Below are 235,610 nucleotides of genomic sequence, written 5' to 3'. Positions count from 1 at the left end.
GTTGAGAAACTTAGGATACAAGAATCTGGTGTTGCATATGCCACATGTGCGTATCCGGGTAATTAGCTGTTTCGAAACTGCTAAAATACTTGATTTCTATCAACGATATCTCGATGAAAAAAAAAGATATCTCAAATCTTAAATATGGAGTTTAAAGGGTAAAAAAACTCTTATGATGGTTCTCCCAGTTTTCAGAAAAAAATTTTTTTGCGATGTTACGGAACCTTAAATATATCAAAAACCACCTTTTTTTGAATTCTACACAAAAAATTACTTCGAAAATTACCTTCAGTTGACCAGCAACAAAACCATGCGGATCTGTGTAATCAAATTATTGAGGCAGAAACATCAGAGAATATATTTTCATCGATATTTTGATATAAATATATTGAAATATTAAAATTATATTGAAATTCAAAGTCAACTAATTTTGAAAAAGATGTAACATGGGCATGGAAAAATAAGAATTCAAAGAATATTTCCTGTAAAAACAATTTGTATTCGTACGATGCATAACGTGTGGCTGAGTAAACACAAGTTCTTTGCAGAAAATGTATTCTTTTGTCTCACGTATTCTTTCAGCTACTGCCTCACATAGAATATTTGTCTGGATATCAGATATGCGCATTGAGGTACGTCTTTGCTTGCCTATACTTTCTGAAAATCGTCGAAGTAAAATCTGATTCGAAAGAGACATTCCGCTTACGCATGATTTTACCGCTCTCGCGTATGTTCTTTTTTATGCTGTAAGCTACCTTGAATTGAGCTTTTTGCGTCGTACGTGGGCAGTTGTACAACTTTACCATCATTTATTTTTTTTATTAGTTTTTCAAACTCATCGATTAGTTTTCTATGTAACTCAATAGAAGCTTCAATAATACGATGAGCTTTGCATTAAAATTTGACATCTTTCGATTGGAATCTTCATAGTTCGTATATCGATTTTTCATACAAAAAGTACTTCAAATTCTTTTCGGCTTGACTCTTTTGTCCCGCTCGAACGAATTCGCTTTTGCGGGGTCGCGTCATACATTAGGAATGAATTGGCAAAGCTTGGCGCTCGACTTTTGTGATGCATAGCAAGCAGGATTTTGGAGAATAAAGTTTTCATCATAAATTATACAGTATTACATTATACAACAAAAATATATATAGAAGTATATTCTTAAATGAAACACCTGTATTAAATTAATTTTTTAATAAAAAAAGTCGATTTGTTTTTATTTACTTAATGGATTTGAGTAGAGTTTGAGAGTTTGAGCTATAATTATAATAATTTTTTATTTATTGTTTTTTTTTCAAAACCACAGATACCAAGAAAATTACATAAATTAATTGTTAACGGTATACACAGGTGTATAGTTTTATGAATATTTACAAACAAATAATTTTTTAACAATATTAGACAAAATACTACAAAGAATCATTTTCAAGCTATATTTGTATTAATTAAGGTACTAAAAACAAATTTTCAACTTTGATTCAATAGCTGATTATTTTATATTTTTCCAAGTTAGCAATAATTATAAAGGACTGTTCAAGGCATATTAATATTATTTCTATATAATGTAAATACTATTTCAACAACTACAGTTTTTCTAATTATATTCTTTAAAAAAGTAACGATATATTGACTTTATATAGGTTGCAGGAAGTGAGAACTACTATTCAAAAACATGTTGCACAAAAGAGGTATCGATAGAAGCCGGCTGATCGAGTTTCATTGGTATCGATCTTAACTATAGAAGCTACAAAATATGTAGTTTCCTCTTAAACAAATTTATGGTAATATTTTACATAAATACAGTTATTTTATTTCTTCTATTAGTTATAATATGGATAGTGGATTATACTCAAATAATAGATTACGAATCACTGATGAATACATATACACATACGCGCACACACATACATACACGTATCTACGCACGCATGCACACGTATATAGATAAAGATGACTACGATTTGTAAAAACTTTCAATGGATATAAGAGTTCAAAATTTAAGAAGAATTGAGTGCTTTGAAATTTAAACAATTATTTTTAATTATATAAGTACACTGACGAGATATTCTCTTGAGGAATAGTGGAAGAAAGACCGGGGCAACGACTCCTACCGGTGTATTGAAAGTCATCTATCAAGATTCAAACAAGGAGTGGAAGTAAATAAGTTGTGAACGAGAATTACCAGCGTCTATAAAAGAGCTTGACACTCGGCCGACCGGCTGACAGTAATGCTCAGTTTCATGGCTTGACGGGTGGCTTAGTCGTTTTATTATACGTTTTAGGTGTTTGGTGCATTAAAGGGCAGAACTACGGAACTATCAAAACGCATCGAATGAAGATCTTTCTGGCGAGTATAAACAAAATTTCCATAGCTTATCTAAAACTTTATTTTCTGTTTATTCGTTATTTAACTATCTAATGATATCGCGAGAAATGCAAACATGTGTTTACGAAATAGTGCATCGGCAGATGAACGAAAAGACTACAATATAATATGTGTAGGTACAATTGATAGCAGTATGAAACATTTAGTTGTTCGATAGGTGATTACAACTGTGATTCATTGAAAATATTTAGTAGATATGATCTGTGTATTGGAACAAATTAAGATATATGAAGAAGAACTAACGTTTATGAATATTGATGATTTGGTTTCATATTAAACGGGATTGTAATTTGAATAAGCTACTAAGAAACCGTAAAACTGGAGAACGCAGGTCAGATACACTACCTATACTCCATTTTTCATCGTTTCATTTCTATATTTTCATTATATAAAGTAACAATACTTATTGTTCAAACAAAAATGTGATCAGATTTGTAACTTTGAAGTCCTTATAATCTATTCAAATAGTCCATTGAATGCATAATGTAACGTACAGGCATAAAGTTGAAACTACGGATCATTGGAAACAATTTCGACGGTTTGAAGCACATTCAGTGGATAGTATTATATTAGCATCGCGTTTCTGTACTGAACAGTATTCAGTGATCCGGTAACTCCAGATTATGATAAATTTTAGTTATTTGAAACAATAATAAGTAAGTCTATTTAAAAAAATAGTAAAATATTGTATTGAAAAAATGTAAAATCATCAAAAATGTAAGTATGTAGAGTATTGAATTATTCTTTCTCGTAGGTTAGTATGACGTTTTTCAAGATCTACTTATTTATGACCTGTAATAACTTGATATACGTTTAAATTAAAAAAAATAAGTTAATGTACTATAATTAAACGTTTTTTTTTTAATTTCAATAGAATTATTGTCAGTAATAAGTAAATCGAGAAAGTAAAACATTGAAAATGCCTGAAACTGATGATGATGTTCCATTACGATAAAATGAGGGTTTAATGGATATGAAAAAATATCAAACAACTTTCAAGTACAAAAATACTCATAAAGAGTGCTTTGTCATTTCCACGTGAAAAATTCACAGGCTATTTATTTTTACTTTATGAACAGATGGGTAAAGTTGAGTTGGTTGGGCGTAATTTTATTTGCAGTTTTTTTACATGAATAACCATGTAAAAAAAGAGCATGCTGCAAAAGATCAATTTTTTTATTCCCTGAATAGTAACTAAATATAATTTACTCAGAGATAGTCGAGAACAGGAAAAAACATTTTCGACAATAATGATAAAGCGATATTGGTTCGTTTGTATAAAATCACCAATCAACATGACCAGAAGAAAGAAAGAAAAAAATAAATAAAAATACTCTGAATTGTAGGTGGCTTTGATCGCGGCGGTGTCGAGCGCGAGGCGACCGCCGCGTGGTTTTGACATCGATTACAGCGACTCGCCACCGTTCTTCGATTCACCACCGTCATTCTCTCGTCTATCCTATCTGAGGCCGTTCTCACGCCAGCTATCCTACCCTTCTCGAGTGTTGCAGCCCTTCAGCGACGACAAGTCTATCATTAGCGATCTGCCTGCATCATATAGTGGAGAGAAAATAATTTATGAGTCGTTACCATCGTCGTCTTATTATCCTCGCAGACCGCATAGTTTTTATAAAAGTGGACCTACCAGCTATGCCCAGGAATTGTCAATTGTCGAGGAATACAGAGGTCAGTTTTCGAATATTTGAGGATGAGTGGTATAGCCGTATGCGTATACTCAGAACCAACTTCTGCTAGCTACTGCTGTGTGGCGGCGGCCAACTTCTAATTTGGTTACGAGGCTAGCGACAGTGTAACAAACTTTATACATATGCAGCGAGTCAAAGTTGATTAATAAGCTCCCTGGGTACTTTTAATATCTGAAAATTCAGGGTAAATTATAAAATTTTTTTTTCTGTTGGCCTCAACTGTATACACGCTTATGACTTGATTATTTAATCTAAAGTAATGCCATAATATGAATTAGATAATTACATATGTTATTGAAATTGCCGAATTATTCTATTTCTTTAACGTCCATTACCACGGTGTTCGATAGTATTTTACCCTCTTTAGTTAAGAATTTGACATTGATAAATGACGTAGTACTGCGTAGTAATAATTCTCTTGACTTTTTCCGGTATAACTAACGTTATTTTAAACCTAATTATATTTCAACAAAAAGTTTCCAACTTGTTTATAAGTCAACGTCAAGTCTAAAAGTATGTGGCTTGTGCTATAGGACCAGCGCCGCCGGCGCCGAATGAGGGTCCACGGAAGCAGACGTCGGTTACGGGAGATGAACGACCAAGTGCCCCCTTGCTTCAGTTGCAGACGACAATGGCTGATGAACAGAACAGCCACAAGTCAGCCGAGCAACCAATAAGGCTGCAGATACCTACGAGGCAAGCGCTCTCGTTCGGCGGACACTTAAATCATCTCAGTTACGGTGAGTTATCGACTTGTTGACATGATTAAACGATCCTTTTATCTATTCCCGACCTTAAATCCAGATAAAAAATAAACGACGCGCTCTTTTCAAACTAGATGAGTATTTTCTTTATTTGATAGATTAGCATATCGATAGGTTGTCCTGTAATTGAATTTTATGAAATTTGAGAGCATTGATATGCGTATTCAGAACGCTTGTATCATTACGGAATGATTTACTGTCACTCAAAAGTGTATCGATATTATATTAAATACAGCACACGATACAACGATACGCAATTCCTTTGTTTCGAAAATGCATTAATTTGGAATTAATTAGGCTGCTAGATTTTGTGAAGCTTGACAATATATGATTGATGAGAAGTAAACAAAATGTAACATTTGGCTGAAACAGATACTTTTATAGAAATTCAGATCACACTAAAGCCCAGTTAAACTGGCATAGCAAAGTCAGCACTGTCGGAATTATCAAAAATCGAAGTGTGTTCTCAAGCTGAAATCAGGTCAATCGCTAACCTACTATTCCACACCAATCTTTACGTTCGACGTCGAACATTCGATACTTGATAACGAATGAAACAGATTTTGACCAATAAATTAGAGATGATTAATTGAATATGATTTTAAAGGCAATCATGGACTTGGCTTTGCTTCGGTAGCCGGAGCTACGTCGGCGTACCTCGATCCAGTTGCTATTGCTGAAATGACAACGGGGGTGGCGTCGACAATGACGTCAAGTCCATCGTCACCTAGCGAAGTGCAGATATCGCAACAGCAACCCATAACCAACACTCCAAAACCGACGGATATGCCACCATCAACTGAACCAAAATTCATCCCCACGGCAACTCAGTCCGAAACTATCAATATGGCTAGTTCGGTGAGTTTGGTACCTCCTTTATTTTACGTCAACCAACAGATCGATCGGTGAACAAGCGACGCGTAATGGTTCTCCCCTGGCACTAATTGATTTTGCTACTGTAAATAGCAAGAATACGGTAAATACTATAATATTCGTTATATCGTATTAAGATTCATCTTCAATTTCCGGACAACGTTAGACTTTATTAACCAATATTTATTATTTATAATTATCAAAAATGATAATGATTTTATAAAATGTCATTGTTTTAAATAGGGTTTGGTTTTACATATTTTAAGTTCATTATGATATTAAATTATTTTGAAATCATTATGATAATGAAATAATCGCGATAAAGAATGTGTTTCAATTGTGTGTTATCTGTTTTATTGTATAGAGTTGGAATATTAATCAGTAGTTTCTGGTTGGACGCTTTAGGGCAAACTTTCTCTATGAGATAATAATTGTACAAGCAACAGAACAAATAATTGAGAGACGTTAGCAACAGACGCCAAGTCGAGAAATTCAGTCCCTTTACAAGCGAGATAACTCGAGTGATTTTGTAATTTTGCCATTTCGTGCGCACGTGGATCCGTTCAAATTAAAGAGCTGCACACTTGAACTTCTCGACAAATGAGTCAAGAGTTCAACTTCGTAATCGCTTTCAGTCGAGTGATTCGGCATCCACATCTTCGTCGTCGTCGACGACGACGACAGCAATGACGTCGGTCACTCCCAAAACGCACTTGGATTTGGCGCGAAATTCTCCTAGCCAAACAACAAAGGATTTGCCAATGAAGTTACAAGAAGCTCCTAGACTGTCGAACGAGTTTAGGTAAGACATATGAGTTTCCAAGTTAACTCTGAATATTCGGAATACTCAAAGGCTGTGAGTTTTTTGCAAGCGCAAACTCAATCCTGACAAAATAATAGTTTTTTTTTTCAATTCCGTACAATAATAAGAAAACTAATAATAAAAAAGAAAATGATATTTATCTACTACTCAGAGATTTTGAATAATTTACTTTTTACAAATGTGAGCTTTGATTTGAATGCAGTGAGCACAACTAGAGAATTAATTAATCAAAAAAGAAATAACTGATATCGAGGATGATTTTCGTTTAGCGCAAATGGATGGCTAAACTTATGAATGATAAAAATTTTCAATTGGAGTAATATAAAAGAAAACTTAATTATTAACGGTATTTTAATAGGTCAGTGACGCAAGAATTGCCTGCAGCGGCTCACGGTCAGTTGCCACTGGAATCAACTAGGCCGGAGCTGTCGCACGTGCTCAACATCAAGCAGAATCTTCTTCATGACGGGAATAAGGCCAGCTTCCCTTATCAGCAATTCGATTACCAGCTGCACCAGCAGAATAATAATAATGCGGCTCCGTTGAGGTTCACAATACCGGCTGCCACTCTTTCCACTTCACCACTGCCAGCATCTACTGGCATCGCCACCACCATGGTTTTACCAGTCAAGTCCGTTACCCAAGGATTAAGCTTGCCTCAGACACCGCTCACATTAGCAGCAGGTTAAACATCTGCTTGAATATTCAAATAATTAGTGCGTTTATTTGAATTTCAAAAATTCACTAATTATTAATAGTATTTTTTCAATATTTATTTCTTTGATGTATTTTTATTGGTTGCTACATTAGATGATTTATCATTTCAGTTCCTAATAGCAATACTTACTCCATTGGACAGAATCAAATAGATTTATCGCAACTTGGAAAAATTAGCTCTATTAATATAGGTAAGTTACTATCATAATAGACTACTAGGATTACTCAAATGCTTACAATTATATTAACTTCATTTTAGCTCCTCAGTTACCATCATTTTATTATGCTCAAAATACTGAACAAATGAAAACAACACCTCAAATTAGTACAAATATACCATTAGGTACGTCATTAAATGAAATCTCTTGAAAACGAATTTTAGATTGATAATACAGAATGTTTTACAGCATCGTTCTATATGTTGCCGAATAACGTTCAGCCTAGACAGCCAGTGCAAGTGAATACTGGTGCTCAATCTGGTAATGTTTTAAATATTTTTGTAGAAAAAAAACATTGATCAAAATAAAATAAGTCCTGAGTTTGTTGTTCTTCACTTGGCAGTAGTTGGACATTATTTTGAACAATTTTTATTTTCTTAATTATATTTTCTCTCATAAAACATGCATAGATACTAACATCTATTTTGATTACTTTCTACGTTAACTCTAGATGTAAAAAACTATAAATAAATCAACATAATTAACTCTTAGTTTATTTACAAAAGTAAACATAAGTTTCAGGAATACCGTTGCAATTTAATGGTCTCGAAGGTATAGATCTCCTTATGTCGTCAAGTAATTCTGAACCCATCAGGTCTGATATTCTTGGGTTAACAAGAGCTGGACTTATACAAGGGCAAATGCAATCATCAGAACCTACGTTTGCTAGAGTAAGTACAATAACAAATAAATTGATTTCTGAAGATGGTTTTAATAAGCAATATAAAAAATCATTGAAAAACTTTTTTGTAAAATTATAACAGTAGATTTAGTAAATTTTTGTGTTTATAAAATCATATAATTAAAATAATCAACCAAAATTTTAATGACTGTCATTAAAAATATATTGGAATTGAAATAATGTTACAAAACGCAAATAAGGACGCACGTAAAACTGGCTTTATTTACACGCCCATTTTTAATTCACTAAATTAATTAATGCTAAAATGTATCCATTGCAAAAATTAATGTTTAGCTTATATATTTATATATACTAGACATCAGTAATTTGGATCAGTAATTATATTGTTTGATTCTCAAGATTGTTTACAATAGAATTATATTATGCATTTTAGATTGGATTTGGCCAAAATATGTGGTAAAGTTATCAGAGCATTACACTGAAAAATAATCAGAAAAATATGGGTCGAACTCATAGTTGAGTAAACCTTGAACTGAACACTCGATGAAAGAAGATAAAGTACCAATTTCGTGTGATGATTTTTAATAGACTTATAAGAATGTTTTCTAACTGATTATCTGCCTGTGACTGTAAACACGTATGTGTAAAAATATATTGATTTGACTGCTAATAGCCATTATTAATTAGCTTGTAAATATATAGTTATTATAACGTAAAACAATTATGTAAGTCTGTACCAGAAAAATCTTTAAAATAATAGAAAGTTAATAATTTATTCCTGAGTATTTTATTTAATATACCAAATATAATTAAAAGTTATTTTCAGATGCAAATGACAAATTATTTTTATAAGTTCAGTGCGGTAAAAAAGAAATACCGTAAATGCATTTTATATAGCAGTTCATACTTACTTGACAAGGTTAAAGGGAAAAGAAAAAATAAGTATCATTAATTTAACTCATTCTATACTTTATTATATTTAACAATGCTTTTTTTGTGTGGTTCTTTATTTAGTTAATTTCATTTTCAACACATGAGAGTACGTTGACGTACACGTGCATGATTTAGAGTATTATTCCCTGCTATATGAACGAGTTTTTGTGTTTATTACTGAAGAATACTGCCATTGATATCTAAGATACTTTTATAACATTACAATAATCTTTTACATCCGCCCATGCATAGCTCACCAGATTTTTTTTAATATGCTACACATGATTTATAGTTCATATTATTTATTTCTACAATTCATCCCAATGAAAATTATAGTTATCGTATCTTATAACTATGCCCTGTATAGACCATTGTTGTTATTTCAAAGTAATAAGTTTTTGAAAAAATAAAAAGCGCATACACGTTGATACTGCTCATAGATTCTGGCCAAGCTGCTATTACATCGTAGATGCTTATATTAATTCATACGCATAACCCATCTTCGTGTTTCTTTATAGTTAAAAAATCTAATTCAAATGAACAAAATACTTTTTCAATTTTTATTTTCATAAATTCAATGCACGGAATATCGATATTTTTGTGGTCCAGCATGAAATAGTTAAAAATATTTAATATATATAATATAATACAAAATTAAATTTATTTATTTCATATGATTCATTTTACATTATAATCTTGTAACATGCTTGTTAATTTAGTTATTTTAAACAAGTTACAAAAGAAGAAAATATATTATTAAATATTTTTCAGATAATGCCATGCGTACGAAAACTATTTTTTACTTAATTCAAAAAACATTGGGCATCCTTTTCACGTGTGTATTAGAATGCAGTCACTACTTCTATTGACATACTATCAAACTTTAGGTAGTTTCAGGGCTCAGTTTGGAACCACCACAAGTTCGACTTCAGAATTTCTTGATGTACACTATGTTTCTTTGCATATTTCTGCAGACATTTGAACTTACTGAAAAATTTATGTACACGAGATCATATTTCTACGCTTCTATATTTTTTTAAATTTTACATTATTTTGTACAAGCAGAGTGAATTCTGTTTCTTACGGTATTTATTTTTATCTACCGAACCGCAATGATTACATTAATCACTCCGTCGATGATATTCTAAAAGTATTTACAAGAAGAACGCATCAGATTAGAAAAATACAATAATTTTTATAAGTTAAGACAGTAATAAAATGTTGCCTTTCATATTTTCAGCAATTGGAAAAAGTTCTTTTAACATAAAATGCATTTATACATGTTTACACAACCTTTTTATACATACTTTGGAAATATTTAACTATTTAGAATAGAAAAGCTTCACTGCATTTTTTTAATTAAGTAGTACCTCGGTAATAATTTTTCAGCAAATTATAGTGCAGTTCATAGAAAATTTAAGTTTTAATTAAAAGTCTTTCTTCTTACATGGTAAGATACGTTGATATATATTTAATAGCTCTTCAATTTTATTAATTCTCTTTTCTAATCAGACATTACAAACAAAATGAATGTTTAAAAATATTTATTATTGCTAAAATTGTTATTGAATAGAACTGTACTTTATACGATATTGAAACAAACAAGATTAAATTTTTTAGAATTTTTCATGAAATAAAATTCATGAATTAAAAATGAAGCAATTTATTTTGTACGCATCTTAAAATTACGTAGGAATCATTGAAAAAAATGAAAAGAATCTTTATTTAAAATATTACTGCAGTTAACAATTGTAAGTTATATATTACATATATACAAATGTACAGAACTATTGATGTCCATTTTATTAGTATACCTGAAAAGCGTTAGACATTTTATTATATATCTTTAATAATATCTGTAAAACGATCCAAATTTGTTTAATTTATTTCAGTTATGTATTTTACAAAAACCTTCAAGTAATAGTGAATAGTTCGATATGTTTAAGGACTTAATGACAATATTTCTTTTCCACAGCCATTTACGAGTAAAAATAATGATGAGCTTTTTTATTATTAGTTGAAACTTAACAGGACTAAACTTTGTTTAAAAAATCAACAACTAACAACAATTCATAGTTACCTGCACAAGCAATTGGAGTGCAATACAGACATCAAATATTTAAAGAATTACTCATGAAATTGTTGATAATATTATGAAAATATTTCTGCAAATTATATTGTTATAATAACGAGACTAGATTAAAATTGTTTGAGTTTAGACAAAATAAATACTTAGGTAAGAAACCTAGATAATATAGTGACTATGAGTAATGATATTTCATTTTTTAATATATTTTATAAAAACCAAATAAAAATTTATTAGCAATTTTACTAATATAATACCATACGTAATTATCAGTGATAGTGAAAAAACAAGTAGTAAACATAATGTATAAAACGTTATTCCATATTTACATCTTCGTATCAAACATTTTCGTGTAACTCTGGCATCGCAAGGAAACTGAATTTATATAGCTTTGCTGCATTTTAACTAGAAAAAATTCGATTTCTAGGACGGCTTAAGCGTTTTCTGATTTGAATTTTTTTGAACTTTTGAATTTTTTTAATGTTATGAAGAAAATATTGTAGCATTCCAGAATAAATACAAAAGCTTACAATAAATTTTTGTTGACCCTGAATATTGTACTCGATGTTTAAAAAGATTTTGAAATAGACGTAAACTCTTGAACGCTTGAAAAAATAGATACGATTTTAGTGTCAAAAGACTAGCCTTGTAAATTTACGCAGCCATTATTACTCTTACTGATAAAAGCGATTTGTCACTTCGATTCAGCAATAAAAGGGATGGGCAGTCAAATAGATGATTCTTAAGATGTAAGGAGCTTACGGAAGGCCTTGCGAAATTCTGGATTAAAGAGAGTGTATATGACAGGATTGACGAAGCTGTTCATATAGCCAAGCCAAGAGGTCGCGATGAAAGCCGCTACACCCGGTTGACAGTCTTTTTTCATCTTAGAGCATAAGGCATCCATGACGTTGCATGTGAAAAATGGCACCCAACAGACTAAAAATACACCTTTTAACAGAGACAAAATCAGAATAATTATTATTAATATTAATTATTATTACTGTTATTCTTATTCTTATTATTTTATTTTTTATGGAACGAAGTTCTTTATCGCGGGTTGCGCAGGGTACCTAGTCGGAAAAAACCGAAACGTTCCATTACATATCGTGTGTGACGAGATCGGATTACTACGCACAGACACTCTTGCTTTCACTCCTCTACCCACTTTTCTCCTTCTTTCATTCCCTCGCTCACTTTCTTATTCACATTCAAGTGGTTCTTTTGAATAAAATATTTAAATAATTTAATTTAGCGAAAGGAACTTCGTTCCTATCGCGAGTTCCGCGACACGTTTTGTTTTATTATTATTATTATTATTATTGTTATTATTTATTGAAAATAGGATAGAACAAATATTTTTCATGCTAATTACGTTCTAGTGAAGCTTTTGCTGCGCTAAAAAGAACGTTTAAGATTCTAGTTTAGAAATGTATAATAATTTATACGAAGAAATAACAATTCTTTAGAAGATTTTGACTCCTTCAATGAAATTGTATACATTATAAATGAATTATTAGTGAAACGGAATTATGAAATTCGTATTATACTCAGTTAGTAGAGTTGATCAGAAATAACCAAGATATTGTTGTGCCTTCAGGCGAGTTAAAAGGAAGTCGCGTTTTTAGTGGCGATCTCATGCAAATACCAAGTTCCTTCTTGATGCAATAAAGCTCCACCTCGGGAATACTTGTACACGTATTTTTCCGGTACATGAACATCACTAATGCGGAAAATAAGGGTACAGTGCTAGAAAAGCTTAAAATGAAACAAATAGTTTGTAGGAGACACGCTCACTTACCGAGAACGATGGCCAGAGTTTTGGTGGCTTTGCGCTCCTTCTTGACCGAGATTTTTTCGCCCTTTTTCTTGCTTGTTTTTGTGGCCTTACGCAAGTTAAAACGCGATCCCGACGACGATGACTCATTTTTGCGATTCTTTTTGCTCGAATTTGGTGAACCGACACTTGTTGTTGAAATATTCCCAATTGACGCTTTACCACTCGGTGTGCTTGATCTGACATCATTTGGTAGTTTAGTTTTAAGAAAAATAACATAACACCATTAATTAAAAATATTTCCATACAATAATAATTTCTATTACACGTTATTAGAATTTATTTGTATTCGTCTAATAAGATTACACCACAAAACAAATAAATTCTTGAACCGTGGACATTTTTACAACTAGCTTGCTTTAAATCTCTTTTATAATAAACTTGTAATAAACTTATTATAAAGTACTTAAGCACGAAGTTAATTTTTAAATTACTACTCATCGAGAAAATAATTGCTATTCAAACTTTCTTGTTGTTGAATTAAAGTGCTCTGTTATTCGTATTTCCAACAATATAAACTTGGAATGAGTCTATAGAATTTGTTTGAAACTTATTATTGAGTGGATCTATTGTTGAATAATTCCTATTCAATCTATTATTTCACGAGTTTCGAAGACTTACATTATCAAATAAGGAAAAAAATGGTATAAATATTCATTAAAAATGTTACCTGCCAAATTGCAACGGTAAGAGTGAACCGATGTTTCTAATCTGCTTAAGCTCGTGTCTACTCGGACCACTGCCATTTTTTTTGGTTTGCGTCGAAGTGGCGAGAGTCGAGATTCCTCTAGGTGGCGACGAAGAGGTAGACGAAGATGGCCCCGAGGTTGCTCTCATTAGATGCGGACTTGGGCTCGAATTTTCCACTGTCAACTCCACCGTATCAGTCAGCATTGTACTACTCGCCGCTGGTTCGTACCCCGAGTCCTTCCGATTATCGTTTGGATTTAATTGCGCTACTGCACTGAAACGGCAACTACATTCCAAAAATAATTTTAATTGTCGGATGGACAAGATAGTAATAGGTTTAATCAAACACTCTATGGGAATGCTTAACATGGAACGATTACGATTTAATTATCTGTTACAATATAAAGTAGCAATAGTTTCAAGACCACGAATACAAACTAACAATAAAAAAGTGGCTATGATAGAAAAAATTATACGACGGTAATAAATCTTGAATAAAGAATATTCGTTAGCCTGTAAATTGACTGTACCCTCGAAATATGCAATAAAATGATTTAGAGTTTTTTCCGTCTTTTGTCAAAGAAATTTATTCTTCCTCGTCAATATTCCAAAAGGACGAAAATTGAAGGTGTAACTAATGTACAGATATCACCCTAGGTAATCAACAGTCAATAAGAAGTTTTTACCAGTATTTCTTGTGGTACGCTATTTCAATCATGGAAAAACTAAATAGAATATTCCTTTATTCCCAAAGTCTTGGTTGGTTTTATGACAAATAATTAACATTTTTACACACACTTAATTTTGTTTCTGATATAATTACAGCGGAAAAAAGATGGTATTGCGAAGGTTGAATTAAAATAAGAAAATTTTCAATTAAATGTCACTAGAATTTAATTTCCCAGAGATTTTTAATAACACATTTAATGTCAGAAGAAGCTTTTTTATCTTTTTCGAGTTCTCATAATTAAACTGTGCAAGCAAAGACACGTGAATTATTCAAAGCATTCTCTAATTCGTCCAGATTTCTCGTGTTTCACCCTTTCTCCTGTTCTTTTTATACTGCGATTACTTGAGGTGGCCGACTGGAAATGCGAGTAACGCAGGATGCCGTGGTTGCTCGTTAGAAAAAAAAAGCTATACGAAGAAAGTTTCGAAATTGCCCGTTTCTTAATCTCCGACTAGCGGTAAGGAAAAAGAGGAAAAGATAGAGGGAGTAAGAGAGACAAAAAGAGTGAAAAAAAGCTGCAGAAAAAGAGCATTTTGCTAACGTTTCACGAGAGATGTTCTGCAGTGTCGAGATAGTAATAAGAAGGCTGCGCGAGATGTTGCGCTAAAATAAAGAAAACAGAATCTTAAACGCCGGAGAAGAGTTGGCTTTGTGCAACAACTGCAGGCAAAGAAACGTAAAGTAAAAATTAAACAAAGTAAGTAAATGCTAGGTGTCCGTGCTTGTAAATGAACTAATAATTCAACTAGAATTATACCAAAAGTCATCAAGCTGATATGAAAAAACACTCGCATTTTATATATAATTTCATTTTCTAAATCAACTGAAAGAACAGAGCTCTTATTATAATTACGGTTCTATGTCTTGCAGTCCATTCGAACATTACAGAATCAAGTGTTAACTTTACAAGATATCAAATCTACCCATAATAATTAGATACGTAAAACTGTTAATTAACACCTCGTCCAAATCGGAAAAAGGAACATCAACAAAAGTGAAATTGAAGTATAGTTTGAGGGGTGGCAAAGAAAAGTCAACAAGGTCGCTTGGTGGCTGTGGCGGTGTATCTAGGGCGAAGCTGTTCTGAAAATAAAAAGAGGGCGTAATTTCCTGCTGCTAAGAGCGCGAAAGGGAGTTCAGCGAGTTTGAAACGAGTGCTAAAGCGAGGTGCGAGGAGTTTGTGTAGGCGGAAAAGGAAAAGAGAAGTAGTAGAAGACCGCAACTGCGCGCGATGCCGCCAGTATCTCCCCGAAGTAGAAGTAATGCCACCTTAATTAGCGAATCTAGCCAATTGAGACGGAAGTTTAAGCCAATCCACGAGCAACCCTAGTTCGGGCGAGGATCTATTATAGATTTTAGAGATGTGACAAGAATTGATTGCCTTGCCGATCAGCTACGCTCGTTAGTCGCTGATCAATAAGAAGTGCATTAATTCCCATTACGATTTTTAACATTAAGTCTCTGATTTTGCGACCGGCTGAATTAACATTTTAGTCACGTATATCTTGCGCTGATTCAAATTACAGATGAAAGACTTTCGTGAACAATTTTCATCTTATCATAATGTCAGAGACCTTAATATTAAAACCCATCTGTCAAGATTAAGAAAAGGGTTTCAATATGCAACTAAGACCTTCTCTATACAAGATATAAGATTAGTAATATCTGTTAAAAATGGAAGTGAATTTGAGAAGAGTGTGATAATATATACATCTACCAATGGAAAAGATTTGAAATGAAAGTATAAATCTCAGCGGTGAGTCTCATACGTCAAAGTGAATTAATTAAAAAAAAAGTAACTTACGCGGCTTCCTCGACGACCGTGGCGAGGAAAAACTCCGTACTCTTGTTATTGGAGATGACGACAACCGGATCAAGAGGCGTCTCATCCTCATCCTCGTTGCTACCCGAGGCCGTGTTCGTTGGTTCCTCGATGCCTGGTGCAACCAGAGCTGCAGCTCCAAGTGTCGTTTCCGCGAACCTTGCCACAGAATACCCACTACGTGTGATCTTAGTTAAACGTCTCTCTAAAAAGCCTCTACTGCACTTACGAACTACTTTTTTTTTGTCTGCGTGCGTTTTCTTCTCCCTCGTCGAAGAGAACTTACGCAAATAATCGGCATTGCACAAAAAGCTTCTAACACCTAACACTCTCTGTGTATTATATCGCGACATTTACATAAGCTATCATTATTATTCAGTAGTGATGGATTTGAATTTTATGCATTACTTTGGCAGCAAAAAATACGAGTTCTCTCACTATGTAAAATTTTTGCTTTAAGGCAAGATTTACCGACGAAAAATGTAAAGCCAATAGTAAACTAGTCTACATTGTAGCTAAGCAAGAGTTATAGAAGCTTTTTTTATATGCTACACTTATTAGACACAAGCAGCATTGAGAAGCGCATTTTGTTCTAGTGTATTTTAAATACATGTGTTTTTACGTAATGAGTTTAAAAAACCAAGCCAATATAAATGAACTGAACCTATCAGTGTGATTTGAGTACGAAGAAAACCACGAATATTTACAGGGCAAAGCAGACGAAAAGTTTTGCATGACCCGCATCGTCGTCATTGCTGCATGATACGTCCAAGTGCGGGCACGTCGTCGTTTTCGACTTCCTTTGCCTATATTTACATGGCTTGACGGTCGTGTCACGAGTTCAGAGAGGCAAGCTTGGATATTCCAATTACGTCGATAAATGACAAGTTTACGGGCCTTCGCTTGCGAGCGAGCACGAACGAAGACTAGATTAATGGTATCAAGGGGAAAGAGGAGGGTGGTGGCGGAGGATCAGCGTATGTGCACCCGGACGCGCGCATTTCTCGTCACGAGTACGTGCTCACGAGCGCGCACCACTGGAAACGCTTAACGATGCCTGTGCGCGGCGAATATTTGAAGAAAATATTGATCCTACGCTCTGATATTTCCTTACTAGTTACCGCTCAAACTGTAATTGTAAAATTGGTTATAATAAATGTCACAGTGTGCAGCTGTTGATATGAAAACTTGCTCCATTTCCTTCATCCTTTTCACCCCTGATATTTCAATATCTAAATCGATGGATTATTTAGTAGCTAATGTTAAGTACAATCACGGTGTTTCTGAACCTAAACTATTAATAATTCAATCAAGATTGTTATGAATTGTGTAGAGTTCACAATTTTTTTGTACAATTGAGTATTCTATGAGTCAGTGGTAAGGACACTTATTTTAATGTATATTTGAAAATTGTGAAACGACTGACATACTTTAGTTTAACTAAAAGCTATTCTACGATAAAATTGTTATTAGGAAATTTCGTATGATTATTACATACTTTAGTATATATTTAAAGAATTTTAATCAGTGTGAAGCTTAAATTTCAACATTTAACTTATTCAATTACTCAAAAACTTTTTAAAAAACTTTTTTTTTTCAGTAAAAACTCTAATAGTGATGTTAAATATAGAACCATGAAAAAAGCCAATTCTATCCTTCAATATTGCTAGAAATACTTCGACCCGACAACTGTTATGGCAAAAAAAGAAGGAAAACGTATATTCTGCGTGCAGGCGGTCAAAGGACGGAACGTGAAACTCGCCTAATTCCAATTTATCGGCTTGGTTCTCTTGTACGCTACTGCGTACTCGTGTGCTCGCTTCCCTTCGTTTGCAAGGGAACGATTTTCGTCGTAAATAAGTACTGGGTTACACATGCTGTTCCAGCCTTGGTCAAGGAATCATTAAGTTACAAATGGGCTAGCTGACGCCTCTTTTTTGATGGTTTCTCACGGTAATGGATGTAATTTATTTGTAGTGTCAAATAACTAAGTAAACACAGCATCGTCAATTTTTCGGCTCTATTCTTTGACTTGTCGTTTATTTTTTGCTTCAACTCAAAGTCAGACGAAGTAATACAAATATGAAGTATCATTATTGTATATTCTAAGTACTTTTTGAATAGATGTTCTCTACGTGATTTCAGATTTTGTAATTTTTCTTTTATCAATTATAAATACACGATCAAACATTGCAAAAGATTTTTAACACCGAAAAGATTATAAAAATGTTGTTGGACAAATAATGTAATTTTGTTTTATCATCTCAAGAAATAACAGGAATCATCCAATTGCCAGAGCTGCACTGCAGCTCATTTTACAATAATCAACAGCGTCAATACCATAAAAATGGTTATATTACGTTTAATAAAAAGGACTGAAAGCAGAAATTAGTTCAAGTATCCTTGAACGAAAATTTCAAAATTCACACGAAAACGTATCCATAATATTAATGCCCCTGGCTCTTTGTGACAGGATAGCTCGTGGAAAAGGGAAAATTTATTGCTCTTTATTTTTGAAGAGTGGATTATGACTGAGGCGGCGGCTTCTTATAAAATGAGTTGGTTTTGATTTATCGATGTGTATCTCGAAATTTTTACAATTTAAATTGAGATGCTAGCATTGATGGCATGAGTTTATCTGAATTTGCTATCCTCCGATGAATCTTCGAACAGATTCAGAATAAGACGTACGTCTTTTTAACAAATCCATACGGCTTTAAAATTTTATATTTATGTTTACTTTTTTATTCCTATTCCATAAGCTACGAAAACCTTTATATTTTATTTTTCGTTATTTTTTTTATTAAATTATTGCATAACAATATCTTTGAACATAACATTACTACTCAAAATTGAATTTACTTAATTAAAAGTTAAGCTTAATTCCGTAGACTTTAACTGATTGGAGTACTTAATACTACTCTACAATCATCTATTAGAAGTTAAATAGAGCATCTCAAGGGCTGAACTCATAATTATAATGTGCACCATATATAATGGTTCTATATATGTATGTCTGAGAAAGTTTTGGAGCAACGAGCCAACCCGCGCGTCCTATTAATTATTGAGGATGGCAATAACATGGGCGCAACTGGGCAACGCGTTCCGTATACAGCGAGGGAGTTCGGTAAGAGTGCGTGGGGTTTGGGGGAAATGTTTAGGATGATGAGCAGGTGACACGCCAACGCTCAAGTATGACAGAGGGATATTGGTTTTCTCGGCGTTCTCCGCGTTGAAAGTATGCGCAAGGACGGGTTGGCCAACACGTGTGAGCCATCGGGAAACAATTGGGCATCTTCTCGTAAAAACCGACGTGCCGAGACAATGATGGATTTTTCCTACTGTTTACCCAGTCATTGAGGTCATCGTCATTGCACTTGCGGGCGGGCGAACAAAGCATGGCTCGCAAATAATTAGCGTGCAAAAAATATTAGGTTATCCTAGAAGAAGCGACTGTGGAGTCGATACAAGAATTTGTACGCGCGAGTGTGAGCGTGAGTGCAAATGAGATAGGTGGATTGGGCGAGGAGGTCGGCAAGCTAGCAGAAAATTACTTAATGATCGGAATCCTTCCTCTGGGGCTTCGCACGTCTAACAGTGTGGCATACCGTGAGGTATATTTAGAGCCGCACACTACATACTTCAAGGCAGCGCGAGTGCCGAGCGATCTTTCCAGACTGTTACGACCACTCTCCGAGAGCGAGATGTTCTAGATGGCGACAGGGCTATCCCGAGATCGTTCAGTGACCCAAGAGTAAAGCGGAATTTGAGAGCGAAAAAACGCAATTCAGCGTAACCGGTCTGACTTTGGGGTCTATGGCCCCCCTCCCTATGGCAGCAGCGCGAATGGGAAAGCGCAGCAGAGAGAAGAAACAATTCTAAGGCAGGAACGACAAAGTGGCAGACTGACCTCGACGTTCGTCCAGCAAGTCACAACGAGCACCTGAAGCGTGAGATTGTGCACGAGAACATTTTTGTACCGCGATCTTCTTTGCAACCGATGTATTTCAAAAATAAAATTGTGTGGTATGCTTCAATAAAATCCTCTACATTAATTACTTACTCACTTGTCCCTAACATCAATATTGAAGTTAACATATGATCTTACTCAATCCAAATTTCGACGGGGTAAATAATTCATTAATTGACTTGTTATATTGAGTGTTTGGCTAAATAACGTTTATTGGAAATCGAATCACTTTTACAGACACTATAGGAACCATGTAACATATATTATTATTTACCCCTCCTCATACAGTTTATCAAAAAAGTGAAATAGGCATGCAAGTGCTCTGTAGACTGGATGGAAATTAATTTTTTATTATGAGCGATTAGTGCAAAGGTATTGTAATTTGATTGTGACTACAAAGTATCAGTCAATTCATAAAACAAGATGTCAGATACATCTCTATAAATAACAAAACAGTCTGCCATTAATACTAAAAAGTGGTGCTTCACGTTACAATCAAAATTACAATTTCTGTGCAATAATTATTAGCAACAAAAAATTGATTTCAAAATACCTTTAATCATTTGCAGGCTATTTGCATGTCAATTTTATTTATTTATTTTTCAAAAAACTGTAATTTCATTCAGTGCATAATCATTATAAATATGCATAGACTCAAATATTAAAACTGTAGAAAACGTAGAAACTCGCTGACATGCACCACACCTGCCCTCACTCTAACACGATAACAATAAGGAAAAAGAAACCGTTTACACCGTTTTGTCACGAAGCGATATAAAAACCCAGGAAAATGTACATTTCGAAGGCGATTTGGCAAACCTTGTAAATACGGCAATTGTTTAGGCAAGTCGATATAACGAGTGACGTAATGTCTCAGGTTTTCTTGTCTACTGCTTCTCACTCATGGTCCTGCGGATTTCTAGACGCCGTGCTCGCGCTAATTACTTAACCGAACGTGAGCCTGCGCAGAGTTTGGGTATCATCAGTTCTACTTGCTCTGAGGGATAAGTCCCTGGAGGCAGTTGCTGAGGGCAGATAGGAAGGTGCAGAAGCCGTCCTAGGCTTTAGGCTGTCGAGTGGAGTGCCGGAAGACCAACGAGGCCGACAGGAGAGGGAGGAGAGCTCAGGGAATAGCGCGGATAGGGCTCAGAGGCAGCGTGGGCCCAATCGAGGGTGGTAACCTATAAGAAAATATTGTGATGCAATTGGAGGGGAGCGACGAAATCCGGCATCGCGCGCTGGATGCCTAGTTTTAATTATAGTTCTAGTTGTCACTTCGTGCGAAGCAGGTCGTCTTCTGCTCTTAAAATATATACCTGTTCAAATACCAGGTTTTTTTCCTTGAAAATTTAGTTCTTTATGCTGATATTTTTTGTGCACGCGCGATTCTAATTGTTAAGTACTGAAGTTCATTAGGACTCAAAAGTGTGATCAAAATAAAATGAAGAAAAAAAGCAAATTAATTCAAAAGCACTGTTTCCTTTCTATCTCACTCTTACCAAAACATTGTCCATGTGCTAATCTCTCTGATAATATACTCGTACAAAAATAAATAGCTGGTCGGTTTTCTCTTGTAATCAGGCACGTATTTGTAAGTTAATTGGCATTACTTACACGTGGTCAGTCACGTAGCGACTGTTCATATGATTGAAAGCATTGACTGGCGTACATCATAAGCAAAATACACACAATATTCAACGTATACTACAAACACCTAAGACAAAACACTACACTGAAGGAAAAAGCAAATACATAGATCGTGTTAATAATCGCATAATTTGAATCATTTTCGCAAAATTTCAATTTTAACTTTATCATCAATCGAACTAAAACTGTTTTCTGATAATAGATAGTGGTATCAACTTTTCATTCTGTTCATAGGAACATTACGAAGTAATGTACACAAATGAGAAAAAACGAGTGACTTTCGGAGGAGCTTGGAATCACCGTTTTATTAACTACTTCGTAACTACTCGCATGCGACTCGCTACCACGACTCCTCGGTATTGTATGGCTAAAATTGTTTATGTATTAAGCTTCATTAGGATCTTTTTTATTGTAGCGCTCTTTGCTTACTTGTTTGTCTACAATGTTCAAAAGACTTAACAACTTTTCAAATGAGATGTAATTGTTTATAAAGTATAATGAAATGTTTTACTAACTGAACTGACTGAATAGTAATCTATGTTTTCTAAATTTGTCTTTTAATATGAAAAGAAGAAAGCTGTAGCATATTTGTGAAATATTATACTTGCACGTATGCCAAACTTACCTCCGCGTATTCGCAATATTTTCTATAATACATCCAGACTTCATATCTCCCATATTTGATTTTCGATTTGCACGTTTCTTTTTTTCCCTATCGCGAAGTGCCTAAAACAAAAATAGCAAAATAACATTAAAAATTGCAATAAAAATCATTTTCAACAAATTCAAAGTGAATCAATAACTGCCATCTTAAAATAGACTTTTCTTATGAAAAAAAAAATTAGAATGAGAACGAATGATGAGATTCAATTTCAAGTTATTTAACGTTTCTTACTAAATTCAAATTTACTTAAAGCTTCTTACTAAAATTAACGCATTAACGACCATAGTATTCCCTAATAAATTTTAAGACATTTTTCTTCTATAAAACTTTTTTCTAAACCTTGTATTGTATGAGAAAAACAATGGTAATGAGATACGATTTTTTTTTCAGGTTTTTGCATTTTATTCGTCATTTTGGAAAAAAAGCTTAAATATAAAGATGTCCTGTTAAAGTTCAACTTTTCGTGCGCCTATGTTTGAAGAAAGATGTCGATATTGACGCGTTTCATGCTAGAAAAAAATGGATAAATAAATATTTTTTATTGTTGACTATTTTTGAAAGGGACGGGGTGAGCAAAATATTGAATTTATTTCGGTGGGAATAAACACAAATAAATTTTATTGCAACAAACTTCAAGTACAAAAACGTTGTCCGTTGTGTGTCTAACAGAAGAATGACGTAAAACAAAACCTTCAGCGGCGCGTCTCATTCGAGCCACCGCAGCTTTGCTGGTAGGGTAGCCTCCCGCATTGGGCCTTATGCACCGCAGAGTTTAGCTACGACCCTGCCCGCTCAAAACTCATGCTCCCTCACTCACCTTCACGCTCGCTAACCTATCGGTCCTCAGGTCAGCCAAGCAGCTTCCCGTTACCGTCCTTATGCGACCGACAAAACCCGGAAGTCGAACTTTTCGCGAGGTCTAACGGCCTCCAGAGTCAGACTCCTGGAGCCAGGAATTGGATTCACGACCACGAAACGCCTTCGTGCTCGTGCACGTCAAGATCGAACAGAGCCGATCAAGGGAGATGAATATGTTCGCGTAAGGCAATAGATAAGCGGCTTAAAACTAACTCAGACTTATTCTAACAATTGCAATTCACTCGCATTCGCTTTACAATTTTATTTATTACATATATTTTTTTTATGACGTTTGATCGCAACGTGAAATATATCCCGCTAACCCGAGGCTGATGGCCGATAGTTCTCCGAGAGCAGTCGCGCTTTCACTAATTAGTTAATGCCTTTTTTCCCACCACGTGTTGGCTTTTCTCCGGCGCCAGCGAAAGCAAATACGCGTTCTGTACACGAACCCCGACTACCTGCGTCTTCCAAATTGTCTTCTACTTCCCTTTCTTTTTGTAGACAGGGCTCATCCTTAACGTTTTTAACAATTTCATTTTTCACTATTTTTTTGTAAAAGAAAAAACCTGTCATACTTAATTTTTGAAGCAAGCAAAATTTTTGAAATTTGAGCACGGATTCGTATTCAGCATACCCAAAAATAAGGATCGATACCTCAAATCAATTTATTGTATCGTTTTCTACATAAATTTTGCCATCAAAAACATGTCCAAAAAATGACGTCTATGGTCATGAATGGGTTAATTTAATAATTACTGTATTTTTGAATTGATAAAATTATTTTCTAGAAAGATTAGTTATAAATATACACCATAAAATTTGCAAGTTTGTAAATGAAATGAAATATTGCGAGAGGATATATTACGCAATAAAATATTTTTAAGTTTATTACTTACACTAAATATCCTATAATAGAGAAAGACCATTGTAATGCATGGGATATAAAAACTGCTTAGACTAGAATAAATAATAAAATCTGTATGATAGAACAAACAGAGGTCAGGCTGTCTATTAGGGGTGTTGTTGAGGCCGAGGACAATTGGACTGCCGATCGCCGCTGACACAACCCACACTAATACTATCGTCAGCCATACTCTTTTGTTATTTCTGTTGTGTTTTGAGTACTCTATCGGCCGAGTTACCGCGAAGTATCTGAAATTCAGAGATTCACTATTATTTTATAAAATAATTTTAAGCATTGTTATTCGTGTAAATTTTATAAAACCAACAATAAAATTAGCTATCGAACTTATTTAAACAAATATCAAATAATATATGTTATAGATTTCTTCTTAAAAATAACTAATACTTTTTTCTCGACATTAAATCTTTCTTAGGGTCAACGCAATTTTCAGAATTTTTACCTTCATGGTACAAGCACAGTTTGGTAGTATTTTGTATTCTTCATGTACCAAAACGTTAACTTTGTTGACCTTATTTCTTTCTCTACTTATCGCGTATTCTGCTTTTTACTCAAAATAAATCCATCTCTAAAGGAATACATTAAAATAATTTTTGAAATATAATTATGTTTCACAGAACAAAATATATTGATTTTTTTTCAATTTCACTGTAAAAAAAGAATGTTCGGAAATCTGTAATGACAGTTAAACCCTTGATCTTGATTTGCTAAAACTTATTGATTAAAAGATATAAACTGCTTTCGAAATAAACAAAGAGAATTAGAGACAAATCTATCATTCTGGCGTATGTGGAAAAATTAATTCAAGATCAGATATGCTTTTAGAAAGTTGAAATATAAACTTGATAAATATGGTGATACTTATTTAAATTTTAGTAATAAATATTTACCGTGCTGTATTTAAAGTTAATTACTTAAAAAACAAAATATGAAAGCAGTCGACTCGTGGTCTCCGTACAGATCAGACGTGTTTACGCCTTTTCTGTTAGGTTGCGATCGGGAGTGTTTTTCCTTTCGATAGTGTAGTATATTTCATGTAACTCAATTCTGACTCTTATTACATATAGTGAATTTACGAAATAATCTGCTGTGAGTGTACCTAGTGCATTATAACACAGATTCCCAATATATCAACTTCTGACTACAGAGGTTCACAAACCACTCTACACAACGAGATGAACCAACACCAAGATCAATAATCAACGCAACTACGCAAGTGCAATTAAAACCGATAATTTCCGATAATAACCGATATAGTTTGTATTTATTTGTCTTCTAAAGCAATAGTAAATGACCTTATCGGAAAACATCTCAATAACAGAAACTCCAGTATCAATAAGACTTCTGATAGATGTTTCCTAAAGTGATAAATTACCTATCAGATATGAAACTCCTTGATAAAATATAAAATAATATTATTTGTATTATGTAATCACAGTTCTCTTTTATGTATTTATTATACTACTTGTACATATTTAGTTAAAACTAATGTAAAACTTTTGTAATATGTACTTCAAGTCGTTAATGGCCAAGTTGTCGATGCGACATTAAATCAAATAAATTAAAAAAAATATATGAAAAGTAGAGTAATTTTAATAATTGTATTTAAATTCTTACCTATCTACAGATATTGCCACCAAATTAAAAATAGAGCTTGTACTACACATGACGTCCATTGCTATGTAAAAGTCGCAAACTACACCTGGCAAAGTCCAAGTACCGTATACCTGAAAAATAAATGATCAAGAGTAGAGTAAGTATAATCCTGTAGAAAGTTGACAATTGAAATAATCAGATCTAATATGAGAACTTGAAAAATTATTTCTAAAAGATGAACAGTTTGTATCACTAGCTTAGAAATAAAATTTCTGATAAATAATAGTATAGCTGTCTAAAAATATATTTTCATCATATTTTCCTAAAACTACAACTTATACATAGTTCTTTAGAGAAAGTTCGATCCAAGAAAATAATTAATTTTAATTATGTATAAGCCCTGATTAACCGGTAAAATATTGTTTTCAACATAGCGTGAAGAAAGTACGATATTGCCGCATGCTTGTCGAAAAACTTGCATTCAAATTCATGCTTTTCACATGGTGTTTTGAAATATACCGTACCTAACATATTCGAGAAAGAGATTCTTGTTTCGTGTGCCTTTCTAGTCTCACTTCGTTTGGGCGTAAATCTCATTCGAGAGAAGAATCTACTTTCCCACACTAATTAGGTAATGTATTATTGCTTTATTTTTATTTCCTTACATCTAAACTGCGTAGCAAAAGTAAATATTTTTAGTTAAAATTTATTAAAATTTATATTAATAATTGTAACGGATGATGTTCACTATTATCGATTTTTTCACCTTACATCTATTTAACCGCTATTAGAAATTCATTTGACAGATTTGTATTGAATGTAAACTTTTTCCAAATATTGAAAAATATTTATATTTGGCACGAAGCCAATATTCAATTCACACAAAAAGATTATCTAACGTTTTATTTTCTAGTATTGAAATGGTTGAATTGGAAATTAGGTTACAATCAAGAAACAGTTCTTTGGATAAATAATGCAGTTATGAGCAAGTTTTCAATTCAATAATCTCTTTCAATTTGATAAACTCTTGATACTCGAAACGAAAATACAATTACAAAGTATGAATACAGAATATACAGGTTTTTAATTACATTTGTAAGAAAAATGGTGTGAGTATTGAATTGGATAGTATATAGCATTTTCTTGTTATGACAATGAAAATGAACGTGAATTCACAGGACAAGCCTCTATTGCCATGATCACGATAATCTGAGAGAGGGAGAGAGAAAGAGAGAAAGAGACTATGAATCAAGTCGGAGCGCAAACTGGCGTGTCGAGTTTTTCTGCCTCTATAACCAGCAATGCGGCTCTCCTCCGGCGAAAAGAATAGAAGAAATCTTTGATTTATCGAATTTTTTGATTTATTGAATGGTTAATACTCTGTGTGTGTGCGTGCACGTGTGAGTAGCTTGAAATTTTATATTTTTACGACGGTACCGCGATTATTGTTATACATTTTAGCCTACATCGAATAACTTATCACTTTGTATATTATTTATTTTATAATCTATTTTTATTAAATTGTAAGATAGATTTGTCAAACTAGTACTCTTTTACATTTATTTTCATTGAAATCCAATGAAAATTCAAATGTTTGACATTATAATCTTATTCAACGAATGAAATAAAAGTATAACTCTTTATGGATTGAAACTAAATATGATGATCTACAATTTTCATTACTTTTCAATATAGATGATGGAAAAATTAAGTGAATATCGTGTCCTTTTCTTTTGTTTAAATGTGCTCCAAAGGTGATGCTACACTCGATTCTCAATACATTCACCTTAAGAATTGCAACTAGAAAATCAGACTAGTAAGAAACCGCTGTGTCTGCTGTAGATGTGGTGTAAATCCTAGTAAATCCGATGGAATTTTCAGGACAGAAACCGATACATTCAGAACTTTTAATTATACAACGTAACGTATTGTTGTCTGGCTGCAAGCTTACAGTAATGTGATGTTTCTCTAAGGCCTTCTGAAGAAATTTATTGTCATCGTGGCTATCGGTTTATTCAATTAATGTTGCGCAATAAAGCAAATCAAGATATTGTATTAAAAGGAATCTTTCATTAAAAATAAAGAAACTGTCTACTAGATAATTGTAAAATAAAAAATAAAGAAAAACATGAAGTACCTGGTGAAAGGCAAGATAGAACGGAAGTGTAATAAGAGTGAGAATAAGAGCAAGAGAACTAGAGTTGAGAGAGAGGATGATCAAATCTACTTTCGCTGCGGTCGTGCACACATCTACCGTAGAAACGAGAGGCAAAACTTGATTTATTTTAGTGACTCGTGCTGAGCTTACCAATGCTTTGGAACGATAGAACCAGAGAAGACAAGGTTGCATACGTGCATACCCAGACAAAACTTGACTGCCTTCAATCAGTGGTGGGTCCGCAAAATACGCACGTAAAATATTACATTTTTCACGTGTGATTTATGTATGTAAAAATTGTCAAACCCTGTCAAAAAATAATAAACATAAATAACCATATGTTTTAAAAAACTTGATTTTAAACTATTAGCTAATTGAATTTCCCGCGTATTTTCACGAGGCTGCACATCAAAATACCAAAACATTAGCATAACCTAGATAATTCCACCTGTTGATAGAATGACATAGTACCGGAGTTAGATCCTAAGCTACAAATTATAAATATGAGAAAAGCTGGAAGGCCAGGAAATAATGGCTTAATACAAAGTTTAGGTTATTGTTTAGGTTATTGTTTAGGTTACGAGTAGCGAATTATAGTCGATGAACTAAACAAAATGGGAAAACAAAGATTACGCACCTACAGTTTTGTGTTTAGGCTCGTTGTTGATAAAATAATTTGACCGATATTTTTTTTTTGCTAACTATTTTTTACCGCGTAGAAATAATTGTAAAAAAGAGGAAAAGAAATCTCTATTCAGATCAGATTACTACTGGTACCAATATTTTTGAGGCTGAAATAATCATTGACAATAAAGAGCTAGAAATGCTGGGATTGCAGGTAAATTATTTTAATTTTCTATTGCTAATCCTTACATAAAAAGAAAAAAACATTGTTTTTTTTTTGTAGGAACTCCCTTCATTATGTTGCTATTATGCAGTAGTATGTATGTGTAGATGGACAAATGTATGTAGGTATATATGTTCGTGTTTTGGGTTTACTTAGTGTATAAAAGACATTATTAACACAGCAGCTGACATATTAGCGAATTCGTGCTAATAAATGACTCGAATCGTTTTACATTTATTTTATATTCATTAATTGAGCTACATCCATGCAGACTACACAGGCATTAAAAAAAGAATAACGACCGCATTCACTCCACGGCCTAACTTTAAAATAATATAATGGAACAATGAACTTGATATATTGCCCATGATCTATGGCTAATTAGCTAACATCTAAAGATCTGCTATATTATTAGATTTGAAATTATAACTAAATATGTGAATATCAACGTAATTTGATTTTTATTTGTGAATTAATATTGACAGATGTTAAGTATGTTTAAACATAAACACTATTTTATGTTTGCAGTGTATTTTATAATTTGATTTGATTCAAGCATGACATTCAATATTCATATAAATGAGAGATGAGCGTGCGAGGCGCGTTTGACGACACTAGTTATCAAAAAGATTTATGAAAACAAACTGAGAAGTCAAAGGTAGTCTTTTTTTTTCACGCTTCTTTTACTGATAATCACAAAATTTTTAAAACTCTCAAATGACTTATCTATACATAAAAAGTTTGTGACATTAATGGAAGATGGCAATTTAAAAAAAGCTTGGTCTATTAAAATGCGTAAAATATATAAAACATGAGAAAAGATATTTAATAATGAAATCTCAGCGAGTTCAAAGTGTCATAAATAAAAACATCAGTGTGACTGAAATCTCAGTCTTGTAGAAGCTGTGAAATAACAAAATTTATACTCACTTCCGTCATTCTCTCTAACTATGCTACACGCATGCAGTTCAGTAATAACTTCATGTGTAAGCTGAGGCAAGCATACGTGACGGGGATTTTTTAGTGACAATGTGCTGCACATCCCCTTGGGTGTAGACGTGTAACTACGTCACTCGAGAAAACTATTGAATTTGCGCTTTAGCGAAATTGCTTCGTATACCAAAAATGTATTCCATTTGATCGTTGACATTATTTTCTATTAATGATTTAACTTACAAAAAACTAAAAATTACAGTTTTGTTGGGTCCAGTTATTTTATAACGAAGGCAATTTATAGTTATCGGAAAATCGTTTTTTGATGCTATAGTATTAAAGTACGACAGATGATAGATTTCTCGTCAGGGCAAATGCTTCGTGACGGGAGCATAGCAGTGGTTTCAACAAATTTCCTTAGGTCGGATGCCACACATGTGCGCTCACGATGTGGAAAGACGACAACGACGAAAACTTGCAAGCAAACTTGAGTAACTGAAGAGGACAAACTACCGAGTCGAAGGATATGGAAGTGGAAGCCAGTGGGGACAGGCCAAGTTCTGAGACTTTTGAAGGCGCGCACGTGATTCCTTCATTCGCTTGCGATTCCGAACACGTGGTTGGAACCATACGTCGCACACGGCTTTAAAACTGCAAGTACCTTTGTATTTTTAGTCCTAGATATTGAATGCATCTTGATACCATAATTTTAATATTGCTCTTCTCACAATTTATAATACTATATAAATATAATATGTATTAATATATATCAATTTATTTAAATTAAACTATATTTATTATTTTTTGTTGCTTTTGAAAACTGATCTTAAATTATTATTACTTTCTAAAGGTATGCTTTCACATAAAAAATCTTTTGCGCAAACATTTTATTGAAACATGCTTAGTTTTAATAGAAATTGATAGCCTTTACAAGGTAAAATAATATTTTTTCATATATATTATTTTATATTATATTATTATTTATATATTTTATAATACATTTATATATATATGAAATAATTTAATTAATTCGACTATTATAAATTGCTTTTTCCTTAGAATAATGACTGAATTCGCTATGAAAATCTAGTCATATCCAAATAACTGTTATTGTTGAAACAAAGTTATTATGCAGTTATCAAGTTTCCTATCGAAAAAAGAAAAATTAAGATTTTCACGATTCAAATGTAAACATGAATATTCAGCGATTATGTAAGGCGGTGATTGTTGAAGTTGCCTTCTTTTATCGATCAATAAAAGAATACGATTGGACGTTCTGCGAACGATTCGGCCGGTGGCGCTCGTAACCTTTAGCAACAATTGATTTTAATTTCCACGGCAATAATTAAATGCCAGCTCGCAATTGCTCGCAATTAAAGATTTGTTAAATTGTCTATAATCGATTTGGCACTCCGGTACCCTGCGCGGACACGACGATCGGACCGACCCAACGACATCGCCACAGAGACGAAACCGGACGTGATTCGTTGAGTACTTATCACATCCGACTATTCGCTGCGAAATCAAATGGTCCCCTCGTGTAGTGTTTCGAATGCTCAGCTTGTTCGACTCCAACTCCAATATGCGGGAAGAGAAGGCCGGCCCCAAGGCAGAGTCGTTCTTACATTCAGCGGATGCCGACGAGTCACTCTGGGTTATTTTTACGTGGTTGGTCTTCCAGAAGACCCGACCATACTCCGAAATAGCGGAAGTAGTCGATGCTCTGGTCAGACAGGAGCTGCCTGGGAGTTGTGGGCTGGGCTATGTTCGGGAGGTCAGTGTTCTTCGATCGTCCCTAGATCGCCGTGTCATCCGATTCAAGAGCCTAATTGACGCCTGCGCAACAGGCGCATATGACAGCGCTACGTATAGCTCTATAGTGTGTGCGTAAAGGCGGAAGTTTCTTAATTTCGGAAAGAGGCATCCGCTTCGTTACAGTACCTATATTGAGAAATAGAAATTGCAAGGTGCGAATTGAAATAGGTTGAAAGAAACATAACGAGGTGATAGACTAAATAGAAATGTTTGAGTCCTTATTTGCAGAGAATTGTAATAAAGACAGGTTTGGGGTTAAAAAGGAATAGTAAAATTATGTAAGAAAGGTAGGATTTCATATTTATGAGCTTAAATAATAATAACTTGCGTTGATAGTTACATATCTCGCAAAACCAAAAAGCGTGGTTGAGATCTTCTTTGTCTGTATCTCAAAGACAAGACACAGGGGAGAGTTGACTAGATATTTTGTGTAAACTCTAAACTAGACTGTAGTGATTGCTTCTACTGTGCGTAACTGTCACAATTTGTGTTCTGCATAGTGAAATTTTATGAAGCTAAGGTTTGCGGGAGAGGGTAAAATAATGTTTTAAATAGTAAATCCCTTTGTTTGAGTCAACATTTTAGAGAAATTTGTTGAATTTATCTTTGCAAAGGCCGTTGGTGAATTGTCGGAAATCTGAATGGGGTAAAAGAAGTGCAAACATTCCAGAATCACAAACTTATTAAGTTAAACCATCTACAGTTTCATTGCTGGGGATACCTTTGTGATTTGGTATCTACGTAAATGTCACTTCTTAATTATTTTAGAGATTTTCTAAGAATCTAGCTTTAATTCTGAAAATTGTAATTGTGAGAAATCGATTATTGATTCTTTACGAGAAATGCAAAGGAGCGTACTGATAGTCTGTAAGGATAATCGATTTGTTGATTTTTTTGTGGAATTGGGCTAGAGTGAATTTATTTTCTTAAATGGGTTAAGTTTAAGATTGGTTTTAAGTGGTGGAAGGTTGATTTAGTATTGAAAAGTATTTTTGTTGGTTAAGTTGGAGATAGTTATGACAGCAATGTGATTTAAAATGGAAAGAGAACGTAAAATATAATTGTATGCAAGTATTTTCTTATCTAAGACAGAAAGAGTGAATATAAGATTCCGCATAAACGATTCTGTTAGAGGCCGAGTTTTTCAATCCTAAAGTAAATCTGAGAGCAAGTCTTTGTAAGACGTTAATCTTGGCGAAAAAAGTTGTTGTATTGTTTGAAATACAGTCAATAGCGACTGAAATTATAGACTTGCAGATTAAGAGCAGTGATGTGGAGTGACCACCCCACCAAGTTGTACGAAGTGATCGTATTATATTAATGCCTGGTAAAGTTTTATTAATTATGTGTTCTAAATATGCAAATCATGAAAGATTTTTGTTTAACGTCAAACCGAGGAATTTTGCGCTATTGGAGACAGATGTTTGCATAGAAAAATTAACATTTATGGATGTCTCGACTGTCGACTAAACAGCATATGCGGAGTTAACTGATCGGTTAGTTTCGTCGGTACTCCATGTAAAATTCTCACGCATGTGCATGAATATCGGGAATATGAATATGAATGTTAGTTTAGCGAGTTTGTATTGACAATTTCTCGGTACTATTTTTTTTTACAGTAATCGTGCACCATCAAACAATATTAATGGATCGATAAATACTTCCATATCTATTAATTAGAAAACCCATCCGGTTGGTCAAGGTATAAAATAAATTTCGATACTGTTGAGTGAAGCAGCAGCAAGCCATCTCATTTAATTAATTTTCTATTTAGAATTGTTCTGCTTGGTTTTGTCATGGAAATAAAAGCTTTTAACTTTCCAAAATCTAATTCGGAATTTCGTAGTATTCGGTTAGGAGAAAGTTAGAATAACTTAAATTGAAGTTTTGAATGTCTCTGGGTGCGCACTTTGCGACTTGACAGATTGTGAAATGGCGGTAATGGGACATTCGCAAATGCTTTTCATTGGCATCATGTTAGGACATATAATTTTTAACTTTTCAACAAGAAATAAAAACTATAAACAATTAGTTCGATTGAAAGTAGTTTTGGAATAGTTGAATGTCCACATATTTGAGAAATATTCGGAAGAGATAGGAGGAATGAGCGGAAGCTGTTTAAATTTAAAGAGTTGTACTTTATCGTACCAATTATAGCTTTCAATTCTTAGATTTAAACTTAAACTTGAAAATACAACAAATACTTATCTGCATGCGAATATCATACTATGTGGAAACAAGCAAGTACGATAATTATTAATTTCACAAAATCGATTCGAAACTTTTAATATTTTGAATGAGTTTAAACTTGAGTGTACTCTATTGATGATTACCAAAATTTTCCATTTCTTTGCCGGTTCGATCCTTGGCTTGTTTATTTCCCATTGGGGAACTGTAGAAAATTTTTCTTTCTTAGATTACAACTATAATTTACACTGCTTTGAAGGCCGGTGGTCACGAAACACGTTTATAATATGTCTCACTATCATATATTCGTTATCAACAATTTTAACAGTTGAATGAAAAGTTTAAGTTACCATCTATCATCCGAAAAAAACGTTTCGTCACAACTTGCCAACAAAAATCCATTATACATTTTGATGCCATCGATGGTCATATCTGAAAGATAATTTGGATTTGGAACTTTATTATTTTTTATTATTTTAAAATTATTTAATAATTTTGAAAAAGTGGAGAGCACATTTTTCATCTCCCCAGGTTCAAATTCTTTTATCCAATTACTTTTTAAAAATATTTAGTATTTAAAAAGTGATGGTTGCTGAAAAAGTCAACAATTCAAAGCAGACGACAGTTACGGGTCAGCTATTAGCTCAGCATGCGCGTTACAATTTTCATAAGTACAATATACAAGAGAATTCGAATTTTCATTATTTTTTTATGTATTCAATATGTTACGGATGTCAAACGCATAGTGAGCGGACGTGAAGGGTATGCTCGTTCGCATCCAGTCTTTTCGAAGACGTCTGTTCTTTTTTCTTTTTCTTTTAAGGAAAGATACGGAACAGGCATCAACAAGCACCTGCGATAAGACGCGTCGGGTCAGGCACCGAGCTTGTTCAGCGACATAATAATATCACTCCTTTTCGGAGTCAATCATCACCCGAAGATCATTTTCAAAGCTGCCATGACCCCTGGACGTAAGTTCTAAAAGACAGGTCAAACAGCTCGGATTTGGCAAAAGGTTTATTCCGAGGCTGCTCGTCGACCCGCGGGCTTAAACAGGAAGGAGGAGGAAAGAACACGAAACACGAAAGGGCAGAGATTGGAGGGGAGCAAATGCCCATAGAAGGAAGGCTAAAAAGGCGTGGATCATTTAGACTAGAGCTCTTGAGGAAGTAGCAGTTCTGAGCGACCAACGAGCGTGCGTCTTAAACTTGTACGGAATAGTGTATAACCTTATTTTGTTCATTAATGAAAACAAGTTTATTCAGTTAACTGGTCCACATTATTTTTTTCTTCTATCTCCAATATAATAACTCTCAAAAGTGGAGAGAATGCAATTTTATTCTTCCGGAGTTCAATTTTTTTATCCAATTATTATCTGAAAATATACGATATTTAAAGGATTATCGCTATCGAAAAAAACCAACAATTAACAATTGGTTTTTAATTTTTTTAGGCAACTAAAGAAGTACAATTTAAATAAAGAGTATTTTCACAGGGTCGACAGTTTTTTTTTTCGTTTGTCTTATATTTTGTAGGCTGGGGATAATGTCGTGACAATTGATACCCAATGCCGAGGCCCAAGCATATGGTTCATGATATTGACTGATATATTATTCGTGGAAGACACGTTATAATCAACGTAACATGAGAATATGATAATTCAAAGAAAACTAGAATACGTTTGAAATCATGTACCCTGAATATCTTTCATGAAAATGATAGTATTTGGGAGATTATTATTTTAATTTGTGTACAACTGGTTCCATTTGCAAACATATTAAGTATTTTTATCATTTAACATTTTTATAATTATCTAATAAAAAATCTAGAGCCAGCGTTTTGTAATCAAACTTCATTTTTCAATTTAACATTATAAACTTGCAAAACAATGATTCATGTACGTGTTTATTTGGAAAAAATGGTTCACTTCACACTTTGCAACGAAAATTCAGCAATATATTCTCAGTTTTCACCGATACCTATAGACATATTTTGACAAAATTAGCGTACCCTAATAATTATCATGCTTAACAAAGTGTACTTAATGATGCTATGCTTAGATCTTAATTTACATTTTCGTAATTACTTTTCGCTATCCTGATTGGAGCTAGTTGATTGAGTTCTCATAAATGAAGAGGTATAACACTACAACCTCGTAATGAAATGATTTAGATTATAGCTTTATTGGGCTTTCCAAATTCCAAACGTAAATCTCGTCCAATTCCGATATAAAAGTGTAAACCTTCTCGCATAAATGTTGAGATAAGCATAAATGATATGAATACAAATTAACAATTATATTATTCTCACATTTGATAAAGTTGAGCACAATTATGGTAACTTATAGAGAAGCAGAGTGTAATCACATAACTGCGCTTATGATAAATGGTGTTGTAAATTGGAATTGATTTTTCATTATAATATAATAGTTTGCAATTTGAATCATTAATCGAAATATTTTCTTCACATATAGTTTATTATGTTTCTACATAAAACATTCGAAATGAATTATCCAAGATTCACATATTCCCTCAAAGATTGTGTTATATCAGATAGAATGACCAAAATAATCGAGCATCGTACTTAATAATCAGCAAGTACATAAGTTTAGGGCAAAATTGTTAATTTAAAATCGAACGATTGTTCAAAAGTTTTCCACCTTGGTATTTTATACTTTATATGTGCACAGATTCGTTGCCGCAAGTCGTAAGTGCGAGAGAAAGCTGCGCAGAGCCGCACCGCCACCACTCAACTATAGCCATGGATTATCGCGCTCGAAACAGATGAACCTGCAGTGCAGCTGCGCGTCCACGCGCAGAGAGGAAGTACACTGATAAGCCAGCCGAGATTGTGACGTCGATGCGTGAACTGAAGAAGTGTCATTGCACACGCATTCGATCGTCGATGGTGAGTAACGATAAATACCTAATGTTGAGGATACAGGCAAATGGAATGAGCGTTACGCATAAATTCATCCCCTCTGTTCGTCGGTAAAGTATGTATGCTATTCTCTGCTTCCTGTGGTTTCTTGCATAAATTTGATCCTTTCCATACAACAATTAACCGGTATAGAGCTTCCTTTCGATGGTATTATTATGCAAATAAATAAAATTTTTTAGATATATAGAAAATATCTCATTTTATAATAACAAAAAATGAAATTTTCTGCTATGAAAAATTCTATATCAGTCAAATCTTATGGCTGTTCATGTTTAGAGCTTCCATACTATTCCATATATTAAAAGAGGTAGTTTTATTAAAAGTGCGATAACTTAGGGTATATACCATGTCTTTGACCGCATGAGAGTTTATTTTAAAGATGTTTATAATCTTTAAAATGATGCATTGTGTGAACATAAAATCCCAAGAAAAAGAAGAGAATATTATTAAATATTTGAACAAGTAGCTTAAATATTATATCGAATTTGACAAATTAATAGGAAATGTTATTTTAATCAGAGCACATTTTATAAACACAATATAATAAATTCCAAGATTATTGTTCAAGATAATTAAACGGATATGCTTAAAGAAACTAAAGTAGAATATATTTAAAAATATGTGTGGATTGTAAATGCATTGTACAGAATGTTTGTGTCGATGTAGTAATAGTGATGCTCCCACAGCCATTCGCAGTGACCAGACCATAATACGACACTCTAGAAGCTCGGAAGCGCTTATCAAAGCATGCACAGTTTGTACCTGAACTTTCTCGTATCTATACTTAAAATGTCCTTTATACAGTCAATATTTAGACTCACACTCGCTAACAATTTTGACAATAAGAGACACAGGTAAAGTAAGAGCAAATCAAGTAATACGATCAATCTTGACAACAATGTAATACGAGTTAATAAAAATATTGTGATAAAAAAGTTTTATGTCATATTTTTTGTTTATTTTAAAACAAGATTTAATAGTAGTTTTTAATTATTTTTATAACAAAATATTGATCAAATGATCGGGAAAATGTGTTAGACGTTCTTTCTGAAAATAACGGTAGTAACGTCCGATCAAAATTCAACACAAAATCAATTCACTTGTTTGGACTAGTAACTACTAGTATTCGTCAATATACCAGCGGTGGGAATTTGAGCATCTTATGTTTTGACCAAGATTGCTCGTAACTGACTTCAATGAACAGTAATTATTAAGACCCGACTTGATAAACATTTTATAATTGACGAATCTTCCGTTTCCTACTAAAAATAAGAATACTGAAATAATATTAAATCTACGTAAATTAGAATCTGATGAAATTGTAAATTAAAGCCTTTATTGCTTTAATTGTAACATCGTACGTATTTCAGTACGTATTTCACCTCTGTATTTCAGTTTGGTTAATATTTGATGACTTGAATTAATATGGATATTTTTTAAAAGTAAATTTATGTAAATATTATGTTTTTTATAATATAATTGGTAATAATTAAGAATGTAGAATACAATTATTCATTTAAAGGGATTTAATAAAATATTAATGCATTGTTTTCGATCTAACAAGACTTTCAAAATGTAAGATCAGAATATTCTACAGCCCTCAACAATAAATAAATAATAAGAAATCTTGTAGATAAAAACTCCATTAAAACTCAGTATATCGATATAGAAACTCTAATTTTTCCTTTGATTCAATATTTATCTAATCATTTTTGGATAAACAAAAACCAAGCAAGTTATTAATTTTAGCCTACGCAATAACCAATTATGCGAAACAAATAATAAGTTATGATAATCGAATAGTAGAAAATAAAGCCGAGTGAACATACCAATGCAGTAAAAACATTCTTATCAATTATTTTTAACTTCACAGTCTCAAATTTTGCCGCGTTAATGACTGCCGTAGAGAGTGACGCACTTTTTGCAGGGTATGGTGTGTTCGAAAATTCTATATCATGCTATCAGCCTACAAGTTCTCGTATCCATGTCACTATAATGTTTGTGAATTCAACTGTATTAAATTCCTTCTAGTTCTAGTCTGTTTGCGTAAAATTGGAAAACAATGCTTAAAACAAAAATGTTACGCTTATTTACTTTCATTGTTAATTATTTATAGTAATTTAGTCTTAAATAGTGTTGAACTATGAAAGAAATCACATTAATAGAAACAATGAAATAAACTTTTTACAATGGAAATTGCTATAAAAGAAATGTTTAGGAGTAAAGTTTCCGCAAACTGTTTAAACTGTGATTTGTTTTGTTGCGCTTTTCTTTGTATTATTGCAAATTCGTGCAGAGGAAAGTCTTATATTTTGAATTCGTTTTATAACATTTTTTCACCTTCTTCAAGTTTTTTCATCTTCCAGTATCATTTTTTTCACATTCAAACTTCTAAAAAGAAATCAAAATTTTCGAAGAACCACTAAATTAATACTTTCTCTTTCAATGAAATAAAGGTATAAAAAGTATAATGTTATATCGCTCCATTACATTACGTAACTTTATATTAATATACCGATCATACTTGAAATGAAATTCACGCTTAAATTAAAATGATGGACGAATATTTCAAATTTCATGAATATATTCTAACAAGAAATACTATTACATATCAAAAAGCAAAAATTTTATAATTTACAAAAATTCAATAAATTTGTAAGTATAATTTTCATGTTCATACAAATTAATTTCAGCATAGAAATTGCCAGACTAAATATCCACACAAAGTTTTCAAATAAATGACAGCGAGGGTAAATAACTTTGTATAGGCATCTTATTAATTCAGATGAAACAGCATATCAAAATAATGATTACAATCAGATGCAGTGCATTTTAATAAAACACCGAAAAAAATTAATTAATCATAAAACAATAACAAAGAGAAATAGAGATAAACAAAGAACAATTTTGAAATTCGTAAAAATAATGTTGCCTTCCTTTTTAAGGAAGTAGAAAAAGAAGAAAAAGCCACGCAATAGATATCGCTTCTATTAAAAGGTAAGATTTAAATGTTATGGGAGTCAGGAAATTATTTGTCAATAAATTAGATTGATATCATATATTTGTCATATTACTGAAGCTTATACATGACAAATCTTATTTTATATTTCTAAACACTTTGTCATATAAATTACACACTCGTCTGGTCTACAGGCATACAAAAATGTCTAAACTTAAAATTTTTTTTTATTTGAAAATCATTTTGATAATGTCAATAAATATTTTTCACATTTGTATAAAATGTAATAACTAAATTTTATTAACTTAAATTAAAGATATTCAATAAATAATAGGATAAATCTTGATCAGAACAATGCTAAGGTTGATAAACTAAATTTTAAATTTGATAAGTGATGAATAGGTAGTGTAATTTATTACTGGTTAAAGTAGATTACTTGTATGTTTCATGAGTAGTAATAAATAAATAAAATTATAAAGTTGTTTTCTTCTATTTAAAGTTGAGAAAAATAAAATTCGAATTAAAAACGAACAAATCAAATTTTGAAGTTAATGTACATCAACTTGTGTTGTGCAATGCCAACTTTAATGGATTTATCGCTTTTCCCGTGTAAAATTTTGTTTGAAGGGTTTACGCTTACAGTGATTTGATTTATTGTAGATAATCGGGCAAAAAACGAAAGCATGACATCGTATGAACGAGCGGATTTTATTTATATGCAACGATGTATAGGTTGATATGCTGAGCCTGATCGTATGGCTCGGAGAAAGCGAGTACTTTCAGATGAGTTGGCAGTGACTTCTATTGAGAAAATTTCCATTCAAAACTTCTTAATAAAGCTACGGGGTTTTACAATAGTATAGATGAAAATAGCAAATTGACCACTAGCGATTTATACGGCGTTACAATCGCAGCGATTGCAGCAATCGGAAGTATCAAAGAACAAAATTTTATTTAAGAATTTTTTTATATTACTCCAAGTCTATTTACAATCTGTCTAACACAATCAGACAATAAGTAAATTGCATTGATATAAGGATATATTTACATGTCCAGCAGAATATTCCATGAGTATTTTTAAACTGTGTGAACCAAATAAATTGAGATTACTTATGCATTCATTAATTTACGCTTCTTGAGTCTTGTAATAGTGATGTATCACTTAAAAAGAGTGTTAATTAGTTTATTCAGGTGAATTTTTAATCTGGTGTTATATTTTACGTAAAATGTTTTAATATCTTTTTTACTAATGATACCTGTGGGTCATGTTGGATAATTTTGTTTGGGGCGAACCATCGTGCCTGTACGATATTACGTAGGATTATTAATTGACATCTTTCCAGAATTTCAATATTTGAGTTTAAAACATCACTTTATAGTTGAATGTCAAAAGTCCATATTGGTTTAAGTACATCTATGTGTGTAGAAAACAAACTACTGCTTTATATAACAGCGGTCTGTTTTCTATTGTAAACTTCTATTTTCCTCAGATAACCCAGTACATTTTTTTTAATTTTAATTCCAGTTGTTTCTGTTTTGTGAAGATACTCGTATGTTCTTTCCGCGTGAATCTACGATCTAAATGTACACCTAGATATTTTACGTGATTGCTTTGTAGAATGTATTCATTGTTGTTATTAATGTCTCCGAGTGTGATATTACATTGCTGTATCGTCTGCGTATGTTGCTATCATAATGTTTGAAAACTTTGATAGAATCGAGATGTAAAATAGATAAAGTGTTGACCCGAAGACACTACCTTACGGTATTCTTGCTTCTATTAACTAGCGTTTTAATATGTTTTTATTTATTTTTACTTGAAAAGTTTTATTTTATAAATATGATTTAAGAAGTTTGTAGTAGTACTTTAGAAAATATTTCTTCAGCTTGTGCAGAAGCTCTTGATGCCAGACTCAAATGTCTGGGTGACATCAACCAATATGACAGTTCATTACTGTTTTTATTTTCAAGGGATTTCGAGATTTCCTCGCAAAATGTACTGTTTCATCGGAGGAAAATTGGAGTTGTCGACTGCAAACAAATTACTGCTTTACAAAGCTGTACTTTAACCAGTTTGGGTTTATTTCAATTGAAAATCCTACGTAATATTGTATGAGCCTTATGGTTCGATCCAAATGATATTATCCTAAATGATCTACAGGTCCCAACAGTTAATAAAAAAATTTAAATGTTTTATGCAAAATATAACAGCAGATCTTAAAACCACCCAAATAAAATAATTAGACACCAGACCCAAAAAACATAAATTAGTGAATACGTAAATAAATCCTAATGTTTTTGTCACATTCTAAAACAAAGACAGAACACTTACTGGAGTATTCTCCTGAATCTCATATACATATTTCATGTAACAATAACATTTACTTATTGTCTTGATATACGAGACAGATTGTAAATAAACTTGGTGCAAATAAAAAAAATGTTCTTGTAACATAGACTATTCTATTTACTTGTTATATCGTATTGTTCTATTTACTTGTGATCAGGGATGAGTCTTTTATTGATTATTGAGTTAACTCTAGCTAGAATTAATTTTTCATAAATTTTGGAAAGTACTGGTAAAATACTAGCCGGTCTTTTTAAAGTTATGAGTTCACTTTCTTCGCTGGGCTGAGGTATTAAAATAATCTCTGCTATTTTTCATTAAGAAAGAAACTACCAAAGATGAAAGCATATATTAAAAATAACTGTTTTGTATCGAGAGTAACTTCTTGATCATTTTTCGTGTAATACGTATTATCAAAGTTTAGAAGCTTTGTTATTAATATTTTTAATTATTTGTAATATTATTTATTTTAACTGATTCGAATGGTCGGGTATCTTGAATATCAGAGTTTCCGAGTGGTGTATCTTCTTTTTGTTTCGTAATTATTCTTTTATGAGGTTTGATTACCTTACGTAGACGACTTGCGGATTTTTCTTCTTTTGTTTCGGTCCATTTATTGTAAGATTTTCTAATTGATGGAATAAACGTAGTTATTCTTTTGAGTTGTTTAGTAATTTTTTCAAGTGAATAATCTGTTGCTTCTGTTAGACTCATTCTTTAAAGGTTCCTCTGCAATGGTGTATTTTATCTTCTTACAATATTTTTTTAAATCTTTGGTTGCTTTATTTAGATTATGTTTACTTGATAGAGGTGCAAGTAAGAAGAGAGGCACAAAGTTAAAATTATTACCTTTGATTCGAAGTCCGAATGATCTTGTTATTTATTTATTTTGTTTTATTATAAAGGAGGTTTGGATTAGCTCTGCATTAATAACCAGAATTCTTTAACTTATTACTTTATTAATAATATAAGAATTATAATTATAATCATAATTGTCAGCCGGCATAAAAAACCCCAGTCGTAGGTGGGGGAAAAGCCATTTGGCAATCATAAATATACCAATCCGAATGATATGAATAAACAAAGGCAAAACAAAGAACAGTGAAATGTTACAATACAAATACATTTATCAACTTACATTAAGATGCGGTTAAATGGCCACTCAACTTACTGAAACCTACTCCGGTGACTTTCGCATGCGCACCATTGGGCAGGAAGGTATCCCCAGGATAATAAAAAAGGCCCTCGGTAGCTCCGACGTCTCGGAAACGGGTTAGCCCTCGCTACCTCGAAGCCGAGGAGAGAGTGGGCAAAGCCGCGTGGTTGGAGATACCCCAGAGCACGCGTCTCGTCCTCTCCCAAGGCAGCAGGCTGTCCAGTCCTTGGACCTCGACGGGTCACCGGGTCGGTTACAGCTTCGTAGAAGCTTGAGGTAGAAGCGGGCTCGTGGTCACAACTCACACACTCAAGTTTCACAAGTATATCGGCTCGAGAGAAAAGAATGGACGCAAAACGACAGCGAAGTAGACTCCTCTATCCTCTCAAAACAACTGGCTGTCACTCTATTAGGTCTGCCGCATTGAGAACGCGGAAAACCCCTACTCTCATTAGGGGCTTCAAGCAGGAATCAATGAGAAGCCTTGAAGATGATGCATACTCTATTACTATATGGACAGCAAAATAATCTAACAATAAATTCCTAATAAAAACAGCCTAAAACATTAATGAAAAGAAAAAGTTAAGAAAAAGTTTTCAGTCAACCAGATCGAATCGAGACAAAATAATACTTTCGTCTAGCCGACGTCACCGACGGCTAGTTTAGGCCTTTATGACCTCAACGTGTGCAACGTCCGTCATGCGACCGGTGACACGTAGGGACCTTAGGGGTTTTCTACACACGTGTTCAGCTGTTGGTGGAGGGATGCAACGTCCTCACTGATGATCGCAGAGATAGCGCACGAATCAAAAATATTAAGCGCATATGTCGCGAAGAGATTAATTTTGTCTAGATTCGTTCTGGTTGACTGAAAACTTTTTTTTAACTTTTTCTTTTCATTAATGTTTTAGGCTGTTTTTATTAGGAATTTATTGTTAGATTATTTTGCTGTCCATATAGTAATAGAGTATTTATTGATGGCGTATAAGTAGTAAGTTATAATTTTTAATACTGGTTTTTATGTCAGTTAGTCATTTCAGCGGGACGTTACACGTTACACATTTTTCAATGAAAAATATTTATTTTTCTCAGTCAGTTTTTGTTATATAGTTGTTTACTATATTGAGTACTATATTGTTTACTATGTTGAGTATTTGTGAATATAGTATGATTAATATGGGTGAATTGTTTGATGTTAAATTTATATTTGAGGATGCTACAAGAGTTAACAATTTGAAGGGATTAAATAATGTTTTATTTGAAGTTTACCTTGCTAATGCACCTAAATACTAGCAAAATTTGATCACTTCATAAATAAGTTATTTACTGAACAACTATGGAGTGTGATATAAGAATCGATAACGAGACTAAAAGTTAAATATCCCATCTAGCATGCCTGGATCAATTATTCGAAGAGTGCAAACTTTACTAAGAGAGATACATAGGAGGGATAACGCTGTTAGCCAGGCGCGTGCCATTATCATAGCGTTGCTCGCAAAATGCCATAGGACATTAGCGCCGAGCCGGCATGATCCTTAATACTGGGGGAGGGAGTTTGCAGCCGCTGACAAGGATAGTGAGTTTTCGTACGGGACGTACCGGCAAATAATAACGTCCCGTATATATATGACGCGCTTTCGAGCGTCTGTTGTGTCTCGAACCAAGCTTGAGTGACAATATTGCAAGTCGACGAGCGTCCATCATGAGCCGATTCTACCAGGTTCTCTTGGCTCTCGTTCATTCACATATATATGAATCTTGAAGGTATTAATATTTTCTTTTCTTTTTTTGCTGTTATGCTATATTACATTTTTTCGGCATGTTCTCATCTTACACGGTAGTCTTCTTATTACTCAAGTTAATATTTCATATTATTTTTTGTGCTTGTAATAAATAAATAGATAATATATAACTAGAAAAGAATCAATTAAAAAATAGAATCATCTTTATGTAATCTTCATCAAAAGTGCTATATTTCACGGACATTACTCTACTTTTTCACGAGAACCATTATAGTAACATTTCTGCAGGTGGAATAACAGTAAAAAGAGTTCAAGAAAATTTCACTTGTGCAAAATGACGTCCTAGTTAGTGATCGTCGAGTACAAGTAGAAGGTTTTTTTTCAACCCAGCTGTAAGGTACGGTTAGAAGCTATTAGCACGTCAGTAAGACGAGATTGTTATCACCAAAGTAAGTTGCACTTCTTACAAAAAGATTCTTATTCCACTTCAAGTAAACATTGTCACTATAGGGACTAGAACAGTATTAAATGAACATCTCAATGAATTGAACAATTTTAGGCTATTAAATAACACGCAATATTTTATATTCGAATGAAATTATATAGATTCGTTAGTCAAACAAATAATAGTAAAATTATTCATTAAATCTTGTCGATACGTGTTTAAATATAGGTAAAGACAGAAAGAGGAAAATAAAGACCGACAAGTTATATTATATTAGATTATTAAATCATTTTGTGGAACTCATATATGGCTTGGATCAGGTTAACAAGCAACACATATACATAATAATAATAATAATAATATAAACATTTCAAAAAGTATAGCATATCAAATAATAATATAAAGTAAAAGGAAAGTATAAGAGAAACTCACAGAGAAATTACAGGGAAAACACATCTCTGTAACACAGATACACAGGTATATGTGTTGCAAAAATGCAATAAACATGGAGAGACAAAACGCAGTGAATAATATTTATACAGAAATGTAAAACGCAAAACAAAATGGACATCAAGTCTAGAGGTGATTTAACACAGAAGTCGCAGCGTAAAAGCTTGAGAGAACGTGGCAAAATACTTTCGTGGCTTTACTGTTAAAGAACGAATAGTGCAAATAGTGAGACAAAAATAGAGAGGAAGGAGGACGGAGAGACTGAAAGAAAGAATGAGAAAATTGCCTAGATCCCATTTGCGATTGTGTGCATTTTGTTCATTTTAATTTCCTTTCTACAACTGTTTAATAAATTATTTGAGTTTCTTAAATCACTATCATCCACACCAGTGCGTGCTTTCGAATGTATCAGAAGAGAAGGCCATTTTCTTATGTGAAGCAATAAATAACGGAATTGAATATTTTACGTTAAATGAATAAGTTATTCTAAAGGGAAATGAATTCAAAAGTGTTGCATACAGAAGTAGGTGATTTAATCGATCGTTTGAATGCGAATCGAGTGTTGTTCCGGATAGTTATACTGAATTACTTTTTGAAATTTCGTGTCGCGATAGCTGAAAACAATTTCAAAGCTGTCACCAGTGTTGTTATTTTTCTCATTCTTTTTCTCTTCCACGCGCAATTAGTTATCAATCCCTGCACGCCTCCAGAAATTTTGAGCTCACGATAAAATGGCAACGGGCCGACACCCGGAAAATTAGAAAGAATAGTACATTTCGATACTAATGCCTAAGCGAAGCAATGGTGAAGAGGCTACACGAGGGTGAAATCTATTATTGTTCGATTCAGCGTGTGCGAAACGAAATTTGAAGCACGCTCGCTTTCCTAATCATACATAAATCAAGTCCTTGTGCACGGAGTGTTGAAAAAAGTAATGATTACCGAGTGCCTATTATTGAACGGTTGAGTGATCGTAAATAAGTCACGTGCACTCAAATCTCTTCCATTTCTCTCACTCTCTTCGACAAAGAAATACAACTCTGCAATACAGAATTTAAATACATGCTAACAAAATTTTAGAAAGTAACCAGCGAGAGAAAATTGTAAAAAACAGAAAATGAACAACATGATCAGATTAAGCATTTTATGTACAACGGTTATCAACTATAGTAAGTGTAAAAAGTTTATAAATTTAATACTATAATCGGTTTATAGATATCAATAATTAATCTGATTGCGTTACATACAAGTAGAATTGAAAAACGAACATTAGGTCTCAATATAAAAATAATTATTATTGACCGAACGATAAAATGTATGACAAGCATACAAAGATCAATGTAATGTGCAAAAGTACGTAATTTCTCTAATTGATGTATGTTGACACATGCGTTTTATATGCGTGACGCAAATTATAAACAGATGAGAGACAAATTGAGATGCAAAATGCCTCGACCGTCACACATTTTTATCTAACTAATTTATTCAAGTTATGAAATGTAACGGAATTATTAAGCTGTTACCCCCCCCCCCCTCCCTCAAGCTTTCGACTCGTACATGTTACTGTTATTATCATTATTATTTTAAGGACTACATTCATTTTGAACGCTGCATGGATACATTACGTATGTGTAGACATTAGTCTTATTGTTAGTTCTGTATAGTTATGAGAAACACGCAAACAACCTTCCTACCACTTTTGGAAGGGTATGGGAGGAGAATGTACATTACTAAAATCGATGTACGCAATGCCATGTATCTATACAGATTGGAAACCTAGTTTCTGAAGCCGAAAACCGAGAAGGAAAGTAATAAAAATTAATTTTTATTAATAAACTTGAAGCATCGCCTTGCTAGGCACCATCGAAAAAAAATGATTCGTCGAAGGAGTGTGGTATAGTAAGCTACGTCTCTATACTAGTAGAAAACTAATAAAAGCTACGTTCTCAATCTATGAATCTGAAACGAGAGAGCGAAGGACGTAAGAAGGAAAAGGTTTAATAGTTCGACTCGCTCAGTAAGCGTCAGTTGGAAAGCTTTTTGCCGTCATCAAGGCAAGTGTCGTTCGTAGATTCACGCGTGCATTTATTTTACAAGTATTTTCACTTAAGTGCAGCAACCTGTGAAATATTTTTGGTTTCACAAGCTTTATAAATTATTTTAGTTGTGAAGTAATAAATTTTAATGTGTCAATTAATTTTTTGCATTATTTTTATTGAGTTATATAGTACATTAGGATACAAGTGTGGGAACCCTCGCTTCGCTTGGGCGTAAACGCCGCACGAGACAAGAATCTACTTTCCGGCACTTTCATTGTAATGTACTATTTTGTATTTACTATGTGTGTTCTCAATCACGCTTAATTTTATATTTTTTATTATTAGCGTTCATTTGAATGTTTAGACTATTTTAAATAAAATCCGAATTGCGTTTCATTGTAGTTAATATATTATATAAATTTTCTAACCTGAACAAGTGTGTTTGCCTCTATCCATGACCTAAAATCTCAATTTTATAAAAACGTAAGCATTTCTAGTGAAATAATTGAACAAGTTTCAATCAACAGCTAAAAATGATAACAATTTATCAATAAACAATCTATTTATAGATTTTTGTTATAAATGAGATTTTAATAAAATCTAAATAAAATAGCAGGGACCTGTTATTTTATTAACGTCAGAGATGCATTTACACTTGACATTATACAAATACTAAACAGTTTCATACATGAAAATGTTCAATTGTGATTATACTTTCTTAAAACATAAAATTAAAAATAAATGATATTTCCGTAAAGATTTATTTTCTATCATAAAATTTTTGACAAAAATATATAATAATCTTAAAAAATGAAGTAAAAAATCTTCATTTAATAAGGTGGATTTTTAATGAATTTTGATCGTAATAAAAATTGTTATAACTGATTTCAAACCAAACTCACGAATAACGATTTTCATATCAAATTTGTATAAATAAAGAAACATCGAAAAACGAATTTGGAAATTAAATTATAGGCGGCTCTGCTCTTTTTAGGCTATAAAATTGATATACGATGGAATAATTTGATTCCGTCGCCTAGTTCGAATGATCTACATATACACGCTGAATATCGGTGAATCACAGTGAGGAACAAATCAACGATAATTTAGTGCGCTCGGACAATTTTACTTAGTTACCGAGGAAGTTATATTCCCCAATGTATAGCCCAGAAGAAAAGAGTAAAAAGGCATATAGTAGGTGGAATTGAGCGGTTGCGCGCGTGAAAGATAGAAAACCAGTCAAGTGACTGAAAGGATTAAGGGTCGACGTGAAAAGTTAGCCATCGGCCTGGCGGATAGTATAACCTCGGCTGCTGCTGCCGCTACTGTACGGGGAAAAGCCAATTTTCCGAGTTACGCCAATAAGAGAGGGCAATTTGCTCGCGAAAGCACCTGCCGTCTCTCGCTCTCGTGGCTGCGTCTAAAGTGACGTAAATAGACGACATTTATAGACTTTATAACCACCCCTCCCTTTCCCTTAAATGGGGCTCTCTATTTTATGTAATTGTGTAAATTACATAGGGCTATCATGCACTATAGCTTACATTCAATATCAGTCTTCAAAGTTTATTGAATTTTGAACCTACTGTGTTTGTAGTCCAATAAAAATGTGATTGCAATTTTTTTATTTGAAAAAGATCTTGTTTCGTGGCCTTCTTAACGTTAAGTTATATAACTACAATGAGAAAAGTTATTCTGTATTCCAGGGTCTACAGAGACCTGAACTCTTAAACTCTTATCCGCTGAGTCAGAGCAACCCAAATCAAAAATAATATTTCAAATTGATGTCGAACATCTACTATTACTAGATGACAATTGATATAGTAAATTATATTGTAAATAAGTTTATGTTCTTCTCAAATTAAATCTCTTATCAATCTCTTATTAAATCTTTTTATTTTTACAATAATTACAAAAATTTTAAACATGTACAAGTAAATTAACATCGACTGCGTTCTATTCTGCTTGCATTTTATTGAGGCATGCCTTTATTGATATCTAATATTTCAATCAGGAATTTCTAATACAATTTTCGAGTATCTGTTATCAATCATTTGTTATTTTGGCTTTTTTTGCAACAACTAATTCAGTATTGTAAGTTTTTTAGAGTAAGACCGAATAAAACAAATCAGCTCCTGGAATTATACAGAAATAAATATAAATAAAACCAAATGAAATAAAATAAAATACTATCTTTCTTTATGATGAGTGAAGATTTAATACTATCAACAACTGCACCCTCTCAAAAAAATCATTTAAGAAAAGGATTATCAAATAAAGCATAAAATGAATCGAATATTTTATAGTTTCAATTACGAACCTGCAATTACAATCTAGATAAACAAATTTTATTGTACACTTCTGAAACAGCAAATTTCATGATAACTACTTGGGGAATTCTCCACACAGAGTGCAGCATTCAGCTGCATGCAAATGCAAAACATCTATGAAGCTCGTAGAATTTTATCTCTATACTACTACTGCAAGCGTGTATGTGTATATACTCATCCAGAAAATGTACTTATTTTATTACCACAGAGCAGTAATTTTAATGGCCTAAACAGGTCCTTCTGCAAGTGGAAGACAGTCGTAAGAAAATATTTTGCAGTAGGCATTTACGAGCATCACGAAAGATATGGTTGACATAATTTTTGCGACGCTAACGTTATATTCGATTGTTGAAAACAATATAAACAGAATCTTCAATGCAACGGATTATCAAATGTACGTGATTCCATTATTTATTATGTATTACGTAGATTATGGTGGGAGACCAATTTCTTTTTTTTTTCTTATCGTGCTACCTGACTATCGCACTCAAGCTTTCTTGTCTCGAATTTTTAGGCAACATTGCAAGAGAGAGAGAGAGAGAGAGAGAAAGAGAGAGAGAGTCTCGATAGATCTTGAAAGTGAAGAAATAGCAGTGAGTAAAATATATCAAAGCTTACGGGGAATAGAGCTTAAAACTAACTGGGTCTTCTATTGCAAATATTATGTTAAATCTTGTTGAATAGGAGGACAATGCTAAGGTAAGGATAGACTGCTTTCTATTATCAAGAGTCTTACACGCGGATATAAGTATATTATATTAGAGCTATATTGTTGAAGAGCGAGAATGCGACGAAAGAAGAGGACCACGTTGAAAGCACTGTGGGGTCGATCCCTTGGGAAATACGACGTATATGTGTGCTCGCTCTTCCCGATGACGACGACGAGGAACGTTGTCTACTATCTCTTTATGCGTAATAGGACAAGATGTCTAAGAAAAGCTTATGATGCTGATGATTGTCGAAAGAAAAAGAAAAGGGGTTAGATATGCAAAATATTACATGCAAGTACATTGTTTTTCTTTTCCTTGTTTTATAATTTTTATTAATAATCTCCATCAACCAAAAATATTTGCTTTGAAGTAAGCTTATAAAAATAGCAATATTATATAATAGTTCAGATTTTTAAATCAAGTCTCTTCACTATCTATATAGGAGATACTTAATCACTAGGCATCTGTTTCATTATGTGAAATTTACGTAATCTGATTGCGTATGATTGGGTACCAAGTGGTTTGTGATCAATTATGACAAAAGTTAACGTAATAAATATGTAGTTCGTAAGTGTGTCAATTATTTTTTCGTACTACAGTTGACAGTGAAATTTAAATTTCAAGACATTAGATATAGAGATTGCACTCTTTATAATTTGTCTTTAAAACTTTAATTTTCAATTAAATTTATTTATTTCTATGTAATTGACATGTCTGTGTAAAATACTGTTCATCAATGTACATAAAGTATACTTCGAACGAAATTATTTATTCTAAACTCATTACTCAACTAATCCCGTAGCATTCAAAATAATAAAAAGTGTTCTCGTATGCTCTTCTTATTCATTTATTCTTGTTTAACCTTCTACATTTACACACAACTGAACTTATTTTACATTATTTATATATTTTATTGATCTATTTATCTTTTTTAACAAATAATCATATTTAACCATGGGGAATCCAACATTCTGGCACCTTCTTTATTAAATCATGGTTATTAAATCAAATGATTAAACACTTGTTGCCTCAAGATTATGCACTTTTTTGTCAGAGTATAAGGTATATGTCAATATTCATTAACTTTGACAATTTTCGAATAAATTTAAATAAGTTCATCGTAAATTTATTCTTTTGACGGAAATTAAAAAAGTTCGGCAAATTGAAAATCAATAATGATTGAGAAGAAAACTTAAGAGTAGCAGCATTTCAAGTTATTTTAAAAATATAAGCTCTAATAACTTGTGAAAATGAAAGGTGCAATTGATTTCAGGTAGCAAAAGGTAACTCTCGTGTCTAAGAAGTGCACCAGAAAACTCAATGATTGACCGAAAAGAAAAATGAAATGGTAAAAAGAATTGCTGATTTGAAGCAGCAACTAAAACTATTAAATTGTTAAACTAGTAAAATGCGTATTGAGTGTTGTGTGATGGTGCAAAAAAATGCGGTGTTAAGACTGACTTCACTTCAAATTCTATTTTGATACACAGACTAAGATACAATATATTTAATTAGGTGTCCGCAGTCTACAACATCCTAGCATTAAGTTAGGGGTTCTTCAGTCTCATTCTTCGTGGCATCGGTCGCAGCGCCACTGGTGATTTGTTTTTGCACAAACATGAGTGAATGTTAAAAGCCAACGTGCGTCTTGTTAACACAGAGAATCATGCTGAAAAGTGGGAGTGATAAAATAGTGCGGTCAACGGAGTTCCTTTAAGTTATGTACGCGTCTAGATAGACTGCTGCTCTCGACCAGGGTCATAAAGGTTCATTGCACATTTAGTTTTAAAAACATAAACATAAGTCGCAGGGAAGAATCATTTTACAATTTAAAACCTGTTTCTAATGCTATTGAAAAAGGTATGAAGGAAATTTAAGATCATATGTGTGGAGTAGTTTATGTAGCGATTTATATTTGTTTATGTGAAAACAGTGTACTTATGGTAAAGAAATCGAATATCGATATATAGATTTTAATGTTTATTATGGCACACATAGAAATTTTAAGGCGTTAAAAATGTTAATATTAAATTTATTAAAGCGCTTAACACGGGTGCAATCATAATCGCGTTCTCGTTTTCGTAGCCGTGAAGCCGAATTAGACTCTTGGAGGCTAAAGACCTTGAGGGAAGTATAGCTTCCGAGTTTTGTAGGTCAAAATATGGAAAAGGGAAGCTGTAAATATAACCTGTGGACTGGTAGATTACTCAGTTAGAAAGCGGACATGAAAGAGAGAAAGAGAGAGAGAGAAATTCGGCAGTAGTAGTCAGTGCGCGCACATAAGGAGCGACCCAGCTAGCTGTCGAAAGCGGTAGTTGAGGAAAGAAAAAGACGTGGTTGAGAGAAAATTTTGGACAGTTTACTAGTCATTTTGATTTTACGCAGTGTGGGGACATATTTTTGTAGGTTGCGAGCCCCTGATAGGATTTTTATGCATCTGTTCTGGGACACCATTTTCTTATTTCGAAAATAAACTGACAATTTAATTTTATATTACTAAATTACTTTTATTACTGCTCATCATGTTCTAAACAAAAGATAATGAGTAATATCCATTTAGACTGTATGTTCTTACTTATAGGTGCACACAAAAATATTATAGGTATCATTAAAAAGAATGGATTCCATTTCATTGTATTATCGAAATGTGAGTTAATAATTTGTATGAACGGTTATGATTCATTTGTAATCTGGAAATTATTGTATGCTATTGATATTCATTATACAAATTTGATATTATAAGACAACTGAGTGGAATATCGAAAGCATATTAATTTTTTTAATTTACAATGAAACTTTTAAATATCAGAGGATAGATAAATGTTCAGGATTGACCGAATATATAAAATATTCTTCTCATGGAATATGATAAAGTTGTTACAAACAAATTTAATTTGTTTAGACCTTTTGTGTTTGTTTTACGATGAAAATGATTCAATCATGATCAATGTTATATAAACATTCAAATTCAATTATTTAAGAGTCAGCTTCGTTTATTACTGAAGTCCCTCACGGTATTATTTATTGAAAACCAAATGCACCTATGATGCTTTATATGGCTATAACATAAAAAGACTATAAGACTCGTTCCAATTTTGCAATAATCAGTTCTGAAATTTGAGAAACCATATGGTTTATCGTGAGATTCATACCTATTATTTATATAAATTCGCATTTCTACTCATAAATTAGATATAAATATCGAAGTTCTCAATATTAACAATTAAAATGTCAAAAGGCGCGTAAAATACAGTTTTTTGTCGCTCAGCTGTACTTGAAGTGTGAAAAAAAGATAGAAGGACCATTCTCTTGAGAAGAGGGAAGTGGAAGGACGTTGTGAATAATCTAGAAAACTCGAAATTCTGCGGATATATCGTAGAACGTCGCTTCTTTCGCTTTATGTAGCCGCTGTACGTTCAATATAAAAAAAGTCTGGCATCTTTACGCTCCTTATTCTCTCTCTCTCTCTCTCTCTCTTTCTCTTCTCCGGGGCGTGCTTTCGTTCTCTTGAGCGTAGCCTACGTGCCAACAGCAAATAGTTCTTCATAAATAATGAAATTTTAGGATACGCGCAGGTGTTGTCAGGTCCGTCCTTCACCTCATAAAACATTCTACCATGTGAATGGACGAAAGTTTGAATATACTATTCTTATTCATTTTAAATTAGAAAAAATTGTATAGTTACAGAATAAAAAAATCTATTTTTTAATAAGTTTTTAACGAATTTTTATCAAAAGCATAAAAACAGAAGTGTTTTTATCAAAGATAATTAAAAATTTTGAAAGACTGTTACATTTCTTAACAAATTTTTCTAAAAATACAATATTTATTTCTGAAATTAAGAAGAATGCAAATGCTCTGGAAAAAAATACAATGACTACAATAAATTTAAATATAAAAGGAATATTCATTTTTATTTGTTACAGGTATTATTTACTTCAAAACTCTCATTTCGATAAGTATAGTATCCGACTTGTTGTGAATAAATATGAAAAACTTTTGTTATATCTGCTTTGAGCAGACATCTGTCGCGCACATTTCTATACAGTAAACTCAACCACCAATAAGCGGTATTCATCCCCGACCAATGTGGTGACGAACAACGGAACTGACGTATCCGGAGGCGCAAAATCGAAGTTTTGTTCCTGCAAGCCGGTATATCCCGATAAACTATCCATTGATTCTGAACAGAAACTACATTTCAAGTTTTATGCACGATTAATGTAACAGTTTGAAAAATATCCCAATGAAAAGTCATTTAAATTAACCTTTCTGAGGTAAGTCAGAACTAGTATCGATATTAATTAGCGTTTATGGTATGAGTGTAAGAACATCAATATGTTAGAGCAGGGTAAATAAAGTTGTCGAAACTAGGAAGTTTCTATGCACAGCAATAACAACTTAATGAGATTTTGGACATAAAGTAAGACATGCATCTCTACACGAACGCAAGAGGATTTCTGAGCTCGTTCGAATATTAGAATCAGTATTATATCTTGGGCCTTGGCAAAAGCGTTTACCAAGCCGTATAAAGCAGGTAAGTATTTTCACGAGTAGGATAGGTATATAACGCCTAAGTGGCCGGTACTGAGCTCGAGCATCCGCTTTTGCCACTGAACAGTTTTGGCCTTCGTGCCATATCTCCGCGCGCGTATATATGTTTGAATAGTAAACTTCAAATTGGATTTGTCGACTGGCTTTCTTATGAATTGGCTCGCTTGTGGACCTCAGTCTACTTGAAACTTAACGCATAACAGCTATATTGGGCTTTAAAAGTAGAAAGCCATTATACATTAGATCTAAATTGTAATTATGTCATGTAATTCTTTTATTTACTGGAATCATCTGTAGTAACAATTAAAAATCGATACATTATATTGATATACATAATATTATATATTTTAAAGTTAAAATCAGTCAGCTATGAAATTGCGATTCTAGCTTGTGGGTAAAGATTAAATTGGAGATTCCTTAGGTAATTCGTTAGTCTTTGATATTCGATATTGCAATCTCTGTTTCCTCATGTCTGTGTCGACATTTGATCGATTTTGTAAGGATGAAGAAACCAGAACTATTAATTAAGACTTTGTCGTTGATGCATATATACTATAGTGTTTGTAGTTCTCACATATAAAGTTAAGTAAAGCAATTTTACTCGTATCATTCTATATAAGTATATATCTAAAGAAAGTTTTGTCTTTTTATATCTAAAAAATGATCGTGTGTTTTGTATTCACTGAGGACCTAATATGTAATAAAGCACTGAATTTATACTTCCCAAATAACGCAATAAACAAATTAATTTATCATTATCACTCATCATAGTTTGTTAGTTTACAATTTTTTTGTAAATCATCATAAATTTTACAGAAACTGTTAAAAATTTTAACGAAGTATGTAACCAAAGTTTGATATCATATTAAATTTTCATGACTTTGCTTTGATCAGCAAAGTATTACATTGAAATATATGCCAAGTGAGATAATGGCGAAAATTACAGCTGGTCATCTAAGTCCGGCATACAAATAAAAAAATCCGTAAGTACGATGGTTGACAATCTTGTCACTGGTATACGTATGATTGTAGCGTCATGTATAATAAAGTTAATAGACTGACAGCATACTGAAATATCTCTATAATCCTTACTATATAGATACACATACTTGTGGATATGTAAGACAAACACATGGTCTTATTTGGACTGCTAGCAGTATATAACTTTAGCTTACAAGTCACATCGGGTAAATAGACTTTGTGAAGTAACTAAAGATGGGTGCTCGCTTTCATAGACGAAACAAGAGTGACTTGTGTATAAAAATTCTTAATTTTGCTGGACCTTACCTTATTTACTTTATTGATGTAAAATTGTAAATTGAAATATTATTAATTGTAAATTGGAGAAGTTTTATTAGTTAAAAATAGTTGCTGCGTGTAATGAAAAAGGTAAAAAATGTATTTACCTTTGTAAAATAAATTTCAATATATTATAAACTCGCTACTTTTTATCTTAAAATAAACTATTCATTGCTGTGATGGAAAATGGAACATTCGTCTTATGGCTATTCGTTTACCTTTTCTGTTAGAGTATATAAAAATAAAATTATATTTTATTAAAATTTATTGATAAGCCCATAATAATTAAGCGAAGGAAAACTATTTCAATCCATCTATTATTCACGAATCAAATAAATTCTTTGTGAAAAAAAATAAACTAGGAAAGAAAAGGCATGAAACTAATGGATCAATGCCATGACTAGTGTGACGTAGAAGTTAAATTATCGACGGTATAAGAATATGCGTAATCTACATACGTATAGTCATTTCTAGAATAAACATTTTACCAAGTAAACAATTTTTTATATCAAAACAAAGCTACGTATCTGTAAGGAAGCAAAATGATTAATTTATGAGAGTTAAGGATGTAGCCTTCCTTTTCACTGAAGACATTCAAGTAGAAGATTATTAATTACTTAGGGGAATAAGAAGAAACTATTATAACTATACAAGGAACTATAATAACTATTTTTTGTTATAATAATTTACTTTAAAATGAAAACTTTATAATTATACAAATCTTAAAGGACTCATTTATGATCTTTTATTTTTGTATAAATTACTCAAACGTATAATAGCCATAAGAACAAATATTTATATAACATATTATATCAGAATTTCTTGTGATTCTACTTTTTCCTATTATATGTATATAGAAACGTATAGTTTCGTTCAAGCTTTCGTATTGCGGTACTTTTGAAGCTTTTAGCTTCACTTCTGATATAACGTATTTATGACCATTTCACAATAAATCACACAGCTGATTATTTATTTATATTTATATTTTGCTTTTTACTGTAAGAACAGGACTCATGTTCAATAAATATCTTCATTACAAAAATATGTGGCTTTTATAAAAACAAAGAAAATAAAAATATATAGTTTATGCAAAATATAGATGCTTATTTTATATGTATGAAATCCGCACCCTTCGCTTTATTATACGTTGATTGCACATTGTTATATCTTCTAATTTTTGGACCTTTCCAAATAATAGATGATCTCATTTCGTGATATTCATACATTACTAAATTAAAATTCGCATGAAAACAAAATAATGTAATCAGTATAAATATGCAAATATACTCAATATATGACTTTATGCTTAGTTTTTAATTAACCTGTGCTGTATATGGTATGGCACTATGCCATTATGCTAGTGCTATCAAGCGGTGACACAGTTCCATAGATTTTAATTATCTCCGAAAGCGAATTCTGCTTTACAGCAAATGTTTGGTGTTACCGAATTTTGCAGTTCTTTGTATTACTCATGTTGTTGAATATGTCATTTATAACAGGGATATGGTACCACACCCCCGCGTATAAAGAAAGGATGAATTGCAGCTCAGTGCCGGCGAAGAGGGCTGTGCGATGCCAAGTCTGGTATCATAGCTTTGCTTCGTATGAACGTGGCGTTTCTTACCGCGGAACCCGCGGAGAGCGGTAAAGATCTATGCCGTAGCTGAAATGCGCGAAAATGCGGTTGAATGCGCATTATAGAAATCGCGGACTCGAATGCGGAAAGGCAAATACCCGTATAGAGAGAAAGAAAAATAGCATATTTTCTGTATAACATCGTATAAAGATACAAAGCTAGCGCAGTGTAAAAGCGTGAGAAAGATGGTTCGAAATGGTAAAAAAAAGAGAGAAACACTAAGTTGCTACTTACAAATTATACCCTAACGTTAAAAAAAAATTACAGGAAAAGCTGGTTTCTACGGAACCGCTCGGGACGCTGCGTCGATGGTGGTCAATTTCTCTTGAATGAGCGGCAAACGCACGCCTAGTCGCCGTTAGTGAACACTCACTCGCGTAACGTCATCAAGTCACTAAGCCTTATCGTCTTGGGCTACAGTACGCGAGAATCTCACTGTAGTTCGAAGGCGATAATGCGACAAAGTAACGAACCACGAAGATTCCGGGAAAGACGTGCGCGCAGCCCGAGATGCCAGCTTTCTACCGGGTCCTCCTTCCTCTTAGAGCACGTCGCGCTCGGCCAATCAGAACACGTAGTTTTCGAGAACGACAGACGAGGCGCTTTCTCTCTCTCTCTCTTTCTCTCTACTCCTCGCGCCCTTATCTACTACATTCGCTGACACCGGTGTTGCATCTCTCTCGTTCTCTCGTTCTCGTTCACTTAGCTTGCGCTAGCTGCACATTATAAATGAAACTGGAAAGAGAAAGACATAATGAACTAAGATCTTGCTCGTTATAAATTTAAGCTATCCAAATGTTACTAGACATACAATTGCAATCTATCATTCAATTTGTCTTCTTTATCAGTTTTATAATCATTTATCACGAAATTTTTAGCGCGTGGATAAATTGAATTCCGTCCCAGTCACTTCTGCGGTTCAAATATACTGAATATAGGACTATACCGAAAATTAATAATAAATCATTAATAATGTCTTTTATGTTTTAATTTTGAACTTACGCATTCATCTAGCAGAAGAGAAAAATTTATGGTTATCTAAAATTAACTTAGTTATTCCAGTTATCTAAGTTAAAATATCGATTTTTGTTTTATTTTGCAAAATCTATATTTGTTCGTAACTTTGCCATTGCTATTTAGATTGCCATATTTATCTTGCAGTACTAAAAATGTAAAACATATTAGTATCGTAACTTATTTATTTGTGTCCAGCGTGATTTAGATAAGTAAATACGCTCTTTCCCGAATAGTCCTATTCCTTATAAGGTAAGTTAATTGAAGAAAATAATACTGTGCATAAAACTGTAAGTTTTGATTAAAAATGTATTTTTCATGCAAAACATCTTATTTTACAATTGATACAAGCGACTTTAAAATTAGCTATCGCAAAATTTATTTTGTGAAGCTGCCGCACTTCAAACCAATCTCATTACTTTATATCAATAATTCTTATATTTTTAGCATATAAACTATTTAGTACTACATGGAAATGACACAATTATGTAGAAACATTGTTTTTGAAAAATATAAACAAAACTGATATTTTAACTTAGTTAGCTGGAATAACTAAATTAATCTTGACTAAGAGTAATAGGAGCATTTATGCGCTACAAATTTGGCGATGAGTGCATTTTAAAATGTCAATGAAGATGGATTAAATGGTATATTGCAGTTATATGTATAGAAGTATTTAGCCAGTTAAAATCATATAAAGGAAGATTTAAAAAACTGGAAAATGCAGTATATCTGAACACAATACTACTCTTGGAAAACGTATTCCGTGTTACAAAATGACTTAAATTTGAAATTTGTCCTGCTTGAAAGCACAAACATAATGCCACAGCACCATACTATATATAGCACACGTAAATTCAGTCCTATATTTGTTTTACCTGCCTTATAGGCGTCAGCTGAAACGAAGTACTGTGATGTTTGGAAAAAGTATTAAAAATACGAGGGAATACATTAAAGTGACGCATAAAGCATTAAACGCTGAGGTACTTGTACTTGTTACGCTAATGGTTAATGTCAACATAAAAAGGGTCACACCCTGAATATGAAATATTATCAGCGGCCGGTGCACATATTGGTTACGCGGCCAAAGCAAAAGGCTGTCGATTCATTTTTGTGAGCGTCAAGTTTAATTTTTCACGCCGTTATACTTTATACTCAAGAATTTATCACTACAAAATAACAATGCACCTTACACATATTAAAGCAATGTAGAAGCTTATTGAAAATTATCCGCATCTATGAATCATCATTAGAAAACTAATTAATATTGTTTTATATTTTCATTTTGATAAATTAAACGAAATTCACTATGTATATGAATATCTGACATTTTATAACTTGGAAAACTATGATAAAGTTAATAACTTATATTAGTGATCATTTAAGCTTGTAGTTCATTAACTGAACTCAAAGAAAGTCTAAAATAGCAAAAATCAGCGAACAGATGTATTATGATTACATGAGTAATTGTTTTGTGAAACAAAAGTGTCCTCGTTAAATTCGCTCTAATTTTTCCGACTCCTAAGTTAGCAAGTTGGACAAAGTTAGGGTAGAATATAGACGAAAGAGAGAGAAAAAAAGAGTGAGAGAGAGAGAGAGCGAAAGAGAGCACATAAAATGTGGCTGGTTGCATTCATGTGGTCACGTATAGCTCGAGTCAAATCGATGATGAAACGAGCTGCGCGCGCGCCAGAGAGAGAGAGAACACATTCTCATACATAGGTTTGCTAGTGAGAATCTGTATTAGAGCTGTTGGACCACAGCAATAACCCGACATTTAGGATATTAATGCTGGATATCACGCACCACAAGAGCTGAGGACGTGATGAGAGACAGCAGCAGGGCTCGACCGGCTCTAAGCGCGCGCGTGTATACGTACCTTGGTGAACGCTGGTTATTAATGCAAACTGATAGAAGCATCATGCCGAAAGTCTCCGCCCTTTACCGCTTACTACAATATACACGCTGATGCTCTCTCCTACTTAGTTTTTCTTTTCATAAACATTGATAGTGCAAATAATAATTAATATTTTGCAGTAATAATTATTATAATCTTGTTTCAAAATTTATCAATTGTATTTTGTCGAAGCATATTTAGTTCAGACAAAATTAATCATCTTGTCTTACAATACTTTCTTTCTTTTATACAGTAAAGTGAAGTGTATTATATAATACGCGAATAACGTCAATAATGCAATCAACAAGATCAAAATTAAGTATCTCTAGAACATCTTTCATTATCGGAAATCATAGACTTGAACATGCGCACGGGCTGAAGGAGGCGAAGTGATTATAAGTGAACTATACGCTTATCAAGCAGTAATTACTATCTATCAATTATCACGTCAAGGATCTAAAGGATAATACGCCAATCTACCTCAAGCACCTAATAGAATAGCAATGTCTGATTGACGCTATACAGTGATAACATTTTCATTACACGTTCTTATTAAAATCTGTGATCGTTTAAATTTTAAATTTACATGTTTTAAAAAAATGAAAAATCCTTCGTTTATTTTTATGTATTATAAAAAACTTACGTTATAAATTTATTATTTACATCATACTATTTTTCAAGACATTACATGAAAAATGGAAAAAATTATCTAGCTTGTAAAATCATTCAAACGTAGCGCGTATTCCATAAATTTCTCAAAATAATCAAGCAATAAGTTGCAGAGACGAGCTTTCAGGTTTAATGAAGAAAAATCCAACCTAGGTGCAGTTAATTTTCGTCAGTGAACTGACACAAATTCAGAAGCGAGGCGAAGAAGATAAGGGGCGTCTGTTTTACTTTCAAGCTCGGATCTCCCCAGAGACTCCAACTGTATCTACATGAGACGAAGGCCGCACGCGCGAGTTCTAATAAATCCGTATTCACATTTTATCCAGCCTTACGTTCCAGCGGCAACAGCAGCTCGCGAATCTTCCGAAGAAAAGCCTTCGCATAGGATGAGTGCTATTGTTCTAGGCGCCGATATACCCAGGAGAATTCCACGAGTTTTCCACGAGTGCAGTGCGGAATTGAATGACTCAGGATGTATTACTGTAGGAGAGGGCAAGGAGGGAGAAGCCAGCTTCGCAAAGTGACCAATTCAATTTTTTTCCTCTTCTTCGTCCTTTTTCTCTCTCGTCGCACTTTTTCATACTTTATGTTTTGTTATTTGAACCGATATTTTCATTAAAATTCAATTTACTTAGTTAATGAAATTTTTGTCAGACCAAACGATAATAAATGACCAAAATCACCGCCGATTTTCCTAAGTGGCATATTAAATATTGATGCTTTAAGAACTCTTCTAGATCAAGTCACAAAAAATTAATACTCCCGAAAAGTTTAACATAACAATGAAATCAAAATAAAAATAAAAAATTCTGAACTATTTATCATAACAGTAATGAAACTAGACAAGAAAAAACTAACTTTCAGAAAAAAGAAAATAAACCTTATAAACCGGTATTAAAAAATATACATCTGTCGGTTAATCTAGATGAACTGAAAAAAGAAATTGAATCGTATAACCACTGCGTAATCGGAATTCCCAACATCAAACATAAAATAACAAAGCAGCCGCTACCTATTTTCTTTGTTGAATTAAAAACAAATGAAAATAAAAAAAATGTGAAATTTACAAATATATGAAATTAATGAACTAAATTATTAGCTTTGAACCGTCGCGAAAAAAAGAGACATCCTACGATGCATGCGTTGCCAAGAATATGGTCACACAAAAAATTATTGTTACAGGATGCGCGTTTGTGTAAAATGTGCAAATAATCATTTCATATCTGACTGTTCAATTCAGATGAAAATAAAAGATGTCAAATATCTAACTGCGGTGGACATCATGTAGCCAACTATAAAAGATGCAGTACAAGAAAATTCTGCAACAAAAAATATATCCAGCATTAAAATTAAAACAAACAAGTACAGAAAATACTGTTAGACCAAACATTAAATATGCACAGGTAGTAAAAAGCAATGTATACAAACAGCAGAAGAACCCAAACAAACTCAGACCCAACCGACAGTTGTAAATAACAACAGTTATCTCGAAAGCATGTTGATGCAGCTGATGCAAAGAATGGACACAATGTTCAATCTATTCTTCAGGTTTATATATCTTATAGATAAAATCAAATGAATACCGGAATAAAAATACCAGTTAGGAATGCTAACAGTTTAGTGTAAAGAATACTTGAATTAAAAGCATTCCTTATAATAAATAATATTGATATAATGCTGATATCTGAAACTCACTTCACGCACAAGAACTATCTAAAAATTCCACAATATTCAATATATAATACCAATCATCCTCATGGCAAAGCACACAGAGGAACTACAATAATAATCAAAAACAGTTTATTAAACACCACAAATCTAAAGAATATAAATATGATTTATACAAACAGCAAACATTGCTATTGACAATAAAAGAGGCTAAATTTTATTTTCTGCCATATACTATACTCTAAGGTACACCATCACCAAAGAACAATACAAAAGTACTACGGTAATTTAGGAAATCGCTTCGTTACGGGAGGTGACTACCATGCAAAACATCCATGATGGGGATCAATATCAATATCAATAATCAAATAAAAAATAAACAAATTGCTACGGATAAATGGTGAAATACTTTCATGTTAATGTACAATTTTATAATCAATTATGTTAATGTATTATATAATTTCCGTATTGTCATCAGACAGGTTATAAATAAAGTTAGAAATAAAAAAAATGGAAAGATATTGTTTTACGATATATAAAAAATTTTTTTTCCAGACTAGGTCAATTTGAAACTTGATATTTTTAAAAATTGTCTGTAAATTAATCGAGAGTATCCAAGTTTATACGAAGGTGTGAAGCCATAAAATTACATTTGATTATTCGCATAAAGTTATCCGCGTAATTGAAAGCTTCGCCTATATATATGAGCCGCATGTAAGTGTTCACGTGCATGTTCTAAAGACGTTACCCGTACTACGGTTTAGATTAAAGTGACATGGCACTCGCGATATACATTAACGCAGCGACTATATGAAACAGTAAACGCTGCGCTTATTCATTGTCCAATATGTATTATTCTGTCATAGAAGCAATGCAAAATTCGTAGCTTGTTTTTAGCTAGGGGTTTCTGTTCTCGTACTTTATTCAACATTCATCTGTGCATATGTAAACTACTAATTGTAACCGTATAAGTCGTGTGCGTTAATAAAACGAAAATAGTTATTTGAGTTAAAACTAAAAACTCTACAAAATCGTTGCTTAATGAGAAAACCCTTACATGATATTATAGTAACATCCGGTCATTAAGTTCTCGATCGGCTAAGCGGTTCAGTCCAGCGAATAATGGGTGAGTTACAAAGTCAAAACTACATAAAACTTAGTAGTATATATTTCATCGATGCCTTGTTGATCAGCGCAGTTTGTTGTGCAGTCTAAGCCGAAAAGTACTCCGTATTCTCGTACGCTCGCTTGCTGCCCGGCTGCTCGTAGCAGCGTTAAGTTTTCATAGACAAAGTTGTTTCATTGTAACTGAGGTATAGCTGCGTATACATATACGCAGCCAAGGGTAAAGTTTATCTCTAATTCTACGAGAGAGAGAGAGAGAGAGAGCCGTGGTGGCGGAAGGTTTGGGCAAGACCAGCTTATTACTATTACGGAGGTTCGTTCGTGAATTTCCGGACGACGCCACAAACGGTAATTTCCGGCTTCGGAAGTAGACCCAATTTTGTGCACGCTCTCGCGTATAGGTATACAGTACACGTACGAGTCTGAACCTTAATGAATGAACCCTACAAATTAGTATACCTATGTACGTGTGTGTGCATATATTTGTATGCATATACATATGAGTGTCGCGAGCTCAATGGGTAAGAATTCAGGCCTCTGCGTAAGAGGACGCGGGTTTGAATTCCAAGCTTGTGAAAATTTTAGAAATGAAATGTTGATACGCTCATATTACTGTGAACCTGGTGATTTATACTCTACCTTAAACTGAAGGTACAGTCATAATACATATAAACATTCGCATTCCACTTCATATTTGAAGTAGTAAGGAAAGCTAGTTACATGTCTCTTATAATTATGGAGAACCAAGATATAATACATATTCTGAAACGTTCAAAATGAAAGCAATAATATTATATACATCTATTCATGTTTATGTAGCTGTAAAGTCGCTATGAAAGGTAGACTCCCTCTCCGCTTCACCCTAACTTTAAAAAGTAACCTAAAAATAATATATTTTTCAACGTTTTTTTGAAAAAGTCTCTAACCCTATGATTTCCCCTTTCATACCCTCGTCTTTTAGATTTTTAACATGGATATGAGATATATAGTATCAATTAGTATCTTGCTGGCTTCGATCGCTTATCCCATGATACGAACAGAATTGCAATTTAACAAATTTTATTATTTGCTGAAATTATTAGGTTACATGGTATAATCATCACACTTCAAGTTGCATATAATTATTATCATTATTACCGTAGATAAGTACTTATAAAAATATCTACGAACGGTACTATTGGCTTTCATTTTGATAAATATTCGGAGATAATTATTTTAAATAATTATCATACAATGATCGTATGAATATATCATATAAGTTAGGAATTAATAAGTGAAGAGATTATAAAGTATATTATATTGTAAAAGACATGATTTTTTTTAAAGAAACATATTTTATAGTAAACTCTAGTGGTATGACTTTTGTACAAGGGGTGTTCAATAAGTCCATAAGTTTGAAATGAAATTATTTATTTAAAAAATTCCAATTTATTTTTCAACATAGTATTTTAACTCTATACATTTATTATGGCGGTGTTTAAGTTTTTTTATGCCCTCTGTAAAGTAATTTTTATCAAACTCTTCGAAATGCTCATTTGTCACAGCAATTACCTCTTCATTCGATGATAATTTATTCCCGCAAACCAAGTTTTCATGTTAGAAAACAAAAAATAATCCAAAAGAGATAAATCTGAGTGAGGAAATATTTAGTATAAATGAAATACTTTGACGGTTCCAATGGAACTCGTATGAGCAGGTGCTGTTTCGTAGTGGAAAAGAGCTCTTTTTCGCCAGCTGGGACCGCTTTTCCTTCGGTATTGCATTAAATCGATTTAATATTGAGACATAATATTTTTCTGTACAATTTTTTTCCGTCTATAGGTAATCGATTAATATTATACCAGTTAAGTATCAAAAAATAGTGTCCGTGATTCTTCCGACTAATCGTACCGTCTTCACTTTTTTCAGTGGAGATACTCCAGATTTAGTCCTTATTTTCCACTGATTTTTTGTTTCTGACGTATAATAATGAATCCATGTTTCGTTAACAGTAACATAATGTCGCAAAATAACTTCTTTGGATTACATTGAAACATACTCCAACATTATTCAGACGCTACTACACGAGCTCGTTTGTTATTAACTGTGAGCAAGCGCAGCACCCATCTTGCTGAAAGCTTCTTTATGCCCAAACATTCATGCAAAATGTTTCATGAACATCTTACAGAAATTTTTAGAGCCCTACTCATCTTCAGCACTTTCAATCGACGATTGACGAATAAAATATTATGAACTTTATTGATTATTTCCTGAATAGTCACCTCTTTAGTTTGGTCAGGACACTCAGCATCACTTGTGCTTTTACGGACGCAACGAAATTCAATAAACCACTTTTGAACCATGTTTGTATAATATTTCCTGAGTTTTTCTTAAGTTTTGTCAATTAATTTTCTCGTAAAAAATAAGTTTAATGAGCACACGAAACTTGCTTTTTCCATAATTTTGTATAAGTTGTGGAAAACTAAATTCAAATAGTTGTAAAAAATTTTCAAACCAATTTACTGACTTGAAACTTTTTATACGCACTCATACTAAATGGGACTCTATTAGAGTATAAAATACGTTATGATGTCAGCATGACCTTCCGAGATGTCACGGACGTATTGAAAGACTCTCCTATAGTCGAACTAAATAGTTGTGCCAAATGGATAATATTATATTATTCCTCTCTGCGAATCTGTGATTTTTACTCTATTGGTATTATATAAAATATTGATATCAATTTTCACTTTTGTTTTATTTTGCTACTTTTTATGAGCCGCATGTAGAGCATAAATCGACTTTTTTTCAGTGGTATCAATAATGAATCAAAAGTCTGAACGAGAATGTGAAACTGTAGATTGTTGAAAAACAAGTCAAAGTTCTTTTTCAGGAAATTAGTCTAGTAATTAAACACTTACTCTGACAGCGCTGAACTAACTTGGTAGTATTACCCTAATTACAAAACTGCGACACAATACTGTTAGATCTTTTGTTAAGTTGGAAAAAACTCTTGACGTAATGCTACATATAGAAACATTGAAGGCTAATTGAAGAGACTTATTTATTTGTATTTTTTTTGAATTTTGCAACTATTATTTTAAAATTTGTGTCTATTAACTGCTAAATAAATTTATTAAATATCTTACTAAAGATATCAATATAAAGTAGACAAACATACACTTCACATTTAAAATTTTTGATGGACGTTCTCTTAAAAATTATTTTTATTTAGATTTTCTTCAATTTTTAAAAATACCTTCCTTTTTTTATGATTTAAACAGTTGAAAAAGTTAAGCAGATAACGGTATGCAAAATAGATATATTTATCTTCAAAATTTATTTTATTAGCATGCGTCAGATAGGTTCAGATAATTTTTACAGTATATTTCTTTTGATTGCAAAGTTAATTTTCTTAAAATATTTTTGAAAAGCTGTGTTATTCTAGTGACTACAAGACATCGAATTCTATAATAAAAACCATAACCGTTACTTATTATAAATTATAGCTATCAAGATTTTTCTTGCTACGTAAATGATATATCTCTACAAAATGGTGCAGTTTGCAAAGAGGTTTATGACGTATTATAATTTTATTCGTTTTTTCACTATTTCTATATAGTTTAATCATATTCTAATAACTATGTTTCATATTCTAATGAATATGTTTCATATTCTAATGGCTATGTTTCATATTCGAAAGATTTTTAATTTTAAAATAATACTGTTAACCGAAAATATTTACAAAACTACAGTTTCTAACTTGATCTTTTCTTGAGTCCTTAAGTGATGAAATATTGTTATTTATACAATGGAATTTTTTTAATTCTGTTAATTTGAAGACTCATCCAATTGATAGAAAACCTTCAGTCCTTGCAAAAATCCTTAATTTTCATCTAAAATTTTTTTACATCGATTTGTTGTAGTTAATTTTGAGATTGTTAACTACGATTATAGCACTCACTAATTGTATATATCAACAAATTAAAATCACTTTCATATATAAACTATACATTAAAAACATATCTGCCTATCTAACAATATCTAAACATCAAACTTTAAAAAGTAAAAAGTGAATTAAAATTATCTATTAAGCTGAAAAAAAATTCAACAGTTACATGACAAAATATTGCTACTGATTCAGGATTTGATCAAGTGTACATTGTCGGTAATTATGAAATGAAGATGTATCAAACGGCATGAGAAAGGTCAAAGAGAAGAGGTCAAAGAAAAAACTGGATTATATGATACGACAAAGAATTCACGTTTATTTCTAGATAATTTAGTTACATGAATAACGAAGTTTTTTCTGCTATCTACGAAATTCATATATTTATCAACTTAAAAAAGTTATAAATAATGAAAAAAAACTAATTACTTTTATCAATAAATGAAAATTAATATGATCATAAATTAATTGTAAAGTATATCTATCACATACATTGTATATTAAATATTGTATTATAAAGCAAAGATATCAAATTAAAAACTACTACAGTTAGAATTTTTATTTATTGACTTCATTTAAAAAAAAACTCAAGAATTATTCTCATAATTGAAGAATATTTTATATTAATATTGTGTAATTATCTTATTTTTCACACATTTCAAATTAAACAAATGATTTATTTATAATTTTTTCATAAGGTGTAGTTATTTTCAGACCTTTCTTTAACTAAAACCATAAAAAAGTTATTTCTTGTTTAGTACAGAATAAAAAACACTTATGACAAAATCGATGTGAATTTATCCTCAGGCGACGCGCAGCTTAACCCAATTTTTTAGCATACTTGAAACTCTTCTAATATTTCCGCAAAATTTCCATCGCCAGGTGTTCTCGAAATTTCCGAGTAAAAGATGTTTTCGTATATTACATGCTAAATATTTGAGTAAACAATTATATAGTTGGAATAAAGATTTTTTCATTTAATTTATTCATTAGATATGGCGAGAAAACTTCATGTTAGAATAATTTTTTATGCAATTGGTATGTAGAAGCGAGTTCACGGATTTATTAAAATTATATAATATTCAAATTATTTTTATTCAAACTAAATTTTGAAATAAACTTATTATTTCAGATCCATATTTGTTTCATTTGAGTGCTAGCACTCATGCAGAGTAGACATGTGTTAGTGTACTCTAATTAACTGTTTAGTCTAGTTGTAAAATACAAATAATGAATTAGTTATAAAATAGCTATGAGCTTAAGTGATTAAATTTAAGTTACAAGTGAAATAGTTCATAGATAGAGGTAAATAAGTACAGGAACTATATGGCCGATGCTCAAAAGTTTGAGCAGGCCTTTGCCAGAGAAAAAAAGTGAAAAAAAACTGATTGGTAATCAGTAAGAAACAAAAGCAGCCCTATAAAAAATGAAATTTTTAAGAAAAGACAAACGAATATTTGGAATGACTGACTTGGTATACCAAATTTATCAGTTCAAACAGAAACCCCATTCAAAGTATTATATGTAAACACAAATAACGGAAACATCTCTAACGAAAACTTACCAATATGAAAGAAAATGCCCTCTAAAAGAAATACTTTATGAAGTTTTCAAAAATAATTATACTATAAAAGTCCTCTATAACAATCAAGTTAAAATACTGACCGAAAATCTAGAACTATGCGTTTCAGCTAGTCCCCTTAAAGGAAGTATAAATAATAAAATCACTAAATTATATTAGAAACAGCTGAACTTTCTTTTGAAAAATAGAGGATAATGTTTAACAAAGTAAAGTTTATATAGGTAACTTATACCTTAAAAAAATAACTTACCCTACAGTACATATAAAAGATCAACTAACACCTAAAAAAGACAAAGTCAAATACCTATAGACGTACTTATATCACAAATTAACATAGCGGGACAATATTTGGACTAAGCCAAAGTATATCAACTTGCAGATACGAAAATTTTACTGTTAGGCATATGATAAAAATTTTCAATTAATAAGAAATTAATACTATATACATACAAAACTAAACTACTACGGATTTACAGAATCCAAAATCAAACATTCAGATTATTGAAAGATTTTAAAACAAAGCTTTAAGATTCATCCTGATCGCATTGTGAACATGATAACTGTAAACGAAGAAATTGAAGTTACAAGCAGAAGGTACATAAATAGAATATCTGAACATCCAATTTGTTCAGTGAAGAATTTGCTTCACATAACACGAATTTCAACATTTTTTAAATATAAAACATCTTTTTTACAAACCTAATATTAGTATTATTATCATTTTCTTTATAAACATAATGTATATATATTACAATATGGTACAAATCATTACAGAAGTACTATTATGTATATATTTATTACTAATTGTATTCTTATAAAATTTACTTATTGTCCTTTTGTAAACAGATCGTAAATAAGGATGGTTGAAAAAAATCCATTTTCAATTTAGAATTAAATAAAATTATATATCTTAGGAAAATAACTGCTTAAAATGAAAAAAAGGTATATAATATTAAGTTTTGTAAAAAATTAATTTATGTCTATTTAGAATAGCATCGTTGTAAATATTCAAAATTCACTCGAAAAAAAACACTGGGTGGTCTCCCGTAATCTTTAGTAAAAAATGCAAATATATCTAGGCGTCAAGTAGATAGCATATATTTGTCTGCTTCCAGGATACGTCTTTATCTATAAACTTTTTTTCTCAGTCGCAGTAAGAAAAGAAAAAAGAAAGACCGTATAGATTGTGCACGGCTAAGCTTTTGGAAAGTTCAGATCGCGTTAAGGATTCCGACTAGAAAATATCACTGAGCTTGACCCTCTAACGCTATCCTTAAAGCCGCGTTTTTCTTTATCCCATTGATTCGCAGCCCTCCTTCTGTTTTCCGGCTCTGTTCTTATGATAATGCGTGGTCCTTTCTTTGTCTTTAGCCTCTCATGTTCTCCGATTTTCTTTGAGTGCACGCCACTCGAGACTTTTCAATCCATTCCATTCCTTAATTTAGCGAGCGAAATTCGGTTGTATTCAAGCACTGATTGAGGATTAAATTTTTTTTTTATCTCTTGGTCTCCTAGTAATCCTTTTTATTCTAAAGACATTTCTTTCAGTAATTACTTTTTTCCGAACGATAAAATGATTGAAGAAATTTAATATATCATTTTGATAATTATTGAAATATTTAAAAATCATAGAAAAATGTTTTGAGAAAAGATTTTAATTCTAGATGCATTCGTGAAACTTTGTTGGTATCGTGCTCGCTCTGTTCTTTATGATACAATAAACACCGACTATGTACCGCACGATTTAACAGAAAACGTAATTGCATTTTAAAAAAGAGAACATAACTAGCCAGTGTTATTTATATTATGACATGATTCTATAAATTTCTCGTGATTGCTTCATCAAGTCTGGGTGAACGACGACAACGAATTACAATAGCTATCAATACAAGTCACTACATTGAAGTGAGATGCACGATATAATAATGCTTTGTGCCTAAAGTTATGCTCTAATAGACTACTTTTTTCGCAGAATATGATTTCTTATTTTCCGCTAAAAAAACGATCTCGATCTTTTGATATTTTTTACTGCTGACGAAGCACTACGATTGCCAGATAAAAGAAACCAATTCTTTTTTTTAGTGTACGATGAAAAATCTGCGAAGGTTTGAAAATTACCGATCGAGCTTTCGAGGGAATTCCAATTCAATGACTTGTATATATATATATGGATAGATAGATAGATAGATAGATAGATAATTGGAGTTATCAGTACACTGTGAATTCCATTGAAAGCTTTACAGCAAAGATAATTCTACTAAGATAAGAAGATTATAGATGAAAAAAAGACATTATAGATTCGTTAATCATTATGATCATTTTAAATTTGCCTATTCGGCGTAATGGTTTCGATATCACTGATTGGAAACTTCACACAGGACATATTAGATAGCGCATAAGTAAGCTAAATTGTATTAATAAAATCAATAACTGATAGAGATTGGGAATATTTATCATGCATTTAGTCACGAACGCGTTTGCATTAATGCCAAAATATAGGTATTGCTACTCACATTGTTTACACTTATGTAAGCTTCAGCAAAGCCAGTAAGTCATTCTAAATTAATCGTTAATGAAGATATATAAGCGAATATTTACTGACGAAATTCGCACTATTGAAACCTATTACAGAAGTCAGATAACCAACGCCTTAAAGAAGTGATTAGCACAGATCTGAAAAGTACCAATAAATACTAAATTCATTAAAAGCTCAACTCACAACGATCCTCTACTACTTTTTCGATGAAGGTAAAGCGTTTCACGATGAAATAGCTTTAAATTAGTTTCTGTGGTGATAATCTCAATTGCAGCCTCTGCAAGCTCTTTTCACGTGATGCACCGTACTCTTCTGCTTTTATTCTGACGCTCTTTTCCGAGTAGCCGAGAGCGGAAAGGCTCTCGCTCGCTTGGGTCGTAAAACTGGGCTACCCCAGCGATAAATGAGCGCGATAAATATCGCAATTAATATGAGATTGCCCTGCATCGATGCGAATACAGTGTGACCTTGCTTGATCATAAATTGCGGTATGACGGCGTTTCGCTACTATGCTATCAGCTGGTCTGAGCACTATTGGCTTTAGCTCCTCCCTTCATATTCTATGCGCTGCTTTATATGCAAACTTATAAAGTATGGTTCTCATGCTGTTGCAGTTCACTGGATCTCTACTACTTTCTCCTTCGTTCTCCATTCTATGAGCATGAGCTTTTTTTGTCCAGCGCTCTCGCTCGATCGTAAATATACTTTATCTTATGAATTATTCACTCGATACGCGATTAAGAAATTGCTGTTTTTTAATCGCTCTGTAATAGTATTATATAGAAATTTCAATTTTACTGCGATATTGCCTCGTCGTCACGAATATAGCAGTAGATAAAAAATTATAGTTGCGCGCTAGCCGTCGTCCAGTTCGGACGTATCGCAGTACGGATTCTCGGCAGAATCACTGTCGAATCCCAACTACGCGCAATCAGAACCCGTATATAACTTCACCTCACGTACAATAATCCTTATTCGGTCTAAGTTCGTTCATGGCACCCGGTGCCGCTCATTCTTCCCTACTGTGATAAGTGATAAGTGATTAGTGAGTGTACTCCCTTACCACGTGTAGCGGAGAGAGGCGCACGCCTGCGTCCTCTCCGCCTGCTCTTACCTTTTCTTCTCTTAAAAAGAAGACTCAACATAACCGATAAACGATGTCTGACGACATCAGTCCGATCTCCCAGCCCGCCCTCCCGGATGCAACTCCGTCGGTTTCTACACCCATATCAACTCTAGCATCCACGACTCATACGTTGACGACATCTATCAACACCAAACCGATCCTGTCTATACATGCTACACCAATGATCCCGTCAAGATCGTTCTTGTCTGCCTTCAACAGGACGAAACCACCAAATTACCGCGATGCTAACGCAGTCAAACTTTATTGTGACAAAATAATACAACAAGCGAGCAATCAACCTCAACAAATAGCTCCGACTAGCATTCCTCAAAGAACCAACAGACCAATACCGCAGTCGCAAGTAAGTCCGCCGGGTCTCATACAAACACCCGCCTCACCTCACGAAACAAATAAACGCCCCGCTTCACAAATCTCTCAAGACGACAACTGGCACTATGACCTCCAGCAAAATAATAACTGGCAATACGGCACACGCCCAAAGAAATCCTTCACGCAATCGCGCTCGCAATCACTTGCTCAGAACTTCCCCGAAAAACTCATACATACCAGCAATCGCTATACACTATTCACAAACCAACTCACTGACGATCAAATAGATATCGCGCCCATCATCGATGAGAATGCCATAGTTAACCAAGGCCAAAGTACAAAACAAAAACAAAAGAAGCTGACCGCGACCCGAGCGGCCGATAAGTCTTTAACGATTGAAAATAACCAGATACCTACCAATCAACCTACCGGCACGGAGCCGAAGAGAAAAGACTACAACACCGATACATCGACCACCCCACTACCCAATGGAACCCCACCACCGATCTTTGTTCAAGAAACCACCTTTAAGAATCTTGTATCGCTTCTCAAAAATTTTGGAATGACAAAAAAAGACTTCTCAGTTCATAACTCAATCTCTAACGAGTTCACAATCAAGTCCACTGATTTCGCTATCTTCGAATATATTAAAAAAACTCTCAAAGAAAATAATATTAAATATTACACGTTCACTCCAAAATATTTGAAACCTCAATACCAGGTGATTAAAGGTATCTATGGAGAATTTACCCCTGAAGAAATATTTGAGGAAATCAACGAAGAGATCAGACTGCTTAAGATCCCATCTGTCAAAGTCACCAAAATTAGCAGAATAAATTTTATCAAATCTAGACCAGATATTTTCCACTACATCGCCGAATGTTCCAGCGATACTACAACCAAAAATCTCAAACAAATCAAAGTCCTTGCTTTTCAAACCGTCAAATGGGAACCCTTACGCAAAACTGATCTCTTCCAATGCAAAAAATGTCAATGCTTTGACCACGCCAGCGCCAACTGCGAGCTCGGCTACCGCTGTATAAAATGCCCGGTCGATCACGCGCCCGGCGAGTGCAAAGTCCAGAAAGACGCCGACAAAAGCGAACTCTTCTGTCGTTTATGTATGAATTATGGACACCCTGCAAATTACAAAGGCTGTCCGGTCTACCGATGTACTAAGATGATCAAAACTCAAGCTAAAATTACTAACGAGAATGCTAAAAACACGAAAATTGAAAAAATAAAGAGTAACTTAACTTTATATAATAGACCAGTATCAAAACATATATCATTCGCACAAATCGCAGCTACAAATGCCCCCGACCGATTCGCGTCCGTCACACTACAAAATACCACCGCTCCACTCAACACACATCAATACCATACACACGACTACACCCGACACAACGATAATACAGAAGATCTCTTAGATCGCTTTTCCAAACGTATAATCGACTCCTTATCAATCCAAATCTCGCAACTAACTACTATAGTCAATAATAACAGCCAAAAAATAATAAGATTGTTTGAATACGTAGGCTTAAATTATTATGAATAACCACACTCAAACGGTCAACAATGTAACGAATGTCGGCACGCATCATACATCTAGTCAACAATTACAAAATATTAGCATAATATCGATTAACACAAACTCCATCGTATCTTTAAGAAAACGATTTGAACTTCTCGATTTTGTTAATATACACAAACCTGATATTGTATTAATACAAGAAACGAAATTAAACCGTAGACACAAAGTTGAGTTCTCCGAATATGATCTTATTCGCTCTGATAGATCGAACAGTGAAAAGGGAGGCGGCACGGCCATTCTAATTAAAAAAACCATACCGTATGATGCCATTCACTCACCGACATCAGCCCCCAATAAAATTCTTGAATACTCTATTATTAAAATCAAATCAGCTGATAAAAACCTATACATAATCAGCGCATACGCCAACAACAAAACCTCTAAAGCTTTTACCGATGAACTTAACATACTCTTTAACAAATTACAACTGTTCTTACCAATTAACTATTATGTACTCTGCGGAGATTTAAACGCGAGACATACAGATTGGGGAGACACTATGAAAAATCCGAAAGGAAAAATACTAAAACGTTGGCTTGACCTGAACGCACACATATTCCGTGCCTTGTTAGTCGCCCCAAGCGCAGCCACATTCCCTAGCTCTGACTCTTTTCTCGATCTTTGTATTATTGACGACCGATTACGCATTACTAACAAAATAAATAACAAATTACCGATATCCACTTATCCAAGCGACCATAAGGCCATCCACCTATCTATTTCAATATCCGACGCATTGAAAATCAACTCGGTTGACCCACTACTACAATTTCGCTACATGTACAAAAAAACAAAATGGACTAAATTTCACAATAAACTCAAATCACTATATCACAGCGACATCCCAGTCGACAGAAATCTCTCCATCTCGGAAATAGACTTTCACTTGAAATCAATTGAACTAACACTTCAAGAAGCAATAGCCCATAACGTCCCTAAATACAAACCTAATGATAACGTTCTCAACTACATCAATACAAAAATACGTAAACTTCATAAATATAAATCGTTCTTAGTCACTCAGATTAATAATTATTACAAGCGGCCTGTCAATAATAACGCACGAAGAATTCGGTTCTTGAAAGAGCTTATCAAATCGGTTAACTCGATTCTAAAAAATGAATACCATACGTCCTATAATAAATACTGGGACACTGTTATCAAGCTCACCGACTACAGATGCCCGGAATCATTTTTTCCGAAAATAAACAAACTATTCAGGCCCAAAGAACAACTCAAAATTGATTCACTGCACATTAGCAAAAATAACTCACAACTTCTTGATCGTAGCAAATGCAATCTTCAGGGCAGAGCGATCCTTGAGAATAAATACGTTTTCGATTCCGAAGAAGAGATTCTTAACGTAATCGGAGCTCATTACGAGGAAGTTAATGCACCCCGTTTTATAAACGCTGGTACCGAAATTAAACACACCGTAGATAACGAAGCCTACGCGCTCATAAATAAATTCAATGATAATTTTTCTAATAACGTCACGTCCACTCAATTCTCTAAAATAAATCCCGCCTATGCCCCAAGACAAGCAGTAAATTCGCTTGAATTTTTCGATTTCAATAGTACGCAACTCATATTTAAAAACCTACCGAATAAAACTTCTTCCGGATTAGACGACATCCCCCCAATCGTCCTTAAGCACCTCCCTCACTCACTAATCTTCGATTATATAATAATCTTCAATAATTGCATCAACTTGAAATATTATCCCGACTGCTGGAAACGAGCAAAAATCCTACCAATACTCAAAAAGGGCAAATGCCCCCACGACCCAGCTAGCTACCGCCCCATCAGTCTTACCCCCGCAATCAGCAAAGTTTTCGAAAGCATAATCAACTTCTCTCTAACCAAATTCTCAAACTTAAACAAAGTAATCCCCGATAACCAGTTTGGCTTCAAACACAAACACTCAACAACACACGCTATCCATAAAATAACTACTAATATTCTCCAACACTTGAATAAAAACGAAGTCGTGGGAGCATGCCTTATCGACCTTGAGAAAGCATTTGACTCAGTCTGGATTGCTGGTCTATTATACATTTTATCCAAACTTGGATACCCTATCGAACTTATCCAACTCTTATGGTACATGACCTCCAATAGAACTTTCGTAATATGGAACGGGCAATCACTCTCTACAATCATTTTCGACACTATAGAAGGCCTTACGCAGGGAACAGTCAACTCACCCATCTTATTTAATATATTCACCCATCACATCCCTAACCTATCCCGACTTGATTCGGGCAATAATACCTACTCTGCTACGTACGCAGACGACTTTATTGCCCTTGTCGCGGACGGAAACCCTGAAATAGTTCGCGAAAAACTACAGTCAATAATTAATGAAACTGTCAAGGAGTACAAATCATGGAACCTAAAACCTAATCCGCTCAAATGTGAAACAATTATGTTTCACCTCCCCCTAAAGTACTACGGACAAACCAAAAGAGACCGAATCAAAAATTTCCACATAAAAATGTCTGACAACACCGGTGAAATTATTGTGCCACGCAAACAAAGAGTCAGATACTTAGGCGTCGAGCTTGATTACCTACTCCGACTTAACCCCCACGTTCGACAACAACTTGATAAAGCAAAAATAGCTTTCCGAAAATATTCAAATATTTTTTTCAATAGAAATCTCACAACTAAAGCTAAAATTATCTGTTACCTACTCTTAGTCAGACCCATCATCACATATGCAGCACCCATCTGGTGGAACACCAACGCTGCTACAGTTGAAAAGCTCCGCAAATTCGAACGTACATGTCTCAGAGCGTGCCTGCATATTTATCGCCGCGCAGTCGATAAACACTTTATTAGTAACAGCACCTTATACAACAAAGCTGACATACCCCGTATTGATATATTTTTACTAAAACTCACCCGCAATTACTTAGCTAATCTCAAACACATTGACAATAAAATACTGCAGAACTACACGTACATAAATGATCCTGAGTGCAAACTAGCGAGCCAATCCGGATATGTAACTCCCCATATGTTTATGTATTTTGACTTGAATGGCATCATACAGGATATCAACAATACCCCCCGTATTGTTACTATATCCGTATATATACCATATACCCCGTACTTCCGCAAACAAAAAACTCATATATAATGCCCGAGACTGCCTCCCTACACTAAAATATTCTACTGCTCTCTCGCTCAAATGCAAAGAATCACTTGACCGCTATAGCAATAAATATTATTGGTTAGCTGACGACCACCGTATTCAAGAAGAGATACGAAAACGAACTAAACATAAAAAGAAATAAATTCACTTTTATAAACGAATTATCGCCATTACGCTATGTTATCACATCAATACTGTATATTCCCACGACTACCACACACATACGATTTTTATAAAACAATACTCGGACTGGTACTTTGTACAAACTGCACGCATGCAGCTCGATAAGACTGAACTCCATCTCCAACTCCCTCCCCTCCACCCCTTCCTGACCCTCCCCCATTCCTCACCCACCTAATAACTTATATGCTAACCAGTTACGCAGGTTTTCATCTTTTTTCCTGTGTTAAACCCGCAATACTTACAGACATCCTGACTCAGCAGTCGACGCCTAATTACTCCGATACTGTCCTCCTCTAGTTCATCGTCACACATATTGCTAATAAGCGAGTCTTCTTAATAGAAGCATACTTATCCTAAGCTCAATTATATTTTTGGCTTTTGTTTCGTTGACTTATTTGCGCCTACCATTGTATAACTTACTGTACTTACTTTAAGCAAATAAAATCATTTGTAAAAAAAAAAAAAAGATAAAAAATTATTTTAAAAAACTCGTCAACTTTATGAATACTCGAGGTATAAAATGACTAAAAATTTGCAAGTGATTAGGTTTATCTCCTAGTGTACTTAAACAAAAGTATCTGATTTGGATAGACGACGCAGTGGAGATTACGATGACTATGCAGGCATATTAAAATCGGAACTTACTTATCGATGTGTTGAAATATAGGTTTCCCTTTAGAAGAACAAGAGATATATAGCCGAGATAATTACCTGCAAACAAAAGAAATTTATATCTATTAATACATGAAAAAATATTTTGCAATAAGAATAAATATAAGGTATTTTATAGAAATTTTGAATTGAATTGAAAGATTGAAAATTCAAATGCCATAAGTTTGAAAAATCATCAATTTACAATTTCTACTTAAAATACTAGTAGATTACATAGTGCATATGAAATAATCATAAATTGCGAATGGATAATCCAGTTAGGCATTATGATTAATACTAATGATTTACCTCTTTCTCAAACAAAACTTTGTGATAAGTATTCTTCTCAGTTTCCAGTGTAATGAAGATTACTCATTAAGTTAGTAATATTGAAACTTGATATTATCTTTTACATCCAAGAAAAACGAAATTAAAGAGGTAGCGTAACACGAAGTTTAGTACTGAGAACACTCAAACAGGAAGATTGTAAATAAAATGTAATCAGTGTAAAGCTACTTTTATTTTAAAAGCAGCTGCGCAAATCTCTGATGGAGTAACTTTTCTTGCACGAAAATTTATTACGGTCGCGCGTTAAGCAAGCAAAATCCAAGTTGTCCGTCAGATAAATGCAAGTCGGATAACGTCCGTTTTTGATTTCTCTCCACAAAAGTTTCTCTTTGGTACTTGAGAAATTTGAATTCAAATTAGTGTCAAACTTTCCTATTCCCTTTGCCGTGAATTCGGTATACCTGCCAAGAAAAGAGGGCGAGAGAGAGAGAGAGAGAGAGAAAGAGAGAGGGAGAGAGAGAGAAAGTAAGAAAATCTTCGCACTCGATTCCAACTCCATCCTGCGACATTGACTGCTTTTTGTGCATTTTGTATGCACGAAGATTTCGATTGTTGCCAGTTTTCCGAAGTTTCTGTTCGTTCTATATGTTTTTATTATTGTCGTGATATATTACTATTATTAACCAATGTTGATATAGTAATAATAATGATTAGTTTCTTGATAAATACAAAACTTATCTTATAATAAAAATTCTAATCTTTTATAAAAGTACATCGTTATTATTTAAAGTCAAATATGAAAATAAAACAAATAAATTATAGATCGCTATTCATTGAAAATTTTATGTTAATAGTAAACCGACTATTAATCAGTTGGATTATTATAATTCAATACAAATTAACTAAAACTATTAGCATTATCAATCAAATAATAATCTAGAAAGTATTTTCTATTGAAATTCATGAATGAAATACAAGAAAAGCAATATCACAATTAATGCAGCATGAAGTTGTTGTTTTAGGAAATATCATTAGAAATTATTATTTTTTATAAATTTTATTTCATAAATAACCCTGAATTTTTTAAATCTCAAAACAACAGTTAAGCCATTGTTAAGCAAGTTAAACGTTTTCACTTAAGAACAGTCGATAAACGTTTGTTCGAAAATAATTTGTGCTACTGAATTGGTATTGTTATTGTTACTTGACAAACTAGGTTGTAATGCTACAGAGATATACTGCTATCAATAATTTTGGTAATATTTATAATTTTCATATAAAGATTACAAATTAGCACAAAGTGTACAGATTTCATTGTAGGTAGAGCGTCTGACTAAAGGTAATTTGTACTACTGAGGTGCGACTATTAATAATCTGCTGTCAGCATTCGTTATGCAGTAGGTTCTATTTACTGAATTAATATACAATGATTTGTAAATTGCGCGCCAAAAACAGGAAATATATTTTCTAGTCGTTAGTTAACAATAATATAACTATAAATTGTATTTGAAGTAAAATGAAACAACTAGCATCATAAAAATTTTAATAAAAACAAGTATATTCATTCGGATGCTTCGAAAAAATATCAAAGAAATTTGACGAGGTTCCCTGGAGATATTGCAAAATGAAAAACTTAATCATCAGATATTGGTGAAATTATTAAGAAATCCATTTTTCGTGTTTGCACTTTTCTCTCACGTTACTATGGGATTGTACATATTTTCAAATGTATGAAGTGTAACATGAAGGAATAAAAAAGTTCCACGATTTTAAACAAATCCAATAAACTGCAAAATTAGCATATCATGCGCATCGGGATTGACGTCGCAAGCAACCTGGGTAAAATTGTCAACAAGGCGGCATACAAATCACTTGGCATCTTTATGCAGCGAGTGACGAGGAACTGCGCTCGAGGCGATGAATTTAAAGCGCGCGGCCGACTAATATTTTTCCGTTCCTCTTGATAGCTGAGTGCGCCAACAACAGTAGTAGCAATAGCAGCAGCAGCAGCAGCAGCAGCTGGCTGCGCGTGCTCCGTTAATCAAGCGGAAGGGGGAAAGAGAGGAGAAGGCCGTTTGCATAATTCTCCCGTTAAAATTAAGATTGTACGCGCGAGCTTTGCCAAGAGCGTGTTGAAGAGCTCTCCCTCGGAGCCGATACACATAAAAGTGCCGCTTCACCCAATTAATCTTCGACGACTCTTGTTCTCTCTTATTTCTCTACTACATTATCATAAATAAACAATTGTGAGGCTGATTACTGCCTGTTACTTTTTTCGCTCGAGCATCACACTCCTTAAAAATCAATAATATTCTACTTTTTAATCTTTGACGAGGAAAAAATAAAGAAAGTTTGTAGCCCATAAACAAAGTACACGAGGTTCATTGTTTACCGCATAATTTTTGCTTCTATTATTACGATGCTGTAAAAACATAATAACTTTTTTATGACTTTTGTACATCCCCTCCCCCATCCTCACCCGAATACGTACTCGTTATGATAATTTGATCGCAATAACCACTTTTGAAACAACGAATGCTCAAATTTTACATGCATGAAATTAAAGAGTACTCTGTCGTAAAAATACATTATCAGATTCTTATATGTAAGCGATTACAAAGCGTTTAAAAATATCTTGCCATCTTTTTCCTGTTTCGATAGAGTCATTTAAATTTTTCAATAAAATATACTTTTCAGAAGTACAAGTCAGAAAATACTATTTCCTTACCATCATCTCAGCTCTTTTTTCTTTGCTCCAAAAGTACTAACAAATTTTCAATAGCCCAAGTTGTTCATTCATTAAATTGACGAAAGAAGGGTAGATCATTGCACTTGGGGGGAGGGGGAGGTTAACGGTGAATTAGAAATCCGAAAACACATCTTTTAGTTCGCCTCTTTCGTGTTTTTGGGCTATTTTCGTATTCTCCTCTCTGACTCTCTTAGTCTGTCTAAGTTATCGACGAGCGCTGGTACCGTATAAGGAAAACGATGCCTTCGTAAAAGTTCGTTGAAGATAGAGCGAGCGCGTGTCACTTTCTCATGTTTCGGTTCGTTCGCTGAATTTTATTGCTTGGGCCTCGACTCGTCGAGGAGGAGCGAAAACTTTTTACGATGCGAGGAGCAACTGAACCCCGACTTACACCCTTGCTGGCTGGCTGACTTTCCCTTGTGACGCACGACCTTCTTTTCTCGAATCACACCGGATGGACAACGGAACGGATAGTCTCGCAACTGGGTTACCTAACTGCGTTTCGGGCTTTCATTACAACCGAACAGATAGTAATGAGATGGCAGCTGCAAGATGTACGATAAAAAGAAAAAAAACGAATGAGATAGAGGAATTACTCTCTCGCTTCAAAACTGATCCTACAAAATCTAAGGTTACCAAATAATGAGTCTAAACCATTTCTCGACGAAATAACCTGAACCTTATTTATACGTTTTACACACACTTCAAAATTTACAAAAGAGAAATTTTTGAAAATGGAAAAATTCTGGAACTAGAAAGTGATCTACTGCTTGTGGATCACATCTATATACTTGTGAATGATGCAAACTCGTTAGACTAAGATTAAATTGAATAGAAATCGCAAAAAAAAATCAACAAAATTATTGTATGTCTTTAACTTTGCCAGACTGCACCAGTATATAGAATAAACTATTAGCGTAACAAGAAAAATCACGATAGCTATAATTTGTGAATAAGCACCAGTGCCCGTGTTTTTTATTATGCAACTCGATACTTTATAATTACTAGAATAACGTAGTTTTTTAAGACAATCTAAAGAATATTGACTTTGCAATCCAACGAAATGTACTGTGAAAATTATTTAAACTTATCTGACGCGCATTAAAAAAGTAAATTTGAAAGATAACTATCTCGATTTTTAATACATATACCATACTCAATTTTTTTCGCTGTATAGGTAATAAAAAGAGGAAGCTATTTTCTATCTTTAAATAAAATCTAAAGAAAAATAATTTTTAAGGGAACGTTGTTAAGTTTATAGTACTAAGTTTCAGAAGTACATGTTTGTATTCTAGAGTTTCTACGAACAAGAGGAAATTTCTTAATTGTAGGTTGGTGGAGAGCTGGTAAATAGTAGTCAGCCATTTGTTTATTTTCAATAAAGATAAAATGAAAAACAAAATTACCGACAAAACAGTAGTGTTATTCATTGGATTTTTTATTTTTACCTCTATAACTATCCAATGACGAAGTAAAAGATACTCACGGTAAACCATCGCATACATTAATCAGAAAACATTCTTATACTAACTAAACTTACGTGCTATTTCAAAGGCTAGACTATTTAAGTGATTGGGTAGAAAAGAAGAAACTAAAAATATCAAGAATAAGTTTGTCAGTGCTAAGTTTCAACAGGCTTGACTGAGCTTCAGATGGTTCGCTAGTTTTACTTAAATTTACGTTTACAAATAAGAAACTCCAGCCCATATGTTTGCGCATACGGACAACGCACGAGAATACAGCGCTTGCAAAATATAAGCATACTTATTTTACGCTTATATTTCTCTCTCTCTCTCTCTCTCTCTCTCTCTCTCTCTCTTTCTCTCTCCCTTTCCAACCTGTTTAGCTCATTTTATTTGATGTGTTATGACTACGCTGGTAGCTGGAATTTTTTTGACATTGTTTTCACGGAGATTGCAGAAAAACCCAGCAATTCGCTTTAACATATACGATCCAACTCTTTTGCAGAATTTTCGTGCAACTCACAAAATGTTGTAATATTTAGTATCAACATGTTTCATTTTTTAGTAAAGGGTTAGAACGATGATTTATTTTTAATAAAGAATTCAAATTTTTTTAATATTGTCAAACATGTAAAATTATGTAATCTTAAAATCGTAGAACTTAAATGAGTAATTCAAAGAAGTGAAAATAAAACTTTCAAAATTGGAATAATGTTCACAAGTAATAGACTAAAAATAATTGCAATAAACAAAAAATCTGTGAATAATTACGTACTAACTAATCCGGGAGAATTATGTTATATTACAAATCTCGCGAGAGTCGACTTCTGTATGTGTCAGAACTCGTACATTTTCATTGGTGGACTTTGAGGTTGATTACGTACCCACTAGGTTAGGGTAATTCGAAAGTTTGCTGGGCTAACACTTAATTTCAAACACGCATGTTAACTTGTTTAAAAGTGTGACTAGTTAGCCAAATAACTGGACCATAGTTCATTTCAGTTGAATCTTTTCTTATCGTTAAACATTCACGACAGATGCTTTCTAAAAGTTTTTCTCATTACGTGTTTCTATTGAGATCGAGATATAATTGTATCATAAATTTAATAAACAATGGTTATTTTGAAAATTCATACAAAATCACGGTATAGCGTGATATACTGGTTTCAACACGTTGCATAAATGATTTATAAATGCTTGCTGACATATTTTAAACTCATTACGTCTAAGAGTGTAAGTGGAAACGTGAACCCATCAACATTTATTAGTTACTTCAGGGTTGGACTGGTCCCCCAAGACTCGACGATTAAGTAACTTTGGAATCCCTGAAATATTCTAGTCAGTTCTCATAATATGCAAATCTCTGCCTTTTTCCAAGTGCTAGCGGCAATTGAGGAAAGGCATGGGATGCGCAATGAGATATTGCTTCTGGTTGTGGCACGCGATCTTCTTGACTGCAGAAAGATAAAAATTGAATTTAGATTACTATATAAAACTTTTGAATAAGTGTTGAAAAAAGTAATTAATGTAAAGTTTGACTATATAAGAAGATTGAAAATCGATAGCGTTAGTGAAATATGATTCTCGAATTTTTCGATTTCTTAATTTATTAAAGAATAATCATATTTTATTAATATAAAATAGAATGCCATCAATCTTTACCTGTAATAGACAAATTATCATTCAGTATTCAATATATCGACATAAAAACTCCTTTTAGATATTTTAAGTGAAAATCATTAAAATATTTCAAACTAATAAAATTTCATGTTCATAGCAGTCAGAAAGAAAAAAGAATTTTACATAAAAATATGTTACAGGTGAAAGAATAATTTGATTTACTGCATGACATGCATAAAAAAATACTTCGGGTCAGCTTTACAAATACAGCCACAGCATTGGCTAGAAATATCTAGATACTGCTGCAATAATCCAAGATAATTACGCTCCACCAAATTAAGTTCGTTGATAAAAATACGCCTTTGTTTCAGAATTGTATTCATATATTTTTTCTCTCTTATCTTCTTTTTGTCCTTTGCTAAATTTTTTTCAGTCCGCAACTAGCGACAGTCATCGGTGCGACTATTGTTTGCAGAACCTGATTTTGTGCTAAATATATACCATACCAATGCAGAAAAGCTCCGTGGAAAATAATCAAGTCTGCAAACAAATATATATAATAATATATTAACTTTCGAAGTGGATCTCATTCTTGTTATAAAAATACCACAGTGCTTTAAAATATTTGACTTTGCCCAGTCAAAAATTTCGATATTTATACGAGTGTAAAGTATAATTAGAACGTGACGGTACTTTGATCAATAAAGAATAATTTTTTTTGCTCCCAAAAACTTTAGATTAGATATCATGTAAATTATGTAATTGATTAGCTAAACTATGTCTATAATTTGGAAATATTTTTTTAGAGTCTGTAAATTTATTAATTTATATAATAAAAGCGTGAAAACTTTATAACAATTTTATAAATTCATAATTATTGTATATTAATTTTATAAGTAAATAAAGTATTGATATAAATAAACTTTATATCAATTTTTGTTACATTTGTAACATATTCAATCGTAATGACAAGCAATAATGAACATTCGAAATAATTCTCTAATTTGATTCAACAATTTCGCGATCTAATAGGTATCCGTTTTTGTACGCTATAATCAAGGTATAATTATAATTTGGAATATTAATAAAATAATCGTTCCTATTAATAAATGCTTTGTTCCATGAATTTTTGTTTGTCACTACCTTTTGTTTCCAAATAAAGGAATCGAGTATTATATTATACTTTGAAATTTCGTACTTCAAAAAACCAGTTTCAGCCAATGGATTATAGCGAAATAGAGGTAGGGTTTGGAAACTTCTCCATCTACTTCGTAAATCGTGCAATACGTTGTGATCGTAGCAATGGCCAAGAATTGCACTTCGTACCCGAAGAAAAGAATACGATACGATCTGTTAGATGTGCAATAAAGATCCTCCTTTATCAATCTTAAAGTCAGCCAAAACCATTTCCTCGACTTCTTTCTCTTTCCTCCAGTTTACAGTCTTTGCTTGTTTGTGAAAGTAAAAAAATTTCTCGAATAAAAGTTACAGAAAAAATAAAACTCAGGCGTCCCGATAAATTATAACACAGAATTCTCGACTATCATAAATCAAAGAGAATAGAGAAAAGATGAGTCTAGCAGTTCCATTTCACGGTGCTTTGGCATAATGGCTACTTTTTCTCAGTCTCTTGCACGATGCATCGTCTAATGAGAGAGCAATCTTAAAAAAGGAAGAGGCAAGTCCAAAAATGAAGTTAGGTGAGTGTAATGGCACATTAAATAGGCCTCGATCACCTTTGGATCTCATATACACGTCGCAAGGAAAAGTTGTAAAAATACAGATATTTAAATGAAAACAAGTGTTATACTGTGAAAGTGACTAAAAGGAAATTATTCTAGGATAAAAGTTTGTTCATTTAAATACTTAATCACCTTTTAAAGTTAAGCAGTGACTTTTTTAAATATTTTTGAATTTCTATTTATCTTCATGTACTATATTATGTTCAAGAACGGGACTTTAATTTTAAACTTTACAGTTATTGGAAAGCTGTAGCTGACGAAAAAAAGTTATAGAGTCTGCTTCCTAGAAGCCTAGAAGGTTTCAAACATCATCTTTATATTGCATTAACAGTCAATAACTCAAACTAAATAACGTGATTTAATCAATAAGGTTGTAAATTAAAAACTCAACACTAACAGACATCAAAAGTTGACAATTATAAAATTGCTCTCGAAACTTCAATTTGAAATAATATCAATCAAATATCGTTAATTGCTACTTAAAACAAGATCACCGAATGTAGGTGCATTTGGTCCTCTAATAAATAAGCAATTTGGATGGGCGGAGCGCGAGCGAGTTGCGGGGTAATTGGCAAGTCAACGACATAAAATTGGTTTTCTTAATTAACCAAAGTATGCGGTAATAGCATTCGCGGCACGCTCGCGCACTCCTGCGAGGCGAGTAACGATAAGGAAGGGATGAAAGGAAAGTGGCGTCATTCCGTGCAGTGCCAGTAATCGACGGAACGTCATTAAGTTACGCTTGCGCGCTCGCGCACTCGACGAGGAAAAATCCATGAAAACTTGGCGGTTAGTGGCTGCAAGCCTGTTCGTGCGGAAAAGTTTTTCTCTGCCTATATCTTTTCCAACCCAAACCACTCTCTGCGCCGTCTCGCTTTCTCTTGTCGGTCTTCGCTTTACTTCTTTCATTCTTGAGAATGCTCTTTCATTCGTATAGGCTCTCCTACTCACTCACTATTTCTTTCTGTTTTATTTATCTGCGACTTTCTGAGAGATATGAGTCGTGCCACTCATATTTTTCAGACTTTTATTCTTTTCTGGACTTTATTAAGACATATTCTCTTATTGCTTCTTTACAAGTTATCTATGCTTCTTATATTTTGAAGTTGTTTCTATTTAGCAAAAGTTGATAGTGCATGAAAATATATGTAAATAGCTTATTTTGAAATAATCAAAAGAAAGTTTTCGGGCCTAACACCATAAAAAGATGCAAGCTCGACCAAACATGAAAATATTCAGGAAACTGTCAGTTTATATCGATGATTTTCAATTGATGAAAGTTCGTATTGGCATATGATATTTAATAGTATTGAGTGAATATTTTGAAACTAAATAATATCTTTTTTTCTAATTACTCTAGCCAAACATCTTTTTTTGATCTAGGATATTAGATATCCTTCCTTTAGCACTACCCAGAAACAACGACGTGGACGTAGAAGGATATTTATGTTCCCTTCGGAGTACGTTATTAACATGAGTATCCTTACCTCCTGAGTTTTTAGGTGTTTTTGACTTGTTTTTAAATAATGATTATTTATAACACCTATTGAAAATGTTCTTTAATAACTTTCTGGCAATATCCTATTCTATTATAAAAAGATTGCATAACATTTCGAATAAGATCTAATGAAATAATATTATAGCTTCTTGACGACTCCGGTTTCTTAACTCATCGAGATTTTAATACCTTTTTAAATCTTTTCAATAGCCTCACATAAAATATTCTAACAGTGTTAAACTAGGAAATCCTGGAGGCCATTCAATTGTCTCCTTTCGACCTATAAAAAATTTATCAAATATTTAGCAATGATATGAAAGATTTGGAATTCCAGTTCATAAAAAGAAAAAACAAATTATCAAAAGCTGGATAAAGAACAATACACATAATCAACGGTAAATGAATATATTAAACACAGCAGAGCTACTACAATTGGTAGAAATTTATATATTGTACATTGTTATTTTTCAATCTTATTTATTTGTTTTGTTTTGGTTTTATTTTTTTTATACCTATTCGCGTATAGGTTTCTGCGTGTATCTCTTCAAAACTTTACTATGTAGTTGTAGCAAAGTTGGTTAATAAACGAAAAACAAGTATGGAGTTATTACGTAAAATTTCGCGTAGAATTTAAATCTGTAATAAAAAATAGGAGTTTGTCATAGAAATTTTCAAATTGAATCCGATTTGAGAACATATTTAAAATTAGACCTATAAACTGAGTAGTCTATTAAAAAAAACGCAATAAATTACGAAGGACATCACATTAAAACTTACAAAACTTTACTTTCCGCAAAAAATTAGGTGTTTCCATCTTTTTTTTCCCACCGTACATATGTATGCATGCGTTTGTGTGTGTGCGCGCGCGTGCGTGTGCGTCCGCGCGCGTGTGCATGTAACAGGAAGAAAAAATAGTCTATTAAGAGAGGTCGGAAAATCTCCAGTTTAAAAAGTTACAGCCGGTTTTCACGAAAAAGTTTATTTTACACCTCATCAGTTTCTCACAACGGCAAACTCGAGTATTACACCAAGTCTTGAAACTTTTAGCAATATTACTTGCAAAGACCAAACTGGTAGTGATGCTTGCGGCGTCGCGGAGAGAGGGAGAGCTCATGGCCGAGAAAGAGAGAGAGAGAGAGAGAGAGAGAGAGAGAGAGAGAAAGAGAGAGAGAGAGTTATTTTGAATGTGTACATCTTGTTTCATACTCATATGCTTATATCGGTAACTCAAATTTACAATGTTAGTAGCAAAAATCATTGATAAATAGCTTTGTGGTAACCTAGAATTGCGATATAAATCCTGATTACCATGGATAAAGCATAAATTGAAACGAATAATGTGTTCGCGGTTGAACAATTAAGGGATTGTTGCGAAAAATTACTTAAAATTATCTCTAACATTATAAATTAAGAGTGCGATATAACCAAAAACTAACAAAATTCCTTTCTATGTTTTTTGTGTAAAACAGATCTTTTCAGTGATTTCTTGCTTACCTTAATTCGAACTTAAAAGGATACAAAGCCACGATAAGTCTTTGAGTATAAACTAGTATTCAATTCCATTCAAACATCACAAACTTCATAGTCCGTACGCGAGATGAAATTGCCTTACCAAAAAGCTAAATTTTTGACAAGCTTTATCCTGAAATGCACTACCCAAACTTAAACTCTACGTAGCGTGGGCTATGGAGTTCACCGCCGAAGGCTAGGTAAAATTACTACGTACGCTAAGAGCTGCGTTCAAAGGAGGCTCTGAGTCCACAGAGTTAAGCGCGAGCGCGTCACGCGCGCGACGACTAGCTTGACGTCATCGTGTCTCTCAGTACGTGAGAGCGCGAGACATTTTTTAACGAAGCTATTACTTCACGGAAGGGCATTTTTTTCTGTCTGTTAGTTGAACGGGCTACGATACTTCAACTATAAAAGCTTTTGTCCCTATACCTTGTCTTTTCTTATAATACTGCCTTGTTCGTTAACTTTAATGAAAAACGAAATATTAAGAAAAACAATGTTCCAGTTAGTTTGTGCTTGGAATTGGCGATTAAGAGTGGTTGGAGTTCTTTTGTTTCCATTTTCTGTTTACATGCTGTATTTCATGGACGTGGGCGAAAAAGATCTTTAGTAAAAATACTGCCGTCTTATAATTTACAAACGGATTTTCAGATCAAAAGCTAAAAATATTCGTTCCGCAAAGGGGACAGTATGAAGTATTTTCAGAATCTAGAAAGTACTATAAATTTAGATAACTGAAAATCTAAAATTATTCGGAAGCTTACATAAATTCTCTTGCACTTGGTATAAGCGAGAAGAATCGCAGTGACAAGAAGCGACTATAAGGAAAAGACCCGTAAAAGTCGGCCGTTAAGAATACTCGGCAAGGTCCCTTGAGTATAGAAAATCAAGTGCGGAAAACTGAGGATTCCCATCTACGTGAAACAGAAGAATTCTACAAGCCCGAGAATAGCTGCACGCTGCATATTTTATTTATGTAAGTAAGCTTTGTTGCCAGAAAATGGTTGAAAAGTCGTAGCCTCGGTTGCTACCGCAGTTAACGGCTATGTTCTTGTGCTTCTGCAAGTGTGGTCCGTTTATGGAAATTATACGAAGTTGTTGGTATAAACTCTCCGATTCAATTGCAATTAATTTTCTTCAGCAAGAAGTAAATGTGCAGCTCAAAATTATTAATATGAAGATTAATTTAGTTATTTAATCAATTTCCTCTTATACTCGTGTTTACAAAGTACGACGTTGAATAGAAATATTCGAAATAAAAGCACCACCTGCAAAAATCTAATTTTCTTGCTTGACGAAGATATTTAAAATCATGGATGGGATCGCAGCAGTGCAGTCAGCCTCACCCTGACTTCACATTTGTAAAAGCTCACAAGTTAGAAGGATACAAGTTAAATTTTGTCAGAAAACTTGGCCCACATACCTCTCTCTCTCTCTCGCTCTCTCGCTCTCTCTCTCTCTCTCTCGCTCTCTCGCTCTCTCGCTCTCTCTCTCTCGCTCTCTCGCTCTCTCGCTCTCTCGCTCTCTCTCTTTCTAGAGCTGGTCAAATAAATGAAATTTCGTTGATTTAAAAATTGCGTTGAAACGTTGTCGTCGTCGTCGTGTACATGCAAATTGAATTTGTAGATGGATTTCATGCAATTAAAACTGGCTGGTGCGAAATCGTCAAGAGCTCTTTTCTCGAGGTTGCTTTGTCCACCATCGCTCGTTTTTTTGTCAGACCCTTTTTTACTTGACGTCTCACAAAAAAGAATATATATATATATATATATATCGTCCAATTCAGTTATCTACGGCAGAGCGCGTACGAAAGTTGAGGGGCTGTCTTTTGTAGATTTTATGATGAAGCGGCCCAGATTTCATGTATTGTGCCTTATAGTGTACTTCTGCTACCAGTGTCACTTTCAACGACATTGCAAAGGAAATAATTCATGATACTAATTTTCCATCACTTTGATGAAAATCTCGAAAATTGAAAACGAAAATGAAGATTTAGCAAATAAAAAAATTTTAATATTTATAATAGCAATTTATTGCAAAACCATAAACTTGGTTAATATTTTCTAACTTTATGATGAGTAAAATAATTTATCTGCTTTTTTCGAAAATAATTACTTATTGAAGCTTTACTTATCTTAGTCAAATTGTTAATACTCAATGAAGTAATTCACAAATTATAGAAAGTATTTATATTGAAGCTTCATAAGCTTCGCCCACTGAATAAGTATCATATATATCATAACTTTATCCGAATAAAGTATGTTATTAAGCCAATTGAAGATACTCTTCAAATGACAAATAGACCTAGGTATTTCATGTTTGATGCATTGTAACTTTTTATGAATAAAATTACATTGATTATTTGTTTATGTTTGTAAAACTAACGATTTTAAAAATTAATAAGTACACAAAATTCCAATTATTAACATGAAAATGTAAGCTTCAGACACCTACGTTACTTTCAAAACTAAAAGAGACGAGACGGATAACTCACGATTGTCAAAATTAAAATGCAGTAACATTACGCTTGACACAAAAAGTCTGATATTTATAATTATTTAACGTTCCAACCGAGTGATTGGAGCTTACTTAATATTTATAATTTTATGTATAAGTGCAACTCCATCAATTTACAAGATTACTATATTTGTATATTTAAAGAAGAATTTGTTATTAATCAATAATCACAACATTGGTTGATTCTTAACCAAAACATCCAGTCATACTCGAGAAAGGGAGACAAGAAAATATCGCCAGGGCTAAATAGAAACGGGAAATAGAAGGCAACTAGGGGCCAGCTGAAGGCAGACTGGCGCTGACGCCTGATTGATTGAGAATGTGTCAACTTTACGTTATATACCCACTGGTGTATGTACGTACACGGACCAACCCAACCCCTTCTCTCTCTCTCTCCCAATCTCCTCAGCAAGCTCGCATGTAGTGTTTGATTGCCGATAAGCCTTTGCTATTGGACCTGTGTGCCTGAGTATGATAAGAGGTTGTGCAATCTAGGATCGCGTTCGCTTTCAGCCAGTCGAGTTTGTTTAAAAAACGATGAGTTTATCCTGTGAGTAGTGTTAATTGTAATGAATCCTATACAATATTCGTAATTCGATTTACTTTTATTTGTAATATAATGCGATTATTTGTCGTGATAAAATTTCCGTTAGAGATCATAGAATATATCCATGTAAATAATGTAAATTTATTGAAAATGAACAAAATGAATATAAATGTAATATAGGTATTAGTAAGGTCTATTTAAAATAATGTAGTATGCAAATAATGTTAATTAATTTTCCATAAACGTAACTTTAGTTTTTACTATATCACATTCTAACATTCCTTTCTAATATATCTCAATAGCTGAAAATTTCACGTTATATTCGAATTTTATTACCCATACGTTTCAAACACTGACTGTTTTCGCAACTCATAGCTAGATAGATCAGATATTTGAATTAAAGATTCCACAACAAGGAATTTAGAGTATATAAAAATTTCAATCTGTTTTATTGAACATATGTCGATGCATGATGCTCTATCACTTTTAAAATCGAATACTTATACAATCGAACGCGGCACCTTTGTATCTATATAAAAAATGTATATTGTTCACAAAATCGAACTCGGTAACGTGCATCGTTTGTTGCCATTTATTGGCAGAATCTTTATTCATGTGGGAGACTAGGAATATGTATTGGTAATGATAAATATCAAAAAAATAATTTATCGTGATATAGTCTTTGCATTTAACTTGGATCATGACTGTTAGCACTCTCGCCCCTTATCCTCTTGGGCCTCGTACTCTCTCGCATTTCTACTCTGCTTTCATACTTTTCTATATTTTGTACGATATAAGCATATTTAAATACTTAATAGATGTTTGAAAAAACATTTATACTTCTCACCCGAAAGACATTGAATGAAAACAACTTACAACACTCGACACTCAGAGCTTTTCCGAAAATAAAACCTTTTACTTGACGTTTTTTATATCTGTACTTGTGTATATGTAATGCCCATCATAATTTAACTTAAATATTTCTGGTATTTTTTTAACATTATCAGGGATTACATGTATCAGATGACGAAAGCTACCGACATGTCTGCAGTTATCTTGGTTTATCATAGCTTTTATATAGCTGATTGGAGAGCTTCTTATAACTTTTATTTCGTCCAGGATGTTTCAAATACGTAATAAGGAATGCTGAGTAATACATTAGAAATAGTCACTTTTTTATGATTCGATATAAGGGGTTTGATTGATACGAGTACTTATTTTTTCAATGATGAGGTGTTCATATTGGGTTATAATGTCTTGCGCTAGTTATTTATCAGCTAGGTATAAACATATACGATTGTTGGAGATATTTTAGGCATATAATATATATTCTTTGGTTAAACTAGAGCTCCCACTTCACGTGAGTAGTCAATTAGCGTTAAATCTTTGATACAATCGAGTATAATACTCAATCACTTTTAAAGCAGAGATTTTTCTATGTGGTAGGTACATAATTTGCATTGGTCAATTTTTTAGTAGAGAATACGAATACTATCGAATGTGAGTTTGTTTGTAATTTGAAATAATAATACTAGAATAGCGAATATAAACACGTATACACTCGTTGACTGATCGGTGAAGACTGGCCTTTTTTTATTATTGTATTTTCCACGCTAAATTTATCATTACTGAAAAGAACAATTCAATTGATGTATGATACGTGGATTTAAAAATGCAAATTTTAATATAAAAAAATGTACCAATGCAGAGTAATTTGAAATGTCAGAAATTCATACATATAAAGCATTACGGCACAAGCGCTTGATTGCGCTTTTCAAACAAGATTTAAATTTTTTGATGAGACCATGCTGATATTATTATAATATTTCAACGTGAAATGTACAAATTAAAAATATTACCTTTGTAATTAATACTTTATTTGGTAGAAACTTAAATTGGCAACTCGATTTGCATTTATCAAAAGAAATATACTAAATGTTGCATCAGAAGCAGTTTTACTATATGATTTATAAATTTATTCTTGCGCAGATACTTATAAATGTTGAATAAGTTATAGTTATCAGGATATTACATTCAAAGAAAATTATGCTTAAATTAAGTAATAAAAAAGTAGAAAACTTTTTTATTACTTAATTAATTAGTTAAGTCACGAAAATAATGTTTTTTACCTACCGCGCGTAAAATGTGTCTTGAAATCCAGTTGTCAGGTGAAAAATGCATGTCAACACGTATTTAGACGTTATAGATAAAAAAATAGTATATTAACCACGGGAGTGAAAATGACAAGCCCCTAGTACGAATTCGCCTCGGGTGTCAATTTAGACGTGCTATGGATTTGCCAATACTTTCACTCCCTAATTAGTTAATAATATACTAATTCATTATCAATTGGTTTTGTGTATAAAAAATTACTTAAATTAAGTCATTATAATTGCTCAAAATGAGAAATTTATGACTTGAATCGAGCGATCGATTGTTCAAAAGAAGAAATACGTTGCACCATTTTAATTATACATTCAAAATATTCACATGAAGTATAACTACGAGGGTCGTTCGAAAAGTCCGTGCAAAAATAAAAACTGCTTGATTTTTTTTAATAAATCTTTTTTATTTTTCAACATAGTCTCCTTTTAGGCTTATACACTTTATCCAACGCTGCTCTAGTTTGTTAATCCCTTCCAAATAATAGGATTTGTCCAAGTCTGTAAAATAGGCATTCGTTTCTGCAATCACCTCCTCGTTTGAATAAAATCTTTTCCCCGCCAGCCATTTTTTCATATTAGGGAACAAATAGTAGTCCGACGGAGCCAAGTCTGGAGAATAGGGGGATGTGAAACGAGTTGGAACCCTATCTCCATCAGTTTTGCGGCCACAACTGCTGAGGCGTGAGCTGGCGCATTGTCGTGGTGGAAGAGGACTTTTTTGTGGGCCAATTGTGGACGTTTCTCTAGCAACTCGATTTTCAAACGATCCAATAACGATGAATAATATTCGCCTGTAATGGTTTTACCCTTTTCCAGATAGTCGATGAAGATTATTCCTTGCGAATCCCAAAAGACAGTCGCCATAACCTTCCCGGCCGAAGGAATTGTCTTCGCCTTTTTCGGAACAGATTCCCCCTTGGTAACCCATTGTTTAGACTATTCTTTGGTCTGAGGAGTGTAGTGATATATCCATGTTTCATCTACAGTGATGAAACGACGCTTAAAGTCTTTCGGATTTTGCTGGAACAGCTGCAAACCATTCTTGCAACACTTCACACGATCTCGTTTTTGGTCAATCGTGAGCAATCGCGGCACCCATCTAGCGGATAGCTTTTTCATGTCCAAATGTTGGTTCAAAATAATCTATGTACCCGTTCGCTCGAGATGCCTACAGTACTCACGCACCTTCAGTCTTCTGTCAGCCATCACCATATCATGGATTTTATCAATGATTTCTGAAGTGGTAACCTCAACAGGGCGTCCAGAACGTTCAGCGTCTTTTGTGCTCATATGGCCACTCCGAAAATTTTAAAATCACTTATAAACCATTCTAATCGAAGGTGCACAATCACCATAATGTTTATCAAGCTTCTGTTTAATCTCCTGAGGCGTTTTGCCTTTGAAAAAGTCATGTTTAATCAATACACAAAATTCTTTTTCGTCCATTTTTTTACAACCATTCGATTTCTTTAATTGAAACGAATGTAAAACGCAAAGTAATTGGCCGATCTGGCTGAAACTTGGCGTGTGCTCTTCCAAGATATGCCACTAACTGAAAATAACCTTGATACGCACTAGTAGCGCCATCTCTCTGGCTTTGCACGGACTTTTCAAACGACCTTCGTATATCTTGTGTAATAGTGGTATTTAAAAAAGTATAACATTATATTTACAGCTCTTTCTAGCGCTCATGAAATACTTCCATAATATGGAGTGCTCTTGTATTTTTCTTAATTTCTTATTTATATCTTCCGCCTTCCACAATTTTATCCTTCTCCTTGTCCTTTTTTCACTTTTCTTTTCATATTAATTCTTCCTGCCTTGCCCTAGGCTCTTCTTGTCCGTTCTTGGCCATAAGTGAGCAAACAGCCAGGTAAAATATTGTCCAAAATAATAGTTAATAATCTAATATAATAGCTCGATATGTTTAATTCGTTAAATATAGAAATAAGCTATTTGATATCTGTTTAGTATCTTTGTGATAATTGTATGCTATTTGCATGTAAAAGAATAATTTTTAAGCAGTACGATTTACAGATTGTTGTTTTGTTTTATTGTATTTTCGCGTTATAATTTCATCTAAGAATGTTGCTAATATTGCATAAATTTGTATATTTTCTCAAGCTTTGATAAGGGTAATTCCGAAACGCCACCAAAACGTTGACTTTTTTATTCTTTTTTCTTTTTCAATCAAATTTAGTCGAAAGGATCGACAGATGAAAGAATTTTTATTTGATTAACTTTTACTCGTTATTATGAAAAAAGTACAGTGTTAAACAAACGACGTGACAAAAAAATTAAGCTTTTATCGTATGAATTATATTTATATAGTACCCGACTCATAAATAAAAAGACTACTGACATCGATATCTCTAAATACAAGCCATTGCCACTGTATGAATGAAAATTAACAGGCGTAACAACAAGAGAAAGAGAGAGAAGAAAAGCTTGGCGAAATGTGTGGGAAAACTAGGAGAGGGGATACGGTTGGAAGACGTGATTGCCGTATATCAAGGCCGCGTACACATAGGCGCAAATTGCACAGCAAGTGCGGTTTGTGGTGGCGCGCGCCCGGTTGGACTATACGCGCTGCGTGTGCGCGAGTGCGGGGGCGCAGACCGCAAGGTGTAATCGTGGACCGAATCAAAGGCAGGTACGTGAGCGCTCGACAGACGCCAGTTGAAGATTGCCTCGTACACCTTTTGTGTCCTCGCGCTCTCAGAAATTCGATCTCTACAATTGTTATAGTCGTTAGCGTTGCTCGTGCAATACCGCGCTGCCCGTTGAAATTTTAGAATTTTGTTCCGTCACCGCATCCTGCACTCGTGAATATAGCGCTATATATATTCGCGCGCTTGATTTATGGTATTGTGTGTTCGATTTATCGAATATAGGTACAATCCTTTTTCTTTTATTATTCTTGTCCCGCGGTTATTTTCTGCATCATACGGTGGACCTGTTTTATTCATTGAAATTGTTTGAAAGAAAAATGGAAAAGTATTTCTAAAAATTATATTGGTGTATGTGTGTGTGCAATATATGTATTCCTAGTTATATTGATTTTGTCTGAATAACATTTGTTTTTATACGTGTTTCAAATGAGAACATTTATCAAAGCTACTAAATAACGTGTCAGATAGCTGCAACCGCATATTTTACTTGTTCTAAAAACATATATACATATAGTTGTGGAAAGAGAGAGAGAGAGAGAGAGAGAGGGAGAGCTACACGGTTCCACCCCTTTTTGTTCTCCTCGTTAAAGTACTAACGAGTTTTTTAATTAAAAATGTTGTAAGCCTCGACTTTTTAAACTTCTTGTATCATTAATACCCTTACCTTATTCCAGATGACGATAAAAAAACTCTATTTGAGATAGATAGATACAAGATCCTTTATTTGCCCTGAGGCACATGTAATAATACATTCTTCAACAATACATACTACATATTTTGGTCAAGGAATTATCACAAGATTATTGCAAATATAAATAAATAAAGTATGAGCAGAAATAATACTCCAGCAAAATGTGGTAGGAGGGATTGTCGGCCAGAAATAGATGAAGTCTCAATGTATGCCCTGATAGAGTTCATATTGAGAAAACTCGCATGAAGGGATCACATATCTCTACGCATTTGTGCATCAAGCAGCGAAGACAATGATTGTGATGACTGTGGCATGACTGGATCAACCGTGAATACAGCTAGTACTTTTTTAGCTTAATAAAGCTTTTTAGGCAGAAAGGCCACCAATTTCGGCATCAATAGATCCTTATTCAGATTACTCGTCATCAAATAATTATTGACAAAACAGCGTTTTGCCCTCATTACATATCACCCTCCGGTTACCGAGTGTTACTACACAGGAAAAAAATGCATCCTGCGATCTCGGATCTATTGTCAGGGTCACTACCATCTTCCCTACCAGACCGGTGTCCCATGACTGAAATCCCGATGATACTCCTCCAACCTAAGAAGGGAAGGACTATGCTGAGGGTTACAAAGATGATGTCACTCAGTAACTCTAACGAGGGAGAATAACTATCTTTTAAAATACCACCTCGCCACCTCGTTACCTCGTACATCCTCACTGCCAAAACCCGAATCCAAACTATCAGTGCCCGACAACGTAGGGGCATGCTCATTTGACTGAGAATGGCTTACTTAAAAGCAGGTCACATTTACCCTGCATCTCTAAAATCATTTAGGGTCCGCTAAAGACAGAGCATTCCTGCACATGAGATCCGGAAATTCAAATTAATTCAGATTTATTTCAAAAAATCCACCGGAATCACAATTATTTACATTAGACAGGTTTGGAACTACAAGAAAATATTCGTCAATATTGTGGTGGACTGCACTTCTGTTCAGGCTCTGTAGGTAGTAACAATGAGCCCTGTTTCTGCACCGCAGGCGAGGAAGTTGCAGATGCAAATAGCGCATGTGAGCCAGAAATACGTTCAGCATCGTACAGTCCCGAAGCACGCACCTGTAAGTCGATGTCCTGTCTAATACCAAAGTCACTCGGGGTGAGCGTCTGTGAGCCAGCAACATACTTAACACTCTTATCAGTTATAGTTAATGCGCTGCGCCACCCTGTGCCAAACTGTTTCGTAGTCGATTAGATTATAGCTTTTCTCATTTGGCTGCCCTATGCTGATGTTGTCTTCAGTTTGCTCCTTGTACTGTGTGATTCAGCACTGACAAGGAAATGTTCCCAATCCTCTGTCTCAGATTTTGCTGCAATTTGGATATGTTGTAACTTATTGAAAAATAAAAAAATACGTGTTCTTATCAGCAGAAAAAGCTTTCTAAGCGGTGAAAAACATCCTCGAAAATCATCCTTCAGGGCAGTTTTCTATCAATATTAATTGAAACCAAAAATATTGATATAAAACTGCTCTGAGGGTTAAGTTTCGAGAATGGCTTTCATCCCTTTTCCCGTCGATAAAAAAACACGTATCTTTTATTTTTCAATAAACTATAACATATCCAAATTACAGCAAAATCGGACGCAGAGAGTTGGGAATGTTACCTTGTAAGTGACATAACTTGCAACACCTCGGACAAACCTTCAATTGTTTCTTAGATATCGTCCCAAACATATAGCACAAACCAAGAAATCCATCGCGGTAGCCTTCAGTTCAAAGATCTCGCCGTCCTCCACATCAACAATCTACCACAAGGGCAGCAATCTTCAACAACAAAAGTGTGGGTAAGACGCTTATGCCGCTCTAATCTCTTCGGCGATAGTGTTTCAAATAAATCAGTAATAAATAATTAGCTGAGAGAAAGAGAGAGAGAGAGAGAGAGATAAATAATTATCATTTTTGAACATTTATTATAAATAAATTTATAACTAAGAATTTTCTCTCATTTATGCGAACATTTCTAACATAAGTTCTCGACCTTAAGTATCTTGCTATAATGCAGAAATCAGATGTTATCGTAAAATATATCATGATTCCTAAACGAGTTTTGAAGTGCCCTATTGTTTCGTTTTTCAAATTATTTAATTCTGCAAACACGTAATTGTCTATGCTATCTAGAATAAAGTCTCGACAAACATTTACAATACAATGCAATACAGTGTTATTTTCCTGTCTTCTTCTTGTAAATGCACGGCTGTGCTTTATAACGCTCAAACAAATAAGATAAGCGTAAGCATCTATTGTAATGCATTAGGTATCGGTAAATAGTTTTGAAAATAATAATACGCAAACTAATTTAATTGTAAACTCTCGGCTCACATATTAGCTCACGATTCCGTCAATATTCAGAACACAATCCACTCACCGCAATAAGGGTGAAACTTAGGGTCAACTACAATTGGTAATTCAACGTGGCTTTAGAATCGATATAATCGCGAACTGCGATTCTAAACACTATTATTCCACCCAAATCATTTTCAACGCTCGAATATGACTTAGGGAATGCGTACTATTCGTATTGAATGGAATAAGCCGCCACACAGTTACAAATAATAGTGTTCTTTTATTTTTTCGCGATAATTCTTTATTTGGGACTATGTGATGATAGTCAATAAACGCGTGAAGCTGCGAACTTTAAATTACCGTATGTAAAGTAAGTTTAACACCAAACATAGCGTAGTCCAATAAAAACATGCGCGCGGCAAACATCAAAGAGCACTAGGCGCAGCAACGGTCTAGTCGAGCGACTTTTGCGCAAGCCATAATTCAAAGCCCCGCGTAAACGACTTTTGGTATATAGCTGCGCAATGAAATCGTAAATTGGCGTAGACTTTGTCGAGGGCAACACACATGAACCATGCATCGAAGTTGAGACTGTGCTTATTCAAGAAGCGTTATTTCGCCAAATAAACTGACGAAAGTGAATGATTTTGTAAAATCATAGATGTGAATCACTTGCATAAAGATCGTATAAATGTTCCTTGTAAATCTTATTCCGCCTTCAAGTAATTAAGTTATTTTAGAATTTTCATACCATTATTAGGTTTTTAAGTTATTATAGTGAAAAATTGTTCTTTAAAATATTCTGTTGTTATGTACTTTGGTTGTTTACAAATTTGCAGTATATTATTCAGCTATTGGATTAGTTTATTGGTTATTTTAAAAAATGTGCATTTTTTAATCAATTATTGTATTATTCCAATTATACATTGCAAATACATGGACATTCTATTTTCAAAAATCGTCTAATCTATAACCGTCAGATGTTTTGGAAAATATATATCTAAAGTCCATACTTATTTTATGGTTCACGGTAAACACGTGACAATTTCATTTGGCGTTACTCGTACTAAAATATCTCCTACTAAATTACTCGTACTGGAAGATTTGTTTGAATATTTGAATACCAATAAGCGCAATTCGACATTTCGTTTTTTTTTTAAGCTCTCTAGTACTGACTTTTAAGATATTGAATTTTTGCCGAAGAAGGAGGATGGCGGAAGAAGTCTATTAATCTCCTTCAAATTTGAACGGTGCAAGGCCAATTTATCGCGTAGACGCGTTGGGCATGCAGAAAGACGAGTACGAGTATGTACTAGTGCTCGGTAACCGACGTGCTGAGACGAGGTAGGTCGCGTGGCGGTTGCTCCAGTAGAGAAAGCTTCAGCAGCTCTTGTGCACGCGTTTGCCTACTCTCTAATTCAGCAGACTACCTATATGCATACATGCGTGCTCGCTCCTAGCGATAAATCACAATTAACGTAATGTGTCTCGCGTGTTTGCCCTACGAACGTACTGGAGGAGGCATACGATTTGCCAGTGAGACACGCATTTTCCTACATTGACTGATGTCTTCTTCTTTCTTTTTTCTAGAATTTTAGTATTTTTAAGTCCATATTTAATAATATTTTAATATTTATCAAATTAAACTTAAATTGAAGTTCATGTGTTATTTTATGATATTAAATCCCGTAAAGGCATGGATACCTTATTTTTGTTTTGTTTCAATTTGTTTTAATTGAGCTTAATGTTATTTACAATTTTACAATATCACAATTACATTTTTGAATTTTATATTTTAAACTAACAATTTTTACTGAAAATACTATTGTTTAATTTCACAAAAGGTCAAAGATTGAATCATCAATTAGTTTTCTAGACTCCTGTTTTCATTCAGTAGATAGGGATGAAAGAAAAGGGCAATTACGACTTTATTTGGTACGATGGCCTCTGTGGCCCATAGAAAACGATAATGAAAGAATCGAAATGAAAAGAATTCAATTCTATTGCCTTCGCTCGTTTAATTTATGTTCGTGCAAGATCAATGATTATAAGTGCTACTAGCAAGAAGGTTCAAAAGTTCGAATTCACTAGAAATTCTTTCAATTAAATCAGTAGATATTATGTAATGCACTCGAGCCAAATCGATTAAATGCTTAGTAAATCGCAAACGAAATAAAATAAAATTGTTAAAATCTTTTAAAAGGATAAATAATCCTTTAATTGGTCACTTGTGTTAAAAAAGTTCTGGAGATGAAACTTGAATAATCAAATCGCACTTAACCTCATTGCGATAACACATTCAAAATGGAATTAATCCAGGCGCGCAAAGTATATACCTTTGATATTACTCGCGAGAGTTTAATGAACAGCGTGAAATCCGAACACCCATCGAAGTCAATTCGCCTCACAGTCCAATAGAATTTTCGGCGCACTACTAATTTGTACCTTATAATCGAATTCGCATAAATTTAACCTGTAACTGGTATGTACCCCTATGCACTATTATTGCATTTCATTCAATTCTATACGCATATTTTTTTATTCACAATTAATTGATAACGTTGGATTTTCTTAAGTGTATAAAACATGATACAAGCATAAAGCTTCATTAGTTTCTTTCTTTTATTATCAATTACACAATTCACTTAAATTAAACACAAATAAATTTATATTGATGATAAAAATAGCTTAATATTTAATATGATTTCGGATACATAGTTTGTGCCATTTATACAGATTTTGAATCCATCTATTCTTAAAAATGGAATTTTATCACTACTCTCTAGCTCTCAGAATAAAAAGTACACTTCATTAAGCGTATGTGCGAGAGAATTTTTTTATCGAAATATAGTATTATGCTTTATTATATTTTTCTTATATAACTGTTGGTGAGCATTTCAAGGGAAAAAATCCCTTTATTGAAGAATGAGATAATACGCTCAAAAATTAATAGCTTTTCCTTTTGCAGCTTACTTGCGAGAGTAACGAGCTACTTAGAACGGGCATTGTAATCTGTTAAAACATTCAACAGTGGCTAGCTTGCCCCAAGCTAGAGGATTAATTTAGTGTATTCAAGCCCTAATTACATAGCGTTTACTATGATTATCATGCTGGGATAAAAAAATCTCCGCAAATATTTGAGCTTTTAGTTTTCGAAATGAAATACGAACAAAAATCTAACTTTCGCCACGATGTTTCATGTATAAAAATGTGCATGCATAGGCCGTTTCAAAATAGAAACTTGCAACTAAACATTCTTTGATCGCTTGGCTGGCATGACCGAGCGCTTTCAAATCGACCGTCAGCTATTTTATTCTCTCTTTCTTCGGTTAGTTTTCAAGTCTCGCTGTTATTGGCTCTTTTTCTGCGATTCATTGCCTCTTTCAATCTTGTTTACTTTGCGTCCTACCTTTCTCACTCATTCTTGCATTACCATTCTCTGGCTTCGATCTTTGTCTTCGCCTGCCTTTTTTCTAGAGAGAGACAGAGAGAGAGAAAGAGAGAGAGAGAGAGAGAGAGAGAGCGAGAAGGGAGGAGGGGGAGACTCATCGAAAAGCTTTTAGATTCCACGCTTTCTGACGTTCGCAGAACTTTTGCCAGCTCGTGAGTAATTCCGATAGCTCGACGAAAAGCATCGGAAAAGAAGATTCCGCGGCTGCTGCTGCGGACCTCTTTAATTTATAGGCTCTGCCACAGCAAACGTAGGACGTAAGAAATAAGAAAAAACGAAACAATATCAATGCGCTTACTCAAGCTGGAATTATGCGACTCTATTTTACTATATTATAATTACTTTTTCAAAGGCTATATATAATTTCAATGTCTACCTCATATTTCACTATTAGAAAACATCGAAATAATTACATTTGCGCTTGTTATCAAAACAAATAAATGATTACATTTCTGATATTAACACATGTAATAATAATAATTCTGATACATACACATGCAAATCAAAGGAGATATATTTCGTACATCTACTCTTCACACTAACGGCCTAAGAGGTTTAATTAGCGTGTTACAAATTTCGTGTTTTTATGAATTATTCGGAGCTTGACTTATTATATGATATACACATATTGTACGCTTATAAATATTATTGCAAATATGATCGTCACCTTATTGGAACATCAGAGAATATAAATGTTGCAATCCTTAATAAATACGGCTACTTTGAAACAGCCATTGTACGTATCCACAGATATATCAATGTTATTAATGCATTGCCAAAATTGTTAATAATCATGGACGAAAGTAAGAATATAAATAGTTACAAACGAATTCTGATAAAAAGAACTCTCCCGAGATATTAATGCTTTTTTCCACGTTTCTTTTCACGACACTGTAGTCCAATCATTTGTCTCTCCAATATAAGAGCGCGATCGAGTTCGCTCATATACGACTATAAGGTATGAAATATTCGATAAAAATCTCTTTTAGAGAAAACGATTATTCCGAGACTTATGCTTACAAGAGAGCAAAGTACCGCGTCGAACAATTGCCGATCGGGACGCGCGTATAAAAATCAACGAGGAACATAATTCAAATAAATACATACAGAGGCGTGTCTCTCATCTCTGTGTAGACGATCGAGCAAAAACGGAAAAAGTCCGTGCCAACAAACGCTGCAATAGCACTCTCGACACGTTTTCTTTTAAAATTTACCGGGTAATATCAATTTGTTGAAGATCGTAATGGCAATATTGCATCCGCTTTCTCACTCTGGCTTTCGGTCGAGTTTTAAAATGATCGCATAAAAACGTGGAAAACTGATATTACGTACGATTGGAAGAGACGGCGAAAGCGAAGGCTTAGCCAAACGACTTCGGGCGTACTGCACACGCAGCAAGGGATATATTTGATATCAATTGACAAACGTGTCATCTCTGATGATGGGATTAAAAGTTTCGCCCTTATCTCTTCTTTGTTATTTTTTACACTCACCTGTAATGACCGTTTGTTTTTGTCAAAAATTTCGATGCTATACAGTATATCAAACTCTAAGTAATTTTTTTAAGGATACAAAAACAAATTTTTATCTAGCTATATAGGTACACTTAAAACCGTATCTCAATGTTTTCCACTTCACGAAATACCTTCCATCTAAACGGTTTACCTCTCTGCAACAACGTGTAGTTTACATTGATTACGCTATGAGCTGTTCTTGCGACGTGTCTCCATCTCCATCCCGTTGGTATGTAGCCAAAATAGAGAGCGAGAGAGAGAGAGAGAGAGAGAGAGAGAGAGAGAGAGGGAGAGAGGTACCCCAGTCTGGCAATTCCATACCCTTCAGCTTGGAATTGTCTAATGGCTCGTATACTGGTGGGTGCATCAGGCACGTGCAACAGCCCGATGATCAAGCTGTATTCCAATGAAGCGTATTGCCGCGTGGTTGATAACCCCCCTCCAGTAGCACGATCCTATATAACTGCTATTCGACCGTTTCTCCTTTTGACGAAGTTCACTTTCATCATTGGATCTTCTCTTCAACATTGATTATTCTCTGTGGATATTTCAATCTGCTTATCTTTTTAATTGTTGCAAAGGTATTGAACAATCAACGCAATAAAAACAAATTAAATCACTTTAAGGCACTCGATCAATAAATCATTAACACATGCTTACTTGAATCTTAATGTTTATATAACGATGATTTCAATACGAGCGTCAAATGTTCATTATAAAACAACCGCACACTCCTTCAACAAATGCAATTCATTACAACAACATTATATTCGAATAAATAATTGAGCTATGTATCAAATATCTAGATTATCTTTTATAATCTTTTATTAGAATTATTTTTGAGATTTTTATTTTGCCCGCTCTGAAAAGTGTATTTCTTTTATATATGTTATATTCCGAAGTGTGCATATATAAACTGGAGAAGCTAATACTCTTTCAAATCCCTCGCAAAAGCCTTAACCCGTCAATTTTTAATACGTATTTTCCAACTATAAAACTGTTCCAGCATTCTTCAACGCTACCGGCGTATACACATTTTTACCCACTAGAGTTTATTAATAAAAAATAGACATCACGTAGTCCGTCGCTCGCTTAATAAACCATAACATATAAAACCTCGATATAGAGTGAGTGGATTATTTTAAAAGAAATTTTAGATCATTGACAAAAACAGTTACTTATCAAAATTCATGCGACGACTATTTATGATCATCCTAAATATTCATCAGCTATTAAAAGATCACCATAGTTAATCGTTTGTACAATACTCGGTTTTGGAGTATATTAGTCTCGAACTTCCAGATTGCATTGTATTAATGCTTGATGAGAGAGGGAGAGAGAGAGAGAATTCTCTGTTTGTCTAAACGCACTTGAGATCAAGAAGATGCAAGTCTCAAGAAGACAAATATCTATATGTATATATATCGAGGCTACCTAATGAATACGCCCATTGGATCTACACGCTCCTAGTAGCTAGCAAGGATAGATATTCTCTCTCTCTCTCTCGTTCTCTCGTTCTCTCGTTCTCTCGTTCTCTGACCAATAGCTGGACAAGAACTCTAACGTAGAAAGCTTATTTCCGTCGGAAACCTCGCAGAACAATGCTCTCGAACAAACATAACTCACGTATAATTGTCCAATGACCGACTATCATATTTCAATTGTGCTATTAAGCCAGTTTTCCTCCCATTTTATAACATGATTTATAATTACCATTTGAAGCTACGTGACTTATAGAAAATTATTTTTCAACTACGTATTATTGATCATTTTTAATGATTACATAACACTGTAGCTTGAATATTTTAATATTTATCTATAAATAGAAAACAATACAAATTATCCATAACTGATAGATTTGTGTAAATTAATTTATTTGACTGACTTATTATTCATCTATAATTAATTATCAACGTCAAATTATTTCCAATGCATGGCCTATCTACAAATAAATGTGATTAATATGTAGTTGTAGTTGTTAAAGTTTATTAAATTTCAAAGGTTCACATTGATATTGACATGTTACTTTTATATATTTTATATTATTAGATATGTAGTGTTATCAGAAAAATACTGAATTTTGTTAAAAATGCATATTTCGTATAAGACCTCCTAATGCTGGGAAAATTATAAAAATAATGAAAAAGAATAAGAAAACAGACAAATTTACAGCATAAGAATATCATATTTCTCAAATAATCAAATTTGTAAGGTTGCATGAGTACGTGATTCAAACTACGGGAAGGTTACAAATTTCTATAGTACACATACAGTAGGCGTGAAACAGAATTAGAAGCGTCACGTAGTACACCGTAGCGACACACCACAGGTACGCACCAACGCGCAGCTGACGCGAGTGTTATTGTATCGACTAATTGGCATATAGGTCAACTATTTAAACTTTCTCGGCGCCTTTATACTAAGAACCACAGAAGGTGGTTAAGTCACATTCTTATGCAGATTTGCTAGAAAATAAATAATAATAATAATAGTTTTATTCCCTTTAGACATTTTTGTCAGAGGCTGACGAATAAGTGTAAACAAATATCTTATTGTTTCGATGTCGAAACAAAAAATTTTAAATAGTCGCAAAAGTTTTTATGAACGTAGCTCATATTTTAATATGCATCTGAAATATTTGAAGCAAAACTCGTACACAAAAAATATAAAGTCAAGTGAGCTTTTAGCTATAACACATTTTTAAAATAGCTTTTAAAGATTGTATGTACCCACGATATTTTTTTTTCCAAACGATATTTGCTATTTCTGCGTGCAACTTTTAAACTTCAAAAGTGAGATATATTTCTACGTAAATTCTTGCTGTCGATTTTAGAACAGATAAAGTTGACTACTTACAAGGTAGGTTGAGTTGTGAATCAAAAACGGAATTTTTATCACAAAATCGACAAACAGCTCGCAATCAATGACTCTGAAGGACTTGTATCAAATACATACTGAGTGACAAAGCCTATCAAAAGTCAAAGCCCAACAGCAACACAGTAATAGCTGGCACTGAGGAAATTTATTAAAAAGTAATTGCGATCTATAGGTATTAATCAAGAGCATTGAAGGAGGTTTCAATCAACCATTCATAAATCCTTTATTCCACGGAAATTGAAAAACGAGGCCAGCTGTTGCTTCTACGCGATACAGCTACCGCGAAAGCGTGAGAGTGAGTGAAAGAGAGAGAGAGAGAGAGAGAGAGAGAGAGAGAGAGGAGAGAGAGAGAGGAGAGAGAGAGAGGAGAGAGAGAGAGGAGAGAGAGAGAGGAGAGAGAGAGAGGAGAAAGAGAGAGAGGAGAGAGAGAGAGGAGAGAGAGAGGAGAGAGAGAGGAGAGAGAGAGAGAGTAAGAGAGAAACAGAAGCGCAGCTGTTCGCCAAGGATACTCGATTACTTATTCACTCGGGCCGGCTTTTCCACTTACAAGAGCACGTGCGCGCATGCGTATGCTCTTTCTCTCTCTCTCTCTCGTTCGCTCGTTGCGTAGACGGATCGCTAATCGTCTTAACCCAACTTCATGGATGCAAATAGTAACGAATGCGCGCCTCTCTTCCTATACCCAATCCGATCGTTTCCTATTCGTCACACTTCTACTATGTATACGTCTGACTTAACGCCAACTGCGCTACTTAATGCTTGCCTGTGTGCTCTTGCATTTAAACGCTGCGAATTCAAACTACAGTAATTTATACGCTTCGCTATGTTCTGTTGTGCTGCGCTTGCTGTGAATATATAATTCCTGTATTAAATAATTCATCAATTCTTATCGATAACGAACAGTCGTTTTCAATGGGTTGTTTATTATTTATGAGACAAGGCAGGTTCCAAGAACCAAGCATTAACAAATAATCTAGATAGACTAATTCAGCTGTTAGTATGCTTTTAATAGTTTATTTGTCGTTGAAATTTAAACTCTGCTAACCTGTTGATTATTTTCAAGCTCCATTTTCGTTGATATACTTGGTTTGAATTGGATACACACGTTCTTTAAAAACTTATTTTTGGCTTTTTATTAGGTTTCATAATTTTGTTGTGATATATCTGCTTTGAAATGAAAACGTCAGATAACTATTTTTTAGTGTGATTATTGAAAATGTTAAGGAATGTAATAGAGACTATTGTTATAAATATACAGATAGTCAGATTATTGTTATTAAAAAAAATCATTACTTTTTTCTTTTTATTTTTTTATCCACAGATTAATAAGATAGATATCAGATTTTATTAATTATTCCAAAAAATATTTAATATATTTCTCAATTAGAAAGCAATTCATTCAGTTGGACATAGATGCTATTCCTCACAAAGTATTCATGTAATTTTCAATTACGATATTGAGCTTGAAGAAAAGAATCTTGAAAGATAAATTTTATTAATTCACAGTATCATTAATATTATTTTAAGCAAGCATGTGTATAATATATTCGATTTTCATTCCAATTTGCGAATGGATTAAAAATGTTCTTTAAACAAAATTACATTTTCCTACAAAGACTCATTCAGAGTCACTTGTATTTTGAAACGAGTAATTCAGATATACATCGATACAATTCATAAAAGCATATTATTACAAGATTATAAATATACAAAAATTTTCAATATTCATAGAGATGAACATTTTACCAAAACAAACTTATCAACTAGTATACTAAATTTAGTTATTAATGCGCTCTTTCAAAAATAAAAAGATTCATCGAGCTTCAAATTTTATTTTTTTTTATTTTGGAAATGTGTACTTTATATATGTATATATGTATGTATGATATGGAGAAAATATATTCATCAGTATTTATTCCAATATTTCACTCAGTTGTTTCAACAACTGACATAGCCTCATTACTGACAATTAACAATATCACTATAAATACCAAAATAGTCTCGTGCAGATCTACCTAAGATCTTCGAAGACGCCTGATGTTTCAAAATTATTCATGTTACAACACACACTACCATCTTTTATAAAAATGTTTCTTAGATAAGTAGCTACATAATTTCATTAATATTTTCTTCACATTAACAAGCTCATATAATCTTAGATGCAGTATAACCATATTGATTATCATATTTAATTAATGCACAAGATTTTTCATACCAGATAATATTTGTAAGTATTATTATCTTATAAATAAATTAAATTTATTGTGTGTATTAAATAAAAAATTGCATACGTAAACTAATAAGTAATAATTTGAGAAAATATGCAGATGATTAATGATTTTTTCTATACTGGGCACACTTCTTTCGATCATTGCCGCTATTGGCATTTTGCAACATGAAAATTGCAAAGTGATATCATACCTTTGAGATGAAACTGTTGAATGATGTATACGAAGAAAAATAATTGCACGTTGCGATCCCCAATGGCTATGATTGGAAACAATCTTTGAACGTTTGCTAATGATGCTACCAAAAGAATTGTTCAAGCCTCGTTGCACACAGAGAACGAAACAAGTTGACTTTTTTTTATTAACATTTTACAGCACAAATAAGATTGAAACGAAAATTTCCATTAATTACAAAGTTTAAAAAACAGAAGAAATATCTTTATTCACTTCTTACAAAAAATGTATTAGTTCTTGCATTATTGCCACAATTAAGAAGGTAAAGTACTATACTCATTACAGTAATACAATAGTAATAAATTATATTATTACAGTAATAATTATATGTACCAAATTTAAACAAGGTAACTTAAAAATTATCAAAATGTCAGATAGTAACGCCTATACAAAAAAAATATTTAAAATAGAAAAAACACATTTATTTGCTTTTCACAAAAAAAATTGAACAGTTTTTGCACAGTAGCTGCCACAGTTAAAAAAATGCTAATGAAAGTTAAGATACCACAGTGATTTCAAACTCAAGTTTGAACAAGATGACTTGAAAATTATGAAAATATTAGATGGTAATGTACATACACTCATACAAATGATAAAATAACGATAAGCAAAAAAATGATAATTAATTTACATGAAGATAATTGTTGAAATACTAAAATACAAAACATGCATGTAAATTATTTATTTTGTAAGTTTCTCTATTATAGATGTGAGATTAAGAGTGGAATAAGATAGATAATTATTTAAATTAAAATTAGATCTTTAGTAAAGTTAAGAAAAAGTAGAAAAAAAGTATATATAAATGGTACACAATCACAATATATAAATGGTAAAAAATACTGTTGTTATATAATAGCATAAAATTGACAATTCATAAAGATCGAATACAGTTTTTATTATATTGTAACGACACATTTAATTATGTTTTTAGTCTGAACTTTCGTGTAAGAAAACTCGGACCAGCGTAGACTTGTTGTTAGTAAAGGACTAAAAAGCATGATGGCATGTGGGTTGGAGAATTTAACTTTCCCTAGTAGATGTAACTCTATTCCAGACACTTGCAGGGACCGAACTTACAACTACACTCTATCCCAGACACTTGCAGGACCAATATTAAGTGGGATTAGGAAATGGATGGGATAGATTATACGTTCGCGAACTAAAGAACAAAAAAGAGGAAAGTTGAAGTATTGATAAAAAGTAATTTATTTTTATTTAGAGTCGTTGTTGATTTCTCTTATAATAGAGCTTTGCTCAAATTTTAATATATATTGACAACTGAGGAATTCCCTTCCGGAAATTAAATAATAGGAAATTAGACAAAAATTGAAATAAAAATGTGAGGAAAGTAAAAAAGAAAGAAAAACTTCTGAAAGTAAAAAAAAGTTATATTCTGTGGACTAGATCGGATAGTGCTTGACCTATACGTAGGTGGACTTTTATCAGTTGAAGGGATGACATCTCTCTTCTTGATCCCATCAAGTCTTCTGGAAATTGATCAGATCATCTTGCCACAATTAGTTCAATAATCACAATAACCTTCCGAATTACGCGTAGCGGTGAGATCAATTCATAATTAGCTGGAAGCATGATCAGCTTTAGACATGTCGGCAATGACATTAGAGTTTCAACTCTTTTCTTGAGAAATTATTCAATATCTAATATGAAAAATATATTAAATATCATTTGAATTATGCAAATACTAGGTACTAATACACAAAGAAAAATATGAAAAAGGAAAAAGAAGCAACAGCAAGAAAAAATGATTCGGTAGGCTTCTCATTAATTTAAATTAAGTAATATCAGTAAGATGATCAAATTACATCGTAGTACATCTAAATATAGCATCTTCAGATAAATAATTAAATAAATAATCTTAAAAACAAACTATTTAAAGTAAAATAAAGAATATAATTTTGAGAATAATGGAAACAGTTCTTCTTTAAGGATGTCAAGAAAATTAGAAATTTATTAAACAATTTAACATTATAATTGATTATTTTTTTCTAGAATAATGATAGAGTAATAATATTTATTTAAATTTTCTTTTACATTCCATGCTACTGGTGAAAACACACGCTTTTATGATGCTGTATGCTGAAGAGTGCTTTATAATATAACATGGAATTATCTTGAATAAAACAAACTTTTTTGTGCAGTAATTTTTTCTAATGTAGAAATAGCGTGTAGAAAGCGTAACTATCGCGAGGAAAAAGGCATAGATAGAAAAATAAGTAACACTATTGAAAAAATAACACATTGGAAGTAAAAAAGCTTTAGGTGAAAAAGGAGTAATAAAAATGCAGGATAAAGGTGAGTGAGGCAAGGAAAACTGAAGGGAAAGAAAAAGAGAAAAAATAAATTGACACTCAATCCAAGTAGAAAAAGTTTTCTTTTGTACAAGAAGAAGTTAACGTTGAGAAAGGCTTGAACTATCTTGAACTATCGAAAAATCGACAGATTCCTGTCATTATTCAGCAATTATTTTGAAATAAACTTTTCGGTGTAAAACGTCGAAAAAAAAATCTAAAAAGCATTCTTGAAGTAAAAGATGTTGTCGCGGAGCAAAGCACGTATTTCTGTAAGTTTTTAAATAAAGAAATGCCATTTTAATCTGCAATCTTGGCAATCAAACAACGTGTCGGCAAGGTATATTTATCAAGCAAGATTCTCAGTTTGAAACGACAAGCTGATCTGAGAGGTGGTTAGCGTGAACCAGCTGGCAAATAACTCGGCAAAGTTACAGTTTTTTTCTTCTTCTTGTTCTCGCGCACGGCAAGTTCCTGTAGTATCCGCAGTAGCTGTAGCAGCATCTTATTTATTATTTTTCCCTCCCACTTTCGGCACTTGTTTCTCTTGACTGGAATGACGAAGGGAGATAGAGAAAGAGAGAGAGAGAGAGAGAGAGAGTCGTTGCTGGTCTTTGCTCTTCGGGGCGTCTGTGGCGGAAGACGACAACTTTCCTCTTCAGAAGTTTGCTCGCGCGCACTTCCACGAACAATAAGGGCGCTTCTCGGCAATCTCCGCGCTCGTTAATGTATCGTTGTTGTCCCTGTGAACTCCCAGACTGCACCGTGTCACCCTCCTTTCTCTCAGCTGCTCTCATCGTCGTCGTCCACCAGCTCAACAACGTCTACTCTCTGTAGGTCTTTCCTTGCATACGTATATACATATACTTCCCTTGTGGGTATACAAGATATTTTGTAATGTTCAAGATGTAGAAAAGAATTCTGAAGTAGTCTATTTCCTCGTTCGCTGGTGCTTTCTGTGCCACGATTTGTTCGCTAGATTGGACGGAAACTTCTTCCTACCACTTTAATTTAATACCCGTAAAACGACGTCAGCTTGTTTAAGGCAAATATCTACCTACTTTATCTACTCGCTTTTCCGTGTTCTTATTTATTTTCCTTTGTCAATATACATGGTCAGTTTATTAAAAATGTGTAATAATTATTTATTCACTCCTCGATGATTTCACAAGCAGTTCTCATTCGAATATTAATGCGACAATTGCATTTATAGTAAATGAGCATTGATAAATTAACCGTGCCTATTAAAAAAACATTTTTTTTCACATCCGCAGAGTCCAATATCAAAACAGGCCATCTTGCGGTGTGGAGGGGGGTATAGAATAGGCATTTCCATTTTTCTCACATCCTTTTATCTTGGGTTATAAATTCTAGAGCTGCGGGTCCATTTCGTTCGACTATTATTCTTTCCAGTCAGCGACCGACGAAAGCCTCGCGGGTTTTTGAAATCGTCAATTCTCACCCCTTGCACTTCGATGTTTTCTGTCCACCGCATATAAAAATTAATTCGCGCGCAGAAAGAGTGAAAGCAGCAGGCAGGAACAAAGAAAATATATTGCACGTGAAAGCTTAAAAAAACGTAATCTCTTAACTATTGCTCCTTATATTTATATATACATAAAAATTTTAATGCGAAATATTTTATATGCTCTCGTGTCTGCTGTTATCAAGAATTCATAAAACGTAATTTAATAAAGTTTAACAATACACGTGAAAGGGTAAAATTCCGTCGATGATGGGAATGGGGCGTGAATTGGCCTGCTGAAAATTGAATTTACCAAGTTGACGTGCGAGAGCTTGTGTCATGTGGACTTTACGTCGGACCGCAGGTGCAACCGCAAAATCCGATTATAGATTCTCTTGGCCAGCATGCATGCTGGTAAAAATTGGGTCCCTTTTCATCGCGCGTATAAGTCCGAAATACCTGCTGCCCCACTGATGCAAATCACAGATAAAATAGACATCGCGAACGTCACTACATGTGTTTCTGACTATAAGTGAAACCCGCGCTGCGCGGTGGTCGCGTAAACGCCTCTGCACGGAAGCCGATCATTCTGTCGGGATGCGGTTTACGATATAATTTACAGCCACGCGCAACTGCGCGACTGATAGAATTTGAAATGACGCGTTTGTTCAAAATCCACCACGTGAGAGAGCTTGTCAGTTCGGCGTAATTTATAGGTGAAATATTGTTATAGGCAATTAATACCTATGTATCGAAGGGCCGTAAATGTCATAGAAAATGCTCAGGGATTATTGAATGCGGGGATAATCGCTGATGATTTTCAGAATTGATTTTATAAATAATCGATTCAGATTGAAGTAATTGCATCAATATCAGACGCTTGGTTTCGATAATTTGCGTCATTACAATTTAAAACATCAAGCTTGTAAATACATAAATGGTATCGATCAAAAATATCAACGTATAACGTGTCACATTCGCTGTTACAAAATTATTCATGATTCGATAATATATTGCAAAAGTTATGATCGGATTCAACCTTCAATTAACTGTCTTACTTATGTCAACATTTCAATTATCTTATTGTTTAATTAATCTAACTCAAAATGGTCAAAGTAGAGAAAATCAAAGTCATCAGCTTAGAATGCTTGTCTGTTCTATGCACAAGAATCTATCAAGTGTAAAACTTCAATCGATTGGAATTAAAATCCCCGTATATCAGCCAATGGAACTTATCAAGATCACTCTGATATGGCTATATACGCGATCAGAAATCAACTGGAACAATGTTTTACGTTACGTGTATTGGCATTTGCCTCCCCACTTTTATCGTGGTGTGCCCTTGGACTACTCACATCAGTTCAGAGGTCCTGATCAGAAATAAAACACTTGCTCCTAACATTCTCCCCTTCTTTCTTTTCATTGCATCCATTTGTCACTTTCTCTTAGGTTAATCTTTGGGGATTCAAATTTTCATTTACTGTGTGTACTTTTAGTATTACCATACATAAATTTATCAAACAAAAGTATGTTTTTTTTTATCCCTACATTTTCAAGTTTTTAAATAGAAATTATAATTTGTAACTGTCATCAAATAGCAGTGTTCGAAATATACGCTTAGAACATATGTGTATTCGGTTGACAGTTGGGTAAATTAACGCAAATGCGCCTTGACAATTGAATCAGTTTAATTGATAAAGCATGTCGTTCTACAAATTGAGATATAATCCATGCTATTCGAATATCAAATACCCATTATTTAAATAGAAAAATTCCTTAGGTATACTTTTTACTTAAAATAAAAAGATACCTTAAAAGAAAATAAAAAAATCAAACTTTATTAGTACGATTTCATTTTCTATGTTTTGATGGTTGAAAGTTGAAACTAAGTTCATTAGTCGACATTCTTCTCGCGCAATTCACTTTATATGAAAAACTTTTGCAAGGAAGAATCTAATTATCGTTTGATAGATGCTGAACTAAACTTCTCATTAATCTTTTAAGACAGCCACTGATGCTGACAAGTGCATCTGCGCTGCTTTGTAGACCGTAAAAAAAAAAAAAAAAAAAAAAACTACTAAGCGAAAATTCAGGCTGTCTTCAATTGTAGCAGAAAATGCGTAGGAGTCGTCTAATGCCCTCGAAAGTAATTACAACGTCTAACGAAGTGCCCCAACCAATTTCTTGGTTGTCTTTCCACCATCTGACCACTTCCTATCGCAGCAGAACCTTCTTACAGATAGTGAATCTAATTGTTACCGCGCTTAGATGATAATTACAATTAAAGAAGTGAATACGGTCTAGTGATTTTCTTTTTTCGAGAATAGATTATGATTTGCATTATTTGTGCTAACTTTTGTTGAGTTTTAATTTGACAATAAATTTATCGATTACTGCTTCAAGAGGAATCAATAGCATTAACAAGCTACCGTTAATCCTTGGCTACCACGCCGGAGACGTTCGCGCCCCTGTGGGCGTGTTTACGAGCACTAACATACACCTCTAACAACTGCCAATTAGCCTATAGCTGTATTTTGAAAATTTTAAAAATGCGATGAAAATATGCAATGCAACTTAATCAACTCTCAACTATCAATATACAAAAAAAAAATTGTTTAAAATTTTTCCTTTTTTTTAACTACTAAATAATGTAGTTATGCTATATAGGTATTGGAAGAATTACTAAATATATAAAAAATAGTTTTTAGATATGATGTCAAAAAGAAAATAGAAAAAGTATCCCGCGTTTTGTAATTGAATGCGACCCTCATTGATATTCATACTGTGGATTAGGTAAAGGCAGCATCCTGAAAAACCAGTGAGTCACTTTAAACTTCTATTTCCGGCTGTGCGCTCATTTTACACGGTTGATTCATTCAAAAGCATCAAAGAGCTTCGAGAAAGACGACGACGTTTCAATCTCCGCTATAAGAGACGAAGAAATTTTTCGAGTCTTCCTTGATTTCGAGCTGCGCGTGGACGTTCTTTGTCTCTGTGACCATTCGGTAGCTTTCTTTCTCTAGAGACAAGCGTGAAAGAGAGCGTGTGTGTGAGAGAGAAAGAGAGAGAGAGAGAGAGCTGAGATCGAACGAAAGCTTCTGGAAGTGATGCCAGAGGAGTAAAAAATTGAGAGAAAGAGTGAAGGAGGGAGGGAGAGAAAGAGAGAGCGAAAAAGAGAGGGTGAGGGGTGTGCTGATTGTTGCGACTGAAAGCACTTCGCCGGAGGCCACGCAACCTGCTTTTCCATCGGTTTGTTTCTCTCTCTCTCTTTCTCTCTCTGTCTCTCTCCCTCTATGCTTCTCTTCTTGTATAAATCGTCGTGAACTCGGCTAGCCTGTTATTTTTTGTAGTATTACTCGTTCTTTTTGTGCTTGTTAAAATGTATCCGTTATTTTTTTTTTTTTCAAGTTCATGTTCTCTCTGAACATTTTTTCGATTTTTATTTGCTTTTCACGTTAAAATTTGTTATTTTGTTTTGTTGTTTTTCAAACAACATTATTCCATCAATTTTTTTATTTCATTGACGATCCTTAAGATGCAGTTTTCAATATCAATCATTGTAGACAACCATCGTTACCGACAAAATTAAAAAAATCTAAAGTATATTATTTTCTAATAGAGCGCAGATGATAAATGAGAAAATAATCATACAGTTTATCAAAACGACACATTAAAACACGTCGAGCGTAAATTTTGAACAAGAGCATTGATTTAATACCAATTACTCGGTCGAGAACGACGAAGAATCGGAAATTGCCGGTGTAAAAATGTAATTACCGTAAAACACCGGGGAACTTTTACAGTAAATGTGCACACCTTGTTGCACGACTCGCAGCACTTTGCATTAATAGAAATGGAATCTTGCACGTGCTTTGGCAAAACCAATCGTGATTCGAATTCCTAACAGTCGCTAAGCTTACCAGTATTCGATGGTAAAAAGCTGCAAATCAGAAGCATTGACCGGCAAAATAAACCCATGAATATTTAATTTAAACGGATATTCAATTGAATTATAAAATATTATAAAATAAATAAAATAAATAAGAATAATATATTATAAAATAAATAAAATAAATAATAATAATTTATTATAAAATAAATAAAAATCATAATGAATAAATGTTCAATTTGCAGTAATAAAAATCAATAAGTTCATATTATAAATTCGTATGGCTTTGTATTTTCGATATTGTAATATAAAATGCTATATATATACACACACACTCTACCAGTGTGGGTCCTTTTAGATGGAAAACATAGTTTGTTTATTTATATTAGTTTATTTATATTACGACTAAGCTGCCTCAAAACTATTCACGATCACGTTGTAAACAATACAAGAGTTTCTTCTGCTACGCAGGATTTTTCACTAATGAATTCCGACGCACGATGTTTGAAGAGTGTTATCGCAGACCTCTGATTTCCATAAAAATGACTTTCAGATAAGTAGCGTCACTATTTAATCACGATCAATGTTTTTTTTTCATTAAAAACTTGGTATAATCTCAAAATATACATCATCGTATTTATTACTGTACCTAGAATATTTTTCATATAAGTCAATATTTGTAATCATCGTTATCTAACGAAACAAATTAAATTTATATCACATAATATTAAGTACATCAATAATTTGCATGTACTAACTAATAAAAAATGTGTTAAGTAAATTTGCAGATGCTTTATGATTTTTTCTATACAGAACAAAATGCAACACTGTCATCCTATGGTATAAAAATTACAGTACAATATCGCAGTGTCGAGATAAAATTTCCGACTGATACGTATGAGTGCACAGCGCAAATTTAGATCGCTGAGATAGAAAATGAATTCTCAACAACTACTAGTGCTGTTACCATAAGGCCATTCTGCAAAAAAATAAAACAAGTTCATATCTTTCTTCCATTAATATTTCACTGCAATAACTTTCTAATACGGTGGCAAACAGTATTTTTACAAAGTACTAAATTTTTTCCAATATTCCAATCTCCAATTTCCAATATTCCAATCTCCAATTTCCAATATTCTGGTAACAGAAATTCGAATAAATCATCTGTAAGGAAATAATACGCACATATACATTCCACTTACAGATATCAATTAAAATTACTTTATCGTCTTCTCATAACTCATAAAAAAAATGTATAACATAATTGTTTATAAATTAAATATAATTTATTAAATTCAAAAAGCAAAAAGAAATATAATTGCTAAATAGTATGTATAATAAATTAATATATATAACAAATATTCATAATTCAATATTTATTCATTTATTTCACTTTTTACCAAAAATGGTTGATGTTTCCGTATCACTTAGAATTCTTTATAGTTTTACATTCAATGTTATGCAAAACAGTCCAATAATGAAATAAGCCGACTCGAATATGAGGGAAACTTCAAGTAGCGCTAACCCTCTTATTGCAAAGTATAAGAATAAGAACTCTTGACTCTCGTTGAAAGAAGCAACAAGTGTAGCCACTTCCTTTCCATGCTTCGATGTAAAAATGACCCGTAAAGTTGTGCGTTGTTGATTATCATAGGAGAATAATTTTACTAACATCGTTTCAACATTTAACACAATTTCAACATTAATTTTTTTATATGACAAATGCAAATATCATGTTGCTTAAAAATAATAACAAATATTTTTTTTAAATAAGTAATAATTTTTTATGACATTAAATTATAAAATCACATTTAAAAGTGGAGGTTGTTATAATCACACACCGCAATCAACAATTTTATGAATATGCAGAATTTATATTTGAAAGCTTACATTTTTTCCATGTTTTACTGAAATCGTGATGTGATATTATATAGCTTGCTTACAGTAAAATCTTGGAACTTTATATAGTCATAAAAAAATATTATATGTATCTTTAAAGTAATCAAGAAACCTAAATCAATATAATGCTCCTTAAATTTATTAATATCATTGAGATAACACTTTTCTAAATTTGAAAAATACTACTACTAACTGCTAACTAAAATTTTAAAACTATTCACGAAGTTTTATCAGCTAATCACAAATAGTATGCAAATTATAAACATTTTTGAACAGATTTTTACATAGATGCCCCTTAAATGTTGGATGTCCCTTACATTATGTTATCGTTTGGTATTATAAAGCCCCACTCTAACTAGTAAATATAATTCTAGTATAATTCTGGCATAAAATTGGCATGATCAATATGTAACATATCATGAGCCATGAATTGGCACAATCTAGCGTTTAATTCGAGTCTTCATAGGCACAATCGAAGCTTATAACCTCAACCAATTAAAAGCGAGAGCACGGAGTAGTGTAGTAAGCTTTCAAAAAATTTTCATTGGTGAGAGGTCAAAAAGAGTAATGCCTACAACCCTTGGGCCTGGAGTAGGCAAGAAAAGCGAAGAAAGGATTTTCGGCAGCTCTACTTGCATAACGTCGTGTTCGATCAGACAAGCTCTAGCGCTAATAAGGCAAGTGCCACTTTCAACCTCGTTTATTCGCTACGATTTGAAGTCCGTGAAATTAGTGGCTTTCTGTTAGCTCTATTTTTTGTATTCTTATGTATGTTTTTTTATTAAACCCGATTCGTATTTCGATTAAAGAAATCACTATTACTCTCAATTCCTTGTATCCCGAACAGAGACAGACACAGAAAAAAAGACCGTTGCAGGCAATGAAAGAACTAAGTTTAAAAATGAATCGAAAACTGAATAAAGTAGAAAATAAAATGAATAATTTCTGAACATGAAAAAATTAAGAAATGAAATAGAAGGAAAATATAGAAAGTCAAAAAAAAAAAAAGAACCGATATAAGAAACAATTACAAGAATAAAAAAGATAGAATAAAAAATTAATCAAAATGAAAGAAGATGAAAAGCTCAATATTGTAGTAAAAGATGAGGAACGTAAGCGAAACTTAGATTGCTTAATTGAAATTGATGTGCTTATGTGCTCCCCCCCTTTTAAGATATTTTTCCATTGTCTGTATGTTCCGTCACAACTGCATGATACTTGGTAAGCAGAAATGCTACACTCTTATCCTAGATGTAAAATTATATGCGCCTCAGCCCGCGTGTTGGCGTAAAACACATGTTGGGGAAAACCCAAAACGCCAGCTCACGACAGGTGACGTCGCATTATAAGAAAAGGGTCATCGCGTTGTAATTCAGGTAGCTATGAGATATGCGGAACGCAGAGAGACCCCATGTGAAGACTCTACGTATCTCCACCTTTGTAGTTATTTAATTGGTCCTTTTTCCGACGAGTCTAGAGGGTAAGGTAAATACCGCAGGGACTTCGAGTGGAAAACTATGAAGCGAAATCAGTTAGACGTTAAGTTCCTAGAGGAAAGTTCGGCACTGAGATTCGTGAACTCGTGCGTATTCTTGTGAGTCGGTTCTTAGAGAGTATCGCCTAAGTTCCGTCACTATAACGAAAATCTTTACGTGCGTGCGAGTCCGTGCAACTGTGCATTAAACGTGTTTTGGGGACTAAGGACAGGGCAACCTGGTGCTTTAGTGAAGGATAGGCAATATCCTCCTGAGTATCTCCAACCATTGCCTACACGACTATATTAATTCAGGGGACGACGTAATGAGGGCTGCTCCCGTTCCCAAGGCGTCGAGGCTACCACGTGCCTTTCCAACCGGAGATGTTCTCCTTTATAGTTTGTGCATACATCGGTGCAGTAAGCGAGCGTTCTCTGAATGGCCATTCATAAGTGTCAACTTATATTATTTAACTCGAGACTGATTACTTAGTAAACATGCATTTTCATGTTTAGTTTCATTTTTACATTTATAATTTAACTGTTATACCCAATTCGTAGTTAAATGGCTTTTTCTCACCTATGTCTGGGATTTTTATGTCGACTAACTACGAGCCTGTTTATTTATTATTAATTAAAGTCTCTTCTTACTTCAACGCTATGCGTTCTTATTTACACAATCACACATACTCCTATATAATTTATTCTTTGCCTAATAATAATTAATATACTATTTTATTGATTGCAACATTTCCATATTAGACTATACATTAAGAAAAATAGCGAACAAGTTAAAAACACTAAGGCAGGTTATATGAAGGTGAAAAGAAATTAGAAATAGTGTACATGGAATGAATCAAGAAAGGAAATCAAAGAAATGGAAAAAAAAATAGAGAAGCAAAACAGATGCTCAGAAATGAATGAAAAACATAATTAAAATAAAAAGAAAAGTGGTGATAGCAATGAAAAACACGTGAAAAATCAGAGAAAGAAATTTCGAGAATAATTATAGTAGGAGAATAGTAGTAAGAGGAGAAGTGAAATATGAAGTGTAAGAAACTCATAAAAAATTAGTGTACGAGTACACAAAAGAGAGAAACAGAAGGTGGTTCATATCAGCAAGGGAAATGGGTAAAAATAAGAATAAAACTACTAAAAAAAGAAAGATTAACAAAACAAAGCTTGGATGAAACGAGGGAAAAAGAAGAGAGCGTGATAGAAAATATATTAAAAAATAGAATGAAAAGAAACAAAAAAAAGATTACAAAAAATACTCATTATACAGGCTCATATAATTAGTACGAAAGAAATATTAGAGAACAGAAACAAACTAAAGTATTTAAAAATTTAGATGAAAAACAAGGAAAGAAAGGACTACTAGATAATCAAAAAAAATGTACAGGATATGCAGTTCAAAAGGAGTAGAAATTGTGGTGCACGTAGTCAATGGATGTGAAAAAACAAAGAAAGAAAAGAAATAAGATTCATACTATGTAAAGACGTGCAAAGTGTAAAGATACTAAAATAAACATAAAAACTAAGACATAATTAATATAAAAAGAGCAGAAAGATGAAAATGAAAATAGAAAAATTAATAGCAGTTGTACTGACCTAATAGAAGTGAATAACGATGAGAATATAAGATAATAAAATCATTTAAATAAAAAATATGACAATTTTGAAGAAATATTGATAATATGCTTGTAAAGTGTTGAAATGATGTTTAAAATGATATTGATAATACTTAAATAATAATTGTTATAATAGAATAAGCGAAATTAATATAAAGAAATATACATTTTTAAGCTATCCTAAACCAAAAGCTATGCATCACAATAAGTACGTCCATACAGAGATTGTACTTAACGACTAACTTTTTACAATCTTCGACCATCATCGATGCCAAATTTTATTCCAAATGATATTTTCATAAATATTTCCTCTTAATACGTATCTATATTTCCGTCTTTTCTTTATACAATTTTTTTACGATCAATTCAGTCTTATCTTCACGGAAATTTTTAAGGAATACATATCTAATCGATTTATTAATAAAAAAAGATGAAAAGTAGTATAGGGTGTGGTTCAGGTAAGTTCTCATAGTTGATTATCATTCAAAGAAAAAAGGAGGACGAACATATGAAGTAGGGTTGCACCAGTATCCACCCTCAGGCATTCGTTTAAAACGACTCATTCTTGCATCTTCCTTCTTGATTCGCTACGCTGAAGGGCTTAGACTAAATGAGCCGTTTATATGAAAATGTACTTACTGGAAAAGTCTTGAGAATGTTACACAGTTCACAACTCGCTGTGTATATAATTTTGTATGACTTTGATTAGCAAATCTAAAATCTAAAAGTTCATTTACGCTTTTTTGAATCCTTTTTCATCAATATAACTTAAAAAATATATTTTTTCATGGCTTTTGTTTTCACGTGGTTTTGTACGTTTAAATTTTATAACCTTTGAAAGGTATAAAAAAGAATGTTCTATATGATTTTTTTAAGTAAGGAAGAGTCAGACAAATATCGGCCTATTTTTACGACCGACTGTTGTAAATTGAACAATATTCAATAGAGTCTATTGAATCAATAGATTTATGTCAAAATTGTTTACTGTAAGCTCTTAACATTCGAACAATTACAAATTTTCGTGATTGTTAAGTCAATACAGTTTGATCAATCAGTCAATTATTTGGATGTCGTTTTCTAGTTTTTTTACCTAGTTTTTAAAAAGATCGCACGTTTGATATAGCTGTTTTGATTTTGCGCTCTCGTGCAATGAAATCGCGATTAGCGTCAGCTTGTTGTTACTGAAAGGCCAAAAAGTCTGGTGACACGTATTGTGGAACCTAACTTTCCCTAGTAGATTCAACTCTATCCCAGACACTTGTCAGAATAGTGTTTATCTAATCCTAAAGCATAATATTAGTATAGATACTTGTAGGACCAATTCAACGTGAAATTAGGAAATTGATGTGACAGATTATCTGTTCACGAGCTAAAAAATAGAAACGAGGAAAGATAAAATGTTGATAAAAAACCTACTTTTATCAATATAGTTGTTGCTAGTTTCTCTACAATAATTTGTACCGATCCTAAAAAATATCGAAAATTGAGAGAGTTCATCCGAAATCGCAAAATGCGAAATGGAAATTATCTTAAATGAAAATCGAATTATAAATATAAGATAGTCTACGTTGAAAATATGAAAATGAAATTTATTACGCTCCTATAAGTATACTACAGTACTGTTTCTAAGCGTAGACGGATCTTTCATCAATTTTGAATTAATATCTTTATATAAAACGTTTCAAATTAATTCCAAGCCATACGACACAAGCTACAATAGTTACTTTTTCAAATTGACAATATTCAATTATGCATTTTACGACTATACACATTCACACAACAATAAATAGTAGTGCAGCTGCTCTCTAGGTTTGTCATTTGTCAACTTTCCTTTACAGTACGGTTCGTGCTGTCGCAAGAGTCTGACGTGTTTATTTACGCCCTCCGCTAGTCTTACGTAAACGACGCGTGTAAACGGCGGTACGACCGAGGTGTCTTTGGTATATATACCGACTAAACGATTTAATTTTAAAAAGTTATGCAAAAAATGTCAATAATCAATAATAATGTCTCAAAGTAATCAGAGTCCCACTGTGAACAGTTTAAAAGCAAAAAGTAACAAAGTTAATTCATCCTCCAAAGCAGTCAGTTGTAGTTTCTTTCCCAAGAAAACACAAACTATAATAAATTTGTTAGTAAATGTAAGCCTAAAAGAAAAATGGTTTATAAAAAACAGTACATAAATCCTGTTTCTTGGTAGGACAGTGACTGAGATCGAATCAAACGGCAAAGAGAAGCGGCGTACAAAAAGTATGAATTTTTTAATTATATTTTAGATTGTATAGAAAAGACTGAGGGTTATGTCTAGAAGGTTGTTAAAGCAAAAGAGGAACAAATATTATCGTCAATTTATAGGTTATTTTTAATTATAACTTTGATTTCAGCTACACTTGGAATGCTATTAAGTTGCTCAAAATAAATAGATGAAAGTTAAACTCGTCAGCCGCAAAAAATACAATATAAAGGCTGACAAAATTGAAATTACGTTGAATAATGTGTCCGGAATGGGTTCAAACTGATCCTAATGCTGTATCCAAGATATCTGATAACGATTTCTTTGACGAGACATTTAGTTACACTGAATTCAATACGGCGTTGAATTCTTGCTGTAATAAATCAGCACCAGGTATGGATGGTATAACTTATGAATTTATTAATAATCTACTCATTAAATATTACTTAATGATCTTAAATATTATAAATGAAAAAAGCTATATCTATTTACGTAATAAATATTTTCGAAGAATTGAAATTAAAATAATGCAGTTCGCTGATGATGTGGTCCTTTAGAACAAAGGATCTCGAGGCTAGAAAACACATGTTAAAAAAGTTCTTGAAAAGATAGTGAACAGGTTTATGTATATTAATTAAAACAAAAATATTACTTCTACTTGTGATACTAAGTTTCTTAGAATATATTTTAAATACCAACTAAAATTTAATAGAAAATTAGGATATGTTTTTCGAAAAGCCAACCGTTTTCTCAATATTATAATATTTTTAAGAGAAATTTGGTGGGGTGCTCACCCGGAAATCTGTCCACAGTTCTACAAGAGTTTTGTTAAGTCCGCCATAGATTGTGAATCCTTTATATATTTTTCAACTCAAAAGGAAAGAAAATATAAGCTAGAAAAACTACAGTACTGAACCCATAAAATGGCTGTAGGGATCCGGATGAGCACACCTTCAAATACACTACAGGTGAATCTAAAATGATTGCAATTCAACGTAAAACGAAAATACTTTATAAGAACTTTCTACTAAAAGCACTGAGTATTAAAAATTCTATCTCTAGAAATACTATTAAAAAATTATCTACTAAGTATAATTTCTGATCGTAGAAAAAGAATTACTTTTTTTAAGTAATGCATTAAAAGCCTTGTGGGAGTGGAACATTTAATATATATTAGTGAATTACCCAGTATATAATTATAATCACTAGATTATGAAAAGATAGGTTGATAATAATTTTGAAAAGAGCCACAGGCTCCAAAATAACGGAAAACTACGCGAACTCTTCTTGGATTCATTCGATAGTGATAGATCTATTCAAATATCCACCGATGGTAGTAAAAGTATATTTTGGAAACAGAAAAAAAATTTGCAAAATCGTTAATTTAAATAAAACCAAAAAATATAGTGCACCTGTAAAAAATTCACGTTATAAAATTATTTGAGAGGTCAATAAGTTGCAGGAATGTGTGTTTATCCCTCGAAGTCCCTTCGTTTTCGATTTGTACTCAGTCTTTAGTTCTTGCACGTGTGCACAGTCTTATATTTTAGTTTCAAAAGAGAATCTTTAGGATGTTAGAAAAATTGTCCATTTTAAGTTTATGAATTACAAGAGAATAATTTGTATTGCGATCTTAAATACGAATGTATTGAAGTGAAATATGATGTGCTATTGTAAAAAGTGATAAAATCGAAAAGTATGAGGATTGGAAGCGTAAAGAATGAAGAATAATGTAGTGACAATTGTGAATATGGTACCGGAGTTATCGATCTGTTTCCTTTAGGTCTTTCGTCGTTTGAAATAACTTAACCCATTGATATGGACGTGTGCATCGATTTATTGTTACCGTATAGCCGATTAGTTTCGTTTATTACAGGATCGCGAAGGCTGTTAGACTCCATGAAGAAACAGATTTTCAGGACATTGTTGAGTTGATTGTGTAGGGTACGGGTACGCATAGTCTGGTAAACGAAAAGAGTAGACGAGAGATCAGAGAACAGAGATTGAAAGCTAAAAATAAAGTTGTGTACCATAGATTCAATACCGTAGCGACAAGTGTGAAGCAGAAGCAATAGGTGGGGCGCGACATCCGATGACGAACCAACAAGTTATTGTTCGTTAGAATTCCACTCAGGCAAGTCGCTCTTTTAAAAAACACCAGATTGTATTGGTGGTGCGCTATTTTAGTCTTCAAAGTTTTAATTACGCTTTATTTTAGTCTTTGTTCTTCATTATAATGTTATTTATTTGTACTGAATTTGCTAATTTAGTAAATTCATATTGTGAAATAATAGGGTTTTTCCTCGTACGACGGACCCTTTTTTATGTCGGTTATTTAGTATAAAATTTCTCATCGTTTTTGTATAATACGGTATTTCTAACTGAATAATTGCACCCCTTTATTGAAACTAGTTAGTTTAATTCGCTCTAATTTTATTCACTCAACCTCACACTTTTAACAGTACAATTGGACTACAAGGTTGCACAGCCTGTACATGTCCCGAACTGGGAGTTATTAAAACGAGGAGTATTAACAATGAAGATACTATTTTTACGGCATATATTGAATAACAATACACGTTGGAATATAGGAAAATGAGCTAGTTGACGAAAATGCCAAAAAAGCTATATAGCAACAAGCAAAACTACAAAAATTGCCATACATCGAATTCAAATCTTCTTTTTTAAAAAGTTAGTCACCAATAAAACTATTAAAATGATTAAAAACTAAAGAAACCACAAAAGAGAATCATACTTTTCGTTATACAATAAGCCAACTGTTAAACTAAAATTAATGTTGTTAAATATGCGAAGTGTAAATGTGGCACGGAATTGCAGGATCTTAATTATGTAATTTGGCATTGTCTAAAATTTTAATAAATAAAAAACAAAACTGTTGAAATCATGATTTAAATTAAAACAAAATCCTATGTTTGATATTAAATGTAGCTTTCTTGACATATATACGTAATGAAACTTACATATGATTATTTAGATAAGTATGCACTGTGTATTTAATGTAAGACTAAATATATAAATAATGAATGTAATAGATGGCAAGGAAGTATACAAATGCCCGTATACTTTTTTCTTTTCATTATGTATAAATTTATATAATTATTCCTTTTGTATAGCTAAATAATGTTTTCGAAGTTGATAAAACATATATTAGAAAAAAATTTACTTTTAATATCAATTTAGGATATTGTATTGTTATAGTATATTAGGCAAAAAGCGCGAAAGGTAGACTACTCTCGCACGCGTGGAAATTGCCGCCAGAGTGAAGCGAAGCTTGAGCGGAAAATTCGATATCTTTGAAAAAATGTTCACAACAATAATGTATCGTCAATTTAACAATGATATGCATTAATATTGTAAAATAAATCAATGATAATAACTATAGATTTTTGCATATTTTCTTTATGTAGTTCTGCGATTTGAAAAATAATAATATTAACCAGAAAAAGATTTGGGTAAAAATTGTTTCTTAACAAATTATCAATAAGAAAGTCAGTAAAGTCTAAAACCATTATTTTACTTGTAAATCAAATAAAACGTGATATGGTTTTAAAGATTTCATACTTTTTCTTAATTTATGTAAACTAATGTATTTAGAAAAGAAAGCAACTTTGAATGTGAAAAAAATGCTGATATGTTATGCACCAAGCTGCTAAACGGCAATTTTCATACGTCGACATTGTCCATTTCGTTATACAAAGGTTTTCCAATCTTATTAATTGATACGTGGTTGCAGTGAAACCACAGATAGTCGCTAGCATTTACCAAGGCGTGGACGAAATGCGCCTCTCTTTTCTACCAGTTTACTTCATTGTACTAGTCCTTTCTAGATGTTGAACATGTGGTCGATAGGTAACACCAAAGTTTATTGCACTAAATGCTGGCGACTACCTGCAATCTCTCTACAACGACGTGCCTATTAACGCTCTATTGGTTTCCGACTAACAGGAAGAGTGTCACATCTGCGGATCACCGATTGCCTATAACTTTAGGATCTCTTTATACTGTAATGAAATGAGGAGAAACGAAGAGAGCGTAATAGAGAAGTAAAAAAGATATCAAAGAAAATGGAATGAAAAGAAGCAGAAAAAGATTACAAAAAATTCAAGACTCCTCATATAATCAGTAGCAAGAAAATATTAGAAGGCAAAAAACAAACCAAAGTATATAAGTTCACCAAAATTCAGTAGAAATAAGAATCTTATAATGTAGCTGTTTCTCTTCATCAGTACGAAATTTTCAGTCATTTTATGTTAGAGTTAAGTTAGAAATAAATGTATTTAGTAATAAATAAAAAATAAATGTTTTTAGAAATTACGTATTTAAAAATAATGTATTTAGAGTGGTGGCTTCACTGACTTGTTTGTAGATAATTCAATAAGGAATAACTTTTATCTAAAACTATTTCCATTTAAATTATTATTTTTTAATTCAGAGATAGCCAAAAATAACATTGGTCAAACGCATACGATTGTAGTTTCCATAGGAAAATATCTACAGAAGATTCGAAATTATTGCACTTTATGCGGAAAAAAATTAACTGCAAGAATTCATGTGTATTAAACTTAAAGTTGAATTATATTAGAGAAAATTAAATTAATGAAATACAGTAGCAGTTACACAAAATAAAAATTATAGAAAATTGAAATGTACGTGTACGAGATGTATAAAAAATAAAATAGCTGTGTGTATGTAGCGACTGTATTAGAAGCACGCAAGTCTACGACGATAGCGATGAAAGATTAGATAAAAGTAGCGATTGTAATTATAAACGCTGTGTTGATCTCTGCATTTAGTTATTTTTCTACTAGAACGAGCCTGACCTATTAACATGAACGATTGTGTATGTGTATTGTTGCTATAACAAACTTCCTACAGCTTCCTGACGTACATGAAGATTGTTAGCACATGGCTTTCGGGCATTGCAGGGCCTCGTGTTCTTTCTTATGGGAGGCCTTTGATAAGCTAGCCTTAGGCCGGTAGTTTGGCGGGCAAACTGAGTAGGCAAGAAAGCAGGGGATAAAGATCAAAAGTATTAGCAAGTTCCACGTGTCAATATAACTTTGAAAAGGCGAGTCGTTTTTTAATTCTGAGTTTTACTTGTACAGCATATGTACTTCAACACGCCCTATATCAAAATTGCCCATCTCTCTCTCTCTCTCTCTCTCTCTCTCTCTCTCTCTCTCTCTCTCATTGCTGTAGATGGCTCCCTCTTCCACTTACATTAACACCTTGGTGGGAAATGCAAAACATGTTATATTATAGATATAATAAATATGAGAATAAAAGAATAAATAAATATATATAAGGGTTTAAGAAGCGAGAGACCTAACACATGTGGCTCTCACTCATTGTATGTATAATATAAAATTTACTTTTACATTCTAAATATATTTATTTTTATTTGAATGTTCACATGAATGAAATAGAAAATGAAAAAATCAACAGCTGTATTTATTTCACACTATAGGAATTAAAAAGAAATATTTCCATAAAGCCATTACAATCTCGTACTAATATTCAGTAATCTTAAAAAGAAAATGTTATTCTTCTTTAATAAAGGTATGATGAAACTTTTGTAAAGCTCATCTTACCCATTCCGCTTGAAATTGATCGCCTTAATACGAAGCAAACGCAGAAATTGAACAGTGAGTAAAGGGAAAAAAGGAAAAGGAAAAAAAGACGAAGAAAAAAAATGAATGAAGTGCGAGTACCGTAGGCGCTCAGCAAATTGACACGACGGTAAGATCTTACGCAGCACTTCCACGATACAAAGAGGACGACTTGGCTATTCTGCCACTTTTTTTTCTCTCTTCTTTAAGAAAAAGGGAGCTGCTCATTCTCGAGTCGTTCATCCGAAGTTTGTCGCAAGAGAGAAGCTCTTTGTAAGTCATTACGTTGAAGCAAGGCAAATTTAACATACCCTCGAGGAGTTTAGAAATTTCTATGGTACTCGTACTTTGTTACGCTCTCCAACAAGTATAAAACACTCGCTTGCTATAATTATCTAAAATTAGCTGTTTCTATAACTTTGAAAAAATATTTCAATGAACTTTGTAATGAACAGGCTATGCAGGATATTAGTATGCGCGTTTATAAAAATTGTGCTGTCATTTAACGATTTCAATGTAAATCAATATGGCTCAATGCTGATAAATGCCAGTTTTCTAAATACTTTCAAACTCATTCAATTCATTTTTTATTAAAGTGAAGCTAACCTTTTCTTTATAAAAGATGTTGCTACTACTGTATCGTATGAATGCACTGTAAACTTTGGGAAAAGATACGCGTTTCATATCCAGCACTATAGAGAGTTAATGTGCAGATTCAATCTCCGGCGTATTCATTCGCACGGTATATGTGAAGAGTCCGCCTACGTATGAAATATGTAGAAAAAAAAAAATGAGCAAATCAAACAATCGTCTTGAAAATGATCAGAAACATGTTTGGTTTTCTTAAGTATCTCAATTAGGCGAAATAAAAAGACAGCGTTATTTCATTTAAACATTGCAGCAGAATCGTAGATCATACAGGTATTTGCGATAAATCCTCTTGTACCTAGATTCTCTCTTGTAAAAGTCTGGAAGCTTGCGATTTGATAGTAGAAGGGCGCGACATCCCAGATACAAGAGCATCTTCTCCCTTGCATACATAAGCACATTTTTCTCTCTTTTTCTTCCCAACAATAAAAACGATCAAGTTTGATCGATCAGTAGCGACGCGCGCGCCTCCCACGAAAATCCGTCACGTACTCCTTGGCCGTTTTTCCTAGTCTGCAGGTGTGCTCACCCCTCGCCTATATATATATCTATATATATGTATGTATATCTATATATATGTATGTATGTACGAGCGTCGATGTAGGGAAAGAGCGCGTTGAGCGACGTACATCCTCCACTTTCGAATACTATCTATACGCGTCAACGTCAACTCCGACAAGTCGTTTTGTACTTTTCAAACGCTCTCTATACAGAAACACGAATATCGCGTAGTATGCTAAATAAATTTGTTTGATGTGACCATAAAATACGTTGCGACGTTGAAAAAACATGAGGAATATTTCATTGGAATTTTAATATAATCAATTTGTAACGAGGAAATTCCACGTATTACTGGAATTACATTTTTGATACGAATTGACGAGCGAGTTTCATGAAAATTTTGGACGACGAATACTTTGGATCAATATGTGTGTATTTTATCGACATATTGACATATTTTTGCTTATATAACGATGGTTATTCAATATTTATTCAACAAAATATTTTCTTTCATTTTGTTCGTTATACCAGCATGTTAAGTTCCGGAAAAATTCATAATAAGTTAACATACCGTAAGCAAGGAAATAACGTAGACTCATATAAAAAAGTCCATGAGACACGATCGTTGTTAATTTAGAAATTTATTAATTCTTTAGTCATTAATAAAGCTTGCTTTCCCATCTTTGTTATCAGAGTTATAATAAAACTCTGTGATGAGGTACCAACGGGTGAAAAAGTTCTAATAAAACTGCTACTTGCTCAAATAAAGATAAGTACATGAAACTTTCTGGCAATGACACAACGTGAGTAAAGTAAATGGTTGGGAGAGTGCAATCATGACAAACACTATCTTCCGATTTTATAGTCAATTTATCGAAGTACTTACATTTTATAAGGTTTTGCGATGCTCCGCAGAAAATTTCGATGAAATAAAAATAAACGACTATGTCTTACGGACTTATGTAACCAGAACGTATATGTTAAATTGAATTCGTTCATCTAATTGCGATAATAATTTTTAAAGCGTCGAACAAAGTAATGAAAAATTCATTGTGAACTAATTAGACAAATATTATAAAATTACAAATAAAAACTTTACAGTAAAAATACAGTCTAATGTATTCACAACAATTTGTATACGAACGAGTTTGAATACTCAGATTTTCCATGATACGTTATAATATATCCGTATACTTCAGCGTACTTGTATCATTCTGAATAATTCTCGAAATATATCGTTAAGAGGAGAAGCAAGAAACAGCAGATTTCATCGTGTTGCTTTGCGTTTCTACAGCAGTCCTGCGTGTTTACTAAGTATAAAATTTTTCAATATGCCCGTCGACTCTTTGGTATCGTCATAGCTACGTGACTAAGATAAGTGTTTTTCTTTCTGCTTTATAACTAGTACGAAGACCGAGTGACGATGGTGTAAGACTCATATATATACGCGAAAAGCTTACAATAAAATTTCATGAAGAATAATCGTATCAATTGTGTTTTCGTGTTTCAATTTTTACTCTGAAAACAAAAAGAATCAACAGTAAAAATGTTTATTCCCTAGAAGTTTAAAATTCCATCGCTCAAGATTTCGAAGTTTCAGAGAAAAGTTCGGAAACTACAATTTTTTAAAATTTCTTCGCAGTTTTTAGAACTTTTGCAATTACGAACCATACTTTGTATCGTTTTATCACTGTGAAAAAGTCTCATCTTATATATCACTCGAAACCATAAAATAGAATAATGCAGCATCGTTTTATCTTAATGACTCGCCAATAAAAATCTTATTTGTAAAATCTGTCGACGAAAACAATGAAATCAATTTTGAGCGAATCATATTGCATACAATCACGAAAGTTTGTGAAGAAAATTAATAATAATTCTGTTATATGACCAATGGAATAGCATAAGTAAATGGTCTAAACTATCCATCGAATTAAAAATTCGCAGATTTTAAGAAATAATGAAATAAACGTTCCAATTGTCAATCGAATCAGGAGTAGCAGCAGCATCATGACGTTAAAATCCACTGGACATAAAGCGAAATGAGTGAATAGCTGGAGATTCTGTGATCCATCAATTATCGCTGCGTAGTAATGCGACTGCCTAGCTCGTCAATTACAATCCTGTGGCAGATGTAATGATCGCTGCAGTGCGTCTACTAAATATATCGAGAAACAACGCATGACTGACAATTGGAAGCACACTTAGCCCCACCGATGCGTATCTTGTTCGCGACAATACATCGTTATGCATAATTTCACGATATACCCGTAATAATATTTGACTAAACTATTGAGTACTCCGAAAAATATTGTTTTAATATTTCAGCCATATTCTGAAACATTTATTGCTAAATTATAAATATTTAGATATAATGCTGAAAAAGTAATAAAATAATTTTTTCAAGTAAAAATGTAGTTTATTATTTAAAGCTATTTATTTATGCATATATGAAACTGTGTACGCTATTTTGCAAACAAGTATATATTGCTCTTTGCCCTACAAAGCAAGGATGACTGCGACAAGTTGTAAAAGTAATTTTAGAAAATACTGCATATAATGTTTGAATATGCATGCGCACGTTTGATGGTAAAAACTCTCAAAGGCGCCTTCTTTGATCGGAATTCTCTATCACTCTCAGAAAATGTGATGCATTATGAGCTTTTTCCTCTTCTCTCGTGTAGCTCTATGTATATTATTCTTCTCATAAAAATATTCTGGTGGTCTAGAGGTAGAAAAATATATAATAAAACAATATTCCGGCTCTTTATTATAAGGTATTTGAATAATTAAAATTTTTTGTAACAAATTCGTTGTCGCTATGAATAACAAATATAATATATTTCTTGAAATATGAAAATTGTGGTTTCATAACGTCATTTAACGTTTATACTGTTCAAAACATGTATTTTTAAGAAAAGTTATATGAAAAAAAATGATTCGTTAGACAAGAATTATACTCATAAACATGCAAATAGTTGTGAGTGTTCCTGTATACTTGTAACTTTCTTATCTATTAATCCATTTATCTCTTTCGCTAGTAAAGCTTCTAGTGCTGAAACGATTAAGTACCGGCAATGAGAACTTACAGCTGGCCTAAATTAAAGTTCCGTACCTTCGGTTCTCGCCAATCTTTCTTTTTACTTTATTTCCAAAGAAGATAGTTCTCTAATCGAATCTGAAAATGTAAAAAAGTGCTTCGTCTAAAACAGTTAAATATATTGATAATTAAAGTTTCATATAAATTAACTCTTAAGTTCATTTATATTTTATTTATTAATGAAAAAATTAAGAGTGTTACATATCATTTTATGATTTCAAACTTAAATGAAGCACAGGTATTTTCGTTATTTCTTGATAACATGCAATGTAATTTACAGCGAATACGCAACACGACACATCATTCATCTTGTTAGAATTTCAGTTTTTTAATCATAAATTTTTCCGCACTAAAAAATAAATAAAATACCTATCAAATATAAGAGATCAAAATATTTTCATGTCTATTCTATTTTGTAAAAAGTAACATGACAGCATACTCATCTGTTAAAAACAAATTTCTCAGGATACATTTCGAGAATTGATGAAGAAAAAGCACGAACTGCAAGTGCTAAAATTTTTTTACTTTAGTCAACGCCGCGTCAGAACGAAGGCAGCTAACGGAGTGCTAGAAACCAGATTACGAAAAAGTCACTCGGGCAAGTGAGCGCGGCAGCAGTATTGTGCGCGAGATAACCCGGATTCCCGCGCATCGACTACACTCGTGTCAATATACAACCTCGATATTCACGTATTTTCCTGCAGGGCCAAGAATTCTTTGCATTGAGTATTTTGTAAGAAATTACGGCTGATTGAAAATTTGGTGACGTTCGGAAGCTTTGCTGGATGCGAATCACTTATCATAATCATATTTTTGGTGAAAAGAAAACCAAATTACAGTCTAGAACAATTTAGTAGAAAATTCCACTTTATGATATGATGAGGGAAGGGAAAATATGACCTCGTATATAGGATAGCAATTTCAGCATTTTTTATGGTAGAGAATATAGTTTTTTGTTTGGGTAGTAATTTCTTTCGCAAATATTCCATCCAAGATACGACTTTAATTTTATAGCATAAAAATATTTTTGCAGCATCTCTATATTCTGATGGTATAATATAATATAATATATAATAAATATAACATTTCGTTGGTAATACTATAAATATTTTCTTTTTGTAAATAAATATCGTCTTCTCGTTCATAACATTTTTTGTATTAACAACTTGAATTTGTGACCGAAGTTTGATTTTAACGTGATTATATTGTAAACCATCTCTAAAACATTACTTTCAATATTGTCAATAAGTATACTGGATATGGACATAAATAAATTTAATATAATTCACTCAATGCTTAATAGATTGGCTTCAGAATAATGTATCGACTACGGCGATAGAAATTTGAAAAAGATATAAATTTGAATATGTGTCACGAAATTTTATTATCATGAATAACGTAAGAAATATCCAATATTTTAATTATTTAATTATTTTAATAATTTCATTTTTATACATACTAGTGTCGTAAGCGCGCCTCGCGCGCTCATCTTTCATCTGGACTAATATTCAATTTCATGTGGTTATTTATAGGTGAAATTAAAAATTTAAAAATACACCACATCATCAAATAATTCTTTGCTTTAACATTATAATATCCGTCGATAATAATTGTCAAATAAAAATTCAATTAAAGTTATATTTGTAGATTTAGTTGTAATTTCAAATCTAAAAATGTAGTAGAATTTTAAGTTTTTAGCTATAAGTAACGGAAAGTGCACTAAATTCGTTTCTCCTTTTTCGTTTTTTTAAATAAATCGAACCATAAGCTACACCTAACAATTACATTTTTTTTTATATTTTAAAATATTATTCTCTACTAAATTCTAAAATTTTTGTACGATATCAATAGATGTATTTTGTTGACAAAAATACTGGAAGTCAGTTTCGGCTCATTTGGAGCAGTGCTTTTCAATAACGAAATTTTCAAATTTCATGTTTAGCAATCAACGTTACTGTGTCATCTTGTATCTATTTTTCCGTAACATTTTCGACTTTATATTTACATTTATAAATATAATTTTTTTTAATTTTTCAAGAAATTACACAGCACCATATCAGCCGAAGTAATTTCACAGTACTTTATGTAAAACATTGATTTATGATTCTCTTAATTATTAATTATATTTATTCTAAACTAAACTTGGTAATATAAATATTCCATAAGTGTATCTTAAGAATAAATGTAGTTAAGCACATTAAGATTATTTTAAGGTTAGGCCGTTAGGTAAATGTGGATTTTATTCTTTTTCTGATGTCTACGAATTGTCTTACTTTTTACTCATTCATTCAATTAATAATAATTATTTTATTAGCACCGATTTGCTATTTTTGCTACCGATTGGCTTGCACATGCCGTTACAAATAGGAACTCGCTTGACTATAGCTCAGCCAATCAAATGGCGAATAAATTGGCTTCACTTTCAGACTCATCTTTTTTTAGAAAAGGGGGATCGACATATTCATATGTATCTATTATTTTATATGGAATGCCACGAATATGTTGATGCATACGTCGATGCACATAATATAAAATGTTTTTTCATTTCGTTAAGTGATTAATTCTCTGGAGCGTGCAGCTAAAACAGTAATTTAACAAAGGAAGCAGTTCTTGCGTTACACACTCGACTGAAGACTAGAAAAAATATTAAAAGCGAGTAATCCAGCAAGGATTTCATAATAAAATCAATAGAATTAAAAATACTTTAGACACGTAGCAAATTGCATCGCAGCATATAGAAATAAAATAAAGAAAATATTTTTTAAATATAAAAGCAAAACGAAAAATAAGCCAAACAGAGAGGAGAGAGAGAAAGAAGGAAAGAGAGAGAGAGAGAGAACGGGTCAAAACAAACAAATAAATCGGAAATTGCATGGAAAAAGGGACATGAAAAGAAGCCCACCCAACTAGGGTTCTTAAGCTTCAATAGCAGAGAGAGAGAGAGAGAGAGAGAGAGAGAGAGAGAGAGAGAGATAAAAAGAGAACGTAGAGATGGGGTGGTAGGAGGTGAAATAGTCATGCACACACAAGACCGATCATTTCTCTTTTCTCTGGATCCAACGCGTGCGCGAGATATTGGCGAAGCTTTCTCTTTCTCTTTTCTTCTCATTTCTTTTCTCTTCTACCATTAAAGGTTTACTCGAGTCGATTGAATTATGCTCATGGAGGGGAGGGCGAGCATATTGCCATAATCGAATTTACGAAAAATTCACGCGCTTTCACAAATGTATAATTCATAACTCAGCTAGCCAACCGAGTGCAATTGCTTCTCTAAGCAGTTGTTTCGCTTCGTTAGCAACGCTTTTACTGCGAAGTGGAAGCTCGGACGTGGCCTCGTAATGCGAATTAGGCGAAAAGCTCCGCCACCCAAGCGCCAAGCCGTGTCCTCGTATTTTCTCGATAATGCCCGGACATGAAGCCATTCGCGCATTTGTGTATGTATAATTTTCTGACAAATTTGTTAATTGATAATTAGAAGATGATTTTCCTCACCGTTTTACACTCTTTAGTCTATACCATATATTTTAGTTTTCTTGTTCTTCGTCTTAGTTGTTTTTTCTTTGTACTGTTAACACAATGTTGAATTTGGAACGAAAGATAGATCATTTTAATGTGTTTTGCATTTTCTGTGTGTGGCAATCATTTAACAAGTGACATACAAATGTTTCACTATTTTTAAATATCAAAGATACAATTTGCTTTCATGTTTACGATAAATCTGTGTTTAAGGTTATCTATGATCATATTAGTTCTTCTAGATAAACATCGATTGAATTATTGATTTCAGATTATGGAATGTTTGCAAGCTATTTGTAGTTTTGCGCCATCAAATTACAGTTTGATATTAATTCTAGTTTGGAAGTTATTTCAATATGGAGAGTTTAAGCCAATGTTAGTTATTAATATGACTAAATAATATATGAACCGCATTTGAACGTTCTTAGTTTTAAATTTACCAAATATCTTTATTTGCGGATTGTGCAATTTTTTAGTGTACGACTGTCATAATATTTTTACGACCTCAGCAGTCAGAATAAAATATAGATATCTCTGCATTGATTTTTAAAATACTAACGCAATATATTGAGTAATATTTCAATGGAAAGGGATAAATTTTTTTTGTTTTATAAATCTTATATTGCATTTATTCATAATTTTCACAATACACAAATTTATCGATGTTTGGTATATTACATAATAATAATTCACGAGATCATGGATAAGTGTGTGTTTACCAATTGAAATATTTGCATTTCTGCATTCAATCATTTTTGAGGTCTGTATATATATTTTAGAAATATTTTAATTAAAAACAAATATGTTATTTTTGAAAAAACATTTAAGTAAACAGAAAGAGACTGCCCATACCGTAATAAATCAATGAAAAAGCTGCACAAGTTTGTTAGCTATTTCAATTAACTAAAAATATTGACGAGCTTGACGGTACTTATGTAAAGCTTCTTTCACAGAGAATTATCGCACCCCGTCGATCCTGATGTGCATACGCTTGTTTACCACATCGAACAAAACAAAAGAAAATTGCACGGGTCATTGTCGTATCCCTAGCCGCCGATACTTCCAGTCTGTTGACTATATATGCCTACGTACACGTGTTAAGATGTGCATCCCTTTTTCGAACTCCCGTGCAGATAACGAACGCCAGGTATAATCGGCTATACTCGTATACCTACTGCCTGTGGCCGAAGCGTCCGGAAATTGTTCTTCGGTAAAGAGAGAGAGAGAGAGAGAGAGAGAGAGAGAGAGAGAGAGAGAGAGAGAGAGAGAGAGAGAGAGAGAGAGAGAGAGAGAGAGAGAGACTATGATAGCGTAGAAGAAAGAGAAAAAAAAGTGAAAAAGTTTCGAAGCTTTTCGATAGCTTCCGATTTTATAAATAGCAAAAGTTTTTTCCAACTCCTGTGGGTAATGCTGTGACTAGATTTACGAGGGATTTTTTAATTGTTGGCCGAATTTCCAATTTCGTTTTCCAAATGCGATGTAAATAGTTTGCCCCAGCATTTGAGCAACTGCCTCGACGCGTGATTAATGGCTTATAATTTCGAAAGCGATCCGAAATCCATTTTTAAATTAATAGTCGCTCGGATTGCGTAGATCTATTGCTATATTAAAGTTTTTCATTTGAAGAGCTATATAGCTGCGTAATAGCTCATCACATATGATATTTCGATATGCAAAGCTTTTTGTGAATTAATTTTTCACTAAAAGTCCCATTTACGAACAGAAGTTACGAATTAAATATGTCTTCTTTTGTACAATGTATATTTTAATTGCTCATATATAATTAGAATTTTATTTCTATGGACAATGAAATATGTATTTTACTGTAAAAGTTCAATTATATATATAGTCAGCTCCTATAGCGATCGATAATAATTAAAAATCAGCGAAGAAAGTGCTACTTGTGCCACTCGCTACTTCTCCAAGCGATCGAATTTGACATAATCAGAATCAACCAACTCTCTCTCTCTCTCTCTCTCTCACACTCTCTCTCACTCTCACTGACTCTCACTCTCTCTCACTTTCTTTCTCACTCACTCTCTCACTCTCTCTCTCTGACTCTCTCTCTCTCTTTCTGAAAAAAGGTTAACGTATAGCAAGCGAATCGGAAGAAAATGTCTAATTAGCTTTCAGTTGGCTCCTTTCAAGTAAAACTACATTAACGATTGCTCAAGCTCACAAAACCGCGAAGAGTGGCAGAGAAAGCTCAGAGGCGAGACTGCTTTGTACTAGTTCTGACGATTCGCCATACCTTTTACGTTCTCGTCGTAGCGATCTCACGCTTTACTGGCTTGGTCGCATCAGTTGCTCTTTTCGTGATATAATTCTACTTTTTTATTAAATGTTATTCTTTTTCCTTTCCTTTTTAATTTTGTTAGTTTTTACGATATTTTATTTAGACGAATTATGTATTCACCTCGTAAATATCTTCCACATTTTATAGACAGTTATTGTATGCTGCAGATTGCAACTTAAAGTTTTTGAGCTCGGGAAAGTGTGTCAACAAGAATATACGGAGCGTATAAAATTCTTATTCTCGTAAATCAGGTTCGATAAGCACGTATTTTCAGCATAAGTCCGTAATTTGTATAAAATAATTGTTCTAATATTAGAAAACAAAATAACAATAGAGTTGTTATCCATGTTATCATCTGATAATTAGTATCTTAAGTCAATATTCTAAGGTATGTTATTACGGAAAACTTTGTTTGAAATACATGCTTATTTTTTCTATACCTTTAGCTTATCCCTGACGTTCGTAGATAACAAACAATTGATAGTCATGATAACAAATTTCCACTTCTAGTATATGTTTGCAGTGGATATTCGATTGATTGGTGTGCATGCTATTTCGTAGCCATCCATTTGTTTTCTTTTCTCGACTAGATAAATTGAATCCCGGCACCAACAAGATCAACCAAATGAAAATGGATAACAAATAACTTTTGGTACCGATGATATAATGTGATTTTGTAAAAGAAAAGTTTTTATCAATAATTATTTAATTTATAAACAATTTTAAGGATTTTGATATTTGTAATCTTCCAACGTCGATCATTATGAATCTACGATTAAGCGTTTATATTTGTGCATGTGCATCGTGCGTAACACTAAGCTTTATTTTCAAGTATATTTTCTCGGTGTAAATAATCATATCGAGTTTTTACCAAACTTTCAAGCGCTATTATTCAACTCGTATATCTTAGCATTTATAAAGAAGATCTATATCAAATGATTGTTAGAAATTGGTAGAAAGTGAAAATTTTTTTTTCATTAAAAGAGAAAAAATAATATTTTTGAACAATATAAAGAAGACTAAAGATAGAATTGGAATAAAGATTTGGATTCTATTGTACAATTAGGTTTTTAATTGAAAAAAATTGCAATATATTTTTCTACACGGTGAGATACAAAGACAAAAAAAACGAAACACTAAAGAAAGCGAGCTAAAAGCCGACGAGACTAAGGCTTGTAGCTTAAGAAACCTAGTGATATAAAGTTGAATTGAACGGTCGATCGCTATAAGGGTGGGTCTCGAAAGAAAACTTTTCTCTTTCTCTTTTATCATGCCGATAAAAAAACCGATTTCCCTTTCTCTTTGACCGAGGAAATGCGCTTACATGTACATGGCTAAGTTTACGACGGGTTACGTTACTACTGGTTAAATGCAAGATATTGTCTTCACTTTCAGAACTTTGCATACAGCATTGCAAAAGTTTCTGTTCTTTATTCGATCGAATTTCCGATTACATACAAATAAAAAAGAACAGTTATTTCGTGCAATGGATCGGTTTGTTAATTTATATCTAATGACACTATTATTGTTTATATTTCGAGATAATATTTGATTATAGAATGCCTCAATTGATTTACTTTCTAGAAATAACTCGCCACCCAGACGATCCATTTTGGATTCATATTTTTTTAAAATGTTATGCACGCTATTTATAAGTTACTTGTGATGTCTAGCGTACTTCGGGCGCTTAACTTTTTCGTCTTTTTTTCGCATTCATTTTAATGTACGAATATAGTTAAAAACTTTTATTGGCGAAATTGATTTTTGCATTAAATATTCCCATTTTTTTATAAAAAATGTAGCCGACAATATTATTTTTTGGTAAATAAATATGCAGTTATGCTGGTATTTGTTGATGATTAAAAACTACTATCAATGAAGTTTTAACTTTTTATCATCCGGTCTGTTGAAAAATCAACAATAAGTTACAAAAACGCGATAAAAAATGTAATATAAATTTCCAAAATATTAGTTTTCTGTAATCGTATCTCGATAATCTATCGATTTGTATGTTTTATTGTCTACTTTGTTAATTCAAAGCTAAAATTTCGCGTAAAACAACATCCATTTCTTTATCGAGATATCAGTTGGTTTTTATTTTGCGATTAGTATGATTAAATCAATCAATTCATCTAGAATGCTAACTACATCCATATATTTTTCAAACATTTAATCATCTACGAAAATCTGTAGTAATCTTTCATAAAGGAACACAACACACACTCTCTCTCTATCTCCATCTCTCACATAGCAGCTGATCACGTGACTATCTTTCAGCTAATCAAAATAAACTGGCTTCACGATGTCAGGTTCTGTTTTTCATAAAAGGAAAGAAAAGAAAATGATTCTCTTTTGTATAAAAGAAAAAAAAAAGGAAAAAAAAGCAGAGGATACCGGAGTCACGTTATAATTACTTATTTCGTTATTTGAAATGGTGTTATACATTATTTTTGACTGCAAATAATCACAGAATAAGAATAGCTGAAAAAGTAATTATGCTGTTCCGATTTTGGTGAAAGTAGTTTTGTTACGAATGGCAAGCGCATTGCAAGGGAGCTAAGGGAAAGGTGTGCTTATCCACATCTGTTACGCAGCTAGGGGAAGAAAAGCCGCCCATTCGAAGATAAGGAAATTCGTCCGTGCACGTTGGGGAAATACACGGGAGTGCGCGTCGATGATTACCCGCTATAAATCGCGCCTACTCAGGGTCGAGTCTCTCCAGCATCATAAAATGACGCGCCGGCAATAGACAGATGTTTTCCGTTTTGAGATGTTCACACGCGCGTCGACATACCTGCGCGATACGTATCGGCAATCAAGAAAACAGATGTCCTCCAGTATCTCTTAGGGAAAATCTCGTGAAACCGAAGCGTGTGTGAAAAAAATTTAGAAAATAAGTGTAGAAAAATATATGAGAGCACGTGAAAGATAATGTAACGCGAACTTAGTTTTAGGATTCATTATAAGTCGCGTGAGTAAATTAATTATCAACAATAGCGTGCGACATGAGCTACCGATAACTTGAGGTCTAGCGACGCGTCAAGTGGGGTACGGGGTTGGCCGGTCGTGCGCGAGTACCCGCTAGAATCCGATCTTTCAATTGACCGGAGAGATAAGTAACAGTGTCGCGACTACGTAGCGTGTCTCCCTCGTTTTCGCTCGATACGACGTGCACGATTGCTGTAACGCCGAGCCGGAGCCGAACGCTGCAGCTAGAGGATTCTCTCCGAGGCTCGATCGCCGTTTTGGGTACCGTTCTCGAGACTGTCATGACCCCTGGACGCGAATCTAGAAAACTTAGATCATATGGCTCAGATGCGGTACAACGGTTATCCCGAGGCCGCCAAGCGACCTGCGAGCAAGAGCAGGAGAGAGAGAGAGAGAGATAAAAAAGGAAATAGAGTAGGAAGAAGATAGAAGGCTGTAGAGGATGGAAAGGGTGAGAGAGAGACACGATTCGATCTTTGGGTTGCAAGAGGAGCACTACTCTCGATTGTAACATGGGACAGGAGGAATAACGTGGGGTTGCAGAAGAGAAAGACTTCGTCCGAGAAAAGTGGGAAATCGTGCGGCAGTCTGACCTCTGAGCTCAACCAGGCGAGTGGTCCTTAAAATGGCAAAACGAGCGTACGCCTTCAGAACTTTCATTTGTATTTAATTCGAGTGTGCGCCTTTATAACTTGTTGTATTTTGCTTAAGCTTATTACTGGTCCAATGAAAGTCTTTCAATTAACCGACCAGAATTGGAGCAACTGACATTTGTTACTTTGCTCTTCTGTCTCCAACACGTTTGTTACCTTTGTAATTCGTTACAATTTAAAACAAATAATAACGTTGTTACAACCAATGACATTACTGTAGAATTTCGTTATTTGTAACGACTTTACTTAAAAAGGTCACGATTAAGTTTTGAAAATACTTAAAATAGAAAATATGGTATACTGGTTGCTAAGAATATGTAGGGGATTCGCTACGATTGAATAGTGAAATTACACAAGTACAAATGTAATAATTTGATAATTTTGTGTCCTTGAGAAGTTGGACTAAATTAATGGGTTTGTATATTGATAGCCGCGACCTTATACATAAAAATAACCGCAAGCACAAAGATTTTTTCCACCTAAAAACATCAGTTTAGTACTAAGATACTAAAATTTGTGAACATGTTGTACAAACTACTTTATTTATATAACTTGTCTGATGAGATAAGGTATATTAAGAGTCACGGTAATGACTCTCATGCATGTAAGCATGACGTAGCCGCGAAATTGCATTGCACACAACACTCTAATATACAGGAATTTGGCAAAATCATTTAATTTTTTTTTAATTTCAATAAACTTGATATCGATTTCTACTGACTAAACTGAAAATCAATATTCCTTATTTGTCATTAAAAAAACTTCAGTTTAATCAATGTAGTTTTCAGAAAAATATTTAAGGTACAAGATTATCAAATGTATTTTTCAGTTATTGATGTTATAATTCCTAGCAATGTAAAATATTTCTTTTGCAGTCAAATCAATACCTACTTATGTAATAAAAGAATATTGATTTGAATTCAAGAAATAAAAGTATTTAATATAAAGATTTAATATATTTAACATAGATTTTATTTTGAAAATTACGTCACTTTTAAATGAACTAAAATATTTTTTAAAACTTTTTTATTTACTTTACGAATCATTAACAAGTCAAAAATACTATAAATGCGTGTAAATTATCCTAACACCATTCCGTCAAAAGAGACGAAAGGCTCCTTGAATGAAAATGACGCCCTAACGTTTAACGACTACTACATCCGCTTTCTGAAAATTTTTCTCAAGAAAGCAGAGCTCTTTCTCTCATTCTCCTTCACCCTCTATCTTGTCGTCGTTCTCGTTTGTCCTTTGTATTCTCCCCTCACACTCTATTTCTTCCACTCTCGTTCACTTTCCATCCCTTCCTCATAAGTAGTGAATTGCCCGCATCGCATAAAAAGGATCACCCTGCAATAAGTAGACATTTCAATAGGTAAACAAAAAATACCTCACATTACACGTGCTGAATAAGAACCATAACTTAGCGTTCGTTTGAAAAAATTGTTAAATAAATAGATAACTTATCTAAAAAATGTAATCATAAAATGTTATCTCAGGCGAAAGCTCCATATAGGCTTTTAACATTTCTATAAAATGTATAAGATTGATACATCAATCGGTCATATTTTTTCCGCGCTATTAAATATTACTTTATATAATGTGATTTTTATTAAAATAATTTGATGGATTTGAAAATACCAAAATAATGTGCCTAATATTTGTGTCCCAAACTTTATCTTTCATAAAAAAGCCTTCATATAGGTAAAGTACATTAACTATCCAAAATAAGGAGGTTAACTGATGAAAAATACTGAAAATTAATAGCTTTCTTTGTTGCAGTAAAGAAGTCGTTCTCATGCAGATATCGGCATTCAATTTCAAAATTTCAAAAATATCTTGAAGTATTCGAAATAAGCGTTAAGATGAAAAAAAGATTCTAGTCGATTGATAATTTTATCTTTTAACCTCACCTGACTTAACTTATTGCCTAATTACTGAATTTAAATTTTCAATACAAAAATTGATAAAGAACACGATCCTATTATACAGTAGTAGCTTTAATATTGTTCCATTTCAGCTGGTTTAAGTTGTGATGTCGAGTAGGATTTTTACGTGATTTAAAGAAAACATTTGTAGCTCATTATTTTACAAAATCGAAGTTCAAATACAAATTCAGTAAGATTATCTTAATACATGCTACTACATGTTACTTTAAAATCTATTAAATTCTTAAATTCATAGACGAATATGCCAAAAACGACTTTGTTATATGCGTATAATAATTAAAAATGTATAACTGCTTGCTTAAGTCAATTGAACCGACACAACAACTTAACTTCAGCATAGAAAACATTTTGAAAATAGTATGTCATATCGTGTTTGAGGGTGTTAACGACAGATCATTTTTGTCCAACATCAAATTTTATGAGTAAATTAACAATATTGCACATTTTTTTAAATTTGACCTCGAATATATCGAAATGACAAAAAAATTAATTCAAGCGATTATGTCAGGAAGCCACAAAAATAATCTCTGATGATATTATTCGTGAAATATTAATTTGAAAGTGGGAAGTAAAAATTCGACGTAACATTTTTTTTTTTCAAATAGTCATTCTTTTAATCTCAATCGAGATATTAATCTAAGCAGTAAACTTTTATAGAGAATGAAATTATGACAATATTTCTTATTGGAAAAAATGGCTAGAAACATAAAACAATATATAGATGAAGCAGGTGCATTGGCAGAAAAGAAGATAAGAGAAAAGCACCAAATCAATAGTGAAAAAAAAGATCTATACAGTAGGTAGAGAAAGAGTGGAATTAAAGCAGGAAAATTAGGTAACGTTTCAGGCAGCTGTCGCTCGTAAAGACTAACATTTTCTGCTGTTACTGCCGCAGTAACCAGGATCTGTTTCGTCTCACTCACACGGACAGAAGACATTATTGCTTGAAATTTATCTTGAAACAAAATGGTCTACTTACTTATAATATAGTGTATGCTTTTACATAAACTAAAAGTACTAAGTAATTAACTTTTAATAATTATTAGATCTACTAATTATTTAAAATCTAAAAAAACCTTTAAATTTCCAATTTTTAAATTAGATAGAATAATGTTAATTTCAGTAAGTTATTGATTGTAATAAATCAAAATTATAGCAAAATTTCGTTACAGAAGTAAAAACGTAAGTAAAATTTTTAATTTTGGTCGATCTAACTATCACGTTAAACTTAACCGACTAATTTATCTAAGTGATAGCCTTGCTTACCGTAACAGCATGTTTAGCAAAAAAATTTTAACATATACGGTATATCCCGGTGTATCCAATTCCACTTGTCTTCTACCGTTGTAACTCTTGCGAACAAGCTGCAAGTCTGCTATACGACTATCCGTCTTCATCCTTATAGCTTGGAAATAGACACGACGTGCAGGATAGTAGGGGTATAGTGAATAAAAATTGTAAATGACTCATCTATGTATATAGCGTGGAGAGGTGTGCACAGGCTGATGCATGCTCGCACTGTATCGCGTCCTGAGACGTTCAGCAAAGCAATTACCACGGATGAGGAGAGGCGACCGAGAGATTTTGAGGCCCTATGCCTCCAAGGATTATCCGTCGTTAATAGTTTAGTTCGTATCCTCATCCTCGTTCGTTGCGCTGTTCAAACAAACGTATAATTTACTCTTTTTCTTCATTGCGAAGAGACGACGAACGTGCTTGAAGCATCGCTAGCTGATAGCTGTGTTTTCTTCTATTTTTCCTCTCTTTCTACCACGGGCGCTCGCTACGATGTAGATCACTGTTTATTGCTAAATTTAATCGCCAATAGTTTTTATACTGGTTAATTCACCGAGTAACGAGGCTTTAATCGCCACATATATTTCCATAAAGTTGTATACGGGCAATTGAAGTTGAATTGGTTTGCATACTGCGTGAGTGTGTATTGACGTAAGTAAATACTTAGCTTAACGATCAGCAATTTTACCATGAATAAGTTAGATTGTGCGTTCATTTGTAATTTATAATGAGTTCATTTCAGACTGTCGCATTAAACATATTTATCGCTTTTTGCACTCGTATATCTCTGTCTCATTGTTCACCTCTTAACCCTACCACATTCCCATTCTCTACTATATATATATACATATAAGCCACTGCATCTGCTCTTTCTCTCTATCTCCTTCTCATTCGCATTGTGCTATAATAGTTTCTGTCTGGCACTTTGTTGTCGCTTTTTGCCTTATGCGTGGCGGCTTATTCTGCACGAATATTATATGGCCAGAACGCTTATTTTCAGGCTTCGTATTCCCTCGGTGAACTGCGCTAAATTGTGCTTTGATTAAGATTACGCCGTGAGAGAGGATACGAGACTATAGAGGACCAGTGTGTATTCGCACTACCTAAATAACTGCATATATACCGCTCGACTGGTTACTGCGAAGACTTGTGACGTGTAAAAGTACATTACGATAAGAGTACGTAAAGTAGTGATTCACACATTCGCTAAGCTTGCGCGAGACACTTCTACGTGCTCACCAGTATCGTATGCCATTTTTCTTAAACAATTGTGCAAAATGCAATGGCGATTGAGAGTATTGGGATTAATCTACAAGGTAGAGACAGAGGACAGGGCTTTCTGGAAAGTAGCTTTCCCCTTCCTCCTCAACAGAAAAAAAATTAATTATAAATAAATGATATAATGTACGAAAGTTGAGGAAAAACGTGGAATAAAGGGAATAAAGCGAGTAGCGGCTTGTCGCCAAAATGTGAGCGGGCTAGATAGGGCCCTTAATATTAGTCTTAAGGGAGACCTGACTGTGTGACGACAGTTGGCCCCTCGTATCTTACTGTGTTTGTTCTCATTTCACTCTATCAACTTGTTTGCGGTTAGCTTTTAAGTTGCTAATGTGTTTGGTTAGACAGGATAACAGCCTGTTTTAATATTAATTGTGTGTTCAATCAATTATTTCTTCTTTCTTCCTTGTCGATTCCACAATAAAAATGTTAAATTATGATTATTAGTCAACAAAAATAATATCCATACATTAAAAGATCCAAATTAATTTAATTAATAACAATTTTAACTATAATTAATGGTTATATTGTAATAATTTAATTTTCAACTACATTCATTGATTTTGAATTTGCATTGGTTTTTTGAAGATGTACCAAAGATTCTGCGCCATTGTCACAATGAGAATTTTCCGGTTTAAATAGGAATGTATATTTCTGTTGAAATAAAAATTTTTCGCCATTTCCTAATCTTTCTTCAGGAAAAGTACGTGATGTTTTCATTGTTCTAGCCGAAGTTGATGGTAATGCTTTAAGAGAATCACTAATCGCATTCATTGGATAAATATTTGCTTTCGTACATTTCTCACCTTACATAAAGTAGTTTTCTCAACAAATGTTCGATAGAAACTGAATAATGCAACTAATGCATAGAAAAACATGTAAAGATTGAGCGACTGTACGATGGCGGACTACTTAAATGACGTTGCTCGCTGTTGCTCGCTGCCGTTAAGTGAAGCCCAAGATCTGTTATGAGCTTAGCGCTTCTAGAATCCAAAGTGTGGAAAAGACATGGATTATGGCAAAATGAAGAAACCAAAATGGAAAGAAATAACGATGATTCATTCTATAAGGTCTAGCATACAGAGTTCTAAGACTGACGATAGCACGCCAGCGCTGTAGAAATCGGACCGGGACACAAGTGGTAAGAGGTTCAACAGAGTAGACGAGGCCGGGAGCTCCTTACTCGAATAAGTACCGTTGCTGACTAACTGCGCTCGTAGCTAGAAGTCTGCACTCGGCGCTAGCAGTTACTTCCTGGGCTCACAGCGAGACTGGAGCGTGCTGCCAGCTGCTGGAGGAGCAAGGCTGATAGCTAGTGACGCAACAAACATGCTATAATAAGTCGAGTCGGCGATTCAGCCAACGAAACTAACACGTGCTTTTTAAAGTGTCATATTGCAGTTTAGGCACGTTACGTAGAGTATCGGTTTGAATTAAATAAAACTCGGCTATGCGCTCAAATTTAATATAACGCTTGATTGTTTTGACAGCTGTTAGTGAATTATACAGAACAGTACAAGAAAAACAGCCTTACTTGTTAATATTTATTTTTACCATATACAAGTATGCCTTGTTTACTTAATTAGTCCGTTATCATTATCCTTTTTTTTCTCCTGCTTGTTTCTCAGTTTTGTTTTCGCTCTCTTGATCGATATCTGTACCTGACTGACGTAAGAAATACTAGATCATGAACCTGGATGTCAGTCACACAATCATAAATTCAATAAAATGGCCCAAAATTTTTTTATTGGCTTGCAGATATAATAATAGATATGTATTTGGAAGCAGACCTTTGATGTTATAATAGCAATGAAATAACATGATTCTCTGAAAATCTTGAAAATATAAATATGTTTCACATTTGTTTTTTCCATAACACCAAAAATAGTTGCATAAAAAGTACATTAACCTACTTATGTTATATTTCCTTTTATGACAGCTTGAAATACACAGCATCATGCTTTTACAAGAGTATTAACAAATTTAATAACAACAACAATGTCACCAAAAAAATATTGGTACATTAGGTCCAAAAGCAACAGCATAATGCATGAAACATGTGCTACAATAGCATCTACAATGTGCGGGGTTGATCCAGCAGAAAAGTAAACAAAAGCAAAATCGCTGGGACTTCCGATTCAACGACTCCGTCAATCTTTCTCAGACTCGACTCTATCGTGACTGCCTATTCATCCGTAGAGAGCCGAGGGTTCTCGTGCAGATACCTCGCAAAACTCTGGCCATTTATAAATCTAAGCCTAACTTATTTTCTTTCCTCCTTCCGTCCTTTTTTTCAAAACAAAGTGAACGTTGACACCTACAATCAATTGATCACTCTATACCTCATAATACGCATTTTTGTATGCAAACTGATAGTATTGTGGGCATTTGCGCTTATATCAGACTTGTAATGACAGAACAAGTGTTTTCTTTCTCTTCACTTGTTCTCATAACGACTCTCTCTTTATCTATATCCTAACTTTTTTCATCTTTCTGAGAACATGGTATTCTTACTTTTTCTTCTTCCTCGACTCACTTCGTTTATTTTTCTGCTTGTAATCTTTTTTGTTGACCTTTGTACTTGCTTTTTTGATGTTTTCCTTGGAAAAGCTAATGACTGCAATTTGTATCCATTTTTCTTTTCACGAGAAAAAAATGCGATAGCATGTAACACCTGAATCATTTTACTATATTATATTGGTATAATGTAGAATATTTTATTTGTTAGTGTTTTTGATATTTTCAAATAAATTACTAAATGAAATAATAGAAAATTCTAATTAAGAAAATATAAAGGTATGACTAATTATATTCATGTTTATACTATTGAAATCCATAAAAATTTGTGTTTGAATACTGTCAATCCGATTAAATTTTAGTAGCGTTGTCAAACTACTTCTATTTAGATCGACGAGTAATAATAATGAATTTGAAGGTAGCAATAATTAAGTCTAGTGATCAATTAATGGTAAATATCATGAGTTCTGTATATTCATGAAAACTGAATAAGCGATAAGGACACTGAAGTAATAATAACAGAAATTAATGCAAATTAATGATATTTATTCAAAAACAGATCCAGTTAAGAAGTGATTCTAATTAAAAGAGAACGACAAGGGTATAAATATATATCAGAAATAAAAGCTAAAACATGAATGAGATTGCTCGCAAAATATTATTCTAAAGAGACAAATGTATTCATTCGTACGCGTTGAGAGCTCTAACCTTATTTCTATATTTCTAACGCGCCCTGCTCGTGAAAAACATCCAGCTTTCACACGTCGCCGGGCTCCAACCTTTTGGAGACGGGAACAACCCTTGCCCTTAGACGTCGTTAGACGTCGGGTGCAGCGAGCCGCTGATTTGCTGCTGCCGCAATAGCTGAGTGCTCGAAATGTCTGTTATCAGGTACTATGACAGATACGAAGTCACTCCACGAAGTTGTAGGAACTCCGTTCAGATCGCCAAAGTCACAGTCACGGGAACTTAAAATCCTAATACGCACAATTAGCAGTATACAAGAATGCGCAAAGAGGGTTTTCAACTACCGCGTATATCGAATTCACGAGCGAGAATGAAATGGTCATCACGTTTTTCTTTGGCAGAAAGACGAAAGGACGCAATTCCTCGCGTTTTTTTGTTCCGGATTCGGCCCAATTAACGAACGAATACGCAGACCGCGTGGCCTAGCTACGAGGGACCTGCGTCGAGTCCTGTTTTCATATGGCGAATCGGTAAAGAATTCCCAAACATGACGAGACTCGAAAAGGAAAAACGAGGAATTTTAAAGTGTGCATTCTTGTGTCCCTTTTCGAATCTCGACAGGCCAAGATTTATTGCCGAGCACATGTGGCAAATATACGTCCGACAACCGTCGCGATCCCACTGATAAGAGAGAAAAGAAACCAATTCGAACACAAAAATTTGAAAGCGCAAAACAACATGAACAACTTTCTTGATTCTAAGTAAATGATTCAATTGAACTAATCTAGAGGTCTATTTTTATCTTTCCGGTTATTGAGATCAAAAACCCTATTTTTTTACCATTCTCGTGTCTCCTACTATTGACCCTCTTTCAATCCTTACCGCCTTATCTTTAGCTTTTTTGTTTCTCTTATTTTTTTTATCTCTCCTTTACTTATCTTCACGCTCTACTATGATGCTGAGGTTCCTTTCTCTTTGTTCATCATTTGCCAACAAAAGCTGTATGCATCGTATCTTGTGAAAGAACGTGCGTAAGAGTCGAGCACCACCACACAAGGGTGGAATTCCATTAGCGCACTAGATCTAACCTAATTGTAATATTTATTGTACTCACTAGATTTAGGTAGATATAAAAAAAAACACTAAGTGACAATGATTTTTCAGATAGACAAAAAGAATACTTGAAAGGATCGTGTTGACGATAACAGACAATTAATTTATACGAAGTAATAAGATAGTTCCAGAGAAAGAAGTTGTTTAGTTCTCGTTAATTACCTGAATATCAACGAATTTTCACAATAAACAAATATTACACTGACACATTTTTTAAAACAATTTGAGTTAATACGTTGTTTATTTTTATGTGCTTTTTCTTTGTTAAAAAAGTGTATGTAATTTTTTATATAACTATTGAATTAATATATATCTTACTTGACGTCGTATAATTTATAAACATCATCACCTACCTGAAAAAGAAAGAGGTATTTAATATTTAATAAGTTACTAGTAATATTATCTGATTAATGATTATCTTGACCTATGACATGTTAATTATACATCATATCTATTACTAATTCAGATGAATATAAATCAATAATATCGTTACTTAAAATGAATATTTTAATAGGCATTGTAGGTGATCTAAGAACACTTTGAATATCGAGAATAATTGTAACAAAGGATTGTCTTTGATAATATCAAGATAACATAGAATAAAACAATCCATTGCAGGCCAAAGAGCTTTGCGATCGATCAGCTTTTAAGCAATCTAAGTCAGGAAAGGATCACTGCGTACGTGAGATGTGGAAATTGTTGTAAGAATAGTTTATCTTTAAGTGGAAATAGAAAAAGAGGACGCGTGTGTTTCGATATCGCATTGATATGACTACTGCTACTGCTCGCCTATGGGTTTTGATGAAGGGTTAGAACACATATACGCATATTCCTCGAGGAATAACTTTGAAAACTATTTTAAAAACGAACGTCATTCTTCCTTTCCTCATTGTCGACTTATAGATAGATTACTTAGAGCTATCATTGTCATATTTGTGCGCACTTGCTTTTCCATCGTCCCAGTTTTTCCCTGTACTGCATACTATTTTTCTTTTTCTCTTCTTTTACTTCAAAAAACTTATGAAACTGCCAAAGTACCAGAAGTTTGATAATTTTGAGAGATCGATTTTTGTAACACATAATCCTGAATTGGAAACGAGAAAAGAAACAAGTTTGCAGTTCCCAAATAAAACAAGTTATTTATTTGACCTAAATTCTTTTATATTCATGTGCCAATTGCTGCAAAGTGGTAGAGCCAATCTAGATTGACCCTTTTTCATTCAATAGAGTATTACTCTTGAACCTCAATTTTGTAAGTCAATATTTGTGAGTTAAAAGATATCTGCCGAAGACATAAATAAAATCTTAATTAGAGTATTTAAATTTCCATATAGGTATGTATTAATAATGAATAAAATTAACTAATTTATTTCTGCTATTATTCCTGAATCTAGAAAACTAATTAAAAGATAAGCCATATAACTTGATACATGTGAAAAAGAGTAGAATGAAAATTTTTTTTGTTTATAGAATGAATATTTTTCTAAATAAATAGCCTCTGATATACTCTATTGATTATAAAACATTGACATAAAGCTAATCTATCAAGAATATGATAAAATATGTTATCTAAAATATAGCCGTGATCACTATTTTTTATTAATTCCGTGCTGTCGTAGAATTTAATTTATTCTGGTTTTGTATTATTGAGCCACCTATATTCAATTGCAAATGTTTGTTTTTTCACTGAAAACTGTTTTAAAATCTTTTACATTTAATATTATGGAAACGCAGTCGTACATAAAGGAAAAAATTCAGGAACGGACGAGCAAAATATTGTTGGTACTTTTTAATTAAGCTCGAAGCAGTAATACTAAAATTAAATAACAAGCAAGCTTGCATACGCACAGAGAATTGTATTGTATTTTTCAGAGTATATACTATCGAGCAAGCAAATAATAAAGGGAAAATATAAAACGAGCGAATAGCGGTTACTGGTCTATACTCCCAAGAGGAGTGAGCTACGCTTGGGTTTGAGCACTTTTAACCCAACCCACTGGTTTCGACCTCATTCCCCGTAGCGCCTGCGTTCGCGGAAATCCACACTCCGCACGCTAATTGTTCCCATGGAAAAATATTCTATCAATCTCAATTATGCACCACGTACTTTAACCAACCAACATATCTAGTTTTGCCTTGATTCTAGATGTAATTTTAATTAACGTATCCTAGCGCTCATTCTTTTTTGCTCATTTTGCTTAAATAGCGTAATTATGCGGCGCGTTACCTCATAAAAAGCTGCATTTTCTGTCTCAATGCTTGCCCCAGAGCGAAAAATTTACATTTTTATGGAAATTGTATTTCATTTCCTAGATATAATATGATTTCAATCAAAACTTCACAATTTTTTATTAAATTTGTAAAATAGCTTAATAATTATATTTTAGATGATCAAGTATTTTCATCTGTTTCTGCTTGGACATTACAGTATTAATAAAAGTACATAGGAAAAAGAGAACAAAGCTGTTAATTGAAAAAGTGGCACAATTGTGTTAGTCTAGTATTTGAGTTTTTTTTTTTTTTCTAGTTTTTTTCTTATTCTTTCGAGTACGAGAGCGAGTCATATTTTCTCTCTCTTTTTTTCTGTCTTTCTCTTTCTTACTTGTACTTAAATACAAATAGTGACCATAGCTGCAAAAACTTCGATATCGTATCGAAGGCTGAAAGCGAAAGTTTTACACGACCATGAAGCGCGTGATCGAGGTATCTTAACTTTTGACTTTAATGGAATCCCTAATAGTTGACCGTCGTGTATGGAATGGCTTCTCCTTCTCCTACAGCATTGTTTGCTGTGCCAAAGCTTTCAAATACTACTTTTAGCTGTAGAAAAAGAAGAAGTTTTTCAAATACCGTCAGAAGTATCGAGTTGATCGTAAACTGGCTTTCACTACTAAAAGATTTTCTTCTTTGAGAAAACGATCAACAATGCAAACCTTTGTTGTTATGTTAGTATTCAAATTTGTTTGTTAATCGAAAAAATTTTACCAAATACGTACTTCCAAACGTTAAATATTCAATATCCTGTATTTGTTTATTTTCTTTAAGTGATCCTCCTATCTTAAAAAAGTAATGAGTCAGCGACATCCAACGTTATGATTGATTGTCTAAAAAAGAGCGCAAAATTTGGAATTTTCGCATACTTTAAAATATTTTTATTGTACATCTAGAAGTATGAGAGTTATATTTCAGCAATAAATACAATTTATGAATAGTTAACATGGATTTAATCTACAAGAATTAAAATATGCCGTTAATATATCGTTTTAAGAACATATGACGTTATATTTTGAAATTATCGTTATAAATCGTTAATTTTATAACATCTGTGATACTATAATTAATATTTTCGTATGAAAATTTGTTAGAATGAGAAAGAAAATGAATAGAATGAAGTAAAGGAATGAAGGAATAAAGGAATGAAATACGTTTGTATCTTTTGTACATTGTAAATTAAGAAGTATACGAGCAACGGAAACTAATTATCAGAATATTAACCCCGTTAAATTTGAAGAATATTCATGAGTGTTTTTATAGAGGCAATAAATAGCATACGATGTTAGATATATTATTCATACTATAAAGTCTGTAAACTTTAGTGTTTTATAATATAATAATATAACAGCTTTATCGCTCATAGATAGAATTAATCTTTCGGATAATTTTTCCGATATATCTTGAAGTGAGTGAAAGTTCATCGGGTTTATGACAAAATGGGTGCAAGGGCTATTTTTATTCATTAATGAATATCGATATACAGTACCGTTCAATGGCATGTGCCACCCTGTTTACTAAAAACCCAACACTTTAAAGTTTTATATCTCGACTTAGGGTAGTTGTAATAAACCCTGTGGGTACTCATTTTGTAGGGTTTTCTAGTATCTATCAAGTGGCATAAACTACATGTCTGTTTTGTAATTCTTTTTCAAAAACTATGACGTCAGAAGTAAAAAATGAAATTGATTTTTTTTTGCCAACTTTGATGCGATATAATTTAAAGGGAAGTGATGGGAGATAAAATCTGTCTTTACCATTTGACAGTTTGTCCCAGATACTACAAAACTCATGTCCGAGAAATTTTTTTTCATGACTTTTTTAAGCTATATCGTATTTTATTAAAAAACACATGTTATGAATCAAATCGTTATATCTCGATAACTATGCTCTTTACAAAAAAACTCTAAAAAAAACGTTATTGCATTTTGGTCAAAAAAAACCATTTATAAACTTGTAAAACGATAAAAATAATTCTTTTTTTTTTCATTTTTTTGGTTTTAAATTTTTGAGATTTAAAAAAAACATTGAAAACTTAATAATTAAGGTAAATAAATAATGAGACATATAAAAATGAGTTTTAACAAGATATTTCTATTTAATTGTATACTTCTTTATAACAAATTTTTCAAGTAACAATTGTTTATAAAATTACTTCTTAATTAAAAAAGTTATAGAATTATAAATAATTTTTATATTTTAAATAAAGTCACTGTGTAATGTAAAAAATTTCAAACCAAAAGAATAAAAAAAAACAATTATTTTTATGGTTTTATAAGTTTAAAAATGGTTTTTTTGACCAAAATGCAACAACTTTTTTCTTTAGTTTTTTCGTAACATATGTTTTTTAATAAAATACGATATAGCTTAAAAAAATCGTATGAAAAAAAATTTCTCGGACATGGTTTTATAGCATTTGGGACAAGCTGTCAAATGGTAAAGTCAGATTTTACCTTCCATCACTTCCCTTTAAATTATATCGCATCAAAGTTGTAATAACAGTATTCTAGAAATTAGTATCATATTTTTGATTGGTTTGATTTTTAAAAAATCCTTAAATATCAAAAAACTTGTAGCATTATATGGTAACAATACGCTAAAAATGAAAATTATCTCTTAAATTCACACACTCCTTTAACCCGTACATTATATTTCTAAATGGTTATTTTTTATAAGATCATAGTTATCTATAATGCAAATTAACAAAAGAAAGACTAAAAAAAAACTTGTAAAACATATTGACAGTCGTTAGTATCCACAAATCATCACAGAGATGATCAGCAATGCATAACGAGGCGCAATCGATCACTTTCAACTACCTATGCAAATTTCGACGGCTCGCTGAATAATAAGACAGCGCGAAATTTCGCAGTAGTCTGGCTCTGCAATCAGTCACGCTCCCAGAGTATACAAGGTACCTTTAATACTTTACTGATAAGATTGAAAGAGCGCTTATTTGAAATTGCTATAATCGAACTACTTTCTTTAAATTATTATCGTAATTGATCATTGTGTTGAAAACGATCAAAATTTTATGATTTTTAGAATTCTACAAGACAAGTTTTGTTTTGTTTCGAAACGTATATAAAAAACAAGTTTTTAAAAAAATGTTATATTTATATTGTAAAACTACTCAAGTAAAATTGAAAATAGATTCAATGTTTTTTCAATTCAGCCCGATGCTCTCAAGTTTTTGGTTTCAAATTGTATAGTAATATCAATTCAGCGATATGAGAAATAACTGTATAATGTATTAATAGGAATTTATTTAATTATAAAAGAAATTTTCTAAAGTAATATAAGACATGTCACTTACAACCTAAGTAATTTTTAGTTTAATGATAGAGCTCGCCTTAAAATATTATCTACAAGTTATTTATAAAAACGAAATATACAGTAAACAGGGTAAGTCCAACCGGAGTACTTTCTTCTTCAATTTTTAATATTGATAGCTGATTTTTTAATGATTAATTGATTTTCAGCTAATAATCTTACACTATATTGTACTCACGTTATTTATAGACTTAACCAAATGCTTTTCATTGAATAAATAATTTACTGTTTTTAAAATATAAATAAAAAATATACAAAAGATAATTTTTTTCGCTCTGGTTATGATTCGTTCAGATGATATAGGAGATTTCACTATTTTTTCAATAACCGTTCGAATTGAAACGATTTTCTATTACACGCCTATCGAGCACATCTGTTTAGCTTGCTTTGAAACGTTTTACCGCGAGGGTAAGAGAAAAAAAAACGTCGAGGTTACTCACGATCGACGTTTTATTTGTAATTTCAAGAATACACGACATGAGTGATATCAGCAGGAGCGGACGACGTAAATTAAATTTGTCGCCAACGCTAAAAAAAAATACTCTCGTTGTCACGCTTCCGTTGTGTCATTGCTGAATTCTCCAAAATGTTTCGTGATTTTTTTTTTCTGACCTCTGGTCGATGATGTACAATACTGGTTTTCGATATGCAAATAAATTAAACGTTTGGCCTTGTTTGTATACCATCGCTGTCTCGTAAATTTAGAATGTACGGAATGACTTGTCAAAACTGACAAGACTGAATTGATATGTGTAAGAGAAATTTGAGCTAGCGCACGCGTTTTTATGTAATCGAGTTGTGAGTTGGTAACTTTTTGACATTTTCAACTAACAGTATTTCTGTTTACTGTTATTTTTCAATTATTTATATTGTGTGTATATGATAATATTTTGACGTGTATGGGAAACAAATGTATCATAAATAATATATTCAAAGATTGCTGATTTGTGAAAAAATCAATAAATTTAGTATTTTTCAACAAAACTGAGCTTGTCATAAAGAAATTACTGCCACAATTTAAATCGATATTCTTTTGACGAACTAAAAAAGTAGAACGTACAATAAATTACAAAAATATAATAAAAACCAAATTACTTCTGATAGAAAAGTACACACAAACTGTTACTATCTAACCCTATATTCCATTTCGTTTAACGAATTCACTGAAAGAGAACATTCTTTGTGGAAGATCGTTTGCTTCAAAGTTTTCTTGAAACTCATTGGTCACAATCGTTCAACCAGAAATAAAAGGTTATTGCAGCGATCCTTGGAAATCTCCACGTTTGAAATCCATTGCATCAAAATGGCAGAAAAGAGGAGAGAAAGATATAGACAGAGAGGAGAAATGGGGAGAAACGCGACAGAAAGGGAATTCTACCTACGGTGGCTTTCAAAGCAAATTGCATTTGATCCCGTGGCCACTACAAGTGTGCCTTTGGATCGTTCCGTTTTTACTTCCTGCTCATTCCTGAACTACCAGAAAAAAAGAAAACAGGTATCGTACCAATGAAAATCAATAGATTTGAACAAGTTCGCGTATTCAGGGGAATATATAAATTCCTATAGTTTTTCGTTTCAATTGCAAATAACGTAAATACTTCTCATTTGTTTTATAGGTATGATATTTTACATGGATTTTTATTATTGTTACTTCTTTTTAAATTAACAATAATTTATTAAGTTAAGTTGAAAAGTATGGATGCTATTCAAAAATGTGTTCATTAAATATTTACGGATTTCATATTAAACTTCGGGAAAACAATTAAATCGCATATTTATGAAGGCAGCCATTCAAGAATATGCATTGTAAACTTGCTTTGTTTCACATTTACATCTTAATAAATGACGGAATATATCAATCTTTTTGATAATACGTTCATAATAGAGTATCATATTGCATCTTGATGAATAAGTTTATCAAGATCACAGTTTACGCTTATATGGCTGTACTTTCTAAGCAAAGTTTATAACTTTTAAAGTTTTTGTATCATCTTTAGATTTTAACGATTTATTAGAGTTACAAAGAAGAAAATTATAAATGTAGTATACCTTGGAGCCTTTTTTAAGTTTTTTTATGAATCTTAAATACTTGAAATGTTAAAGTTTAACATAAATTAGCTTTACTTTTACAAATATCTGCTAAATAAACGTAAAAATCTTTTATAGATACCACTAATGAGTTAAAATTTTAAAGAGAAAAAAGAAAACTTTCCTTTTTAACTTATCATAATGAAAAGATATCTTAATTTGAAAAATAATGTGGTTTGAAATTATTTGAGTATTTTCACATCACAGAGATGTGTCAGTATTAAATATATCTTGGTATATTGAGACGGAAACTATTAGACCTCGAGGAAAACCAATTAATGAAACATTTTTTATCGAAATACTCTTGGAAAAAATAAATTGAAATGATTTTCATCAAGTACATCAATTTTTTTATTATAAATTTATAATGTTCAATAGATATTTATATTTCAAACAAAATAAAAAGTATTTATTCGATTAATTTCGTACAGAAATTGAGTTGAATGATTTAAGGGATTTGAACGTAAGTAAATGAATTTCCGACCACTTAAAAAAAGTATTATGCAAACATATACCACTAAAATAAATGTACATTTATAACTCTCTATTCAACCGTATGTCGGTATGTTTCAGGCGATAAATGAGCGCATGTAAAGCAAAAAGATATAGGAAAATTAAATGCTGACTGTAATCATGAAGAGCGGCTATTTATTCGTTTGATTTACTATCGTCAATGAAACGAACTTCACTTACAAATAATACATAAATGATTTCATTTTCGTGATTAGGCATATTTGTAAACACGCGAGAAGCGAGTCATGAATTTCACGCAGTCACGGAAATAATTTATAATGTTATTATTATTACTAATATTGATTATGCATTTCGTGAAAAGAAAATATATCTTTATCAATATGAAAAAAACATGTACATAGTTACTTACTTTGATTATAATCACACTGAGTTCAAGGGATCAGTGTTTTCTGAAATTAATGAAGAATTGGATCGAATCATTTTTCATAATCTTCCGGAAGTCTTCTCAGACGTTCATATTATTTCACTCATTGCCTCAGTATAGAAGACGCCAGGGCCTTCTCTTTTTTTTCTTATATTTTGAACTTTCTAATTTCGAAGTAGTCCTAGTTAATGAAGAATTGAAGATCTCAAAATAATTATATCAGTTAGATAAATAGCACCATGTTAAAAATGTAGAGTAGGACATAAGACTTGCTCATACAGTAAGTAGATATAGCGTACGTTTAGTCAGGCGATTCGTACTATTCATGCCCGATATCACATATTAATTTCGTTATATGTAATTACGGTCAAATACTTTTCATAATTGTTTATCTTAATTGTTTAAATTAAGTAAAATGCCAAACAATGTGCATTATAATAAGCTCAAATAATGAACTTCAAACCAAAACTAGCGCCATTACTTGCGCAACGGAAAGCCAACGTTGGCTGCAAGAATATGTAAGCCTAATAAAAGCGGATATTCCGACGGCGACCTGCACTTCTGAGATATTGAAATGGGCTTTCTCTCCGGTGAGTGAGCGTGTGCTTGAAGAGTCGCGCGAGAATATCAAATAAACTTGTGCGACGACCGATACATTGCGCGCGATGCTTATATATATGGAATTTCCTTGTGTGCACGCGACGATACAGCAAATTCGACACTTTCCTACTCACGATCGCATCTATTTTGAAGACGCTGTGCGTCTGCATCGTTGAATACGTTGATTCGCCGACTGCTTGGTCTATTGTATATTTCAAATTTAAATATCAGTTGGTATTAATCATGCAAATTATCTATTCGCAACTACTCGTGCTGAAGTGTATTATTGGTTATTCTTTATTAGAGTATATTACACGTAATAAGTATGGTTCATAATAAATAATATCTACAGTTGGTTAACTGAAATTTCAGTAAATCCAATATGTGGAACGTAAATAGTACTCTGTAAAAAAATTTTATATTTAAGAAATAATATCTTAATCAGAACAAAGAAAAGAAATAAAAATAATTACAATCCATGTCATTACAGTGTAATTTATTGGATTTACATGGAAAATATGCTGACTTTGTTATCAAATGAATATTATTAGGGAACAGAGGCAACACGTTCGCACTATTACAAGGCATGGGGTAATTACTCAGGCACACGTCCAGATAAAGCTGTTAATATGCGGCTCTGTCTTGGGCGTCTTTATCAGTCAGACAGTAGACTATGTATTTCATAGTATGCAGATCTTGGTCATGACTGAATTGTATATTAGCTTGTCCTCTTGTAAATTTCACTCGGGTTCTGTTATATCTCTGTGTATGGACGAGGTGGCTGAGGAAGCGCTAAAAAGATTATTTGATTGGGTGACTAGGCGAACTTTTTTCTCCCCCAAATACATGCGCGCCCGCAAGACACTCCTTTGTGAGTTCTAAATATTGAAACACGAGCACAAGCTTTGACTTCATACCGAATTCGCTCATTTTCACTAGAGCCGCAAGTACCTCGATTTCATCAAGGCCCCCTTCATTAGAGTAATGAGCCCTCGTTCTTTCTGTTTCTATCTATTTTTCTCGTGATGCTCTTTTTTACAAAATTAATTTTTTAGCTACTGGCTGTGCTACAGTGAGTTTCAAACGATTCTGCCACATTTTTGATAAAGATCGTTATGCAGTAATTTCAAAGAGAAGTTAACTTGCACCACTTTTCGAAACGTTAATTATGTCGCTAGTCACAGCCCGTAGCTTTTGATAAGTCATCGCGTCAATTAATTTTGAAATTTTTTCATAAATTTGTATAAATAATATTTAAAAATAATTTTTTGCTTTTCAAAGGTTTTTTTTTTATTTTTAAAGATGTATATTTTTTCTATATAAAAGACAATTTTAGAGACTAATATTATTTATATAAGCATAATTTATGCAAAATCAATGACCATTGAAATTGTAACTCGAGTATCTTAATTCAAGATATAATATTGTAATTTTATGTAATTATGATCAAATATTAACATAAAAATTAAAAATAAAGACGTGATCGGATAAAAGAAATTACAATGTCAGGTAAAGAATGAATTTGTTTTCTACTTTCAACTTCCAATGAAAAATTATTCTATGCATCGTCGTATAAAATATAATTAATAAAGGTGAAATTGAATAGCGGCTAATATCGGGTGTGTAGATTTATCATATGATGATTAGTTCATACGAACTGATAGTGCCTTCGAGTATAATTAAAAATCCCAACATGGCTATCTGGCGTGGAGAACGTTCATGTGGAATCACGTAGATAAAGGCTCTTGAGATAGATTTATAGAACACCGTATACGTCTTAGGGTGGCGGTAGTAGTAGCGACAGCGGCATCGTCATCCTGACGTGTGGTGCTGAAGTAAGCTCAAGACGGGCTTCATACTGATAATATCGCTGCTTGCGGTGATAGCCCTACCGAATGGCGGCACAAAGCTCGACGAATCAGTCTGGTGGTCACTGACATGCCTAGACAACTTGCGGCCAGCTAACCTTTAATAGCCGACCTAACGATACTTTAGATGGATCTCCGTCGTCTCATCTCAAGCCTGGATATTGACGTTGAAAAAACATCAAAGCAACCGCTCGACCTGCTTTACAACCAAGTTCAGCATTGTAGATCTACCAGATCAGAAGCAGCACCTTTCTTGCTTGACAAAAAGTTTCTTCGCCCACCCCTTCAACCACCCTCCAACATCCAACGGCCGGAATGGAAGCTTTTGCGCTCTAGATAAAGTCATTACTAACTTAATTGCGATTTACGATGCGACAATTCATGCCAACTTACGACTGATTATTACCGTAAAATCCGTTTACGACTTACTTTATGCCTTTTTTGCACCGCGCATAATGAGAACGAAATTGCTGAAAAAGAAAATAACAATTGTAATATGAAATTGCTTGGCTTTTGCTTTTATTAAGTTATACAGTTCTTACCCAATCGTTGAAAATATAAAAATGTAAATTTCATCGTATAACGACTGATTTTATGGGTGCAGGATAATTTTCAAGTTCTTCAAACTTTCCCCGAGCAAACACTTTATAGAAGGTATTAAAACCGCGTATTTCTTAAAGTTAGATGTCGAAAACGTTAAGTCACAAAGAATTTTAGCAAACTTGTCAGATAGTCATGTGGAGAAGCTTCGTATTACACTATAAGTAAATTAATATCCTAAAAGTTTTAACGAGAATTAAGAAAGTTTCCACGAAAGTGTGATATTTCATATAGCCTTTAATATAACAGGATGCAAATTTGTTAGATGCAGTCAAACATTAATAATCGAGCTTAGTTCCTTAGATACCTAAATCACTAAAATTTTCAATTAGCAAACTCTTTATCATGTAGCTATGCGACATTACTTTTTTTTCAATATAATCACGGAGTTCAAGAGAAAAACTCCACATTTTATCCTGCTCTTATATAAGTATGTTTATGTGTGAGAACACTCAGCTGGACGAAATTCCATCTAAGAAGAAAAAAATCTTCTGTTCCCCCTTCAAGCCATAAAACTTCCTCTGTCTTTCTTTTCGCAACCCTCGCTGGCTTTTGAATGACAACGCACTTTCACTGCTGCCATTCTCAAGCGAAGAATAGCTATCTCTCTCTCTTCTTTTTCCTCCATTCTTCTCCTTAACTTTTTCTAGTCTTTCGTAGAAATCTCATGCGTGACTACAATCATAAGAAGAATACAAGCTGTGGCAGGCAGAAAGAGAAAAAAAATGTTTCTCACCCTGTTAACATGAAAAAAATCATTTTTCCTAGTTTTTCGATAGTACATACTGTATTATTACTTTTAACAAGTATTAAAACAAAATTTCGATAACTGCAAAAAACTACTTTTCAACTCTTCGCGATCATGATAGTTATGATATACCTCACAGATTTGTTTAAATTATACAATTTCTTTTTATGTACTACGCAATTGTATTAAATACCTTTGATTTTATACACAGCTATAGATCTTTATTTTACTTTGAAATATGTTATTTAATCACCATATATTACGCAATCGTTTATATTTTTGTCAAGGTTATAATTTACAATTTTATTTAAGAGTTCTTAAGTCTTTTCTGAATCCTTTCTCTCGACGTAATTGGCATACATGTAAATCGTACGTGCACTTGATACAAATACTTGCCCGACAATGTTACAAACTTATTTTTAAAAACAAATATTTTATTAACCGAATAAATTTTCAGATAAATGGAATATATACTTTCATTTTAAAAAATTGAACTTAATTATGTTCGTAGTTATTCATCAAAATATTAAGCCTTTTTAGTATATGTTAAGTGATACGCCAATATTAACCATATAGATACTTTTCAAAAATATTCAGAATCCGTGACGTCCATCAAAAGTAGACCAGCTTACAATAAAAATATGTAAAACGTGGTTAATTTTAGAACTTCGTCTCAGTTATCAGCTTTATGATAGGTCAATGATACCTCGTCAGAAAATACAATATTCTATGTTTTCACACTGTAAAATAAGCTTCATAAAATACGAAATGTGAAAAGCTAAAAATATCTATAATTTAAAGTCGGTACAAGATTTTATTTATCAATTGTAAATAAAGAAATTAAAAAAGCATAAATCAGGTGATATCAGCATTTTTTTATTCATCAATTATGTTTTATGATATAAATAAATTAAGTTAGAAATTATTACCATATCAAATTATAAATACCTTGAAGTTGGCTAATGAGTTGTGAAAGAACAAATATCAATTTGTTCACAATTTTGCTATACTACAATTATGCCTTTACTCTTGGTTAAACACAAAGAGAATATAGAGTATGAGCTTGCAATAATGAAGTAGACAAAGGTAATGATACGTAATGCACAAAAGAAATGGAAAAAGAGAGATATGAGAGTGTTGAGTGAGTGTTGTAAAAGAACATGTGAAAATGACAGGCATGATAAAGAGTTTCCACTCATATCCCAACTGACATAAAGCAAAAAACTACGATTTAACATTTTTTTTCACGCTAAAAATATTTGGAAAACAAATACTAATTTGTTACATACATTTACAACTGGCCGAGCAATGATCAATCAATGTTCGGGAAAACGAGGAAGAGCAAAAGAAACAAATAAAAAAACAATTTATAGATACAATCGGAATAATGAATTAATCGAAACGAAATATGAGAAACAATATGTATCCATCAATCAAAGTCATGGGCCATACAGATACAACTTGATAAAAATTGTATCGGCTACGCCCGTATAGCTGGTGCAGTCAACATCCGAGAAATTAATAGATCGAAAAATATTAATGATAAGCGCATGAAAAAGTAATATGAAATAATAGCCATTGGAAGGGAGATGACCAGCTGAGCGAAAAAAAGAAAAAAGGAAATAATAGCAGGAAAAATTCGAAAAGAAGGGCAAAAATGAAGCTGGCTGCGTGTGTTAGATAGAGAAAAAGCAGAAAAAAGAGTAGGAGGGTAGATAGCCGCGAAGGCGTTCGCACCGTGTCATCGTCACCTATATCCTAGAAGTGATTTATAGCTGCAACGCGCACGGGCGCGAACAAACTCGCTTGCTTTATACGTGACGAAAGCCACTCCCTACGTGTTACTGTGTTCTCCTCTTCCTCGATCCTGTTGCTCCATGGAAAATATTCCACTGCTTTGCATGCCCAGCAACTATCCTCGCAAGAATAAAACTCGATCGACTTTTTTTCAGTTGTTGTTGCTTCTGTTCTTCCTCCATGCGCAGAAATCCCGACCAGTATGTAAGGCCGAGCCAGCAGACGCCTCGTTTATTGCGTTTCCAGAGTAATGACGCCGAGAGGCTATTTCAACATCGATTTATGATGCGCAACGCAATCCGCGCACACGTGCAACCTCATAGCCTGAGCCTTTCACGATTGACTACACTTTCTGCCTATATAGCGAGAACGCGCGCGCGCGCCCTTTTTTTCCCTCTCTCGCTCACTCTCTTTCCACCCTCTATATGCCTTTCTCTCCCAGCAGCAGCTCAAGCTTGGGATACTGGATGATGTTCAATAAAAATCTGTGACTCGGCAATTTCACCGAGAGAAAAGCGCGCCACCCGACGTGACGCCTCCGTTATATATGTCGATGCTGCTTGCTGATAATTATTTCAAATAAATTTAACTAAACAAGCCTCGTTACGTCTCTCAACAATGTTGAACAATGTTAATCGCTTCAATTGCACGATTTTAAATGCAACGTTAAAAGAAGAGGCCACGACAACAAACAGAGAAAAATAAGTGTTACAAAAATTAGTATGCCATCTGCGTAGAAAACACGCGTGACTTGTAATATAACGCTGAATCGTGAGCTGATTTGAAAGCGCGCGATGGATTATTTCTGATAAACCGTTTCGATTGCCATTATTCATCTGTCAGTATTTGATTACCAATCTGTTTCCTCGCGCAACCAGCCAGTTAGCTACGATTCAGATTATCAATTCAGTGTTAGCACATCGCAAAGATTGCGGTTTCAACATTTTCCCGCGAAATAATAAGCAAACAAATGAATATAGATGTGCATCAAAAACGATTAATACTACGTGAAACATTCATTGACTGCTCGAATAGAGCGAAAGATGTAGAATACGTTTTTCAATTGTTTATATTAATAATATTTCAGAAGCTTTACATTTAAAAATCCAGATGCATACAGTAAGCAGTTTTTATCAGATCAATAATAAATTCTAATTCTTTTAGTTATTCGACCCAGCTGTATAAAATTTTTTCGAATTTCAATATCGCGGCATCCAAATAGTGGTCCATTTCGAGTATATTGAGTCCTGTATGCGGCTATTTAGATTCACTGAAAAACTACGATTTTTTGTTGATCTAATATTCTAACAATCCTATTTCGGTGTGAATTGAAAAAAAATATATTAGGAAAAATGCCACTTTTTGCGAAAAATTAACTGTAACTTTTATTATTATCGTATCAGATAAATTGATTTTGATAACGGAATTTAGAAAAAGACGTAGAATTCTAAAATGATATCGCTAATTTTTTTAAATCACATGTTTAAGTATAACGCTAAAACAGAATTTAAAAACAAATTATTTGGTATAAAATGAATTAATTGACAATTGAAAAATGTACATTTTTCCTTCTTACAATTTCATTAATATTGACAAAGAGACGATTGTTTTAATAAAAATTGTTCATATGTATTCGTCAGATCATCAGAAATGCGATGTATTTCTTTCATACGATAAACAAGAAAAATATGACACGAACCATGACATGCATTAATCAACAGCAAATACTTGAAATTTTTGCATTGCATGCTCGCATGGAAAGCGCTATCTACAAAAAATGCGGTTTACGCGATGAAGCGATCGTTGTGATTAACATAGACCTTGCCCCTCTGGAAAGAAAGTGCCGTGTCGCTTCTCTCAGACCCGCGGGCGGCCTTATCGAATGCAGCAAGTACACACACACACACACACACACACACACACACACACACACACACACACACACACACACACACACACACACACACGGACGCGCAGGCCGTCGCGCAATTACAAAATGAGGACCGAAATTGCTTCGAGTCACGCGAGAGCTCGTGAAAAATGAAGCCAAGTCAATCAAATAAAGTACCAACGAAAAAATAAACATTTTTTGGGAGAGATAAGAAGGCTTTTCGTGGTTCAGCAGTGTAAGATAGTTCGGATTTTGACTTTAGGATCAATATAATGAAACTACTTATAACGAAGGTATTATCATTAGGCCATTACTTTCGTCTACCCGTATATAACTATAAATATAATAATCATTGTTGCCAACTCTTGCGGTACTAATTAATAAAGGTCTTAAACATTTGGGAATCACGTAGCTACGTCAGAAAATTTTGCTTTATGGTAAAGTTGTTTCTCTTAATAAAACAGCATTCCACTTGTGAACATTTTGAGTATTTGTTATTCGTTATTGAATTTTAATGGACTCTAATGAATCGTAATTTTTGTTATATTGAAAATATTAAAATATTGATGTTTTTTGTTTTTTTCAGAAGTACTGTGTATAATACAGATAGCATTATTCGTTAACACTTTGTTTAAATGATGGTTATTTGGTATTGTGGAAAATAACACTTAATAAATTAAAAAATCCAATTTTCAGCATACATTGATTTACATATATCAGTGAATTTCTGAGCCCTGTAAAAACGTTATTTGTTGAAATTCAAAATTATTTAAATATAAATATTATATTGTTATTACAATAAATATCGTGTTGCAGTTGCATCAGGCGATTGCCAATTAAGATCTTCGAGAGTGTAATGTCAAGAAGAGAAATACGGAGTGAGGAATTGAGATTACAGGTAGCACATCGTCGTTTGTTTCCCTTGGGGGCAATATTCGCGCTATCGGTTAGATACTTAAAAGAGCTAGAGGAAGAGAGAATTCACCAGAAAAGAAAGAAGAGAAGTGAAAGCGTGGAAACAATCGCAGCATTCACTAAATTGACATTCAATTACGTGGACATGGATCTACTCAAGTTTCTTTATACTATTTCATGAATTTGTCCTTCACTTATTGTTTTCCCCTGTGTTGAATATTTGAAACATCCGAAAATCTTCTAATAGATCCGTGAACCATTTCAATATTTCTTTATAGCGAATTATTTTTCATTATTTAAATGATAAAGCAGCGCAATGAATGAAAAAAAAAAAGAAATATAATACATTTTAAATGATTATAAGAAATCCAAAATCGCATGTTTATTCAACGTAACATGTCGGAGCTAGCTAGACCCATTTAATGAATTGACTGAATTTTATATGATTATTATAAAATTATATCTTTTGTAATTGAATTAAATAAATAATTTCAAGATCTAATTTTTTTTCGTCTAACTAAAGGAAAAAACTTGATACGTTACAGTAAAGTGAACTGAAGAGAAAAGTTTACTTTAGATGACAGTTACTTACAACGCTATGATTGATCAAGTAAGCTACCAGTGAGCGATATTAAGTATATATAATGAATCACTCACAAAATAAATAACATCCAATATTGTAGGGAGTTAGACTATGTAGGTCTTTGAATGTACATTCAATTTTCTGAAATATTAAGATTACTATTGTTTTATAACAATATACACATGTGAAATTTTATTATACAATATGTAAATCAATTAATTTCAAAATGGTATCATTGATAAACATGGTCACCAACTTTGCGATTGCTCTGAAACTTTCTATTGATTTTAACCAATTAGAAAATGAATATACTTCGAACAGCATATTGACAATCCATTCCACTGAGACATAATAATTCAAATTTGGGTTTTCCTGATCAAATTAAAGAATTCAACGTCTATTCTCTTAACTACTCCATAAGTGCATATAACTATAGAGCCTGCTATATGCACTCATTCACCGAATTAACGGAAAAAGCTTTCCTCAAGGTTTTGCAATACGTTGTTCGGAGAAATTTCAGAATATTGATTTAAAAAAGTAAGAAGCGTTATTGAAAGTATAAGTGAAAACTGCATTTTTTTTAAATATATAAAGTATAAACAAGTTAAATATGGGCAAATATGAAAAAAAGAGAAAAGTAAATTTAATTATTGTAGAGCCAAGCTGCGATACGAGAGGCAGAATGATGAGAAAAAAGGCCAAGGCGGAGGGAGAGGAAGAAAAAACTATGGATATGAGACGAAAGACGGAAACTTGGGAGGGTGCACAGTAACAAAATCCATTTTCCTTCTCGAGGAGATTAATATATAGAGGGAGGAAAGAAAATCGACGAACTTCGGGCTGTACAATGAGTTGGCAGGGAATTGTGTTTATTTTAGGACAATAAATTCCGAATGGCTTTTTTCGTCACGCTTGTCGATAATTATAATTGAATTTGTATAATAAGTAAACAACATTTTTCGCTGCTATTCTAATTTGGTCCAAAGGTAAACCGTATATATTCACAATCATATAAAATAATATGAAAATTTTATTTAGTTAAATTTTTATTTCATGCAACATTTATATAGTATTTAAATAGTTACATTAATACTAGAGTATTATATAGAGAATGGAGAAAGGGAAAAATAATCTGAAGTATTGTCAGTATAACTGATGAGCATTTACTAGATGATACTTCATATTTAATTTTGATGAATTGCACTCAGAGTAGCACCACTTTACTAAGGCACGAAGTCAATCTGAAGACTTATCAAAGTCTGCTATTCGAACTCTTATAGAATAAAAATTGTACGTGTTCGGGTTAAGGATGAGTATGAATAAGTGTAAAAATTAATGATTCAGTTCTATTCATCTTTTTCTTGAAAAAATGATAACAATCAATAAAAAAATTAAAAAATCAGCGTAATACAAAATTCTATAAAATTTAAATAAAATTCTGCAGAATATAAATGTGTATTTATTTTACTTGACTAATGAGAAAATAAGAAAACAATATACAAATACGAGTGGTTATCGTAAGACTTGAAGTTTGAACAACAACTGGTTATTTATACAGTACAAATTTACAAAAATTGAATGAAAATATGTAGTATACAGTTGCTGTATACATGTGAGTTTTCGGCTTTAGTTTTGAACCTATGGCCTATTGACTCAATGTTTTGATTGCATCCAATGGAATTAAGATAGGAAGCGAAAGGCAGCAATGCATCGGTGTTGGGTTAGTAATTGGACGAATATAAATTTCTATTTTACGACATTTTGTCGGTGGGATATTTTGTGTCTTAATTGGATTCGTTTGGTTTTAGACAGTTGGTTTTGGACTTTATCTCGCGCAACTCGTTTAAAAATATTGTACGTTGTAATTCACATGACATTTTACTTGCGTCTTTACTTCTTATTAAATAATTTTCGAAAAATTAATTGAAAACACATTTATACAATTTATTCACACGCTATATTTGCATTTGTACATTAAATATTCATGTCTAGGTTTTGATTTCATTGCTTGAGGTCTAAGATTTTCTTTTTCTTTTATTCTCAAAACTAATCGCTTTTATTTTCTTAAATCTAATTATCTTACATACTTTTTTTTTGTTTGCGAGAAAGCTGAGGACGAATGGTAAAGAACACATTTGAGCATATGAGATTACATATCATAGCATATCAAGTTACTCTGGTGAAGCTCTAACACATGTAGCCAGTTGCAAAAGGGACTGAAGGTTCGTGAGATACATGCGTTGCAAGACAATTAGGGAAAACCCAGAGACGAGTGAGCGTGCCGAGAACAGACCGGTTGAAAAACTGGGTTCCGACCGTGCCTTCGACAAAATCACGTTGTGACACGGATGATGCCATAAGCACACGCCTTTTCTTTCCCCACTGCAAGTTTCCCACTGAAGTCCGTTTTTTTAGGGTATTTTTTGTTGTGGCACGTTCCAATAATTATCAATTGTTGGAAATTGAACAAGGCAGACGTTCTAAAGTGTGAGAGAACCGTTGTAGGTAAATAATTTACAATACGAGATTAGCTTAAGTTTATCAGATTGTTTGCATATTTTTAGTTATAAAGCATGTGCATTAAAATGGCGAAGATGTTTAGAAATAAATTATAGGTATATAAAACCTACCTGCATGACGAGTGATCTGCATTAAATTTAGAATAAACCGGTTATATTTTTCTTGCGGCTCGAAGCTTCATCCATAGACATGCACGAGGTGTTATGTCGTTATCTTGGCCATGACGCTGTTTTCAGCTTTAAGGCTACTGAACGATTTCACGAGGGAGATAATTACCTTCGGAGTATTACAGGTCACCGATGGATGGAACAGGTAGTCTTTTTGGTAGGCCGATGGACTAATGGGTTGGCAAGTAGGCGAGCGAGAGAGAGAGAGAGAGAGAGAGAGAGAGAGAGAGAGAGTCGAATGAGATCGCAGGCCTTTCCGAAAATTTAGGGATACTAGTGGAAAAGGGAAGGGATCACCGAAAGGCTTAGATGAGCTCGACAGAAAATTTTGGCGAAGTCAGTTCTGTTTCAATCAAGGCAACAGTAAATCACTCTTCGTATGCAAGGACCACGCGTGCGCTGATTCGTCAATTAGTTGCGAACAACCAACTCAAATTATGACGTGATATTGAGTTAAGCGCGCGTCGTTATTTTATAAAGTTCAGTCTTTTCCTCGCACTCTTCGGGATTTTATGACTGGATGTAAATTACATTTTCGAATAAAAAACTTTAAACCGCTTTGTGATACGCAAATCATTCTACTTAACTTCGCCCTTTACAGCTGGTACTCGCCAAGTTTATCACTGAAGATACTTGAGCACGCGTTCAATTGTAAATTTTTTCTAGTTTTCGGGCGTTGGCTTTCAAGGGGTAGATTGGACTTCCATCAAATAATTTGACGTAGGATAAAAAATAATAAATAAAGTATGTTGGCGGCGTCTGCCACTTACACATGTATGACATTTTACCTTTTGAACCGACTAATTCCCTGCGAAGCTATCGAAAATAGTGCCCTATGTGTAAGATATCGTTAGAGCACTTTATCATGGTTGTCTTTCATGGACACGGTATACCTGTATCTTTATACTAGGGAGTAATAGAATTTTTGAGATGGACTCGGAATATATATATATATGTTAAATCACTTACACTTGTAAAAATGTTCTAAACATTTATCTAATCACGTTCGATAATTGGGATACCATTTTCAATTGTACTGTATTTTTGTTTTGCAGAAAGTAAATATTTTCATTTTCATTTTACCTACTAATGGATTTTTTTAATTATTTTTTCTCATTGGATATAAATTTAATTGAATAAATATATGATATTTTGTCTATTTGGAAAATTATTCATTGTGTTATTATTTGAATTCGTAGTGAATTTTTATTTAATTTCTTTTGATTATAGACAAAGAAATTTTACTAATTCATAACTTATATAGTAGACGAATCCAAAGATTTTTTCAACAATAACAATCGTTATTAGTAAATAACACCTACAAAAAATATATAGAATTGAAATTTATTGAAGAAGTATATTCTGACGATTCGGATCTTGAAAATTGTACAGCTTCAGAGGAAATAATGAAATTTTGAGTTTCCACCAGAGCTCTGCACCGCGAAAAAAATGTTGCTGAGTTCAAAATGACTCACATCAAATATTCAAATGTCAGTGTGACATCACCGTTACGGAACGATAAATCATACCTAGGAAGTAAAAGCAAAATATGATTTACATTTCTTTAACTTAGAGATTCGCCGCATGGTACACGAAAGTCTCACCAAATAAAAGACGTGTAAGCAATTTTTTGCGATACTCTAGAAGTCCACTTGTGCGAGTCACGCGAGATCGCGTTTCGTAATTTTGCTGTGCATCATTACAAAATTAAGTGGTATACCCTTGTTCAGCAGTTTCCTGTGAGAGCCTTGACATGGTCATTGTGAAAGCTTTTACTACTGATGTGAGAGACCTTATACTAGAATGCATAAAACTGTATATTATTTATAAGTCTGTTAACTTGCCATCAATTTTCAAAATATCAAAAAATATTTATTTCAAACGAAAGGCTCGTTGCAGAAAGTAAATACCTTTAATATAGGCTGAAAGCACTAGCATCTTGTGTTTTACTGGTATTAATTTTATTAGCTTTTAAGTATCTCGTTCAGGAGTATTTTTATTGGTCAGCGATAAGTGATTAAGTGATTACTTTCATTAGCTTAAAAGAAAATAGTGAATATCCTTGTTCTCAAATTTCAGTTTTGAAAGTTATAATTTACAACAAACCTTTTTGAATTTTATTTGACATATCGACATTCATTTACATAGAACTGATAACAAGATATTGCAGGCTTCATTTTTTATGATAAAAGTGACAATAAATTATTTTAAAATATAAAAATTTATAAAAAATAACACGTGCATCAAATTTCATGGCAAATTTTATCAAATATTTCATTTATAGTCTTGTTTAATTATATTTGTACAATCTCAACGAATAACGGTTTATTTCACGTAGTATCCACTTATTAGATTCAGCATTAAAATTCAGTGCAAAATAATTATAATCACATTAAATTCTATATTAATAATTGAGTTAACGTTACAAAAAAATATTGATAAAATCATCTGCGTACAATTGCTCGTTTCGCATTTCGCAAAAGTAAATTCCTTTCATTCGACGTTATGGCCATTGATTGTAATAATCAAACTTAATAATGTTCATCAATAGAGTTATCAGCATTATTGGGTTTAAATCTTGTAACCAAGTAAACATAAATGCAAATGATTTATAATTAAATGTGAAATTAGCAGAAAAACAAATAATCCATGATTAACGTTACCGCTTAGGTATAACTCGTATAAAGATGGAGTAACCATGTGCGACATATACTAAGTGGTAGATAAATATTTTAGTTTTCAACAAATAATCAATAAATTCTCAATAGGTGCATTGATAATGAAAAATCATCGCTTAATAAGTATTAATTGCGTGCTCAGACGCAAAAACATACTTATTTCACTCGTAATCACAATCGATCATCTCACAACAAACCGCATATTCTCTCGACCGAAATTCGCATGCAACTAAAAAGCTCACTGATAAATATCTCTCATGTCGAATAAAATGAATAAATATCTTAAGCACGTAACTACTCGCAACTATGGTAGAGCTTCATAAAAGAGCATCATTGATATTATAATTAAGACGGCATAGAGCACCTGTTTTGTGTGATGTATACCCTTAATTTGAGTTCCTTTTCACGTGACATAGATTTCTTTTTTTCTTTTGAATCCTCTCTCTCTCTCTCTCTCTTTCTCTCTCTCTCTCTCTCTCCACATATGTAGCTTTATCTTTTGCTCGTGCGCGCACGCGTGTGCCCATTACGCGTCGAAAGCTTTAATTAACTAATCCGAGCGTTAGACTTTTACACGACCAAGCGCGCGCCCATACTCAACTGAAAGAGAGGACGAGAGAGAGAGAGAGAGATAGAGACAGATAGGGAGATAGATAAAAAAAGAGAGATAGAGAGAGAGAATCCATTCGCGTATAGTCTGCGTTCTAATTAATACGGATTCGACGAGCCGCGACTCTGCCTCGATAAAAACGGCCTACGAGTATATGCCTGAATGCCAGGGTCGTGCCAAGTCGGTTACCGGTTTCACGTCCGACATTAGCGTTGTCACTAATGGCACGGTGCTCACCCGGAAATTCTACTAATGTCATTCACAAACGTTTCGTTCCTTTACAATAATAAATTTGTATTTTAGTCGTTTACTTTTCATTAAAAATTTGAATTCACAATTTTTCAAATTAATAATTTTTGTTATACATTTTTTTACTTTCAATTACGTCGTTTACGTTACATCATTACGATGCAATTTTTAGTCTCACTGCCTTGTGATAGGCAGGTTGGTTTAGTAAAATTTCAGAGTAAAAACAAGATAATTATATAAAATACCAAACTAAGTCGATATCACTAAACTAAGTCGGCATCAGAGATAATCCCGAGTAATACGCTAATTACGCTACTGACTGTGCATAGAAAATAATTAATACCTTTTATATAGAGGTCTATTGATTTAAAAAATGAAATTACATAAGTTAAATATAGTGTACCTTATACGAAAATGTATATTGTATGAAGTTATAAGCGATTGGAAAAGCAAGAGATGTATATATTCTGAAGCTGCCAGATGATTTATGAACAATAAGATGCCAAAAATCAAGAATGTTACTTGAAGGAATTAAGAGCAATACTTATCGCGCATACGACTCAACACGCATTAAACCTTAGAGCATAATGATTCTCGAGGAAAATGTATATGAGCAACCTTCAAATGTGGTAGCTCCTATTAATAATTAAACTATTATTAATAGTCTTGTGGCTTAGTTGACTTAGAGTCTCTGTTTGAATTTCTTAACTAAGTGTAATGTTACCATATCGTCGAGAGAGTAGGTCGTCTATTCTGTTCAGGATATCTTCAACTTCTGGAGATACAAAAAGACTTGTTGTTTGTTTGTTTGATGACTGATGCTTGACAATTGATTAATCTGAATGACATAAGCCTAGCCCTTTAAAACCCGTTTACTGATTAGCTAGCGATATATTTTACGTTGAGTGTGGAATGTTTGAATGCTTCCTGACCGAAGTTGTTTGTCTCTGATACTTTTCTACTTAGACTTACTCATAAATAGTAGCTTTAACATTAGAGGGAAAAAGGTTTGGTTTATTTTCGAAATCTTTATGAGCAATAGATAAGATTGTCTTAATGTTCTTCTTTTTACCTCTATGTGTGTATGTATAAGTGGACGTCTCTGTGCGTGGACAAGTGTGTACATAAAACAAATGTTTGAATACAATTGTTTAAATGATTTCGTTACATTTTGACAGTCTCATCCCTCGAGCGTAATCTTTTTAATAAAACTTGTCCAATAACCTATTATAACCCAATTAATCACTATGCAGAAGCGATCATCTAAAAACTCATAAATTTAGTTAATACGTCAGTGAAGAAATAAAAAATTTTTCAATCTTATCTCACAATGACATATGATCAACTTTTAAATAATTTACTTTTAAATATTTTTTGTCGGTATTCAAAACAATAAGTTATAAATTGTCTAGCAGTTTTAAGTTAATTGCTTGATTACCTTTGACTGATTGAGTAATTGAAGAAAAGATAACAAATAAGAAATGAGCATGTACTACAAATGAGGGTACAATTTATGATGGTAGCTGCGGAGCTACTGATAAAAAATAATTCTCATTATCCGGATCCTCATCCGGTCAATCTAGCCGTGACTCTGAATTGTCGTCAATGCTCCACTTATCAGACAAGACAAACAACTTCGAGGAAAGAGAAAAGTCAGCAAAGAAGTGACGCCCAACAAACTCCCCGCATGCCTTAGACTTCGTTGAGTTAGAGCCTCCTATTTACGACGTCTCATCAATATTTCCCACTGGAGATGCACGCGTTCGACTAAGTATGCTTGTGGCCCTGGCAGTGACAAGTACGAGGAGGGTTGAGAAACTTAAAGGGAGGGTGAGAACCGATATTGCTTCCTATGCTATGTGGCAGCCACTGCGCTGCTGCAAACACCTTCTCTTTCTGCATCTCTTCCTTCTCTCCCTCTCGTTTGTTGTAACGCTTCAGTGACTCCGTAGAGGAGTAGCTTTTAGCCCAGTACAGATATTTCAAGGTTACACGTACATTTTCAAGCTCATCTTTTTTCGCACGAAAGTCAACACATTATTCGTTGGCTCTTTGCCAATACTGAGGCGACTGCACTCGTTTTCTACTATCATCTTTTTCACACTGTTTTCAGTAGTATAAGTCAATATTAGATGATACCAAGGCTTGCGTTTTACGACGCTACAAAAAAAGCCAAGTGATCACTTCGTATTGCATTATTGAATCAACTTTCGACAGTTTCAACTTTTGCCATTGGAACTGTTTATTTTACCTTTTTATTATTACTGTTATTATTACATTAAAAACTATTACTTTAATTGTTTAATACTATAGATTTCCAATAAAAAACACATCAATTACTTTTAAAAGATATTTCCTACGATTTTTGTTTAGGTCTATTAGATCAAATCAAATATTAATAAAGAAAAAAACGGAATTCCCTAAATCATTTAATTTAGAATGTCAAACAGTCGAAATTTAACACCAGTTAAGTATCCCAGTAAGTTTATACCAGTAAGTACCGCAGCGCGAATCGATATTAATTATACGTAGTACAGATAAAATCAAAGTACATTGTTATTCAGTACGCTTATATTTGTCGAATGATCATCAGTATATGATATTGATATAAGTAATTTTTTATGTTTTACTTGTTGATTTAATGTCTATTAAAAGTATTTATGTCTTTGATACAACGATAACACGTAGGAGAATTGTGAATATGAAAATTAAAAATTTTTAATGGAACAAGAACTATTTTAGTTGGAGAATTAAATAAACACATCGTAATTAAATGAAAACAGACTTAATCATATAAGTAAAGCTCGAACTATTGCATAGCATTCATGATCAAGGCTTAACCTGCTTACTCTGTGGGTTCATATAACTAGAACGCGTGTGCATGTGTGTATAATGCAAATAACTGACCGAGGTAGTCCAGTGAATCGAATAAAAATAAGCATGATTCATTAAAGCTATTTGGACAATTTCGGTCGGCTGTCTGTTGATTGCCCCTTCTCTCTCTTTCATGTGCACGTCCTCCTCCTTTCTCACTCACTAGTAGGCATACGAAAATTCGAGTCAAATATATACACAAGCGAGAAAGCATAGAAGCTTGCGCGCGCCAATTTAACAGTGTAACCCTTTATATTTTATACTGTATTGTGATTTTATTTAGATGCTCTTTTTACACTGTTCTCTTCCTCTCTTTCAAATTTCATTGCCCGCTTACAGAAAGCCCGCGTACGATTGGTATTATGCTGTCATTTGGATTTTCAGAAGAATCAAACGGAGTTTTATGACCTGTGAAAACGTTTCAATTCTCGCTCATAGCTATCATAAAATTATATCCATGACGAGGTATACGCCAATGAAAATGCGATTGCAACAGCTCTATATATATGACAGACTAATATCGATTAACTCACGTCAAGCTTTCTCTTAACTGTGAATCATTAAATGCTTATGTTGTTGAGTTTTAGTTGTCGAAGAGTAAGCAAGTTTCGAATAATTCAATTCCAGCATTATTTTCAACGTTTGAAAAGTAGAACTTAAAAACAACAGTTTCGTGCAATATTTTTACAACTCCATTATGAATGAAATGAATTTAAATTTAATTTCATCCTTTTACTCTGTAATTAATATTGACAAATAAAAATAAAAGCGTTTGACTTACCAGAACGTAAACAGCAAAAGGCATGACAACCATGGCGACGAGAAGATCAGCCACTGCAAGACTGACGATAAAGTAATTCGTAACAGTTTGTAACGTTCTTTCCCTACGCACAGCCATAATGACGAGGACATTTCCGAAAATGGTGAGACACGGCACGATCACAAGTATCATGGCCCACCAGTTCTTGGCGTAATCAACTTTGGCACTGGACGCTGCGTCTTCACACTCGCTGTAATTGCCATAAGTGGCGTTAATTGAGCAGCTGACATTGGCGTAACTCGCGTTTAGATCATAATACGAGGTGAGATTGGCAAGAGCACTGTAGTTCAACTTGTTGATGTAGTCGTTGAGATCGTCGAAGACAAATAGATCCGAGAGAGAGCCGTAGCCATCGATCGTTGCCAAACGGTTGCTGTTGTTATTGGCCAGCTGCAACAATGTCTCACTGTCATTGTTGTTGTTCTCGTTGAGCCATCCGAATTCCAAATCGACTAGGCTGCTAGTGACATCCTCGAGACTGTCGCTATCACTGACGTTTTGAAATGCGAGCCTAGGTATCGTCACCGATGCTGCTGCTACTGCTGCTACTTCACTCACCATACTCTCCATCTCTTCGTCTGCAGCAGGCGGGAAATTCGAATTACCGAGGGACGGATCTCATTAGGTTGATGCTTGATTGATCGATCCTCCTGCTGCTTCTGCTGCCGCTTTTGCCGCTGCTGCTGCTGCTGCCTTTAGAGACACTATTGCCTGCTCGTCATCCGATGCCATCTTTTGCTGCCGTTGCGCGAGATGTTTTTCTTCTTTCACTTCTACGCCTTCTGATGAAATCGTCAGTGAGTTGATGGTTTTTTCTCCACTATCACGCCCCCTGTTTCCAGGAAAAAACGCTCATGTGTGGGGCTGCGATGCTCGAGATGGACCAGCGCGATTCTCGAGGATTACTGTCTTTCTCCAACGGAGAACATGTCTAATGCCATCCAACGTCTGATCGATCTACCTGAAACATGACGTAAGAAATTAGATCGACTGATCCTGAGATATTCCGTACAGCTTTCTCTCTCTCTCTCTCTCTTCACATTTAGCTAACTTATTTCTTAAAAATTTTCGTTATTTTAGATAGGAATATTATACTACCCATTTTATAAAATGATAAGATTACGATATCGTATATTATATTTATGAATGATTTTTAAAACTTTTTCATCGTACAATTCATTTGACCAAGTTTAAAATATATTTCAGAAATTAATAATTGAAACTATTAATTGCTTCCAGTCATACCTTTCATTACGAGCAATGAAATTTACAACTTAGAATGAATTGCAAGCTCTCAATCTCAAAACCGTTAAACCAAAGAACTAATGAAGTTACACCAAGCTTGAGCTAACTGTGCAATGCTTTTTCGTTGATTACCGAATTTTTGCGGCAATATATCTAATTTTATTTGAAAAAAGGTTCGATCTATTGTCGTAACTTTTCCCGCCACGATTTATCACTTTAAGTATGTTTGAGGTTTCCGTAGTGCAAAAAAATGTTAACGGTCCAAGAGCCGCGGCCTCGAAATATTACAAAAAAGGAAGGAATACAAAACGTTTAGCTAGCTAGCTTCTCGCTCGTGGAAACTTCATTAAAGGTGCGTCGCGCGACCTCGTTTAAGAGCTCTTTATTTTTTTTATTTCCTCGTAGCCTCTAGCGGACTCGACGTCAGAAAAATTTCCGGATTTCTTTCGAGGTTGCCGCACTGCTACCATCACGTAAAACTCTCAACGGGCTCTATCGATGGGCAGGACTTCGATCAATCGTGACTATGTTCCCGGGAGATCTGATAGCGCATGTCTGGCATTCTCTTTTTTGTAACTATCGAACTATGTGAGAAATCAAGTTAATTTCGGTTATCTGGACTAGCTCAGCCGTTCTTAGCCTTACTCTCTCTATCTATCTACCTAACTATCTATCTATGCATCTAATATTTCATCTAGAAAAATTTTTCTATGAGAGATCCCACGAGCCCTTTTTTAGAATTTTTATAGAAAAAGTTCCAATAGTTCTCTTTATCGCTTGTTACTAAAGTGAACTTTAACCAATTAGATTTAAAATTAATAATTATTTAATAATTGTGAAGACCCATACTACAATACCAAACTAATACAATAATACGTCGCTTACTGCTGCTCACATGATTGTACACCATTTCCGTCGCTTTCATATATCTGTATTGTACATGTATTTTATATCGATCAGGGATTCGATTATAACAGTGACTTGAGAAAATTCCAATGAAGCTCTCAAAATGGTTAAATTATACGTAGATTCAGCAATTTTACTTTACGAGTTTGTCTAGCCGCGTGTGAGCGTTCGTGCGTGTGTGTGGTGAAGGAAGACCTGGATCATGATGAACTATACCATAAGATCAAAAAGGTTTTGAAAAAAAACTATTTCAATACATTTTTTCTTAATAAAAGATATATAAAGTTATAATGCTATTTCACGTGGAAAAATGAAAATTTTTATTAAAGTTTTTTCTATTTGAAGTTTTCAATATTTGATAGAGTTTTGAAATTGCTATTATGACGTGTAGCAGAACTTTGAAAGTCTGAAATACAAACTGTACAACAAGCGAATTTTAACAATTACCTTATTTTTATGAATGTAGTTTTTTAAATCATCATAGAATTATCAATATGAAAAGGTTTTTGAAAAGTAGATCAAACTCTTTGCTATTCTAATTAGTTCATAAAACTAATATTGATATAAGTATCACATTTTGACGCGACAATGTAAATTAATTAATTTTCGAAAACAGTACTCAACCTGATAAATATTTCGTTTGAAGAGCTTGAAATTTAGATCGGGCTTGCTTTTCGTCGTTATTTGATTCATCGAGAGCTGCATATCAAATTTAATAGACGTTGATGTAATTAACCTCCGTAGCGTATTGGTCAACAATCATAGTCAAATGTCAACGAAACTCGAATGAAATCCAGTTATCTCTGAAAAAAAGTTCAACGAAACACTTTTGTTTTATCTAAAAAATACACGTACGAGCTCTACGCTTGTCAAGAATTCGAAAGCAAGTTTTATTTTTTTATGTACGTACAAGGTTTAGAATAAAAAGTACTTTACTGTTTTTGTTTTTAACGTTTGTATCAACTGATTAGTTGTATCAATCATTAATCATAACTGTAATATTTTTATAACAAAATTATGAAAATAAATTTAAGCTTCAGTAGGAATACATATGCATCACACCTATAGCTTATTCGTTGATGTTAATGATTGAAATGGAAACAATAACTAGTATCTACCAGTCACGATCTCTAATTATAAGTAGCAGAAACCACTGAAAGAGCGACCTCAGTCACGTCGTCAATTGAAAGAAATCAATCGCCCGTAATAATTGATAACCTAAATATTCTAGCTAACAGGCTGATAAATATATTTTTTCTATTATCCTCATCTCTTAGGATCAATAATAAAGCTTAGAAATCTCCCAAATCTCTATAATACTATAGAAACAAATATCCGTTATACATGCAAAGAAAAATCCGTTTATATAAATCAGTCCCCTACGCACGTGCGTAATAAAAATCGGAACTTTTCTCGTTCTCTAAACAAATTCAGAAAAGTCGAAGCCAGTTTTGCGCATTTCCAAATTACTAAAGCTCCAAATGCTCACACATACATAGACACCATACATACCGAAACTCGTCTGTCAACCCTCGTTTTTCCATTCTCTTCCTTTTTCCTTACTGCCATTCTCTTTTTCTCTCCTTCGCATTTTTATTATTTTCGCCACTCCCAGCCAGTCTTACTTTGAATTCCAAATCAGTCGTCTCCGCTCAATGAGTAACTTCCTTCATTTCTCGAATCGAACACTTCGGTCTGAATAACGTTTCTCAACCAATGCTAACCTTTTCGGATTAATTCGGTGCGCAGACCTATATTTCAGTTCGAATGTTCAAACATATTTTTCTTTTTCATTCATTATACGTCTTCCGATATAATACTTGTGGCACGCGCTATCATTGCGTCTTCTACAGTACTCTCAACAAACTGAGAGTCGTAATCACTTATCGAGATATTGAACGACATACAGAAGTCTATACCACTCGACTTTTTCTAATAATATGTGTTGTTGTTCGACTTGAGTTAATTGAGTTAATTATTGTTAAAGTCAATTTGTATAGATAAATGCAATGAACGTATGCTGACTTTTTTGTCATTGAGCTTGTGAGTCTATAGAAAGTTTCTATTTTCATTTTTTAACATTTGAGAACTAGACTAACTAAATAATACATACTTGGATATTAATTTTTCTAATTTACATCATTTGAGTCGAATGGTGATATTAGATGCTTTCAAAAGATAGTCGACAGTTTTTTGATGAACGGAAAAACATGTTACAAGTGACATTTTCTTTTTCAATCATTTTGCTGCTTTAACGTTGAAATGCCAAGCAAAGCCTGATTTATTGTGGTAGTTGGAGGAAGTATTCGCAAGAAAACTATTTTTCGACTCCGTATCGATTTGAGCTTTCAAAGTGGACCAAAAAAAATTGATCTCTTCTGGTAGATCAAAAAACTTTAAAATTTCTCTCTCTCCCTCTCTCTCTCTCTCTCTCTCTCTCTCTCTCTCTCTCTCTCTCTCTCTCTCTCTCTCTCTCTTTCTCAAGTTTCTTCCGAAGTTGGTTTAATCAAATTTACTCTTGAAAAATGGACCAACTCAATTTACTTTTTCTATGGAAATCAAAATGCAAAGAAGCAATATCTCGATAATTTACCGAAATCACTCAGGAAATTTATTCTTAAATAAATTAATAATTAACATATTTATTGATAGCTTTCAATTTTGTCAACACTGCGTATATTATTTTTTCTCAAACTGAAAACTTTGAAGAGGAGAAATCTACTATTACCATCGTTATTTGTAACCTGATATTGAAATCCCAAGTATTCATTTTCAGTTAGAAGCTTAATAAGAAAAAAAGATAGAAGCTTGAGCGATGAAAAAACGCGGAAGACATTTACGGTATCAAATACACATGTACAGTTACACATATATAGGTAGAAAAGAAAGCTTTTCCGTAACCTAAACGGCTTTTCTCGAAGTTTCAGGTCGTGTGCGTGAATACACACACACGCGCATACACGCGCGCGCACATAGACCGCAAAAAAGCGAGAGGAAGGCTTTTACACGAGCACTTTAATGGATGTTTTTTATGTGAGAACCGGTTTGTTAAATAGTTTCACTACGACAAATCTTTGTTTTTGTTCTTTCTCGTTGGCGTCAAGTGTCGATAAATCCCCCTTCCCTTCCAGTGTGAAAAATCAGCTTTCTAATCGAAACCGATTAATGACAGATTACTTGCGCATCGTATTTGACGTAAACGGTAAATCTATTTACGCCATTCACATACTTAACTCACAAATAGAAGCACCATGAACGAGTATGCATGTGCTCTCGCGACTGCAAAATTTTATGAACTCATAAATATATTAGTATTCGCGGGAGTTGGGATATACACTGGGAATTCGAGAGTACACTTTACTGAATTGAATATCAAAAAGTTAATACTTCTCTGATCATTTGTAAAATCAACACTTTCGACGCTGATCGATCGGGTTTTTCACTGAGTTTATCATCGTATCGTTAATTTTATGAGCACGATATTTTATGCCATACTTATGACGATACTATGTAAGGCCATATATTGATTGTTTCGATACCCTTTCTCTCGATATGGCAATAATTATACCTTCTTATCTAGTCTATATACTTTTAGGATTCCAGCAAAATACACATGAATTGGTCTGATCAGTAGTTCATAATAGCGGGGTTCAACGTCTACACCTAAGAACTGTATACGAATTAATGGAACACTGTTTTTCAAAATTGTTTTATCTTACACCGCAATTTGTAATTGAAAACGTAAAATTAAACAATTATTTTAAAAAATTACTTTATAACAGTCAATGAACTTGACAATCAATACTGTTACATGTATTTATTAGAAATAGTACACATAGAATTTTCTAAACGATGAATAAAACTAACACGGTGAACGGAGTAAAGTAATCTGTTCATTTACGCGACAGGGACATTAAAATATATGACACATTTCTGAAAAGTCGCAATCATCAGCTACTTGTGATAAATGACTGCAAAAGTACACGCCAGCATATCAGCTGCGCAGCGATAGTAAAGTAAATTCCAAGCTCTGAAAAGGAAAGTCAAATGGCTGGTTGATGAATGCGGCAAAAACGAGTCAAGTCAAATATATGTATGTGTGTGTGTGTGTGTGTGTGTGTGTGTGTGTAGGTGGGTGGGTGGGTGTGTGTGTGTGTGAAGCTAGAGAAAACGTAAAGCGTCGTTGCGTGGCATTTCGCTGTAGCCAATCCAACGACGACAACTGAGATTAATACTATAGTGAATTATCTAATTAATTACCGGAAATTAACAAAAAGCCAAACTAATTGTGCTTTTTCATTCTTTTCAACGCCTATATCTCATTCCCTCTTTTTACTCCTTCGTTATCTCTTTTTACTCTCTCGTCTCTCTCGCAACTTCCTTGATGACCCTTTTCTGCTAGTACTTGGCATTTCTTATGGGCAAGTGACGCTGAGTCGCTTTTATTTATGGGCCTCTTCAAGACCGCGCCAGCCCCAAAATTGCCTAAATCGTCTGAAATTGACGCAAGCCTCGTCCTATACATACATGTATGTATACTCATGCTTAGATATATGTATACGTACTGTTGTAGGTCCTTTGATGAACAACATAATCTTAAGTGCCAAAAGCTATTAACTCGTTTTATCTCACGTTTTATCGCAACGTAACTAATATAAAAAATTAAAGAGATATTTACATATATGTACAGAGCATCCCAAACTTTTTCATTTAGATTATGTATGACAATATTGTAACAAAACTTCGCTAGTGTTGTATTGAATTGAAGAAAGACATGAAAACGTACGAAAATTCTGATTTCTTATAGATAGTGGAGAAAATGTATTTACATTACTGTAAATGCAACATATGTACATGTGTAGCCACTAACATGGGCGTCTGTAAAAGATGATATCATGATGAAATCAGATTCAAAGACGGTAATTTATGTTTAGTATTTCTTGAAAAAGTGGATGATGAAGTTTAAACATTCATTTCAATCAGTAAAATTAACAAATTAGTCATAAATCATACAAGAAAACTGAACACTTTATCGTTAGAATAATCGTCAGAATAATCGTAACCATTTTGAATAACGTCAAACAGCATAGCCAGCGAGCAGCTCTGCTTCATTTATTCTGTTAAAGCGGATAACTTTTGTAAATGTTTGCGAAACATTCTTCAAAGCACGTACAGACGCACAGACACCGAAAGCACAGGTGGATCTAACGCGTGCATTCCGTCTGCACACTCGGACTAATTCCCAAAGCTCCAGAAGCATGTTCTGGCGTAAGCAGTGGCTTGGAATTCGGTACATATTAGCCGCCGCGTGCGGCTCGCACAAGTTACACCTTCGGTTGAACAAGCGAATTCTATTACCAGTGGCATTCTCATCTGTAGCATCGAAGTTGCTCTCGGGGTCAACACGAGTATCTGTCGGAAATCGGGAATGCCTTAGGGTACTTGCCACATAGCAATTAATTACTCGCGCAAATTTCAAGAGCCTACGCGCGCGCGGTCGCGGTAGCTAGCGGCAAAACACGCGGGTCCGTCGCTTACCGAGAATGCGAACGGCGTTGATAAACTTTCGGTATGAACGCCAGCTTTCAGATATCCTATTTTATCGACTTGCATGCATATTTGCTTGCTTTTAACATACCTAGCGGAATTCTTTGTGATGCACAAACAATACAAGCTTACACCCCGATTTTTACGGCTAATTTTTGTCAACGAAGATCGACATTTACATCAATATTATCGCATTTTATCGATTTTTTTCCTTTTTGTTGCAGAAAGGTTAATACTAACATGAAAAATAAAATTCATAATTAAGCGGTTCGCTGCTACATTTTGCTTGCATCGAGAACGGTCAAATGAAACTGTTGATGAACTGAGAATTTGTAATTGTAACGATTAGAAATGACCATCCAGTGTACAACAATCAAAAATATCATTATTCCATAATTAAAAAACAAATTTTTCAAGTTAGCAATGAAGTCCGTTAACTTTGCTATCTACACAGTTTTTTTTATATATAATATTCAGAAGTAACAGCAATTTCGCAAAAACGACATGAAAAATAATATATTTACTGTCAGATACAGACACTTTTATCTACACGACAAGAACTATATTTTTCAGATCGAGAATTGAAAACTTGAAGACTTTGCAGCTAGAAGATTGAACAAGTTATTTAGTTATAAAGTCTTTGCAAACATAACAGATAATCAACGTCCTTGAAGAAAGTATAAGCTCTCGGAGCATAAGATATATAAATTCGTCAGAAACAAAAACTTTTTGCAAAAGAATAACAAAAAAAAAAGGAATTTTCAGGAGCCGGCAATTGAATGTTTAAAAACTCATACATAATCCAGTCAGCTAGAAAAACTTAACTATGCGACACGACGCCAGTCAAAACTACCTTGGATTACATAATTTATGTCCTCAGTACGAGAACAAAGTTATTAAAAAAAGTAGAAGTTCTAAAAAGTGCAAAAAAAGGCGCACAAGCCGTCTTGGGAAGTAAAACTCATGTTGCAAGCTCGCAGACAGTTCAAGTCCATGGCTCATCTGAGTGGTGCACACGGATAGCTAGTTGCGCCTTTCGATCGCTCTTTAATTATCGCCAGCCACGAGCGGCGCGTACGGTCAACTTAGCAATTCAAATTGCCATCTGTGCATACTTGACTCGGATACGTACCCAACCTGTGCGTGAAAGCTCACCCCGTCTGCTAAGTTTTGCCGCCCTACAAGACGTTGGACCCGCGTATAACCAACTTTTCTCGGAAACGGATATGAAACATATGCGGGACATTTATTTGAAATATCATTTTTTTCTGCTATACTACCATTCTTATTCTTTTGAGTGATTGTTTGAAGTATATAGAAAACTTGAGCTTTCCCCTGCACACTTTTCTTTGTTGAGTAACTTTCAAATTCCCTGATGGCTTATAAGTAGCAGCCTACGATGACGTACTTTTTCTGAAGTTTTGTTTTTATAGTTTTGTGAGGCTTAAATCAGCACTTAAATATCGCTTATCCGTGACTTAAGTAGTTTATTTTTACACTGAGCTTAGAACTCTCGTTGACGCTCAGGCGTTAATCGCACAGTGCAAAAGTTAAGACATACTTTGAGAAAACGCAAGTGCTGAATTAAGTTCGGCAATATTATAAAATAACGTACGATACTTGTGACCTGAATTTTCCATCGTTGTATGATATGATTATTACTAATATTACGCTATAAAATAGTAAGTTACTTAAGCCTATTAGGACATTGTAATATATTGTAATTAAATTATTATTACGGTATAATTAAATCATATCTTGAGTACAAAAACCATCATTACGATTTATTAAGTGTGAAGTATGTCTTTACAATTTTGAAAATTTCTAATGTTAATTCAGATTAGTTGTTTTGTCAAATTTACCAGTGAATACATGCTGAATCCGAATATTGAAATAGCTCGAAATACAATGGATAATGAATTATTACATATCAATCGTTTGAAATGTATTAAATTTCAGAAACTAGAAATGTAATGCAATATCACAAATATTAATAATGTCCGAGATTTAATATTAACTAGGGATATAAGAAACATATGTACATTATTTTTTTTTCTTTTTACATGAGTATCAGATTCTAATTTTTAATTGTTGCATATGGTTATTAGAAATATGTGACTTTTTATAAACATTAATAGAATATTAAACATATAATTTTTCCTAAATATATAGTAGAAATACTTCAAATAAGATATTGATTAAAATTATAATCAATCGAAGTTTGTGAACCGGTGTTAATAAATATTAAATTTGATGATGAGTTTTCACTCTGATAATAAATTTATGCAGACCCACAGTGTTATTGAGAAAGTTAGTTCTTATTTATTGCTGACGTCAGTTGTATACACGAAGTGAATGTTAGACTAGGAATATCCCATAAAATTAATGTACACTCTGTTTCGAAACTTATTCTCAAGATCAGCTACAATTTGGCTGATTAAGAAGGAAACTTCAAACTTGGTTCAAAACGCTTGCATAAATAAGGTCAACTCTTGACTCCGAGATTTGATTACCATACAAAACAAAACTTTTGAGATTTCTATTCAATTGATAAACTGTCGACGAAAGAAAAAAAATCAAGACTGAACTGAAATCCCATGATAAAAAAGGAGAAGGTGTCGGAATTGTTGTTACGTATCGAATGGTCCCGTCCAAAAAATTGGTTACATTATGGACATCGAAACATCGAAAAGCTACATACATGAAAAATGAGGGAGCTCTAGCTTAATGAAGAAAAAAAAGAGGAGGAGCGCGCGAGAGCAAGCGACACGCTGGCAAAGACGCGATAATGCGCTAGCTAATTGAAACTCATGACGATGGAAAAATGGCATTATACTCACATTATGAGGGAGGCTGAGTTCCGCCACCGCCGGTAGGATCAAAGCGTGGGCGTGCTCTCCTGGAAAACACGCGAGCTTTCCCTTTCTCCCTGGTCCACGCTCTCTCTCTCTCTCTCTCTTTCTCTCTCTTAATTGAAGCGTCCCACTAATTTAGCACTTTCTCGCTTGAGTTGCCACTCCATCGATCCATCCGAGGCACCTCTTCGCGCTAAACGCCTTATTTCATTCGTGCACGCAGAGCCTCTTTTCCTCCGTGTGAGCGTCATCTCAGATCTTCTTCATTCGCGCTGCCACTTTCTTCCTATATACCTATATGCACACACAAAGCCCTCTCTCACTCTGTTAACCAAGTTTTTCGTCTGTGTGATGCTTAAACACTGATGGATGCTGCACTACATTTAAGTCATTTGCGCTTTCTGCACTCTCTCTCTCTCTCTCTCTATCTTGACGTCAACCGTGATTTACAAGACAGCACTCTCTCTCTGCTACTTTCTTTCTCGTTTCCCGAATGAAAGGAAATTCACCGGGTGGAGACTATTATCCTTGAAGTGTTATGTTAACACCGTCAACCAGCGCAAGCGCTCCAGTCTTCTTCTTGTCTTGTTTGTTTAGATTTTGGTTTCTTCAACCGCTACTCTATTTGACTCTCTTAAACTGTTCATGCTGTTCTTTTATTCGAACATTAACTTCTCGCCTGATCACTTCTTAAAATGTCACCACATTTCTTTGCTATTTCTACAAACTACTTTTCGATTACTTCATTGTCACTACTCAACCAACTTTTTATACTTCGATTAATTTGACCTTTGAAATGTTTTCTAATGAGAGCGAAATTTCAAAGCAGACATATTTTTGTTGTCATTTCTCATTCGTTATCCCGAGACTCTCCACGCATAACCAATATTTCACTGTAGTAGCCCCTGCTCTCGTTCGATTTTGGTTTGTTTTTACCTTTCTGTTTCTGTTTTATGTTCAAACTAATTGAAATCGCCGAGATAAATGCTGAGTTAGCGTAACGTAAACAAAAATCCCCGCGACGTATGGCAAATTTAATATGAATCTGTGCGCGCGCACTCTCGGGCATTCATCCAGATAGGATAGGAGGTATATCCGGCGAGGGTTCTGACTGAATGATAAGCGGCATAATTGAGTAAATGCAAGTTTGCATTGCATTGGTCAAGGAGAGAGAGAGAGAATAAGACAGAAAAAAAAGTGAATAGGTGCTGTCGACCGTAAGTACAATGAAGCAGAGAGCGCAAGCTCGAAATCACAATTGCACAAGCGTCCTCATGGTACCTCGGTCAATGCGTATGTGTTTATCTCTCTTTTCCGTCCGGTGCGTGATTGGCGTGGAGAGCACGCGCGCACACGCGTCTCCGACTCGTCTTCTCTCACTACTCGCTCGTCGGTGAACGAACGACGACTACTGCCCGCCGCTTGCTTGCGCACCCGATACTCGCTCTCGTCAAAGCTTCACGTTGCCAGAGGGCGCGCGTGCCAAACAGCCCCTCTCAAATTCTCTTGCAAACAGCATAGAAAAGAATTTCTTGCGTGAGTAGACGATGAAAGCAAAAATCTCCCGTATCATTACTGCACGCAGTTAGGGTGTTCTTTTTCCTTACACACACCCTCTCTCTCTCTCTCTCTCTCTCTCTCTCTCTCTCTCTCTCTCTCTCTCTAGGCCTCGGTTTTATGCTTAGCCACTGAAATTGATGATTTGTGGTTACATGAGATGGGTCTTTTTCTTTTTCATTCATTGCTTGTCCTGTGATCAGTGCTTCTTACTTTGAATTCGATTACTTTCGGTCATGCAGTGATTGCTCGTAATTGGAAAAATGAAATTCAATGCCTGTTATCGACGGAAATAGATTTTCAAAGAGAAGCAGCTTAATATTAAGTGAATTAATAAGTAATTTGAACAATTCTCATATTTTACTAGTTCAAAATTTTCTCACACACAGCGTCTATAAATAATTACTATTTTCAAAATATATTACCAACCAAGCAATAAATAATAATTTTTTTCTTCACTTTCTGAGCGAAATATCAAAGTGAACACTTATGTCAAATTCAGATTTACGTTTCAATACTTCTACCGACAAAATAATACGTAAATTGTTGTAGTGATGATAATCATACGTAATCTTTTAAAAATTTCTATGAATAATTATTTGGAGTTTCATAAGACAGAAAACATATATTTTTAATATTTCACATAAAATACCATGCTTTCGAAAATTCGGACATACTCGAAACTTCAAGCGAATATAATCGTATACTTTAAAGTAATTATATATGCAATATATATGATAGATCTACCTGATTAAACATCAGAAAAGTGATATAGAAAATGAACAAGATTAAATATTTTACGAAGTTAAGTCATACACATTATAACATAGCGTACTGATAACGCTTTATATGGTATCCATTGTTATTTTGCAGTAATTTATAAGATATATCTTTTCAAATACCTTCCAATAAATTGCATTGAAACGCACTTATCGGTTTGTCATTCGCGGTACCATATACATACAAGCAGAAGTTATACTTACAACACAGTATTCAGTTATTATGCTATTAATTAAACGGTCATTTAACTGGTAGCGAAATAACCCAATTAGGTTCCATTGAAGCATTACTCTATACAGTAATTGAAAATGAAGATATCGATAGTACATAATAACGGTAATGGTGATAATTCTTTATAGTAGCTGGAAGTTATATAACTATAAGTAGATAAGTACATTTATAAAGAATTTATAAATATTTACTTCTTCCAATATATTTAGTAAATATTTTCATAGATACATGCATATCTATGATACAAGCATTTTGGTTAACAGTAAAAAACATGTTTCTTATATTGATGTCTGACACAAGTCGAAGCTATACTACTAACTCAAACCCAAACAGTTGGTTCAGGACATATTAATTATTTTATTCATTATTTCTTTGTATGCAGCTAGAATATTCTACTACACTTACGTACTATTTTCACTTATTATTTATTATTACTATTTCTATATCTTATTAGAAAATCTATTTAAAAATTAATTGGAAGATAATTAAATTAAGGAAAATATTGTCACATTATAGATTTTCATTAAATAAAATATTAATAAATGAACTTGAAGACGAAAAACAATTATTTAAAAAACACAGTAACATTTTCTAATATTAAAAAATGTTATATTCTTATGTTCAAATAACTAAATCAATTTTAAAAGACCCATGTAGCAGATTTCCGCAGAAAGTATTTCATTTGTTACTCGTGCATTCGTCATAAAATCATTTACTCCAATTGAGACTTGTTGATTTTGAATAATATTGACAATAAAGTAGCGCCGAATAAAATCGAAATGTGTCGAGCGCAGAGCACAAACGCTTTTCTTATTTGCTTGAGCTCTAGACCGTTCTTGAGAATGAAAGTATTTCAAAGGTTCTGCGTTTGTTTACGGAGAAACGGACTGAATAAGAGGATTGCCTGAATTCGAGAGATTTCACGCTAAACGAAATGGAATATGGGATTGACGTGTTTTTGTGATTATCTTTCAATCGTTTCCTCGCGTATTTTAGTTCAAGTTACATGTTTATTCTCTAGATAAATAGTCGACGTGGGAAATGCACTATAAAATTTCTTTATGTGGCATTCGAAATAAAATTTCTCAACAAAAGTAGAAAAGTAATTTTCATCAAACTGTTCCCTACATTGAATTCAACTATTATTTTACATTACCTTTTTAACAAGTGTAATAAGAAAGAGGGGAAAGTAGAAATTTATGAAATTTATAAAGTTGTGTCAAAATATTACATTGCCGTATTGCAAGTTCATTTCTTTATAAATCGCTTTGTATTCGACTCAACTATGCAATTGGTCACATTCTGATAATAATAAAAAAATATGCATGAGAAATACATTATTTGTCTTGTAATTTAGTGAAAAGAAATATACAATACCTGATACGAAATCTATTTATGCAACCAACTGCTTTAATGACGACTCAGAAATTTACGAGCATGGGCAAAGTAATGGTTTTATTAATCAAACAGTAAGCGTAGAAATAAATAAAATAGAGATTAATGGAATGGAGATGAAAAAAGCACACAGCTGAGCCGAAGCCATTAACAAATAAAAGCCGGACAAGATAAACAATATCCAAATATGTTTTTTATGGTTCATAACAGTAAATTAAAGATCCAATTGTTAGCTAACACATGAATAATTTATCACCCTCACGTACGAGTCATGTACTTGTATATACCGCTCTCTCAGTCTGACCGATTCTAAGGTCATATGTAATGTGATCACATGAAAAATACAACACAATGTTTCTAGTTAACTTAATTATTCCACGCTGAAATTCAAGTATCCGCGAATCGATTCTTTTGATTGACTTTTTATAAATAAAGAGATCGAAGCAAAAAAATAGAACGTAATTTAGCAACCAAACTTATGTATATGTAAACTACTATTCGTTGTCTTCTGATGTATTGGAGTACCATGTATACGTATATATATGCGCGCGCATGACATATCAGTGTATTCACATGTATTTTTTATACGCTTGATTGTTGGCATTGACACTACTATTAGTTTCATTTACGGAGCACGAATCGTTGTGAATAATTTATGCAAACACTGACATTTTTCGCGAGCGAACTCCGTCATTGTTTTGAAATTGCAGAGCGCCCACGCGCTCACGATAGCTGCGTGCCATAAAAGGTTAACGATCGATTCTATACTCTGTATGCCTTTTTTTCGTCTCCAATAGTGATTGAGCGAGATGTAAGCTATAAAATCCCGCTGAGTTATTACCTACATTTTCGTTGACTGCATACGAATTGACTGATATATTACAAATCGTTGCAAAAAAACCTTATTTCATGTCATGTTGGAACTCATGAATTTCGTATGTGGTAGAAAATGGTTTGTTGTGCCAAGAAAAATTCAATTTTGAGAAAATCTCCGTATTAGAAAATGAATTTAGCCTGATGTTTCTTTTTATAGACAAAATCGCTTTACACATAATAAGAACATTTATTTTTGAACTAAGAGGATCCTCTTGATGTAAAACAGTAATTGCCTTATGACTATATTATAACGAAACTCTTTTTATTAATTCAATTAACATTAACAGAATTAATTTACTGGCATGTATATAGATTTATTACGTTAATATATTTATTTGCTTGTATGTATAAAGACCATAATGGATGCGTGGAATTTCATCCAAGAAATAATGAATAACGAATTTACTGAAAAAAATATCCTTTCTAAGTATTTTCATCCCAATGTAACTTAATACACGTTTAATACACATATCTGAATAGCACACTTAAATTAGATTGGATGAATAATAACAAAATGACAGATTGAGTCCATGCGGACTCTTCGGTGACATAAATGTCACAAAACGTCCCTAGTGTATAATATTTATTATCTTTTCAAAATCGTAAAAAGATATTTATAAGACTATCCTTTGCAAAAGAATAAAAATACAATATTTATAGTCCTAATTTCATACTGCAATATTTTTTATACATATCTTAAATCATAATTCGCTTTGACATCGTACGAGTAAAGTGTGATTTTGCAAAACTGCATTTAAGGAAGTTTTGTGGATAAGCGATATAAAAGTTAATGTTGTATAGCATTAGCATAATAAAAAAGTTTAGTGCATTACTTTACGAAATCAAGAATATTTTCTTTTGAACAAGGGCAGAAATTCAATAATTATGCAATTTTTCGTCCATTCAACCAATAATATACTGATGTCCAATTAGGCGAAATTGAAAATAATTGATTATATACTTTCATCTTTGTTTATATTTCACTTGGCTAAAGTAATAATTCGATATAAAAGCACATAATACTGGCATTAAATAAAGCTTAAGGTGATGTAAAAGAAGGAAAGATTTCCGTAGAATTTTAGTAAATGGATAGATTAGAATTTAATTAAGTCAGAAGTGTTACTTGTTACAAAGTTTTGAAGGAATCCAGGAGATGATCTCTACAGTGATGAATGAAGGCGAGGAAGGACGAGGCGTGACATCAATGTCTTGTTAGGGTTGCAGTCCTATATGAGCGACGTCGTGACATTAGCCTCTGATGCGATATTCAATATCGAACAGGCTGTGTACCTAGAAAGTATTTGCGATGCATAGTGCAATTACAGAATTGTAAAAAAATACTTCTACATATTTAGTGTACTTGTCGAAAAGTTTAAAATGATTCTTTATACGTATAAAATCTTTAAGCAATCGATTTAGAACCAGAGAAATGTTAATTCTTCATCAAAAATACAAAATGTTTGATGGTAAAAGTTCAAAAGATTAATTCAGTATAATAACGTCTGAAATGCATTATTTATTTTTTACAATACTCCTTTATTTATTCTTAAGATAAATTTAAAATCAAATTGTTATTTTTTCTTGCGACATGACAACACGCGTAAAAAAAGCTTTCATTTCCATTGCAACGAAAGTTTAATTTAATCCTTTTTGTTTATTCAGTTTCTTTCAAGGAAGGGGACAAATTTCGTTTTATTTTTCTCACTCGAAGAAATGAAAACTGGTCGTGCGAAGTAGCTTAAAATAGACACAGCATTGGCATTTTTACTCTGTTTGCGCTTGGTCCGTTTTTTCTTTCTTTTTATTTTCTCCCCTATCACACTCTTTCGTATTGGTTGTTTAGTGCGCAACCGCGCGTAATTCTGAGGAAAATCTCAAGAGGTACGGAGAAGACATTAATTCGTTGTCTTAATGCGCGCACTTAAGTCCGAACGTAGACAATCGCTAATCTCACGCTGAAATATACACCGGCTCTTTAATCCCTAAGCCTTATTTGAACTGTAAACCCGCATCTCTTATTCAACTTGCTTTATTCTTGAATATATATATCTGTGTGAGACCTCGCCTACGTAAAGATGCTTCTCTTTAACCAAGGCTACATGTTTTCAATTCCTGAGCACTCTCGAATACAAACAAAGTCTATTCAATTCTACCGACAGATGCCAATAAAATGCAATGTGATTCTACTGGATAAAAAAAAGTTCCATTTATTTATCAAGATGAAATATGACCTAGTTCAAGACAATAATATTAATTGACATGAAAGTTTTTGTTAATATACTTCAATGCACATTGTATTCATGAATATTCTGTTGAATATGTTCAACTTACTTGCTAAAGCAAGAACACCAAATTTCATTAATTTTCATATTGTTATATTTAATGTTCAATAAGTTTCTGAATAATAAATTTTAAGAAAATGTACCATATTTTTCAGTGCTTTGAAATTTTGTTATTGTGATCACACGTGCGTACGTATTATATATAGAATTACGTTGCACGAGCCTGGCTACATGCCTGATGGCAGTTTATACATTCATCTCAATTAGAGGTAATCATTCGTCTCCGGCTCGAAATTCTCTAGTGATTTGACTGTGACATACTATGTGTAGTCGTCACTGTGCTCGATCGGTATAAGCAATAAAGTAATGACTACCTTTTTCTTAACATTTCGTTAATGGATTCGGTGACCTCAGAAACTTTATTGTAAAAATAAAAAATCAGGAAACGCAGATTAGAATGTAGTTAACAAATGAGTCAGTGTGATACTTTTCAACGACTTACGAAATTTTCAGCAATAAATGATGGTAATCAGAACAAAATCATTTTACCGACTAAATTTACAAATGCAAGATCATGCTCATATATAAAAATAGTTGAAAAAATGTAGTAATTCCTTCAATGTTTCCATCGATAAGCGCAGTGACGATTATATACGGAAATATAGCAGACGAGGTCAAAATTCGAGCAAATGTAACATATTGTCTAAATATATTTTACAATCTTTGAAATGAAGCATCATCAAACATATTGTCTTTTAAGTGCACTGGAAATATAAAAGTTAATTTAATTTTTCGTACCAACAATATAGTGTAAAAATTAATGTCATAAAATTTTACAAATTGAATATTCAGTACTCTTTTTATATATATATATATATTGAATAATAATGCAGAATATTCACAATTCTAATTAACCACAATAATTATAATAAATTTTTAGTGAAATATATTAATTAATAATTCAGAAAATTTTGAAAGTAATTTTTATTAAATGTGCTGAATAATTATCGAACTATCTCCTACTCGTTTTAAATTTAGAGATTGTCTCCTAAGCTTTTGTACTTTTAGGTATCGAACTAATTGATTTTAATTCTATTAATATACTGCTTGATTCAATGAATGAAGGGAAAACTAAGACTACATATTAGTACATTACGATACAAGAGCGGTAAAGGAGATTCTCGTCTTGTCTCGCTTCGCTCGGGCATAAATGCCACATGAGACGAGAAACTCTTTCCCGAACGTGTATCGTATTGTATTTTTTGATACGACGTATGGAAAGCTCGTTTTTGAACGCACGTTTCTGGCCAAGCTTACGGAAGGTATGTACTTTCCGAGCAGTGTCAAAAAATAAGTATCTTCCATGAGTGTCCAGCTAGATGGTAAAGAGTACGTTAATATAAATATGTTACTTAATGAATAACTCGAAAAATATCTTATATATTGTGTAAGCAGCTATAGCTCACATCATAATATAAAGATTTAGTGATTTTTTTCTATGCTTTGCTACATTGGGTTTCATGCTATTTCTGGGCCAGTCTTGCATTATATCATATTCCAGCTATATAAGCATAAAAAAACGTAAATATACAGATAATGATAGAAATTTGGCGATAATTCGCTACATTGTGCTTGTTACCATTTATCACAGGAAAACAACATGGAAAACTCCTACATTATTATCAAACTATTAAATAATAAGTTTTGACAGCTATAGCATATATTTATTGTAGATGTGTTACTTATTAATGTTTACATAATTTAAATTCATTTTGTATATATCGTATTCAGCTATTTAATATTTTAAGGGTAAATATATTATAATATATCTGTTTTACATTCTTGTGTAATTTATTTAACAAGCATGAAAGGCTTGTAATTATATATTCTATATCAAAAGCGATACTTAAAAATATAGCTAGTTTTTAAAAAGTTTAAAGTAAAAAAATAGAAATATTTTTTGATTTTGTGAAATGTTTAAGTTGAATACTATCTCTGTTAAATGTCGAATAGTAATAAGCGAAATAAGAATTGAAAAAGATCATCATTTGTGTAAATAAAGACATAAAAATGTAAATGTAATCAACTTTTGCATCGTACGAACGTGAACTCGACACCAGTATATGGCTTCCTTAATCTCGGGTCGAACTTTCACAGACATAGAAATGAAAAGGGTATACCCATAGGGTCTTCTTTTTTGTACATATAGATACTTCCATTCAAATTTCACCCTTTACAGTATATTCATAATTACTTACTATTCATTTTAGTTCCTAGCTTTCAAATGTTATATATTGAGTATAATAAAATGAATAATTTTGAACCATCAACATATGGTAATTATTTAAAGTGTTTTTCTTTCATTTATGAGTTAACTGAAAAGTCCTTAAATGTAGTTAATTAAAATAATTTAAACGCGTAAAAAATCAAACGTATCGATACGGCTTTGGACGTTTCAAAGCGAGTACAACTTAGGTACGAATTTGTTATGAGATAATAGAAGATTACAACTCAATGCCCGCAAATATAATGGTCATTAGTTATTCCAGGAGAATAAATACAATTACATTGTATAATTTGTAAAATGTCATAGAATTAAATAAAATCTCTTGCTATAAGTAAAATAAAATATAAATTAGTAAAAGTCTCTACTTTTTTATTGACATTCAACAAAGAGTTGATATGAGGAAAATATTTTACGATTTGTAAATCAAGGGTGCTATCATAAGTATTGATAAACTAGATTACTAGTCAAATATTTAGATACCATACCATGATGCATAGTTTGGTATAAGACACAAACAGATATTCTCTTTATCGATAGATGGTTTCAGCTGAGTTTTAAGTATATCTTTTGAAGGTAATAAAATAAAAATCGTTTCTTCCTTCAATAAACATCATTACCATCTAAAATTTCATACCACAGTATTTTTATTATTATGAAAGAAAATAAAGAATTATTACCGTATTATTCTATTATAATAATAATATTAATATGTTATTATTATAGAATTAATTGGATAAAATTTCATTAAACATTTTATTACAAATTAGAAGAATAAGAGATATAAATAACTATAACTTAATAGATAAAGATAGTTTACAGAATAGTAGATTATTTACCCAGGCCGAGAAATTATTATTACAAAATCTATATTTTTTTAAATCGCTAAGTAACTCTTGCAACTTAAGCTACCTGTGTCATTGAACATTTAAGTTACATGGGCAATTTAAAAACGGACAAAGATGTTCTCGTATAAATTACAGGATACTTTCTTTCGTTAAATTTATAACGTCAAAATTAGAAAGTGATTTCAATATTATTGTTCTTATTATTTTTTACACTGTTATTAGCTAAAAAGTTGCTATAATTGTTAGACTTGTTAAAATCATACTTGTATCAATCATAAAATAACTTGGAAAATTTATTATAACGTGTTTGTTGCTAATATAACTAATTGGATTTTATTGAAAAACTTTGTAATTGTTAAAATTTTTTTGGTTTTTTATTGTATAAGATTTAGCTAAGGAAAATAACTCATGTTTTTGTAATCACTTTAGTCTCGAATATATGTTTAATATTTCTAATTGTAATATCTTATACAAAAATAAAGTAGTAAGATGTTTTAAATCATTTTTTGAAATATTACTGTCTAATTTCAGGTTGTTACGAATTTTGGTGGCACTTCGAATGCGCATAAAGTCAAATCTTTGACAATTACATTGCGATCATTACATCTGCAACAATAACATACTATCTGATACCGATAGAAAAATTAGTCTTACTTAATTTGATAAATGTTTATTTGACAGAGATATCACAGTTACTTTGTAATAGTAACTTTGTAAAAAGTTACTTTACAAAACTATCGAATTAGCCACCGGGTGTTTGAGTTAAAGATTGCGCAAACCGGTGTTCCTTTCCTCATGTCAACAAAAATGTGGTTAGTATGTGTCCAAATATACGTTTTTTATGAACTACTTCTGACGAGCATTTTCCTATCTACCACTTGATGAGGCACGGCATGCGAGATCAGTAACCGGACACGAGAAATAATGTCTTTCTACGACAAATATATTAAGATTTTCCTTATTTATATTTTGTCACGGTGAGTTAAAGAAATCGTTAGATTACTTAACGTGGTTAACAAATTCTGTCTTTCGATGCGAGGCTAACCACTGCCTCGATCAACTACTTATTAAACGGCTATATATTTCAGAAAATACTTGAAAATATATATATAAGAAGTAAGAAATTCCTATATCTACACCCCTGACATAAATGTTTGAAAATACAATGAAATTCTCATATTCACGTTCTTTTAGTTTCAATCAAGTATACAATGCTCGGTGTCGACGAAACATAATTTTTTAGATAAAATATATATTGCCCGTGGTAAGTAAAAAATGGTCAACTTGGTTAAAGAGTATCAGTTTATAAAAACGGTAAAGATTTTACTGGACGCATAAACGCGAGAAAAATTAATAGTCGATCAAATAAATTGCATCGACTGAAAACCACCTTTTCATTAAGTTCAAAAATATGAACACATTTTTAAAATAAATGTATAGGTATTTCAAAAGAAACTTGAGAATACATCATTTTTGCACAATATCAAGCAACAAAAATAGTTTTCATATATGCACATTTTTTAGAATTATAAATCTATAAACATGTAAAAAATATGAAAAAGGTATTTAAACAACTTTTCCACAAAGCTTAGAATAAAAGTTAATTATAGTATTAGCTATAAAATGTGATCAGTCTCTATATAAAAAATACTCCGGATGAAAGCATTCTCAAAGTCGTTTTTTACCATTCTATAGCAGAAAAATTAATACATCGATGAATCGGAAAATACTGCCGAGGTATTTAATTAAAGCTTTCTTGCATGTTATATCTTTGGGAAAAAATTTCCTTAACAAACATTTGTTTGAATTCCTGAAAACACTGTTTTTATATTTATATTTTTTACTGTATGAATAAGCTGGGTCGATAGCAGACGACATTTTTATGAGCAAAAGAAATGCTAAAATACACACCTTACCGAAATATTTTATGATAATATACATTGAAGGATTTATAAACTGATTTATTATTCATCATCTAATAAAAGAATGAATATACTTATGAAATGTCCTAAAGAAAAAAGAAGAAAACAATTATAACCTCTATGTGAGCATAAAAATATTACGTTTTAAAGTTGATAATTAATCGAAAGTATCAAAAGTAACGAGAAAAGTTAAAAAATAAAAAAAAGTGATTTTTTTTAGGTCAGAAATAAAAGAGTGTAAAAGAAAGCTAAAGCCGTAAGAAAAACGAGCATCGTAGATAGATTACTTAATTCACGAGAACTCGAGTAGAGCAAAATCTGCAGCCGCTTCACGTGGCTTTTAACGTCGGGTGCACGTTGTGGCTTAAAAAAAGCTAGTGTTTTTCATTAAAAATAAATATCGTGAACTGCTCTTTCATTTATTTTCAGATTATCAACTGTGGACTTGAGGTTTAACTACATAGATAAATATATACTGCGTAAACTTGCAAATCAGACTCCGAGCCTTTGCCGCTACGTGGCCTGAACTCGAAATATAGCGATGAGGAATCAAGGGGCCAACGAGTTTCACATGCATGCAAGTCGCGCAATTTCCCAAGTTGCTTAGCCTTGTATTTCTCTATCCCTGCGTACATGTAGCAGCTCCTTGAGTCACCGTCTAACACTTGAGACGTGTGCTCATTCGTGCGCATAGTAACGATGAGTCCTCGAACATCCCTTAAGCTGTCTGCTCTTAACTCATAGGGTAACTAAATACTGCAACTAAGCGTATACAAAAAAATATAAACCAAAATGATTTATTTATTTATTTAAAATCAATAAATTAGACATCATCCAGTATACAGATTAGGGGATATCTGTCCACTCATAAAAATGAATTAACTACTTGTACGTATAATAGGCAAAAGTAAGTAGGACTTTAAAATCTTTATACTATAAATTTAATAGCGACAATATGATTTTTGAATTTGAATATATACTAATAATCTTTTAAAAAAAATGTTTTAAAAAAATATATTTTATGATAATTATTTTGAAGAATAATATACACGATATATTTTCTCAGTTAAAGAATTTTACTTTTACAAACCTCATATTTTACCTATTTAAAAATGAATTTTATTTTAAGAGACAACATTGAACATCATTTTCTTTTACTTCGGAGAAGATTAAGAAAGGAAATGACAAAGCAAACGATAAAAAGCGGGCAAGTAAGTATTCGACTTGCACTCAGGCTTGCACAAAGGATAAAATATATCTAGAAAATCGAGGAACCCAAGGCACCGAATGGCATATTTTGCACTATTGCTCACTTTATAGTCGAGTGAGGGTGCTGAACTGAAAATCTGCTGGTCGTTGTTTGCACAGGAGGCAAGTTCTTTCAAGGTTGAGAATAAAAAATTTATTTTTGTATATTTTTATGTAAAATATTTTTAATGCAGCCGCAATTTTAAAAACGTTGGTAAAAAAAGCCGAATTTATCGAAGAGAGAATCGTTTAATTATCGTATTTTTAATATACAAATGACATCTTTTCGTGAAATTAAACGTTGAAGAATAATTTGTATTGAATATAAATAACTTTCAAATACGGAGCTAGCGTTGAGATGGACGGCAGAGGACTTTCTTTTAATCGGTACCACGTGTTCCCTTATGTCAGGCACTTGAGTTTTATAAGTTTTTATAAGAAAAACCCTCAGGAAGGCGTAGAAGTTAAAATTTTTCAAATAAAAAACTACTTTTTGAGATATTTCTATTTATTCATAACTTTAAATTATGAAAAATGTTAATAACTTTTTCGAATAAAAAATTATCATTTATCGTTGCAAATATTTTCACAGCTCAAGGCTTTATACGCATCCCAAATAAAAAGTTGATCTCTATATCTTTATTAGTTCTTAAAATATAGCCTTTTGAAAAATTTTCATCATTTTTTTAGTTAATAATTTTTTATTTATTTAATATTTTATTATAAAAATTTAGAAAAATGATGACCTCTGTGTATATATAACAATTACGCAAAGTTTAAAAAAAATCCGTCATTCATTGTCAGTGTTCATGAGCTTATGCTGCTAAGAATTACCTGCCTGAAATTGCTAGGAATTATCCATATATCGGTGTGTGTGTGTGTGTATGTGTGTGTGCATGTGTGTGTGCGTATGTGCGTGTAGGGAAATCCTCGAAACCTTTAATTATTTTTCAAAGAGTAATTAATTTTTATATTTTGAAGCACACTAGTTAAACTTATTTAGACATGACTCTAGATGACTAAAAGTGAACAATATACCCGCGTTACTCATTTATATGAAGGCATCACTGCGTTATCATAAACAATCGATAAATTAACTATTCGTCGAAAAAAAAAATTTCTCTGAAAAATTTTCTGATTGTATACCAACGCTATTTTAGAATTCTCAGATTGCGCGACTATATATTAACATTTATCTAATCAATCGTAATATATGTAAAAAAAACTAAGTTTTCTAGTTAGCAATAGGAACTCTATCGAAAAAATTTCATACATGTTAATACATCGTTAAAAATTTGTTTCATAATATTATAAATTTTCAACTTTTACCAACATAATCTATAAAACATCTTTTATTCTGCTTTAATTTCTTTTTTTCTCATTCATATACGATACAATATCACGTTTATATCGATGAGATTTGAAAAGTTTCATGATTCAATATTTTTTCCAATACATCATATAATGTTGATAAATTTGATCAACAAAGCCTTGTAACTTTCATAGAACTGAAAATCTGATGTGATGCTTTTGGTAGCAGACTTCTACACTGAACATATACGGATTACGCAATGTTTTGACGTGTAAAACGAAAAATTTGAGCTGTGCCGATGAAAAAATACCATTTTGAAAAAGTTACGCGGGTATATCTTCGAATATTTTGCCTTCTAGCTTTATGATTTTTGATGGTACATAACTTTTGAAGGCACAGTTTTTTTGTTTTTTGGAAAGCTACAACGCCATGAAATTGAAATTATAAATTTTAAAGGCATTAAAAATTTATGGATGAAAATGTAAAAAAAAATTAATTATCCAAAACAGGGTGACGTTCAATGAAATGTGGATCACGGTAAGACGTTGAATGGCACACTAATATGAATGGTTTTCTTGAAAAGTCTTAATAAGAAAAATATTTCCTGAAATTTTCAAATTGATTCATGACGGCATCAAAAAGTTATAGAGAATAGTCTAAAAAAAATCAATAGTGACGCTAGAAAACGATGCGAATCCTTTGTAATTTTATTTTCTAGTCTTTCAGACACGGCAGATAATTTTTTAACCGTGAATCATCATTGCATCGATTAGAATAACATAAAAACTAAAGGGCTACATACTTTATATTCATTTGAAAATATTTTTTCCGAGATGAAAACACGAGTGACAGAAAAATTAACGATTCCGTGGATTTCCCCATATATATATGTGCGCGTGTGTGTGTATGTATGTGTATGTGTGTGTATGTGTAGTATTTAGGTTAAGGAGAAGCGAAAACAAAATAGCGACGATATGCATAAATTAAGATGCACGTTGGTTTTTTATTGAAATATTAAAATACACGAAGCAAATAAAATTAAATTACGAAATTGTAAGCAAAGTGAAAATTCGATCTTGAACGGCTCGAAGTCACAAAAATTACAAATTGCTGCAGATAACTGTAAGAGTTATAAAGCTTGCGAGAGTCTAAAAGCTGGCGTGCACTTGCTTAGAATCTAAAACGTTCTACCCGGTCACACTCAGCGAATCGATCTCTCAAAATTTTTTCTCTTCGATGTTTTTTTTTTCTTTGTTGTCTTTTCTCATTGCTTAGAGACCATGGGGCGTCAGCATATTCGTGCTATGCCACCAATGGTGCTGTTTAACATGCTGTCCTACACGGTACAATATCATTGCGGGAGTGCCCTAAAGCGCCTCGTTTTCGAACCTTCTAGCTCGATAACGAGACTCGAAAACGAGATTGGAACCAATTTATTCCGATCTGTAACGTTTTAGCGATTTTGCATCATATCGGGATGGTCACGCGATCGTGAACTTTGAACAGCGGCACTCACCGGTTAACATCTCTTATTTTATTTGATTTACGTAAGATTGATACAATGTCGGGATAGATCAACGTTTCAATAAAAGTTACGAACTTAGCAAATAACGAACGAGGAACTACATCTTTTCTATCATACCCCTCAAAACTCGACTCTCGACTCGTGTTAATATTTCCGTTTAGATCATGCATTGATGTTTTTCACTCTTACTCGGGAAATGACTCCTTGTCATCGCAGACGACGGTACATTGATCGATAAACTGATACTTAACATACATTAAGAGTTCAATTTCGAAGTGTAGTATAAAATAGCTTTGGCATGATATACACAAATGAAACAATATTTTAACGAATTTTTTTCAGTCTCTCATTTTTTTCTTTTTACAACCAAACTATCTTTACGGCTTTTTCGAGAGGTCGACACTGGCGAAGGCTGACGACAAATATCTGATGCGCATGCTGCTTGTCAGTGTTGATTTTCTCGCCAGCGTCACTCGATCGGTCGTAAATTTCTTTTGAGATTTTTTCGGGCGCATTTGGCAGGCGTTCGATCACTTACTCATAAGATTTAGGTACTAAGTGGTTTGGAGGCGTCAACACCTCCACAGTTTGTCGCGGGCTCATGGAATCTTACTGCAGGTACGTGCTTTTTTATTTTGAACTTGTCGCAAATTCTTTGTGATTCAACCATCAGCAACACACACATACATATATATAATACAATTATTTCTAAATCTTATAGGGAGAAAATGAGTTACTGCTATTTCTTGAATTGTAACAAAATTGACTTGTTTGTTTCGTACTGTCCGCATAGAATGTACCTGAAACATACATTTGATAAGTTTCAATTCCTATATAATCATAATTATGGCGTAAGTTTGCTAAGTATATTTCATTGTATAAGGCTACGGAAATTTATTTGCATAACATAGTTTTCCTTTAATAAGACAGCGCCAATAAACGTTTTGCAAACGCGTTATCGAAGAATGTTTTGCATCAATTTAGTATGGAGTTAAAGTAAAAGAAACATTATCGGAAACGCAGATGCAATGTCTATAAAATAAAGTTATGTACGGAATGCATTTGACAAACGTATTTTACTGTGATTTGCAAACAATTTATTTGGTAGTATTTTCTAACTATAGTTTTTCTACAGCACGTTTTAAATATTTCAACTGTTTTAATTAACATAATTTTGTTTATAATAATAAATTAATAAATATATATTTATAATCAATTAGAAATACATATTTCAACAAAATGGCGAAAAGATTCATAATTTTCTGTAAATTTACATGAGTCGGGTATGCATTGTGTTGTATAATATAGTAACTCAATCTACTTATTTATGGTCTGTTTATAGTGAGATATTGACGATAGAGACTGGCATGCTTTCAAACGATTGCCATGAAACTCCAACGCTATATAAATCCAATGTAGCGAATTTTACACTGCAATCCCAATGCTTGAGTAGGACTTACAGCGTTACATTTCCCTATGCACACCAATGCTTGTTTCGACATTTGATCAATTATCGATAGACGCGTTCTTCAACAGGGTTATAGCTTACTTCCATTGGTGAAGTCTCACTTCGTAAACACTTTACTGGTACTATTTCTCTTACAATCTTTTACATAAGTAATAGTTTTGCATAATGTACTATCTGTAATAAAAAAAAACTCAAAATAAATATTAATCTCTTTATAAAAATATAAATTACAAGCTTTCTATTGTATAATTCATATTTTTTGTTTTTGTTTTACATATATGGTCCAATACAACGTAAGTAGGATACATCACTTCGGATAAATTTCATTATTTAATCATATTTTATTCTTTACCGCTACAGTTTTGTAAAATTTAATAAAATCATAGCCACACCACACATAAGTCTAGTAAAACTATTTATTTATCCAAACGTTAAAATCATTAACACGTAGAACAAGACATGAGCGAATTTACATTTTAAACGCAGTTTCAAAAATAGAATGAATTCTTTATTTTATTTGTTCTTATTAAACCGTTTCATTACATTGATACAACGGTTGGAAAAGAAAAATAAGGAAAAGAAAAAAGCGTCAAGATACATAAAGGAAAAGATGGAAGATAAGAGGCAAGTGGAAAAATAGAGCCATAAAAGATGGAGAAAGAGAAAGGGAGGTTCAGAGAATCTTGTGATACGCTGTACACTAGTCTTTCTGCTGGTGAGAGCTTTTGACTTATGAAATTACGTTGGATCTAGAAAGCTACCGCAAGATAGAGGACGAACTCAGTCACTCACTTGTACTCGCTCCTCTCTCCCCCTTTTTCACTTTCTCTCTTTCTTACACCCACTCAGTCCTTCAAATTTTTCGTTGAAGGGAGGGAGGAAGAAGGTCTTAAGAAACGGGCCATACAGTTTCCACGTCTTGTCGCTTGGCGACCTGGATTTCAAGCTCCTGCGGCTTATATCACGCCGCATTAAAATTCGCCAGATAACCTTACCACGACGTATAGGCAAGTAGAAAAATCTATTTTCTTTCTTTTTCGCGCATACTTATATCGATTTAATTAAAATCTTTTAAAAATAAGATTTTACTTTTACTACCACACTTGTCTTCGGTCTAAACGTTCAACATATTTAGTAATACTATTTATTACTCAAATAAATACATATTGACTCCAAACATAGTATATATTTAAATTTATAAAAAAAGCTATTCGGAATTTTCGCGACGATTCAATAAATTTTTATAAAATACAAAAACTCGTGCCACAGAAACATCTGCATATATATATATATATACTCAAAAACGACGGATACACGGTATATATATTTTTAATACAAAAAGACAATTTACGGATGTGCGCTTGATTCCAATACTTTAAATAAATTGTCATTTAATGTTTTAATATTATTATTTTTCAATTGTCCGTTACGAATTGGTATTTTTTGCCATCTTTCAGTCATATGTTATTTACATTAACTGTATATACAATTTTTATTATTTATATAATACTGTTTCATAAAAAATCACCTATTCACTTATCAAAATGTAAATATATAAAATACAGATTATTATACATTGCACTGCCTTTATATTAAGAGTTAGGTCAAATATGCAATCTCAACAAGAAAGCGTGGTCACGAAAGCACATTAAGATTGTCACAAGGGAGAAGAACGAAAGGGAGGGGGCTCATTAGCAAACAGTTAGGCAGGAAACTATTATCATACGGATCCAGAGTAGACGTGTCATGGGCCGGGCAGACTCCAAGGTGACCGTAATTAGCCAGGTTACACGTAACCTCGTATATTATACCGCTGTGGAATGATGACTAAGATGCATTCGCAATTATAATCAGAAGCAGGGTACAGCCTCTCTCTCTTTATCTCTCTCACATACACACACATACACTTGCTCATTCTCTGCTGTTTGCTTGTGTATAATAATTACAATCATAGGTACAAGATTAAATCATTTTATTTTAATTTTCATCGTATTTTACAAACCAAACATACTTTACTTGACAACTATCGTTCTACTTTCTGCGCACGTCTTGAAATTTAATGTATACAGCGGAGCCTCAATTTTCACTTTTAATTTATTTACAATCTCGCAAAATTTCTCTTTCAAACTTATGCCTAAGTGTCAGCCACTCTATTACATTTCATCTGTCTCACAATATTCTACCTTACTGGTAAAATCTTGAAGATAGCATAATACATCGTAATCCAGCTAGTTTATCTTGGCTGAAATTGGAAGCTATTGTTTGGTGACAGCTAACTTGGACTTGGTCGAATACAAATACACTTAATGCAGACTGCTCGTGAGAAGCATACGGCGGGAAGATCACGCTTTACGAATTTGAATCCTGATTGGTTGAACCAATTTAAATTAAAGAAATTCATGATTTAAGACTTGTCTTTCAATTTTATACAGCAATAATTAATGCAATAGGATATGCATTTGAAGATTAAATTAGATTTAAAAAGTGGAAAATAAATTCATTTAATAAAGTAAATTAACTTTTTGATATAACTGTAATTTTCGTAATGTTGTATCGTTTTCCTGACGCTTAATTACAAAATTCACGTAATTTTTTTAAAAAGATTCTGTTAACTCTTTCTATAAATATCTACACCGTATTAGTTTCACTTAAAGAATAATCAATTAATAATTTCAAACAATTTTTAACTCGATTATTTTAGTATTTGTTTCCAATGTTTATTTATTTCCAATGTTTATGTTAACAAAAAATTAGGTCTGTCTAATATTGTCATGCACATCAAGGTAGAAAAATACGAAGATATTTTTGTAGCTTAAATGTTCCACATATTGATTCAAATCATTTCGTAAATAATTTTATCAAGCGTGTTTCCATTTTACTTGTATGATTTTCTTTATGTCTACACAATTTTCTTCTGAAAATATGCATTGTTGTGTCCACAAAAAGTTGTATTGATGCCCCGTGAAACAGAAAATTATTATCCAAAGCATATTTGAAGAAAGAATTTATGAAAAATTTTCCATGATTTCTTCATGCTTTTTGCACGGACTTTCAATTGAACCAGCGCTGTGATGTAATTAAATAAAAATCCTCTTGCGTTGGAAGAAAAAGGAACAAAATATGAAAATTCAGGTTGGAGAGCTATATTCCGATTAAAATTTTACTCTTTACTTTTATAAGACCCACCTATATATCTTTGTGCATTGTTTATTTTTCGTTCACGAAATCATGAAGATTTTTTGTACTTTTTTTAGACTTTGTAGTCTACGGACAAATATATGATGATTTAAAACATGTTCTATTTTATATCTTTTATTCCAAATTGTAAAATAGTTTTCACGTAAATTTATTGAGATTTAGTTTTTTTTGTCCTGAAAATTTTCATTAAACATATTATCGTAAGATTTTGTTAGAGATAGAAATAATTTAGTTATATTGAATATAAAAATAGTAAGGGAATGCCTTTACTACTTTTAAATGGAAATTTGAGTTGTTATAGATACAAGGGAAAAGGAGTGTGATTAATAGAAATCAATCACTAATTTTTTTATTCAGCAACGTTTCTTCAGCAATTTTGCAATATGAAATCGTAAAGATTAATAACAAAGACGTTTTTTACCTGATTTCTCAAGTAGTTAATTCGTTAGAGGCTAGAGGAAGGTACTCCTCGCCAATCAAACTACAATTCAGAAATCACACAATGTACATGTGCAAAAATCATGATCTATTATCCCTTTTTCATTGAATTCAATAGAATTGGATATATATGCCTTGTACACCCTCTTTCTTGTTTAAGTTGTTGTCTTGTAAACCGTTATATGGCATTTCGGATATACTGCGTTTTCTACCATTATTTTCGTGGTCTAATATTTTTGTTTTATTCCGGTCAAAATCATGATAAAATAATTTCTTGTGTACGATAACAACAAATTTACCTCCAATGTATTTTTTATATTCAATCAGTCTAGTTTTTAATGTTCACTTACTTGCACCTACATAGACTGCTGGACATTATTTGCACTGAAAACTGTATATGATACCTCTTCTCTCCATTAAGCTGGATTTATCTTTGCCCAAACGTATAATTTCTTGTAACGTCTTATTCAGTAGTGGAACTGTTATAATTTTTTCAAATAGCAGAACATTTTTCGAAAATATTACAAATCTTTGGAATAACGATAGTTGATTGCTTTTGGTAAACTAAATTTTGTTGGACTTTTATTCTTCTGTTTATGTATCATTATGTTTTTTTTAGTGTATATATTAATAAAGTTAATTGAATAGTCATTCTTTTTTAACAGATCTGTAACTGATTTTAAGTTTTGAGTGAGCATGAAATTTTTTATCTGCAAGTAAAATCACTCGATCAACTAAATTGGAATCAATGTTGATTTTTTGTTGAATTGTATGATTAGAGTGAAATTTTCAAACTCTGTCGGTTTAAATTGTTTTTTGAAACCGATCAAATTATAATTTATTATTGTTTTTAATTAATTTTAAATCAAAAAATAGGATGCAATTATTAGTTTTAACTTTAAATATGAATGATAATCTAGGATGATAATAATTAAAAGCATGTAAAACCAAATTAGTTTTATCTTGTAGAATTCTCATTACTGTATCGTCTACATATCTAATATAAAATAGTGGAATATATTGAAATTGTCTTGATAGTGTATCTTAGCAGCTCTTTTCTAAATTTTCCATTACATTATCTGCTAACAAAGGAGAAATTGGAGAACCCATTGGACATCCAAACGTTTGTATATAATAAGTATTGTTAAAAACAAAATATATATATGAAATATAAATTTTATCGCACGTCTGATTTCATCCAAGGGAATATTACATTGATTAATATTCGTGAAGCGTTTATCGAATCCTTCCAACACTAAGTACATAATAATGTAGTAAACAATGAACTTACATCCAAAGAAAGTAAAACGTCATTATTTGGAATGTTAATATTTTTGAATTTTTTTTAATTGATAGCTGTTGGAAATATATGAAACAGATTTTTTCATAACCAATTTTAAAGAATTGTATAAAATTTTGCCTATTTCTTGTATAGGATTGTTGATTGAGGAAATAATAGAACGTAACAGTTTTTGTTTGTGTATTTTTACTAGATCGTAGCATTTAGCTATTGATGTATCCGTTTGTGTGATTTCATTATTATGAAATTATTGTTATTACAGTCTTTAAGAATAATTTTAACGTCGTAGTTGTAGTTTTTTCAACGGGTTAGATTTCACTTTGCTATACGTTTTGTCTTCTAATAAATCATTCATTTCTTTTTATGTATTCTCGTCTTACATGATAACTGGAATATTACCTTTAACTGAATAAAAAAAATTAGTGGTTGATTTATATTAATCACATTCATTTTCCCTTATATCCATAATAACTCAGATTTCCGTATTGAAATAATTTTTTTAAATATTTTTTGTAGCTATATATTGAAATTCCCTTGAGGATAAAACAATCAATCTACGCGTGACGGTTTACCATCAGGTAGGATTTAATTTTGAGGATATTGAAAGGCATTTCATGGACCTCTGACCTACTTTCAACGCAATACTGTAGTAATTGATCCTTTTTATTTAATCTAATTGATTCTCTCTAAAATGCATACGCATACTTATCAACAAGTCTCATTGTACGATTAAGTATTTCAGTAGATTGCATCAAAATAATAAAATAAAAAAATAGTATGCAACTTATTTAATCTGCAAATAATTCTAAAATATATCAAGCATAAGAAAAGGATTTCTTTGCGCATCTGAGTGCCTCATATCGGACGTTTGTAATTTTCTGGAAGTGAAACGGTTGGGGAGAGGATAGGAAGGGGGGTGAAGGAGAGTAAGATATTTATAGCAGGACTTACCACGTTATTCGGGGGAGCTCTGCTACACACGAATACTTTTTCGCGGGATTTGCCTCGCTCTCGCTCGTGCCGAGAAGAAAGATATCCTATTTTCTCCTTCTCCTCTCTCCCCGTTAGTTTTGTTCTTCAATCCAACCAACGTTATCATGAGCATCGACCACGCAAATCTTCTTCTCCCTCGTGCGCCACTCAAGAGACTAATCTCTGTATACGTACCTGTAATATGCACAAATACTCATACACCAAGTAACGTAACAAGATAAAAATCTAGTAGAATTTTGTCGCTTCGTTAGTCTTTTCTTTTTTTTTTTTTTTAAATGGCCAAAATTGTATAAATTTCAAGCGAACAGCTTCACGTGGTTAACGTATATATATAGGAATACTACACTTTGTACATTTGTTGCCATCGTTAAATTCGTCGAGTCGACAAATTTAACGATGGAAACAAATTTAATTGAAGCCGCTTACTTCGCTCGTCGGTTAGTCGCAAAGTTAATTTTCCATGTTGTGACGTAATTTTCTTTTCAGTATACATAGGAGAAACAATCCGTTACTGTATAACATCACAATGAACCATTACTTTTGTCTCGTTTTACGTATTTTCAATAATAAAATTACCCGGAAGACAAATTCTTCCAGTTCAGTAAAGCTTTCAAGAAGTAAAGTTTTTAAAATAAACAACTCAATTATGGAAAAAAGAAAATAACGAAAAGCTTGATAAAAAAGTTTTACCTCTTCCATCAATAAAAAAAGTCGCCCTCGAAAGCAAAATAAACATACATATATACATACAGTGGAAGAGCAAGCGGAGGTATATAAATACGAATGCTTAATGCGTAGAGTATCAAGAGTTCGAAGTTTGCTTAGTTCGCGGGTGTAAGGGAGGAGAAAGAGAGAGAAACGAAGAGAGAGAGAGAGAGAGAGAGAGAGGGTTGAGAGAGTTTCCTGCTCGTTGCTCTGGGCAAAACAGATAGTCGAAGATTCTTAACATTTAGAATTGCAGCGGTTGCCGCGGGCATTTGGAAACAAACAGTATTGATTCGAAATATTAATGGCAATGCATCATACAACACTAAGCATTTACTTCTCTCTCTCTCTCTCTCTCTCAGACACCACTTTACCACGTAGTTGGTGCGAGTTCCCCAAGAAATTTGTCATACACATAGGTGTGGCATTTAACTCATGGCAAACGTACAGTGATAGCTGCGGAAAATGAAGATAATGAAGAATAAGAGAAGGAAGAAGGATCCGATGTATTATGTTGCATTGAGTAAGAATAAGCAAATCCAGAGTAGAGCTGCGGACGCGACGCTCAGTCGAAATTTATTTACTAGCCCTAAGTAGCTTCGAATTACGCGCTGGAATTAAATTGACCTGCCAACCGGAGCTTGTGGCTCTTTTGCGGGACTCTCTCTCTCTCCTCTCTCTATCTCACTCCTCGACCCTTAGCACTCTCCGCCGAGTGCTTCTCTCTCTTAATTCGGCCGAAGTTCCATTCGCCCGTTGGGATTGCACGCGCGCAAACTCCCTGTAAAAACATGACTCAACGAGGCGCTTTTTGTTAGCCGACACGCTATTAGAGCCACACGGAGATTGCCGAGAACAACTGCGCAACTGTGAGCACGGACGCGCTTTTCTTCTCTTCCTACTCAGCTAGCTCAAGTGAATTTTCAGTTCAAAGATGAGTTTAAAACCTCTCAATAGACATTCAATGAGATTATTTTCAAACAATTCGAAAGCATTTGTTCACATTCCCTAACGTCTACTGTCTGCTGGGAAATTTACTTCTAGTTGTTTATTCTTGCTGAGTCAGCGAAAATGTAATTATTTTTAATTTGAAATATATGATAATTTAAGAAAATACAAACAATATGTCCTACGAGATGAAGCTGATTCTTGAAATATAAATAGTTGTAACAAGTTATAGGAATAGATGCTCGTCAACGGCAGCGAAAAATCAAACCTTCTTGGAGTTCCTAACGATGCTTTTTTTCATAACGTGTCGTAACGCCCTTAAGACATTGCTGAAGGTGCCGAGCAGAGACGAGAAAAATACTAACTGGAAAGAGGGCAAAAGCATCATCTTGTCTGAGGCAACGTAAAGCGAGCGCCTGATGTCCCAAGAAGCCTCGAGGAATGGAGAACGAGAGAGAGAGAGAGAGAGAGAGACAGAGAGAGAGAGAGAGAGAGAGAGTGATAGTGAAAGGGAAAAAGAGTTTGGAGGAGTATTATTTATTTATGCAACGCGGTAGACTAAACGTGCTCAAGCTCTTTTTTCATGAATCTTTACAAGCCTGCCATTTACAAGTGATATCACAAAACAACTCGTAATTATCATGTTTTCCTTTCCATTGTTCCATTGTGATGGGATTTCTTTGACTTCATCAACTATGCAGAAAATAACCTTTTCTTCGATTTTTTATACTGAATTACTCGTCAATGTATTGAAACGAGTAGTTTATGTATAATAAAGCTCATTATTTTTTTACAGTATCCTTAATCGTTATTATTATTATTATTATTATTATTATTATTATTATTATTGTTATCTATGCGCGTGGATTATCAAACCGAATGGATATTTTCGATCAGATTTTGAACATAAAACCTTTTTTCTAGTGCTAGGCGATCTCCGTAACCAATTAAGATCTAGACGCTCATCAATGCTTTCTTTCTGTATTATAACCCGACTATCGCGAACTTCAAAGGTGATAAGCTTGAAAATACCTCCATAAAAAGTTATGAACAATTTAATTGTTTAAATCGCTATAATATTGACACGATTAATAAAGATTAACTTCCAATTTTGGTTTGTATTGCACAATTTAGTTCTTTTTGGAAAAATTAAAACTAAACTAAGAGCGCTACTTTTCAAGTTAAACGGATGCGTACATGCAAGAGAATCGGGTACACGTATATCATATATTTGACAAAATAATCGATGTTTTTACGTATTTTCTTATCAAAAGAGTGCACAATTCTCAGTGCGCGATTACTACCTTTATTATATTTGAGGTTTTATAATTACTTGCATTATAATTTCTCATTAAAAACGTGATACACAACTAAACATGACCTCGAATACACAATAATTCGCAAAGTAATTTATGCACAATAATTGAGTATATTATAATTTCGTGCTTGAACAATACTTATTCGTTTACAAGATATTTTTTATTCAGAAGGAAAATTTGTGCTAGCGAAAAAATACATATTGGTACGTGAACCATAATCGTGCACAATTATTGTGCACACAACAGTTTATATGAAAAATAATTGTGTACACAATCGTTGATTTACCCCTCGTGTCTTCTAACAATAACATAAGTATAATTTTACTATTTTTGCCGTTCCTACCACTAGATGGAACATAAAATCCAAACTATTTTATTACTCAAAAAAAAAAATTAACGACTTCTAATTCAACGAATGTGTTATTGAATTCTACTTTAGTGTCAAGGAGCTCAATATAGCTCAATAGATGACAATACTGTTAATCATGAACAATACATTATCATGGTTAATCACAAACCTTTTAATTTTTTTGCTAAAGCGGATATTGTATAATTTTTGAGTTTCATTTCTACGTTTCACTCGTGTATATTTGCATAGGAGTTTATTTACTCCTGAGTGTGAATTTATTACTGTAATTTTATTAAGCAGCTTTTACATATATATTGAGAAAATATGTATACAAAAAAGACTAATTATTCAAAATTTGAAATAATGAATTAACTATGTACATGCAAAAATATCTGAGAAGAGATAATATTTTTAAATCATAATTAGATCAGCTAATGAAATATTTTCTTTCAATTATAATTCAAAAATATAGCTTTTGTAGAGTAAAAGATAAGAAATTAAAGGAACTTTCAAGTTCGTAAAATATTGGCAAGAGAAATGTATACTCAGCATTTTCGCACTTGAATTAGAAGCTTCGACCAAGGTAGCTGAGCGCATTCAGAAGGATATGAGTCAGCGTTCTCTTTTTACTGACGATATTTTGTAAGTTATTGCATACAATTTTTTAGAGGAAAGTTAATCATCAATATATTAGCAAAAATTGTTGTTCAATCGAATTCAAAATCAAAAAGCTTAATAGATTCATTATCTTTCAGACACAATTTCAGCCATAAAAAGAAAGATTGAGTTATACTTTTCTTAATCGATGATGAAAATTTATTGTAAGTACATAATACTTATGATAATAAAATTCAGTATTTAATTATTTATTACAATTTCCATACAATCATTAATATACTACATTATTTTCGTGTATCCTTTCCTTCTAGTTTTTTAAGCTTTATCAACTAGAAAATTATTTCAATCGATTGATGTAACAAAATCCTTTTAGCTATTTAAATTTTTATTGTTTCTTCAATACTCTTTCATACGGATGTTACAGCTATGATAGTGAATTAAAGTGAAAGCACAATTTTTTCTTGAAATTCATAGGATATAACTATACTGCATGTGATCTAGAAATTTCATAATTATTAAAAATGAAGCATTTAATCTAAGCTGACTGTTATTTAATTAAGACTTTAGACTTAATATTCTCTTTAAACAATTGTTGTTCTAACTTGTGTAATAAACATGAATTTTTTTATTTTCATATATTTTTAGGTCTCTTTCTCAGGCCTTTAAATGCACTCATTACACTAATCCGACTCATGTCACCGACCTGATCTTCGTGGTTTCAAGCAGCTGCGAGAAAGGTTACGGCGGTCGTCGAGCGTGCGAGCCGATAAAATCGGGTTATTTGTCGTTGGTTATGAGTTCTCTCTCTTTCTCTCTCTCTCTCTCTCTCTTTCTATCTCGTTCTATAGTTCCGTATTCCCCAGGTTATCAGATGTTCTTGTGACTGCTAGTTCAGTCAGAGACAATTCTTCTCCTAGGGTACGGGTGCGAATGTATTAATGATGATCAGCGCATGACTTAGAGTTCTCAGATTTAACTTGGAATAAATGAGTGTCCTGTAATCTCCCCAAGGACAACCCAAGGTTAAAACCTTAGACGAGTCTGACGTTTGCGAGTGCAAAGTAGATAACAGCATACAGAGAGGTAAGGCCTATTTCGAAGTATTTATAATTCCCAAGTAACGAGTATTTATTTCTCTACTACATTAACACCTACAGATATATTTAGGGATACGGAAGTCTCGCACAAGATCAAAATGGTTTCTTGGTCAGCGGTATTGATCTTGAAAATGCAAAGGATCCGAATTGCGAATCATTCAGTGGTTACTTGACGAGCTATAACGATTCGTGAAAACGAATCCAAATATGGTGGTAGAGACTAAGTGAGATATTCTCTATCTCTAACCTTTCGTTTAAAAAAAATTCTAGTATGATCCCCAGGATGACTTGTGCAACGTTCGTCTAATTTGCTCACTGTACGGTGATATTTCGCCTCAACAAATCGAGCCTTTCCGAAAATGGTGCTGTCAGTAGCTCTGTTAGCGCGGTAGGATGCATATAATCTCGGTTACAAACAGTGGCATAATGATCGAGACGGAGCGGTCCCATTGGTCGAAATTACCAACTTACTCGGATGTCTGATGTGCCCTCTAATTAAGCCCTACTCCACCTAAGGCTTACTCCCAGCCTACTGTCCGTTGACGATGAGGGCGGAAGTCTACGTCTACTCGCACGAGCTATGGAAGACTCCGCGGACGAACTTTGATGTGTAATAATAATAATAATAAGCTGGTCTAATTTTCATATGACATTAGCGGCGCACTTCTGGTACGTGCGTCATCTCATAATTTTACACCTTGTTCCATTTCAGTTGACTCAATTAAAAATGATCATCTGTCATTTGCGTGACTGTTACTGTGATCATATTACCATATTCTGCATCTTTAACCTGGATATGCTTTCAATTTATTGTAAAATCAACATAATACGGTACGATTGTAGACGCACCTTCAAGGTTGCTCGTTATCTCGGTTTGACTTGTGTTCTTATCTGTTGCGTTTCTGTCTCTCGGAGCTTACGTGAGTCTAAACAGCAGCCGCTACCCTCACGCAGGTACCTTACACTCGGTATCGTTCTCTCTCTCCCTTTCTCTCTCTCTCTCTCTCTCTCTCTCTCTCTCTCTCTCTCTCTCTCTCTCTCTCTCTCTCCGACTTCTGAGACGCTTGCTCACCGTCGTCCGAGCCGCATTGATGCGTGCGAGTTTTGTGAGCGAATTATCGCCAGCACCAGATGTTCTAAATGTATATGTGTAGACAGTGTAGTGATTAAGACGTAGGCGAACCAGCATCAGACTACTACCAACCAACGCGCGGACTACTCGTGATTTCGTCACAGATTTTATGGAGACTTTCGCGATAGCACATCGTCTATCTCATATAAGATCATCGAATGGGAAACTCGCTGTCTTATCTACTCACAAGTTGTCGCCATTTCCTCGTGGCCAGAGAATACGGTGTATGGTCGTAGAGTGGCTCTTGTATGTGCGCTGTACTTGTGGTGAGCACCGTTCTTCTTTGAGCATTTCGTCTGCTACCAGCTGGCTCATGTGGTTGCCGTTGGGACGTGGCTTTCCTCTGTAGCACCGAATCCTCGTGAACAGACAGTCGGAAACAAAAGAGGGTGGGCGCCCGAGTTAGGATAGTTCGTGACGGTAATTATTCGGCCGGATACGTAGTGGGAAAGGACACCGTCGGTCTTTCCTGAGCGTCGCGATGTATATTTTTCAGTTGCAGTTTCCGTGGTCTTATCCCTCTGTGATGCGCAAAATTATAAATGTAGACCTTCTTAGATTGTCAGCTCACTATTACTTTCTGGCTATACTTCACTATATTTTACTGTAATTAATATATATTTAAAGTAACTGTCAATGTACTAATTAAATACATTGATACTGACAATGATTGATTGCATTATTATAATTCTATCTATATAGAAGAAAAACTGGTCAAAGTTATTATACGGTTCTTCTTTTTTTAAATAACACTGCTTTATCAGTGTATATTTAAATATCGATCTCAGTTGGGGTTACTTCAAAAGATTCCTGCATGCTGCACATGTAAAGTGCGTAAATCTTGCAATTTCTTTTCATCTTACCAAATCCGTACAAAAATATTATAGACGTTGCCAGCTTCCATTTGCCTAGCATTTATATATAAGTGCAAACATTTTTCTTTACCTTCCTATCTCTTCCGAGCACTTCTTTCCTTTGCTTTACATTTCTCTGCCCACTCTATTTCCATATATACTGTGAGTCTTACCTTTTTTATACAGCAGCACATACTCTCCTTCTCGCGTCATCCCATTCAACGTATTACCAGAACTTTTTTCATGGTGCTTATCGTGCATAAGCACTCATTTTATTTTCTTTACTAAGAGGATTTACTTTTAATTCATAATCATATGTGAATTAAATTTTTCAAAGTAGATTTTGTACTTGAAATTATATCCAAAAAATGTAATGAACGAAAACCAAAAATTTAGTTTTTAATACGTTAGCAATATTTATTTGCAAAAAGAATTTCCAGTAGCTTAACTTGAGTGAATTCCACTGAGAACCAACAAATAAAGTATTACATCTACGGATAAATTAGTTACCCATGATGATGTTTTCATACGTGATAATATGAATGTTCCAACTACTTATTACAGCATGCGATATATTCATATAGTTGCAGACTATTTTGCGATGTCAAGGTTCAACTATCAAAAGCCACGTTTTTCAGTTAATTATCAGTCAATTATAGATTATTACTAACAAGATATTTTTATAAAAAAAATTTAGTTTATTATTTAAGGGAACTAGTTGGTGTTAAATAGTGAATATTGAAATTTTTCTTTGTTAGCATATAAAAACCGTTCTAATATCGCGAAATCTTTTTTATTTTGAAGATCTCAGTATAAGCTTTCATTTTCTTGCTTAAGAGTACCAAAATCTTTTTTAGAGACCATAGAGCAAATTCCCTTAATCGTCACCTCGTCAGCCTCTCTCCCTCTTCCTTCTACTCTCGGCGAGGTACACTGGCCAGTGTTAGTCACACAATAAGAATGCGCCTATAGATATAGGCATTTAGAGAGAAAGAGGGAGAGAGAGTGCACGTACTATGCAGGTTTCGGCAGCCGTGCGACGCACGACTGATAACAGCTGTGTCGCAAGCCGCCTAAAAAGTAGGTCAAGAGGAGATGAGAGAGAGCGAGCCGGTGACCGCGAGTAGGCCGTGGTCAGCATTGAGTGAAAGAGCTCTCGCCCACCTTCATCTTGGATGAGGTTCAATCGTTGCGAGACAACATTTTCCCGTGCAACTTGAATAATCGATTGCTGTGGTCGACGCGCTCACGTCAACTTGTGCACATCTTTTGGTGTCTCAAAGTCGATGAAGTCCAGGCCAGCTGGTGTGGCCGATCTGCTGTCCTGCGAATACACGCAAAAGAGTCGGACATCCCCAGTGGCAGCGCATCTCCCGATGGGCCTGTATTCTCCAGCCAGCGCAGCATAAAAGGTCAAGTCTTTCCTATCTCTAACAAGTTTCTCTCTCTCGGTATTATGGTGATTCGGCAGAGGCAATTGTAATACGGTAGCAAGGCGTCCATTCGCTGGCTACCTTCGCAATATGCAATAAGAGTAGAGGTTCGTGGTTAGAGCGCGATTATCGAGGCGATTTTGTCGTTGGGCAATTCGTCCCTTCGTAATGGTAGATTTTTGTTTGCTTGTTTCCTAAATGGTTATGTTACATTTGTTCAGTAGGTTTTATAAGAGTTATGATGAATTTGCATTACATTAGATAAATAAGATTAAGAGTTTTGGATTTAAACGGTAATGTGTAATCGACAATGGTAATGGTTTATTGACCTGTTCTCTTTTCTTTCCTTCGATTGCTGAGAACGAAAATGTCTTTCTTGTCCCCCTTAAATAATTGATGACGACGTTGTACATTCCTTACATATTTTATTTGTTGAAAAATTGACTTTATCACACCTTTCTGAACATTAGAATCAACGAAAATTATTTAAAAAAGTCTCGTTGTTTTCGTTAAGATCTATACTACAGAATAAGTGGAGTCCATTTTCAAAAAAATTATTTTTTCATGTTTGTCAACCAATTTTCCCAAAATTATAAATTATGTTTTCTTAATAAAATTTTAAAACCGGTCAAAAAACATAAGAAAATAATTTTTTTGATAATCGGCTCCTTTCATTCCATACACTACAGGTTCTAACAAAGACAATGAGTCCTCCCAAAATAATTTCAGTTCTAACGTTCAGAAAGGCATCGTAAAGTCAATTTTTTCAACAAACAAGATGTTACGATTAAGTGGTTTGCTAGGATCTCTAAATACGATTTTTAGACTCACAAGTAAGAAAATAAAAGCTTATGCGGAATCCTTCAAGATGTAAGAAGTTTCTAGATGATATCTTTATTAGGACGACTTTATACGCTAACAAAAAAAACGTCTAATTTTCACTATTAAACACCGTCTGGTCCCCTCAATACAATTTTCTTTTTCTACCGTAATTTTTGGAATATTTTAATCGCCTTTATTAAGTTGTATTTAATCTTAAGTGTTCTTTTTTTCTTTACGAAAAGGTGTAAGATGTTAAATTTTATGCGAAAAAACGAGAGATTTAACTTCAAACATTCAGAGAGAACACGTAAAAAAGAATTTGTCAAAATCATTTGAAATATTTCAAATTGTCTCTTTGTATTTATAACATTTTTCAAGACAACGCAAAAATTGGGGAAAACACGGAGTCAACAATTGTTTAGAGCGCTCTTCAATATTTTTTCTATCAATTTCACATACGTACAGCAGAAAAAAAAATTTACATTTAAGGTCATTCTTTTCATCTCGACAAATTTTTTTATCCGAGTAGTGTAATCATATAAAAAATTTTTTTTTTTTTAGGTCACAGTTATCAATTTGTGAAATTAAAATAAACATCAGAGATTTTTCATAGCGAAAATTCAGTCAATAACGGAACATAGGGCGAGCGAAGACTTTTACGAAGAAGAGAGTGAGCGGAGTATAATTTCCATAGTGACTTTTACAACTGTTTAGGATGAGGAGTGAAAATATAAAGGTGAAGCAGGGTACACGCGAGTTAATATTTATTACAACACAAATCGTAAGAAGTTAAACGCATTGCAGAAATCGCGGATTACAAAAGAGAAGAAAAGTTGCTGCCGACAAGTCTGTTACGAGACAAGGGAAAAAAAATTCTACGACTAAAAATTAATGGTCGCACTTGCCTAATTGCGAGATCGAAAGTGTTCTGGTAAATTGCACTGAGCCAGTTTCTATACCTATGATCAGTTCCAGATACAAAACATAGTCCAGGATGAAAATTAGTAAAAATGTAAGTTTCAAATATGGTAAGTGCGTAAATGAATGGTTGAAACTAGAATGGTGAGGGCTTTCAATGTTAACGTTGAATACCAATACTATGAATTTTGCATGTGCGAAAGGCCAGCGTAGTATTGATATCCTCCCATGCAAATGAACGTGCACGAGTGTGTTTCTATACGCACAAACGTCGGCTGCACGCTGCGATTCCAAGCGAAGTTACAGCGTAAATGTTCGGTCATCGATCTTTCGAAAAACAGCGCGTTAATTGCGAAGAGCTAAAGGATGAAAAAAAGAGAAAATATCGATTTTCCACTGGTACATTCGATGTCTCGTTAATGGTTGGTCGTGTTCCTTTTTGTTGGCGCCATTTCAGTGGCTTCATTTGAATATACTCGTAAATTTGCACATTGCGTTAATGCTGCTTTCGTTTTCGCCGCGAGCGCTATTATTCGATATAGATGATAATTTATGTACGGCCATCTCATAAACTAATACTATGAATAGATATTGTTCAATTGTATAGACTGCATTACTATTTTATAGCATTTATAGATAGAATATCTTCCCTAACTTTTGATCAATTTGAACTGCAATTAGAAGCCTTGTTGTTTTACACCTTCAATTTCCGTAAAACACATCAGGAGTGGTATTATAAAATTTTTTTATAATACCACTAATTAATATTTTATATAAAACATTATAAGCCATATGCCTCTGAAAGCTAACTTGATAGTGTATGTGTAAGAGTTAATTTATCAAAGCAGAATTGATTGAGAGTAGATATTGGGATTTTTCGAAGTAAAGATATAAACATTTACTGTAAATTAATAATTCCAATTCTATATAAATAATTTTTTATAAATTTAAAAATCTTTCTGATCTGTTAAAGTAGAAAATTGTACTTTAGTAAAATAATGAGAAAACGACTATAATTAAAAAATTGCAGACATTTGTTGCAATATATTGATGTTAGTGTCCTTGTCATTGTCACTACATTTATTTTCAATTTCATTGAGCGCAGACAATTAAACGACTTCAAAAATGATAAAAAAACTTTGAACAATAGATTTTTCACAAAATATGCATCTCAATCTGCGACTATCAAGCTAAATCAATCATTATATTAAATCTTATTAGGTTCAATGAACACTGAAGCGAAACATTACACCGTTTGCATACGACTGTTATCCCATATCTATCTATCAGATTTGTTAGCATGGCTTGACGAACATAAACTACCATCTGTGTAGAAATTTTCGTGAAAAACTCTTGTTAAACAAACTATTTCCATATTACTTGATCCGAACATCGTTCAAATTTCACTCCGTTCGTCACTTGTCCGCTAGTCCCAAAGGTTTCACTTGGAAAAGGACGACTGCTTTTCTATTTTTGTCGAACTAGCCGGGTTCCCTCTATGCTCTCTCACGCTCCAGATGGAAGACCTTCCCACCCGAGACTCACAGCTCGGCTCGCGTTGTAGTCTCAAAAACTCATTTCAAAATGTAATTTATAACTGTACGCAATAGTTATTGATAAAAAAATACATGTAGCGTATCCGTATGATATATACTATGTGATATAATAAATTAATCGACTATTGATTTCCAAATTATATATAAATATGTTCACAATAATAGCCTTCGGCCCCATTCATCGTTACACGATACAATAAGTAACAGAATTGCTATTATTGGCATTATATAGTATCGGCGCCATTTCATTGAGGCAGTGGCAGATAAAGAAAAACTTTAAATATTAACATATTTACCACCCCCCCCCCTTTATAGCGCAAAATATCGTCCAATTAGAATTCGCACGCTAATCGAAAAGTGGCATCCAATGCATATGTATGTTCTGACACGTAATGCGTTTATTTAGCCACTCGCGGTTGCGGTCTTGCGGGGTTTGCATATAGCCGCCCTGACGTCGTTATGCGCGCAAGCACAGGTATACCCACCGTCGCCTAGCGCCTGACTGACTTGGAGAAAATTGCTGTGGTCCTATATACTGATGTCGCCAGGGACATACGCCACGCTATGACGTATTGAGCCCTGACGCGCTTTGATTTGGACAGCATTGTGGTTCCTGCCCCTCTCTATGACCTGATTGTTAAATATCAACATTTAGATATTGTAGTAATGATCTCAGATGAAACTCGAAAGAAATTTTGGATCAGTTTTAGATGCACTGTTTGAGTACCAAAAATCATAAATAATATATTTGATCGATTTATTTTAAGCATTTTTATATCTATTATTGATTGTCAGACATAGGTAGCATATAAATATGACGAGACTCGTTGTAATTTCAAGTACGATTCATATTGGTATAAGTTTTTAGCACCTTATTCACAAAATCTCATTAATAAAAAATTTTACATTCTTCATTATTTTCAGAGGTTATTCATAATTCGATATTGGAAATTCTCTAATTGTAAGAATGTGCATGATCATTCGAAATAAAATAAGTTTTGAAAACAAAATAATTGGCCTCCACTCGCGTCTCAAATTTGATATTGTAACAACAAGACTTGTCGACGCGGCAAATAACAATAGCTAAAAAACAAAAAGGCTAGCGGCTCGTTATGTGCGAAAGCAAGGCTGTCGAAATTGAACCGCACAAAATAAAAAAAAAGAGCAGAGCGGAAATTACGACGAACGCGCGCGACAACCGAGCCGAATAAATTCTATCCTCCATCGTGTCGTAAGGTCACTGAAGTATTTTTTATTTTACTGGTATTGTATGCCACTAGCCCTCCCTTCTCTCTTTCTCTCTCTCTCTCTTTCCCTCTCACTCCCTCTCTCTCCATCTCTTCCAGCTCGTCATTTCGAGATCGATGAGCGTTATCAATGCGCCGCGGGCACGCTCCCATCCATCAAACACTAGTCGCGCACGTTATACTCCGAAAACTGCAGGCTGCTCGCGACGTTAACTTTGTGCTGCTACGGATATCGCGAGTCGAGCCCCGCGTCAGATTTACGAGTGAGCACGAGCCCACGCCGCAACCTCTCTGAGAGCATAAGCATTATTTATTACGCATTGGATTTGTACACCCGTTGAATTTCGCCCGTATAACCTCTGACGTCATGCGCCGCGTGCGAGTTTCATCACACAGATTGAAGAGAACTTTTGCCAACTACAACTTTCGCCTTAGGCAGGAGCTTTATGCTGTGTGACGCACAGCGTCTTTGCGGGCTTTCTATTTTGAAATTATTAACCACACTCAATAGTTGTATTAACAAACTTGCTTACAAGGATTATACTTACAGCGCCCTCTTTATATTGCAAAATACTTACACAAAATCATAAACATGCAAGTCAAATGTTCTTCATATAAATGTATGCATTTGAAAATATGTAGTATTTTACCTTTTCTCCCATGAAACACCTCACGCTTAATCTCGCAATTAAAATATAATCTTATTTTTTATATTGGAATTAAATATATTAATATTTCGATTCCTTCTTATACATATCCTTTTGTCTGACCATAGACGGACTTCCACTACTTACAACTGTCAGGTAAACAGTGTGATTTTTCAAAGCTCGGATAGTACATTTCATTCAATTGATATTAAAAATGTAAGACGTATCAATAAATCGATTGCGTTTTAGTAATGCTCTTTAAAACATTTACGACGGGGTTTAGAATAGTTAAAATGCCAGATAAGACGCTGCGGAAATTCCTAGAAGTTTGCATAGTTCAACTGATTGTAAGTGATAGTTGAAGAGTTAGCTTAGACCAGTTTGGTACTTACGACATTGTCTAACAGTTTCGCAGATAATATCTCCATTAGCTATATGATCGATGGGATTCCAGAATTATGTACTAGTTCTCTAATCCTCGTTAATATGGTATCTATGTTATTCTGGAGTATTTTAAAATCTAATCACTGTTATGTCTGATCGTAAAATGAAATCAATAAATGAATATTGCTCTATTAGGAAATTAAAAATGAAGATAGAAATGATTATTAAACATGTGAATATTTCCAAAAAATTAACAAAATTTCTTATAAATGAACTACAAGTAAACTGCACTGTCGTAAAGAAAATTAATGCAAATATATATTTGTTTTCGAAATTTAATTTGGATGTTAGAGCATTCTTTGCAAGTCTAAAAGTTTTCATTATTGGCTAAATTTTTGCAATTTTCAACAGTTAGTTACTATACAAACAATGCAAACATGGAAGAGTTCGAGGAAGCATTTTCAATATTCGATAAAAAATATTCTCTACTGATCCTGTGAATGTGAGAGCAGACGTGAATCGACTAATTAAAAAAAAAGAAGAGACTCTTGCGTGGAAAGTTGATTCGTTGAACGGATAGAAAATATCAATCTGACATGGGGCGGAAAAAAATGGCCAACTGTGCTTGCAAAAAAAAAACAAGAGATCTCATGCGAATATTATTGAATGTCGAGGCACGTTTACGCGATATTTCTTTGAAAATGAAATTTGTGTGAGACGCCCCGATCATGTATTCATTGAGCGCCATACCAAGGTACACGAGTTTTTCGCGGCTGAGCTGGTATACCGATCTATACGTGAAAATTTCAACACAGAGCCGTAAATAAAATGTAAGTCAAACGAAACAAGTGACTACAAATTGAATGTAGAGAGTATTCTACCATTTTATCAGTTTCTTAAATTCAGTTTACAATTAAATGATAATTCTTAAAGCTATTTTTGTAAGTTTTATTTTTCAATTCAACATTGCAAAGTGAACGAAATATGTGACCTTTTTTAACTTGTACACATTTTCTCACCAATATTTTTTACAACGGTTGACTGTAAATATATATATTGCATCTCATTCTCCTCATAGCTCTTGATAAGTTTTGAATTCCTCATTGTATTTTATGCAATAGTCGAATCAATTTTATTCTCAAACGCTTTTTCCACAACGCTTAGCAATTACATCTGTATAGAATACGTTCTGTAAAGAAAAACTGAAGTCGAACGATGCTTGAAATCCAATCAAATATGAATGTGTAGTTATAATATAGAAATTGGAAATAGTGGCATTAACATTTATGTAATCTCCAACAGCTTGAAGCCGCAGCGGTAGACAAAGAAACATTTGATGCAAATATTCTCGTTCTCATTGATTCGAGGTGTAAGATGAAAGATTCAACTCTTTCATCGTTTGCCTTCTTTTGTTCCATCGTATTTCTCCGACACGAGTTCAGCTCTTTTCCTCTCCCAAGTTGAATTTCCTCAAAGTGTCTATACGAAAAGAGGAAGAGGGAGGTAGTGCGAGATACACATCGAGGGAGAGTGAAGCTCTAAGTGGCATCGATTATTCCGTTCGCGAGTTATGCAAATCGTCTCTTCTCCTCTCCATCCTCGGCGTTCCCGCCCCCTCCCCCTCCCACTCTCTCTTATCCATTGGCCTCCTCTCTATTCTCTTTTTCTCTCATTCACTTTCTCCCCTCTCTTTTCCGTATTTTTGATACCCCTTTCCCCCTCTCTCACTCTTCGTCAGTCTACGATGACGCAAAGAGGAACGTCTGTCACGTGATTTACGCGACAAAGAAATAAAAGAGCCAAAGACAGAGGCAAACGAGAAGGGGAAAGAGGAAGTGCCGGAGGCTAGATCTTAAATCTTCCGAGCGTAAGAGACCAGGAATCCTCTACTGTTCGCCGGTTTTCCGGCCTCGAATGACTCCTCTGCCGACTTCTTCCTCGTTGTCGTCGTCGTTGTCTTCGTCTTGGCCGTGTCCGGTAAGGCAATGAGAATAAGTCGTAGCTACGTGAGGATTAATTCTCTTTGGTGTGCTCCAATTAATTAACTACGACGGTGTTGCTTGCGGCTGTTGTGGCATTATAAATTTTCTTTGCTCCTAAACGTACCTTCTTTTTAATTAAAATATTTTATTCAGCACTTTAAGCTATAAAAAAAGAAAAAATTATAAGGCTGTGTAAGCAAATATGAGTATTTTAATGTTCATTTCGATTTTTGTAAATAATATTCTATAAATATGTCACTAATATACTGCTATTTTTTCACATTTCTTTTGAGAATGTTATAATAATGAATATTTTTTATGTGCACTGAAATCATGTGTGAAAATAATAAATTTGTATTTACAGTTTGTTTTCGAATTATCACTAAATCATTTATTAACTACCTTTTCAAATATTATCAAGAAATGTAAATAGTATTAGAATTCTTATTGATTCACTTGTATTGATTCACTTATATTAGGTTGAGCATATGAACACCCGTCTGACGCATTTACATGACAGCACTGTAGTAGTGTAGTGCATAGTAATGTAATCTAGTGTGACATATTGTCCTGTCATTTATTGTATTTTATCTAAGGTCTGATCCTATGAGTATAAATTTAATTTGAATTATTAATTACTATAATGGTAAGTGCATATATTTTTCAAGTTTGAGTTTATTAAAATTGTAAATGGTTACATATAATGCGACAATTCGAAATCCAACAAGCAACAACCACATACCCATAGATTTTCATTTTGCCTTGAAACAAAAACTGCTTTAGACAAAAGAAATGAATTTTTGACAAGCTGCAGTCTTAGAAATTTTACGGGAAACGGTCTTGTGATATTTTTATTGCAAAGCCCGTACATGTTTAACTTTAACTCTTGGGAGGAGAAAGACAGGTGGACAAAGGCTCAACCGAAGAAAATGGAAGCGGAATGAGAAGCAGAAGAGAGAACATAACAAAAGTGAGGGAAAGACGAAGATATACCCTCTCCACCATGACCCCTAAGCAGCTACGACGAACAAGATAACTATAAGTCACTGCATCATCGAAGAGATCGATCCTAGCTGTCAATCGAATAGCATATACTTTATACTGTACGTTTTTTCGTGTCTTCGTACAATATAAGTAAGAGCTTTTACGGTAGTTTCAGTTCTTTTTAAAACAAAATCATTTTTTTTTTATTCATTTCTTTAATTTATATTTATTTCAATTACTTAATTGAATATTTAACGTTACCAATACAAAATATAATTTACAAAATATATTTACCATATCTTGAATAGGGGCATTATACTAGAAAGGTAATCTTTAGACAAAAGTAATGAAAACATATATTGTACGAATAAGGAGACCCATTTCTTGCACCTCTAGTAACTCATTTAAAATGCATCGATTAAACTAAAGCATTTTTTTCGGATAACAGATGCTAATATAGACTTTTAATTTGATTAGTAGAAACAATGATATTAGTAGAAACAACAAATCGCCATCTTATTCGTCATGGATGACTTTTAATACCGGATGATATTTCAGGTATAAATTACTGAATTGTTCGTAAAATTGCCCAAAGCATGACATGTTATTCCTAAATATTAAAAAATATCATTACATGTTCTCATGTACAAATTACAAAACACTCTTATGTAGAAAATAACTGAGAGTAATAGATAAGAAAATCTCTCGTGAATATTGGCAGATAATATTTATTTATCAAATTAGAAAAACTAATCTTAAAAAAATTATTACCATTCAAAATTCAATTGCTATTACAAAGAGTACTTTGCTTTAATATTGTAAATGTAGGCGTAGCTCATCTTGGAAATAAAAACAAAACCAAGAACTGAAACTAAATTGTAAATAACATTATATTTTTTTATGAACTTGGTTGTTTTAGCCGACGCATATTGCAACAATCCATCAACCCATTTGAAAAATAAAAAGGAAAAAAAGCTGATAGCACGTGAACGTTCAATAAAGTATTAACTGCGGCGTCCGGCGGTTGGGTGCATCAGTTTGATAAATCGTATAAAAACGTTTTGACTAAATTACATCATAAATAGGGTGGTGGTATGTGTGCGCACGGGTAAAGCTGAGAGAAAAGTTCAAACGCGCTGGGCGGCATAGGATCTCTCACATGGGGTGCGCATGCATCAGCGCTAGGCGACGTTGATGTAGGTGGCGTATCTTCAAAACTTATTTCCAACTTAGGTGACTTCATTTAAATGAATAGCCCGTCCGTCTTGAGCGTGCAACTACTGATAACGTAGATGGGACGGTGGCTGCTCCGTTTCGCCGAGTAAGTCAACTCCATCGTGGCCCACGTGAAAGGTCCCCGCGTCTTGCTACTTTGAACCAGTCGATCAACTTCCTTCAGCCAGCCGCCATGAGTAAGGACTGATTGATTTACCCTTTTTTGCACAGCCATAATCTTTAAATAGGCATTATACTTCAACAACATATCAATTAAATTACACATTAGTCTGTTACTGATACTCTTTCAAAGTTATATCAATTAAAGAAAAAGAACGACCAAACGTTATTTTTGTTGAGGAAGCAAACTTTAGCATTATTTTTAATTAATTGCGAGTATTTTACTCTTACTTTGTACATTGTTTAAAAATCTAATAAGTAATATGAACGAACCGCTTCAAGAAAGTTACACAAAATATTATTACTCCTAAGTACTTACAATAATCTAATCTTGTTAAACATCATTCGAAAAGAAAATTTATTCAATGTATTAATTCTATTTCAAGCCTACAAAGTCCGCCTATTGACAATTAT

General features: G+C 33.1%; 1 protein-coding gene across 3 annotated transcripts; it reads right to left on the bottom strand.

Annotated features, from left to right (window-relative positions):
* Positions 1 to 11,395: 11,395 nt before the first annotated feature.
* On the bottom strand, positions 11,396 to 194,536 carry LOC131667546 (dopamine D2-like receptor). 3 transcript variants are annotated; one of them, XM_058941024.1, is made up of 9 exons: positions 193,135 to 194,536; positions 182,558 to 183,557; positions 25,914 to 26,023; positions 24,271 to 24,526; positions 22,475 to 22,575; positions 16,215 to 16,409; positions 13,661 to 13,966; positions 12,955 to 13,169; positions 11,396 to 12,104 (listed from the first exon to the last, which is right to left on the bottom strand). In XM_058941024.1, exons 2-9 carry the CDS (start codon positions 183,164 to 183,166, stop codon positions 11,896 to 11,898), a joined length of 2,001 nt encoding a protein of 666 aa, XP_058797007.1. In that variant the 5' UTR covers positions 183,167 to 183,557; positions 193,135 to 194,536; the 3' UTR covers positions 11,396 to 11,895. The 3 variants fall into 3 exon arrangements, with proteins under 3 accessions (XP_058797007.1, XP_058797009.1, XP_058797008.1); XM_058941026.1 differs by having other exon boundaries at positions 16,215 to 16,391; XM_058941025.1 differs by having other exon boundaries at positions 182,558 to 183,553.
* Positions 194,537 to 235,610: the final 41,074 nt, after the last annotated feature.

The sequence above is a fragment of the Phymastichus coffea genome, unplaced genomic scaffold, assembly GCF_024137745.1.
Source record: "Phymastichus coffea isolate CEN01 unplaced genomic scaffold, Cenicafe_Pcof_1.1 PCOF00068, whole genome shotgun sequence".
Taxonomy (NCBI): Eukaryota; Metazoa; Arthropoda; class Insecta; order Hymenoptera; family Eulophidae; genus Phymastichus; species Phymastichus coffea.
This window is presented reverse-complemented; position numbering and strand designations above follow the sequence as displayed.

Bases quoted from the DNA above. Each gene is read 5' to 3' on its own strand.
- LOC131667546 (XM_058941024.1), bottom strand. From the start codon at position 183,166: ATGGAGAGTATGGTGAGTGAAGTAGCAGCAGTAGCAGCAGCATCGGTG. The intron at 24,527-25,913 runs GTAAGAATTTAA...TCTGAATTTCAG, and splicing joins GTGGCAATATCTGTAGATAG to ATACTTCGCGGTAACTCGGC. The intron at 22,576-24,270 runs GTAAGTAATAAA...TTTTTGTTTTAG, and splicing joins TCTATTATAGGATATTTAGT to GCACTTCGCGATAGGGAAAA.